General features: G+C 51.4%; 15 protein-coding genes and 3 long non-coding RNA genes across 89 annotated transcripts; 10 read left to right on the plus strand and 8 right to left on the minus strand.

Annotated features, from left to right (window-relative positions):
- The first annotated feature begins 5,777 nt into the window (after nucleotides 1-5,777).
- PVRIG (PVR related immunoglobulin domain containing) lies at nucleotides 5,778-9,494 on the plus strand. Of its 2 annotated transcripts, XM_054496301.1 has the most exons (7): nucleotides 5,778-5,877; nucleotides 7,054-7,225; nucleotides 8,015-8,276; nucleotides 8,362-8,712; nucleotides 8,795-8,921; nucleotides 9,008-9,068; nucleotides 9,171-9,494. In XM_054496301.1, the coding sequence occupies exons 3-7, from the start codon at nucleotides 8,159-8,161 to the stop codon at nucleotides 9,492-9,494; spliced, it is 981 nt and encodes a 326-aa protein (XP_054352276.1). In that variant the 5' UTR covers nucleotides 5,778-5,877; nucleotides 7,054-7,225; nucleotides 8,015-8,158. The 2 variants fall into 2 exon arrangements, with proteins under 2 accessions (XP_054352276.1, XP_054352275.1); XM_054496300.1 differs by lacking the exons at nucleotides 5,778-5,877; nucleotides 7,054-7,225 and having other exon boundaries at nucleotides 7,961-8,276.
- A 230-nt stretch (nucleotides 9,495-9,724) lies between these two features.
- On the plus strand, nucleotides 9,725-59,550 carry LOC129041094 (paired immunoglobulin-like type 2 receptor alpha). 10 transcript variants are annotated; one of them, XR_008503795.1, is made up of 8 exons: nucleotides 9,725-9,810; nucleotides 14,806-15,160; nucleotides 16,455-16,606; nucleotides 16,938-17,327; nucleotides 17,587-17,781; nucleotides 25,364-25,397; nucleotides 25,622-25,891; nucleotides 26,030-26,246. XR_008503795.1 is itself a non-coding variant. In XM_054496291.1 (8 exons), exons 1-8 carry the CDS (start codon nucleotides 30,749-30,751, stop codon nucleotides 59,359-59,361), a joined length of 1,161 nt encoding a protein of 386 aa, XP_054352266.1. In that variant the 5' UTR covers nucleotides 30,655-30,748; the 3' UTR covers nucleotides 59,362-59,536. The 10 variants fall into 10 exon arrangements, 9 of the variants coding, with proteins under 9 accessions (XP_054352268.1, XP_063524235.1, XP_054352266.1 ...); XM_054496291.1 differs by lacking the exons at nucleotides 9,725-9,810; nucleotides 14,806-15,160; nucleotides 16,455-16,606; ... (3 more) ...; nucleotides 25,622-25,891; nucleotides 26,030-26,246 and adding exons at nucleotides 30,655-30,892; nucleotides 31,871-32,009; nucleotides 32,333-32,719; ... (3 more) ...; nucleotides 59,035-59,066; nucleotides 59,239-59,536; XM_054496292.1 differs by lacking the exons at nucleotides 9,725-9,810; nucleotides 14,806-15,160; nucleotides 16,455-16,606; ... (3 more) ...; nucleotides 25,622-25,891; nucleotides 26,030-26,246 and adding exons at nucleotides 30,655-30,892; nucleotides 31,871-32,009; nucleotides 32,333-32,719; ... (3 more) ...; nucleotides 59,035-59,066; nucleotides 59,239-59,522.
- On the minus strand, nucleotides 18,893-26,062 carry LOC129041098 (uncharacterized). The gene is made up of 3 exons (XR_008503796.1): nucleotides 26,004-26,062; nucleotides 20,231-20,334; nucleotides 18,893-18,981 (listed from the first exon to the last, which is right to left on the minus strand). It is a non-coding gene; the product is annotated as an uncharacterized LOC129041098 (long non-coding RNA).
- Nucleotides 59,551-60,344: 794 nt separating the features above from the next.
- Nucleotides 60,345-88,311, minus strand: ZCWPW1 (zinc finger CW-type and PWWP domain containing 1). 40 transcript variants are annotated; one of them, XM_054496308.2, is made up of 19 exons: nucleotides 87,233-87,614; nucleotides 87,051-87,115; nucleotides 84,405-84,511; nucleotides 79,990-80,046; nucleotides 79,000-79,253; nucleotides 78,476-78,554; nucleotides 76,443-76,560; nucleotides 75,670-75,821; nucleotides 75,340-75,462; nucleotides 68,869-68,985; nucleotides 68,016-68,139; nucleotides 66,705-66,780; nucleotides 66,172-66,276; nucleotides 64,497-64,577; nucleotides 63,660-63,726; nucleotides 63,176-63,267; nucleotides 61,990-62,050; nucleotides 61,360-61,494; nucleotides 60,345-60,809 (listed from the first exon to the last, which is right to left on the minus strand). In XM_054496308.2, exons 4-19 carry the CDS (start codon nucleotides 80,015-80,017, stop codon nucleotides 60,487-60,489), a joined length of 1,935 nt encoding a protein of 644 aa, XP_054352283.1. In that variant the 5' UTR covers nucleotides 80,018-80,046; nucleotides 84,405-84,511; nucleotides 87,051-87,115; nucleotides 87,233-87,614; the 3' UTR covers nucleotides 60,345-60,486. The 40 variants fall into 40 exon arrangements, with proteins under 40 accessions (XP_054352283.1, XP_054352297.1, XP_054352292.1 ...); XM_054496322.2 differs by having other exon boundaries at nucleotides 68,016-68,136; nucleotides 75,340-75,459; nucleotides 87,233-87,612; XM_054496317.2 differs by having other exon boundaries at nucleotides 68,016-68,136; nucleotides 87,233-87,610.
- Nucleotides 88,312-88,596: 285 nt separating this feature from the next.
- On the plus strand, nucleotides 88,597-93,210 carry MEPCE (methylphosphate capping enzyme). Its single transcript, XM_054496302.2, has 4 exons — nucleotides 88,597-90,774; nucleotides 92,003-92,221; nucleotides 92,355-92,481; nucleotides 92,594-93,210. The coding sequence occupies exons 1-4, from the start codon at nucleotides 89,104-89,106 to the stop codon at nucleotides 92,644-92,646; spliced, it is 2,070 nt and encodes a 689-aa protein (XP_054352277.1). The 5' UTR covers nucleotides 88,597-89,103; the 3' UTR covers nucleotides 92,647-93,210.
- A 1,162-nt stretch (nucleotides 93,211-94,372) lies between these two features.
- PPP1R35 (protein phosphatase 1 regulatory subunit 35) lies at nucleotides 94,373-95,594 on the minus strand. 2 transcript variants are annotated; one of them, XM_054496349.2, is made up of 4 exons: nucleotides 95,233-95,594; nucleotides 94,939-95,155; nucleotides 94,722-94,858; nucleotides 94,373-94,624 (listed from the first exon to the last, which is right to left on the minus strand). In XM_054496349.2, exons 1-4 carry the CDS (start codon nucleotides 95,461-95,463, stop codon nucleotides 94,451-94,453), a joined length of 759 nt encoding a protein of 252 aa, XP_054352324.1. In that variant the 5' UTR covers nucleotides 95,464-95,594; the 3' UTR covers nucleotides 94,373-94,450. The 2 variants fall into 2 exon arrangements, with proteins under 2 accessions (XP_054352324.1, XP_054352325.1); XM_054496350.2 differs by lacking the exon at nucleotides 94,722-94,858 and having other exon boundaries at nucleotides 95,233-95,592.
- Nucleotides 95,299-99,111, plus strand: LOC129041104 (uncharacterized). Its single transcript, XR_008503797.2, has 3 exons — nucleotides 95,299-95,775; nucleotides 97,484-97,605; nucleotides 98,838-99,111. It is a non-coding gene; the product is annotated as an uncharacterized LOC129041104 (long non-coding RNA).
- Nucleotides 99,112-115,804: 16,693 nt separating this feature from the next.
- On the minus strand, nucleotides 115,805-123,904 carry SPACDR (sperm acrosome developmental regulator). The gene is made up of 3 exons (XM_054496353.1): nucleotides 123,103-123,904; nucleotides 122,503-122,826; nucleotides 115,805-116,170 (listed from the first exon to the last, which is right to left on the minus strand). The coding sequence occupies exons 1-3, from the start codon at nucleotides 123,163-123,165 to the stop codon at nucleotides 115,937-115,939; spliced, it is 621 nt and encodes a 206-aa protein (XP_054352328.1). The 5' UTR covers nucleotides 123,166-123,904; the 3' UTR covers nucleotides 115,805-115,936.
- Nucleotides 123,905-125,657: 1,753 nt separating this feature from the next.
- TSC22D4 (TSC22 domain family member 4) lies at nucleotides 125,658-138,319 on the minus strand. The gene is made up of 5 exons (XM_054496352.2): nucleotides 137,895-138,319; nucleotides 136,420-137,450; nucleotides 133,382-133,548; nucleotides 126,680-126,728; nucleotides 125,658-126,307 (listed from the first exon to the last, which is right to left on the minus strand). The coding sequence occupies exons 2-5, from the start codon at nucleotides 137,179-137,181 to the stop codon at nucleotides 126,098-126,100; spliced, it is 1,188 nt and encodes a 395-aa protein (XP_054352327.1). The 5' UTR covers nucleotides 137,182-137,450; nucleotides 137,895-138,319; the 3' UTR covers nucleotides 125,658-126,097.
- Nucleotides 138,320-142,533: 4,214 nt separating this feature from the next.
- Nucleotides 142,534-153,807, plus strand: NYAP1 (neuronal tyrosine phosphorylated phosphoinositide-3-kinase adaptor 1). 6 transcript variants are annotated; one of them, XM_054496356.2, is made up of 7 exons: nucleotides 142,534-142,800; nucleotides 144,195-144,346; nucleotides 145,791-146,152; nucleotides 147,142-148,656; nucleotides 149,508-149,723; nucleotides 149,980-150,089; nucleotides 152,640-153,807. In XM_054496356.2, the coding sequence occupies exons 2-7, from the start codon at nucleotides 144,279-144,281 to the stop codon at nucleotides 152,895-152,897; spliced, it is 2,529 nt and encodes an 842-aa protein (XP_054352331.1). In that variant the 5' UTR covers nucleotides 142,534-142,800; nucleotides 144,195-144,278; the 3' UTR covers nucleotides 152,898-153,807. The 6 variants fall into 6 exon arrangements, with proteins under 6 accessions (XP_054352331.1, XP_054352329.1, XP_054352332.1 ...); XM_054496354.2 differs by lacking the exon at nucleotides 142,534-142,800 and adding an exon at nucleotides 142,819-142,963; XM_054496357.2 differs by lacking the exon at nucleotides 142,534-142,800 and adding an exon at nucleotides 142,819-142,963 and having other exon boundaries at nucleotides 149,511-149,723.
- Nucleotides 153,808-170,062: 16,255 nt separating this feature from the next.
- On the plus strand, nucleotides 170,063-178,725 carry LOC134739918 (uncharacterized). Its single transcript, XR_010127033.1, has 4 exons — nucleotides 170,063-170,263; nucleotides 176,589-176,752; nucleotides 177,959-178,089; nucleotides 178,525-178,725. It is a non-coding gene; the product is annotated as an uncharacterized LOC134739918 (long non-coding RNA).
- A 17,887-nt stretch (nucleotides 178,726-196,612) lies between these two features.
- AGFG2 (ArfGAP with FG repeats 2) lies at nucleotides 196,613-228,111 on the plus strand. Of its 4 annotated transcripts, XR_008503799.2 has the most exons (14): nucleotides 196,642-196,977; nucleotides 206,245-206,338; nucleotides 207,804-207,919; nucleotides 210,788-210,941; nucleotides 211,534-211,699; nucleotides 213,026-213,151; nucleotides 214,014-214,046; nucleotides 219,702-219,822; nucleotides 220,041-220,123; nucleotides 220,302-220,385; nucleotides 221,271-221,399; nucleotides 221,655-221,740; nucleotides 222,364-227,201; nucleotides 227,474-228,111. XR_008503799.2 is itself a non-coding variant. In XM_063668171.1 (13 exons), exons 1-13 carry the CDS (start codon nucleotides 196,757-196,759, stop codon nucleotides 222,421-222,423), a joined length of 1,473 nt encoding a protein of 490 aa, XP_063524241.1. In that variant the 5' UTR covers nucleotides 196,642-196,756; the 3' UTR covers nucleotides 222,424-228,111. The 4 variants fall into 4 exon arrangements, 3 of the variants coding, with proteins under 3 accessions (XP_054352333.1, XP_054352334.1, XP_063524241.1); XM_063668171.1 differs by having other exon boundaries at nucleotides 222,364-228,111; XM_054496358.2 differs by lacking the exon at nucleotides 214,014-214,046 and having other exon boundaries at nucleotides 196,613-196,977; nucleotides 222,364-228,111.
- Nucleotides 228,112-229,656: 1,545 nt separating this feature from the next.
- Nucleotides 229,657-231,335, minus strand: SAP25 (Sin3A associated protein 25). Of its 2 annotated transcripts, none has more exons than XM_054496372.1 (6): nucleotides 231,019-231,335; nucleotides 230,719-230,801; nucleotides 230,528-230,634; nucleotides 230,282-230,435; nucleotides 230,076-230,173; nucleotides 229,657-230,000 (listed from the first exon to the last, which is right to left on the minus strand). In XM_054496372.1, exons 1-6 carry the CDS (start codon nucleotides 231,162-231,164, stop codon nucleotides 229,716-229,718), a joined length of 873 nt encoding a protein of 290 aa, XP_054352347.1. In that variant the 5' UTR covers nucleotides 231,165-231,335; the 3' UTR covers nucleotides 229,657-229,715. The 2 variants fall into 2 exon arrangements, with proteins under 2 accessions (XP_054352347.1, XP_054352346.1); XM_054496371.1 differs by having other exon boundaries at nucleotides 230,719-230,822.
- Nucleotides 231,336-231,444: 109 nt separating this feature from the next.
- Nucleotides 231,445-232,065, minus strand: LOC129041113 (collagen alpha-1(I) chain-like). Its single transcript, XM_054496373.2, has one exon. The coding sequence runs from the start codon at nucleotides 232,063-232,065 to the stop codon at nucleotides 231,484-231,486; it is 582 nt and encodes a 193-aa protein (XP_054352348.1). The 3' UTR covers nucleotides 231,445-231,483.
- Nucleotides 232,066-232,085: 20 nt separating this feature from the next.
- On the minus strand, nucleotides 232,086-243,504 carry LRCH4 (leucine rich repeats and calponin homology domain containing 4). Of its 4 annotated transcripts, XM_054496361.2 has the most exons (18): nucleotides 243,262-243,504; nucleotides 239,672-239,816; nucleotides 239,397-239,523; nucleotides 239,132-239,237; nucleotides 236,083-236,219; nucleotides 235,832-235,944; nucleotides 235,592-235,691; nucleotides 235,255-235,345; nucleotides 235,098-235,174; nucleotides 234,931-234,992; nucleotides 234,707-234,823; nucleotides 234,520-234,588; nucleotides 234,339-234,442; nucleotides 234,133-234,216; nucleotides 233,679-233,764; nucleotides 233,312-233,449; nucleotides 233,146-233,223; nucleotides 232,086-232,729 (listed from the first exon to the last, which is right to left on the minus strand). In XM_054496361.2, the coding sequence occupies exons 1-18, from the start codon at nucleotides 243,479-243,481 to the stop codon at nucleotides 232,532-232,534; spliced, it is 2,052 nt and encodes a 683-aa protein (XP_054352336.1). In that variant the 5' UTR covers nucleotides 243,482-243,504; the 3' UTR covers nucleotides 232,086-232,531. The 4 variants fall into 4 exon arrangements, with proteins under 4 accessions (XP_054352336.1, XP_054352338.1, XP_054352337.1 ...); XM_054496363.2 differs by lacking the exon at nucleotides 234,707-234,823 and having other exon boundaries at nucleotides 243,262-243,481; XM_054496362.2 differs by lacking the exon at nucleotides 234,520-234,588 and having other exon boundaries at nucleotides 243,262-243,481.
- Nucleotides 243,505-243,510: 6 nt separating this feature from the next.
- FBXO24 (F-box protein 24) lies at nucleotides 243,511-258,561 on the plus strand. 4 transcript variants are annotated; one of them, XM_054496367.1, is made up of 10 exons: nucleotides 243,511-244,044; nucleotides 247,373-247,471; nucleotides 247,570-247,753; nucleotides 249,093-249,328; nucleotides 250,213-250,447; nucleotides 251,783-251,941; nucleotides 252,503-252,624; nucleotides 253,022-253,153; nucleotides 257,460-257,630; nucleotides 257,962-258,561. In XM_054496367.1, exons 1-10 carry the CDS (start codon nucleotides 244,006-244,008, stop codon nucleotides 258,325-258,327), a joined length of 1,743 nt encoding a protein of 580 aa, XP_054352342.1. In that variant the 5' UTR covers nucleotides 243,511-244,005; the 3' UTR covers nucleotides 258,328-258,561. The 4 variants fall into 4 exon arrangements, with proteins under 4 accessions (XP_054352342.1, XP_063524243.1, XP_063524242.1 ...); XM_063668172.1 differs by lacking the exon at nucleotides 243,511-244,044 and adding an exon at nucleotides 245,033-245,738; XM_063668173.1 differs by lacking the exon at nucleotides 247,373-247,471 and having other exon boundaries at nucleotides 243,596-244,044.
- A 1,123-nt stretch (nucleotides 258,562-259,684) lies between these two features.
- Nucleotides 259,685-265,616, plus strand: PCOLCE (procollagen C-endopeptidase enhancer). Of its 2 annotated transcripts, XM_063668174.1 has the most exons (10): nucleotides 259,850-259,986; nucleotides 260,865-260,973; nucleotides 261,399-261,657; nucleotides 261,869-261,943; nucleotides 262,533-262,657; nucleotides 263,118-263,254; nucleotides 263,856-264,067; nucleotides 264,894-264,965; nucleotides 265,079-265,249; nucleotides 265,379-265,616. In XM_063668174.1, exons 1-10 carry the CDS (start codon nucleotides 259,892-259,894, stop codon nucleotides 265,543-265,545), a joined length of 1,422 nt encoding a protein of 473 aa, XP_063524244.1. In that variant the 5' UTR covers nucleotides 259,850-259,891; the 3' UTR covers nucleotides 265,546-265,616. The 2 variants fall into 2 exon arrangements, with proteins under 2 accessions (XP_054352344.1, XP_063524244.1); XM_054496369.1 differs by lacking the exon at nucleotides 261,869-261,943 and having other exon boundaries at nucleotides 259,685-259,986.
- A 3,896-nt stretch (nucleotides 265,617-269,512) lies between these two features.
- Nucleotides 269,513-272,857, plus strand: MOSPD3 (motile sperm domain containing 3). 6 transcript variants are annotated; one of them, XM_054496379.2, is made up of 6 exons: nucleotides 269,513-269,695; nucleotides 270,200-270,466; nucleotides 270,664-270,739; nucleotides 270,948-271,177; nucleotides 272,340-272,504; nucleotides 272,625-272,857. In XM_054496379.2, the coding sequence occupies exons 2-6, from the start codon at nucleotides 270,262-270,264 to the stop codon at nucleotides 272,654-272,656; spliced, it is 708 nt and encodes a 235-aa protein (XP_054352354.1). In that variant the 5' UTR covers nucleotides 269,513-269,695; nucleotides 270,200-270,261; the 3' UTR covers nucleotides 272,657-272,857. The 6 variants fall into 6 exon arrangements, with proteins under 6 accessions (XP_054352354.1, XP_054352349.1, XP_054352351.1 ...); XM_054496374.2 differs by having other exon boundaries at nucleotides 269,584-269,695; nucleotides 270,634-270,739; XM_054496376.2 differs by having other exon boundaries at nucleotides 269,637-269,802; nucleotides 270,634-270,739.
- The last annotated feature ends 248 nt before the right edge of the window (nucleotides 272,858-273,105 follow it).

The following is a 273,105-nucleotide window of genomic DNA, read 5'->3' on the forward strand; positions in this document are numbered from 1 at the left end:
GGAGGCTGAGACAGGAGAATCGCTTGAACCCGGGAGATGGAGGTTGCAGTGAACTGAGATTGCGCCACTGCACTCCAGCCTGGCGACCCAGCAAGACTCCATTTCAAAAAAAAAAAAAAAAAAGTTCAGTTTATTCTGATATTTAATTTTAATGACCTTCATAACTGCCAGGAGTACCTCTCAAAAATAGGCATATCCAAGTGGATTAGGTGCCTCTTTGCAGTTACCGCTTTTTAAATAGATCCAAACCCGCTGAAAATCTTCATCTAGAAGACTTGTGAATAGGTCAGAGGATGATTTCCCGGTGCAGACAACAGTGCTGTTGTGAGGATAGGCATTGTCTGGGAGCACAAAACCTGAAGTGTGTGAGCTGCAGTGTGTGGTGATGGGCTGGGGGTTTGCCTCTCTTCCCTCAGGATACTGATCGTATTCCAGGGGAATCATGACTTACAATGTTTTTATCTACACTTGATCTTGGCCAAAAGGCCAAGAAGCTATACTGTATTTTTGTCTTAAAAGGTTAGAATTTTTCTTTATTTCTGCTGCACAACATCTGTGGATATTTTTTGTGCACGCCCTCACCCTGACAGGCTCAGCTGTGAAGGGTTTGTGCCAGTGAGCCCCCTGTCGGCCGTCTAGGACAGCTCAGGGCTCTGGCTTCTCAGCAGCACCTCCCACTGGCCAGGCCCAGACCAGGCTGGATGAGCTGAGGCCAGCTTAGGTAGCAGGCACGGAGGCCTCTGCCCAGCCTGGTAAGTGATGCAGAGCAGTGCTTTTCAGGGGCTAGCACTGTAGATGTCCAGCCCTACTAGGTCTATGGGTTTTTCTCCTCCTGTGCAGAGATGAGAGATCGTAGAAATGAAGACACAAGACAAAGCGACAGAAGAAAAGACAGCTGGGCCCGGGGGACCACTACCACCTAGACGTGGAGACCAGTAGTGGCCCTGAATGCCTGACCGCGCTGCTATTTATTGTGTACAAGGCAAAAGGGGCAGGGTAAGGAGTGTGAGTCATCTCCATTGATTGATAAGGTCACATGAGTCATGTGTTCACCAGACAGGGGGCCTTTCCCTTTTAGGTAGCCGAGGCAGAGAGAGAGAGGACAGCTTACGTCATTATTTCTTCTATGCTCTTCTCAGAAAGATCAAAGACTTTAATACTTTCACTAATTCTGCTACTGCTATCTAGAAGGTGGAGCCAGGTGTACAGAGTGGAACATGAAAGTGAAACAGGAGTGTGACTGCTGAAGCACAGCATCACAGGGAGACAGGCCTCTGGATGGCTGTGGGCGGGCCTGACTGATGTCAGGCCTTCCACAAGAGGTGGTGGAGCAGGGTCTTCTCTAACTCCCCCTGGGAAAGGGAGACTCCCTTTCTGGGTCGGCTAAGTAACATGTGCCTTCCCAGGCACTGGCGCTGCTAGACCAAGGTCAGCTAAGTAACGGGTGCCTTCCCAGGCACTGGCATTACCACTAGACCAGGGAGCCCTCTAGTGGCCCTGTCCAGGCGTGACAGAGGGCTCACACACTTGTCTTCTGGTCACTTCTCACCGTGTCCCTTCAGCTCCTATCTCTGTATGGCCTGGTTTTTCCTAGGTTATAATTGTAGAACAAAGGTTATTATAATATTGGAATAAAGAGTAATGCTATAAACTAATGATTAGTAATATTAATATATAATTATATCTATAATCTGTTTCTAGTATAACTATTCTTATTCTATGTATTTTCTTTATTATACTGGAACAGCTTGTGCCCTCGGTCTCTTGCGGCGTTGTCTGTTAATATTGAATAATTGTTTTAAGATTATTTTCAATGAGGCTTTACCTTTTTTAACTTGCACTGTGGCCATGAGCTCTGCCGGAAGTGACTTGTTGGTGTTATCTCCTGAGTTATAAAGTGAAGGGATTCTTCTTTTTTCAGATTACTGAGAGTCTTCAGTTACTAGGTAAGTCGCCCCATCCTTAAAACTCCAGGTGACACTGACCGGGGTTTATGGTATGAAAGTAGAATGTGTGCTTGGATGATGGGGTATGGTAGTGAAGGGGTGAAAGGTTTCTTCTCACACATTGACATCGCGAGGTCTTCCTTGAGCTCTTTAGATCCTTCCCTTGGGATAGGATGAAATACTGAGATCCTAGAAAGGATTCACAAGACGAGTCACTCATCAGTGCAGATTCACCGATTCACCCCTAGATGTGTGTGGGATTTGGATGGCAGAGAAAAACAGGCACTGAAGATTTTTGGTCAGAACGGCAGAGAAATGAGAAGAGTTGAAAATTCACCAAAGGATAGGTAAACCTGGGGCGTTTAGAGAAGACCTGTAGTGTGCAAAGGAGCCCAGAATCCTGGGGAAACTTGGAGGGAAACATACTTAATTTGATTCACTAAGTTAGGCCCAGTGAAGGGATTGGGCGGCATAGGTAGAAGCCGGAAAATAAAGCATCTTGTATTGCTGGAGTAGCCTCTGTTTCTGAGGTCACATCCGAACTTAGCGAGGCAGCTTAACCTGGTGAGAGACATGGGTTCAACTCCTGGCTCTTGCACTGCCAGGGCAGAGGACTGCCATTTGCTGACACAATCTTGTAATTCAATTTAATTTTTTAACCAAGGTGTGGGAGAAGGCAGCTCCGCATAATGCTGAATATTATGGATTCTGAAGTGAAAATTTTTGTCAGGGTTTAAATTTTGGCTTCATTGTGTAAGTAGCCTTTCCACCCCGGGCAAGTTATTTCCCACATAAAGCGATTGCTAAGTATGGAGCTGATGCACGTGCATCACTGAGAATAGGTTTAGCACATAGTATCCACTGAAAACGCTATCTCGCATTAGCTGTATTACTGTGATAAAGGATAAACTATAATTAAAATTACAGAGGAACAAAAGCAGCCCTTTTCACAACATTTAAAACATGCATGTAAAAATAAATGCAGCAGTGACAAGTCTTACGCTACAAACTCAGAAGAGCAGAAACAACTTTATTTTTCCTGTATAATTTCAAGCTCTTTTTCTGCCCAGCTGCTGAGAAAATTTAACTCCTGAGTCTTCTTGGCTTCCTTCCTTTTCCCTAAGGTTGTGTCAAGTAACAAAGCATTTAGGGGAGGGAGGAGACCTCTAGTCCTCTGTCAAAAATATTTTGGATTTTTATAGTCATTTCCCTTTCTCTGTGGTGAGACTAGGCCCTCCAGGACCCTGTATTTTGGCCCCAGGAATTGAGGCCATCTGAATCAGCTGCCTGGGTTCCTGTCTGCAGTGGGCCCCATGGGCCTACAGAACAATGGGCTGCTCAGGGCTGAGCTGTTTGCTGCCCAGAGCCAAGGCTAGGATGAGGAGCTCAGACTCTTCCAGTGGAAGCAGTGCTAGGACTGAGACAGCTGCCACTGAAGAGGGGACATTGACATACAGTTAATCTGCCTGGGAAGGTGTAATAGAGATGAACTTGTGTCATCGCATCTTTCACACAAGCCACAAAGAAAGCAATCCTGATTCCTGGTGAGAAGAAACCAAACTCAAGGAATGTTTTATATCACAGGATGGTCACAGCCTGTACTGGGGCACGAGCCAGGGCTGAGTAGAGTGCTGCCCCTGCACTTACTGACTTGATCCTCTCATTTACTCTGTGGAGCAGTCCCTGTTGGGATTCTGCTGCTTTGGGAAATTGCTCTGTTAAGCTTGCAGAGCTATGAAATTGTGGCCCTATTTCAAACCCATGAGGGCCTGATTCTACAGACTGACCACTGGGCTGTTTTACTTCAGCAGGACTTGGGCTGGGGCTGCAGGGATTTCACCAAGGAATGTTGGGCAGGAGGTGGCCATTGTGAAACCTGTCCCATCTTGCCTGTACCTCCTGGCTGAAAGTGGGATGCAGGACTTAGATTGCCAAGCTTAGGAATTATTTGTGCCTCTGCTGTTCACAATTCTGGAGAATGTTAAGGAATACTCAAGAAGTTCTGAGAGTAAGGGCCCTCACATATATCAGAACATGAAAGCATTCCAGTTAGGACCTTGTGATATTGAAACTAGAATAAGCAACCCAATGGATAGACTGTGAAAGAGAATCCACATATAGACCTATGTGTAAGAATTTATGATCAAGGTAGCATTTTGAAACAGTAGGGAAGGAGCGCAGCAGCAAATGGTCTGGGGACTCCTGGCCCTCCACCTGAGACGTTACACAGCTCTTTTTTTGAGACGGAGTTTTGCTCTTGCTGCCCAGGCTGGAGTGCAATGGTGGGATCTCGGCTCACCACAACCTCCGCCCCTGGGTTTAAGTGATTCTCCTGCCTCAGCCTCCCGATTAGCTGGCATTACAGGCATGCGCCACCACACCCAGCTATTTTGTATTTTTAGTAGAGACGGGATTTCTCCATGTTGGTCAGGTTGGTCTTGAGCTCCTGACCTCAAGTGATCCACCTGCCTCGGCCTCCCAAAGTGCTGGGATTACAGGCATGAGCCACTGCACCCGGCTACACAGCCTTTTTTTTTTTTTTTTTTTTTTTCTTTTTTTGAGACAGAGTCTCGCTCTGTCGCCCAGGCTGGAGTGCAGTGGTGCTATCTCTGCTCACTGCAAGCTCCGCCTTCCGGGTTCACGCCATTCTCCTGCCTCAGCCTCCTGAGTAGCTGGGACTACAGGCGCCCGCCACCACGCCCAGCTAATTTTTTTCGTATTTTTAGTAGAGACAGGGTTTCATCGTGTTAGCCAGGACAGTCTCGATCTCCTGACCTCGTGATCCGCCTGCCTCAGCCTCCCAAAGTGTTGGGATTACAGGCATGAGCCACCATGCCCGGCCTACACAGCCTTTTTAACACCACCTCTAAAGTTCTTCATGGACTAGGAAGAAACTTTTTATAGAGTTATGCATAAAAACAAAGCCATAAAAATATTTTCATAATCTTAGCCTTTCTAAGCAATACACAAAAACCAGAAATGATAATGTTAAAGATCAAGCCTCATGAAAATTCAAACAGGGAGGGGAACGGAAGGAGCTGGCCAAAGGAGAACTTTGTGTTCTATGTTGTTTGAAACTTACACAATGAGAATTTAGGGGATAATGTGACTTAAAAAATTGAAAAAAAAAATTGAAAATGGTGGGTAGTCAACTTTGTACCATGGCTTTTAAATCCCTCAGTAAGTTCTGGGCTCCCCATATTGGGGTGAATAAAAGACACACTTCCTCCAGGGCTCAGTGTCCACCTGTGAAAATGCCCCCAGGACTGCAGAGAATCCAGCTGGGAGGCCACTTGGATGATTATCCAAGAAGGAAGGGCGCAGTACTCTGGGGCAGCTTCCTGGAGGTGGTGGGATTTGATCTCCTTCTTACAAAGTGGGATTTCAGCAGGTGGTGTAGGGAAGTTTAAATTTTTTCCCTGAAGGTTTGATAATCTGAGTCTATGAAGCAAACATAAAACATTAACAGGAAAAAAACCGACTTAAAAATGTTACTACGTGCACACATGTCCACAAGTCATACAAAATATATAAAAAAAGAAATGGCCAGATGGTTGACACTTTTATAACTGTCTTGAAATTACAGAAATAATGGGAGGCCTGGAGTGCAGCAAGACAGATTAGGGGAAGGAGAGAGGACAGATTTGGCTAGCAAAGGTCTTGTTCTGCAGGTGACACCTCACAGCTGGTGCTCTGCGGAGCCTGTGGTAAGCAAGTCCTTCAGACCCTTAAAGGGGTCCGCCTCTCAGTTTGTCTTTCCTAGATCCAGACACGGGGACTGCAGAGAAAGGCTGTGTGCATCCACTGTCTACTCCACTGTCTCCTCTGCAGAGGCGGATTTCCCTGACTGAAGACCATGTTGCAGGCCCACAGCTGCCTACAGGCCCTCTGGGCAACCGTCCCAAAATATGGCAAAGACACCTATTCTGAGGTTAAATATTTTGGTTTCTTTCAGTGGGAGGCAAGGGTCTTCCGGACTAGGGAGGTAGATGTGCAGCAGCCTCATGTGCTCTAGGTGCTTTGCAGCTACGCTGGCCAGGCCACCTGAGGTAGGTCCCCTCTGCACCAGTCTTACACCCTGCCTGGGGGACGGTAGTGGAGAAAGCAGTAAAAGCAGGTCTGAGGCAGGTGTGGAGATCAGTACAGGTAGCCTGGGCGAAGGGCAAAGGGTGAAGAGAGTGTTGGGAGCCATGGGTGACTGGCTGCAGGCATAGGCACCATGAAGGCCACTATGGGCTGCAGGGTGTGAATGAGGGGACAGAGTTTGCCCCGGAGACCAAATTGTTTTGTGTCAAACACCACAGGATTTTTATTTTGTATTTTTTTAATTTTTAATTTTTTTTTTTTTTTTTTTTGAGATAGGGTCTCACTCTTACCCAGGCTGGAGTGTAATGGCGTGATCTTGGCTCACTGCAGCCTCCACCTCCCAGGCTCAAGTGATCCTTCCGCCTCAGCCTCCTGAGTAACTGGGACTACAGGCGAAAGCCACCACACCCAGCTAATGTTTATTTTTTGTAAAGGCAGGGTCTCACTATGTTGCCCAGGCTGGTCTCAAACTCCTAGGCTCAAGTGATCCACCCACCTCAGCCTCCCAAAGTGCTGGGATTATAGTCATGAGCCACCACATCCAGCCAGCACCACAGGATTAAGCAGACATGATGAGTCTTTGACACAGGGGCAAACCAGGACCCAGAGAGGTGACTTGGGACAGGGCTGTCTCTTCAGTCCTTACCACACCGTGGATGAGATCAACCTTAAGACAGCACCCTGGGCTCTCACTGGACCCTGGATTCTGGCTCACAGCACACAAAGCAAACTGATCCCTGGAAAGGGTCACCTGTTGCTGCCTAGCAGCATTCTGGTAGGTTTGCATCCTCGAAGTGACATAAGCAGTGAAGCAATTCAGAGCAACATTTATTTATCAAGACAGGGTCTCACTCTGTCACCCAGACTGGAGTGCAGTGGTGTAATCACGGTTCACTGCAACTTCTGCCTCCTGGGCTTAAGCGATCCTTCAACCTCAGCCTCCCAAATAGTTGAAACTACAGGTGCCTGCCACCACTCCTGGCTAATTTTTCTTTCTTTCTTTCTTTTTTTTTTTTGGTAGAGATAGGGTCTCACCATGTTGCCCAGGCTGGTCTTGAACTCCTGGACTCATCCTAAAGTGCTGGCCTCTCATTCCCTGTCTGTGCACACCTCACAGCAAGGGCCAGCCCGTTTCCTCCCGGTCACCTCCAAATCTTGCTGCTTTTAACTCAACTCAGAAGTATGCACTTGAGGTAGGAGGGCAGGGGAAGTGGGGATGGCAGGACATGGATGGCCCTTGAGGCATCGGCTCTGGGTGTCATGGGCTGTGAGAGTCAAGAAGGGCAGTGGCCTGCCTGACTTGGGTTCGAAAGGGTCACTCTGGCCACTGCGGTGAGAACTGAAACTAGCCAGGCCAATTCTCCATTGTTCCTGCTCTTCCAGGCAGGAGAATATTAGGTCTGGAGTCAGAAGGTAGCAGGGGCTGGGGGTTGTGGGGGGATGTTGGGAAGAAGTGGTCCTTTGGTCAGGGTAGGAAGCCAACAGGATTTCCTGGTGCATTGGAGGTGAAAGGGAAGAGGCACTGGTGGTTGTGCTTTGGGCCCGAGCAGCCAGAAGCCAGTTGCCATCACCTATGACAAGGGAGACAGCACCTGGGGCAGAGCCCAGTATGGGGTGCGTTCAGGGTAGATCAGGAGGTATGAGTGGGCAGTGGGCGAGCCAGGCTGGGGGTTGTGGGGGAGGCCTGGGTTGCAGGTTTAAGCGTGGGACCCACATCAGATTGGTGGCGGGTCATGCACGCTGGGCTGGCTCTCAGGTCCTCCCTGCTGGCTTCCCACTCCCAGGGGCTTTCTCCTCCCAGATTCCTTAGCTGGGTGAGGGGTGGGACAGAGCCCTTTCCTAGGGAAGCCCGGCACCGCTTGCTGTCCAGGGAAGTGGAGTCCTTCTAGCCCCTGGCAGCTTCTCTGCCCCTCCCCTGGCCTCCCCAGGCCTAGCCAGGGCTGGGTTCTCACCCACCTGTGTCGCCCTGCCTTGTTACCCAGAAGCACAGCCTTGGGGACTGAGCGGGCCCTCACTGTCACTTTAAGAAGGGAATCAGCCACCTTGTGTTCACCACCTCTGGGGAAGGTGTGAGAGGAGAGAAGGAAGTGGCTGTTTGGCTGCTGACAACATGAAGACTTCCTGTGATGAGAACAGAGGCACAGGTGCTGGCCCTGCAGCCCCCAGAACCCGGACTGAAGGGGGCCGTGGGGCGCCGGACCCTGGCCCTGCCCTGGGTGCTGCTGACCCTGTGTGTCACTGCGGGTGAGTGCCAGCACCAGAGAGGGGCAGGGGCTGCAGGGAGGGTGATGTAGGACAACAGCCCACCTACCTTACTGCTGTTCCACAGGGACCCCAGAGGTGTGGGTGCCAGTTCGGATGGAGGCCACTGAGCTCTCGTCCTTCACTGTCCGTTGTGGGTTCCTGGGGTCTGGCTCCATCTCCCTGGTGACTGTGAGCTGGGGGGGGCCCCGATGGTGCTGGGGGGACCACGCTGGCTGTGTTGCACCGAGAACTTGCATCCGGCAATGGGCCCCTGCTCGCCAGGCCCGCTGGGAAACCCGGAGCAGCGTCTCTCTCGCCCTGGAAGTCTCTGGGGCCAATAGCCCCTGCACCAACACCACCTTCTGCTGCAAGTTTGCATCCTTCCCTGAGGGCTCCTGGGAGGCCTGTGGGAGCCTTCCGCCCAGCTCAGACCCAGGTGGGGCTGGGGCGAGGGATCCAGGAAGGCAGGGAGGGGCTCGGGAACTGGCCACCCATCTGATTCTTGCCTCTGTGCCCAGGGCTCTCTGCTCCACCGACTCCTGCCCCCATTCTGCGGGCAGACTTGGCCGGGATCTTGGGGGTCTCAGGAGTCCTTCTCTTTGGCTGTGGCTACCTCCTTCATCTGCTGCACCGACAGAAGCACCGGTGAGACCTGGGTCCTGTCCACGTCCCCCTGACACTGGGCTGGCCACATGCCCTGCAGAGCTCTGACCATCCTTGCTCTCTCCCAGCCCTGCCCCTAGGCTCCAGCCATCCCACACCAGCTCCCAGGCACTGAGAGCACGAGCATGGGTGAGGAGGGGGGCTGCTTTGGGGACGAGGTGGCAGGGATACGGGGGGCCAGGGCTGGGCCCAAGCTGTGCAGACTCACTTGATCCTCCTTTCCCCGCGCAGGCACCCAGCCAGGCCTCCCAGGCTGCTCTCCACGTCCCTTATGCCACTATCAACACCAGCTGCTGCCCAGCTACTTTGGACACAGCTCACCCCCACGGGGGGCCGTCCTGGTGGGCGTCACTCCCCACCCACGCCGCACACCGGCCCCAGGGCCCTGCCGCCTGGGCCTCCACACCCGTCCCTGCACGTGGCAGCTTTGTCTCTGTTGAGAATGGACTCTACGCTCAGGCTGGGGAGAGGCCTCCCCGCACTGGTCCCGGCCTCACTCTTTTCCCTGACCCCCGGGGGCCCAGGGCCATGGAAGGACGCTTAGGAGTTCGATGAGAGAGACCATGAGGCCACTGGGCTTTCCCCTTCCCAGGCCTCCTGGGTGCCACCCCTTTACGTTATTCTTGGGCCTCCAATAAGTGTCCCACAGGTGCCTGGCCAGGCCCACCTGCTGCGGATGTGGTCTGTGTGTGTGCATGTGTGGGTGTGTGTGGGCACAGGTGTGAGTGTGTGAGTGACAGTACCCCATTCCAGTCGTTTCCTGCTGTGACTATGTCAGCAACACAGTTCCTCTGACATGGGCCTTGGCTGTGCTTCTTTGGGGGTGAAGAGAATGGGGAGGAAGTCTCCACCCCTGGGAGGCAGAAGCCAGGTGAGAACCAGAGTGGGTTGGGGCCTCCTTGCTGGGCTGGGTTTGGCCCAGGGAGAGGGCAGTGTCCCAATCTTAGAGATCTGTCCTGGCCTCTTGGGGTGGCGGGGGGTTGGGGGAGCTTCCTGAGGGACACCTGTGGCTGCCTAGATAGGATTGGGGGATCCCAGCGGGATGGTCCCTGCTCCAATCCCACCATGTCCTAGGACAGCAGCAAGGGTTCCTGGGGCTTCAGCCTGAGAAAAGTCCCTGTGATTTGACCTGGCGTCCCTCTGCCGGGCTCCCTGCTGTGGCCTGGGCTAGGGTCCTGATGCCCTCCTTCCACAGCTGGCATCAGGAAGGGCTGGAAAGTAGGAGGACTCGCCTGAAATCTTCCCTCAGTCACTTCTCCCACCTCCTCTCGGGGCAGGCAGAGGCCTTCACAGACACGGGGGCCTCCCCACAAAATGTTCCATCCAGAGCCGGCCCTTCTGCTTGTGGGCCTCACAGCCTGGGCCTGATGGGGCCTTTGCCGCACGAGACTGTGTGAGTGAGAGGGTCTGGGCTTCGAGACTTCCCAGGAATGTGGCAGGCAGTGTTGTTCTGGAGCCAGGCTGAGACTGCTCCCCCAGCTGGGGTGAGTACTCCCGGGGAGGAAGGGCACCTGTCCCTCAGCCCCTCCCTGGGACTGCATGGGGGACATCCCAGGAAGTGCCAGCTGCCAATCAGGAACCACACCCTACATCCGGCTCAGGGACGGCCTGCCCAAAGGCTGCGTCCACCTGCACTACCCTCTGCAGCCCAGTGCACTGCCCCAGGCAGGCCCAGATGTGGCCTTGCCAGGATTCAGCCCCATCCAGCCCCCAGCTCTGCACTATGCTGGGAAGAGGGTGGTTGCAGGTCGTCGGGCCTGTCTTCCTCAGCTGGTGGTCGTCATGCTCCTCCCAGAAGCCCTCAGCACTGGCCTAGGCAGCTCAGCAATTCCTCCAGGGCTGGGGGCTCAAGGAAGAGGGGAAGGGGTGCTGCAGAGGTCCCCAAGGAGGGTCAGGAAGGCAGCGCCGGGAGGAAGATGACAGGGAGGGAAGGAGGACCTTGGACCCGGGACAGGGGTGTGAACAGTGAGGCTTGTAAGGTCTCAGGGGATGCCTGAAGGGGATCTCCAGAAAGTTCGGTTTCTCTAAGAAGCAGACAAAGGGGGAGCTCTGCGGGACCCCCCGCCAGGGCCACTTGCCCATCACACAGTGGAGGAAGAGTCCCCTGGCCTGATCCTGGCTTCCATAAGCTTAGGAGGCTGCAGCCCAGCCTGGTCCCTGCGGGACTCGGAGCCAAACACCTTGGGACCCAGAAAGTCTCCTCACATCCGGCCTGCTCCGTGCTGCCCAGCCTCAAGTGTCAGAGCCAGCGGCAGTGACAAAGGACGCCCTGAGAGTGCATGGTGCACTGTGCTGTGGGGCATGGTTAGGCCTCAGACCCAGAGACCAGGGTGCTGTTGGCTCAGTGTGCATGGAAATTGAGGCCTGAGGATGCTGATGTGCTCCAAAGGAAGAGCTGAATCAGCCCAGCAGCAGCACCTGCTTCCCCTCCAGTGGCCCCAGGCGTCCATGACAAGCCCCCAGCACCCATGGCCCAAAGTAAGGTTTTAGCTTTGAGTGGACCTGGGTTTGAATCCTGGGGGTCCCTCCCTGGCCGTGTGGCGCCCATGTGGCTCACGTTGCGCATCGGGTACATGAGAAGGGTGAGGAGGCCTGCGGGGATGTGAAGATTGTAAACCAGGAGGCTCCCAAGGCCTGAGCAACTCTTCCTGGATGGTCTTATCTTACAAGTCATGAGGTGGGTATTTTCAGGAAGTCCATTTGACAGATATGGAGCCTGAGGTGCAAAGCAGTGCCATAACCTGCCCAAGGGGCACAGGGCTGGGAGGAAGAGGAGTTCTTGGGGAAGGAGAGCAGGAGGCAGGCCTGGACAAGCGTGAACCCGGTGGGTGGAGGCGCAGCTGGCTGATGAGGGTGCTCCGTGAGCAGCCTCACATCTACACCAGGTGCTGTGGCTGACACTGCTTGGGGGCCAGGCCAGATCATGCCTGAAGGGCCTGAGTGTCAGGGCCTAAATCAAGGGCAAGATACACCACATTCATATATCACAAGGCTTACTGTTTTTTTGGTGGTGGGGTTTTTTTTTTTTTTTTTTTTGAGATGAGTCTTGTTCTGTCACCAGACTGGAGTGCAGTGGCGCGATCTCAGCTCACTGCAACCTCTGCCTTCCGGTTTCAAGCGATTCTCCTGCCTCAGCCTCCCGAGTAGCTGGGACTACAGGCGCCCACCACCATGCCCAGCTATTTTTTGTATTTCTAGTAGAGACAGGGTTTCACCATGTTGGCCAGGATGGTCTCTATCTCCTGACCTCGTGATCTGCCCGCCTCAGCCTCCCAAAGTGCTGGGATTACAGGCATGAGCTACTGTGCCTGGCCTGGTGGTGGTGTTTTGGGACAAGGTCTCACTCTGTCATCCGGGCTGTGCAGTGGTGGGATATCAGCTCACTGCACTCTCAACCTCCTGGGCTCAAACGGTCCTCCCACCTCAGGCTCTCAAGTAGCTGGGACCACAGGCACGTGCCACCCTACCTGGCTAATTTTTGTAATTTTTTTTTTTTTTTGGTAGAGATGAGGTTTCTTTATGTTGCCCAGGCTGGTCTCAAACTTTGGGCTCAAGTGATCTGCCTGTCTTGGCCTCCCAAAGTGCTGGGATGACAGGTATGAGCCACTGTGCCTGGCTAAGGCTCACTGTTAACAGGTCAATATCCCCAAATTGATTTTTTTTTTTTTTTGAGACGGACTCTTGCTCTGTCACCCAGGCTGGGGTGCATTGGCACAATCTTGGCTTACTGCAACCTCCACCTCCCGGGTTCTAGTGATTCTCCTGCGTCAGCCTCCCGAGTAGCTGGGACTACGGATGTGCACCATCGTGTCCACTAATTTTTGTATTTTTTTTTTTTTTTTAAGTAGAGATGGGGGTTTCACCATGTTGGCTGGGCTAGTCTCGAACTCCTGACCTCAGGTGATCCGCCCACCTTGGCCTCCCAAAGTGCTGAGATTACAGACTTGAGCCACTGTGCCCCGCCTGAATAAGAGCTTCTTAATCAAAATTTCAGCATGGCTCTAGGCAAAATTGACCAGCTGATTTAATAAGTTGATGTAAAAATTTTACAGTCGGGTACGCCTGGGAGGGGGTCTCTCCCTAGTCAGTGAGGCACCAGATGCCAGAGCATTGGCAATGTACAAGGGGCTCAGCCCTGTGGCTCATGTCTGTAATTCCAGCACACTGGGAGGATGCCTTGAGCCTGGAAGATTGAGGCCAGCCTGGGTAACATAGTGACACCACGTCTCTGCAAAAAAGAAGAAAATTAGAGGGGAACTGTGGTGCGTGCCTATAGTCCCACCTACAGGCAGAGCGAGACCATGTCCCCCACTAAAAAAAGGCCAAGAATGCAGGAACTGTAGATAATATGGGCCCTGTGATGGGTGGAGGCCAGATAGATCAATACAGAATTGAAGAAGACACAGAGCACTTGTATTTCCCTTCGGGCAGAGCACGCTGGCTAGGACTCCAGTACCGTGAAGGGAGGCAGTGAGCAGACATCTGTGCCTCATGCCTGGTCTCAGGGGGATAGCAGGAACAGGGTGGGTGCCAAGGAGGGGCAAGGGGCCGGGGCAGGGATAGATGTGGCCGGTGAGAGAAGGAGGATAGTTGTTGGGGGAAGGTGGGGACATACAAGCAGCCATTCTCAAAATGTGCAGGGTCCTGGCCCCCTCCCTGCCTCTGCTCCTGAACACTGCATCCCGTGCCTCTCCCATGGCCACCTGCTGGGCTAACGGGCTGGATTTAGGCGCTGCCCATGTTGGAATCATGCCCTCCTCCAGGGCTGGCGCCTCCCAAAATCCCCCTCTGAAAGAGAGCCAGAGCCCCAGGCTTAGCCCCAGGCCCTGTCACTGCTGTTTGGGGAGGGAGGATGAACCACCCGGGAGGCCTCATACCATTCCAGAGCAGAAATCCTGACACAAAAGGAATCTCCCATGGGGGTTCAGCTGGGTCCAGGGCCCGGAAAGTGACATAAACATGCACCTTGAATCTAAGGAGAACGCACGTGGCGGTACCGGGCCTGAGGCCCCTGGGGAGTATGTACCCTCCAGAGCTACCCAGAGGCTGTTGGCTAAAAGTTCTATGTGGCCCCCTCCTCGGGCAGCCTGGTAAGCAGGTGACCTTCTAGCTGGGTCCCACGGCCCACGGGCAAGGCAGGAATGGAACGAAGAGTCAGTCCTCAGTGGCTGGGTGTTGTATCCCACGCCTGTAATCCCAGCACTTTGGGAGGCTGAGGTGGGCAGATACTTGAGGCCAGGAGTTTGAGACCAGCCTGGCCAACATGGTGAAACCCCGTCTCTACTAAAAATACAAAAATTAGCTGGGCGTGGTGGCGCGCGCCTGTAATTCCCAGCTACTTGGAAGGCTGAGGCAGGAGAATTACTTGAACCCAGGAAGCAGAGGTTACCGTGAGCCAAGATCACACCATTGCACTCCAGCCTGGGCAACACAGCGAGAATCCATCTCAAAAAAACAAACAAAAAAAAAACAGTCCTCAGGCAGGGTGGGCCACCCTCTTGAGGCCTTGCCCAAACAGCCAGGGGGTCCCTTGTCCTCTCTTCAGCCCACCTTTGCAGGTGGGACCAGTTTAGTCCAAAGCCCCTGTGCCTCAGTTTCCCTGTGGGTTGAACAAGCAGAATGAGGTGTGTAGGGCCTGGCTCAGATGGAGGGGTTTCCTGAGCATGGGGAGCCTGTTTCCTCAGGCCTGTGAAAGGAGGGAGGGTGGGCCAGCCTGACTGGCCCTGGGAAGCACAGAGGAGCCTACTGGAACCAGGGAAGAGACTGAGAAGAGAAGGGAGGCCCGTCCCTATCTGCTTCTGTCTCAAGAAGATTGATATCACTTCCTCTGGTGAAATCCTGCCTTCATGTCCCCACAACCCCTCAGATGATGCCATCTTACCCTGGAGAGGGTGGGCAGAGCCTCCTACGGAGGGAGCCCTGTGGGTCACCAAAGCTCCAGTGACCACCCCCGGGCAAAGGCCAGCAGATCCCCTGTTAAAGATGGGCCCAGGACTTTGTGCGGGGTGCCCACTTGCTCTGAGCCTTCACTTCCTCGGGGAGGCTTCCTCAGGATCTCGAACCTGTGGAAGGAGGACCAGTCTGTGTACTTCTGCCAAGTCCAGCTGGACACACAGATCAGGGAGGCTGTCGTGGCAGTCCATCAAGGGGACCCACCTCACCATCACCCAGGGTGAGTCCAGCTGCCCTGGCACCAAGGAACCTTCTGGTTCAGCCAGAGACTCAGGTATGTGGAGGGAATGACCTGAGGGGCTGTATGAGGGAACAACCTCCTGGGTCTCCCCTATCCCTGAGTTCCTGCACTCAGAAGTTGAGGCCCAGAGATCCAGGTAGAAGGGGCTCCAGTCCTGGAACTGCCACTGCAAGTCATGTGGCTTGGGACAGGGCTTCTCCGAGCTCTGTCCCCTCCTGTGTAGGGCGGGGAGGTCAGAGGGGACCCTGCAGATCCAGTCTCATGTCTGGGGGTCAAGGGGTGGCCTCGAGAGGGACCAGTCTCTGTGTAGGGGACCGTGAGCCCCCTCACCCCTTGAGCAAGATTGTGGTCCCTGCACCAAGGGAGCGGGCCTGGGGTGGGAAGAGGCCAGCTGGGTCTTGGTGGTGCCTGGGGACTGCATGGGGGCCCCTGCCAGGCAGGGAGAGGGACAGAGGACAAGCTGGGGGCTCTGGTGCTTGGGCTGGGGGCTAAGCGCCTGTGACCTCCACTGGCTTCCTCCTTCTCCTCTCTGAGGACTGAATCTGGGGCGCAGCAGAGCACAGACTCAGGCCCGCCTTTCCTCTCCCTGAAAGAGCCTGCGCTGGCCTTGGGCAGAGAAAGGGATGAGAAGTGAGGCTGAGTGCAGTGGGGTCTGCAGGGATCCAGGTGGGAGGGGCCCAGCCCCTCAAGGTCAGACCCGGCCCCTCAGCAGGAAGACGGGCACTGGGGCCCTTGGGCAGGGCTGATTTGACACTTTTGTGTGACTTGACACTTGTGTGACTTGAGCCACCATGCCCAGCCTGAACACCCTTTCCTGGTAAAACACTCCACAAACCAGGAAGAGAAGGAATGTACTGCAACAAAATAAAGGCCAGTCATGCAAGGCCCACGGCTGAAAGTCTTTCAGTCATTTTAGGTGAAAGACTGAAATCTTTGTCTCCAAGATCAGGAACAAGAGAAGGATGCCCGATCTCACTACTTCTATTCAACATAGGATTTGAAGTCAGGCCGGGCACAGTGGCTCACGCCTGTAATCCTCGCAATTTTGGAGGCCGAGGCAGGCAGATTACTTGAGGCTATGAGTTTGAGACCACCCTGGCCAACATGGCAAACCCCATCTCTACTAAAAAAAAAAAAAAAAAGGATTTGAAGTCCTAGCCGGAGCAATTAAGCAAGGGATAAAAAGACATCTAAGTCCCTTTTGCAATAAGAAGCCAGATGGATAAAGGAAGTGCTGGTCACCCTGGAGGTACACTCATTTGGGGAAGGCCCCCGGCCCCCACAGCCCTCTGGGGAGCCTGACCCTGGCTCTCCCCACTCACCTCAGCCCTCAGGCAGCCCCTCCACAGGGCCCCTCTCCTGCCTGGATGGCTCTGCTGGTCTCCCCGTCCCCTGGAGAAGAACAAGGCCATGGGTCAGCCCCTGCTGCTGCCCCTGCTGCTCCTGCTGCTGCCGCTAGCATTTCTGCAGCCTGGTGAGTACCCAGGACCGCCCAGGTATGGTCTCTGCCCAAACCACAGGAGGGGTCAACCCAAGACAAAGGCAGAACATCTGGGGTAGGGGCCAGGCTCCCACCTCTAGCAAACAAGGGCAGGTCCCATAGGGGTGGGTGCCCCCATCTCCTCCCCCTCCACCCTCCTCCATGCCTGAAGAGTGAGAGACCCAGGCCAGAGGTCAGTCCAGCCACCTGTCACACGACTGCCTGTGGGTGAAGGTGCGGGAGGGTCTGGGGTCACCCTCTTTGAATCTTGCGGTGGCTTCAAGGTCTCTCCCCCACTCCTTCCCTCCCTCCCTCCCTCCTCTAGGTGGCTCTGCAGGATCTGGTCCAAGCCTTCCCTATGGGGTCACTCAACCAAAACACCTCTCAGCCCCCATGGGTGGCTACGTGGAAATCCCCTTCTCCTTCTATCACCCCTCAGAGTTAGCCACAGCTTCCAACATGAAAATATCCTGGAGACGGGGCCATTTCCACGGGCAGTTCTTCTACCGCACAAGGCCGCCTTCCATTCACAAGGATTACGCGAACCGGCTCTTTCTGAACTGGACAGAGGGTCAGAAGAGCGGCTTCCTCAGGATCTCGAACCTGCAGAAGGAGGACCAGTCTGTGTATTTCTGCCGAGTCGAGCTGGACACACCGGGATCAGGGAGGCAGCAGTGGCAGTCCATCGAGGGGACCAAACTCACCATCACCCAGGGTGAGTCCAGCTGCCCTGTCACCTGCCTTGCCCACTGCAGTGAGGGTTTTGGTGACCACTGATGTCTTCACATTTAAACCCAGTGGTCTGGATTGAGAGCTGTTAGCATTTCACCTTGCTACCCCTTCCCTGTGTGGGCTTCTGAGAGCAGCTTGCTCATCCTGAATGTCCCCTAATCTAGAAAGCAGCACACCATGCCTTTCACCCAGACGCCCCACACCCCCAGAAGAGGGTCTGCTCATTCCTCATCTCTTCCCAGCTGTCACAACCACCACCACCTGGAGGCCCAGCAGCACAACCACCACAGCCGGCCTCAGGGTCACAGAAGGCAAAGGGCACTCAGAATCATGGCACCTAAGTCTGGACACTGCCATCAGGGTGGCATTGGCTGTCGCTGTGCTCAAAACTGTCATTTTGGGACTGCTGTGCCTCCTCAGATGGAGGAGAAGGAAAGGTAAGTGCCCAGAACACACTGTCTTCTCAAGCTTCCCAGCTGGGGGTTTCTCAGAGCCCACCTGCAGCTAAGGGACTTCAGAAATATGCAGACCCTGCTGGCTCCCCTTAAGCCCACCAAGGCCGACTCTGTGGCCTGTGCTGGGGCGTCCGCATCTCAGGGGCCTCCTGCAGTGGGGTGGTGCAAGGTCACGTGTGAGAACCCCCAGCCTGGGCGCGGCGGCTCATGCCTGTAATCCCGGCACTTTGGGAGGCCAAGGCAAGTGGATCACAAGGCCAAGAGATCAAGACCATCCTGGCCAACATGGTGACACCCCATCTCTACTAAAAATACAAAAATTAGCTGGGCATGGTAGCACACGCTTGTAGTCCCAGCTACTCAGGAGGCTGAGGCAGGAGAATCGCTTGAACCTGGGAGGCAGAGGTTGCAGTGAGTCAAGATCGCGCCACTGCACTCCAGACTGGTGACAGAACAAGACTGTGTCTCAAAAAAAAAAAAAAAAAAAAAAAGAGAGAGCCCCCAGCCCTCTCCACACAGCTGGATCCCCCCAACTTCTCTCTCAGTCATCAATCATCCACACTCCCCTGAAGGTTCCTGGGGAGGGGAGGGTCTGCCCTGGGAAAAGGACAGAGAGAGGAGAAGGGACCAGAATTGGGCTGAGCTCAGCAGGCACTGGCTGACTGCCCACCTGCCACGGCCTGGCTTGAAACTGGAGAAGCAAAGTAGATAAAGCATAGGCTCTGCTCTCAGGGAACTGGGGGTGTGGAGTTGTCAGTTGCCTCAAGGACTAATTGCTTCATTGAGAAAGAACTATGGTATCGCTAAACAAGGGTGGGAGGAGAGAGAGGTAATCAGGAGGACTTCCCAGAGGAGGTGGCATCTGCAGATGTCTCACAAAAGAAAAGAATTAGCCTGGTAAGAGGTGAGGGTTGTGTAGAGGTCACTCACTTTCCTTGTGGGTGAAGGAAACCATTCCAGGAGCTGTAGGAAGCTTGGTGCTGGTGGAGGAGGCAGGAGAGGAGAGGAGATGACCTTGGAAATCACATCCAAGAGCCTCTGATCCCAGAGGCAGCGTGAGGCAGCAAAGGGTGACCTCAGTTCCCCATGAGAGACCTCAGTCTGTGGAGGAGTGGCCAGAGGTGGGCCAGGCTGGGTCAGTGCAGTGCAGGAGTGAGGTGGAGAGAGGGAAAGGGCCAGATCCTAGAAAAGATTAAGTAATAAAAACCAATGAGATTGTTAGATTGATGTAGGGGCAAGGGAGCAGGAAGAAGCACCCGTTTCCACCTGGGTGCATGGGGCTATGATGAAACCACCAACTACAGTAGACAATAGAGGAGGAGACTATATTTGGAGGGGAACGATGCCTCATTTAGTTTGGAATCTGTTTTTTTGTTTTGTTTTTGAGACAGAGTTTTGTTCTGTCGCCCAGGCTGGAGTGCAGTGGCACAATCTCGGCTCACTGCAAGCTCCCCCTCCTGGGTTCAAGCCATTCTCCCACCTCAGCCTCCTGAGTAGCTAGGACTACAGGCGCCCACCACCACACCTGGCTAATTTTTTGTATTTTTAGTAGAGACGGGGTTTCACTGTGTTAGCCAGGATGGTCTCGATCTCCTGACCTCGTGATCCGCCTGCCTCGGCCTTCCAGAGTCCTGGGATTACAGGCTTGAGCCACCGCACCCGGCCAGTTTGGAATCTGTTATACGGGAGATCCATGTGTGGCATCTCAGCAGAGTTGTCCATTGGAAACTTGGATGTACACATTTCCAGTTCAAAAGAGAGGACAAGGCTCCAGGCAGCAATGAGTTCTACCTCAATTTTATTCTCCAAACCTGACAGTAAGTTACCATCAAGAAAGTCTTCAGGCCAGGCATGGTGGCTAATGCCTATAATCCCAGCACCTTGGGAGGCCAAGGCGGGTGGATCACCTGAGGTCAGGCGTTCAAGACCAGCCTGGCCAAAATGGTGAAACCCCATCTCAATTAAAAACACAAAAAATTAGCCGGGCATGGTGGCCGACACCTGTAGTCCAAGCTACTCAGGAAGCTGAGGCAGGAGAATTGCTTGAACCCAGGAGGCGGAAGCTGCAGTGAGCCGAGATGGTGACACTGCACTCTAGCCTGGGTGACAGAGTGAGACTCCATCTATAAAAAGTAAAAAAGAAAGTCTTCAGTGAAAGGAGATTCGCCCTATCAGCTATGAAAGCACAGAGGGAAGGAGCATGGAGTCGGGGCTGCCTGCAGTCAGATCCTGGCCTCACACCCTCGCCAGGGAAACAGGCTCGCGGGTACAAAGGTTGTGTGCCTCAACTTCCTCATGGAAGCACGTGAGATTATTTTATAACCATAGAGTGGAGACAGTCAGTATGACCACCAAACCCAGGAGCCATATATTAAAATATTGATAAATTTAACTATATAAAAAAATTTTTGCCGGGTACGGTGGCTCACACCTGTGATTCCAGCAGAAAATCAGATCAGGAGATCACAGAAGGTCAAGGAACTAGTGAGACAGCAGGAATGGAGAGCAAGGGGGTCAGCAGGAAGCTTGGAGAATCTGCAAAATAGTAGATTACAAAGGATCAAAAGTCAGTGAGGTTCAACAAGAGGTAGGGTGAGATAATGACCAAAGACAGAGCGAACACTTCCAGGTTCATTCTGTGAGGTCAGCAACACCATGACCTGAAAGCCAGATAAAGACCCTGCAAGAAAAACAATACACAAAATACAGATGAAAAGCCTGGTAAATATTGATGGGAAAATCTTCAACAAAATTCTAGCAAACCAACTTTCACAGCATGTTAAAAGGACTGTATGCCATGACCAAGTTGGAGATAGTCCTGGAATGCACGTATCACCCAAAACAGGAAAATTAATGTAGTGCACCCCATTAACAGAATGAAGGACAAAACCCGCATGATCATCTCAACTGATACAGAAAAAACATTGGACAAGATTGAACACCCTTTCCTTTTTTTTTTTTTTGAGATGGAACCTTGCTCTGTTACCCAGCCTGGAGTGCAGTGGTGCCATCTTGGCTCACTGCAACTTCTGCCTCCCAGGTTCAAGCGATTCTTCCCCCTCATCCTTTCGAGGAGCTAGGATTACAGGTGTGCACCACTACGCCCAGCTAATTTTTGTATTTTTGGAAGAAACGTGGTTTTACTATATTGGCCAGGCTGGTCTCGAACTCCCGACCTCAAGTGATCCGCCCACCTTGGCCTCCCAAAGTGCTGGGCTTGCAGGCTGCGCCACGGTGCCCAGCCTGAACACCCTTTCCTGGTAACACACTCCAAAACCAGGAAGACAAGGAATGTACTGCAGCAAAATAAAGGCCAGTCATGCAAGGCCCATGGCTGAAAGTCAGTCATTTTAGGTGAAAGACTGAAATCTTTGCCTCCAAGATCAGGAACAAGAGAAGGATGCCCGATCTCACTACTTCTGTTCAACATAGGATTTGAAGTCAGGCCGGGCATGGTGGCTCACACCTGTAATCCCAGCACTTTTGGAAGTCGAGGCAGGTGGATGACATGAGGCTATGAGTTTTGAGACCACCCTGGCCAACATGGCAAAACCCCATCTCTACTTAAAAAAAAAAAAAAAAAAAAAAAAAAAAAAAAAGATTTGAAGTCCTAGCCAGAGCAATTAGGCAATTAGGCAAGGGATAAAAAAGCATCTAATTTGAAATGGAACTAGCAAAACCATCTCTGTTTGCAGGTGACAAAATCTCATATATAGAAAATCCTAAGTATTGCACAAAAATACTTGTTGAATGAATGAATTCAGCAAAGTTCCAGGAAACCAATTTAACATGCAAGCAAAAATGGATTGCATTTCTGTGCACTAAATATAAACAATCTGAAAAGAAAATTAAGAAAATAATTCCATTTACAATAATGTCAAAAAATAAAGTAAGATCTTTAGGAATAAACCTAACCAGGGAGGTGAAAGACTTGTACACTGAAACTACAAAACATTGCTGAACAAATGAAAGAAGACACAAATAAGTGGATGACATTCTTGTTCGTGGAGTGGAAGGATTAATATTGTCAAGGTGTCCATGCCACCAACAACAAACTCCAGATACAATGCAAATCCTATGAAAACCCCAATGGCATTTTTTTTGCTCAAAGAAAAAATTCATCCTGAAATTCAAATGGAATCTGAAAGCACTACCACAAAGCAAAATAATCTTTTGAAAGGTGAACAGAGTTAGAGGACACGCATTCCCTGATTTCCAAATATATTAAAAACTATGGTAATCAAAATGGTGTGGTACTGAAATAAAGACATAAATAGGCCAGGTGCAGTGGCTGATGCCTGTAATCCCAGCACTTTGGGAGGCTGAGCTGGGCGGATCACCTGAGATTGGGAGTTCAAGCCCGGCCTGACCAACATGGAGAAACCCCATCTCTACTAAAAATACAAAATTAGCTGGGCGTGGTGGTGCATGCCTGTAATCCCAGCTAATCGGGAGGCTGAGGCAGGAGAATCACTCGAACCCGGGAGGCAGAGGTTGCAGTCAGCCAAGATCATGCCATTGCATTCCAGCCTGGGCAACAAGAGTGAAACTCTGTCTCAAAAAAAAAAAAAAAAAAAAAAGACATAAATAGACCAGTGGAATAGAATACAGAGCCCACAAATAAACCCTCACATAGATAGTCAAATGATCCTCAACAAGGGTGCCAAGATGACCACTCAACGAAGAATAGTTTCTTCAACAAACTATTGTTGAGAAAGCTCTTGAGAAAGCTGGGTACTCACATGCAAAACATAAAGGTGCATCTCTGCCAAAAAAATTAATTCAAAATGGATTAAACACTTCAACGTAAGACCCAAAACTGTCCAGTGTCTAGAAGAAAATACAGGAGAAAACATAGGGTGATGAGACAAGATGGTGGGTCCTTGCACCATTATCCCCAGACCCGTGGCTTTTATTCCACAGGGGAAGGATGGTTTGTATTCCACAGTTGAAGTATGATCACATCAAGGCTGTTTGACTCCAGGGCAGGATTTATGATACGTACCTGCTGTTACACAAGGAACGATAGATCAACTGGAAATCTTAGAGGCCTTCCCAGAACTGGGGTTAATCAGAAGCCACCATGGCAGATTAGCTTCCAAGATGGAGTTGCCTTAGCCTCCACAATATTAAAAGTAGAACTACCATATGATCCAACAATCTCACCTCTGGGCATATATCCAACGAATTGAAAGCAGGGTCAGGAAGAGGTGTTTGCACACCGATGTTTGTAGTAGCATTACTCAAAATACCCCAAACGTAGAATCAACTGAAATGTCCATCAAACAAAATATGGTGTCTGTAGTCCAAGCTACTCGGGAAGCTGAGGTTGGGAGAATGACCTGAGCCCAGGAGGTTGAGGGTGTAGTGAACTATGATTGTGCCACTGCACTCCTTCCTGGGTGACAGTATAAGATCCTGTCTATTAAAAAAAAAAAGTTCTGAACAAAATTATTGAATCTTTTTTATTTAGTTATTTATTTTGAGACAAAGTCCTGCTTTGTCACCCAGGCTGGAGTGCAGCAGTGCAATCTCAGTTCACTGCAACCTCCACCTCCTGGGTTCAAGCGATTCTCTTGGCTCAGCCTCCCAAGTAGCTGGGATCACAGGTGTGTGCCACAACACCCAGCTACTTCTTGCATTTTTAGTAGAGACGAGGTTTCACCATGTTGGCCAGGCTGGTCTCGAACTCCTGACCTCAGGGGATCCACCCGCCTCGGCCTCCCAAAGTTCTAGAATTGTAGGCGTGAGCCACTATGCTTGGCCTCAACCTTTAAAGGGAAGGAAATTCTTACACATGCTCTAGTATAAATGAGCCTTGAGGACATTATGCTAAGTGAAATAAGCTAGTCACAAAAAGATAAATACTGTCTGATTCCACTTATATGGTATCTGGAGTAGCCAGATTCCTAGAAACAGGAAGCAGAAAGGTGGTTGTCAGGGGCACGGAGGAGATGGGAATGGAGAGTTAATATTTAAAGAACATAGAATTTCAGTTTTACTGGCCCAGTGTGGTGGCTCACACCTGTGAGGAACATGCCTTGGAAGGCTGAGGTAGGTGGATCACTTGAGGCCTCGAGTTCGAGCCCAGTCTGGCCAACATGGCGAAACCCTGTCTCTACTAAAAATACAAAAAATAAGCTGGGTGTGGTGGGGGCACCTGTAATCCCATCTGCTCAGGAACCTAAGGCAGGAGAATCACTGGAACCCAGGAGATGGAGGTTGCAGTGAGCTGAGATCACGTCACTGCATAGCAGCCTGGGTGACAGAGCAAGACTCTGTCTCAAAAAAAAGAAAGAGAACTTTTGAGTTTCAGTTTCACAAGATGAAAATGTTTTGGAGATCTGTTTCACAACCATGTGAATACACTTCACACTGCCAAACTGTACACTAAGCAATGGTTAGGATGGTAAATTCTAGGTAGTTTTTTTTTTTTTAGACAGAGTCTCGCTTTGTCACCCAGGCTGGAGTGCAATGGTGCGATCTTGGCTCACTACAACCTCCACCTCCCAGGGTCAAGCAATTCTTCTGCATCAGCCTCCTGAGTAGCTGGGAGTACAGGCACATGCCACCACGCCCAGCTAATTTTTGTAATTTTGGTAGAGACGGGTTTTCACCATGTTGTCCAGGCTGATCTCAAACTCCTGACCTCAGGTGATCTGCCCACCTTGGCCTCCCAATCCTGGGATTATCACCTCGTGAGCCACCGCACCCGCCTTAGGTGTTACGCTGGAAGGAGTGAAAGTTGCAACATGAAAATGATACTAGCAGTTAATATTTCAGAGTTCCCAGTCCTAACATTAAAAAACAAAAAACCTGTAGAAGTGGAAGGAGGCCCCTGGAGTTGAGGGGTGCTGTGAGGCCTGGGTTCAGAGGGTGTCTCTGTGGACGCAGAGACCTCCCGGGAGGAGGCTGGATGGTGGAGGGGATGTCTGTGGACCAGGAGCCCAGTGCTTGGGAAACACTGCAGGGATGCCACGAGGATGGGAGGGGCAGGGCACAGTGGGAGAGGCAGCAGAGGATTCAGGGTGGGACTAGCCAGAGGGGAGGGGAAGTCTAGTGGTGGCAACAGAATTTGAACAGCCACAAACATGAGTCCCAAGCACAAGGCTCCCAAGGCTGGAGGGCAGACACAGCTGCCACCCGGAAGGAAACCACAGGCGCGGTCTCCCTGAGGACCTGGAGGGAGAGGCGGGGGTGCCTATGTCAAGGGAAGGGAAGGGAAGGAAGAGATGGGTGGGCGAGGGCTCAGCGGTAGAGGGAGCCAGGTAGGGGCTGAGCAGAGAGCTCAAGAGCGAAGGAAGCCAATGGAGGGTATCAAGGTTGTGGGGGATGGGGGGGCGGTTTCAGGAGGTGACGTGGTGGACAACAGGGAGAACAGGTCGGAGGGGGGAGCCTCAGGGTGCCAGCTGAGTCCCAGGCCCTTCCTGACGGGTTTGAGCAGAGCTGCTCTGCTGCTCTGGTCCCTCTAAGGAGGGCCTCAGCCTAGGGCGCAGCAGAGAAGGTGGGATGGAGACTGCTATCACCTGGATGCCACCCTGACTCACTGTTGGTCCCCCTACAGGTCAGCAGCGGACTAAAGCCACAACCCCAGCCAGGTGAGTGCTCGGTCTCCCCAAGGGGATGGGGAGTACAGGTGCGGGCAGGTGACGGGTTTGGAAATCAGGGACTGTGCTGCTAAGAACCCCACAAGCCCAGCCTGCCACAAATTCTCCTGAGTTTTTGCCACCACCCACTTACATCTGATCTCTGAAGCAACTGCCTTGCTTGCCTCCCTGTAATAATCCTGGCCCTGCATCTAAAAACACTTCCCCTCCTGCAGATGGCAGGGCACCAAGCAGTGACTTCTGACCAACAGAGTGTGGAGAGAAGGGATGTGTATTAGCCCTGGAGAACGTGATGTGAGACCCGCTTGTGAGTCCTCCACACTGGTTCCCCACTGGCAAGATACATGGAGAGCACCCTGAGGACCTTTAAAAAGGCAAAACCGCAAGGCAGAAGGAGGCTCGGTCCCTGAATCACCGACTGGAGGAGAATTACCTACAAGAGCCTTCATCCAGGAGCATCCACACTGCAATGATACAGGAATGAGGTCTGAACTCCACTGAATTAAACCACTGGCATTTGGGGGCTGTTCATTATAGCAGTGCTAAGAGTTCCTTTATCCTCCCCAAGGATGGAAAAATACAATTTATTTTGCTTACCGTATACCCCTTTTCTCCTCGTCCAGATTTTCCAATCTGCATGGTGGCTGTCTTCTCCTATGGCAGAAGGTTTTGGGGAATAAATAGCGTGAAACGCTGCTGCCACTTCCCTGTGCATCTCCCACATGGCTGCCAAGTGCCCCTTCCTGCTCTGCAGTACCTTCGTCCAGTCATGATGCAGGGAGCATCCCCGCTAGAAACAGATGGCACTCACAGATTTAAAGCAGTTGGAAGCAAGTTTAAGAAGGGAAATCTTTTTTTTTTTTTTTTTTGAGACAGAGCCTCACTCTGTCATCACCCAGGCTGGAGTGCAGTGGCGCAATCTCTGCTCACTGCAATCTCTGCCTCCTGGGTTCAAGCCATTCTCGTGCCTCAGCCTCCCAAGTAGTTGGGATTACAGGCATGCACCCCCACACTCAGCTAATGTTTGTATTTTTTAGTGGTACTGGAGTTTCGCCAAGTTGTCCAGGCTGGTCTCAAACTCCTGGGCTCAAGCAATCCTCCAGCCTCAGTCTCCCAAATAGCTGCAATTACAGGTGTGAGCCACCGTGCCTGGCTGAAAGGGAATCATTAAGGAATGGGCAGGGGCAGGAACACTGTCAGAGACGGTGTGTTGGCCACAGCTAGTACAGCAAATTGGCTGCTTCCTATGATCACATGGGTTGAGGGCTCAGTTCCACAAGGCTGCCCCCGCATCAGATGCCAGTCGCAAGCTCACGTGGTGCCTGTGCTTCCGACACAGGGCTATAAAAATTGGGGTTCCCATGATCCCCTCCTTGGGTTCAATTAATTTTCTAAAATGGCACCTAGAACTCAGGGAAGCCCTTTACTCACATGTGTCCCCTTATAGAGGATATTATAGGGCCTGGCGCCATGGCTCATGCCTGTAATCTCTGTGCTTCGGGAGGTTGAGGGGGGAGGTTCACTTCAGCACAGGAGTTTGAGACCAACCTGGGCAACATAGCAAGACCTTGTCTCAAAATAAAGATATAGGATATTACAAAGGATAGTGATGAACAGCCAGATATAAGAGATACACAGAGGGAGGCCTGGGGGAAGGGGTGCAAAGCTTCCGTGTCTTCTCCAGGCACTGCACCCTCTAGGAAGCTCCATGAGTTCAGTTATCCAGAAGCTCTCTGCATCCCTTTTGGGTTTTTATGGGCTTCATTATAAAGGCGTGATTGGGCCAGGCACAGTGGCTCATGTCTGTAATCCCAGCACATTTTGAGGCTGAGGTGGGAGAATCAATTGAGCCCTCAGGTGGCAACTGAGGCTGCAGTGAGTTGTGATTGCACCACTGTACTCCAGCCTGGGTGACAGAGAGAGACCCTGTCTCAAAAAAAAAAAGACAAAACAAAACAAAAAACCTGGCCAATATGGTGAAACCCCCTCTCTACTGAAAATGATCGTCGCCTGATCCCCACTCCTTGAAGATGCCTCCACCCTCTCCATACACATTTGGTCAGCACTAACTGCCCTGGGTGACAGGCACACTGCACTGGGTGACAAGGATCCAAAGCTACACCAGCCAGTGCCCCAGCCCTCAAGCACCTCCCTGTGCAGAAGGAAGACACGCAGAAAAGGGAAGCGTGGTTGTCACAGAGGCCCAGAGGACTGCCGGCTGATGTCACTGAATGGGGAAGTGGTTGGCCGCACGGGCCCCAAGCTCAGACCTGATGCCACAGTGGACGTTCATGGGCCATGTGACCTCAGGCTAGGCTCAGAACCACCCTCACGGCCTCCGTTTCTTTCTCTATAAATTGAGGACCATACAGAGATGCTGCCTACCTCCTGGGATTGTCCAGAAAGTTAAAAGCTCTTTTAAAATGCACCTGCTGGGCCAGGTGCAGTGTCTCACGCCTGTAATCCCAGCACTTTGGGAGGCCGAGGCAGGCAGATCACAAGGTCAGGAGGTCAAGACCAGCCTGAACAACATAGCAAAGCCCCATCTGTACTAAAAATACAAAAAGTAGCCGGGCATGGTGGCAGGTGCCTGTAATCCCAGCTACTCAGGAGGCTGAGGCAGGAGAATCACTTGAACTCAGGAAGTGGAAGCTGCAGTGAGCCGAGATTGTACCATTGCACTCCAGCCTGGGTGACAGAGCGAGACTCCGTCTCAAAAAATAAAAATAAATAAAATGCACCTGCTGGCAGGGCGCGGTGGTTCACGCCTGTAATCTCAGCAACTTTGGGAGGCCTAGGGAGGTGGATCACCTGAGGTAAGGTGTGCAAGACCAGCCTGGCCAACATGGCGAAACCCCATCTCTGCTAAAACTACAAAAATTAGATGGGCATAGTGGTGGGCACCTGTAGTCCCAGCTACTCGGGAGGCTGAGGCAGGAGAATCGCTTGAACCTGGGAGGCAGAGGGAACCAGTGAGCCTAGATGGCGCCACTGCACTGCAGCCTGGGCGACAGAGTGAGACTCCGTCTCAAAATAATAATAATAATAATAATAAAACAAAATGCACCTGCCATTTCTTTCCATCAGGTATGGCCATGGAAATGAGGGTCATAAGGGAAGCAGTGTATCCTCACAGATCCCCAGAAACGAGAGAGACAGTCATGCAGGGCCACTTGGGAAAGCACCAGGGTCCCTCAGGGAGTAGAGGAAGCCAGGGGAAAACGGGGGTGAGACTCTTTGTTATGCTTTCCCTGGAAAAGGCAAGGAAGGGTATGCAGGTTTAGGATTGGCTAGTTAGAATAACGTTAGCAGGCTCTGGGGATTAGGGGCTGTCATTTGTTATTTGGTGCCTGGCCCAGGATGATGAAGGCAGAGAAATATTGCCTCCTGAAGGGTGAGAGGCAGCTAGAAGAGCTGGTTCAGTATTGGGGCCCTGGATTAGCTGGTTTGCATATGAAAGGCACACTCAGCCAGGAGCCGTGGCTCAAGCCTGTAATCTCAGCACTTTGGGAGTCTGAGGTGGGCAGATCACAAGGTCAGGAGATGGAGACCATCTTGGCCAATGTGGTGAAACCCTGTCTCTATTAAAAATACAAAAATTAGTTGGGCATGGTGGCGCGCACTTGTAATCCCAGCAACTTGGGAGGCTGAGGCAGGAGAATTGCTTGAACCCGGGGTGGAGGCTGCAGTGAGCCGAGACCGTGCCACTGCACTCCAGCCTGGCAACAGAGTGAGACTCCGTTTCGGGAAAAAAAAAGGGACACTCTCAGAGGGGTCATTTGCTAGCTCTAACAACTGGCTGGCTCTGGCAGGGGCAGCCCCTCTCTCTGGTCTTGGAGGTCCAAGATGCCAGAATATCAGCAATCCAGTGGGGCTTGGTGAGGTGGCTCACACCTGTCATCCCAGTACTAAGGGAGGCCGAGGCAGGAGGATTGCTTAAGCCTAGGAACTTGAGACCAGCCTAGACAACATAGTGAGACCCCATCTCTCAAAAAAAAAAAAAAAAAAATTTAGCCGTGTGTGGTGGTGTGTGCCTGTGGTCTTCACTACTCGGGAGGCTGAGGTCAGCAAATCGCTTCAGCCCAGGAGTGATGGTGATCGCATCCCTACACTCCAGTCTGTGGACACTCTAGTACCTTGAGGACAGTACAGCCTGATTACAGAAGCTTTACAGCAAGTCTTGAAGTCAGGTATTATAAATCTTCCACCTTCATTCTTCATTTGTAAAGGCCTTTTGGCTATTCTAGGTCCTTTGAATTACTGTAAGAATGTTACAGTTGGCTTGTGAACTCCACAAAGCCTATGGGATGTCGACTGGGATCAGAGGAAAGCAGGAACAGGGTGGGTGCCAAGGAGGGGTGAGGGGCTGGGGCAGGGATGGATGTGGCCAGTGAGGACAGGAGGATACTTGTTGGGGGAATGTGGGGACATCCAAGCAGTGGTTCTCATAATGCGGTGCAGGGTACTTACCCCCTCCCTGCCCCTGCTCCCCACACACGACTTCCCACGCCTCTCCCATGAGCACCTGCACTAAGGGGCTGCATTTAGGCTCTGTCCACGTTGGAATCATGCCCTCCTCCAGGCCTTCCTCCTCCTCCCAGAAGCCCTGTCTGTGAGAGAGCCACAGCCCCAGGCTCAGTCCCAGGTTCTGTCACTGCTGTTGGGGGAGGAGGATGAACAAATCCTGGAGACCTCACACCATCCCAGAGCAGAAATCCTGACACAGAAGGAATCTCCCATGGGGGTTCAGCTGGATCCAGGGCCTGAAAGTGACATAAACGTGCACCTTGCATCTAAGGAGACCGCACGTGGCAGCACTGGGCAGCATGTGCCCTCCAGAGCTACCCAGAGGCTGTTGGCTATAAGTTCTATGTGGCCCCCACATTGGACAGCCTGGTAAGCAGGTGACATTTCAGCCAGGTCCTCAGGCAGGGCAGGCCACCCTCTCGAGGCCGTGCCCAGACAGCCAGGTCGTCCCTTGTCCTCTCTTCAGCCCATCTTTCCAGCTGGGACCAGTTCAGCCCAAAGCCCCCGTCCCCCAGTTTCCCTGTGGGTTGAATGGAGATGTGTCACCTCAGAATGTTGCAAAGCAGAGAATGAGGTGTTTAGGGCCTGGCTCAGACGGAGGGGTTTCCTGAGCATGGGGAACTTGTTTCCTCAGGCCTGTGAAGGGAGGGAGGGCAGGCCGGCCTGGCTGGCCCTGGGAAGCACAGAGGAGCCTACTGGGACCAGGGAAGAGACTAAGAAGAGAAGGGAGGCCCGTCCCTGCCTGCTTCTGTCTCAAGAAGGCTGATGCCACTTCCTCTGATGAAATCCTGTCTTCCCCCACGGCCCCTCAACTGATGCCACCTCACCCTGGAAAGGGTGGGCAGAGCCTCCTACGGAGGGAGCCCTGTGGACCAACAAAGCTCCCTGCTCCAGTGACCACCCCCAGGCAAAGGCCGGCAGATCCCCCTGTTAGAGACGGGCCCAGGACTGTGTGCGGGGTAGGTGTTGCTCTGAGCCTTCACTTTCTTCTGTGTCCAAGGAAGGTTCTGGATCAGCCAAGGGTTCAGGTGTGTGGAGGGAATGACCTGAGGGGCTGTATGAAGGGACAGCCTCCTGTCCTGCACTCAGAAGTTGAGGCCCAGAGATTCCACCCTTCAGCCAGGCCCAGACATCTGGGTTGAGGGGGCTCCAATCCTGGACCCACCACTGCAAGTCACGTGGCCTGGGGCAGGGCTTCTCGGAGCCCTGTCCCCTCCTGTGTAGGGCGGGAGGTCAGAGGGGAGCCTGCAGATCCAGTCTCACGTCTGGGGGGTCAAGGGGTGGCCTCCAGAAGGACCAGTCTCTGTGCAGGGGACCATTAGCCCCCTCACCCCTTGAGCAAGGTCGTGGTCCCTGCACCAAGAAAGAGGGCCTGGGGCAGGAAGAGGCCAGCTGGGTCTTGGTGGTGCCTGGGGACTGCATGGGAACCCCTGCCAGGCAGGGAGAGGGACAGAGGACAAGCTGGGGGCTCTGCTGCTTGGGCTGGGGGCTGAGCACCTGTGACCTCCACCGGCTTCCTCCTCCTCCTCTCTGAGGACTGAATCTGGGGCGCAGAAGGGCAGAGATTCAGGCCTACCTTTCCTCTCCCTGAAAGAGCCTGCGCTGGCCCTGGGCAGAGAGAAGGATGAGAAGTGAGGCTGAGTGAGGTGGGGTCTGCAGGGATCCAGGTGGGAGGGGCTCAGCCAGCCAAGGTCAGGCCCAGCCCCTTAAGGTCAGGCCCAGCCCCTCGGCAGGAGGACGGGGACTGCGGCCTTTGGGCAGGGCTGACTTGGCACTGACCACAAGGGAGGCCCTTTTGCAATAAGGGAAAAGAAGCCAGATGGATAAAGGAAGTGCTGGTCCACCCCGGAGGTACACGGGTTTGGGGAAGGCTCCCGGCCCCCACAGCCCTCTTCGGAGCCTGAGCCCGGCTCTCCTCACTCACCTCAACCCCCAAGCGGCCCCTCCACAGGGCCCCTCTCCTGCCTGGACGGCTCTGCTGGTCTCCCCGTCCCCTGGAGAAGAACAAGGCCATGAGTTGGCCCCTGCTGCTGCCCCTACTGCCCCTGCTGCTGCCACCAGCATTTCTGCAGCCTGGTGAGTACCCAGGACCGCCCAGATGTGGGCTTTGCCCAAACCACAGGAGGGGCCAACCCAAGACAAAGGTGGGACATCTGGGGCAGGGGCCAGGCTCCCACTACCAGGAATCAAGGGCGGGTCCCACAGGGGCGGGTGCCCCCATCCTCTCCCCTTCCTTTCTCCCCCATGCCTGAAGAGTGGGAGACCCAGGCCAGAGGTCAGTCCAGCCACCTGTCACACGACTGCCTGTGGGTGAAGGTGCGGGAGGGTCTGAGGTCACCCTCTTAGTGTCCTGAGGTGGTTTCAAGGTCTCTCCTCCACTCACTCCCTCCCTCCTCTAGGTGGCTCTGCAGGATCTGGTCCAAGCTACCTTTATGGGGTCACTCAACCAAAACACCTCTCAGCCTCCATGGGTGGTTCTGTGGAAATCCCCTTCTCCTTCTATTACCCCTGGGAGTTAGCCACAGCTCCCGATGTGAGAATATCCTGGAGACGGGGCCACTTCCATGGGCAGTTCTTCTACCGCACAAGGCCGCCTTCCATTCACAAGGATTATGCAAACCGGCTCTTTCTGAACTGGACAGAGGGTCAGAAGAGTGGCTTCCTCAGGATCTCGAACCTGCGGAAGGAGGACCAGTCTGTGTATTTCTGCCGAGTTGAGCTGGACACACGATCAGGGAAGGAGCAGTGGCAGTCCATCGAAGGGACCAAACTCTCCATCACCCAGGGTGAGTCCAGCTGCCCTGGCACCCACTTTGCCCACCGCAGTGAGGCTTTTATGATCTCTGGTGACGTCGTCCCCAGCACCTCAGACCCCACTTCTTCTGATGACCCCTAAGTTCTCTCTTTGGCCCCTAACACTTCCTCAGGCCTTTGCCACCTCTCCCCTTTTCTCTCCCCCTTGTCTCCACATCTGATCTGCTTTCCCCGACCATCCCCCTCACTGTCCCCTCCAGATCCAGCCCCGCCCCCACTCCTCAGGCCTCAGCATCTGCCGGACCCTCTAATTATCCTTCATTTTTTCTCCAAAATGAGGCTCCAGCCTGGCCTCTCCCCATGACCTCCAGGCAGATTTGATCTCTCCAGGATGTGGCTCACCCATTCTTTGTCATGTGTCTCTGTGTGGAGTCCCCGTTAGTGCCTCAGGGTGGGCCCCATACCTTCCATCTCTCACAGTCACGAGCTCATTCAGGAACCCCCAGCAGGTGCCCAGTGGCTGGCCCTGGGAGCCCTGCAGTCCCTGGGTCAAGCCCTATCACCTGGGTTCCCATCTGCCAACTTCCTTCTCCCCCTCTGCTTCCCAGAAGTGTCCTTCAGCTCCTCCCTGACCTGCCTCGCCTCTTCCCTCACGTGTCATATCCCTCTCTTCCTGCATCCATCCTTTACCCTCCTTACTTCTCCCTGGCCCCTGCAGCCCCCACTCTCCCTGACAAGCCCCTGGGTTCTTCCAGACGTGCTCTCCCTGTCCTCCACTCTGGTCTTGCTACTCTGTCCTTCCCAACACTAAGGGACGCGTCTGCAGAAGCAAGAGCAGCAGCCCCCATTCACTGAGGCACCATGGCATGGCCCTGGCAAATCGCTTCGTGTGCATTGCCCTAGTGAACCCTCACCAAGACTCCACAATAGCAAGAGGAACTGCTATTCTCTTCAATTTACAGACCGGGAAACTGAGGCTAACAGAGCCTATATAGCTGCACTAGTGGTGCAGATGGGATTTGGAAGGGATGGTGAGGGACTGGCATGGTGGCTGATGCCTGTAATCAACAATTTGGGAGGCCGAGGTGGGTGGATCACCTGAGGTCAGGAGTTCGAGACTAGCCTGGCCAACATGGTGAAACCCCGTCTCTACTAAACATACAAAAATTAGCCAGGCGTGGTGGCGCATGCTTGTAATCCTAGCTACTCGGGAGGCTGAGGCAGGAGAATCACTTGAACCCGGGAGGCGGAGGTTGAGGTGAGCTGAGATTGAGCCACTGCACTCCAGCCTGGGTGACAAAGTGAGACTCTGTCTCAAACAAACAAACAAACACACACACACAATGAAAGGGATGGTGAGCTGCAGAGCTTTCTCACCTAACCTCTAGCTACAGGGCCTCGTCTATTGAGTTGACCATAGTGTTCGCTTTGACCTACTTTTGAACCTAGTGATGGGATGTGTTGCACTAATAGATCTTCTGTTTTATTCAGAAAGGGCGTCGGGGAAATTTGAACCTACGTTTATCTGTCTCCAGATCAGTGGGGTGAGGGGAGTTTCTCCCAGGCCCAGGCAGGAACGGGGTGCATTGTCTGTGGAAAATGTTTTAGGAAACTAATCTTTGGCCAGGTGGGTTTGTTTTTTCTAATCACTTGCACTGGCAATCCTAAACAACGCCAGGGATAAATTACTCTTCCCTGCAGGGACCTGCAGGGATGGACACTCTCGCTGCCTGCGCCCTGGTAAACCACTGCACCATCTTAACCACTGCGTTGGTTTTGGAGCAGATGGAGAGCGGCTCCATAATCCAAATGAAGCAAGACAGCCTTGAACTTTGATTTCCTACATATTTCCTTAAATGGCCTTTTTCGAGAGATTTGGGTTTTTCTCCGGCCTTCTCTTCCTCTTTCCTTAATTCCTGCTTGCTTTTCTCACCTCTCGGCATAGGTCAGATTTGTAGTTTTTTTCACTAATAAATTGTATTTTCAATTAATTCAATTAATTGAATATTCATGCTTATTATAAAAAACACAAAATTCAGGAAAGCAATAAAAAGAGAAAAAAGTTTTTTTTTTTTTTTTTTGAGACAAAGTCTCTCTCTGTCACCCAGGCTGGAGTGCAATGGCACGATCTTGGCTCACTCCAACCTCCACCTCCCAGGTTCAAGCGATTCTCCCGCTCAGCCTCTGAGTAGCTAGAATTACAGGCACCCACCATCATGCCAGGCTAATTTTTTATTTTTGTAGAGACAGGGTTTCACCATGTTAGCCAGGCTGCTGTCGAACTCCTGACCTCGGATGATCTGTCCGCCTTGGCCTCCCAAAGTGCTGGGATTACAGGCGTGAGCCACCTTGCCCTGCCTTTTTTTTTTTTTTTTTTTTTTGAGACAAGAGTCTCGCTCTGTCACCCAGGCTGGAGTGTGGTCATGGCTTACTGCAGTGTCGACCTCCCAGGCTCAAGTGATTCTCTTGCCTCAGCCTCCCAAATAGCTGGGACTACAGGCATGCACTACCACACTTGGCTAATATTTGTATTTTTTTTGTAGTCATGGGATTTTGCTATGTTGCCCAGGCTGGTCTCAAACTCCTGAGCTCAAGTGATCCACCTACCTTGGCCTCCCAAAGTGCTGGGATACAGGCATGCGCCACTGTGTCTGGCAAAAAAAATTTTTTAATCCAACTGAAGTACCATCATGCTAAGATACAACAAACTAAAGGGGTATTTGTAGCAGATATAACTAAGTTTGTTGTTGGCTTATTAATGTTTTTTACATAATTTTACTTTTGTAACCAAACCTAATTGTGTTCTTCTTTGTCACTTTTCTATTTCTTTTTTTTTTTTTTTTTGAGATGGAGTCTCACTGTGTCTCCCAGGCTGGAGTGCAGTGGCGTGATCTCAGCTCACTGCAAGCTCCGCCTCCCAGGTTCACGCCATTCTCCTGCCTCAGCCTCCCGAGTAGCTGAGACTACAGGTGCCCGCCACCACGCCCGACTAATTTTTTTGTATTTTTAGTAGAGACGGGGTTTCACCGTGTTAGCCAGGATGGTCTCGATCTTCTGACGTCGTGATCTGCCCGCCTCGGCCTCCCAAAGTGCTGGGATTACAGGCTTGAACCACCATGCCGGCCTTTTCTGTTTTATTTCTAAGCACAAAAATCCCAATTTCCACTATAGGTTGAAAATATTGGCCAGACACAGTGGCTCATGCCTGTAATCCCAGCAATTTGGGAGGCCGAGGTGGGTGGATCACCTGAGGTCAGGAGTTCGAAACTAGCTGGCCAACATGGTGAAACCCCGTCTCTACTAAAAATACAAAAATTAGCCTGGTGTGGTGGCACATGCCTGCAGTCCCGGCTACTCAGGAGGCCGAGACAGGAGAATTGCTTGAACCCGGGAGTTGGAGGAGGCTTCAGTGAGCCAAGATCGCACCACTGCACTCCAGCCTGAGCGACAGAGCAAGGCTTCTTAATTTAAAAAAAAAATTTGTATGTAGTGATAATTTATTTTGGTATACGGCATAAACAACTAAATTGATCTTTATATGAAGTAATATAATCAGTTGTCCCAACCCCATTTATTGCGTTTTTATCTGCTTCTCTATTGATACATTAGGCCTGGTTTTAAAATTATTTTTGTAGAAGAGCATCCATTTCTGGTCAGTCAATTCTGCTTCACTGATCTGTCTTTTCTTACATCAGCACACAGGTTTAGTGATTGTAACTTTATCACATTTCAATGCCTAAGACTATTTCCATCTCAAACATATTACTCCTTCCTCAAAAACTTTTTTAGGCTGGGTGCAGTGGCTTCATGCCTGTAATCCCAGCACTTTGGGAGGCTGAGGCACGAGGATGACTTGAGCCCAAGAGTTTGAGACTTAACATGGGCAACATGGTGAGACCCCATCTCTAAAAAAAAAAAAAAAAAATTAGCCAGTTGTGGTAGTGCACACCTATGGTCCCAGCTACTCAGGAGGCTGAGACAAGAGAATCGCTTGAGGCCAGGAGGTTGGGGCTGCAATGAGCTGTAATTTTGCAACTGCACTCCAGCCTGAGTGACAGAGCAAGACCCTGTCTTAAAAAACAAAGCAAAACAAAAAATATTTTTCTGTTGTTGCCTGCCTGTTCCTTCCCCAATGTTAGAATAAGTTTATCTAATTTAGGAAAAACGAAAACAAAAACAAAAAACAACACTCTTTTAAGTCAGTTGCATTAAACCTGTTACCCAATTGACAGAAACTGAAATCAGGCTAATACACAATCTTGCCATCAGGAATAAGGTCCTATTTTATATCCCTCAGTAAACCTTGGTAGTGTTCTGCCAAACATCATATAAATGTCTCATAAGATTGTTTAACTGTCTGTAGTGAGCTGAGATCATGCAACTGCACTCCAGCCTGGGTGACAGAGCCAGATCCTGTCTCAGGAAAAAAAAAAAAAAAGATTTTTTTACCCTGTGTATTTCCTTTTGTTAGTAATATGCAAGATTACTTTTTGAATCCTTAATAATTGTCATTGTAAAAGTAATGCATAGGCGGCCAGGCGCGGTGGCTCACACCTGTAAACCCAGCACTTTGGGAGGCCAAGGTGGGTGGATCACGAGGTCAGGAGATCGAGACCATCGTGGCTAACACGGTGAAACCCCATCTCTGCTGAAAGTACAAAAAAATTAGCTGGGTGTGGTGGCGAGCACCTGTAGTCCCAGCTACTCGGGAGGCTGAGGCAGGAGGATGGTGTCAACTCGGGAGGTGGAGCTTGCAGTGAGCAGAAATCGTGCCACTGCACTCCAGCCTGGGCAACAGAGCGAGACTCTGTCTCAAAAAAAAAAAAAAAAAAGTAATGCATAGGCCGGGTACAGTGGTTCCTGCCTGTAATCCCAGCACTTTTGGAGGCTGAGGTGGGCTGATCACCTGAGGCCTGGAGTTCGTGACCAGCTTGGCCAACATGGTGAAACCTTGTCTGTGCATGGTGGTGTGTACCTGTAATCCCAGCCACTCAGGAGGCTGAGGCGGGAGAATCCCTTGAACCCAGGAGGTGGCAGTTGCAGTGAGCCAGATCATGCCATTGCACTGCAGCCTGGGTGACAGAGCAAGACTGTGTCTCAAAAAAAAAAAAAAAAGGCCAGGTTTGGTGCCTCACCTCTGTAATCCCAGCACTTTGGGAGGCCGAGGAGGGTGGATCTTGAGGTCAGGAGTTCGAGACCAGCCTGGTCAATATGGTGAAACCCTGTCTCTACTAAAAATACAAAAAAATTAGCTGGGCGTGGTAGCACGCGCCTGTAGTCCCAGCTACTCAGGAGGCTGAGGCAGAAGAATCGCTTGAACCTGGGAGACGGAGTTTGCAGTGAACCGAGATTGCACCACTGCACTCCAGCCTGGGCAACAGAGGGAGACTCTGTCTCCAAAAAAAAAAAAATTAATGCATAAAATCTGGCCAAGATGGTGGGTTATATGCATGTTTACCACCACCCCCTCCCAGAGTCTACTAAAATGATAGCAAAGGGAATTTTTTAAGAAAGAAATCCTCAAGAACAAGAAATATATGAACTGGATGTACAAAAGCAAAATTTGAGAAGCTGGAAACAGACTAATGGAATTGGTTTAGGAGCCCAGATGAGCTAAACCCTAAGCCAGCGTTGGGAAACCCAGATGAATGGCAATTTGTACCACAAAACTCTGTAAAGGTTCAGTAATGCTGGCCCCGAGTACCCCTGAAAGTAGGAGTGAAGATGGGTCTGAAAACTAGAGGACATTGAAAATCTACTTCAGAAGCAGGGAAACCTCCATTCCCCATTCCCCTACCCTAGCCCAAAGACGAGAGGTTTGCTTTCCAGAATAGATGAACCAGAGGGCCTCTGGGGGAGCACCCCAGGGATAACTGGCAAGGCAACTGGGGTCTGGTCCTCATACCGAATCCCCCAGCACCGGGGACTATATCTTGGCCTCATCTGTGTTTGGCAAGCCTAAGGCAGAGTCCCTATATGATTAAATGAAACAAACTTCTCCCATGAAACGCAAAGAACAAAACAAACAGGAAAAACAGAAAGAGGAACCTGGAAGAAACCAAAACAGTTCAGGGAGAATAAAACTTTAAAATACTCAGCATTTCCTTCTACTCAGAAAGCTAAGAGACCTGTGCATGTGATAAGACAGGGTGCTTTACAAACGAACGTGCCAACCACAAAGAAAGCTCTGGGAAATTTAAGATACAATAGCAAAAATAAAAAATTCCATTAAAGGGCTGGGCGTGGTGGCTCATGCCTGTAATTCCAGCACTTAGGGAGTCCAAGACAGGAGGATTATTTGAGGCCAGGAGTTCAAGACCAGCCTGGGCAACACAGCAAGAATCTGGCAACATAGCAAGACTCTGTCTCTATAAAAAAATAAAATTTAAAAATTGGCTGGGTGTGGCCTGTCGTGATAGCTCACGCCTGTAATCCCAGCACTTTGTTAGGCCGAGGCCGGCGAATCACTTGCAGTCAGAAGTCGAGACCAGCCTGGCCAACACAGCGAAACCCTCCCTGTCTCTACTAAAAATACAAAAAAATTAGCCGGGTGTGCTGGTGTGTACCTGTAATCCCAGCTACTCGGGAGGCTGAGGCCTAAGAATCACTTGAACCCGGGAGGCGGAGGTGGCAGTGAGCTGAGATCACACTACTGCACTCCAGCCTGAGTGACAGAGTGAGACTCCATCTCCAAAAAAAAAAAAAAAACACGGTGGCTCACGCCTGCAATCCCAGCACTTTGGGAGGCAGAGGCGGGTGGATCAGGAGGTCAGGAGATTGAGACCATCCTGGCTAACAAGGTGAAGCCCCGTCCCTACTAAAAATACAAAAAATTAGCTGGGCGTGGTGGCGGGCGCCTGTAGTCCCAGGTACTCGGGAGACTGAGGCAGGAGAATGGCTACTCAGGAGGCGAGGCAGGAGAATGGGAGGCGGAGCTTGCAGTGAGCCGAGATAGCGCCACTGCACTCCAGCCTGGGCGACAGAGTGAGACTCCCGTCTCACAAACAAACAAAAAAAAACTAGCTGGGTATAGTGGCACATGTCTGTAGTTCCAGCTACTCAGGAGGATGAGGCAGGAGGATCACTTGGGGCTGGGAGGTCAAGGCTGCAGTAGCTGTGGTCCCACCACCGGTGGCACTCCAGCCTGGGTGACAGAGTGAGATCCTGACTCAAAAAAGAAAAAAAAAAAAAATTAAAAAAACCCACCACCACCACCAAAATCACCAAAAATGCACCCAAGGATGAAATTTACTTTTGAGTGTGGGAATAAATATGTAAATGTGAGAGGTGACAGCATGCTGGCAGCCCTCGCAGCCCTCGCTTGCTCTCGGCACCTCCTCGGCCTTGGTGCCCACTCTGGCCGCGCTTGAGGAGCCCTTCATCCCGCCGCTGTACAGTGGGAGCCCCTTCCTGGGATGGCCGAGGCCCGAGCCGGCTCCCTCAGCTTGCAGGGACGTGTGCAGGGAGAGGAGTGGGCGGGAACTGGGGCTGCACGCGGCGCTTGCGGGTCAGCTAGAGTTCCGGGTGGGCGTGGGCTTGGCGGCCCCGAACTCGGAGTGGCCAGCTGGCCCGCCGGCCCTGGGCAGTGAGGGACTTAGCACCTAGGCCAGCAGCTGCGGAGGGTGCGCCTGCTCCCCCAGTAGTGTCAGCCGACCAGCACTGTGCTCGATTTCTCGCCAGGCCTTAGCTGCCTCCCCGCAGGGCAGGGTTTGGGACCTGCAGCCCGCCATGCCTCAGCCCACCCCACACCCCACCCCACCCCACCCCACCCCACCCCACCCCGTAGGCTCCAGCGCAGCCCGAGCCTCCCCAAGGAGCGCCACCCCCTGCTCCACGGCGCCGGTCCCATCACCACCCAAGGGCTTAGGAGTGCGGGAGCAAGGTGCGGGACTGGCAGGCAGCTCCACCTGCAGCCTCGTTGGGGATCCAACGGGTGAAGCCAGCTGGGCTCCTGAGTCTAGTGGGGACTTGGAGAAACCTTTATGTCTAGCTAAGGGATTGTAAATACACCAATCAGCACTCTGTATCTAGCTCAAGGTTTGTGAATGCACCAATCAGCACCCTGTATCTAGCTCAGGGTTTGCATATGCACCAATTGGCACTCTGTATCTAGCTAATCTAGTGAGGACTTGGAGAACCTTTATGTCCAGCTAAGGGATTGTAAATACACCAATCAGCACTCTGTATCTAGCCCAAGGTTTGTGAATGCACCAATCAGCGCTCTGTGTCTAGCTAATCTAGTGGGGACTTGGAGAACTTTTGTGTCTAGCTCAGGGATTGTAAACGCACCAATCAGCACCCTGTCAAAACGGACCAATCAGCTCTCTGTAAAACAGACCAATCAGCTCTCTGTAAAATGGACCAATCAGCAGGATGTGGGTGGGGCCAGATAAGGGAATAAAAGCAGGCTGCCCAGCGACAAGTAGCAACCTGCTCAGGTTTCTTTCTACAGTGTGGAAGGTTTTTTTCTTTTGCTTTTTGCACTGAATCTTGCTGCTGCTCGTGCTTTGGGTCCACACTGACCTTTATGAGTTATAACACCGCGAAGGTCTGCAGCTTCACTCCTGAAGCCCATGAGACCGCGAACCCACCAAAAGGAAGGAAACTCTGAACATATCCAAACATCAGAAGGAACAAACTTCTGGACACGCCGTCTTTAAGAACTGTAATACTCAAACCGTGAGCGTCCACGGTTTCATTCTTGAAGTCAGTGAAACCAAGAACCCAATTCCGTGCACAAATGGATTAGTTCTGTTTGTGTCAGGTGATGGTGAAAAAAGAGGAGAACTGAAGTGGAGGGAGTGGGACAGAGATTGATAAGGGTGGCCTTGTAGTCACATTGAACAGGGAAGACTGCTGTGAGATGAAGCAGAGCCTGGTGTAGGGTAACTGGGGAGACCTTTGAGTGAGGCACAGTTGGGGAAACCAGTCAGGGACGGGGAGATACCGTGGGACCAGCAGCAGGCCTCTGAAGAGCAAGGGGAGGGAGCCCAGAGAAGACTGGAATGTGTAGAGAGGAACTGTGGTCTCTGGAGTCAGAAGTTACAGGGCACCAGAGCCCACAGATGGGGTCCTCCAAGGCCAGCTCCAAAGGCACAATGCAGGGATAGAAGAACTGGGGAGCAGACCTGGAGAAGCCCCAGGAAGACCCAGGCTAGACACTGATTGGTAGAACATAATGGGGAGGTTGGGAGAAGAATGTTCCACTCACATGGGACAAGTGTGGCTGAAGACAAAGGGAAGAGGCAGAGGGTGGAAGGAGGTGGGGAAGATACTGTGTGGCTTTGAAAGCCAAGGAAACAACTCACTTTTGCTCTGAGTGCCATGGGAGCGAAGGAGCGTTTCCTGCAGGAGTGCTGAAATCTGACTCACGCTTTTTTTTTTTTTTTAATTACTTTTTTTGTGATGGAGTCTTGCTCTGTCGCCCAGGCTGGAGTGCAGTAGCATGGTCTTTGGTCACTGAACCTCTGTCTCCCGTGTTCAAGGGATTCTCCTGCATCAGCCTCCCGAGTAGCTGGGATTACAAGTGCCTGCCACCACACCCGGCTAATTTTTATATTTTTAGTAGAGACAGGGTTTCACCATGTTGGCCAGGCTGGTCTCGAACTGTTGACTTAAGGTGATCCGCCTGCCTTGGCCTCCCAAAATGCTGGGATTACAGGTGTAAGCCTCCATGTCCGGCCCCAACTCACAGCTTAAAAGCATCCGTCTCGCTGTGGTATGGAGGAAAAAATTACAGGGGAGCGAAGTCAGAAGCAGGGAGACCGGGGAGAGATGACGCAGCTTGGCTTAGCGAGATGGCAGTGCACGAGGTGAGAGTTGGCTGATAACTGGTTATATTTTGAAGACAGGGCAGACAGGATTTGCGGATGGATTGGATGTGGGGTATGAGAGGGAGGGAAGGAAGGATGACTCTAAGGTCCTTGGCCTGAGCATCTTGAAGGACAGAATTGCCATTTACTGAGTGGGGGAAACAGGGAAGAACGGGTTTGGGAGGAAATCAAGAACTCTGTTTTGGACACTTTACGTTTGAGTCGTTACTTAGACATACAAATGGAGGTGTGAACAGGTAGTAAGATCTCTGAGTCGAGTGCAGGGGGAAAATTGGTTGGATATATCAACTTGGAACCCAGCCTGGGCAACATAATGGAACCCCGTCTCCACCAAAAAAAAAAAAAAAAAAAAAATTTTTTTTTTTTTTGAGACGGAGTCTCACTCTGTCACCCAGGCTGGAGTGCAGTGGCATGATCTTGGCTCACTGCAACCCCTGCCTCCAAGTTCAAGTGATTCTTCTGCCTCAGCCTCCTGAGTAGCTAGGACTGCAAGGGAGCGCTACCACACCCGGCTAATTTTTTTTTCATTTTTAGTAGAGATGGGGTTTCACCATATTGCTCAGGCTATCCATAAAAAAATTTTTACTTTATTTTATTTTTATTTTTATAAATATTTCTTTTCTTTTTATTATTATTATTATTATTATTATTATTATACTTTAGGCTCTATGGTACATGTGCACAACGTGCAGGTAAGTTACATATGTATACATGTGCCATGCTGGTGCGCTGCACCCACCAACTCGTCATCTAGCATTAGGTATATCTCCCAATGCTATCCCTCTCCCCTCCCCCCACCCCACAGCAGTCCCCGAAGTGTGATGTTCCCCTTCCTGTGACCATGTGTTCTCATTGTTCAGTTCCCACCTATGAGTGAGAATATGCGGTGTTTGGTTTTTTGTTAAAATTTTTAAATTATCTGGGCATGGTGATGTGCGCCTGTAGTCCCAGCTACTCAGGAGGGTGAGGTGGGAAGATCGCTTGGGCCCAGGAGTTGGAGGCTGCAGTGAGCCATGGTTGTACTTTTGCACTCCAGCCTGGGCGACAGAGGAAGACCAATCAGGATACCACTGATATTTAATGTCACACAGTGAATGAGATCATCTGGGAAGTGAGTGTGGCTAGAGAGGAAGTTTTAGGACTGGGCCCTGACATTAGGTTTGGGCAGATGAAGAGAAATCAACAGAGACGTCTCAGAAGGAGCTAAGTAAGAGTGAGGCAGGAGAACCAAGGGAAGTGGTGTCCCAGAAGCCAAGTGAATAACTCACTTCACAAAAGGGGGAGTGAGGAGTATCAAATGCTGAAAAGCTGAGTCAGATAAAGAAAATGGGGGTGTAAGATCTAAATTCTCCATGTCAATAGTAGGAAGTGAGTAGATACCACCTAAAACAAGCAAATCAAGCAACAGCAATATTCTCATGCTGTTTAGAAATAGGTTAACACCAAAATAAATATTTTCAGCACCAAAGTTGCTGAAAATAGTTGCCTCTGGGGAGTTGGAAGGGAGTGAGGAGGCAGGTGCAGGAGGCTGCTGTTTTTTTCTAAGTTGTGTGAAATTTGTTGGGTCTGAATTATGTGCCGATTGTATCTTGTACTTGATTGTATCTTGTACTTGATGCGATTGTATCTTGTACTTGATTGTACTTGGAAAAAGTGTTAATTTAAAAACTAATAAAAGTACTGGTAATACTTACACATAATTTAAAAAATACAGAAGGAAGTCAAATAAAATGTAACATTCACCTAATCTCCCCAGTCCCTACCACTTTGTGTGGAAGTGTTCTCTTACAGATACAGACATATAACATAAATACAATTAAACCACATACTATGCTGCTCTAGAAATTGCTATTTTTACTTAAAGTAACTTGAATCTCTTTCATTCCAGAATATATACATCTATGTCTTTTTATTTTTTATTTTTATTTATTTTGAGATGGAGTTTTGCTCTTGTTGCCCAGGCTGGAGTGCAATAGCATGATCTTGGCTCACTGCAACCTCTGCCTCCCGGGTTCAAGCGATTCTCCTGCCTCAGCCTCCCAAGCAGCTGGGATTATAGCCGTGTGCCACCACACCTGGCTAATTTTGTATTTTTAGTAGAGACAGGGTTTCACCATGTTGGTCAGGCTGGTCTCAGACTCCTGACCTTAAGTGACCCACCTACCTCAGCCTCCCACAGTGCTGGGATTACAGGCGTCAGCCACCACACCCGGCCTATGCCTTTTTAATTTTTTTTTTTTTTTTGAGACAGAGTTTCGCTCTTGTCACCAAGGCTGAATGAGGTGGCACGATCTCAGCTCACTGCAATCTCTGCCTCCTGGGTTAAAGTGATTCTCCTGCCTCAGCCTCCCCAGTAGCTGGGATTACAGGCACGTGTTACCATGCCCACCTAATTTTTGTATTTTTAGTAGAGACGGGGTTTCACCGAGCTGGCCAGGCTGGTCTGATTCCTGACCTCAGATGATCCACCTGCCTTGGCCTCCCAAAGTGCTGGGATTACAGGCACAAGCCACTGCGCCTGGCCATTTAAAAAAACTTTTTAGCTGCTCCTTGCAGAGCAGGGCTAACTCCTAGTCATTGTGCTCTGAATCAGCAATGCCTTTTTAAATGGCCGCGTGCATCCCGTGGTAGTGATGTATCATAATTTATTTAATCTCTGTCCCAGAAATTAGCCGGGTGTGGTGGCATGCACCTGCAATCCCAACTACTTGGGAGGCTGAGACACGAGAATCCCTTGAAGCCGGGAGTTGGAGGTTGCAGTGAGCCGAGATTGTACCACTGCACTTTGTTGTTGTTGACAGAGTGACACTATGTCAAAAAAAAAAAAAAAACCGGAAAAATTTTGGTTTTGAGACAGGGTCTCTCTCTCTTGCCCAGACTGGAGTGCAGTGGCACAATCATAGATCACTGCAGCCTCAACCTCCTGGGCTCAAGCGATCCTCCCTCCTCAGGATCCTGAGTAGCTGGGACTATAAGTATGCGCCACCACACCCAGCTAATTTTTGTATTTATCATAGGGACCCGGGGGAGCGGGGGTCTCACTGTGCTGCCCAGGCTGGTCTCAAAACTGCTGGGCTCAAGTGATCTGCCCACCTTGGCCTCCCAAAGTGCTGAGATTATAGGCATGAGCCATAGTGCCCAGCTTTAAAAAAAAAAAAACAAAAAACTTTTGAATGGATATTAGTATTAGGATTATGGAATCATTTTATGAAACGGATTCAAATTGCATAGTTTTCCATCTTTATGATCTGGAAACTTCTATGTGAGAATTCTATGTTCCTTAAATTTTTACAAGAACTTCTTTATAAAACTTCCTGAGCATGGAGACCTTATGAAAGGTAGTTCTTTCATAGCATTCTCATTTCTTCTTTGTCTAATGATCAGTTAACTCATTTATGCCACAGGCTGCAAATTTTTTGTGTGAAAGATCAGAACTTGGCGATGACCTTGAGCAGTAGGATATAAATAACTCCCACAAACTTAGCGTTGCGATAATGGAACACTAGGCATAAATGAGTTAAGGTATACTACTACTTTGTTTGAGACAGAATCTTGCTCTGTCACCCCGGCTGGGGTACAGTAGCGTGATCTTGGCTCACTGCAACCTCCGCCTCCCAGGTTCAAGTGATTATCCTGCCTCAGCCTCCCAAGTAGCTGGGATTACAGGCACACGCCACCACACCCAGCTAATTTTTGTATTTTTAGTAGAGATCGGCTTTCACCATGTTGGCCAGGCTGGTCTCAAACTCCTGACCTCAGGTGATCTGCCCACCTCAGCTTCTCAAAGTGCTGGGATTACAGGCATGAGCCACTGTGCCTGGCCCCAAGGTATACTAGTTCTTAAATCAATTTTTAAAAATATCACCCAGGCCTGGCTCAGAGGTTCATGCTTGTAGTCTCAGCTAATCAGGAGGTTGAGGTGGGAGGATCACTTGAGCCCAGGAGGTGGAGGCTGCAGTGAGGTATGATTGCGCACTCCAGCTTGGGCAACAGAGCAAGACCCTGTGTCCAAAAAACCCAAAAGACACCCATTTCACAGATATTTTAACATTTAACAACCTATAATTGAGCATATACCCACTCATGATTGCAGCTGGCTTTTGTTGTCATTAGGTTTGCTAGTCTTGTCTATCTTCTTGTTGCTCCTTTAAATAACCAGTTTCTGCATTTATTTTGCCTGTGGCTATCTGTTCCCTAATAAATTTATTCCTACGTAACTTTTCATTACTTTCTTCCTCTGAGTTTCCTTACAGCTGGCTCCTCTCTGTTTGGGGTTTTTTTCTTTGGAAATTGAATATTTTATTTGTTTTAAAAATTTCTTCCCATTTTAAGTAATAAAAGCATTTCATACTATGAATTTAGCTTAGAGTGTTGCTTTAGTCATACTCCAGGGTTCTTTTTTAAAATATGTATTACTCTAGTTTTTATTTTCTAAACAGTATGTTGTTATACATGTTTTCCTTTAAGTAATTAAAACATTTTTAAATTCCCAATCAAGACATTGCATTTACACTTTTATTACTTTCTCTTAAGCGTGGATGAAGATTTTAGTTCATACTAACTTGAAGACATTAAGGAGCCTGATTTTTTTGTCCTGTGGCTGAGTACTATGTCAATTTTTTAAGGGTGCATGAAACATCTATAAAGAAGGTGTAACTTGTTTGTAGGACGTGAAGGTCAATATATATTAATGTGACCTTAAAAACATATTTTCAATATACAGTAGGTTTTTTACAGATGTGTGTTCTCACTTATTAAGACAATCCTGGCTTGGCACAGTGGCTCACACCTATAATCCCAACACTTTAGGAAGCTGAGGCGGGCAGATCACCTGAAGTCAGGAGTTGGAGACTAGCCTGGCCAACATGGTGAAACCCCGTTTCTACTAAAAAAAGAAAAAAAATACAAAAATTAGCTGGGCGTGGTGGCATGTGCCTGTGATCCTAGCTACTCGGGAGGCTGAGGTAGGAGAATCACTTGAACCTGGGAGGCGGAGGTTGCAGTGAACCGAGGCTGCACCACTGCAGTCCATCCAGCCTGGGTGACAGAGCGAGCCTCCGTCTCCAAAAAAAAAAAAAAAAAAAAAAAAGACAATCCTGTAAAAACACACTGTATGATTCAGCTAATATGAAGTACTTAGAGTAGTCAAACTCATGGAGACAGAAAGTAGAGGGGTAGAAGGGTGGGGACACAGGAATGAGGAGTTGTGTAACACGTAAAATGTTTCCATTGAGGTGGATCGTTAAGCCAATGACAGAATTTAAACCACAGACTTACTTTGATAGTACTCTTAATGGTATAACTTCTCCCATTTTATGTCTCTCTTTATGTTTTTTCTTATGTTTCCTTTTTGTTTTCAAGAGAGAGCTATCTTTTAGATCTCCAGTATCCTTTTCCTCTTCAGTAGAGATTTCTATATCTTGAAATAAATAAAAAAGCACTCCGTTAAGACGTGGGGCTGTGAAATGAGTGAAACAGAAGCTTAATTTAATCTAATTAAAACCTTGTAGTTTTACCTCTATTTTCCTTGGAAGCTTCTGAAGCTTCCTTAATGATGTCTTTCTGAATAATTTCCTTTACTTTTGATCGGGGAGCTAGGGATTCTGCATCTTCAGAGCTGCTTCTCTTCCTCTTCCCTGTTCTGACTTCAGGATCTGGACCTACCTCAGTTGCTTTTGCTGCTTGTTCTTTTGTTTCAAATTCCACACACGCAAATCCCTTTGGATCTCCAGTAGACTTATAATGTGGTATACTTATATAAACAACATTGCCACATTTCCCAAAGACTCTTTCAATTCAGCTGTGATTAACATTTTTGGGAAGTAACTCCTATTATAAATTAAAAGTAATATTAGAGTTTTTCACAATCAGAATGTCAAATTTTTAACTTAAAAAAAAAAGTTTCCATTGAGGAAGATGCAAGAGTTCTGGAATTGGATGGTGTGATGGTTGCACAGCACTGTGAATATGCTTGATACCACTGAACGGTACATGTAGAAATGGTTAAAATGACATATTTTATGTTACCTGTATTTGCAACAATAGACTGTTTTTGATCCTGTGATTTAGTTATCCCTATTTGTGAGTGAGGAGATGGGGTTCTGCGGTCACCCTGCTGATAACTGGTATAGAATCGGATTTAAACTGAGTTGCCTGTTAAGTTGAATTTGAGGAGGAAGAAATAAAATTAAAGGAAGGAAGAAATGGAAGGAAGGAAGGAAAGAAGGAAGGCGGGAGGGAGGAAGGAAGGGAAAGGAAAGGAAAGGAAAGGAAAAAAAAGAAAGGAAAAATAATATAAAATGAACTGAGTCGTCTGCATTGAAAGCTGTTAACATTTCACCCTGTTCCCCGCTCCCTGTGTGGGCTTCAAAGAGGAGCTCCCTCACCACTAATGTCCCCCAACCTAGAAAGCAGCACACCACGCCTTTAACCCAGACACCCTGTGCCCCCAGGGGGGGTTCTGCTTATTCCTCATCTCTCCCCAGCTGTCACGACCACCACCCAGAGGCCCAGCAGCTTGACTACCACCTGGAGGCTCAGTAGCACAACCACCACAGCCGGCCTCAGGGTCACACAGGGCAAACGACGCTCAGACTCTTGGCACATAAGTCTGGAGACTGCTGTGGGGGTGGCAGTGGCTGTCGCTGTGCTCGGAATCATGATTTTGGGACTGATCTGCCTCCTCAGGTGGAGGAGAAGGAAAGGTAAGTGCCCAGGACCCGCCCTCTCCCCAAGCCTCCCGTCTGGCGGTTTCTCAAAGCCCACCTGCAGCTATGGGGCTCCTGAAATATGCAGACCCTGCTGGCTCCCCTCAAGCCCACCGAGGCTGACTTCGTGGCCTGTGCTGAGGTGACTGCATTTGTGAGGCTCCTGCAGTGGGGCGGGGCAGGGTCACATGTGAGAGCCCACAGCCCTTTTCACACAGCCGATCCCCCCCTAGTTCTTCTCTCTCAGTCATCACTCATCTACCTCCCCTGAAGGTTCCTGGGGAGGAGAGGGGAGGGTCCGCCCTGGGAAAAGGAGAGAGAGAGCAGAAGGGACCAGAAGTAAGCTGAGCTCAGCAGGCACTGGCCGACTGCCCACCTGCCACGACCTGGCTTGAAACTGGAGAAGCAAAGTAGAATAAAGCATAAACCATAGACTCTGCTCTCAGGGAACTAGGGGTGTGGGGTTTTCAGTTGCCTCAAGGACTAATTGCTTCATTGAGAAAGAACTATGGTAGCACTTAATAAGGATGGGAAGAAGGAGAGGTCATCAGAGAGGACTTCCCAGAGGAGGTGATATATGCAAAAGTCTCAAAGAAGAAAAAGAATTAGCGCGGCAAGTGGTGAGGGTGGTGTAGAGGTCATTCACTTTCCTTGTGGGTGGAGGAAACCATTCCGGGAGCTGCAGGAAGCTCAGTGCTGGTGGAGGAGGCAGGAGAGGAGAGGAGAGGACCTTGGAAATCACACCCAGAGCCTCTGATCCCAGAGGCAGCATGAAGCAGTAAAGGGTGACCTCAGCTCCCGTGAGAGACCTCAGTCTGTGGAGGAGTGGCCAGAGGTGGGCCAGGCTGGGTCAGTGCAGTGCAGGGGTGAGGTGGAAAAAGGGAAAGGGCCAGATCATGGAAAAGATTAAGTAATAAAACCAAAGAGGTGAGGTGCGGTGCAGTGGCTCACGCCTGTAATCCCAGCACTTTGGGAGGCTGAGGCAAGAGGCTTTCTTGAGCCCAGGAGTTTGATACCAACCTGGGCAACACAGGGAGACCCTGTCTCTACAAAATAATAATAATAATAATAATAATTATTATTATTATTAGCTAGGCATGGTAGCCTGTGCCTGTGGTACCAGCTACTGGGAGGCTGAGATGTGAGGACTGCTTGAGCCCAGGAGTTTAAGGTTACAATGAGCTGTGATTTCACCACTGCACTCCAGCCTGGGAGACGGAGCAAACTTATCTCCAACTAAATATAAAAATAATTTGAAAAATTTTTTTTATAAATGACACTTGGTTGGCCGGGCAGGGTGGCTCATTCCTGTAATCTCAACACTTTGGGAGGCCAAGGCAGGAGAGCCAAGGAGTTCAAGACCAGCCTGGGCAACTTTGCAAAACCCCGTATCTACAGAAAATACAAAAATTAGCTGGGTGTGGTGGCGTGCGCCTGTGGTCCCAGCTACTCCAGAGGCTGAAGTGAGAAGACTGCTTGAGCCTGGGAAGTTGAGGCTGCAGTGAGCCGTGATTGTGCCACCGCACTCCAGCCTGGCTGACAGAGCAAAACCTTATCTCAATAAATAAATAAGTTGATTGTTAGATTGATGTAGGGGCGAGGGAGCAGGAATAAGCCCCTGTTTCCACTTGAGTGGATGAGGCTGTAATGAAATCACCAAGTACAATGGGGAAGAGAGGAGATCACGCTTGGAGGGGAACGATGCCTCGTTTAATTTGGGATCTGTTACACTGAAGATCCATGTGTGGCATCTCAGCAGAGTTGTCCATTGGAAACTCAGAGTACACATTTACAGTTCAAAAGAGAGGACAAGGCCTGAGGCATTAATGAGTTCCACCCCAACATCCTCCAAACCTGATCTGAAGTTACCATCAAGAATGTTTGCAATGGGCTAGGCGTGATGGCTCCCGCTCACGCCTGTAATCCCAGCACTTTGGGAGGCCAAGCTGGGTGGATCAGTTGAGCCCAGGAGTGTGAGACCAACCTGGCCAATGTGGTGAAACCCTGTCTCTACTAAAAATACAAAACTTAGCCAAGTGTGGTGGTATGCACCTGTAGTTCCAACTACTGGAGAGGCTGAGGTGGGAGAATTGCTTGAGCTCGGGAGGCAGAGGTTGCAATGAACTGAGATCGTACCACTGCACTCCAGCCTGGGTGACAGAGTGCAAGGAGATTTGCCCTATCAGCTATGAAAGCACAGATGGGAGGAGCATGGGGTTGGGGCTGCCTGCAGTCAGATCCTGGCCTCACACCCTCGCCAGGGAAACAGGCTTGCTGGTACAAAGGCTGTGCACCTCACCTTCCTCATGGGCAAAGGGAGTGAAGATACTACCTACGTGGGGTTGTCCTGATGATTAAATGTACTGTGTTTAGAATAGATCTAGCAGAGGGTGTGCCACAGGAGCATCAGCAGTTAGAACGACTAAACAGTGGGCATTAAACCAGGGAACACTGGCTCTCATGGGAGCACCATCGTATGAATACATTTAAAAGAAAAAAAGGTACAATATTGGCATATTAATACACAGATAAAGCAATGGAAGAAAAGAGGAAAACCTAGGTATAACAGAATGAAAAGAGACCCAAATATATGTGGGTTAAAAGGTTTAACCAATATAGTTGGTTAAAAGGTTTCTAATCAATGGGGAAAGATGAGTAATTCAATGAATGGTGCTGGAACTATTCAGTAGCCATCTGAGAAAAAATAACATTATCTCCTTACCTCATAATTTGTACCAAAATAAATTCCACAGGGATCAAAGATTTAAATGAGAAAAAAAATAACCCTAGTACCAGAAGAAAATGTGAGATTATTTCATAACCAAGGAGTAGAGACAGTCTTCCTCAGTATGACCAAGCCCAAAAGCCATGGATTAAAATATTAAAATCTGGCCAGGCGCAGTGGCTCATGCCTGTAATCCTACCACTTTGGGAGGCCAAGGCGGGCGAATCACTTGAGGTCAGGAGTTCAAGACCAGCCTGATCAACATGGTGAAACCCCGTCTCTACTAGAAATACAAAAATTAGCTGTGCATGGTGATGTGCCCCTGTAATCCCAGCTACTTGGGAGGCTGAGGCATGAGAATCGCTTGAACCTAGGAAGTGGACGCTGCAGTGAGCTGAGATCACACCACTGCACTCCAGCCTGGGTGACAGAGCGAGACTCTGTCTCAAACAACAACAAAAAATTAAAATCAACCACTTATGATTATTTTTTTTTAATTCTGCAGAACAAAAACCACAGCACTTTTCTCCTGAGAATGAGTAAGAGGGTCAGGGAATTGAAGAGAAAGTTTGACATAGTCACTGAGGAAATGGGAAGTGGAGTTTGAGGATTCAGCTCAGATAAGAAACTGTAAATCTATGATAGCAGTGTTGTGCATGGCTGCATTTTTCCCCAGCAGTAGTCAACCATTCAGATTTTGAGACCTTAGTGATTTCTGTTAGTCAGGAATCATTGTCAGTTGCTACCACCAGGGACCAGAAGTAAAAGTAGCTTAAACAAGACAGAGTTGGGTTATTTTTTTCCTCTTGTGAACAGATCTGGAAGCAGACAGCACATCACTGTTCTTAGACACTCAGGTTCCTACCTTTCTGATTCACCAGCCCTGATGCTGGCTTCTGTCCCAAAGGTTGCCTCATAGCCCAAGATGGCTGCAAGGATTCCAGCCACTATTTCTGGGTTCCTGGCAAAAAATGGGAGGAAGCAAGAAAGGAAAAAAAAAAAATACTATGCCTCAACTGTCTGTTCCCTTTTAAAGAGTCTTCCTGAAAGACCTAACAACAACTTCTTCACGTGTGAGAGCCCCCGGCCCACTCCACACAGCCGATCCCCACCCTCCGACCCAGTTTATATCTTATTGGCTAGAATTTGGTCACATATCCCACAGCTATCTGTAGGGGGAACCCTCCCACTCCAAATACAATCAATTTTCTGTAACTAAGAATAATTGAATAGATATTGGGTAATCAAATAGCATTTCTGCCATAAGACACCCCCAGGATTAGAGATTTGCCAGCTAAGTGTGGCAGAAAGACAGGAGATCACACGGGTCAAGGAGCTAGTGAGAAGGCAGGAATGAAGAGCGGAGGGGTCAGCAGGAAGTCTGAATAATCTGTAGAAAAGTAGATTATCACGGCATAAGAGTTCAATGAAGTCTAAGAACAGGTACAGTGGAATAATGACAAAAGACAGCTGGAATGCTTCCAAGCTTATTCTGTGAGGTCAGCATTACCATGATACCAAAGCCAGACAAAGACACTACAAGAAACAAAACAAAACAAAACAAAAAAACTACAGACCAATAACCCTGATGAATATTGATGTAAAAATCTTCAACAAAATACTAGCAAACCAAATTCAACAGCACGGCAAAAGAATTATACACCATGGGCCAGACACAAGAATCACTTGAACCTGGGAGGCGGAGGTTGCAGTGAGCCGAGATTGTGCTACTGCACTCCAGCCTGGGTGACAGAGTGAGACTCTATCTCAAAAAACAAAAAAAAGAAGAAGGAGCTGAATTGGAAAAAAAAAAAAAGATTAATATACCAATGGAATAGAATACAGAGTCTAGAAATAAACCCTTGAGCATATGGTCAAAAGACTTGACAAGGGTGCCAAGAGCACTTAATGGGCAAAGGACAATCTCTTCAACAAATGGCATTGGGAAAACTGAATATCCATACCAAAGAATGAAGTTGGATCCTTATCTTATACCATATACAAAATTTAACTCCAAATGGATTAAAGACCTAAATGTAAGACCCCAAACCATAGGGAAAAAGCCTCATGACATTGGGTTTGGCAATAATTTCTTGCCTGTGATACCAAAAGCACAAGCCACAAAAGAAAAAATAGACATATAGGATGACATTAAACTTAAACATGTTTTTTCATTAAAGGACACAATCAAAAGAATCAAAAGGCAACCTACAGAATGGGGAAAATATTTGTAAATTATATATCTGATAAGCAGTGAATATCTGAAATATATAAAAACTCCTACAATTCAACAACAAAAAAACAACCCAATTTAAAAGTGGGCAGTGGATTTTAACAGACATTTCTCCAGAGATGATATATGCTATGGTCTGAATGTGTCTCCTCAAATCATGTATTGGAAACTTAGTCCCCAGTGTGACAACTGGGAGGTAGTGTGTTTTAGGAGGTGCTTAGGTCATGACGGCTCTGCCAGACAAACGGATTAATGCCATTATAAAAAGGGATTTCAGGAGTGGGTTCACTGTCTTCTGATCTTCTGCTATGTGAGGACACAGTAATCCTCCCCTCTGGAAGACACAGCAAAAAGCAAGATGCTGGCAACTTGATCTTGGACTTCCCAGCCTCCAGAACTGTGAGAAATAATTTTTGTTTTGCTTTGTTTTACTTTTCAGCAACCTCTTGTCCAACAGAAGAAACAAATTTGTTTTTTATAAATTATACAGGCTCAGATATTCTTATATACATTAGCAGCACAAAATAGACTAAGACAGTATACAAATCGCCAACAAGCAGATGAAAATGGCCAACTAATCATCAGAGAGAGCTATCTCCTTATACCCAGAAGGATAGCTACTATTTTTTTTTTTTTTTTTTTTTTTTGAGACGGAGTCTGGCTCTGTCGCCCAGGCTGGAGTGCAGTGGCGCGATCTTGGCTCACCGCAAGCTCCGCCTACCAGGTTCACGCTATTCTCCTGTCTCAGCCTCCCGTAGCTGGGATTACAGGTGCCCGCCACCATGCCCGGCTAATTTTTTGTATAGAGATGGGGTTTCACTGTGTTAGCCAGGGTGGTCTCGATCTCGTCACCTCATGATCCGCCCGCCTTGGCCTCCCAAAGTGCTGGGATTACAGGCGTGAGCCACCACGCCCGGCCAGGATAGCTACTATTAAAAATAAATAAGTGTGTAAATGACAAGTGTTGGGAAGAATGTGAAGAAATTGGGGCCCTTGTGCACTGTTGATGGGGGGTATAAAATAGTGCAAATGATACAGAAAAAAAGCACGGCCTTTCCTCAAAAATTTAAAAATAAAGGCCAGGAGTGGTGGCTTACACCTCAAATTCCAGTGCTTTGGGAGGCTGAGACGGCGGATCACCTGAGGCCAGGAGTTTGAGACCAGCCTGGCCAACATGGTGAAACACCATCTCTACTAAAAATACAAAATTAGCTGGGTGTGGTGGCGGGCGCCTGTAATCCCAGCTACTCAGGAGGCTGACACAGGAGAATCGCTTGAACCTGGGAGGCAGAGGTTGCAGTGAGCTGAGATTGTGCCACTGCACTCCAGCCTGGGTGACAGAGTGAGACTTCGTCTCAAAATAAATAAATAAATAAATAAATAAATAAATAAATAAATAAAGCTACCATATGATCCAGCAATCCCACTTTTGGATACATACCCAAAAGAACTGAAAAGAAAGGTCTTGAAGAGATATTTATACACCCATGTTGATAGCAACACTATTTTCAACGGCCAAGAGGTGGAAGCAACCCAGATGTCCGTCGACGAATGAATGGATGAACAAAATGTGGTTTATACATATAATGGAATATTATTCAGTCTTTAAAAGAAATTCTGGGCCAGGCGCAGTGGCTCACACCTGTAATCCCAGCACTTTGGGAGGCCGAGGTGGGTGGATCACCTGAGGTCAGGAGTTCGAGACCAGCATGACCAACATGGTGAAACCCTGTCTCTACTAAAAACACAAAATTAGCCAGGCCTGGTGGCGGGCGTCTGTAATCTCAGCTACTTGGGAGCCTGAGGCAGGAGAATCGCTTGAACCCGAGAGGCAGAGGTTACAGTGAGCCTAGATCACACCACTGCACTCCAGCCTGGGTGACAAGAACGAAACTCTGTCTCAAAAAAAAAAAAAGGAAAAAGAGAAAGAAAGCAATTCTGACATATACTACAGTATAAACGAAACTGGAAGACATCATGCTAGGTGAAATAAGGCAGTCACAAAATGACAAATATTGTATGATTCCACTTTTTGTGGTGCCTAGAGATATTAAATTAATAGGAACAGAAAGTAGAATGGTGGCTGTCAGAAGCTGCAGGGAGGAGGGAGTGGGGGTTCTTTAAAATCGTTTCAGTTTTGCAAGATGAAAAGGTCCTGGAGATGTTTCACAACAGTGTGAATATACTTAACACTAATGAACTGTACACATGGTTAAAAGTGAATTCTAGTGGTTGTTTTTTTTTTTTTTTTTTTTTTTTTTTTTTTTTTTTTTTTACCATAAGTAAAATAAAACATAACCTAAAGAGAGGGAAAAAACAGAGGGACAGAAGAGTGCTGGAAAGAAAGTTGCAGCATGGAAATGATACTAGCAATTAATATTTCAGAGTTCCCAGTCTCAACATAAAAAAAAAAAAAAAAAAGTCCTGTAGAAGTGGAAGGGGAGGTCCCCGGAGTTGAGGGGTACCTCGAGGCCTGGGTTCAGAGGGTGTCTCTGTGGACGCAGAGCCCTCCCGGGAGGAGGCTGGATGGTGGAGGGGATGTCTGTGGACCAGGAGCCCAGTGCCTGGGAAACACTGCAAGGATGCCACGGGGATGGGAGGGGCAGGGCACAGTGGGAGAGGCAGCAGAGGATTCAGGGTGGGACCAGCCAGAGGGGAGGGGAAGTCTAGTGGTGGCAACAGAATTTGAACAGCCACAAACATGAGTCCCAAGCACGAGGCTCCCAAGGCTGGAGGGCAGACACAGCCGCCACCCAGAAGGAAAGCACAGGCGCAGTCTCCCTGAGGACCTGGAGGGAGTGGGGGCGGGGTGCCAATGTCAAGGAAAGGGGAGGGGAGAAGTGACTGGGTGAGGGCTCAGTGGTAGAGGGAGCCAGGTTGGGGTTGAGCAGAGAGCTCTAGAGAGAAAGAAACCAAGGGCGGGGGTCAGGGTGAGGGGGTCTCAGGAGGTGACGTGGAAGACAACAGGGAGGACAGGTGGGGACCTCAGGGTGCCGGCTGAGTCCCAGGCCCTTCCTGATGGGTTTGGGTGGGGCAGCTCTGCTGCTCTGGTCCCTCTAAGGAGGGCCTCAGCCTAGGGCGCAGCAGAGAAGGTGGGATGGAGACTGCCATCACCCAGGTGCCACCCTGACTCACTGTTGGTCCCCCTACAGGTCAGCAGCAGACTAAAGCCACAACCCCAGCCAGGTGAGTGCTGGGCCTCCCCAGGGTGGGTTGGGGGGTGCATGTGCAGGCAGTGGGCTGGTTTGGGAAACAGGGAATGTGCTGCTAAGAACCCCACAAACCCAGCCTGCCACGGCCATTGTTGCATCCCCAACTTACCCATCCTTGTTCTCCTTTGTCCTCTAGGGGCCAGGCTCTTGACCTTGGGCTTTCTGTCCCCTAAATACTAGACTAGTGGACTCCAGGTTCCAGCACAAACATTCAAGAATCTCTTTTCTGGAGTGCCCATCTGTGCCCTCTGCCTGCCTTTCCTGGTGTTACTAAGCTTTTCCTGCTCTTCACCTGCTTCCTCTCAGCCTGGATCTTCCAGCTTTTCCATATTGCCTGCTCTCTGTTCAACCTGTCCTGTTCCCCTGCTGCATGTGCAGGGAACTCCAGGCTTCCTCTACCTCCAGCTCCTCTCCCCGCCTGTGTTTGCTCAGGAGGGACTCACTAGCCTCTGCCTCGCTCCCCTCTCCAGGCTAGGGCCTCACTTTTCCTTTTTCTGGGCTCTTCCTCTCCACCCTCCCACCTCTCTTTCCTTTCCTCCGGCCCCTCCTTTCCGTGGCTGTAGGTCTCCTGCTGGAAGAAAGGCTCACCCCTGCCCTTTCTCCTGCGCTGGCTTTTGCCAGCTGCCCTTCTCCTGTCCCCTACCCTTCTCCATCCATTCACCCAGCCTGAGCCCCTGATCAGAAGACCTGAAATTCACGCAATTGGTTTGCTTCTCCCAGTTTTAGCCAAGGCAACGCCAGCAGAGAGAAAGCAAGGATTGACCTTTCCTATTTTTATTCTCCGTGTTCCTCTCTCATATGAGCAGCTTCTCTAGAAGAACCCAACTCATCGAGCACCGAGGGACCTCTGCTGGGCCACACACAGATTGCCCCTAATTCCTCTTCCAAGCAGCCTCCTCTGAGTCTAAAACCATCACACCCATCCTGAGCAGGGTGGACAGGTTGCAGAGCACTCCCCAAAGAGAACCAGCCCCTAACACGTGTCATAACTCTTTTTTCAATTTTTTTTTTTTTTTGAGAGAGGGTATCGCTCTGTCACCCAGGCTGGAGTGCAGTGGCGCAATCATAGCTCATAGCCTTGAACTCCTGGGCTCAAGCGATCCTCCCACCTCAGCCTCCTGAGTAGCTGTGACCACAGGCGCACACCACTACATCTGGCTAGTTTTTGTATTTATTGTAGAGATGGGGTCTTGCTATGTTGCCCAGGCTGGTCTTGTACTCCTGGGCTCAAGCAATGGCCACCTGCCTCAGTCTCCCAAAGTGCTGGGATTATAGGTGCCACCACCCAGCCCATGTCTTAAAATGCCCAGCCTCTAACATATTTCCTGTCCTCTTATTCCCATACAGGGAATCCTTCCAAAACACAGAGGAGCCATATGAGAATATCAGGAATGAAGGTGAGTTCTTACCACCATCCTTCCCCAGTTTCTATCCCTGGCCCTTCCTGTTTCCCCAAATACCCCCTACTTGGGTCCGTGCCCCTCTCAGTATTTTCTTCTTTCCATTCCTTGCCCCTTGCCCTCGCGTGACCCTGGCCCTGACCTAGCAGATAACCTCACTCCTAGAGCCCCCTGCCCATCTCTCTCCCCTAGCTGTCACACCACCTGACCTTGGCACACCTTGCTTTTTATTCCTAGGACAAAATACAGATCCCAAGCTAAATCCCAAGGTAAGCAATCAGACCAGGGCCTGAAGGAATTAAAGAGAAGCCTGGAGAAGGTGGGGTGGAAGGGAGAGGGGGAGTGTGGTGTGGGCAGGAGAGTCAAACTGTAGGCTTGCCGCTAAGATGGGGACAGCTCCGTCTCCACTGTCTAATCCTTTCTCTCTGGGTTCTCGCCCAGGACGACGGCATCGTCTATGCCTCCCTTGCCCTCTCCAGCTCCACCTCACCCAGAGCACCTCCCAGCCAGCGTCCCCTCAAGAGCCCCCAGAACGAGACCCTGTACTCTGTCTTAAAGGCCTAACCAATGGACAGCCCTCTCAAGACTGAATGGTGAGGCCAGGTACAGTGGCGCACACCTGTAATCCCAGCTACTCTGAAGCCTGAGGCAGAATCAAGTGAGCCCAGGAGTTCAGGGCCAGCTTTGATAATGGAGCGAGATGCCATCTCTAGTTAAAAATATATATTAACAATAAAGTAACAAATTTAAAAAGATTGTCTTCAAAACTATTTTTTAAAATCTGCATCCATTCAAGTACAGAGAGAAACAAGTAAAAATAAGACTGCACAATGACCTTCTTAGAGTACACTATGCTTCCAATAGAAAGGGCCACAGCTTCCAACAATAACCAAGGCCACACAGATGATTCAGGGGCCAGCCAGAGAACTGATAGAAAGAGAGCCATCTACTCCAACTCCCTCTTTACCTTCCCAGCCCTGGCCCATAAAACTAAAAGTACCCCCAAAACTTACCTGAATGTAAGGAGAAAACTGACATCACCTTCAACTCCTGTCTCTTCCACTGAAAATGAACTCTAACAGAGAACTCACACCCAAGACCCTTCCTTTAGTACTTTTTTTAGTGACTTCCTTGGGCCAGGGAACATAAGCCCCCAAACCTTGGTAGCGAGCCCAAACCCAAAGCCTGTCCTCAAATCCGATCACAGTCTTCCCTGTGGTGACAATGAGAGCATCACCTCATTTGACATCATTCACAACCCTTAAGGTAGAGGATGCACTCGCTGGAAGATGAAGAGCAGAACCAGGATGGTGAGCATGCTTTTCCCCAGGCCACGGAGGTAGCTAGTGAGGAGCCGAGCCCAGATTTGAACCCAGATCTGCCCTTCTCGATGTCTTCTCAGGACTCAGGTCTCACTGTCTTCCCCAGATGCCTGCATTGTGCAGGCTCCCGCCAGAAGCAGTGAAGCGCCACAGTGACACGGAGGAGGGAGAGCAGCGAGGAGGGAGAGCAGCCAACAGGGGGCAGTTAGAGACCAGCCAAGCCAGTCAACGGTAACCTGCTTTATTAACACAGAAACTGCACCACACACACTTGAACCTCATAGCCAATAAACAGCCCCAGCACTTAGCAACTTCTCCCTCCTGCGCCCCAGAGAAGGGAGAAAAGGAGGGAGCACAAGGGCACCAGCTACTTCCCAAACAGCGCCACGGGGAAGTCCTCGCCATCACTGTTGCTGTGCTGCAGCTCCCCACTCTGCCCCAGCTCTCTCCCAACATCTTCCACGAGTTGCTCCAGGTCCAGGTCACTGGAGGCTTCATCCTCAAGGGGGACACTTCCAGCCTCCTGGGTCAGGGGTTCCTGGGGTCTGGGCTCTTCTTTCGCAGATGAGGGGCAGGCCCCCTTACATGCTGATAGGCCCAGGTTCTTTGGCACTGTTCTAACTTCTTTTCCCTCTGAAAAGCTGGCTGCCAAGGCCTTGCTCTGGGGAGCTTTAAATTTTTTCTTAGGGCCTAAATGAGAAGGTGACAAAGCCAAGAGTCCTATTAGGTCAGCCTGTCCTTACCTTTTATAAGTCAAACTCCTAAATCTGTATGTCCAAGAAATCTCTGGAAAAGATGACCTTTCTCAATACAAAGAATATGGACTTTGGGATCAGAAAGAGAGTCAAGCCGTTTGCCCTATGCTAGTCAGCAGCCTTGAGCACTTTTTAAATCCTTTGAGCCTCAGTTTTCTAATATCTAAAATGGGAATATCCAGTGAGAGAGCTATTGAAAAAAATTTAAAGGAGCAGCATGGAAGTATCTCTTTAGCCAGCCCTTGGCAATGCTGATTAAGTGTTACTTCTCTTCTACCATTCTCCTGCCCCAGGCCAAATCAAATCAGGAATCATTCTGTTTCTATAGTGTGTGCTGGGTGCAGTCTGAGACGCTCTTTCATTCTAATTTTCATTCATTCTGTAAAGTAATGAAAAGCTGCAAAATGGTTAAGAAATGATTCAGGGAGAGGAGATGCCAACAGGCACCTCATTCCCCTTAGTTTTTCCCAGGCCTTGAGCCTTACCTGGCTGGTCAGAATCTGAATTCCCTTGACCTTCTTTCCTTCCCATTCTCGGTGCAGGAGGAGCTGTGGATTTCCTGCCCAGAGATCTCTTCATTATCTTCCTCTGCAGTGTCCTGCCTCGGCCATCTGCTGTGCCTGCATCACCCCCAAGCCCCAGCCGTGAGGGAAATGTGTTTATTTCTCTCTAAATGACAGCTCAGCAAGGGCAGATGGACACTGCACATTGAGTCTCTGCCCTGTCCCACATCTTCTGCTCAGTCTCAGTCTAGTGAGTTCTCCTGGTGGCCTCTGGCTCTTTTTTAACATCTTTTCCCCCCAATTCTTTCTTTTTTTCTTTTATCCCCTGGATCTTCTTCTCTTTACAGTTCTCCTCAGAGTCTAACTTCTCCAGGAAGCCATCCTTCTTGGCTAAGAAATTAAAACCTTCCATCTTTCACCTCAGATTTTATAATTCAGTACAGAGAAGCAAAGGGGTTCCAGTTCCCCACTGACACTATGGGTGAGTGTTGCCTGTTTTCTCAGGTGCTGGCACTGAGATGGGCAGTGAGGTCCAGCTACCTGCAGACTCCCTCTCTACCACTTCCCTGCCTTAACTGTGGGTTGTGCCCCATTTCCAGCTGGCCTGCTTACCTCTTGGCTTGGTTTTTTGGGTCTGTATTTTGACTCGCTTACGAATGGGCAAAATTGGGTCCTGAGGATGGGAGAGAAAGTTTAAAAAAATGATAAATTAAGGCCCCTAACTGTTTTTAATAGAGAAGGATGCTACAGAATGACAGGTGGGCTTTGGGGAATCAAAGTAGCTTCTGTGAGCCTGATATTGTTTAAATTTATGGCAACACAGAGAAAAATGTGTGGTCACTTTCCCAGTCTGTTGGTATTCATCAGTGCAAGGCTTTAGGCATAAAAGAAGGAAATAAAGCTAGGCCACGAGTATGATAAAAATTGCTAAATTAAAAATTAGAAGAAAAAGTAAAAATATATATTTCCTATACCTGGAAAAGAGATGCTAAGAAAACAAGTGAATGAAAATCCTCCATGTCCACGTAGGGGAGAAAGGAGTGGAAAGAAACAACTGGTATTCTCTGAATTGCTCCCCGAAGAGTCAAATAAATACAGTGGGAACTGAAATCATACTCAAGAAAGAAGTTCCTAGAGATGTGGGAAATTAGAGAATAAAGAGGAAAGAAGAGACCTAGAAACCCCCAAATATCCGACAATCGGGGCTCCCTCAAGGCAGGGGCAGGATAACTCCTTAGTAAATGTAAGTCCATTCTAACAAGATCCTTACAGGAAGCTCCTAAAAGGAAACCCCAAGATCCTCGTCTAAACCATTTTATGTATTTTTTTTTTTTTTTGAGAGGGAGTCTCGCTCTGTCGCCTAGGCTGGAGTGCAGTGGCACGATCTCGGCTCACTGCAAGTTCTGCCTCCCGGGTTCAAGCGATTCTCCTGCCTCAGCCTCCCGAGTAGCTGGGACTATAGGCACCCACCACCATGCCCGGCTAATTTTTTGTATTTTTAGTAGAGATGGGGGTTTCACTGTGTTAGCCAGGATGGTCTTGATCTCCTGACCTCGTGATCCGCTTCCCTCGGCCTCCCAAAGTGCTGGGATTACAGGCGTGAGCCACCGCGCCCAGCCATCTAAACAATTTTTAAAGCTAATGTTGGCCAGGTGTGGTGGCTCATGCCCGTAATCCCAGCACTTTGGAAGGCTGAGGTGGGAGGATTGCCTAAGTCCAGGAGTTTGAGACTAGCCTGGGCAACCTGATGAAACTCCACCTCTATAAAAATAAAAACTGAAATTAAAGCTAATCTTACTGTTTTCTCTCCTTCCTCCTTTTCCAACTCCTCCTCCTTCTCCTTTTTCTCCAAGCAGGATCCTGGGCTGTTCAAACCAGAGAGCTGTAAGTCTAGAACAGGAAAAGGAAGGAAAGGCTAAATCATTCATACCATAAAATAGTGAGTTAATAAAGCTGATCACAGAGAATCTGTCTTCTAACTGTGCCTTTCGTGTACAAGTGGTATTTTCTCTGTAAAATGTGATCCCAGATTTCCACCCTTTTCAAAGTCCATCACTATTCAGTACACCCTCCCTCCTCATCCTGTTTCTCCCATTCTTCTCTCCACTCATCTGCCCATCCATCCTAGATACTGGGTCAATGACATTCACAAAAGCCTCCTATTAAAGAATCCAGAATTAGCCTGATGATAGAGAATATAAAATAAAGAAAAACATGGGTTGCTGCCCTCATGAAAGAATCCCTCCCATCCTTCTCCAGTCCTCAACCTCCATTTATCCTACCTTTTCTTTCCCCATTACTGTTAGATCCGTTGAATCGGCTCCAGAAACCAAACAAGTTAACCCGTTCCTAAGGGAACCAAGAAACAAAAGCATCATCCACTACCCTCTCAGGGGCAGCTTTTGCCTTCTGTCTTCTGGAATTTAGTTATGATGGAATTCTAATTCATTTTCCATACCAAAATTATTATCATTATTATTATTTTTGAGACAGGGTCTTGCTCTGTCACCCAGGCTGGAGTGCAGTGGTACAGTCTTTACTCACTGCAACCTCCCCATCCCTGGCTCAAACGATCCTCCTGCCTTAGCCTCCCAAGTATGTGGGACTGCAGGCATGCACCACTATGCCTGGCTAATTTTGTATTTTTTGTAGAGATGGGGTTTTGCTGTGTTGCTAGGCTGGTCTTGAACTCCTGGACTCAATGGATACACCCGCCTTGGCCTCCCAAAGTGCTAGGATTATAGGCGTGAACCCCCTGCCCAGCCCTCATTTTCCATACTATTTTCACTTGAAATTACACATTAGGCTTATCTGACTTTTTATGGAGATTAACTAATTATAATCTCTATTTCCAGTTTGTTTCTAATTCAACAAATAAGGGAAATTTGGAGGGGAAATTTTCACTGTTTTTTACTCTCCATCCCACCCCCACCAACAGAATTTGAGCATAAAATCTGACTACACAGAAAAGAGAGGTTAGGGCACTTATATCTGAAACCTGATGTGAAATATAGAGGTAGGATGGCCCCTAGCACAAACCATCTTTGTCTGGACTGAGAAAGAATCCCCCTTGTCCAAGAGTAGGGAAAGGAATGGGTGTGGTCTGAACACCCTCCCACCTGAATGCTGATCTGTTCTGCCTCTTGAGCCATCATCAGGGCCACCCCCAGTTTCTGGCTGCAGTCATTTCTGCACTTTTTCTGAAATGGAAGATTAGAGCCAATGATAAATATTGACTTAAAGATTAGAGTCATGGCCAGGTGCAGTGGCTCACACCTGTAATCCAGCACTTTGGGACACCGAGTCAGGTAGATCACGAGGTCAGGAGTTCAACACCAGCCTGGCCAAGATGGTGAAACCCCATCTCTACTAAAAATACAAAAATTAGTTGGACATGGTGGCGGGCGCCTGTAACCCCAGCTCCTCGGGACAGTGAGGCAGAGAACTGCTTGAACCCGGGAGGCACAGGTTGCAGTGATCCGAGATCACGCCACTGAACTCCAGCCTGGGGGACAGAGCGAGACTCCGTCTCAAAAAGAAAAAAAAAAAGATTAGAGTCACTAATAAATATTAGAGAAGTGACCCCAGCATACTGCTACCCATCTGACATTCTCTTCGACTACAACATTTATTTCCAGTTCCTAGTGTTGATACGATACTCCTATTCTTAATATTTAGGGATCGGACATAACACCCCCCTTCCGTCTAATAGACGTCTCACCAATTCCTAACTATATATATGTATATGTTTGGAGACAGAGTCTCACTGTCACCCAGGCTGGAGTGCAGTGGTGCAATCTCAGTTCACTGCATACTCCACCTCCCTGGTTCAAGCAATTCTTGTGCCTCAGCCTCCTGCTGGGACTACAGGCACATACCACCATGCCCAAAAAATTTTTTGTATTTTAGTAGAGACGGGGTTTCACCATGTTGCCGGGTGGTCTCAAACTCCTGAGCTCAGGCAATCTGCCCACCTCGGCCTCCCAAAGTGCTGGGATTACAGGTGTGAGCCAGCACACCTGGCCCTAGCAATATTTTCAACCAACATTTTGGTGTCCTCTCCAAAGTGAATCCCATGGAAATTTGAAAAGAGGCTTATAGGAGCCCAGGTGATTTCACTTTGAAGCTTCTGACAAGTTTCTTTAGATCCAGCTGTTTGATTTAATACTCATTGCTTGATTTTCTAAGGCCCCTGAGCCACTGAGCCTCTGCTCAATTGCAAGGCTGGTCAAACCCAAAGTGACTACAGGGAGGAAATATGATGGTGCTAATCCAATAGTTCTCAACCGGGTAGACTGTGCCCCCCAGAAGGCACCTGGCAATGGCTGGAGATAATTTTTTGGTTGTCACAACCACGGGCAGGGTGGAAGTGGGGGCTGCTGCTGGTTAGATGCCGCTGGAGCCTAGGAATGTTGCTAAACATCTCACGATGCACAGGACAGCCCTCCACAACCAAAAATTATCTCGCCCGAAATGCCAATAGTGCTGAGACTGAGAAATCCTGAGTTAATCTGTGCCCTCATTTCTGCCACACCTGCTTTGGCTAAACTGTAGAAAAAACCTCATCTTCAGAATGGCCCCCAATCTGTAGGCAGGGAAGGGGACTGAAAAAAATAATTGCCCTGCTGCAGTCCTGGGAGCAAGAAGAGTCCTTCATGAATTACCTCACCCTTGGCACACCTGGTCAGACACAGAACTTTCTCCCGACATGGCTTACCCTGGGAGAAAATGAGGTTTAATAAAAGGAAGATTTTGTTTTCTCTGTATTACAACAGAACCCCAAGATGTGCTCACCATGACTGATAGCTCCAGGGACAGCTCCTGGAAGTTCTTTAGCATGTTGACTGGGATCCATGCACGAGAAACTGTTTCTCCAAAGAACGTCACGTGGTACTTAGACTGAAATAAAAGATGATCCTGTTATGGACTCCTGTCCTGCTCCCTGCTTTTCTCCTCTAGCCAGAACAGATGGGGAGAATGGGAATTCACCCAGAAGGAGGTGCTGGGCCTCACATGCCCCCTCAAAGCCTGACTCATCTACCCTACCCTCGTTCCAATTGTTCTTCCATTCTAACCTCAGGAATCCTAGCCGAAGCGTATTTATCAAAACCACTAATGCCCTGACAGTGGATAAATATTTAATTAGATACAAGTTTGTTTCTATTATATGTGTGAGCACTTATCTCTGTGTTTGTCATCCTAGTTAAGTGTCTGTTTTCACTTGTGTCTGCTGGCTATGTCCATATCTCTTATCTGTACATCTGTGAGGATGGATTTGTTCATTACTTTGGCCTGAGCTCCTTCTTACCCTGAACCAGGAAACTCACCGGCAGGGAATCAAGATGGGAAGTAAAAAGAAAATATTCCCCTAAGTCAGGATCAGATTCTATCATGCCTGGCCACCTGGAGAAGATAGTTGGGTGTAGGGGACAGAAGAGAAGGGGTTAGATGAACAGAACACAACCTCATCAATGTACATGCACAGAAAAGAGCAGTATGATTTTTTTTCTGAGACAAGGTCTCACTCTGTCAACCAGGCTGGAGTGCAGTGTTACAACCATGGCTCACTGCAGCTTCGATCTCCCAGGTGCAAGTGATCCTCCCACCTCAGCCTCCTGAGTAGCTGGGACTATAGGCACATGCCACCACAGCCAGCTGTTTATTGTATTTTTTTGCAGAGATGGGGTCTCACTATATAGCCAGGACTGTTCTCAAACTCCTGAGTTCAAGCAATCCTCCCACCTCAACCTCCCAAAGTGCTGAGATTACAAGCGTGAGTCACTGCGCTCAGCCAGCAGTACGCTTTGCAAAAAAAAGGATCCAAAAAATAGATTCCCCTCCCATCAGCCCCCTCTAGTGGTCACTACTGAATGACTCAGATGAGAAAGTGACTTCCATCGATGCACACAGGAGCTCAGAATATACCTAGTGAAGGTATCTTACCCTTCTGAGCCATCCACAATCCTAAGAACAAAATCTTCGACTAGGGACATCTCCAAAGAAGAAACTATCCCACTTTTCCTTGTTCCCTTTACTTTGTCTCTCTCAATCTCAATATTTTTGTTTTTGAGATGGGGACTCACTCTGTCGCCCAGACTGGAGTGCAGTGGTGCAATCTTGGCTCACTGCAACCTCTGCCTCCTGGGTTCAAGCGATTCTGCTGCCTTAGCGTCCTGAGTAGCTGGGACTACAGGCATGCGCCACCACGTCTGGCTAATTTTTCTATTTTTAGTAGGGATGGGATTTCACCATGTTGGCCAGGCTGGTCTCAAACTTGTGGTCTCAGGTGATCTGCCCGCCTTGGCCTCCCAAAGTGCTGGGATTACAGGCGTGAGCCACTGCGCCTGGCCAATCTCAATATTTTTAAATGCCTCAGATCCATCCTCTTCTTTCTACCAGTTGGGGTAGCACTATCAGACCCTTTTTTCCAGGGAGCTATCACCTCCATGCTAAAACCTCCAGAAAATACACTCTTTCAAAGCCTCCAGGCTTGGTACTTTATCTTTTCTCTCACCCCATGCTCTTTCTAAGGCCAGAACCATTTCAATTACAGATGTTTTCCATTTGTTTCCACCCCTGCTTGAATCTACCTCTCCCAAGTTTGTGAAGGATGCTCTGACTGTGTCATAATGCCCTACCAGGGGTAACCGTATTGCTTGGCCCAGATGATGGATCCTGGGATGTAGGAGGCATAGGCCACATCACTCTCAAGCCCTGTCCAGGTCTCCTCAGGAATATCACAGCGATTATACTGCACATCTGCTGAAAGAGAGAAGGAATGAAGGGACAGGAAAAGACTCATAAAGAGAAAGAGCTGGATGAGGGCTGGGGAGAGGACAAGAAGGAAATTGGTATATGCAGCAGGTGGGACCAAAGGGGCACCTGGGCGATCAGCACAGAGGAAGAATAAAGACCCATGGAGGAAATGCAGCTGGAACCAGCGGAAGTAGGAATGCTGCCTCCTCATACTCTAGAAAGAGATTCTACACTCCTGCTTGCACGCCCGCGTGTCTGACTGTGCTCCTGTCTATGGAGCACCATGAGAATAATTTCTCTGAGACTCTGTTTTCTCATCTATAAAATAATTGGTCTGGACAAGATCATCATCATCTCTTCCAACTAGTTTCAAACATCCTAGAATTCTAAGCGCACCAGATCTCTCTCGTCTGTTTTCCCCCATATATCCTATATCCCTCCCTATCCACCAACCCAATACCAATATTTTAATCAGGATTAACAGGGGCAGACCAATGCTCATGTATTTAGATTCCAGGCCCCTCCCCAACAAGATCACTTTGCAGGGCATCTTCCTCCAGCCTTTTCTGCCAGATTCATCTCCATATGAGAGGCAGATCATTCCTCTCTCCCAAGCACTACAAGGATCCACTGAGTGCTAAGTATATTTATGTAGTATTTAATCTAAAGGATAAGTGCAGAGAAAAAAGGGAGGAACAATAAAACGTGAATGAAAACATTTCCAGTCTTTTCTACCTGTGTTCTGATCACAGGACCAATTATCTGGGAGAACTGAGGGGTCAATGTTCCCACACAGCCGCCTCCATTTCCCACAGTTTGGCAAGGAACACTGGACCCAGACCAGACATTGACCTGTGAGAGGAAAAAAATGAAATAAGAGACTTAAAAATATGCTCTTCCTTCTTTAATCCAACTAAAATCAGGATAACCCTCCCAACTCCCAGAATGACATAGCCAGAGAGACATTAGAGATCAACCAGCCCGATCCCTGACTTATAAGTGGGAAACCAAGGCTCAAAGAGGTAACTGGTTTGCTGAGGATTAGCTAACTTGGTGATAGAGCTGAACTTAGAACTCAAGTCTCATGCCTTGATCTTTTTCCTGTACTACCATGTCTCCCTGCCCCAAGGCTGAAAGGAATGTTTCTTGTATTGACAGTTCTTAAATTAAAAGGCTGCCTGGCATCTTTCCAGATAGTGCCTTGTTCTCTGCTGGCATGACACTACTGAAAAGTTCTTTTGAAGGGCTAACCTGCATCTCTTTTGTGCACAACATCCAGAGTTCTTATCCAAATCTCAACTGATTTACCTGTCACCAAATCACCAAGTTGCAAACTTTAGGACCAACAGCGTCTGAGTTCACTCTTCTCCAAAAGACACAGGTCTAAGCCTATCACTTCTCCATCAACTAAGGCCAAGCCTTCCTTTTATCCATTACCTTCCAGACCCCCACCTCTCCTAAGCTGACCCATGTCCCTCAGCCTCTCCTCTCTCCCACCAAAACTCTTCCATTGTGGTCTTGGAAACTCCACTGACTCGAGCAACAAAAGTCCACATATCCTCAACCTCAAATCTGAACTTCTATCTCCTTTTTGAAGCCTGGAGACCCGCTAATGACACTGCCCCACCTAAACCACCCCCACCTGCAACCCTGTAAGTGGAGTCAGTTCCTCTCACACTCCCCATGTCTCCCGGGACAGAAAGTCAGGCTGGCATTATCATTACCCCATTGCTACTACTCCCCAACTCTTATAAAAACCCTTCCTCCCTTGAGGTCTATGCCATGGGACTATCCTCACCTCTCATCTCCCTTGTAGAGATGCTGGTATCTGATTCAATCTTCTCTCCACCTCCTGCCTTCATTCCAATACCTCTACATCCACAGGAACTCCTCATACAGCACCCCATTATTTCAGTCCCTTGACTTTTTTCTTCATGTCACCTCTGGAACCCACTCCCACTCCTGCATGCCCCACCCAGTCATCTGCAGGAACTGCACACCCTCTGAGCCACTTATCCAAACATCCTCTCTACAAAAATACCCCGTCTTCTACCTCACTTGCTCAAAGACTCCTATAGCAAACTTTCATTTTATCTACCTCTCCAACCCACTGCCCACTACCATCCTCTCCAACTGGAAGCAACTTCCATTCTTCACTCTGTTCTGCTCTGGTTTGATTACTTGACATTTACTTGGATTCTCTTGTAGACACCTTCAGCTCCCTTTACCACTGTCCTTCTTCCCACCCAGATGGCAAAACACCAACCGGAATGAACCCTCTCCACCTTTTCTGAGCCTACACTCAAGCAATTGAGTTGACAGAGAAAAATCACATAACAGACACATAGGTATCGCTATATATGCACTATTTAAGATTATCAACCAACATATTTCTCTAGTAAGTTCACTCTCTCCCACTGCCAAATTTTACCTTAAATACCTGATCATAAGGGATGGCTCCTAATCCCATCCCTCCAGAATCATCCTTCAGAAAAGAAGGTGACTTGCATTTGGGTCCTTTCAAAATATCACATATAAGAGATCACTTTTGCAATTACTTTTTTTTTTTTTTTTTGAAACACAGTCTCACTCTGTTGCCCAGGCTGAAGTGCAGTGGCACAATCTTGGGTCTCTGCAGCCTCCACTTCCCAGGTTCAAGTGATCCTCCCACTTCAGCCTCCCAAGTAGCTGAGACTACAGGCATGCACCACCACACCCAGAAAATTTTTCGTATTTATTGGAAGAGGCAGGGTTTCGCCACGTTGCCCAGGCTGGTCTTGAACTCCTGGGCTCAAGTGATTCACCCTCCTCAGCCTGCCCAAGTGCTGGGATTACAGGGGTGAGCCACCATGCCCAGCCTCAATTACCTTATCTTGAAGAACAAAGTACTGGTTGGGACTAATATGTTAGTCTGAAATGACAGTTGCCAATAGTAGTTTTAGATGTTTACAGAGGTGAGCTAGCAAGATTAGAAAAAAAGAGTAGGAGGAGAGGCCAGGAGTCATATAAATTAATACAGATAAATAATAATACAAATTGTTAGCTGTGAAAGCAATGAGTACTCATAAGAAAATGAGTAGGAAAAAATCACTATAATGATATGGAACTGGAAATTTATGGCTTGGAATAATATTTTTGACAAGAACACTGTACTTTTTTAAAAGTTTCAAGTAACCTAAAGGAGAAGATAATGTGCTCTGGAAAACTGTGTTTGATGCCCGGATGTGGCTCTATGGTAATGAAGACTGATGTCACAGACACATGTTAAGAGGATTTCACTTGACCACTCATTCTTGAAACACTAGTTTCCTGGGTTCTGTGATGTCTCATTCTCCTGTCCCCCTCCCCCTGATTTGACTGGCAGCTTCTCCCTCAGTCTCCTTTGCTGGGTTCTCTTCGTTCTTCAATCTCTGAATGTCAGGGGTCCCAAAGCCCAATCATGGGCCTTTTCTCCCCATGATACACTTTCTCCTGAGGCAAGCTCACCCATTCCCATGGCTTTGAAATCCATTTTCACACGTGACAGAACACAGTTGTCTACTTACAGCCTCTGTTCTGAGCTCGAGATTCCTAAGCCACCTTGCTCTTTGACATCTCTATTTGGATGTCTCACAAGGATCTCAAACCTAAATGTACCCAAACCTCAATGCTTGATCTTATCCTACAAATTTTTTCTTCCTCCGCTCTTTCCCATCTCCCTTCACATAACTGTTCAAGCCAGAAACCAATCATCCTTGACATACCTTCTCCTGCTTCAACCTTCCAATATCTAATTCATTACCAACTTCTAACAATTTTACCTCCAAAACATACCTTAAAACCATCCACTTTTCTCTTTCTCTACTTTCATCATCCTAATCCATTTTATTTTTTATCTTTTTTTTTTGAGACGGAGTCTCGCTCTGTCGCCCAGGCTGGAGTGCAGTGGCACGATCTCCGCTCACTGAAAGCTCCACCTCCCGGGTTCATGCCATTCTCCTGCCTCAGCCTCCCGAATAGCTGGGACTACAGGCACCCGCTACCACACCCAGCTAATTTTTTGTATTTTTAGTAGAGATGGGGTTTCACCATGTTAGCCAGGATGGTCTCGATCTCCTGACCTCGTGATCCACCCGCCCCGGCCTCCTAAAGTGCTGGAATTACATTACAGGCGTGAGCCACCGCACCCGGCCTTATTTTTTAAATATATATATTTTTGAGACAGGGTCTTGCTCTGTTACCCAGGCTGGAGTGATGTGGTATGAACATAGCTCACTGCAACCTCAAACTCCTGGGCTCAAGTGATCTTCCTGCCTCTGCCTCCCAAAGTGCTGGGATTACAGGTGTAAACCACTGTGCTCGGCCATCATCTTAATCGAAGCCTAATACCTAATCCTAATACCAACTTCTTAACTGGTCTATTCTTGTCTTCTCCCCATACTCCATCTCCAATTAATCACCAAAGGATCCTTTTAAAACACTAATTTGAAGATGTCACTTCCCTGGTTAAAACTCACCAGTGGATTCCCCCTGCACTTAGGATAAAATGTTCACTCTGTACATGGTCTTTGACCTAGCCACTGCCTCCCTCTTTCCAGTCATCCAGAGCCATGTTCCCAACTTGCCTCCCCTTGCTCTCTGAGCTCCGCAATCACACTGGCTTTCTTTTAGTATCTGGAACATACCACACTTTACCCTACCTAAAACTCTTTCTTCACTTGGATAACTTCTACTCTGCCTTCAGGTTTCAGCTGAAATACTGTTTCCTTAGAAATGCACTCCCTGACCAGCCCAATCTTACTTCCTCTCATGACACACTGCTCTTTTCCTTCTCTGTACTTAATGCAAATTGTATTCATTAAATACTCCTTCCTACTTCAGGAGCACTCACCTCTCCTTGGCAACTGTAAGAAACGGGAAGAATGGTTTATTTATAGCAGGAGGCTGATAAATCCACTACAATCACAATTCAACTCACAATCACCTAGAGGGTGAACCCTTATCTGCCAGCCTAAGATCTAGTCCATGCAGTAATTCTTTTTTTTCCATTTCTTTTTTAATATAAATTCACTTTTTTCTTTTTTATAGAGACGGGGGTCTCACTATGTTACCCAGGCTAGTCTTGAATCCTGGACTCAAGCAAGCTTCCTGCCTCAGCCTCCCAAAGTGCTAAGATTACAGGCGTGAGCCACTGTGCCAGGCCCCTTGCAGTAATTCTGAGTACAGGAGACAGAGCAACACAAATCTAATGACACCAATTTATTTGAGCTAACCAGAGATCAGGTCAGTGGGGTCTGCAGTATCCCAAAAGTTCTCAATAAGCACATCTGAGTTTATATAGTCACATAAAACCAAAAGAAAAAACCTTTTAGTTTCCTTTTTGACTCTACCTAGAAACTCCCTTCGGGTAGTCTGAACTCCAGACCACCTGGTTGTTCAAATTAGACTTATACCTCAGTGCCTTATATTACTATGTCATTATAACAAGAGGAATGGTTTATTGACCTGAACTACCTTGTTTGGTGCCTGCATAGTCTTGGAGTTTTCTTCCAAGTATGTGCAAATCATATTATGCTTCCACAACCAAAACCACATATATGTACACATACAGATTAGACACTACGTTAACTTTTTATTCCACTGTTCCTTAAACTTGGAACTTGTTCTGTCTTTTTGTATTATGTTTTGTTTTGGGGTTTTTGTTTTTGTTTGGTACAAGCCTGTTTAGATTGTTGTCTATTTATTTAGTTTTTTAGAGACACAGTCTTGCTCTGTCACCAAGGCTGGAGGGCAGTGGCACAATCATCGCTCACTGCAGCCTCCAATTCTTGGGATCAAGAGATCCGCCCACCTCAGCCTCTTGAACAGCTAGGACTACAGGCACTACCACCACATCCAGCTAATTTTTTTTTTCTTGTAGAGATGAGGGTCTCACTGTGTTGCCCAAGCTGGTCTCAAACTCCTGGTCTCAAGTGATCCTCCTGCCTTGGTATTTTTGAATTTTTGAACACACTAGTATATTGTATGATCTATTTTATTTCTTGTCATAAAATTTACCATTATCAGGCCGGGCACGGTGGCTTACACCTGTAATCCCAACACTTTGGGAGGCCGAGGCGGGCAGATCACAAGGTCAAGAGATCGAGACTATCCTGGCCAACATGGTGAAACCCCGTCTCTACTAAAAATACAAAAATTAGCTGGGCGTGGTGGCGCATGCCTGTAGTCCGAGCTACTCGGGAGGTTGAGGCAGGAGAATCGCTTGAACCCGGGAGACGAAGGTTGCAGTGAGTGGACATCGCGCCACCACACTCCAGCCTGGCAACAGAGCAAGACTCCACCTCAAAACAAAACAAAACAAAAAACCCCTCCCTCAACTCTGTACCCATTCCTTTTTTTTTTTTTTGAGACAGAGTCTCACTTTGTTGCCCAGGCTGGAGGGCAGTGGCACAATCTTGGCTCACTGCAACCTCCGTCTCCCGGGTTCAAGCGATTCTCCTGCCTCAGCCTCCAAGTAGCTGAGACTACAGGCGCACGCCACCATGCCCGGCTAATTTCTGTATTTTTAGTAGAGATGGGGTTTCACACCATATTGGTCAGGCTGGTCTTGAACTCCTGACCTTGTGATCCACCCACCTCGGCATCCCACAGAGCTGGGATTACAAGCATGAGCCACCATGCCCAGCCTCCATTCCTTTTTATCTACCATTTTCTCCCTCTTACTTTCCATATCTAAACTAATTGAAAAAGTGTCTACTCTTCAACCAGCTATAAGCTGCCATTCCCGCTTACCAACCCTTTCAGTAGCTATAACCAAACCCCTAACGGCCTCCTAATTGTGATGTCCTTGACCCTATGTTTATCCTCTTTGACTTCTTTATGATGGCATTTGACATGGCTGAGCATCCCTCTTTCTTTAAATTCTCCCCTCCCCTGGGATCTATAATACCACTCCTGATTTTTCTATTACTTTTCTTACCACATCTTCATTTTCTTCCTGGGAAACATCTAAAATGCTTTGTACATAGTAGGCACCCAACAACTATGGATTATGTGAATAAATGACTGAATGAATGAAATCATTCTCTCAGCAGCATATTCTGCAACAAGCAGCTGTGAGAGATTAACTATATTCTTTGCAGAGTTTCCTCTAACATCCTAACCCTGCCTCTCTGCTCTATCTCAAATTTTCAGGCCAAGTAGGTTTGCCAAACCAGCTGAACTCACCAAACCCACTTATCTCTCCTTTTTGCTGGTCCCTGATCTGAGAATGATCCTGAACTGTTTTCTTTAGTTGGTCTTCCTGTCTGTGCTCATGTCCACCTTGAGTTTTCTCCACCTTCTCATCTTCTGGGAAGAAAAAAGAAAACGTGGGGTGGGGAAATGAAGAAGACAATCTTTGTAGATAGTAAAGGTCAGTGAAAGAAGGAAGAAGAATCACAGCCTAATAGTCTCAAGTCTTGGGCTGAAAATTCTCAGCCTGCCCATGGTCCCATTCCCTAATTTCCCGGAGCAAGTACTTGAGCCAGGCTTCAAAGTATATCTGACTGTACTTACGAGCTTCATTCTTTCTTTTGCTTAAGGTGAGTCTATTGGATTTCTTCTTAGAGGGTGCAGGATCTGGCTGGCCTAGCTTAGATGTCCTTATCTCAGGGGCAGCTTCACCTTCCCAAGACATTGAAATCTCTTGAGTATGTGGTACCTCCTCTCTGAAAATGAGGTTTTATTTTAATGAAAGGTAAAAATAGAGAAATTGCAGAACTCTTCTTTTGAAAAAACCCAAGTAAAAGGAAGACAGATGAATCCTAAGCTCTCTAAGACCTCCTGAGGCCATTTCATCCATCTACTTGCCTATTTTTCCCAACTCAAACAGGTATCTTTCCTGAGCTGAGAGAAATCTATAGAAATATGATAAATGGGCTGGGCCTGGTGGCTCACGCCTGTAATCCCAGCACTCTGGGAGTCCAAGGTGGGTGGATCACAAGGTCAGGAGTTCGAGACCAACCTGGCTGATATGGTGAAACCCCGTCTCTACTAAAAAGTATAAAAATTAGCCGGGTGTGGTGGTGGGCGGCTGTAATCCCAGCTACTCGGGAGGCTGAGGCAGGAGAATCGCTTGAACCCAGGAGGCAAAGGTTGCAGTGAGCTAAGATCGCGCAACTGTACTCCAGCCTGGGCGACAGAGAGAGACTCCGTCTCAAAAAAAAAAAAAAAAAAAAAAAAAAAAGAAATATGATAAATGACCGGATAGACAGACAGATAGATAGACTGACTGACCATGAATGTGTAGTCCATTCTGTGTTCAACTTCCCTCACCAAAATAAACTTACCCATTAGCATTATCAGTATCAGTAGCAGAAGCAGTAATTCCTGGCTCCTTGTCTGATTGGGTAGATACTATGCGCTGGGCACAAGAAGTCTCTGCAAAATCAAGGCCAGATCCCATCCCTCCCAAAACAAAATACTATAAGCAGAGAAGCAAAAAAACGAAAAAGCCACTCTATTATTCCCTAACATTTTCTCTAAAGTGTCTTCTCCCTGTAGACTGAAAGAGCCTACCTGTCGTATCACAGAACTTTAAATATTTAAATTTTCAGGAAAAACTACAAATATGTATCTTTCCGCAAGCCTTTCCAGATTGATCTGCCTCATTCCAGGATGGCCAGGTAATGATAATTTTGTGTACATAAAAAAATTATAGGCCAGGCACGGTGGCTCATGCCTGTAATCCTAACACTTTGGGAGGCCGAGGTGGGTGGAATGCCAAAGCTCAGGAGTTCAAGACCAGCCTGGGCAACATGGTGAAACCCTGTCTCTACTAAAATACAAAAAATTTGCTGGGCACGGTGGCGTGCACCTGTAGTCCCAGCTTCTCGGGAGGCTGAGGCAGGAGAATTTCTTGAACCTGGGAGGCGGAAGTCGCAGTGAGCCAAGATTACACCACTGCACTCCAGCCTGGGCAACAGAGTGAGACTCTGTCTAAAAAAAAAAAAAAAAAAAATTATACGTACTGTATTTTATATCATTTGTTGCTCAAACGTCAAGGAATAGAAGTATACCTAAGAATGGCTGAAATGTCAGACTGTTCTCTTCAGCCTCATGAACTTATGGAGAAGCCTTCATAGAGGTTTTTTGTTTTTTGGTTTTTGGGTTTTTTTGAGACACAGTCTTGCTCTGTCACCCAGGCTGGTGTGAAGTGGCGCAATCTCGGCTCACTGCAACTTCTGCCTCCCAGGTTCAAGCGATTCTCGTGCCTCAGACTCCTGAATAGCTGGGACTAGAGGTGCACACCACCACGCCTGGCTAATTTTTATATTTTTAGTAGAGATAGGGTTTCACCACGTTGGGCAGGCTGGTCTCGAACTCCTGACCTCAAGTGATCCACCGGCCTTGGCCTCCCAAAGTGCTGGGATTACAGGCATGAGCCACTGCACCTGGCCTCCCTCACTGCATTCTTTATTCCAAAAACTACATCTCCAACCACATGCAAAATTGGTATTAGAAACTGAAATTTGCAAGGGTATGTACCCTAAGTTTTTCAAATCTAGGGAAAACAATTTTATCTTATTTGAAGTTGTTTGTAAATACATAGAAACAAATTTTAACTGCATTTTAAAAATTTAGGGCCAGGCACTGTAGCTCACGTCTATAATCCCAACACTTTGGGAGGCTGAAATGGGAGAATCGCTTGCAGCCATGAGTTCAAGACCAGCCTGGGCAACATAGCAAGACCTCATCTCTACAGAAAGTAAAAATTAAAACAACAGGCTGGGTGCAGTGGCTTACACATGTAATCCCAGCACTGAGAGGCTGAGGTAGGCGGATCACTTGAGGTCAGGAGTTCAAGACCAGCCTGGCCAGCCTGGTGAAACCTTGCCTCTACTAAAAATACAAAAATTAGCCAGGCATGGTGGTGGGTGCCTGTAATCCCAGCTACTCGGGAGGCTGAGGCAGAGGAATCACTTGAACCTGGGAGGCAGAGGCTGCAGTGAGCTGAGATCACATCGCTGCCCTCCAGCCTGGGTGACAGAACAAGATTCCATCTCAAAAAAATAATAAAAAATAAGTAAATAAATAACAACAAAAATCCCATAATGGCTTGAAAATTTAGGTAAGACTATATATAAATTCTGAAGTCAATGTAATCTACTTTTTCTAAAAATATGTACCCTTTATCTAAGGTGGCTTAGCTATAGTCCTGTTGACAGATGATGAAGTATTTTTAAAATATGTTGAAGTCTCATCTAATATTACCTTACTTAGAAGATGGGAGAGAAAGAGAGAAGCTGTCAGACTTAACTCTCCGTCTCAGGTAACAGTCACTGCCTAACTGAAACCCTTTTTCTCTTACTACATGCCATACCCAAGCACTCCTGAAGGGACTTCTGCAGAACAATCTGGACAATCTCCTCAAATTCTGCATTGGTAAGACTTGATTTTTCCTGCAGAGACAAGGGTAGGGGAGGAAAACCACTTATCTTTCCATAGTTTTCCCCTCTGAACAGTCAGGGAAGCCTCCTTCAGATGAGGCAGTAAGTTTATAAGACGGAAGGCATGCAGTCAGCGTACCTAAGGAGGCCATGAACTCTATCCCAGATCTCCTGGGAATAAAGGAGTCAAAGGAAAGAGAAAAGTGTATAATGTCTCTGTCCACTTCTACCCCCACCTCTAACCCACCTCATCCCATTATTTCCTGCTCAATTCTTTCATCAAAACATTTTTGACCTCTTTGAGAAAAAAAAAAAAAAAAAAAGGAAGCCCCCAAAAAGGAATACAAACCTGAAACTCTAGAGTGAATTTCCCCAATGTGAAAAGACTCTGCCTAGCCTGAGCCAGGGGTAAGGTATGAGGAAATGTCCTACCAGAGCCCACCAGTATGACTGGTACCTTTTCTTTCTTCTCTGCTTGCTTGTTGATTTGTGCCTTTCTTTTTTTCTCCTGTTCCCTGCTTGGAACATTCTTCATGGTTGCTTTTTCCTCTTTCTTCTTTAAACTGGCCTTTGGCAGGCTTATCCTGGCCTCTGTCTCTGGGAAACTGATCCCCAGGGTCTCCTCCTTGGGGGAGTTAGGGCTACAAGGTAACAGGCTGTAAGATTTTTGTGCAGGTGGGGCAAAGATTCTCTTTGGTCCCTTTCCACATTCTGAAAGAAATGTGATCAAGTGGAATTTATGAAACATACAGTCTAACAGAGATTGCCAAACATTACCCTTTGACTAGCCACAACAGAATGATATGGAGAGAGCTTTTAACAAATTCAGATTCCTTGGTCTCTCAGCCTACTCCACTCCCCAGCCCTGAGATGCTGATGAGGTAGTTTGAAGTGAGAGGCCTAGCAATCTGTAATTTTACAAGGCTAGTTGATTCTGATATACTGGCAGGTTTGGGAACCATTAAGTCAAAGGTGATAAATATAAGCATGCAGGAAGCTGAATTATCCAAACATGAAACTGTATAATCTGCTCATTTTTACTTTAGATAAAATGTTATGGAAAATTAGAGCAAATTTTAAAAAACTAGTCAAAATCTATAAATTATTCACAGCTCTTATGCCACCTCCTCAATAAAAATTATAATGATCCTCCCAGGTATATCTTTCTTCTGAGCTTCCTTAATATTCTGCACATAACTGGTGGCATTTACCACATTCAACTTTATAATAGGTATTTAAATGCCTTTTCTCTCCCTGAGTGTATGTTTCTCGAGCAGGACTGTTTTTAAGTCACATTTATTTCACTCAAAGCATCTAGCAGAGCAGTAATTTGACCTGAGTGGGCACAGAATATAGGGACCCTGAACCATCCTTTGGTAGAAAGGACGTCCAAAAGGAGAAAAATGAGAGAAATGTACAAAGTGAACCTCCCTCACTCTTGACTCACCTTCTTTATTCTGCAACGTTGTCATCATTCAGCTTAGAAACTACACTTTGTGTGCCTCTGTTAGAAAAAAGAAATTAACTGCTATGACTGATTAAACAAGATTTTAAACTTTCTGTCTTCTTGGGTTCAGAAACTCTTTGTATCAGACCTCTGAACTATGTTTCTGCATTCTTGACCTCCTCTATGGTGCCAATTACACGCCAGGGAATAATGGGTTACTGTTTTAAAGATTGGCAACAATCAGGGCTGCGTGTGGTGGCTCACACCTGTAATCCTGGCACTTTGGGAGGTCATGGCAGGCAGATCACTTCAGCCCAGGAGTTCAAGACCAGCCTGGGCAACACGGCAAAACCCCGTTTCTACAAAAAATAAAAAAAATTAGCCAGCGTGGTGGCACGTGCCTGTAGTCCCAGCTACTCTGGAGGCTGAGGTGGGAGGATCACTTGAGCCCAGGAGGCGGAGACTGCAGTGAGCCAAAATTGTGCCCCTGCACCCCAGCCTGGGTGACAGAGTGAGACCCTGACTCAAAAATTTAAATAACAAATAAATATTAGCAGCAATCCTTAGTGTTTTATGTGCCTAGAACCATGTCCAACCTAAGGCAGGCAGCAGAAATGGTAGTAGTACCAGAAGCATAGGTAGTAGTAGAGCAGTGATGGTAGGGTATGAACAATCCTGGCAGATAAAGAGTTTTCTTCAGAGGGATAGCCTCATTTCATAAGCCTCTCCTAAACACTTAGAACACACACATAATTTGGTAATTCTCTGACCTCAGAGGTCTCTGTGCATAGAGAAGCCCCACTTTTAACATCATTATAATGTTTATTTTCCCTTTCTTAGATCCTCAGTCAATTTTCAAATGTACTAGATTCTACCAATCTCTAGTCATAGCTCAGAAGTATTTGATAACCAGCAGAGGTTCCCAGAGAATTTAGTATCTTTTTCCTTATTCTACCTTAGCACCTAATAATGAGAAATTAAATTAGTGCCTTCTTTGATATTCATAGTTCATCTTCAGCAATCTACTCACAGATGTTCTACACGACATCAATGAGTTGTTTTTTTTTTTTTTTTTTTTTGAGATGGAATTTTGCTTTTGTTGCCCAGGCTGGAGTGCAATGGTGCGATCTCGGCGCACCGCAACCTCCGCCTCCCGGGTTCAAGCGATTCTCCTGCCTCAGCCTCCCGAGTAGCTGGGATTACAGGCATGCGTCACCACCGCCGGCTAATTTTTTATTTTTAGTAGAGACGGAGTTTCTCCATATTGGTCAGGCTGGTCTCGAACTCCCCACCTCAGGTGATCTGCCCGCCTCAGCCTCCCAAAGTGCTGGGATTACAGGCGTGAGCCACTGCACCCGGACTGACATCAATGTGTTTCTTGATTACTACTGACACTGTGACTAATGGTAATGGCTAACACTTATTGAGCACTGACTATATTCTTTACCTTTTATGTAGCATTCCATTTAATTCTCACAACAGATCTATGAGATTGGTAACATTTTACACTTGGGGGAAATTCAGGTTTACAGGGATTTAAAGATATTAAGTCATTGATAAGTAGTCAAATCAGGATTAGAACCTGTCTCATTTCAAAGTTTGTGCTAATAACTGCTACACGACATCCTAACAGTCTAATTCAGTGCTTCACCACCATTTTGCTGTCACAGCACACACAGAAAACATACATTAATAGCGTATACTGGAACACATAGAAAATGACATTTCCAGGTACTCTGGGGGTAAAAGGACCAGGCTGCTCACAGCCATAGGCAACTGAAGAGTCACACCAAAGGCTGAAGAAGAAATTAGTATCTACACAGCTACAAGCTATTCGTGACCCACCAGTGTGCCAAGACTCATCTGCGGACATTCCAATATTTTTATTTTCCAATTTATACTTTCCCACTACTGATATTATTTCCACACAGCTTTATTTTTATTTTTCTTTTCAACCTTTATTTTACATTCAAGGGGTACATGTGCAGGTTTGTTACATGGGTAAATTGCATGTCATAGGATTTAGTGTACAGATAATTTTGTTTCACAGGTAGTGAGTATAGTACCCAATAGGTAGTTTTTCAGTCCTCACCCTCCTCCCACTCTCCACCCTCAAGTAGGCCCCAGTGTCTACTGTTCCCTTCTTTGTGTCCATGTGTATGTAATGTTGAGCTCCCACTTCGTAAGTGAGAATATACAGTACTTGGTTTTCTGTTCCTGCGTTAATTCACTTAGGACAACGGCCTCCAGCTCCATCCATGTTGCTGCAAAGGACATGATCTTGTTCTTTTATATGGCTGCATAGTATTCTGTGTCCACCCAGCTTTCTGAAGAAAACTGTCTTTTATTTTATTAACCTTAATTTCTTACAGCCCTTCACCCAGTTTTCTTTAGGCTTAGGGGATATATGCCATTCTTACTTTTATAACCATTATAAAAAGCATTATAGCTCTGGGAAGACCTTTAGGGATAATAAAGCCCCAACTCCCCTTTCTACAGATGAAAAAAATATGCTAACAGAGGTTAAGTGGTTCGCCTAAAGACTCAGTGTTAATATATCGTTGAGCTTAGATGAACCCAGAACTTTTGCCTCTCAATTCTACTAATAACATATCTATTCTACTCAGTGATCTTGTTTCTGGCTGTTGGTTTTGAGCAGTTTGAAAGCCCTGCAACTGAAACTCATTGTTCTAAATCTGCGATCCCCCACTATAAAGAGATCCAAAAGCAGCATAAAATGGATCATTTGGTTCATATATACTTCCCTTTAAAGGATCAGAAAATTTTAAGACCTTAAATGGCCAAACTTGTTCAAGGTGTAGGGTTCCTCTCTCTAGACCATAAGATAAACTTAAAGGGTACTGAGGTTTTGACAGTGTGGCCACAGCGTGGCTAAATGTGAATACCCTTTAGCATTTTTCTCTTCCTTTTCTCACTTCTATAAATGTGAATAATTCAGATGTGCTGTTCTAAAGCAACTACGTTTCCTTTATATTAAGAGGCACATTTTCTTGCTGTTTCCATTTTAACTCATCATCACCAATCCCAAAACATATTTGCTCCAGAAAAAAAGGCAAGTTGGAATTTTGGGGAGAAACACTCGAGCAAATTAATCTCCTTTATTATAATCCTAAATAGAAGGTAATGACCGGATAAAATTGGCCAGGCATGGTGGCTCACGCCTGTAATCCCAGCACTTTGGGAGGCTGAAGGGAGTGGACCACCTGAGGTCAGGAGTTCGAGACCAGCCTGGTCAACATGGCGAAACCCCATCTCTACTAAAAATACAAAAAATTAGTCGGATGTGGTGGCGGGTGCCTGTAATCCCAGCTACTCCTGAGGCTGAGGCAGGAGAATCGCTTGCACCCAGGAGGCGGAGGTTGCAGTGAGCCAAGATCGCACCATTGCACTCCAGCCTGGGCAACAAGAGCAAAACTCCGTCTCAAAAAAAAAAAAAAAAAAAAGACTGGGTAAAATTAGGCTGTAAAAAGAATATTAATTTGGCCACAAATGACAAGTATATCTTTTCCTAGACTTTAAAATTCCAAAAAAGATCATAGGAAGTCGCTGTCTAAATTACAAGGGCTATGCTAAGTGAGAAAAGCAGAGTGAAAATTAGTGTGTTTCAGATGACAATATTTAGTTTTTAAAAATATATGTCTGGTATAATAGGCTTGTGAATCATAAATTTTCTCTGGAAGAGAAAAAAATGGATCAAAATGCCTCTGGGGAGTAGAACTGGGCAGATGAGAGTGAAAGGAAGCTTTTGGTGAACTCCCTCATGTATCTTTGGCATTTTAAAACATATAAATGTTACCACTTCAAAAAATATTTTAAATTATTATTATTATTTTTTTTTGAGACACAGTCTTTCTCTGTCGCCAGGCTGGAGTGCAGTGGCGCGATCTTGGCTCACTGAAACCTCTGCCTCCCGAGTTCAAGCGATTCTCCCGGGTTCTACTCAGCCTCCCGAGTAGCTGGGATTACAGGAGCACACCACCACCCCCAGCTAATTTTCGTATTTTTAGTACAGACGGGGTTTCACCATGTTGGCCAGGATAGTCTCAATCTCCTGACCTCGTGATCCGCCTGCCTCAGCCTCCCAAAGTGCTGGGATTACAGGCATGAGGCACCATGCCCGGCCTAAATTCTTTAAGTAAAATTAAAAGAGAGTATTTTGACCAACCTAAAAATGCAAACATTTCCAGTATTTAGGTTCAAATCCTTATCTAAACCTGTAAAGATCTTCCTAGGCCAAAGTATGTTTCTGGAGCCCCAACCAACTAGATAGAATTGTGGTTCACTGTTGTTGAGTTAATAAGATGTAATAAATCTATAAACAGTGATGTATAGTATCACATAATATGTATAATCTGTGCATGTGATGAACACTGCTTTCAAACAAAAGCTCTAACCTGATCAATAAAGAAGGGAAGGCCAGGAAGTCACTTTCTGATAACTCAGGTTGCCCCTCCTCTGTTTCAGGTGAATTAACTTCTTCCACAATAACAAATACTGAAAGCTGGTTGAGAGAGAGATAGAAAAAAATATAGACAGTTAATAAATATATAAAATACCACTAACTTTCTTCTGTACAGCTACTAAATGACTAGGGGCTGTAGACCCAGAAATAAAATTTGAGGTTTTAATTTCTCTTTTCTTACCTTAGATGAAGAGGGGCAGGGTGTGGGGTTGGGGGGAAGGCTTTAATAAGAGGGGCAAAGGCTTTAAATAAGAATGTAAAAGAACCAAGTACAGTTCCAGAAACCATATTCCCATCACTCAACATATGAAATGAGGGTAAATAAGGAGGGAAAAAGAACTTAGAAATAATAAAGGGAACCAAGGGAAAGTGAATGAGGATCTCAAAAAAGTTTTATTTCACTTAGAACATTAAAAATCATCACATAAATTTTGAGATGAAATCACCTAACCCAGCAGTTCTAGGTGTAGTCCCAAAATCCTAGGGGGCCCTCTCCCTTTTCCAACTACCTATCTGTATTAAGCTGGATTTTCTCATGTACTTTTACAAAAACAAGATATCCCGACAGACTGAATGCAGAAACAGATGAGAACCCAGTTGTTTTCTATTAAGCCAGACATGAAAGAGATTTGCAAAAATGTAAAACACCACCATTCTTCATGCTAAATTTTCTTTTGTTTAGGAGAATGTTATTTTTCATAAAAACCTGTTTAGGTTAACATATTTATTATTGTTATTTCTAATCAAACTTTAAATGTTTCTGAATTTTAATTTCTAAAATGTTAGTATCAACAGATACAAACCAAATAAAAGCTCTTTGGAGTCCTCCATAAATTTTAAGGGTATAAAAGGGTTCTCAGACCAAAAAGTTTGAGAACTGACCTAATGAAATAACTTGTCAGTATTGCCAATATTTTTTTAAATAAACAGTAATTCTCTCCCCACACACCATTCAGAATGTGTTCCCAAATTTCCTCTTTCTAACCATCCAATCATTCCCTTCCTTATATTGTTCCTCAAATCCTTGGTCTAAGAGAAGTAAACCCTTTAGCATTGTCCTCTAACCCAGACTCCCTGAGCCTCAAAAAAGCGGTATTTAAACAGTATATTTCAGCTGGGCGCAGTGGCTCACGCCTGTAATTCCAGCACTTTGGGAGGCCAAGGCAGGTGGATCACCTAAGGTCATGAGTTCAAGACCAGCCTGACCAACATGGTGAAGCCCCATCTCTACTAAAATACAAAAATTAGCCGGGCGTGGTGGCAGGCGCCTGTAATCTCAGCTACTTGGGAGGCTGAAGCAGGAGAATCACTTGAACCCAGGAGGTGGAGGTTGCAGTGAGCCAAGATCGTGCTATTGCACTCCGGCCTGGGCAAAATGAGCGAGACTCCTTCTCAAAAAAAAAAAAAAAAAAGTATATTTCAAATCTTTCTTAAGCCAGAGTCTGATCTTCCTTTTTGCATTAATAACAGTATGTGGACTCCTGCTTATTTTCATGCCTCAATTAATAGCAGTTTCCTCCCTCCCTCTCTCCCTCCTTTAATCCTTCCTCCCTCTTACCTCCCTCTCTTCCTTCTTACCTCCTTCTGTCTCCCTTTGTCCCTCCATCCCTCCCTCCCCCTCCTTCCTTCCTCTCCTTGCTCCTTCCCTCCTCTCTCCCTCTTCCCTCCCTTCCTCCTCCTTTCCTCCCTCCTCCTCCCTCCTTCCCTCTCTTCCTCCTCCTCTCCTTTCTACCCCCCTCCCCCGCTTCCCCTCCTTCTTCCTTCCTCTCCCTCCCTCCCCTTTCTCCCTTCCTCCCTCCCCCCTTTCCTCCCTCCCCCCCTCTCTTCTCCTTCCCTCCCTCCTTCCTTCCTCCCCCTTCCCTCCCTTGCTTGCTTCCTTCGTGTTTGTGCACAAGCTCAGCAAGCCCGATTTAAAACTTTTAACAAGAAAGAAGAGGCGGGTGGATCACCTTAAGTCAGGAGTTTGGGACCAGCCTGGCCAATTCGGTGAAACCCCGTCTCTACTAAAAATACAAAAAAATCAGCCGGGCACGGTGGCGCGCGCCTGTAATCCCAGCATTTTGGGAGGCTAAGGTGGGAGGATCACCTAAGGTCAGGAGTTTGAGACCAGCATGGCCAACATGGAGAAACCCCGTCTCTACTAAAAATACAAAATTAGCCGGGCATAGTGGCGGGCGCCTGTAGTCCCAGCTCCTCGGGAGGCTGAGGCAGGAGAATCGCTTGAACCTGGGAGGTGGGGGTTGCAGTGAGCCGAGACTGTGCCACTGCACTCCAGCCTGGGCGACAGAGCGAGACTGTCTTTAAAAAAAAAAAAAAAAAAAAAGCCCCAATCCCAAATCCACCTTGCAATCCAAAGGGAAGAAGTTTTGGGGAGAAGTTCTTCCCATTTGGGGGGCGCTCCCATTTTTCGTCTCTTCCCTTACCCCTTATTCTCTCTCAGGGATAGCGGTTCAAGTCGGTGTCCCTGAGCCACAGGTTCCCCTCTCTCTTCCCCGTCCCCTCCCTTCCTTCCTCCCACCATGAGGGAATCTCCCCTCCACCCCCACTCCCGCCGAGGCCCCGTGATCCTTATTCTCACTCATATCGTTGGTGCCCGCCAGGAGACCGGTTTATTTTTTGTCTGTTTCTTGGGGGCGACAGATTCTGAGGAAAAAGGGCCAAGAGCTGGTTGTCGCCCTGAGAAAGTTTCTCCTCAGGCAACGGGTGCCAGGACTGGCGGCGCCTAGCACCTTCACCTACAACCAGAAACTAGCCGGCTACCTTCAGGAGCAAGGAGGACCTAAAGGCGAGGGGCGGAACCAGCTGCCGCAGCGACTCCGCAAGCCCCTCACACCTCAACCCAGGTTTCCCGCCACCAAGAAAAGGCACGAGGACGCCCTGAGCACTAGCTCCACCCCCCGGAGGAGCGCTCGCGGGGCCGAAGCGCATGCGCAACTGGAAACAGCGTCTGCGTTTCCGCAGCTGAGGTAAATCCGCCATCTTCTACCCGAACGTCCCGGGAAAACTACAAATCCCAGAATCCTCCTTGGTGTCACATATTTTTAGGCGGCGGCCGCGGCGCCTGATTGTTCCTGAAGCACGTCTTACTAACTTTTCTCTGTTTCAGACTGCCTTTTCCTCCCTCTTTCCGTTCTCTAATTTCTCCTCTTCCTGCTGGTCTCCTTCACGCCCTCACCTTAGGATTTTATTTGAGACTCTCCTGGCCCCCACTGTCAACCCTGCCGCCCTGTCCTCGGCCCAGCACTCCGCTGGCAGGGAGACCGGGCGGCGCATCTCCCCGGGAAAACGGCGTAGACTCGCTTCTTTCTCATTGGCAGAAGCTGGGGGGCCCAGCGCGGACCGAACCCCCGTCCCCGCCCACACTCGTTGGTATATAAGTCGGCGCGGCGCCACGGCGGGCGTTCAGGGAGGCCCGCGAACTGACGGGCCAGTGAGCAGGCGTCGGGAGTGGGCGGATGCGTTGGGGTTCGGGCCATGGGTGTGGAGGCGGAGAGGAAGGCGTGGTGCGGCGTCTCCAGGTGATTGCCATTGGGGGAAGGTAGAGGAGCCAGAGAACGACTCAGCCGTTTCGGGGGAAGAGGAAGTTGGACAACATCGGCTGTTTTAGTGCTTTTTCTTTTTCCCTAATTCAGCAGAGAATATTTTCAAGGGGGGTGAGTTATAATGACCTATCGCGTTTTACTGAGCCCAGTTCCACTCCTGCCCTTCCTTGGCTTTGTAGGGTCTCCCCTTCGCTCCCTCGCAAGCGCTTCTAAGAAGGTGGGCAGAGGGGGGAGGTGTGCTACCAACAGCTCATGAATAATTCATGACACCGCCCTTCGTCGGGAGGCCCCGCCCCTCCGGATCGCGCTGACGCACGTTGCGTTCACCAAATTTAAGGAAGCGACGTCACAGGCCCCACCCCTAAGACGGGGGGCGGGGTGCCACCTCCAGCACGTGCTGCCTCTACCCGCGCAAGCCCAAAAGGGTGTGCGCAGGCGCTGCCCACTAGGGGGAGGAAGGAGGCGGGGTGGGGAGGTTGTTAGATTTAGAGCCGGGCGGAGACCGCTGGGACTCATTCCTCAGGAACAAGGGTCGGGTGTCAAGGAGACCTTTTCACACCAGCTCCTGTCCCCCGCCTACGGTGGGTGGGATCGCGCGGCAGAGACAAAGGAGATCAGTAGGGCCGGACATAGCTGCGCAGGGAAGTAGGGTGTCAGTTTGGGGTGGTGGGCTTTTGCGGGGGCTGTGGGGGGGGGTTATATTTAAACTCCCAGAGCCGTTAAGTTGGTTCGTACTCTGATGCGCGCGCAACCAGGGTGGTGGCGGAGTGCGCATGCGTGGTTCCGGGGCGAAGGGGACGCGCGCTCGCCGTGCGCGCTCGCGGCCGGGTGGTAGTGGCGGAGGAGAAAGGGGTCGGCGCACGCGCGGTTGAGTCCTCTAGTAGTTCGGGTCTCGCGGGCATCTTGTTTTGGTCTCGCGGGCGAGTGGGGCGCACTTCGCGGGGAGGCGCTTGGGCGCGAGACTAGGCGAGAAGAGCAGAGCTGCGCGCGCGCTCGGGAAAGGGGGGGAAGGGAGCAGGGTCCAGGCAGGGAGGGTTAAGCCCCCTGATCCCCCTCATTACCCCGACTGGCACGGAATAAGGGGAGGAAATGATCGAGATGGCGGCGGAGAAGGAGCCGTTTCTGGTGCCGGCCCCGCCGCCGCCGCTCAAAGATGAGTCGGGCGGAGGGGGCGGCCCCACGGTGCCACCGCACCAAGAGGCCGCCTCTGGGGAGCTCCGCGGCGGGACGGAGCGTGGTCCGGGTCCTTGCGCGCCATCTGCGGGGTCCCCGGCCGCTGGGGTCGGTCGGGAGAGCCCCGGGGCCGCGGCCACCTCCCCCGGTGGTCCCCAGGCGCAGCAGCACCGAGGGGGCGGCCCCCAGGCGCAGTCGCACGGGGAGGCCCGCCTGTCGGATCCCCCGGGGCGAGCCGCTCCCCCGGACGTGGGGGAGGAGCGCCGGGGAGGGGGCGGGACAGAGCTGGGTCCTCCTCCTCCTCCTCGACCCCGCAATGGCTATCAGCCCCACCGGCCACCTGGGGGGGGCGGGGGCAAGAGGAGAAATAGCTGTAATGTAGGGGGAGGTGGGGGAGGCTTCAAACATCCGGCCTTCAAGAGGCGCAGGCGGGTGAATTCGGACTGTGACTCTGTGTTACCCTCCAACTTCCTGCTGGGGGGCAATATCTTTGATCCCCTGAACCTGAATAGCCTCCTGGATGAGGAAGTGAGCCGCGCCCTCAACGCGGAGACCCCTAAGTCATCCCCCCTTCCGGCCAAAGGGCGCGATCCGGTGGAGATTCTCATCCCCAAAGATATTACTGACCCGCTCAGTCTCAATACTTGCACTGATGAGGGCCATGTAGTTCTTGCTTCGCCACTCAAGACTGGTCGGAAGCGGCATAGACACCGGGGACAGCACCACCAGCAGCAGCAGGCGGCCGGAGGGAGTGAGAGCCACCCCGTACCGGCCACAGCCCCTCTCACCCCCTCACTCCACGGGGAGGGCGCCTCACAGCAGCCGCGGCACAGGGGCCAGAACCGGGATGCCCCCCAACCCTATGAACTCAACACAGCCATCAACTGCAGGGATGAAGTGGTGTCTCCCCTTCCATCTGCTCTGCAGGGTCCCTCAGGCTCCCTATCAGCCCCTCCAGCTGCCTCAGTTATCTCTGCACCCCCATCTTCCTCCTCCCGACATCGCAAACGTCGCAGGACTTCCAGCAAGTCGGAGGCAGGGGCTAGGGGTGGAGGCCAGGGTTCCAAGGAAAAGGGCCGAGGGAGCTGGGGAGGCCGCCACCACCACCACCATCCACTGCCTGCAGCAGGCTTCAAAAAGCAACAGCGCAAGTTCCAGTATGGGAATTATTGCAAATACTATGGGTACCGCAATCCTTCCTGTGAGGATGGGCGCCTTCGGGTGTTGAAGCCTGAGTGGTTTCGGGGCCGGGACGTCCTAGATCTGGGCTGCAATGTGGGCCATCTGACGCTGAGCATTGCCTGCAAGTGGGGCCCGTCCCGCATGGTGGGCCTGGATATCGATTCCCGGCTCATCCATTCTGCCCGCCAAAACATCCGACACTACCTTTCCGAGGAGCTGCGTCTCCCACCCCAGACTTTGGAAGGGGACCCGGGGGCAGAGGGTGAGGAAGGGACCACCACCGTTCGAAAGAGGAGCTGCTTCCCAGCCTCGCTGACTGCCAGCCGGGGTCCCATCGCTGCCCCCCAAGTGCCCTTGGATGGAGCGGACACATCAGTCTTCCCCAACAATGTTGTCTTCGTCACGGTAAGAGGGTCCAGAGGCTCTTGGAATAGGGGCCAGGTGTGAAGATGAGATTAAATGGGAATGTAGCAGGGAAGGTTATGACCCAGATCCTCAAAAGAGGGGTCTGGGTTGGCAAGTGAGAGCCTCTGCTGGGCCTCTCTCCCCTCTTATAACCTGGAAAGGTGGGGTCTCTACCTTGGGGCATTGACCCTGGAGTCCTTTGTCATGACTGCAAGGATCTCCAAGATAGAGGAGGACTCTTTTTTGCTGTGCTTCCGGCTTGGCCTATAATCCACACTGGTCCACCTTCCCTTCCTTTGAAGGCTGCTGCTCACTAGGGAATTTGATCCAGGTGGAACTTGGTCCTCAGATTTACTGAAGGAGCCTGAGAATGGGAATCAGGCATGGAATGTCTTCTAGGGAGGAGATTAGGGTAGCGGCAGACTTCTATTGGCATTTCTGCCCTTTCATAGCCACGTTGCTCCCATCAGCGGCTTTTGTTTTCCTAGACAGTTTGTTGAAGAGTGTCAGGAACCCAAGTGGCTTGGCTGTAGATCCTCTCCACATTGACCCTAGATAGTGGGAGAGGGAAGAACCAGAAACTCCTCTGCAGAGAGGAGAGAGTCCCATGCCCTGCAGAGTCCCCTGACTGCACACAGCTCCCCAGAGAACACTCCAGTTAGGCTGCCTGCTGGGATCGTTGCCATTGTGTTGGGTTAAGCCTGAAGAATGGTCTTTTTAGAGGATTGTGATGAGCTTATCTTCTAGAAAAGGCTTCCTAAAGGATGTGGCTCTTCATTTCTCTCAGAGAAAGGAAAGAATAGGCCTGAAACTTTGCCAGCCCCAACTGCAGGGAAGGAACCACAGGTCTGCCTTTGAAACCTGGGTTAGTTACCCTTGCAACACCTGCAGTCACTCCACGTAATGTCTGTGGGTGAGAATAAGCACAGGATACGGTCCTGGGATCCTAGCTTTGGAAGACTTCATGGATAATTTGCGCCATTTAAAATTACTCAGGCTCCCTTGACCTTTTTTGGCTTACCACCAGTAGGAAGAAGCAGAGGCAGGAAGGTGTAGAGGAGAAAACAAAACTCAAAGAGGGCAGGCACTTTTTGGGAGTTAGTCTGAGAAGAACGTGGCCACGGGCTAAAGTGAGGCCGCAGGACTGTATCGGCCTCAGAGCAGGTTGCCTGGGAGCAGGGGTTCTTTGATTCCCTCCGTTGACCTCACTGCCGATTCTTGCCCTCAGGGTAATTATGTGCTGGATAGAGATGACCTGGTGGAGGCCCAAACACCTGAGTATGATGTGGTGCTCTGCCTCAGCCTCACCAAGTGGGTGCATCTGAACTGGGGAGACGAGGGCCTGAAGCGCATGTTTCGCCGGATCTACCGGCACCTACGCCCTGGGGGCATCCTGGTCCTAGAGCCCCAACCCTGGTCATCATATGGCAAGAGAAAGACTCTTACGGTGAGTTGGGTGTTGGGGGGAATAGTCATTCCTTTGGTTGAGGCAAGAAAAGGCCCCGAGGTGGGCCAAGGGCATCGCCCTTGGCCAGGGGAGGCGGCAGCATGCTGAAGTGGTCCCTTGCCTCTCTCCTTAGGAAACAATCTACAAGAACTACTACCGAATCCAACTGAAGCCAGAGCAGTTCACTTCCTACCTGACATCCCCAGACGTGGGCTTCTCCAGCTATGAGCTTGTGGCCACACCCCACAACACCTCTAAAGGTAAGGCTGGTTTATTTTGTCAGGGAGGCTGGTCCTGGCTGAAAGAGTGCAGACCCCCATGGGGATTCTTGAGGTGCTGCCAACCCCTTCTGATCATTCTCTCTCCCCTCAGGCTTCCAGCGTCCTGTGTACCTGTTCCACAAGGCTCGATCCCCCAGCCACTAAGTGGCCCCCTGAACAGAAAGTGTGATGAGGCTGTCCTCTCTGCTCATAAGGACCTGGGGGAAGAGGAAAGTGTCCCAAGGTCTTTCCTTTCTGACTCCAAAAATAGTTTCCTTTCTTGGATCTGCAAAGAAAGCTTTTCTTCCGTCGCTGCCTCAGCCTCCTCCCTACGCCTCTGGCACCTGCACAGCAAGGCTGGCTGTGCTGGAGTCACCATCATCTTCCTCTCCCCCAGCCTCCCAGGCTGGATGGCATGGACTGTTTGCTGACCTCTGTTCTCTTAGGGCATGGGAGGTGGGAGGATATCAAATTCTCTAGCCCTTTCCTCCTATTCTCCCAAGGAGAGAGATTCCCATTTCTCCTCGGCTGTTGTCCCTAGCTCTTGTCCGTAGCTGCATTTCAGTGGACCATGGATAGATGGACTGAGGGTTAGAGGGGGAAGCCTGGCAGGGAGGCACGCAGGTACTGTGAAAATCCTTCCCTCTGCCCTCCCCCAGTGGGAGAGGGGGTTGGGTTTTGAATGTGAGAACAGCACAATAAACTTGATGTCTAGGGCAGTGGCCCCCACACCTGTGTCGGTATTTTCTAGCTGGTGGGGGATGGGTGGTGCCTCCCACCAGAACCTGTGCTGTTTCTCTTCCGTCTCAAGGAAGACAAGTTTTTCAGTGGTTAAGCTGATTGTTGAACACTAGTCAAGTCCACACGCAAGTATACAGAAGCCTAGTCAGGAAAAGGTGTGTGTAATGCAAATTTTGGTGTGGAACTTGGAGTCTGCCTTCCCTCCCCGGAAAAATCCCGTAGAGGCTTTGGTTAGAAGGCTAACTTTTTGGTTTTTGTTTTTCTGAGATGGAGATTCATTCTGTCATCAGGCTGGAGTGCAGTGGTGTGATCTTGGCTTACCACAACATCCGCCTCCCAGGTTCAAGCGATTCTCCTGCCTCACCCTCCCAAGTAGCTGGGATTACAGGCACGCGCCACCGTGCCCAGCTAATTTTTTGTATTTTTAGTAGACATGGGGGTTTCACCATGTTGGCCAGGCTGGTTTCGAACTCCTGACCTCAGGTGATCCACCCGCCTCGGCCTTCCAAAGTGCTGGGATTACAGGCGCGAGCCACCGCACCTGGCCAGAAGGCTAACTTGGAAAGAGTTGACGGTGGAGGTAGGCAAAAGTGCTTTGGATCAAATGCTCAGGGACGGGCCAGCACCTTTTTTGTGCTGTGGAATCAGACTTACAGGCAATTAACATGAAGCTCTTCGGGGGCTTGTTAGGTGTTACTGGAACTTCGAACATACTGAGTATTCAGGTCAGGTGTAAACAGGATGGACAAGGCTCTTAAAGGTAAAAAGCAGGGAGATAATTTCAGTAACTCACTGTAGACAGCTGGCTTGCAAGCTCCTTGAGACAGGTAATCATGGAAGGTTTTCGTGAAATGTGATAAGCTGGGCTCTGCATTTTGAGAGATCAGAATAAGTGATGCAGAGAACAATCACTGCCTGATCAAAAACAGGCAGTAGCTGTGGCTGAAGTCAGGGAGAGGCAGGTAAGGTTGTGAACGGAGGGGTATCTAAGTAAACCTCTAACGTGGACAGTGTTTTCCACTTGCCATGACTCTACCAAGTTCCAAAAAAGCCCCCAAACTCGACTTCCAGGCAGCTTCCAACCTGAGGCTAAGTGGATAACCCCCTAGAGAGCTTTTAACCCCAGTTTAGGCCTCCAAGAAGAGTCCCATTTATTAGCAAAATTACTTTATTCTAACAAATAGTTTAACACAAAAATACGAACTAGCCCTCCAGGGATCTTTGGGGTCTACGCTTCCCATCGCCTCAGGGTCCGGTGCATGAGGAAGGTGTCCTCTGAAGGGCGGGGCCGGAGTTGAAGTCGGAGAGGGGGCAGACCGTCCAGGGTCAGGTGTGGAGATTCATAAAATAGTGTTTCTGGGTCACACAAGATGGTCATGTCTGGCCCCGGCCCAGGTGGCTCCTGTTGGGAGGTGGGGCCCAAAGCAAGGTTACACTTTGGGAGGAAGGATCCGGGTAAGGGGATACATGGAGGAAGCCCCATGCCCAGACCCCATCACCTTTGGGTGCGGGGCTCGAGCCTGTGGCGGCAGGAGAGCCAATTTCTCCCTGAGCGCGGCGTTCAGAACCTGTTCCTCCGGCACCTGCAGGCTCACCAGGTCCCGGAAGAGCCGCTTGGAGCGCGGCACGTTCAGCCCTGAGAGCGCAGCGGGGGCGGAGGTGAGCGGCGCCCCTCGCCCCGACTCCCGCACGCGGCCGCCCGCCCGCCCCCCTCACCCTCGGACACGCTCTCCTCCAGGCCGCAGCGGATCTGGAACGACTTTCTCAGCTGTTCCTCCACGGCCTTCGCAGCATCAAAGTGGCTCTCGGCTGCGGCCCGCAGCTCCAGGCCCAAGGCCAGGCTACTCTGCAGCACGGGCATCTCCAGCTCCTGCGGCACCGCAGGCTGCGGCTCGGACCGCACCGGGGAGGGCGGCGTCAGGCGGAAGCGGACCTGGGAGCAAAGGGGCAGGGCAGTGACCAGGTGGGCGCAAGGCCGTCGCGGGCCGGGGGCCAGCCTCCCCCGCTCACCTGCCGCCGCTGCCGAGCCGCGCCCCGCCGCTCCGCCCGCCCCTTCCGCCGCCCGGGACTGCCGTGCCGCGGCTGAGGGCTGTCGGGCCGCGGGCTCAGGCTCAAGTCCAGGCCGGGCTCGGGCACTGGGGCTCGGAGTTCCGGGACTTGGGGCTCCGGGGGTGGCCCCGGGACCGCCGCGGCTTCTTCCCCGTCCGCCGACTCCAGCTCTGACTCCCCACAACCCATCATCTTTGGAAGTGCCTTGAGGGTGCGGGGATGCGGGGGTCGCAGGCGGTCCAAGGGTCAGAGGACACAGCCTGGCCACCTCCTCCTTTCCCCCGCCCCTCCTAGACGCCGCTCCCGGAAACCGTTAACCCTTTCCTTCGGGGGCGGAGTCAGCAGCCCCACCCACCCTGTTGACGCTCCCAGGCGTCATTTCCCTCGCCCAGTCCCCAGGTTCCCGGCGAGCTTCCGCACTCACAGCCTTCGCACCGCCCCCAAGCCGAAGTATTGGAAGCACTCGCAGACTTGGCACCGCCCCCAAGCCGAAGTGTTTTTGAGGTGGGGTCGGTTGAAGCCCTACGGGTCCTCATCAGGGCCACTCCTCCTCTTGAAAACTGTGCTATGGCTGAGTTGCCCAGAAGAATCTTAGTCCTGCTAGTGCTGCGATGCCCAGTGCCCAGTGTGTCAGTCCTCATTCTGGGGCGCCAAATGGGGCAATATTTTTTTTTTTTGAGACTGAGCCTCTCTCTGTAGCCCAGGCTGGAGTGCAGGGGCGCGATTTCGACTCACTGCAACCTCCGCCTCCTAGGTTCAAGAGACTCTCCTGCCTCATCCTCCTGAGTAGCTGGGATTACAGGCGCGCGCCACCACGCCCGGCTAATTTTTGTATTTTTAGTAGAGACGGGGTTTCACCATGTTGGTCAGGCTGGTCTCGAACTCCTGACCTCGTGATCCGCCCACCTCGGCCTCCCAAAGTGCTGGGATTACAGGCATGAGCCACCGCACCTGGCCATAAATGGGGCAGCTTTAAGGTAACGGTCCAGTGTGCCCTGACCTCCCCACTCAGACCTCCACAGCATTTCCAGTGTTCCGTTGCCTCCAAACTCGGACCGGAGTTTCCCTGTATGAGTGCGGGCGAGGGTCGCCGACCCCATCCCGGACTCCCTTCTGGGACACAGCAACTTTTGCAGCTTTTTGTGACTACTTTTACCTTCGAGAGTTCCCTGAAATATTAATTTGTATAAAAAGTAGATATCTGGAACGGGTGCGGTAGCGCATACCTGCAATTCCAACTCTTTGGGAGGCCCGCCTCCAAGGCGGGAAGATGGCTTGAAACCCTGAGCTGGAGACAAGCATGGGCAACATACCGAGACTCCACACCACCATTCCCAATCTCTACCAAAAAAATTTAATTTTAGCCAGGCGTGGCGGTGGTGCTCGCCTGTAGTCCCAGCTACTGGGAAGGCTGAGGCGGGAGGATCACTTGAGTCCAGGAGTTCCAGGCTACAATGAGCTCTGATCATACCACTGCGCTCTAGCCTGGGCGACAGAGCAAGACCCTGTCTCAGAAACAAACAAAAAACTCTGTATTGTGGGTTCAATGTTTTGTTTTGTTTTTTGAGACGGAGTCTCGCTCTGTTGCCCAGGCTGGAGGCTGTGGCACAATCTCAGCTCACTGCAACCTCTGCCTCCAGTGTTCAAGCAATTCTCCCACCTTAGCCTCCCAAGTAGGTGGGATTACAGGCGCCTACCACCACGCCCGGCTAATTTTTTTGGTATTTTTAGTAGAGACAGGGTTTCACCATGTTGGCCTCGAACTCCTGACCTCAAGTGGTTCACCTGCCTTGGCCTCCCAAAGTGCTATGATTAAAGGCAGTAGCCACTGCACCCAGCCTTGAGTTCAGTTTTTTAAATTTTTAATGTTAGTGGATTTATCCTGGGCCCTGAGCTTTTCCACGTAGCAGAAGACCCCTGAACTGAAGAAAAGGAAATGAGAGCTCCCACCTGCTCCTTAGGTTACTTGGGGCAGGTCCCCTCAATTCTGCAAGCCTCCTTTCATTTTTGTGTAGAATGTAAGTGGAAGTGGGTTCAGGAATCCTTTCTTACTCTTTTTTTTTTTTTTTTTTTTTTTTAATTCTCCAAACTGCTTCAAAAAGGTTCAGGAATCTTGAGGCTTTCCTGGAATTGATTGATGCTCAGTTAACAGGCATGTTTGTACCACTTTTCATTTATGAGAGTTTCCACATTGTTCATTTTATCTTTCCAGGAAGTGCCGTGGAACATCAGATAGAATGGATAGCATAGCCCAAATTTTACAAAAAGGATTTTAAAGGAAGATCTCAATGGTTAAACACTACAGGCTTTCCTGCTAAAGTTAAGAACAAGAAAGTATGTCTATTATCTCATTGTACAATTGTGAAAAGCAATAGCGAGGTACAAATATAAATGTTTAAACTGGGAGTATAAATTAAAAATTTTTCATGGTGACATAGGAGGGAGAGAATAGAATGAAAGACAAAGAGTCTAGATTCTTCCAAATATACTTTGTATTGTATATTTGACTTTGGAAATGTATGCATTTTATATAATTATATTAAAAGGTTTTAAAAAATCAGGCTAGGCACGGTGGCTTACACCTGTAATCCCAGCACTTTGGGAAGCCAGGGTGGGTGGATCACTTGAGGTCAGGAGTTCAAGACCAGCCTGGCCAACATGGTGAAACCCCGTCTCTACTAAAAATACAAAAATTAGCCAGGCGTGGTGGTGCACACCTGTAATCCCAGCTACTTAGGAAGTTGAGGCACAAGAATCGCTTGAACCCAGGAGGCGTATGTTGCAGTGAGCTGAGATCGTGCAACTGGACTCCAGCCTCTGTAACAGAGCGAGACTCTGCCTCAAAAAATAATAGTAAAATAAAATACAAATACAAAAAAATTAGCCGGGTGTGGTGACAGGTGCCTGTAGTCCCAACTACTTGGGAGACTGAGGCAGGACAATCACTTGAACTCAGGAGGTGGAGGTTGCAGTGAGCCAAGATTGTGCCACTGCACTCCAGCCTGGGTGACAGAGCTAGACTCTCTGTCTCAAAAAAAAAAAAAAAACAAAAAAAAACACTAATAAATCATGCTGTATTTTACCTTAAATTGAAAAGTATCAAGACTGAGCACAGTTGCTCAAGCCTGTAATCCCAGCACTTTAGGAAGCTGAGGCGGGCAAGTTGCCTGAGCTCAGGAGTTCGAGACCAGCCTGGGCAACATGGCAAAACCTCGTCTCTACTAAAAAGTACAAAAAATTAGCCAGGCATGGTAGCACGTGCCTGTAGTCCCATAGTCCCAGCTACTCAGGAGGCTGAGGCATGAGAATCACTTGAAACCAGGAGGCGGCGGTTGCAGTGAGCCAGGATCTCGCCACTGCACTCCAGCCTGGATGACAGAGTGAGACCCTGTCACCAGAAAAAAAAAAAGTTGGGGTTCGGAACAGTGTTTGAGGGTACATGGGTGAAACAACATTAGCCAAATGTTGATGACTGCTGAAGCAGGATTTTATTACTATATTTTCTCTACTGTTGCATATTCTTGAACATTTCTGTGATTAAACGTTTTTTGTTTATTTAAAAAAAGAGGCTGACGCAGCTTCGGCATGCAGGAAGTGTTGGAGCTGAAACTCGAAACTGTCCCCCAGGCCTTGGCCATGCTGATAAATATCTAGGCCCTACAGGAGTTCGTGTCCATGAACCCAGTAAACGCAATTCCTCAGCCTTAAAATCTAGTCACTGTCTCATTTCAGGCCCCAGCACAGATGAAAACAAGCCATTCTGTTTGCCCAGTTTACATTGCGGGTCTCCAAGAAGTGGAATGTTCACCAATGATTTTAAGAAAACAGGGCCTGGCGCGGTGGCTCACGCCTGTAATCCCAGCTATTTGGGAGGCCGAGGCGGGCGGATCACCTGAGGTCGGGAGTTCGAGATCAGCTTGACCAACATGGAGAAACCCTGTCTCTGCTAAAAATACAAAATTAGCCGGGCGTGGTGGTGCATGCTTGTAATCCCAGCTGCTCAGGAGGCTGAGGCAGAATTGCTTGAAGCTGGGAGGCGGAGGTTGTGGTGAGCCAGAGATCGTGCCATTACATTCCAGCCTGGGCAACAAGAGCAAAACTCCATCTCAAAAAATAATAATAATAATAATAATTTTTAAAAAAGAAAACAGTACGAATGTGAAGATTGGAAGGTGGAGGTGAGAGGTCTTGGGCCTGCCCACATTCTTCCTAAGCTATTTTGGCTGGCCCAGGCTGGGAGGCCAGGAATTGCTTTTCCTCTTCAAAAGAAAAGGGGACAAAAAATTAGCCAGGTGTGGTGGCACGCATCTGTAGTCCCAGCTACTCGGGAGGCTGAGGCAGAAGAATTGCTTGAACCGGGGAGGCAGAGGTTGCAGTAAGCCGAGATTGTGCTGCAGCACTCCAGCCTGGGTGACAGAGTGAGACTCGGTCTCAAAAAAAAAAAAAAAAGTGGGGAGGAGGACAGGGCATGATGGTTCATGCCTGTAATTCCAGCACTTTGGGAGGCCAAGGCAGGCAGATCACTTGAGGCCAGGAGTTCGAGACCAACCTGGGCAACACAGTGAAACCCTTTCTCTACTAAAAGTACAAAAAATTACCTGGGCATGGCAGCAACTGCCTGTAATTCCAGCTACTCGGGAGGCTGAGGCACGAGAATCACTTGAACCTGAGAGGCAGAGGTTGCAGTGACCCAAGATGGCGCCACTCCACTCCAGCCTGGGCAACAGCGTGAGACTCTGTCTCCAAAAAAAAAAAAAAAAATGGCTGGGACACTGTGACTCATGCCTGTAATTCCAGCACTTTGGGAGGCAGAGGCAGGAGGATCCCTTTGAGGCCAGGAGTTCAAGACCAGCCTGGGCAACATAGTGAGACCCAGTCTCTATAAAAAAATTAAAAATTAGCCAGGCGTGGTGGTGCATGCCTGTAGTCCCAAGTACTGGGGAGGTTGAGGTGGGAGGATCCCTTGAGCCTAGGACTTCGAGGCTGCAGTGAGCTATGATCACGCCACTGCACTCCAGCCTCGGCGACAGAGCAACACCCATCTCTTAAATATTATGTATTATAAGACTTTTGGGGCCAGGCGCGGTGGCTCACGCCTGTAATCCCAGCACTTTGGGAGGCCGAGGCAGGCGGATCACGAGGTCAGGAGATCGAGACCATCCTGGCTAACACGGTGAAACTCCGTCTCTACTAAAAATACAAAAAATTAGCCGGGCGTGGTGGCATGCGCCTGTAGTCCCAGCTACTCGGGAGGCTGAGGCAGGAGAATGGCGTGAACCTGGGAGGTGGAGCTTACAGTGAGCCTAGATCGCACCACTGCACTCCAGCCTGGGCAACGGAGTGAGACTCCGTCTCAAAAAAAAAAAAAAAAGACTTTTGATTGGGTTGGACCTCACCAGTTAGTGATGCTCCTTTAGTTATCTGAGGCTGCTGAGTGGCGTAATCCTAGACCTGGATGCTAGTTTGAAGAAAGCTAGTCTCAGTGCTGGGAGGGGTCATTCAAGGTCATCCATGAGCTTCTGCTGAGCCAGGTGCTATAGGTGGGCTAGGTGGGACAGGAGACAGGTCAGCATCCAGGGTCCTTCAAGGGACCATGTCCTTGAGAAGGGGTAGGATGCCTCCAATGCAGTGGTCCACTGCACGGTGTGGCTGAGACTGCTACAGAGGACACATGGGAAGACCTGCCAGGGTTGGGGGCGGGGGAGGAGCAAGGGCGTCATCCTGGAAGTCACCCCCAAATAGGGCCAAGAAAGATCAGAGAGACAGCAAAGCTCTAATACCACCCTCTGCAAAACCCACCTACGGCAACCCCTCACCTCCTGTCTCCTGTTCTCAAACTGGCCTATGCCTAAGGGCCAACCCAGAGAAACTTCCACACTGGTCCCTGTCACACGAGACACGCTGGAAGATGGGAATGGCCAACCCTCCAGACACACACACATCCAGGCTCCTATCCCCAGAGTGCGTGTTCTCATCCTACTGCATCTCGGCGGCTGGCAGGGTGAACCCCCCCAGCAGGTCAGGTAGCTCTGAGGTGTCTCAGCCTGAACTCATGATTCCAAACCACCTTCACGCCTTCGTCCCAACCCAGAAGGAAGAGATCCAGGGAGGAGGGCACACATCAGGCTGCAGGCCAACACACTGACCCTGAGCCTGGCCTCCCTAGCATCAGGCTGAGGAACAGGAGGGTTGGGATGAGCCCCATTAGGTGTGTGTGAAGTCTCTGGGACATGGGATGATGCCAGCCACTGGGATGCAGAAAAGTTGGAGGCAGGGGACAGAGTCTCATTCAGGAGAATTTGTCCATAATCCAAGCCAGGTGTTGTGGCTCACACCTATAATCCCAGCACTTTGGGAGGCCCAGGCAGGTGGATCACTTGAGGTCAGGAGTTCAAGACCAGCCTGGCCAACATGCTAAAACCCCGTCTCTACTAAAAATACAAAAATTACCCGTATGTGGTAGCCCAGGCCTGTAATCCCAGCTACTTGGGAAGCTGAGGTGGGAGGATCGCTTGAACCCAGGAGGTGGAGGTTGCAGTGAGCCCAGATCGTGCCACTGCACACCAGCCTGGGCGACAAAGCGAGACTCCATTTCAAAAAAAAAAAAAAAAAAGATTTTAGCTGTGCGTGCTGGCACATGCTTGCAAATCCCAGCTACTCGGGAGGCTGAGGCATGAGAATCGCTTGAACCTGGGAGGCAGAGGTTACAGTGAGCCGCCAGCAACTGTATCTCAAATAAATAAATAAATAAATAAATAATTAAATAAATAAGAATTTGTCCGGAATCTGGGTGAGGCAGGGGAAAATGAAAGAAACCAGAAAAGCAAAGATAAACAGATTTGCAGGGTCGGGTGGAGGATGGAGAATTCAATGGAGCTGAGCACAGCAAGGAGGAGAATGTTGGGCTGAGGGCCTGAGCTTGCTGGGGAGATGTCCTTGATGTCCACACTGGGCATAGAAGGCTGATTGATGCCAGTGGTTGGGGCCCCAAAGAGCCCAGGGACAGCTGGAGGTAGAAAGAAAGGGTGTGGAAGCACGGAAGATGGGGCCATAAACCAGGAAAAGGGAGCCACAGATAGGGGAAATGTATGCAGAAATCGCCAGCCTCACTCTGGGAGGCAGGTCCCGAAAGATCCCCTTAGCAGGGGACCAATGCCCAGGGATCTTGGGGAGATGGATGGGGATGGGGGAAGCAGCAGATGGTCTGTTACTCAATGAGGTTGGACACACAGGAGATGTTGGGGGGTCTTGGGGTGGAGAGTGATTCCATGGAAGCCTCTAGATTGGACAGGGAGATGCTGGTGTGAGGTTTTTCCACAGTCCAAGAGAGGTTGGTAGAAGAAAAGCAGGTTCTGCTATCAGGCCAGGTGCAGTGGCTCACACCTGTAATCTCAGCCCTTTGGGAGGCCCAGGTGGGAGGATCACACGAGGACAGGCATTCGAGAGCAGCCTGAGCAAGATGGTGAAACCCTGTCTGTACAATAAAAACACAAAAAAATTAGCCAGGTGTGGTGGTGTGCACCTGTAGTCCCAGTTACTCAGGAGGCTGAGACCGGAGGATCACTTGAGCCCAGGAGTTCAAGACCAGCCTGGGCTGGTCAAGACCCCATTTCTAAAAAAATTTAAAGTTAGCTAGGCATGGTGGTGTATGCCTGTAGTTCCAGCTACTTCTTTGGCTGAGGCAGGAGGATCCCTTGAGCCCAGGAATTTGAGGCTGCACTGAGCTATGATTGTACCACTTCACTCCAGTCTGGGTGACAGAGTGAGACCCTGTCTCTAAAAATAAATAAATAAGCCAGGCACAATGGCTCATGCTTGTAATCTCAGTACTTTGGAAGGCCAAGGCGGGAGGATCACTTGAGCCCAGGAGTTGGAGACCAGGCTGGGCAACATAGAAAGACCCCACCCATCTCTACCAAAAATTTAAAAAATTATCTGGGCGTGATGGTGCACACTTACAGTCCCAGCTATTCAGGAGGCTGAGGTGGGAGGATCACTTGAGCCCAGGTCAAGGCTACAGTGAGTTATGATCACACCACGGCACTCCAGCCTGGGCAAAAAGCGAGACTCTGTTTCTAAACAAATAAATAAATAAAAAGCTATTTTTTTCACATATGAATGGACTCCTGGGAATCCAAGCTTGGAAATGGGGAGGCCGAAGCCCTTGCCTCTCTGCCTCCTCCCAGCCCTGGCCCGTCTCTCCTCTGTCTCCCTGGGTTTCAGTCCCAGCTCCAGTGCCTACTGACCATGTGACTTGGGGATCATTCCCTTTCCTCTAAGAGCCCCCCCTTCCTCATCTGAACACTGAGGAAATGACTGGCCTCATGTGGTTGCCAGAGCTCAGTTGGGGCCCTCAGAAGGTTGAGTCATTGTTTTTCGGAGCTGATGAGATCATGGCACGTGTGCCATTGACCTCTGTCCTTCCTCCCTCCCCACCTTTGACTCTCAGCCTGTCCTCTCCTCCTCTGGACGACCTCTGGGACATCCTGCCCTTTTCCCGTGTTCATTGTTTCTGCAGCAGATGAGCAGGATGTCGGGGATGCTGGGACATGAAAAGCCCGTGGTCTCTCTGCCGGTAGGCTCCGAGGCAGGGGGTTCAGACCCTCTCGCCTCGGGCTCCTGCTGGCTGGCCCCACACGTGCCCCCTCCAGCCCCAGCCCTGCTCAGTGGAGAAAGCAGATAAGTCAGGAAATGTGGCCCCAGTTCTAGGAAGCTCAGAGTCCCAGGAGGCAGAAGACATGCCTCTCACCCGCTCACTGATACCTGCTATTTGCTGGGGCCTGGGAGTGGCATGGACAGCTCTGAGTGGGACCAGCTTTCACCCTCCCAGGGTGCAGCATGAGCTCTAACATCCAGGCCAGGCCAGGCTCCAGGAAAGAGGATGCAAAACTCCATGCAGCCTGTGCAGATTAAACACCAGCTCCAGCTCTGTGAAGGGTGGGTCAGCTCAGCCTGGAGGATGGGAAGGCTTCCTGGAGGAAGCCCTTGAAGGAAGTAGGTGGAACAGAAACTTGCTGTTCTCCTCTCTGGGAGTCTGAGACTGCCCTTTCTTTTTTTTTTTTTTTTTTTTTTGAGACAGAGTCTCACTGTGTCTCCCAGGCTAGAGTGCTGGAGTGTAGTGGCATAATCTCATCTCCCAGGCTAGAGTGCTGGAGTGTAGTGGCACAATCTCAGCTCACTGCAACCTCTGCTTCCCAGTTCAAGGGATTCTTCTGCCCCAGCCTCCCAAGTAGCTGGGACTATAGGTGTACGCCACCACACCTGGCTAATTTGTGTATTTTTATTAGAGACAGGTTTCACCAAATTGGCTAGGCTGGTCTCGAACTCCTGACCTCAGGTGATCCGCCTGCCTCAGCCTCCCAAAATCCCGGGATTACAGGTGTGAGCCACCGTGCCCAGCCTGCCTGCCCCTTTCTGTCTCTGTCTCAGGCCAGTTCAGGTCTGAGCAGGGAAGTTTTGCTCAGCTTCACTGACCAGGTGAGTGTTGCTCATGCTGCTCTCCAGACCCTTTGCCTTCCTCTAGATTTTTTTTTTTTTTTTTTTTTTTTCTTGGAGACAGGGTCTCGCTCTGTCACCCAGGCTGGAGTGCAGTGGCACAATCATGGCTCACTGCAGCCTTGACCTCCGGGGATTAAGTGATCCTCCCACCTCAGCCTCCTGAGTAGCTTGGGACTACAGGCACATGCCACCACACCCAGGTAATTTTTTTTTTTTTTTTTATGAGACAGGGTCTTGCCATGTTACCCGGGCTGGTCTCAAACTCCTGGGCTCAAGCAGTCCTCTGACCTGGCCTTCCAAAATGCTGGTATTGCAGGCTGGGCCTGCCTTCCTCTAGAGGGCGATGGGTACCATAGCCCCACACCTGTAATCCCAGCACTTAGAGAGCCCAAGGAAGAAGGATCACTTGAGGCCAGGAGTTTGAAACCAGCCTGGGCAACATAGAGAGACTGTCTCTACAAAAATAAATAAATTAAATTAAGTTTTAAAAAAGAGACTTAACCTCACAGATGGGGCCCCAGCCCGGGTCATGACTCACCTCTGCTTCCCAGCAACCTCCTTCCTGATCCCCAAATCAGAATTCAGGAGGTCTAGGATGTAGTATGTGGCAATCTGTACAATTTCAGCAGTCACAGGAAACAAACACAGCTGAACCTCCCTGAGGGTCTCCCCCGAAACCTTCACCTTGGCAGTATCCCCATCTCTGGGGGGCTGGAATCAGAGGGTCTGGGGACCCATGAGGCAAGGATTTGGTCATGAAGGACTATCTTCCCCTGAGAGAGCCTCTACAGACCCAGAGAGTTGCCAAGGGAAACAAGGGCAGAGGCAGGAGGAGAGAGGTCAGGTGGTGTGAGACAGGTGGAGTGTCAGAAGCCCTGGGATGGGAGCAGGGTCCATCTGTGTGGGGAACTAGATGGGGAACCCATGGTTAGGGGAGGTCTTATGTGAAGGAGCTGGTGTGGAGGGACTATGTCCAGCAAGGCCCATTCAGTGGCCTCAGACCTCATAAGGTCCAGGGGGTGGCCACACAGTTGGTCATCCATCATGATCCGCAAGTGTCGGGTTGCCATGGCAGCCAGGAAGCATGCATGCTCAAGAAGCTGAGGCCCGGATGGCCGGGCATGGTGGCTCACGCCTATAATCCCAGCACTTTGGGAGGCTGAGGCGGGCGGATCACAAGGTCAAGAGATCGAGACCATCCTGGCTAACACGGTGAAACCCCATCTCTACTAAAAAATACCAAAATACCAAAAAATTAGCTAGGTGTGGTGACAGGCACCTGTGGTCCCAGCTACCCAGGAGGCTGAGGCAGGAGAATGGCGTGAACCTGGGAGGCAGAGCTTCCAGTGAGCCAAGATCGCACCACTGCACCCCAGCCTGGGTGACAGAGCGAGACTACGTCTCAAAAAAAAAAAAAAAAAAAAGAAAAGAAGAAAAAAAAAAAGAAGCTGAGGCTGGGGCCGGGTGCGGTGGCTCACACCTGTAATCCCAGCACTTTGGGAGGCTGAGGCGGGCGGATCACGAGGTCAGGAGATCGAGACCATCCTGGCTAACACAGTGAAACCCCGTCTCTACTAAAAGTACAAAAAAATTAGCTGGGCGTGGTGGTGGGCGCCTGTAGTCCCAGCTACTTGGGAGGCTGAGGCAGGAGAATTGCTTGAACCCAGGAGGCAGAGGTTGCAGTGATCCGAGATTGTGCCACTGCACTCCGTACTCCAGCCTGGCAACAGAGTAAGACTCCATCTCAAAAAAAAAAAAAAAAAAAAAAAGCTGAGGCCTTTGACACTGAGCTTCAGGAGACTGAAGACTGGCTGAGGCCGGTGCGGTGGCTCATGCCTGTTATCCCAGTGCTTTGGGAGGCTGACCTGGGAGGATCACTTGAGGCCAGCAGTTCAAGACCAGCCTGGGCAACACAGTGAGACCCCGTATCAAAAAAAGAAGAAAAGAGCCAGGCGTGGTTGGGATTACAGGATTACACATCTGTAATCCCAACACTTTGGAAGGCCGAGGTGGGCACATCACCTGAGGTCAGGAGTTCAAGATCAGCCTGGCCAACATGGAGAAACCCCGTCTCTACTAAAAATACAAAATTAGCCCATTGTGGTGACGCATGCCTGTAATCCCAGCTACTAGAGAGGCTGAGGCAGGAGAATCACTTGAACCTGGGAGGTGGAGGTTGTGGTGAGCCGAGAACGCACCATTGCACTCCAGCCTGGGCAACAAGAGTGAAATTCTGTCTCAAGGAAAAAAAAAAAGAAGAAGAAAAGAAGCTTAAGGCCAGGCGCGGTGGCTCACGCCTTTAATCCCAACACTTTGGGAGGCTGAGGCAGGCAGATCACTTGAGCTCAGGAGTTCGAGACCAGCCCCATCTCTTCCAAAAATACAGAAAATTAGCCAGGCTTGATGGCACATGCCTGTAGTCCCAGCTACCTGGGAGGCTGAGATGGGAGGATCGCTTGAGCCCAGGAAGCAGAAGTTGCAGGGAGCCGTGATTGCACCACTGCGCTCCAGCCTGGGTGACATGCAAGATGCTGTCTCAAAAATAAAATAAATTATGGCCAGGCGTGGTGGCTCACGCCTGTAATCCCAGCACTCTAGGAGGCAGAGGCTGGTGGATCACCTGAGGTCAGGAGTTCGAGACCAGCCTAACCAATATGGTGAAATCCCATCTCTACTAAAAATACAAAAATTAGCCAGGTGTAGTGGCGTGCGCCTGTAGTCCCAGCTACTCAGGAGGGTGAGACAGGAGAATCGCTTGAACCTGGGAGGCGGAGGTTGCAGTGAGTCAAGATTTCACCACTGCACTCCAGCCTGGGCGACAGAGTGAGACTCTGTCTCAAAAAAATAAATGAAAATAAATAAAATAAATAAGGCCGGGCCCAGTGGCTCATGCCTGTAATCCCAGCACTTTGGGAGGCTAAGGTGGGTGGATCACCTGAGATCAGGAGTTTGAGACCAGCCTTGGCAACACGGTGAAACCCCGTCTCCACTAAAAACACAAAAATTAGCGGGCTGTGGTGGCAGATGCCTGTAATCCCAGGTACTCGGGAGGCTGAGGCAGGAGAATCGCTTGAACCTGGGAGGCAGAGGTTGCAATGAGCCGAGATCACGCCACTGCACTCCAGCCTGGGCAATAAGAGCGAAACTCCTTCTCAAAAAACTAAAAACAAAACAAAACAAACAAATAAATAAATATTAAAATTAAATAAAATATAGCCTAGGCTCAGAGCAGAGCCCTGAGAATCAGGGCCCAGTCCCTTCCCCACAAGTTACTACCACAGACACACCTTGCCAGTCCTTCAACCTGAGAAAAACCTCAAAATGCCCCACACTTTTTCTACGGGCCCCCAGGCTGAGGAAAGGCCAGGGCACAAGGGGAGTGTTTTGTAGAGATGAGGTCTGGCTATGTAGCCCAGGCTGGCCTCAAACTCCTGGGCTCAAGCGATCCTGCCACCTTGGACTCCCAAAGTGCTAGGATTACAGGATTACTCCCAAAGTGCTAGGATTTCAGGTTATCCTGAAAACAAAGGGATGACAAGGGGTGGAGGCTGGGTTAGTTCTGGGCTAGAGGGATAGAGTGGCTGCAGGTGGAACCTGGGGGGCCGGGCAGGATGCGAACTTGGTGGGGAAGGAAGGTTTCCACACCACTGTGTTCTGGCCAAGAATTGGATGAGGCAGGATTTGTTTTGCTGAATTTTGTTTTGTTTTGAGACAAGGTCTTGCTCTGTTAACCAGGCTGGAGTGCAGTGATGCAATCACTGCTCACTGCAGCCTCTAACTCCTGGACTCAAGCAATACTCCCACCTCAGCCTCCCAAGTAGCTGGGACTTATAGGTGCATGGCACTATGCCAGTTAATTTAATTATTATTTATTTTTTCTTTTCTTTTATTCTTCTTTTTTTTTTTTTTGAGACGGAGTCTCTTTCTGTTGCCCAGGCTGGAGTGCAGTGGCGCAATCTCGGCTCACTGTAACCTTTGCCTCCCGGGTTCAAGCGATTCTCCTGCCTCAGCCTCCCTAGTAGCTGCGATTACAGGCGCCCACCACCATGCCTGGCTAATTTTTGTATTTTTAGTAGAGACAGGGTTTCACCATGTTGGCCAGGCTGGTCACGAACTCCTGATCTCAGGTGATCCACCCTCCTCGGCCTCCCAAAGTGCTGGGATTACAGGCGTGAGCTACCGCACCCAGCCTAAAATTAATTTTTTTTAGAGATAGGGTCTCATGGTTGGGCGCAGTGGCTCACGCCTGTAACCCCAGCACTTTGGGAGGCCAAAGCAGGTGGATTATTTAAGGTCAGGAGTTCCAGACCAGCCTGGCCAACATGGTGAAACCCTGTCTCTCTACTAAAAATACAAAAAAATGAGCTGGGCGTGGTGGCACACGCCTGTAATCTCGGCTACTCAGGAGGCTGAGGCACGAGAATCGCTTGAACCTGGGAGGTGGAGATTGCAGTGAGCCGAGATCGCGCCACCGCCTTCCATCCTGGGCGACAGAGCAAGGCTCCGTCTCCAAAAAAAAAAAAAAAAAAAAAAAAAAGCGAGAGATGGGGTCTCACTATATTGCCCAGGCTGGTCTTGAACTCCTGGGCTCAAGCAGTTCTCCCTACCTTGGCCTCCCGAAATGTCAGGATTACAGACATGAGCCATCATGCGCAGTGCAGAAGTTGTTTTCACTAGAAACTGACCGTCCCGTGGAAGCAGTGTCACCAGTGCCCATTTTATGCTCTGGAGACCCTTTAGTGTTTAAGAATCCATCCGCTAATGTCGGCTCCCCCATCGGCTAATGTCGTAGGGGTGCTGGGACGAGCGGCAGAGCCCGCTGTCAGGGTCTCCGGGGGCTCACATAGGGAGGTCTCTCTGTTCCCGGCTATGGCCTGGAGCCCCTCTAGCAGTTCCTCCACCACCCCCATTAGGCCGTAGGGGCTTCCCCAGCCAGAGGCCAAGGGCGACGCGACCTTAACGCCGGTCCGCGCACGGCGGCGCCACCTGGAGGTCAGGACCAAGACGAGACAGGCTGTTCGAGTCCCCCAGCTTCGTCGCGGCCGCCACGCCCGACAACCCGGCCCTCGCTGGCGTCCCTAGCTGGCCCCCTACAGGTCTTACCTGCGCTTGGTTCCCCCAGACCCAGGCTTCTCCCCACCTGCACCCACCAGACTGGGAAGGTGACCTGACTAGACCGAGGGCTGAGGCGGGAGAGACTCCGCCCCCTAGGCCCCGCCCCCTTATGTCAGCGGACGAGGCTGACGTCACTGGATTGGGCAGGTGTCCAGGTGTCCTCTCTCCAGCTGCATCTCCCCTCCTCCACGCAAGGGGAGTCCTCAGTCCCCCAGGCCAGAGTCTCCACTACCCCAAGGTGTCTTCTGTGATCTCCCCGCAGTGCGGCCTCCGGGGCACCCCCCCCACCCCAATAAAACTCATCTCCGGTTAAAATATCGATTCCAGCGGGCGTGGTGGCTCATGCCTGTAATCCCAGCACTTTGGGAGGCCGAAGCGGTCAGATCACCCGAGGTCAAGAGTTCGAGACCAGCCTGGCCAACATGGTGAAACCCCTTCTCTACCAAAAATATAAAATTAGCCGGGCGTGGTGGTGCATGCCTGTAATCCCAGCTACTCTGGAGGCTGAGGCAGGAGAATCGCTTGAACCTGGGAGGCGGAAGTTGCAGTGAGCCGAGATTGTGCCACTGCACTCCAGCTTGGGCAACAGAGTGAGACTCCATCTCAAAAAAAAAAAAAAAAAAAAGGATTCCCAGGCCCCCTACCTCTGTTTCTGACTTTGAGGCCAAAAATCTGGTTTTTGTTTTGTTTTGTCTTGTCTGGTTTGAGACAGGCTCTCGCTCTGTTGCCCAGGCTGAAGTGCAGCGGCACCATCATGGTTCACTGCAGCCTCAAACTCCCGGGCTCAAGCAATCCTCCACCTCAGCCTCCCGAGCAGCTGGGACCACAGGCACATACCACCACCACCAACAGCTACTTTTCTTTTTTGTTTGTTTTGTAGAGATGGGGTCTAGCTATGTAGCCCAGGCTGGCCTCAAACTCCTGGGCTCAAGGGATCCTGCCACCTTGGACGCCCAAAGTGCTAGGATTACAGGCATGAGCCACCACACCCAGTCGGAATCTGTGGGTTGTTTTTTTTTTTTTTTTTTTTTTTTTTCAGACGGAGTCTCGCTCTGCTGCCCAGGCTGGAGTGCAGTGGCTCGATCTTGGCTCACTGCAACCTCTGCCTCCCAGGTTCAAGCGATTCTCCTGCCTCAGCCTCCCGGGTAGCTGAGACTACAGGCACCTGCCATCATGCCCAGCTAATTTTTGTATTTTTGTAGAGACAGAGTTTCACCATGTTGACCAGGCTGGTCTTGAACTCCTGACCTCAGGTGATCCACCCGCCTTGGCCTCCCAAAGTGCTGAGATTACAGGCGTGAGCCACTGTGCATGGCCTGGAATCTGTGTTTTTTTTTCTTATTTTATTTTTTGTTTTTGTTTTATTTTTGTTTTGTTTTGTTTTGTTTGTTTTGTTTTGTTTTGTTTTATTTTTTTGAGACGGAGTCTCGCCCTGTCACCAGGCTGGAGTGCAGTGGTGCGATCTCCACTCACTACAACCTCTGCCTCCCGGGTTCAAGTGATTCTCCTGCCTCAGCCTCCCAAGTAGCTGGGACTACAGGTGAGTGCCACCACACCTGGCTAATTTTTCGTATTTTTAGTAGAGATGGGGTTTCACTGCGTTAGCCAGAATGGTCTCCATCTCCTGACCTCGTGATCTGCCTGCCTCAGCTTTCCAAAGTGCTGGGATTACAGGTATGAGCCACCATGCCCGGCCTGGAATCTGTGTTTTTAACAAACTCTCAGGAGATTGTGATATGTCCTAAGCTTCAGAATCCCAACAATCTACATTCCCATGCAATGTAGCAGTGATTCCCAAACTTCAGCAGGCGTGTTCAAACAGATTGCTGGCCCCCATCCCAGGGTTTTTGATTCAGTAGGTCTGCAGTGCAGGGCCTGGAGTTTGAATTTCTACTACTCTTTGGGAATGCAATGCTCTGGTCCAGGACCACACTCTAGTAACTATTTCATTTATTTTCCTTTTTTTTTTTTCTTGAGACAGAGCCTTGCTTTTGAGACAGAGATTCAGACAGGTTAATTCACTTGCTGAAGTTGACACAGCCAGGAAAGGCAGAATTTGAATGTGGTCTTTGTGAGCCCAAAGGCTGGGCTGGTTCTGTCTGCGGCAACTGCTAGTTAGCACCTACCTCCCAGGAACTTACCTTGTTTCTGCAGGTTAACTCAATACTCCCTGAAGCCTGAGGAAGTTTGTTATTTTTATTTTTATTTTTTGAAGACAGAGTCTGATTCTGTCGCCCAGGCTGCAGTTCAGTGGCGTGATCTCGGCTCACTGCAACCTCCGCCTCCCGGGTTCAAGCAATTCTCCTGTCTCAACCTCCCGAGTAGCTGGGATTACAGGTATGCGCCACCATGCCCAGCTAATGTTTTTTTTCTTTTTTTGAGATGGAGCCTCACTCTGTCGCCCAGACCAGAGTGCAGTGGCACAATCTCGGCTCACTGCAAGCTCCGCCTCCCGGATTGATGCCATTCTCCTGCCTCAGCCTTCCAAGTAGCTAGGACTACAGGTGCCCACCACCACACCCAGCTAATTTTTTTATATTTTTAGTAGAGACGGGGTTTCACCGTGTTAGCCAGTATGGTCTCGATCTCCTGACCTCATGATCCGCCAGCCTCGGCCTCCCAAAGTGCTGGGATTACACGCGTGAGCCACCACGCCAAGCCAATTTTTGTATTTTTAATAGAGGGTTTCGTCATGTTGGCCAGGCTGGTCTCGAACTCCTGATGTCAGGTGATCCACCCACCTCAGCCTCCCAAAGTGCTGGGATTACAGGTGTAAGCCGCCGTGCCCAGCCATCAAGTCATCATTTTATTTAAGGAGCTTGAGGCTCAGTGAAGGAAAGTGACTCTCAAAAGTCACCAAGTGCCTGCAATCCCAGCCCTTTGGGAGGCAGAAGCCGGAGGATTGACCAGGAGGTGGAGGCTACAGTGAGCTATGATTGTGCCACTGTCCTCCTGTCTGGCCAACTGAGCGAGACTCTGTCCCAAAAATAAATAAAAAATAAAAATAAGAGTCGCACAGCAAAGTAGTAGCAATATTGAGACTAGGACCAACGTCTCTTGACTCCGTGTCAGGTGCTTCTCCTACTACTTCCCGCACATGGTATTCTTTATCACTTCCAAAATGACATTCCTAGCCGGATGCAGTGGTTCCCACCTGTAATCCCAGCACTTTGGGAGGCCGAGGCAGGAGGATTGCTTGAGGCCAGGAGTTTGAGACCAGACTGGGCAACATAGCTAGAACCCATCTCCACAAAAAATTAAAAAAGAATTAGCTGGGCATGGTGGCATACACCTGTAGTTTCAGCTATTCGGGAGGCTGTGGTGGGATGATCGCTTGAGTCCAGTAGTTGGAGGCTGCAGTGAGCCATGATTGCGCCACTGCCCTCCAGCCTGGGCAACAGAGCCAGACCCTGTCTCTAAAAAACAAAAACCACTGGCCGGGTGCAGTGGCTCACGCCTGTAATACTAGCACTTTGGGGAGCTGAGATAGGTGCATCATCTGAGGTCAGGAGTGCAAGACCAGCCTGGACAACACGGTGAGACCCTGCCTCTACTAAAAATACAAAAGTTAGCCAAGTGTGGCCAGGCGCGGTGGCTCATGCCTGTAATCCCAGCACTTTGGGAGACTGAGGCAGGCGGATCACGAGGTCAGGAGATCAAGACAATCCTGGCTAACATGGTGAAACCCCGTTCTCTACTAAAAATACAAAAAAAATTTAGCTGGGCGTGGTGGCATATACCTGTAATCCCAGCTACTCAGGAGGCTGAGGCAGGAGAATGGTGTGAACCCGGGAGGCGGAGCTTGCCGTCAGCGGAGATCATGCCACTGCACTACAGCCTGGGTGACAGAGCAAGACTCTGTCTCAAAAAAAACAAAAAACAAAAAACAAAAACGGTTACATGGGTGTGGTGGCAAGCACCTGTAATCCCAGCTACTCCAGAGGCTGAGGCAGGAGAACCACTTGGACCCCACGGGCGGAGGTTGCAATGAGCCGAGATCACACCACTGCAGTCCAGCCTTGGCAATAGAGTGAGACTCCATCTCAAAAAAACACACAAAAAAACTGTCATCAAGAGGCAGCTTCCTTCTGCCCACCCCTTTCCTTCCTCTCCCACAAGTCTGCCTGTGCCTGCTCAGCCAAGCCCAGACAGGGCTCCAGATCTGGGGAAAGAGAGAGCGATGGGATGTGCCTTGGTTGCTGAATGAACCCACCTTCCTTAATTTCCCTTCCACTCCCAAGAGCTGAAGAAGCCAAAGACAAACAAGAGCAATATTCCTTTCCACAAGCCCACAGCGTCAAGCTTCGATGAGCTCCTGGGCCTGTAGCTACTTGCAAGGCTATTTTACCAGTGACCCTCAGAGGCCCAGCTTCATCCTACTCTCCCCTCCCCTCCTCTCACTGAAACCTCAGGTCCCCAGTGATGAGGAGCTCTTCTCTAAAGACTCGGAGCGGCTGATCCTGGATGTTAGACAGCTAGGTACTACTCCAAACCTCAGGACCCATTAAATCTCAGGACTTCCTGGGACTCAGATCCCGCACCAACACCATTCACCCCCAGAAGAGTTCCTGGCAGATAATAGAGACGTGATGAATAATTGGTGATTGAAAGCTCCAGACATGAGCTGCTCTTTATTAGTCTGTTTTGAGGCCCCGCCTGAAAACCTGAAAGTAGGCTTTGACTTTAGGCTTCACTCAGGACTGATTCCCAGTGAAGTCATTTAACTCGTGTTGAACACCTGCTATGTAACATGTGCAGAATGAAAGCTACATGACCTTTCTTCTTTTTTTTTTTTTCTGAGATGGAGTCTCACTCTGTTGCCCAGGCTGGAGTGCAGTGGTGCAATCTCACCTCATTGCAACCTCTGCCTCCCAGGTTCAAATTATTCTCCTGTCTCAGCCTCCCAAGTAGCTGGGATTATAGGCACATGCAACCACACCAAGCTATTTTTTTGTATTTTTAGTAGAAACGGGGTTTCACCATGTGAAAAAGATGTTTTAAGAGATAAGGTCTTGTTATGTTGCCCAGGCTGGTCTCAAACTCCTGAGCTCAAGCGATCCTCCTGCCTCAGTCTCCCAAAGTGCTGGGATTATAGGCATGAGTCACCGCGCCCGGCCTTGCTGTTGCTTTTGTGAAACAACCCTGCTTTTTCCTGGAGAGCCACCTCTGCACCTTCATGTGGCTTGGCTACTCTGAGAGGGGACCTGAAACTGCCAGGTCTCCCTTCTTGTTGTCTCCCTTGCCCTCTAACCTCCCTCCAAATTGCCACAGTCTCCCTCTAGGTCATTATTCCCACGGTGCCAGGCCAAATCCTCAGCCAGCTCCTAGGCTGCAGCCTTCACCCAGCCCTGCCGTGAGCATGGTCCCTGTAGAGCCCCCTGGAGGTGTAGTTTCAGCTCTTGGTGAGGCGCGGGCAGCAGGCAGCGGGCAGCGGGGCTGGAGTTCCTTCACAGCGGGTGGATGCATCTCCCACAGCCCCCATGTGCGTCTGCAGACGCACAACTCTCCACAGCCAAGCCCATGGCAAAGCCCTTCAGCGCCAGAGAGGCAGGGTGGTGGGCTACCCCTGGGAGCTGGCAGTTTCCAGCAAGGCCTCCTTCGCTGAGCCTTGGACAAGCCCCGTAATCCACCCTAAATACCTTTCTTGTAGGATTGCTAAGGACAGCAGCTGTCGGGACTGGGTCCTTGGTGAATGGCAGCTGTTACCATCCTTATAAGGAAGGGTGGAGTTACAAACAGGCATTTCGGCCCCAAGAAGGGGGTGGGACCCAGAGCAGAAACGTGCTGACCATGCTTCCTCCCAAATAGACCTACAGGTGACCCCCACTGGGATTTAGGCTCTCACCTTAGGAGTCTCTCCCTGACCCACCCAAACTCCTCTCATCCCCTCCCGCCATCCACAAACACACTCCATACTGACTCAGAACTATCTGATATTTATTTCCCAATATTTTGATACTTTTTTTACAAATGGAATACATGGAATGAAGGGGCTGATATGGGACCCTAGGTAAGAGTGAGGTCGGGACTCTCTAAGGGTCTGGGGTTCCCCCTAGAGGAGACTTTGGGCATCCAGTTTCAGGGACTGAGCCGGGTTGGGTCGGGGGGCAGCATGGCATCGGACGTGGTGCCGTCTGTGCCTCTCCTGCCTGCGGTACAGCTGGCGCAGGTGTTTCCGAACGGCCCACAGCACCAGGTACACCTCCCACAGCATCTCAGCCTCCGGCGTCTTCAAAGGTGACTGCGTCCTCACTTGGGAGCTGACTGAGGCAGAACTCACTGATGACTAAGAGAAAGAGAAGATGTGCACGTGTAAATAGCTGGGTCTAGGGAGAAACTGCCGCTAGAACAACTCATAGATGAACAGCAAAGGGCTCCCTAATTCCACCTCTCCCATCAGGCCAGCTCATACATCACCTCCTCCAGGAAGTCTTCTCAGGTTGCATTAAATGTTTGTCATCTCTATCCTTTTTTTTTTTTTTTTTAACGAGACGAGGTCTTGCTATGTCGCCCAGGCTGGTCTCGAACTCCGGGCTCAAGCGATCTTCCTGCCTTGGCTTCCCAAAGTGTTGGGGATTACAGGCGTGAGGCATCACACCTGGCCCATCATTTCTATTCTTCTTCTTTTTTTTTTTTTTTTTGAGATGGAGTCTTGCTCTATCACCCAGGCTGGAGTACAGTGGCATGATCTCAGCTCACTGCATCCTCCACCTCCTGGGTTTAAGCGATTCTCCTGCCTCAGGCTCCTGAGTAGCTGGGATTACAGGTGCCTGCTATCACTCCCAGCTAATTTTTGTAGTTTTAGTAGAGAAAGGGTTTCACCATGTTGGCCAGGCTGGTCTCGAACTCCTGACCTCAAGTGATCAGCTGGCCTCGGCCTCCCAAAGTGCTGCGATTACAGGCATGAGCCACCATGCCTGGCCTTTTTTTTTTTGAGACAAGGTCTCACTCTGTCACCCAGGCTGGAGTGCAGTGGCATAATCTCAGCTCACTGCAACCACCACCTCCCAAGTTCAAGTGATGCTCCCACCTCAGCCTGCTGAGTAGCTGGGACTACAGTTGTGCACCACCATGCCTGGCTAACTTTTATATATATGTATAAAAGTTATATATATATATATATATTTTTTTTTTTTGGTAGAAATGGGGTTTTGCCCAGGCTGGTCTTGAACTCCTGAGCTCAAGTGATCCACCTGCCTCAGCCTCCCAAAATACTGAGATTACAGGCGTGAGTCGCCACGCTTGGCCTAAACTGTTTTTTTGTTTTGTTTTGTTTTGTTTTGAGATCATTGTAGACTGACTGACCTGCAATTGGAAGAAATCATAGAGATCCTGTGCACCCTTTACTGAGTTCCCCTCATAGGAAAATCTTGCAAATCTATACTATTATACCATAGTCAGAATATTGACATTGATCCAATCTACTGATCTCATGTAGATTTCCCCAGTTGTACTTGTACTCACTGGTGCGTGTGTGTGTGTGTGTGTGTGTGTGTGTATAATTTTACCAAGTTTTATCCAGTGTGCAGGTTCATGTATCCAACTACCACAGTTAAGGTACAGAACATTTCCATCGGGCAGGAGAAACAAAAAACAAAAACATAAAAACAAAACAAAACAGAAAGCTACAGAACATTTCCATCAGACAGGAGAAAGCAAAAAATGAAAACAAAACAAAAAAAGATACAGAACATTTGCATCATCACAAGTGTCCCTCATGTTGCCCTTTCATAACTACACTCTTCTCCCCCATCTCTGTGACCCCTGGAAACCACTGAGCCACTAATATGTTCGCCATTTCTAGACTTTTGTTATTTCAAGAGTGGTAGATAATATAAACGGAATCATTCAGTATATAACCTTTTAGGATTGGTTGTTTCCACTCAGTATAATTTCCTTGAGGCCGGGCCCAGTGGCTCATGCCTATAATCCCAGCACTTTGGGAGGCCAAGGTAGGTGGATCACCTGAAGTCAGGAGTTTGAGATCAGCCTGGCTAACATGGTGAAACCCCATCTCTACTAAAAATACAAAAAATTAGCTGGGCGTGGTGGTGGGCACCTGTAGTCCCATCTAATCAGGAGGCTGAGGCAGGAGAATAGCTTGAAGCTGGGAGGCGGAGGTTGCAGTGAGCCGAGGTCGCACCACTGCATTCCAGCCTGGGCAACAAGAGTGAAACTCCGTCTCAAAACAAAACAAAAAATTTCCCTTGAGATTCACACCCATGTTACTGCGTGTATCAATAGTTTGTCCTTTTTACCATTTTTTTTTTTTTTTTTTTTGAGACGAAGTCTCCCTCTGTCACCCAGGCTGGAGTGCAGTGGTGCAATCTCAGCTCACTGCAAGCTCCGCCTCCTGGGTTCATGCCATTCTCCTGCCTCAGCCTCCCCAGTAGCTGGGACTACAGGCGCCTGCCACCACGCCTGGCTAATTTTTTTGTATTTTTTCTTTTTAGTAGAGACGGGCTTTCATCCTGTTAGTCAGGATGGTCTTGATCTCCTGACCTCGAGATCCGCCTGCCTTGGCCTCCCAAAGTGCTGGGATTACAGGTGTGAGCCACCGTGCCCAGCCTATTTTTTTTTTTTTTTTTAGGCAGAGTTTCGCTTTTGTTGCCCAGGCTGGAGTGCAGTGGCATGATCTCCGCTCACTGCAACCTCCGCCTCCCAGGTTCAAGCGATTCTCCTGCCTCAGCCTCCCTAGTAGCCCACCACCATGCCCAGCTAATTTTTTTGTATTTTTAGTAGATACGGGGTTTCACCACGTTGGCCAGGCTGGTCTTGAACTCCTGATCTCAGGTGATATGCCTGCCTCGGCCTCCCAAAGTGCTGGGATTACAGGCATGAGCCACCACGCCCGGCCCTGTCCTTTCCATCTTTTTAGAATTTTATTTATTTGTGTGTTTGTTTTGTTTGTTTGCAGATATGGGGTCTCACTATGTTGTCTAGGCTGGCCTCGAAACTCTGGGCTCAAGCGATGCTTCCGCCTGGTGTTTCAAAGTGCTAGGATCACAGGTGTGTTGCTGCCCCTGGCCAGTTTGTCCCTTCTTATTGCTGAGTAGTATTCTGGGGTTTGAAGGTATCACAGTTTAACCATTCACCCACTGAAGGACATGGGTTGATTTTGGCTATTACAGATCAAGCTGCTATGAAATCCACATTTAGATTTTTTTTTTTTTAGATGGAGTCTCGCTCTGTCACCCAGGCTGGAGTACAGTGGCGCTATCTCGGCTCACTGCAAGCTCCGCCTCCCAGGTTCACGCCGTTCTCCTGCCTCAGCCTCCCGAGTAGCCTGGGACTACAGGTGCCCGCCACCATGCCCGACTAATTTTTTGTACTTTTAGTACAGACGGGGTTTCACTGTGTTAGCCAGGATGGTCTTGATCTCCTTACCTTGTGATCCACCTGCGTCGGCCTCCCAAAGTGTTAGGATTACAGGCGTGAGCCACTGCGCCTGGCCTCACATTTAGATTTTTGTGTGAACGTAAAATTTTATTTATCTGGGATAAATGCCCAAGAGTACAACTGTTGGGTCATATGATAACTGCATGGTTAGTTTTATAAGAAATAACCACTCTTGGCCAGGCGCTGTGGCTCACGCCTGTAATCCCAGTACTTTGGGAGTCTGAGGCGGGAGGATCACCTGAAGTCAAGAGTTCGAGACTAGCCTGGTCCAATATGGTGAAACTCTGTCTCTACTAAAAATACAAAAGTTAGTCAGACATGGTGGTGAGTGCCTGTAATCCCAGCTACTCGGGAGGCTGAGGCAGGATAATTGCTTGAACCTGGCAGGCAGAGGTTGCAGTGAATGAGATCATGCCACTGCACTCCAGCCTGTGCGACAGAGTGAGACTCCATCATAAAAAAAAAAGAGAGAGAGAGAAATGACCATCCTGTTTTCCAGAGTTGCTGTGCTATCTTTTTTCTCTTTTTTTTTTTTTTTTTTTTTGAGAGTGTCTCACTGTCACCCAGGTTGGAGTGCAGTGGCACAAATATAGCTCACTGTGACCCTGACTTCCCAGTGGTCCTCTCACCTTAGCCTCCCAAGTAGCTGGGACTACAGGCATGCATCATGCCTGGCTAGTTTTTTTACTTTTGTAGAGATGGGGTCTCCCTGTGTTGCCCAGGCTGGGCTGAACAAGCTTACAATCCTACCCACATATATGAGTGCAGGTGAGCTTTCAAAATCAACATTTGATCATGTTACTCCTCTGCTCAAATGTCTTCAAGAGCTCCCATTGCTCTAAGGGTCCAATCCAAAGCTCACAACTTGGCAACCCTGCCTTCTACCAGCTGACTTTAGGCTTCAGGATCGTTCCACTCCAACCCACACACCTTGGGCCAGCTCTGCACACATCTGCTATTCTTTTTTGTTTGTTTGAGACAGACTCTCACTGTATTGCCCAGGCTGGAGTGCAGTGGCACAATCTCAGGTCATTGCAACCACTGCTTCCCAGGATCAAGCGATTCTCCTGCCTCAGCCTCCCAAGTATCTGGGATTACAGGGGTGCACCACCACACCCCGCTGATTTTTGTTTTTATTTTTAGTAGAGATAGGGTTTCACCATGTCGGCCAGGCTGGTCCTGACTTCAGGTGATCCACCTGCCTCAGTGGCATGATCTCGGCTCACTGCAACCTCTGCTTCCCAGACTCCAGCAGTCCTCCCACTTCAGCCTCCCGAATAGCTGGGACTACAGCTGTGAGCCACCGATTCCTGGCTTATTTTTGTATTTTTTGTAGAGATAGGGTTTCACCATGTTGCCCAGGCTGGTCTCAAACTCCTGAGCTCAAATGATCCTCCTGCCTTGGCCTCCCAAAGTGTTGGGATTACAGGCATGATCCACTGTGCCTGGCCACACATTTGCCATTCTTACTCCCTGGACACGCCTCCCACTCCCTCCACCTTCCCTAACAACCCTTTCAAGCCAAGCTAACACCTTCAGGCCTCAGCTTTACCCTCACTTCTGTTAAGAAGGCCTTGCCTGGCCAGGCGTGGTGGCTCATACCTATAATCCCAGCACTTTGGGAGGCCGAGGCGGGCAGATCACTAGGTCAGCAGATCAAGACCATCCTGGTTAACACGGTGAAACCCCGCCTCTACTAAAAATACAAAAAAACATTTAGCTGGGCATGGTGGCAGGTGCCTGTAGTCCCAGCTACTCAGGAGGCTGAGGCAGGAAAATGGAGTGAACCCAGGAGGCAGAGCTTGCAGTGAGCCGAGATCCTGCCACTGCACTCCAACCTGGGCGACAGACTCCGTCTCAAAAAAAAAAAAAAAAGAAGGCCTCGCCTGACTCCTTAGTTCTGGATAACATGCCTCTCTCCTGGGGTCCTACAGCCCTCTTGACAACGTCACACTTAACAGTGTGTGGATACTGAACTAGCAATGCCTATTATCTCATCTGCAGCCCCGCAAGTCTGCAAGTCTTGTTCAGTGTTGTATCTTCAGTACCTGGCATTTGGTGGACACATAGGAAATATTTTTTATTTTTATTTATTTATTTTTTGAGATGGAGTCTTGCTCTGTTGCCCAGGCTGGAGTGCAGTGGCGTGATCTCGGTTCACTGCAAGCTCTGCCTCCCAGGTTCACGCCATTCTCCTGCCTCAGCCTCCTGAGTAGCTGGGACTACAGGTGCCCGCCACCTTGCCTGGCTAATTTTTTTGTATTTTTAGTAGAGACAGGGTTTCACCATGTTAGCCAGGATGGTCTCGATCTCCTGACCTCGTGATCCACCTGCCTCGGCCTCCCAAAGTGCTGGGATTAAAGGCGTAAACCACCGCGCCCGGCCGGAAATACATGTATATATTTTTAAGAGACAGAGTCTCGCTCTATTGCCCAGGCTGGAGTGCAGTGGTACAATCATAGCTCATTGCAGCCTTGAACTCCTGGGCTCATGTGATCCTCCTGCCTCAGCCTCCCAAGTAGCTGGAACTACAGGCACCACTAAACCTGGCTAATTTTTAACTTTTTTATAGAAATGGGGTCTCGCTTTGTTGCCCAGGCTGGCCTTGAACTCCTGGCCTCAAGTGATCCTCCTGCCTCAGCCTCCCAAAGTGCTGGGACTACAGGCATAAGCCACCATGCCTGGCTAATAAAGAAAACATTTGCCGGGCATGGTGGCTCATGCCTGTAATCCCAGCACTTTGGGAGGCTGAGGCAGGTGGGTCACTTGAGGCCAGGAGTTCGAGACCAGCTTGGCCTCGTGGTGAAACCCTGTCTCTACTAAAAATGCAAAAATTAGCCAGGTATGGGAGTGCATGCCTGTAGTCCCAGCTACTCGGGAGGCTGAGCCAGGAGAATCGCTTAAACCCAGGAAGTGGAGGTTGCAGTGAGCCGAGATCACGCCACTGCACTCCAGCCTGGGCGACAGAGGGAGACTCTGTCTCAGGAAAAAAAAAAAAAAAGAAAAAAAGAAAAAGATATTTTAAGAGACAGGGTCTTGCTGTGTTGCCCAGGCTGGTCTCGAATTCCTGAGCTCAAGTGATCCTCCCATCTCAGCCTCCCAAAGTGCTGGGATTACAGGCGTGAGTCACTGCACCAGGCCAGGAAACAATTGTTGAACAAGTAATCGGAGGGAGGGGTGAGTCAGTGGGGGCTGGGGAAAGAGGGAGGGGGTGCTGACCTTCCAGCTGCACATCTGCCAGCCGCTCTGCAGGGCAGAGACCATGAGTGTGGAGACAGACTTGACGGCCGTCCTCGGCAGCTGCAGCAGGGATCGGCCCTGTTGGCCCAGCTCCACCTCGGTCTCCTCTGTAGTCTTGGCCAACAAGCAGGGATCTGCCAGCTCAGGGGACTCACCCAACTTGGGCTTAGCCTCTTTTGGGGGCTCGACCAACCTCAAAGTCTCAGCCACCTGGAGAGTCTTCTCCATCTTCTTCAATGAGTGTTTCTTGGAGTCAGGGTGTCCTGAGATGGTTGGTTTAATTTTCTGCCTCCAGAAGAAAACCTGAGAACCAAGACACAGGGAGGAGAGACAAGAGAGAGGCGCAGGGCAGAGACAACACCATCCACAGAAAAGAAGGCACAAAAGGGATGGAGTAGTGAGTTTCCTGGCCTCTCTTCCTTCTCCTCCAGCCCCTCCTCAGCTGTCCTTTCCCTCCTCCCCACTCCATCTTGTTTGGCCACAGGCCAGGAAGGGGGGGAACCCACACAGTAAGGGGCTGCTGTGACCCATGCCCTCATCCCAGTGCATCATGAGGACAGAGTGGTCTCGGAAACTCACCCAGGAAATAATCCTTTGCCAAGCCCGTCTAACCCATCGGAAGAACTTCATGACCACAACCATCTCTCTTGATGGGAAAAACACAGACGAAAGGGCAGAGCTAGCATTTGGTACGGTGCGGGGTGGCGGGTGGGGGACGGGGTGGGCTGTGGGCCAGTGACCTCTTGAGGGGTCTCCCGTGAGCTTCAAGCACAGCAGTAAAGAAAGAAGTAGGAAATCCTGGGGGAAGCCCCTCCTGGCAACAAATCCCAGACCTTTTCTCCCCTCCCTGGGACAGGGAGAGGAGTCGAAGTAGATGAGAACCTACAGTGAGGGAGAGTTCTAGACCATTGTGAGGCTGCCTGGCCCCGACCCCAACCCCCGAGGCCCTGCCCGGACCCACAGAGTCCATCTCTTCCACCCTGGCCCTTCTTCGCTCAGATCTAGGGAAAATAAACTAACATGTAACAAACTAATAGGCACTGTCCCTGCATCACGTCATGCAGTCCCTTCACAGCAGCCCTTCAAGGTAGGTATTATTGTTAGTGCCACTTCACCAAAGAGGAATCTGAAATTCAGGAAAGCTGAAGAGGGCCGGGCATGTTGACTCATGCCTATAATCTCAGTGTTTTGGGTGGCTGAGGCAGGAGGATCACTTGAGGCCAGGAGTTGAAGACCAGCCTGGGCAACATAGTGAGACCGCCCCCCAACTCACTATGTTTAAATTTTCAAAAAAAAATTTTAAATCAGTTAGGAGGGGTGGTGTGTGCCTGCAGTCCTAGCTACTCAGGAGGCTGAGGCAGGAGGACTGCTTGAGCCCAGGAGGTGGAGGCTGCAGCGAGCCATGATTGTGCCACTGCACTCCAGCCTGGGCAACAGAATGAGACCCTGTCTCAAAAAAAAAAAAAAAAAAAAAAAAGGAAGGAAGGAAGGGAGAGAAGGAGGGAGGAAGGAAGAGAGAGAGACAGAGAAAGAGAGGAGAGAAAGAAAGAAGAAAGAAAGAAAAGAATGAAAGAAAGAAAAGAAGGAAAGAAAAAAACAAAAAAGAAAGACAAAAAAGAAGGAAGGAGGGAAGGAGGGAAGGAGGGAAGGAAGGAAGGAAGGAAGGAAGGAAAAAACTTAAGGGGCCAGGTGTGGTAGCTCACACCTGTAATCCCAAAACTTTGGGACACCAAGGTGGGATGATTACTTGAAGCCAGCAGTTTGAGATCAGCCTGGCCAATATAGCGAGATGGTCTCTACCAAAAAATTTAGGCCAGGCGTGGTGGCTCATGCCTGTAATCTCAGCACTTTGGGAGGCTGAGACAGGCAGATTACTTGAGTTCAGGAGTTTGAGACCACCTTGACCAACGTGGTGAAACCCCTTCTCTACTAAAAATACGAAAAAAAAAAAATTAGCTGGGTGTGGTGGCGCACACATGTAGTTCCAGCTACTTGGGAGGCTGAGGCATGGAAATCACTTGAAGCTGGGAGGTGGAGGTTGCAGTGAGCTGAGATCTCACCACTGCACTCCAGCCTGGGTGACAAGAGCGAAACTCTGTCTCTAGCTGGGCATAGTGCCACATGCCTGTAGTCCCAGCTACTTAAAAGGCTGAAGTGGGAGGATCACTTGAGCCCAGGAGTTGAAGACTGCAGTGATCTATGATCACACCACTGCACTCCAGCCTGTGCAACATAGCAAGGCCCCATCTCTACAAAAATAAAGAAAATTAGCTGAACGTGGTGGCACACACCTATAGTTCAGGGAGGCCAAGGCGGGAGGATCCCTTGAGCCAGGGACGTGGAGGCTGCAGGGAGTTGTGATTGTGCCGCTGCACTCTGGGCATCAGAGCAACACCCTGTCTCAAAAAAAGAAAGGAGAAACAAAAAAAAGAGAAAAACCAAAGAAGTTGCCCAAGGTTATGAACCTAGGGAAACCTAAGGAGGCAGACAGTCAAGCACTCCAAGGCAGGTCAGCCTCCTTGGAGGCTGCTGGGGCCAGGGGCTCCCGGGGCTAGGGGCCTCCTGGGGCTACAGCTGCAGCTCTTGCCTCTTCCCCGCTAGATGGGGTCCTTCTCCATCGCTGCTGACTCTTCCGCCTGGGACCGGAGCCCAGGCTGCCAGGGAGGGGCCAGCTCACCCACAGGGCCCGTCCTCAGCCGGCCGGGGGTGGGAGCCACGGCGGCTGGCCAGGCCTGGCAAGGGCACCGTGTGCCCGGGGAGCCTGGCCCACACCCAGCCCCGAGACAAGGGGCCCATTCAGGGCCCCCTACCCCGCCCCCAAGCAGCCACCCAGATCCAGCCCGCAGAGGGGACACACTGGGAAGCCGGGGGTGGATCTTGGGCAACCACCAAAGACCTCATTGTTTCCCGGTCCCCCGGCCCAGCACGTGGGCAGACGCCCCCCCACCCCCCATCCTCGCCTGCCCCTTCCCAGGACCCGAACCGCTGGCTCCCTTCTCCAGCCTCTGTCTCAATTCCTCCGTCTTCCACGCTTTAAACCTCCCCAGTCTGCAAAACATCTCAGGGGAGCCCCAAATGGCAGGCGCGACCCCTGAGTCTGAACACAGGCAACGAACGAGATGTCAACCTCCAAATTCAAGTTTCTTCAGAGTTTTTAATTATTATTATTATTTTAATAACAACCTGAATCCCAGAACTTCCAGATACTGTCCACACTCCCTCCCCTGGGCAGAGGAGAGGAGGCACCTCAAGGGAACAAGGTGGGGGTGGGGTGTCTGCCAAGGAGCCTCCAACTCCCCCAAGCTGTCTACTGCTGGGGGTCCCACGAGGGAGGGTGGGGGTTGGTTCCCTCCCAGAGGGGGGCTCCCTCTGACGCCCCATCCTGAAGCCCTCCCTCCTCCATCAAGGCTGGGGATGATGAGGAGATGGGGCAGGGGCCGGGGGACCACGCCGTTACTGAGCCTTGAACTCCCACCCCAGGGACACGGGGACATTAAAGCTGCATAGGAAGAGGGGCCAGGCGGCTGACGCAAGGCCGGGCAGCCCCAAAGGCACATTGTAAGGGAAGGGAGGCTCAGACGGAGGGCCCATTGGGCGCGGGGGGCCCAAGCCGTGGGACCCCCGAGGAGGGCAGCTGAGCCAGCTGCTCCGGGCTGGCCAGGGCGCGCAGCAGCCCGTTCTCTTGCTCCAGCACAGCATTCCGCTCCGCCAGTTCCCGGATCTGCTCTTTCAGCACCTCCACCTCCTCCCGGACCGCAAACATGAGGTGGGACTTCACCAAGTCCTGGGGGCCCCGGGACAAGCACAGCGTCAACGGGGTGGGTGCCTCATCGCCTGCCCAGTGCCTTGAGGGCCGGGGTGGGAGAGAGTCCCCAGTGTCCAGAGGATGAGGGACAAAGCAGGGAAGGGACAGGGGAAAAGGACGAGGGACAGAGGCAGAGTCAGGGCTCAAAGACAGAGATGGGGACCAGCAGCCAGACTACAGGCCGGGCAAAGTCAAGGGTGGAGGTGGTGGCAGAGGATGCCCAGCAGCCCAGCAGGGAGAGGGATGGAGGAGCTAGAGTTGGTGTTCACTGGTAAGGAAGAGGACAGGGCTGGGGTGGAGGGATGGCTTAAGGGGGCCGGGACCTCCTGGGACCAAGATGGCTTCTCTTACCATGGCTTGCTCGATTTTGTTGTCAATGCCAACCAAGCTTCCGGAGCCACTGCAGAGACACAGGAAGGTGAGGGGAGGAGAGGAGGAGCCTTCCCAGGTGCTGGTTTCTTGGACCACAGCCTCCCGCCCACACCCCCCTGTACCTGTGACAGTAGAGAATGAGGGAGAGGAGGGTTTTGTCCATCCCCCTTCGGGTTGAGGGCCACTGCCCAGGGCCTCCCAGGCCCCGGTGGGGCGGGGGCCCTGATGTCCCTCGTATGGGGGACGCACCCCGGGGAGAGCAAGGGGAAGAGGCACAGCCCCTTTTTCGGGGCGGCCCCGGAGCCGTCCCCACCACTCGGGTCTCATAAGACGACACCAGGGACTTGACAGAGACCCCTGGCTGGGCCATGCCCAAGGGGAAAGGGTCCTTAGATGCCCCCCCAATGGAGAGGGATGCAGTGAAGGGAATGCCTGGGGGGCTCAGAGCCCCCCGGGCAGAGCGGGGTCTGGCTGGTGCCAGGCGGGCAGAGAGGAGACAGTGCCTCGGGGGTGCTGGCCTGAAAGATATACACCACCCCCCCCAAGGGCAAGGCCTGGCTGCTATTGGCTCCTTGGGGACACGGGGACCCCCCCCTCCCTTCAGCTCCTTGGTGGGCGGGAATTCCCAGACACGGTCAGTGCCAGTGTCCCCTTCTCACCCTGGCACCAATCCCAGAGTGGAGGGGAGGGGGCCGGCCAAGGAAGTCAGCTGGTGGCTGGGCCAGGGGAGGGGCGTGGGGCAGAAGCCTGGGTCTGAGAGGGGAGTGAAGGGTGTGAAGGGAGAGGAAGGGCCTGGCCCTCGGAGGCCCCTCGCCACCTCCGACCCCATCCTGTCCCCTCCGTCCCTCAAGGCCTTGGGAAGGAGGGTGGAGGTGGCTGGGATAGGGGGCGTTCTGATGTGCTCGTGGTCTTCCATAGATCATGAGCACTCTCCCACAAAAAATCCCCACAAGGCTCACATCATGGGTGACCCCTGGGACCTGGCCAGAGGGTCCCTGACTTTCCAGAGAAGACCAAAAATGGGAAAGGTTACCATGGCAACAGAAACTGAGCCCAAAGCCCTAGAAGACAAATACAGCATAAAGGCCAGGCACGGTGGCTCACACCTGTAATCCCAGCACTTTGGGAGGCCGAGGTGGGTGTATCACTTGAGGTCAGGAGTTCGAGACCAGCCTGGCCAACATGGTGAAACCCCATCTCTACTGAAAATACAAAAATTAGCCAGGCATGGTGGAGGGTGCCAGCAATCCCAGCTACTCAGGAGGCTGAGGCAGGAGAATCACTTGAACCCGGGAGGTGGAGGTTGCAGTGAGCCGAGATCGTGCTACTGCACTCCAGCCTGGACGACAGAGTGCGATCTTGTCTCAGAAAAGAGCCAGGCGTGGTGGCTCACGCCTGTAGTCCCAGCACTTTGGGAGGCTGAGGCAAGTGGGTCACCTGAAGTCAGAAGTTCGAGACCAGCCTGGCCAACATGGTGAAACTCTGGCTCTACTAAAAGTACAAAAAATTAGCTGGGCGTGGTGGGGGGTGCCTGTAATCCTAGCTACTCCGGAGGTTGAGGCAGGAGAATCACTTGAACCTGGGAGGCGGAGGTTGCAGTGAGCTGAGATCGCACCACTGCACACTCCAGCCTGGACAACAAGAGCAAAACTCTGTCTCAAAAAAAAAAACAAAAAAACCCAAAAAAAAACCACCTATGGGCCTGGGACCTGGGTCTGGGGTCTCAGAGGAAGCGAGGGTTTGAGGAGAGGAAGGGAAGTGAGCTTGGAGAAGGGACATTGGGAAGAGGAGCAACAGGGCTTGGAAGAGAGCTGGGAGTCCCGGGTGACAGGGTCTGGCTGCAGTCTGGGAAGTGGCCACCAGAGGGCGACTCAGGCCAGGCTCAACAGCCCCCAGGGCCGGGCTCCAGGCTGGCTCCAGGAGGTTGGGCTCCTGGTCCCAGAACCTGGCTCTCCCTCAAGCCCCACTCTCACTGCCCAGGACCTGTGCAGGCCCTTGTGCCGACCTCATCCTCCAAGGCTCCCTCTCCCACCCCTCAGGCCCCAGGCTCTTGCCCTGAGGCTCCTGACCCACTCTTGCACCCCTGCACTCTGGCGCTGTGGCGGGATCCCCAGTCCTGCCCTCCAGCCCCCAGCTGGGCCCCCCTCGGAGCAGGGGCCTCAAGGCGCTGCAGCCCACATCCCTGGGCTCCCTTGTAAGCCCTCCCTCCTGGCTCTCAGCTCAGACTTGCTTCCCTGCAGGGGTATCAGCACTCAATTCAAGGTGACCCCTGGATAAGGTCCTGCAGCCAGCAAGGGAGCACAAGGGAGCTGGGAATTTTCCATTTCTCATCCCAGCTCTGGGTGCAGAAGGCGCTGACAGGTGGAGCAACTAAGGAGGTGACCAGGCCTGAGCGAGCAGGATGGAGTGGGTGGGGGAAGGGCATCTGGGATTCCTGGGGTGGTGGGAGAGGAGAAGTTGAAGGGTGGGGGTGGGTCTGCCAGCAGGAGGGTCAAAGTAATTTTCGAGCTATTTCAATCAGCAACACCTGGGTGGAGATGGTGCCACCACAGAAAACCCAATACCACCACCACCCCATTAAACAGACTCACAGAGACCAAAGGGGTTGGATACACAGGGATAGGAACATGGGCCCTGCTGGGCAGAGACTCAGGGGTAAAGATGTCAAGCAAGGTGTTCGTTCTTGCCAGAGATAAAGGAATAATACAGCAATAAACATTTGTTAGCCGATAGGTGACTGTCTTCTGTTTGTCTAGCACCTAGGAGTTTTTGCTCTTGTTGCCCAGGCTGGAGTGCAATGGTGCGATTTTGGCTCACTGGAACCTCCACCTCCAGGTTCAAGTGATTCTCCTGCCTCAGCCTCCAGAGTAGCTGAGATTACAGGCATGCGCCACCATGCCCAGCTAATTTTTGTATTTTTAGTAGAGATGGGGTTTCACCATGTTGGCCAGGCTGGTCTCGAACTCCTGACCTCGTGATCCACCCACCTCAGCCACCCGAAGTCCTGGGATTATAGGTGTGAGCCACCGTGCCCGACCTCCATTGGAACATTCTAACACACACTTCAAGGGACCAGGGCTCTGGCAATGCAGGCCCTTCCCTTTAGGACCCCAGAGCGAGGGGTTGTGGGCATTGTGCTGGAATTCTTTGACAGGGTCCAGGGGAGGAAAGTAGGGGCTGCTGAGATGGGATCGACCTCCACCACAAGCCAAAAAGCAAGTTTGTATGGATTAGAAAATGCCCCCTTCTTCGAGATCCTTAATGCCATCTTCCAGAAAACTGTCGTGACTTCAAGCATTGACTGTGATTTCAAATATGAGTGGCACCCCCTGGAGTTGTGCAGTGTGTGACATGCACAGTGGCAGACTTAGCCCTGCAGGACTCTTGGTCCTGGGGCGGGGACAGCCCTAGAAACTGGTCTTCCTCTTTGAGGGTCAAATAAAACGGCCTCAACATGAAGATGAGATAAAAAGCAGGACACCTGGGAGAAATGGGGAGCCTGGGATCTTGGGGACAGGGGCCAGCCCTGCACACTCTCCAGTGGGTTCAGGGGATCCCCCAGGGCCTAGGCCTGGGGCCAAGAAAGTGTCATCCAGCTGCCCTGTCTCTACGCTCTCCCGGATCTGTGGTGTCTTTGGGGCGGGGCTGGGGAGGTCAGGGAGGGGGAAGGGGGGCTGGCTCCCCGCCCTGCTTGGGAGAGCTGTCCCTGACTGTCCTAGAGAGAAAGGACATCGTAGACCATTGCCGGCACCTCTTTGCTTGGGACACAGGCATCCCAGTAGGACAGTGGAGAAAGTGTGGCTTTGGAGTTGGACCCAGGCTCCAACTGCAGTCCAGCCACTTAAACTAGCTGGGTGGCCCTTGGGCAAGTTTCTAAAACCCTCCTGGCCGGGCGAGGTGGCTCACGCTTGTAATCCCAGCACTTTGGGAGGTCGAGGTTGGTGGATCACCTGAGGTCAGGAGTTTGAGATCAGCCTGGCCAACATGGTGAAACCCTGTTTCTACTAAAAATACAAAAATTAGCCGGGCGTGGTGGCATGCACTTGTAGTCCCAGCTACTCAGGAGGCTGAGCCAGGAGAATCACTTAAACCCGGGAGGCGGAGGCTGCAGTGAGCCAAGATCGTGCCACTGCATTCCAGCTTGGGAAACAGAGCAAGACTTCAGCCAAAAAAGAAAAAAAAAAAAAAAAAACCTCCTTCTCTGAGTCTCAGATACTTCATCTGGCAAGTGGGAGAACGGAACTGCTTTTTAGGATTAGAAGGGATAAGGCAGTAAAGGACCCAAGGGAGGCACTGGATAAATAAATGTACCTTTTCTTTCCCAAGTCCCTGGGATCCATTCCGTATAATGCCTGGATACCCCAGGCCGGTCACTGCCCCCACCCCCATTCCTTCCATCCACTTCTTCACACCTTAACTACCTCCTGCCTGCCAGGAGGGGACAAGGATTTCCAGCCCTGGGGCACGTGAGCATTCTAGATTCACCTGCACCCTCTGTTCACCCATCCCCAGATTCAGGGACTGGTCAGGCGTCCCCAACTCCCTCCCTGTGATCCAGGCACTGAACATCTCAGCCCACCTTCCCTCTTAAGAGGGAGGTCCCAGGCCACTGGCATCCTGTCCTGCCAGCTCTGTGCACACCAGACAGGAGAGGTGGGGTCTACAGGTCTGATTCCTAGGGGGCAGGGGGTGGCCCAACCCAAACCCGCTGGTCTGGCAGGGTGGGACTTGAGGGGCTGGGCTGGGACAGATCCCCAAGAGCCTTGGAGCACAGCAGGGTGAAGTGGTGGCTGGGAACCGGACCGGTCAGATTGGGGTGTGCAGGGAGGGGGTGGGACGGAGGGAGGCAGGGAGGGAGGGAACAGGGGAAAGACGGAGGCCTCAGGAGGTTGAATCCTCTAAGACAGAGACAGCAGGAGGCGGGGCTGTGAACTCAACAGGGGTGGGGGAGGGACAGGGAGTCCTCTTGCCAGGGAACCTCCCAAGTGGGAGAGGGAGAGGGCGGGAAACGCTGAGAATAGCAGTGATGGGGGCAGGTGACTCTCCAGCCCTGGCCGACCTCACACCTCGCACATTCCTGAGAGTGGGAATGGGGCGTGCAGAAGCCACCCAGTCCTGCCCAGCCCCGCCCAGCCCCGCCCAGCACTGGCACCCTTGCCCTGTGTCCCACCAGCTCCTGGCCACCCCCTTTGCCAGGTCCCTATCCTCCCCGAGGCCGCAGGACCCTGTCAGTGGTGGGCTTGAGTCCCTGATCCCAGCGAGCGGTCCCTGATCTGGGGAGGACAGGAAGGAGCGACTCCCATCTGGAATAGGTCCCTCAGGCACCCACTCACCCACTCTTGAAGCCCCACCTCCAATTTCCTTCCAAGCAGGAAGTCCCTCCCCTTGAAAACCTCCCACGGGAAGTCCCACTCCTCCCTCCAAAAGAAAAGCGGTGACTCCCCAGCCCTTCTGCTCGGTTCCTATCAGTCCCCGGCCAGAAGCAGGCAGCCTGGCTATCTCTGACTCACGATTCTGGGCCTCCCTTTTCAGCTTGCTGGCTTTCTTAGGAACGGTGACACCTGGCCCTGAAAACCCACCCAACAGAGCACTGTCCCCTAAAGGGAGAACCCCAGAAAGTCGCTCTCTGCAGTGCCACCCCTGCCCCTTTGCCGTTCCTAGCTCTGACTCTGTTCCTAGCTGGCCCATCTTAGGGACTCGCTTTCTCGGTTCTAGAAATCCTAGGATCCTAAAGTAGACCCTGTGGGCTATCAGGATGTCACACTCCACAGGTGCTGTTAGGGAGTCCCAGTCCTTTGTTAGGAGAGGAAGAGGGAGATGGAACTGGGAGGAAACTGATTTCCATTCTTTTTCAGTTCTTTTTTGTTGTTGTTGTTGTTGAGGTGGAGTCTCGCTCTGTCACCCAGGCTGGAGTACAGTGGTGCGATCTTGGCTCGCTGCACCCTCTGCCTCCCGGGTTCAAGCGATTCTCCTGCCTCAGCCTCCTGAGTAGCTGGGATTACAGGCACGTATCACCACGCCCGGCTAATTTTTGTATTTTTAGTACAGACAGGGTTTCACCGTGTTGGCAAGGCTGGCCTTGAACTCCTGACCTCAGGTGATCTGCCCGCTTCAGCCTCCTAAAGTGCTGGGATTACAGGCATGAGCCACCGTGCCCAGCCTACTTCTTTTATATATATATATATATATATATATATATATGCTTTTTTTTCTTTCTTTTTCTTTTTAGAGATGAGGTCTCACTACATTGCCAGGGCTTGGTCTTGAACTCCTGGCCTCAAAGCACTATGAGTACAGGCGGGAGCCACTGCACCCCAGCCTGATTTGCTATTCTGTCTAGAGCACGCATTTGCCAGTAGGTTCCTGGGGTTGGCCAGATGATCTCTAAATCTGCAAGAGCTCTGGAATCTGACAACAATGACTCCCTTCAGACTCTAAAAAAGTCTGTGACCTGACAGTTCTGAGCCAGGGAGTCCCACCCAGCCTTCTCCACAGAGAGGGAGTGGGTCCGAAATCAACTGTGTGCAGTGGCTATGCCCACGCCAGGTTTCTGTGTCTAAGAGGTCCTCTCCAAGTTCAACCTGGGGGAAGGATGCCTACCAGGCACTTTCTTACAGCTACCCCAGGTGCTGGGCAGGGAACCTGAACCCCAAGCCCCACCACCCCACGAAGCCCACCTACCTATCATCGTCGCTGTCTAGGTGACCACTGATGGCCAACATGGAGTGGGCCAGGCTGAATTTCTGAGCTGCTACTGCTCCGAAGGGGTCTGGAGATTTGTGAACCAGGCTGGCATCGTGGGCGAAGTAGACGGCCGGGGAGCTGGGGCGAGAGTCGAGTGGGGGCACCTGGAGGCGGAGAGGTAGGAACCATCAAATGAAAAGAGAAAAGAAAGGAACCAGCCGCCTTAAAACTTGCCTATTAGCCTTCCTCCCTCTCCACCTCCCCACTCTCTTTCGAGGACCCAGGAGTCCTGTCCCCGCAGTCCTTCCCTCTTCCAGCTCTGGAGAAGGTATCAGGCAGGTACTAGAAGCAAGAAATGGGTCAACCTGAGGAATGGGAGGAGTGGTGTATGGGACATTAGAGAGAGTCTCCCAAGTGGGAGGAGGGGGTGACTGACGGAGGAACCTAGAATAGACTCCAATGCCCCTGCTCCCACTGGGCCGGGACCCCTAATCAGAGGCTACGCAGTGTCTGCCTTCTTTTATGTTTTATTTTTATTTTTTTGACAGTCTCACTCTGTCACCAGGCTGGAGTGCAGGGGCACAATCATGGCTCACTGCAGCCTTGAATTCCTGGGCTTAAGCGATCCTCCAGCCTCAGCCACCCGAGTAGCTGGGACTACAGGCATGCACCACCATAACTGGCTAATTTTTTATTTTTTGTTAACACAGGGTCTCAGTATGTTGTCCTGGCTGGTCTCAAACTCCTGGGCTCAAGCGATCCTCCTGCCTCAGCCTCCCAAAGTGTTGGGAGAATGAGCCACCGCTCCCAGCCTGTGCCTTTACCGGAGTCTCGCTCCATCGCCCATGCTGGAGTGCAGTGACGTGATCTTGGCTCACTGCAACCTCTGCCTTCCAGGTTAAACTGATTCTCCTGCCTCAGCCTCCTGAGTAGCCGGGACTACTGGCAGCTGCCATCACACCTGGCTAATTTTTTTATTTTTAGTAGAGATGACGGGGTTTCACCATGTTGGCCAGGCTGGTCTTGAACTCCTGACCTCAAGTGATCTGCCTGCCTCGGCCTCCCAAAATGCTAGGATTACAGGTGTAAGCCACTGCACCCAGGCTGCCTTCTTAAAATGACTCCAATGTCACCTCTTAGAGAGGCATTTCCCCATCATTCACTGGTCCACTGAACTGTTTCATTTTTTTATAGCACCTAACATTATCTGAAATTAAAGTATTTATTGTGTCTCCCTCCTGCTAGAAGTTCAGTTTGCTCAGTAGCTATTTGTAGAATGAATGGATCCTCAGAAACTGCTCCTCCATCCCCTCACCCACCCCCCACTCTGGGTTCCCCTCTCAAACTTCTCGGACTCAGGTGGAATTCTGCTCCTGCGCTCTGCCCTGGGGTTGAGGGGGTGCTGGTTGTGGAGCTGGGGGGAGGCGGAGCCTGGGCGTGGACCTGCATAGCCCAACAGGCGCTGGGGGCGGCAGCAAAAAGGGCGGGGGCGACAGGAACATGACAAGACGCCTCTGTGAGGCCCTGGGAGGCCCCGGCTTCTCAGAAAAGCCAAGAACAGAGAGTCCAGGGTGGTTAAGGGACAGAGCAGAGGAAGGGGGCCCAGGTGGTGTCCCCTGGCCCTTCTCCACCACTCCCCTCTGTTAAGAGGGAGAAGAGGCATGAGAGGACGTGGAAGGGAGACAGACTTTTGGGCAAGGAAATAACAAAACAGATGCGTGCAAACAGAAGACCGTCAGGAGGTGGGGGAAGGCTGCGGAGTAGGGGGCACTGGAGAGAGGCAGGGTCTGTGGCCCCAAGAGAAGCTCAGGCCAGGCTTAAGGACAGAGAGCAGGGAAGCTGGAGGCCAGGGGGCTTTGCTTTGGAAGAGTCTGGGGACAGGACAGGAAGAGAAACAGCATCTTCTCCCCTGGGGTAGGTGCTGAATGCAAGAGTTCAAGAAGAGTTGGGAGAGGGGGGGTAGGAGGGGGCGTCATGAGAGACGTGAGCTTGAGGCCAGGAGGGGGTTGGGGGGAGCCAGTCCTGACCGGTCCTGACAGGACCCAGACATCCAGTCCCAGGTTATTTTTATACTGTGGTTTGTGCCCAAGGCCAGGAAGGGGAAAGAGTTCGCATCCTCACACTCCCTGCCTTTCCCCAGACCTCCGAGGTGTTATATTCTCCCACAGGACAGAAGTATCCAACCCTCTGTCTCTGGCTGCTCACCCCCACCATGGGGACCCAGGCATCCTGCCCCCACAGCCCGGACTTGTTCCTCTTTTGGAGACAGGAAGGAGAAAGAGTATGGGACTGAACTCCCTTCTGGGGCTCTTCTCTCCCAGTCCACCGTGGTCACCCTCGAGTTATCAATCACAGAGAGGCTCAGATGGACGGAGGTGAGCCAGACAACTGCAGGGTGAAATGGATCAACCAGCAAGCCCCCTCCCGATCCCTGAGAGGTGTTCCCCCCACCCAATTTCTCAGTGACACTTGGCTTACAGCAAAGCTGGAGGCAGGACTGAGATGGGTGGCTGGGGAAAAAGAAAGACCCCCACATTCAGGATGGGGCTGCAGTGCAGAGACTGGTAGCGCACAAGGCCTACCTTTTACCTTTCCTCCCCAAATCCTGGCAGCTTCTGCCCCAGGGACCCAGCTACCCAGCTACCCAGCTACCCAGCTGGGGCCTCCACTCTCATCCCCTAGAGGCAGAGGGGCTGAGACCAAGACCGAAGAAGGCCTGGTGAGGGAGCCACATATGCTACAGGCTACATGAAGACCAAGACAGAGAATCAGAGGCCAGGCAGAAAGAGAGAGGGTGCAGAAAAACAGGAAGGAGGCTGAGACAGAAAACGAAGGAGGAAGGGGCTTCAGAGTGACCTGGCAGGCACAGAGAAGAGGGCTGTCTGATCTTATAAACAAGTGATGGAGAAGGAGGAGAAGGAGGAGGAGGGGGAGGAGGAGGCGTAGGGGGAGGAGGAGGGGGGAGGAGGAGGAGGGAGGCCCAAGATAGAGGTTAGGCCAGGGCTGATGGGTGAGCCCTAGAACCCAGGTCTTACCTGCCCCATCTCCTCTGGAGCACCCAAATCCATCCGCAGCCGCATGTCTACAGCTTTCCTCTGCGACAGTGGAGGGGTCCTGGCCCCTGAGCCCCCAGCCTCCGCTTCCACCCTCAGAGAGGGCAGGGGCGTGGCAGCCCGGGATGTGCCCGCACTCTCACCGGTCCCAGGCTCTGGGGGGCGCTGCTGGGGTGGGGAGGCCGACAGTGGGGGTGTCTCTGCCTTGGCTTTGCCAGGCACCACCAGCTGGCCCAGTCCCCCAGTGAAGGAGCGGGCCTGAGGTCCAGGAGAGGTGGGGGGTGGACGGAGCCAGGAGGTGGGGCCCTGAGACAGGCCTGACTGTGGGGTGGGGGCGCCCAGGCCAAGGCTGGCCAGCTCCAACCTGGAATCCAAAGATCTGCCCCCGGCGCCCCCTGAGGCCCCTCGAATTCCCTCCAGGAGTCGGCCGAAGCTGTGGGGCTCCAGGTCTCGCTCATAAACATCCACACACGTCCAGCGACCGCGGCGATAAGGCTCTCCCAGGCCATGGGGCAGCTTCACCACCCGGAAACGGGAGGAAGGGGCCCCAGGTGGTGGGGAGCCATTCCGGGGGGTGCCCTTGCCCCCTGGATCGGGGCTGGGCTCCCCATTGGGCAGGCGGGGCGGGGGCCCGGTTGGGGGCTGTGGGGTAGGGGGATCCGAAGCCCCTGGGCTCCCGGGGCCCTCATAGTCCGTGGTGACGCTGGTGATTTGGAAACTACTCTTCTTCTTGCCCCCGCTCATGGTCCCTGGGGCTCAGGGCTGGGCCAAGGTTGGGGGTGGGTTGGGGCTCCCTGAAGGGGCTCAGGCACCCCTGGAACAAGGGGGCCACATGGCGGGGGCATCCGGGCCCCTGGGGACGTCTGGGTCCGACATGGCAGGAGGTCCTGGCGGGAACCGGGGGTGCCTGCTGGGTGAGGGGAGAAGAGGAGAGGGGAGGTGGCGGGAGGGGGGAGCAGGGGCAGGTTTTTCCTGCTGCTGTTGCTGCTGAACTCCAGAGCTGAGTTTGCAAACTGGAAAAAGAGGGAGAGAGAGAGAGTGTGTGTGTGTCTCTGTGTGTGTGTGAAACCAGTGGGCAGGCCACCTCCGGGGCTTCCTCTCCGAGGAGCAGAGTGGGGGAAGGGGAAACCGTCAGAGACCCAGAGACAGGCAAGAGATGACAGAGACCAGGGCAGAGGGGACTGGATCCAAGAAGGCGCTCAGAGTAGAAAGAGGCAGATGAGTCCCAGAGTTGGGCATTTCTCACCGGGGATTCTGACTCAGGGGGCCCGTATTGTCCCAACAGCTCGGACTCCATGGCCTGGGAGAACCAGGGTGAAGCAGCTCCCCAGCCTGGCCCGGCCACTCAGAGAGACCTCTCATGGCCCTCGAGCCCCCACCATCACCCCAGCTCCCACATCTCTGGGGCATACCCTGTCCGGCTACCCCCCAGCGCCCCACCCAGCCCTGAACCCTACCTCTGGGGCCTCGGCCACTGATCTGAGCCTGAGGGTCCCGGCGCCTAAGAGGTCGGGCTGTCGGTTCCCTGGGGCCTCCTGGCCACGGGCAGTGGCGGGGCACGCAGGCGGCGATCAGAAGCTGCCCCGACCTCTCCGGGGGCCGCAGCTTATCCTGCGAGGCATCTCCGAGGAAAGTTTGCTCTCCGGAAAAGAAGGAACCCGCGCCTCCTCCGAGGAGCCTAGGAGCGGCCTCTGAAGCCCCAAGGGTCTGGAGACTGATGTGGGAGGGGGCGGCCGAGCCCCCCGCTGCTCCCGGTGGCAGCCAGCGAATGGGTGTCCCGAGTCTCCTCCCGCGTGGCCCCGCTGGGTCCGTGTCTCCGCTCCTCGGCTCCCCTGGGTCTCTGCCTCTCCGTCTTTCTCTTTCTGGGCTGTTGACAACCCCCACACCAGGAAGTCCTGCCTCCTCGGGCCTGCTGACTGCTCCTCTCCTCCTCCTCCTCCTCCTTCCCCTCTTCCTCCCCTTCCTCCTCCCTCCCTCCCTCCTGGGGCTTCCCGCCAGCTGGCCCGGGGCCAGGCCTGCCACAGCCGCTGCTGTTGCAGTTGCTGCAGCCACTGCTCAGGCTGCTGCTCCTGGGGGCCCCAAACAGACTCCCTTAACCCCACACCTGCCGGGCCCCAGCCCCATTCTTGCAAGGAGGGGCTGCAGAGGGCGGGGCTCGGGGAGAAAGGGGAGGAGCTTGCAGGGAGGCGAGGGATTCCCTTACTTGTAGTCAGTTGCTGCCATTGGCCTAGAGACACACAGAAGAGACGGAAGGCACAGGCCGGGAGGTGTGCTGGATGCCCAACCAGAAGTTCCCAGTCCCTGCTGTGGGGCGGCTGTGGCTGTTACTGTCATTCTCCTTTGGTTTTCACAGCAACTGCACTATTCTCCCCATTCCTTATTTTTAAAAGTGGATTATTGCCGGACCCCGGTGGTGGCTCATGCCTGTAATCCCCGCACTTTGGGAGGTCGAGGAAGGAGGATCGCTTGAGACCAGTTTGGACAGTATAATAGCAAGACCCCATCTCTACAAAAAATTAAAAAAATAGCTGGGCATGGTGATGTGCACCTATAATTCCAGCTACTCAAAGGTGGGAGGATCGCTTGAGCCCAGGAGTTTGTGACCAGCCTGGGCAATATAGCGAGATCCCCATCTCTACAAAAAATTTTAAAAATTAGCACTTTGGGAAGCCGAGGCAGGTGGATCACAAGGTCAAGAGATTGAGACCATCCTGGCCAACATGGTGAAACCCTGTCTCTACTTAAAATACAAAAATTAGCCAGGTGTGCTGGTGGGCTCCTGTAGTCCCAGCTACTCAGGAGGCTGAGGCAGGAGAATCACTTGAACCTGGGAGGCGGAGGTTGCAGTGAGTCAAAATCACGCCACTGCACTCCAGCCTAGCCACAGAGTGAGACTCCATCTTAAAAAAAAAAAAACTGAGTGTGGTGATGTATACCTGTAGTCCCAGCTACTCAGGAGGCTGTGAGGCAGGAGGATCTCTTGAGCCCAGGAGGTTGAGGATGCAGTGAGCCAAGATTGTGCCACTACACTCCAGCCTGGGCAACAGAGTGAGACCATGTCTCAAAAAAAAAAAAAAAGTGGATTATTATGAAAATTTTCAACCATGCCACGCAGACATGGGGAGACCATGCACACTCCACACAGATGGTGGTCCCAGCCCAAAATCAATTTTTAAAAAATCATCAATGTTATAATGAAATGACATTCAATGAAATGACGTTGTGTGGGGGCCAGCTGTATTTTGCTGGACCATTTGAAATCAAATCCTGGATGTTATACTATTCCCCTTTCCCCCAACCTGCCGCCCCCCTTTTTTTTTAGAGACAGGGTCTCCCTCTCTCTCTCTCTCTCTCCCCCTCTCTCTGTTGCCCAGGATGGAGTGCAGTGGTGTGATCGTAGCTCACCACAGCCTGGAACTCCTGGGATCAAGCCATGCTCCTGCCTCAGCCTCCCAAGTAGCTAGGACTTTAGATGCACACCACCACACCCAGCTAATTTTTAAATTTTTGTAGAGATGGGGGCTCTCACTATGTTGCCCAGTATGGTCTCAAACTCCTGGCTTCAACTGATCCTCCTGCCTCAGCCTCCCAAGTAGCTGGGACCACAGACACACACTACTACACCTGGCTAAATTTCTTTAAAAAAAATTTTTTTTTGGTAGAGATGGGGGTCTTGCAATGTTGCCCAGGGTGGTCTTGGTCTTGAACTCCCGGCCTCAAGTGATCCTCCTGCTTCTGCCTCCCTAGTAGCTGGGACCACAGGTGTATACCACCATACCTGGCTAATTTTTTAGTTTTCGTAGAGACAGGGTATTACTATGTTGCCCAGGCTGGTCTCGAATTCCTGGCCTCAAATGATTCTCCCACCTGGGCCTCCCAAAGAGCTGACATTACAGGCGTGAGCCATGGTGCCTGGCCTCAGGGAAATTTCTAACCCCTCTTTAGGGGTAGGTAAAAATAAAACAATGCAATACCTACCCTCTTTATGTATTTATTCTTTATCTCTTTGTTAGAAGCATCCACACTTCTGTTTCTCTCCCTTAAGCCATAGTAACAATGGCTGCCATAGCCCAGGTCTGTGGGCCTCCCAAGTAGTGAGGCCTGGGAAGCAGCCTCCCACCTGCTCCCTACCCCTCCAGACTGCATCCCTCTGTCCCTTACAGAACCTTTTCTCCTCTAGCAACATTCAGAACACAGCCTTGGTCCCTCCTTCCCCAGGCCCTCCTTCCTTCTTGCTGACTTGCTACAAACTATTCAAAAATTATCTTTGGGCAGTCCCTTTCTCTGCCTCAGGCACTGGTATCTGAGTCTAGAGGCCCTGACACATTGTTGATCTCTGTAGAAATGTTTGTTGAGTAAATACATACAAATTTTTATATTTTAATTTAACTTAATTTGAGATGAAGTCTTGCTCTGTCACCCAACCTGGAGTGCAGTGGCGTGATTTCAGCTCACTGCAACCTCTGCCTCCCAGGTTGTGATTCTCCTGCCTCAGCCTCCTGAGTAGCTAGGATTGTAGGCACCCGCCATGACGCCTGGCTAATTTTTGTATTTTTAGTAGAGATGGGGGTCTCATCATGTTGGCCAGGCTGGTCTCGAACTCCTGACCTCAAGTGATCTGCATGCCTCAGACTCCCAAAGTGCTGGGATTACAGTTGTGAGCCACTGCTCCCGGCCTATACGTATAAACTAATCATACTAAAGGTATAAATGTGAAATGGGTTTTAAGTGTTTTAATATTTCCCTCCTCTGGGAGCATTCTTAATAGCCTTTAATATGTGGGACCCTTTACAATTTACAAGGCACTTTGGTATTATTTTACTACCCCTACCCTTCCAACAAAGAATGGAGTAAAGCCAGCTTGTCCAACTGCACGGGCAGCTTGTGGCCCAAGACAAATTCGTAAATTTTCTTAAAACATTAGGAGTTTTTTTTTTTTTTTTTTTTTTTTTTTTTTTTTTTTTTCTGAGACAAAGTCTCTCTCTCTCACCCAGGCTGGAGTGCCGTGGCCCGATCTGGGCTCACGTCAACCTCCGCCTTCCAGGTCAAGCGATTCTCCTGCCTTGGCCTCCCGAGTAGCCGGGATTACAGGCGCAGGCCACCATGCCCAGCTTATTTTTTCTATCTTTAGTAGACACGGGGTTTTGCCACGTTGGCCAGGCTGGTCTCAAACTTCTGATGTCAGGTGGATCCACCAGCCTCGGCCTCACAAAGTGCTGGGATTACAGGCGTGAGCCACCGCTCCCGGCCAGTGTTAAGAGTATTTTATGTGTGGCCCAAGACAAATTCTTCTTTCAATGTGGCCCAGGGAAGTCAAAAGAGTGGACATCCCCGGACTAAAGCGTCTCTCAGAGAGGTTGCACGATCTGCCTAAAGCCACACAGCAAGTCTGCAAAGACGCTGCCACGGAAAGTAGCATTCGCAGGCTCCAGGGATCAGGCCGTGCCTATCTTTGCCGTGCCCATTTTCCAGCCCGTGGAAGGTACAACTGAGGTCTTCTCGAGCTGATTTACCCCCGATACAGAGCTGTGCGCCCAAGGGATTTCAGAGGGAGTTATTTCTAGGGGAGATGATGAGAAAAGTGATGGGCGGGGAGGTCGAGGTCACGTCCCGCAGCGGCCCCCCGACAGTGCCAGAGTGGTGGCCGCGGTGGCCACACTCAGGTCGACCCTGGTCGTTGCGAGCGGCGCCGGGGGAGTCAAAGGTCACGAGAGGAGGACTCGGGCCACGGGGGCGGATAGCTTTGAGCCCAGACGGTGGAACGAGATCCGGGCACCCCCGGGAGGCTGCAGGGGGAGGCGGCCGATTCCCCCGCGAGCCAACTCGGGTGCTCTCCTGGCACCTGGGGGCGGCGGGGAAAGGGGGCGCGGCCGCCGGAGCACGCCCCCTGCTGGGCTGAGCCGCCGCCCGTCCAGTTCCCCACCCTCGGAGCCCCTCCGCCCGGAAAGCGGCACCCCCTGGCGGCCTCAGCGCCTCACTGCACCCCGGGCCCCGCAGCCGCAGCCTCTGCCCCGGACCGACGCTGGGTGCGGGCCCGGGGCGCGCCGGGCGCACGGGTTGCACTGGGTGCACGGGGCGGGGGCGGGGGCGTGGGCCCCAGGCTGCCGCTGGGGGGCGCGGCTGCACGCCGCTCCGCCGGGGCCGGGGAGACCGAACTCAAAACCGCCCGGCCGGGCAGGGGGCGAGGGGCGGCGAGGAGCGGACGCCCCAAGACCGCGACGGGCTGGCGCCAGGCCCCCAGCGCCCCACGACCTTCCTCCGAATCTGTCCCCGCAGGCTCCGCGGCTCCCCCGCCCCGCGCCCCAGCCCCGCGGCCCAGCGCCCCACGGCCGCTCCCGTTCCGTCCTTGGAGGGTGTGGAAGGGTGGGTTTGGGGCCGGGGGCGGGTCTGGGGGCGGACCCGGAGGCGGGGCTGTCTCTGCGGCAGGGCCCAGCTTCGCTTCCCCCGGTCTGTCTCTGTCTCTCCTCCTCCCTCCTCCTGCTCCGGGCGGAGCCCGGCATGGGGGGGCCGGCGCCCGGCAGGCCAGGTACGGTGATGGAGAAACTGGGGAGGCTTGGTGCAGGAAGGTTGGGGTGGGGGGAAAAGGGACAGGGAGGATTGGCGGAGCGAAAGGCGGAGAAGCCCAGGGTAGCGGGACAAGGGGAAGGGGAGGGGTGCCAGGAACCTGGGGCCCTTGGATGGAGAAGGGGGATGAAGCAGGCCAGGTTTGGAACAGGGGAAGGGGGAGGACGGCTGTAAGGAGGGGCGCCTGGGAGGAGAAGTGAGGCTGAAGGCGAAAAGAAGAGTGTGGGTTTGGGGGAAGGAAAACCGGAGCAGGTATGGAGGCCGCAGCCCAGAAGGTAGCAATGGGGCCAGACTGGAGCCCCCCGGGTGGGATTGAGGGGCGGGGACTGGAAGAGGAAAACCAGGGGCCTCCCAAATCCCGGAGGAAGAAGAAGGTGATTGGGGCCATCAGCGAGGGAGGGAGGCAGAGACCAAACCATTGCTAAAGGGCCAGGGAGCCGGAATCGGGGTGGACCAAGGCCCAGGCCCGGGGAAGGACTGGAAGGGGGGGAAGGCAGGCAGTGGAGATAGATGGATGGGTGGTATTTTAGATACCCAACCCAGGGTGTCTCCCATCCTTCCTTCAGCGTCCCCACCCTGCCCTCATGAGATCCCCCTACAGCCCAAGATAGGGGGGAGAGTCTGACCATCTCCCCTTTTCCCAGTGGGGTGCAATGTACGCAAGTAGGCCCTGGGCATAACTCTGCCTGTAGGTGTGTCCGGTTCCGTGTAGCAGATTTGTGTGTGTCTGGAGGTCTGTGTGTGTGTCTGTGGGTGTGTCTGTGGGTGTTTATGTCTGTGTGCCTGTCTATCCCTAGGTTTCTGTTTACCTATGCCAATCTCTGTGTCTGGTCCTCTGTAGATGTGGGTCGGTGGCTCCGTGGTTTGTGTGTCTGAATGTGTACTTGTGTAGCTGAGGGGTTGCAGTCCGTTTGTGGGGCCTGTATGGGTGGTGGATCGGGATGTCTTTACACAATAAGGGAATCTGTGTTGACCTGGTCTCTCCAGAGTGTGTATTTGGGGCTCTGAACACCTTTGTCGGGGTCTGTGTCTGTCTGTCTGTGGGTTCTCAAAGCTGTGTTGGGTTTTCTGTCTGTGTTTTCCTCTCTGAGGACCCGAGTCATGTCTCTTCTCCTTTTTCTCTCTTTCATTCATCCCTGGCCCCCACCCATCCCACCTTTCTTTTTTTTCCCTTCTCACCCCCGCCCCCCCAGTGGATCCGGGACCCAGGGAGGGCCGCCCCCCGGGCCTGGTGGCGCTGAGCAGGGCCCCCCAGCCCCCACCTCCTGCCCCACGAGATGAACCTCCTCTACCGAAAAACCAAGCTGGAGTGGAGGCAGCACAAGGAAGAGGAGGCCAAGAGGAGGTAAGGCTGCGCCCCCAGACTGCTCCCTTCCCTTCCGCACCTCTGCCTGCCCCCTCACTGGGCCACAGCCCTTCTCGGCGGCCTGGCAGCTTTGTCATGAGTGAGCTCTCTGATCTCAGAGTCAGTACGGGAATGGCCAGGATTGCACACAGACTGTCCTGGCCCAACTCCTGCCCTTCTGTGGGGGGGGGTTTACAGTCTAGGAGCACCCCTTTGGTTGTTCCCCATCCCCAGAGGCCCGAGTCACTCCTTCCTGACTCACCTCTGGCCTGTAGCCCTTCTCCTTTCTGCAAATTTGGGGCTGGCTGCGGGCTCTTCTGTCACCTGACCTTGGAAGGGGCAGGCCCCGCCTCCCTCCCAGGGTCTAGGGAAGGGGTCATTTCAGGGGCATCAGAGAACATCCACTTAGCCTCCTCCCAGTTTTCCCTGCTGGGGGAGGTGAGTGGTCAAGTGACGGGGTTGTGTGTGTGGTGGGCAGACATGCAGGCTGGGCCTTGCCAAAGAGCCAGGGCAGGGGACCACCCCCAGACCCCTGCAATCCCTGTCTGCCTCCCCACTTGCCCTTCCAGGGACCTGGGGCCTGGCCTCTCCCATCCTTCTCTCCTCCTCTTCACTCCCATTGACTTCACAGCCACTTGGAGCCTGACTCACAGCCACCTCCCTTTTCCTTCCTCGCAACTGTGGAGTTTAATTCTTGTTGTTAATTAGATTAATCAGAGTGATCGCTACAGCGATCTCTTCCTAATGAAGGGTTAGTAGACAGGGCCTTAATGAGTGCCCACCCCACACAGCTCTCCTCTCTTCCCTGCCAGCCGCCCCCCCAACCCTCCACCACCCTCCACTCAGACAGAAGCTCAGGGGCAGTGGAATGGAATAGGGGTGAGCCGGGGAGGCTGACAGAGAGAACAGCATCAGGGAAGAGGTAGGAAGAAGGATGGGCCAGGAGAGGGAGGCTGCTCTGGTCCTGGAGGGGCACATCCTGCATCTGGGAGAGGAGGTGTGCCGTAGGGGCGGAGGTCACAGCGGCTGGGCAGGAGGAGTAACCAGAGGCCAAGTGTGGGACACTGTGAGAGTGAGAGGGGCCAGGGAGCTGTGGGGGGCAGGTGTGTCCGTCTGTGTTACCTGGGTTTGTATCTCTACCTCTGCACAAGGCTGTCCACACAGGTGCCCAGGCTGGGATCCGCCAGCCCCAGGGATGCCCCCCTGCAGGCATACTCACCCCTCTTCTCATCCCTGCCCCCAACTGCCTTGTATTTTTAAAGCCCAAGATTCTGCCTGAAGCCCCTTCATTGGTGCCCTGGACCTTCTGGCAACCCTGTCCCCACCCAGGCTCCCGTCCTCCTCCCTGGGAAGCCACAGGGTTGCTGACACCTCTTGGGGTGGAGAAGGGGGAGGCCCAGGTCCGAGGCCCTTCCTCCACTCCATTGTGGCCTTCTCTCCCCAGCTCCAGTAAGGAGGTGGCCCCCGCTGGCTCGGCTGGGCCCGCGGCCGGCCAGGGGCCTGGGGTCCGCGTGCGGGACATCGCCTCGCTGCGGCGCTCCCTCAGGATGGGTTTCATGACGATGCCCGCCTCCCAGGAGCACACCCCGCACCCCTGCCGCAGCGCCATGGCCCCACGCTCCCTCTCCTGCCACTCGGTGGGCAGCATGGACAGTGTCGGGGGTGGCCCTGGCGGGGGCGGTGGGGGCCTCACAGAGGACAGCAGCACCCGAAGACCCCCTGCCAAGCCCCGGAGACACCCTAGCACCAAGCTCAGCATGGTAGGGCCCGGGTCGGGGGCAGAGACGCCCCCCAGCAAGAAAGCAGGTGAGATACCCCCTCTCTCTCTCCCTGGGGTGGAGCTGGGAGCTGGGAGGATCTATTCCAGGCCCGGGGAGGCTTGCTGGGAGGGTTCATTCAGGGAAGAACCAAGGAAGTGGAAGATTCTATTCTCAAAAGGAATTGGGGGGGTCCTTTTGGATGGGCCTGAGATGAACTATTCAAGGGCAGGGGACGCTCCCTGAAAAGTTCTTGAGAAAGGGGTGGTGGCCTCAGAGGGACAATGAAGGTAGGAGCTGCGGATTCTGGAGAATACATTAGAAAGACTGAGGGCTGTGGGACAGGCACCGTGGCTCATGCCCGTAATCTCAGCCCTTTTTTTTTTTTTTTTTTTTTTTTTTTGAGATAGAGTCTTGCTCTGTTGTTGCCCAGGCAGGAGTGCGGTGGTGCGATCTCAGCTCACTGCATCCTCCGCCTCCCAGGTTCAAGCAGTTCTCCTGCCTCAGCCTCCCAGGTAGCTGGGATTACAGGCGTCCATCACCACGCCCGGCTAATTTTTTGTATTTTTAGTAGAGACAGGGTTTCGTCTTGTTGTCCAGGCTGACAAGGCCAGGCTTGCTGGCCTCAGGTGATCCACCCACCTCGGCCTCCCAAAGTGCTGGGATTACAGGTGTGAGCCACTGTGCCTGGCCAATTAATTGACGTTTTAAAAAGACCAAGGGCTGACTAGTAGAAAAGGAACCTACAGCTGGGCATGGTGGCTCATGCCTGGAATCCTAGTGCTTTAGGAGGCCGAGGCAGGAGGATCCCTTGAGCCCAGGAATTTGGGACCAGTCTGGGCAACGTGGCAAGACCCATCTCTATTAAAAAATAAAAAAGAAATGAAGAAACCTCCTGGGGCTGTAAGTTGAGGAATGTGGGGAAAAGGAAGAGGCAGATATGTCCTTGCAGAAGGGTCAAGGGATCAGAATGGGCTCCTCCCACTTGCTCCCCTCATTGAAAGCCTGGTTTATTTTTCTCTTTCTTGTCCTGTCCAGGCTCACAGAAGCCGACCCCAGAGGGCCGAGAGTCCAGCCGGAAGGTTCCTCCGCAGAAGCCCAGGCGAAGCCCTAACACCCAGCTCTCTGTCTCCTTCGATGAGTCCTGCCCCCCAGGCCCCTCTCCTCGAGGGGGGAACCTGCCTCTTCAGCGCCTCACTAGGGGGTCCCGAGTAGCTGGGGACCCTGATGTGGGTGCCCAGGAAGAGCCTGTGTACATTGAGATGGTGGGGGACGTCTTTAGGGGAGGAGGACGAAGTGGAGGAGGCCTGGCTGGGCCCCCTCTTGGGGGTGGGGGCCCGACCCCTCCAGCGGGCGCCGACTCGGACTCTGAAGAGAGTGAGGCCATCTATGAGGAGATGAAGTACCCGCTGCCAGAAGAGGCTGGGGAAGGCCGGGCCAATGGCCCTCCACCATTGACGGCAACATCCCCGCCACAACAGCCTCACGTCCTTCTGCCCCATGCCCACCGCCGCCCAGCTTCAGCCCTCCCAAGCCGGAGGGACGGGACGCCCACCAAGACCACTCCTTGTGAAATCCCCCCTCCCTTCCCCAACCTCCTTCAGCACCGGCCTCCACTCCTGGCTTTCCCCCAAGCCAAGTCTGCTTCCCGAACCCCTGGCGATGGGGTCTCAAGGCTACCTGTCCTCTGCCACTCCAAGGAGCCAGCCGGCTCCACCCCAGCTCCCCAAGTGCCTGCACGGGAGCGGGAGACGCCTCCCCCACCGCCTCCACCTCCTGCTGCCAACCTGCTGCTGCTGGGACCATCGGGCCGGGCCCGGAGCCACTCGACACCGTTGCCACCCCAGGGCTCTGGCCAGCCCCGGGGGGAGCGGGAGCTCCCCAACTCCCACAGCATGATCTGCCCTAAGGCGGCGGGGGCGCCGGCAGCCCCCCCTGCCCCGGCCGCCTTGCTCCCCGGCCCCCCCAAGGACAAGGCCGTGTCTTACACCATGGTGTACTCGGCGGTCAAGGTGACCACACACTCTGTCCTGCCAGCTGGTCCACCCCTGGGTGCTGGGGAGCCAAAGACGGAGAAGGAGATCTCAGTCCTCCATGGGATGCTGTGTACCAGCTCGAGGCCCCCTGTGCCAGGGAAGTCCAGCCCCCACGGTGGGGCCATGGGCGCAGCAGCTGGGGTCCTCCACCACCGTGGCTGCCTGGCCTCCCCCCACAGCCTTCCGGACCCAACTGTAGGCCCCCTGACCCCGCTGTGGACCTACCCAGCCACAGCAGCTGGGCTCAAGAGACCCCCTGCCTATGAGAGCCTCAAGGCTGGGGGCGTGCTGAATAAGGGCTGTGGTGTGGGGGCCCCATCCCCCATGGTCAAGATCCAGCTGCAGGAGCAAGGGACCGATGGGGGTGCTTTTGCCAGCATCTCCTGTGCCCACGTCATCGCCAGCGCAGGGACGCCAGAGGAGGAAGAGGAGGAGATGGGCGCCGCGACATTTGGGGCAGGCTGGGCCCTGCAGAGGAAGGTCCTCTATGGAGGGAGAAAAGCAAAGGAGTTGGACAGTGAGTGAGGGGTGGTGAGTGGGGGCTGGCATCAGGGGGTGGGGGGCAGCTGGGGATGCCTGCGATGGTTTGGGGGAGGTGTTGGAGGGGTTATTTGGAAGTCACAGCCTTGAGTCTGGGATGTTTTCTAGGAGACCAGAGGGGTGGGGGTGGGCAATAGACAGAAAGGCTGGGGTCCCCCAGTGTGCGCTGGAGGGGCAGGAAGGTCTGGGAGGAGAAGGGGGTCAAATCTGGCCCTGTCCTGCTCTGCTCCCTGCCCCTCCCTTCCTGGGGCTGCAGGGGTGTGTGCTTGTGAGTGTGCGCACCAGGAACTAAACACAGCTGCCTCCCAGCTGTTACCATGGCAACCCATCCAGACAGGAGGGAGAGGAGAGGGAGGCCCCTACCGTTGCCTGGCAACGCAATGCTCTGCCAGGCCTCCTCTCAGAGATGAGCTTAGTTCACAGGCAGCCCTTCCCCCCAGCGCTCCCCCTTCTGGACTCAGGAATTGGGATTCTCCCCCTACAGGTCTTGATCCCAGGGGGATGGTCATTCTGGCTCTGTCTGGAGATGGAGGGGCTTGGAAGCTAAAGCTGCGGTTGGGGAGGCCCCTCTGACCAGGGAAAAAGGGTTTGGATGCAGCACATAGACATGATTCTCAGCCCCAGGAGATGGTACCAATGGGTGGAAAGGAAGGGGTGTGTGTGTGTGTATGTATGTATGTTGGGGGAGTGTGAAGGAGCCCCATCCCAGCTGTTACTTGCAAAAGGGGCAGTTGTGTCTCCTGGTCCACCCATACTGCAGCAAGTGTGGCTGGAGGGACAGAATGACGCCTCCAACGTGCAGGCACACAGCTCTCCTTGTCATCCCAGCAGAGGTCGAGGACGGTGCCCGGGCCTGGAATGGCAGTGCCGAGGGTCCAGGCAAGGTGGAGCATGAGGACAGGGGCCCTGTGACATCGGGGATCCCAGTGAGGAGCCAGGGGGCAGAGGGCCTGCTGGCCAGGATCCACCACGGAGACCGAGGAGGGAGCCGCACCGCGCTGCCCATTCCCTGTCAGACCTTCCCCGCCTGCCACCGCAATGGAGGTGACGCGGCCTGCACACACCTGTGCACAGCGGGGCTGGCTGGGGGATCTCCCGGGGTCTAGCCACACCTGTCCTGACTTCCTCTCACCTGTTCACGTCCATGCCCAGGGCTCTAAATCTTCATACCACATCTCCACCCCTTTTTCCCTTCTGATGAGGCAGGGGCAGCCTGGACCATTCAAGGGCAGGGGACTGGGAACCAGAGGAGGGGTACCTGAGGCCCCTGCACTCCTCACTCCTCCTTCTTCCACCTCAGACTTCACGGGAGGCTACCGCCTGGGGCGCTCGGCCTCCACCTCCGGAGTCCGGCAGGTCGCGCTCCACACACCCCGGCCCTGCAGCCAGCCCAGGGATGCCCTGAGCCAGGTGAGGCTTGGTTTTTCTTTTATTTGTGAAGGAGCAGGTGGAGAAGGCTTGAATGTGCAAAGAAAAGCAATAAAGGGGCCAGGGCTGGGCACAGTGGCTCATGCCTGTAATCCCAGCACTTTGGGAGGCCAAGGTGGGAGGGTCACTTGAGGCCAGAAGTTCATTAGCTTGAGCAACATAGTGAGACCCTGTCTCTATTTTTTCTTTTTTTTTAAAGAAGGCCAGTTGCAGTGGCTCACACCTGTAATCCCAATGCTTTCAGAAGCCAAGGCAGGTAGATTGTTTGAGCCCAGGAGGTAGAGACCAGCCTGGGCCACATAGCGAGACCTCATCTCTATAAAAAATACAAAATGTAGTCAGGTGTGCCGGCGCAAGCCTGAATTCCCAGCTACTCTGGAGGTTGAGGTAGGAAGATGGCTTTACCCTGGGAGGTGGAGGTTGCATTGAGCCATGATCACGCTACTGCATTCCAGTCTGAGCCACAGAGTGAGACCCTGTCTTAGAAGAAAAAAAAGAAAGAAAGAAAGAAAGGGGCCAGGCAGGGTGCGGTGGCTTACGCCTGTAATCATAGCACTTTGGGAGGCCGAGGCGGGCAGATCACTTGAGGTCAGGAGTTCAAGACCAGCCTGGCCAACATGGTGAAACCCTGTCTCTACTAAAAATACAAAAATTAGGGCCAGGTGCGGTAGCTCATGCCTGTAATCCCAGCAGTTTGGGAGGCTGAGGCGAGTGGATCACAAGGTCAGGAGTTCAAGACCAGCCTGACCAACATAGTGAAATCCCATCGCTACTAAAAATACAAAAATTAGCCGGGCGTGGTGGCGCGAGCCTGTAGTCCCAGCTACTCGGGAGGCAGAGGCATAAGAATCGCTTGAACCTGGGAGACGGAGGTTGCAGTGAGCCAAGATCACACCACTGCACTCCAGTGGCCTGGGCAACAGAGAGAGACTCTGTCTCAAAAAAACAAAAAACAAACAAAAAAACCCCCACAAAAATTAGCTGGACGTTGGGGCAGGCACCCGTAATCCCAGCTACTCGGGAGGCTGAGGCAGGAGAATTGCTTGAACCCGGGAGACGGAGGCTGCAGCGAGCTGAGATCATGCCACTGCACTCCAGCCTGGGCGACAGAGTTAGACTCTGTCTCAAAAAAAAAAAAAGGGCCAGGCAGGCTGGGGCCTGAGCCAGCACAGACAACGGGAACCCAGGAATGAGAGTGAGGGGGTTGGGAGAGGATCTGGGAAGGGTTTGAGGGTTTGCTTAAGATGGGCAGCAAGGTAGGGCCCAGCTTGGAGATCAGTCAGGGCCACCACTAGCCAACAGCGCACCTTTGCGCGATTTAGGAAAAAGACCTCCCCACTGGGCACCATGTCTTGTGCCTGTAATCCCAGAACTGTGGGAAGCAGAGACGGGAGGATCGCTTGAACCCAGGAGGCTGAGGTTGCAATGAGCTACGATCCCACCACAGCACTCTATCCTGGGTGTAAGGGCAAGACCGTGTCTGAAAAGAAATAAAAATAAAGAGGTCAAGCATGGTAGCTCATGCCTATAATCCTAGTACTTTGGGAGGCCGAGGCAAAAGAAGTGGTTGAGCCTAGGAATTCTGTACCAGCCTGGGCGACATAGGGAGACCCTGTCTTTACAAAAAATTTAAAAATTATCCAGACATGGTGGTGCATGCCTGTGGTTCCAGCAACTCTGACGGCTGAGGCAGGAGAATCACTTGAGCCTAGGAGGTGGAGGTTGCAGTGAGCCATGGTCGTTCCACTGCACTCCAGCCTGGGTGGCAGAGGGAGAACCTGTCAAAAGAAAGAAAAAGAGAGAGAGTGAGAGAAAGAAGGAAGAAAGAGAGAAAGAGAGAAAAAAAGAAAGAAAGAAGAGAAAGAAAAGGAGGAAGGGAGGAAGGGAGGAAGGGAGGAAGGGAGGAAAGGAGGAAGGGAGGGACCCTGTCTACCCTTGCCCCAGCTGGACATGGTAGTTGATACCTGTGATCCCAGTGCTTCCGGAGGCCAAGATGAGAGGATCCCTTGAGGCCAGGAGTTCAAGACCAGGCTTGGCAACAAAGCAAGATCCCATCAATACAAAAATAAAATTTAATTTAATTTTTTAACAATTAGCTGGTGTAGTGGTACATGCCTGTAGTCCCAGCTACTTGGGAGGGAGGCTGACACTGGAGGATTGCTTGAGCCCAGGAGGTCGAGGCTGCAGTGAGCTATGATTGCACCACTGCACTCTGGCCTGGGCGACAGAGCCAGACCCTGTCTCAAAAAGACAAAAGAAAGAAAGAAAAAAAAGGGGGGATCCCTTCTAGGGGGACCAACTTAAAAAAATGCATCTGTTTAGGAAGACTAGGGCGTGGCTGGGCCAAAGCTGCGCGAGTTGGATTTTGGCCCCCATGGGCCCCACAGCCAGAGGGAGCCAGCAGAGGCCGTGGGGGGCAAGCAAGGACTTGCTTCTGGGGGAAGACGTGGGTCTCGGCAGTGCGGACTCGTCCGGTCATGCTGAGGTCCCCGACCCTACCGCGTTTTCCTTTCTCCCCCGCCCGCGGCACAGCCCCACCCCGCGCTGCCGCTGCCTCTGCCCCTGCCGCCCCAGCCGGCCCGCGAGCGCGACGGGAAGCTGCTGGAGGTGATCGAGCGCAAGCGCTGCGTGTGCAAGGAGATCAAGGCGCGCCACCGCCCGGACCGAGGCCTCTGCAAGCAGGAGAGCATGCCCATCCTCCCCAGCTGGCGGCGGGGGCCCGAGCCCCGCAAGTCCGGCACCCCGCCCTGCCGCCGGCAGCACACGGTCCTCTGGGACACCGCCATCTGAGGCGGGCGGGGGGGGGGGGTACCGGGGCGCCTGGACTGGGGAGGGGGCGGGCACGCCTGGCTCTCCCGGGAGCCTCGCCTTGAGAGACATTGAAGGACTACGTGGGAGAGTGCCAGGGAGAACCCCTGCCCTCCACCCTACCCCCCCAGGATGGGGAGAGTCTGCCAGGCCCATTGGGCTTAGGATGCCAACAGCGCTGCTGAGAAACTTGGAGGAGGAGGAGGAGGGTTTGCTTGAGGTTGGGGCGAGAGTCGCTCTGGCTGTTCTTCCCGCTGGGCGCTGTACACCCCTCTTCCTGAAGCAAGCCAGAGGTCAGCATGGGGAAGGGAGGAAGGAAGGGATGGGAGGAAGAAGGGGGTGGGTGAGCTGAAAGAGAGGGACTAGAGTGCCAGATGGAGGAGCTCTTTTCTAGAGAGCCGGGAGTTGGGGAGGGGGTATTTATTTTGTTATTTATTTCAGTCTGGAGGGCGATTCTGGGCCCATCTGACCCACTCCTGAGCGGGGAGTGGAGAATCAGGGCCAGGTTTGCACTCTCCCCAATGCCAATGCCTAAAGGCCCTGCCATCCATGCCACCCCACAGCCAAGGAGGGGTCTGCATGGGGAGTGGACCGAGAGAAGAAGGGGCCCAGGGAAGCAGAGGGCCCAAGACCATTTACAGTATTTGCAATTTGCCAGAATTTGGTAGTCAGTGTGGCCTGCTCTAAATCAGGCATCTTATTTAGTTCTGGGGTGAGGGTCTAGTGCCAGGGATGGGCGGGATGATGGGGGAGGAGGAGGGAAATTTTAGCGGGTGCGGGGGGTGGGCAGGGTATTTATTTAAATTAAAAAACAAAACGGAAGAGATGTCAGGAACTTTTTTTTAATTCCTTTCTTTCCAGAATAATATATTAAAAGACTCATGATCCTAAAGCTGGCTTCTTCTATTTCACAGCGTGCTCTGCTATTCTTACACTTGCTCCTTTTCCCATCTTGCCCCTGGTTGGTGGGAGTTGAAGGTTGTGCGGGGAGGGGTGAGTAGCTGTGGCCAAGTCACAGGGCGAGGTGGAGTTCCAGGTAAGTCTTTGGGAATGCACCGGGCCATGACTCCATTAGCATTTTTTTTTGTGCACAGAATGTGTTCTTGGCATTGCACTGATGCAGAAGGAATATTTGGGCATGAAGCTTGCCTTCAAGTACCTTGTGATCTACTCAGATGACATCTACTGAGATGACAATAAACTGTTGAAGGAGTAAGGGGGGGGGGACAGGGCCAAGCGTGGTGGCTCACACCTGTAATTCCAGCACTTTGGGAGGTCAAGGTGGGCGGATCACCTGAGGTTAGGAGTTCAAGACCAGCCTGACCAACATGGTAAAACCTCATCTCTACTAAAAAAAAAATACAAAAATTAGCCAGGTGTGGTGGCGCTATATCCCAGCTACTCGGGAGGCTGAGGCAGGAGAATCACTTGAACTCAGGAAGTGGAGATTGCAGCGAGCTGAGATCATGCTACTGCACTCCAGCTTGGGCGACGGAGCGAGACGCTGTCTCAACAACAACAACAATGAAAAAAAAAAAAGAGGGGTTACAGGGCTGGAATCATCTAAGAAGGCTTCCTGCAAAGTTATCCTAAAAGGACAGGTAAGCTAGTCTGGGCAACATAGAGAAACCCCGTCTTTACAAAAAATACAACAATTAGCCAGGTGTGGAGGCATGCGCCTTTAGTCCCAGATACTCAGGAGGCTGAGGTGGGAGGATGGCTGGAACCTCGGAGGCGGAGGCTGCAGTGAGCAGAGATCATGCCACTGCACTCCAGCTTGGGCAACAGAGCGAGATCCTGTCTCAAAAAAAAAAAAAAAAAAAAAAAAAAAAGGACAGGTGAAGTTTGGGGAGGGGAAGAGGCAAACTCCCAAGGTCACAGTCATGGTTTTGATTGTCTATGGAACAGTAGGAGATGGGGGCAGGGGGAGGTAGGAAGTATGTTTAAATGACGGTGATGGCATTAAGAGGTCCAGCCATGGGACAGATCACCTGAGGTTGGGAGTTCGAGACCAGCCTGACCAGCATGGAGAAATCCCGTCTCTACTAAAAAATACAAAAAAATTAGCTGAGCACGGTGGCGCATGCCTGTAATCCCAGCTACTTGGGAGGCTGAGGCAGGAGAATCGCCAGAACCCGGGAGGCAGAGGTTGCAGCAGTGAGCCAAGATCACGCCATTGCACTCCAGCCTGGGCAACAAGAGCGAAACTCCATCTCAAAAAAAAAAGGAGGTCCAGCCGTGGTGAAGCTGGTTCGGAAAGACCGGCCGCAAGGCAAGACTCAGGTCCTCACTAGGGAAGCCAGGGGAATCCTGCTGGGAGGTGATCTGTCGCCAGGGAGGAGGATAAGGAGGATGCCTGGGAGGATGGAGGGCTAGGGACAGTTGCAAGAGGCCACTGAAAGGAAACCTCCTGAGGATGGGAGTGAAGGAGCAGAATTGGTCATACAAGAAGTCCAAGTTTGGAGGTCTGGTGATCGGGGAACTGACAGTGTGAGACAGGTGGGCTTGAGAGTGACTTTGGAGGAAGAACATTGAATTTGAAGCAATGATGAATATTTAGGTTGAATGGTTTGTTACTGAATAGAACAGAGTTTCGGAAAATGTGGTGAATAGCCAGGCGTGGTGGCTCACACCTGTAATCCCAGCACTTTGGGAGGCCCGAGGCAGGAGAATCACTTGAGGCCAGGAGTTCTAGACCAGCCTGGGCAACATAGAACCCCCCGTCTCTACAAACAATAATAAAAAAATAGTTGGGCTTGGTGGCACACGTTTGTAATCCCAGTTACTCAGGAGGTTGAGGTGGGAGGATCACTTGAGCTCAGGTGGTCAAGGCTGCAGTGAGCCATGATTGCTTCACTGCACTCTAGCCTGGGCAACAGAGTGAGACCCCGTCTCAAAAAAAAAAAAAATGTGGTAGATGCCACAAGAGATGTTTTTACACTTTATGAAGAAGAGCATTTTTTTAAAACTTAAATTGTATTTATTTTCATTTATATTAAAAAAGTTATAACCAATACGTAAGGCTACTTGTTATTTCATGAATGTGATTACACAAGATAAGTCTACAGTTATTTTTAATGAGCTGGTTTAAAGAAAAAATGTTAAGCCAATAAATAATAGTACAGGCAATGTACAGAATATGAAAAATTATGACAGTGGTATGTGAGTATTTGAAATTTAGGAAACAAAAGTAAAATGATGATAGCTCAGGAGACAGGACAAGACTATGGACATTAGGAGTAATTGACATAGAAATGGCACTCAAGCCCAACACAGCTGACCTCTGCAAGGAGGGCAGGGCTAGAGAAAAGAGCTAGGGATGAAATACAGGCCAGGCACAGTGGCTCATGCCTGTAGTCCCAGCACTTAGGGAAGCCAAGGTTAGAAGATCACTTGAGGCCAGGAGTTCGAGGCAAGCCTGGGCAACAAAGCTAGACTTCATCTCTACAAAAAAAATTAATAAAAATTAGCTGGGTGTAGTGGTGAGCACCTGTAGCTGGAGCTACTCAGGAGGCTGAGATGGGTGGATCGCTTCAGCCCATGAATTGGAAGCTGCAGTGAGCTATGATCCCTTCACTGCATTCCAGCCTGGGCAACAGAGTGAGACCCCAACTTGAAAAAAACAAAACAAAACAAAAACAAAACCCAAGATACAAACAGGCAGTAGCTCTTTTTAACTAGCCAGAAAATTAGACTGGGTGAGGTGGCTCATGCCTGTAATCCCAGCACTTTGGGAGGCCGAGGCGGGCGGATCACTTGATAACAGGATTTCGAGACCAGCCTGGCCAGCATGGTGAAACCCTGTCTCTACTAAAAATACAAAATTAGCCGGGTGTGGTGGCAGGCACCTGTAATCCCAGCTACTCAGAAGGCTAAGGCAGGAGAATTGCTTGAACCCGGGAGGCAGAGGCTGCAGTGAGCCGAGACTGCACCACTGCACTCCAGCCTGGGTGACAGAGCAAAACTCTGTCTCAAAAAAAAAAAAAATAAAAAATAAATAAATAAATAAAGGTAATTAATGGAAGGCACTGGGTGCAGTGGCTCATGCTTGTAATCCTAGCACTTTGGGAAGCCGAGGTGGGTGGATTGCCTGAACTCGGGAGTTCGAGACCAGCCTGGACAACATGGCAAAATCCTATCTCTACTGAAAATGAAAAAAATTAGCCGGGCATGGTAGCGTGTGCCTGTAGGTCCCAGCTATTGAGGAGGCTGAAGCAGGAGAATCACTTGCATCTGGGAGACGGAGGTTGCAGTGAGCCAAGACCGTGTCGCTGCATTCCAGCCTGGGCAACAGAGCAAAACTCTGTCTCCAAAAAAATTAAAAAAAAAAAGGAAAGGAAAATTAATGGAAGGAAATATCCCATTCATAAGAGCAATAAAAACCTTAAAATAAATAGGAGTAACATTAACAAGAAATTATAGAAACTATATTGGATCAGTTGATAACACTAAAGTATTTTGAGTCACTTAAAAAGGGAAGACCTTGGCTGGCCGCGGTGGCTCACGCCAGTAATCCCAGCACTTTGGGAGGCTGAGGCGCATGGATCACCTGAGGTCAGGAGTTCGAGAGCAGCCTGGCCAACATGGTGAAACTCCGTCTCCACTAAAAATACAAAAATTAGCCAGGCATGGTGGCGAGTATCTGTAGTCCAAGCTACTCGGGAGTCTGAGGCAGGAGAATCACTTGAACCCAGGAGGCGGAGGTTGCAGTGCGAAGATCGTGCTACTGCACTCCAGCCTGGGGGCCAGAGTGAGACTCCGTCTCAAAAAAAAAAAGTAAAAATAAATACAAAAATACAAAAGGAAAACCTTCAGGACAAACAGCTATCGTTGTGGAGCGGGGGAGAAGGAAGGCTTGTGGGGTCAAGCACAGTGGCTCACACCTGTAATCCCAGCACTTTGGGAGGCCCAGGCAGGAGGATGACTTGAGCCCAGGAGTTCCAGATCAGCCTGGGCAACATAGCAAGACCTTGTCTCTACAAAAAGTTAGAAGAAAAAAAAAAAAAAGTCTAGGCATAGTGGCATGTGCCTGTAGGCCCAGCTACTCAGGAGGCTGAGGTGCAAGGATCACTTAAGCCCAAGGAGGTCAACACTGCGGAGAGCTATGATTGCACTACTGCCCTCCAGCTTGGGCAACAGAGCAAGACCCTGTCTTAAAAAAAAAAAAAAAAAAAGGGCCGGGCGTGGTGGCTCACACCTGTAATCCCAGCACTTTGGGAGGCTGAGGCGGGCAGATCACAAGGTCAGGAGATCAAGACCATCCTGGCTAACACAGTGAAACCCCGTCTCTACTAAACAAAATACAAAAAATTAGCCGGACGTGGTGGCGGGCGCCTGTAGTCCCAGCTACTCGGGAGGCTGAGGCAGGAGAATCTCTTGAACCCGGGAGGCTGAGGCAGGAGAATCTCTTGAACGCGGGAGGCAGAGCTTGCAGTGAGCTGAGATCACGCCAGTGCACTCCAGCCTGGGCGACAGAGTGAGACTCTGTCTCAAAAAAAAAATAAAAATAAAAATTACTTAATTAATTAAAAAAGACTTGAATAATCAAATAGTAATAACTTGTTCTTAGATAAGAAGATTGGATGATATAGAAGATGTCAGTTTTCCCTAAATCCATAAATTCAATGCAGTCTCTAAATCCCAAAAGGATTATTTGTGAAACTTGATAAAATAATTTGAAAGTTTATGCAGAATGATAATGAGAAAAACCAGAACATTCTGAAACAGAAGAGTAATAGGGGGACCTGCCCTATCAGATATTAAAACAGGAAATAAAAATCACAGCATACTTGTCCTGGCACAGGACTGGCATAATCCATATAATCCATCGGAATGAAGTGTCCAGAAAAAGCCCCAAATGCACATGGGAATTTAGCACTTATAGAGATAATATTGCACATTCGTTGGGAAAAGATTCCTTATTCAATAATTGTTCCTTTCTAAATTTTATTTTTATTTATTACTATTATTTGAGACAGAGTTTCACTCTGTTGCTCACGCTGGAGTGCAATGGCATGACCATAGCTCACTGCAGCCTCGAACTCCTGGCCTCAAGTGATCCTCCCATCTCAGCCTCCTGAGTGGGACCATAGGCATGCACCACCACACCAGGATAATTAAAAAAAATGGAGTCTCACTTTGTTGTCCAGGCTGGAGTACAGTGGCGTGATCTCAGATCACTGCAACCTCCGCCTCCTGGGTTCCAGCAATTCTCCTGCCTCAGCCTCCCGAGTAGCTGGGACTACAGGCACGTGCCACCATGCCCAGCTAATTTTTTGTATTTTTAGTAGAGATGGGGTTTCACCATGTTAGGCAGGATGGTCTCGATCTCGTGAACTCGTGATCCACCCGGCTTGGCCTCCCAAAGTGCTGGGATTACAGACGTGTGCCACCATGCCCAGCCTAAAAAAATATTTTGTATAGAAAGAGTCTCACTGTCTTGCCCAGTCTGATCTTGAACTCCTGGCCTCAAGCGATCCTCCTGCCTAGACCTTCCAAAATGTTAGGATTACAGGTGTGAGCCACTGCGTCTAGCCATATTTTTTATGTTTTTTTAGAGACAAGGTTTTGCTCTGTCATCCAGGCTGGAGTGCAGTGGTGCGATCATAGCTCATTGCAGCCTCACCCTCCTGGCTTCTAGCGATCCTCCTGACTTGGCCTAATAGTTGTTTCTTAAAGAATTAACTACTCAGAAGGGGGAGGGTGGGAAGCTGCATCTCTATTTCATTTATTATGCCAAAGGACTTCAATGTAAAAACAAACATTAAAAGGAAAATGTGGGCTGGGCACGGTGGCTCACACCTGTAATCCCAGCACCTTGGGAGGCAGAGGTAGGTGGATCACTTGAGATTAGGAGTTCGAGACCAGCCTGGCCAACTTGGTGAAACCCTGTCTCTACTAAAATACAAAAAAAAAAAAAATTAGCCAGGTATGGTTGCAGGCACCTGTAATCCAAGCTACTTGGGAGACTGAAGCAGGAGAATTGCTTGAACCCAGGAAGCGGAGATTGCAGTGAACCAAGATGGTGCTACTGCACTCCAGCCTGGGCAACAGAGTGAGACTCTGTCTCAAAAAGGCCAAGGCAGGAGGATTGCTTGAGCACCGGAGTTCTAGACCAGCCTGGTCAACATAGCAAGACCCCATCTCTTTAAAACAAAAAAATACTTCTATATGGCAAGTCAAACTACAAACATATTTCTAACACATATGAAAAAGATTAATACAATAGGATTGCTTGAGCCCAGGAGTTCCAGACCAGCCTGGACAACATAGGGAGACCCCATCTCTTTAAAACAAAACAAAAATACTTCTATATAGCAAGTCAAACTACAAAATATATTTCTAACGCATATGAAAAAGATTAATATAGTATATAGGTTCATGAGTCAGTAAGAAGAGGAGAAAGGAACCCAGACAGGTATGAACAAGAACATAAACAAATAACTCACCAGATACAGAAGTTAAGAGTAAACATGTTCAGCCTTAGCAATAATGAAATAATGCAAAATAAAACAATAATAAAATACTTTTCACCTTTCAGACAAAACTGAAGAAAATTTATAACATCAGTATGGCAAATATATGCAGAAAACAGTCATTCATTATGTAAATATAAATTAATGTAGCCCTTTTGAAGATCAGTTTCATATTTATTTAAAAATAAAATGTGTATAATTTTGACTCAGAAATTCCACTTCCAGGAATTTTTTTCCTAGAGAGACTGTCTCTAAAACAAACCAATGAAACCCCTCATTTATTATATTTATGAGACAATTGGGAATATTACCACTGACTGGATATATTTGATGATATTAAGGAATTATTATTAATTTTTAGACATGATAATGCATTGTGGTTATATATTTTTAAGAGTCCTTAAAGAAATAATACTGAAATATTAAAGAAGAAATTATACAAGGTCTGGGATTTGATTCAAAATAAAATGGGAAGGAGAAGGTACATGAGGAAAAGATGAAACAAGAATGGCCACGAGTCCAGCCACAGTGGCTCACGCCTGTAATCCCAGTCCTTTGGGAGGCTGAGGCGGGCAGATCACCTGAGGTCAGGAATTGGAGACCAGCCTGGCCAATGTGGGGAAACCCCATCTCTACTAAAAATTCAAAAATTAGCCAGGCGTGGTGGTGGGTGCCTGTAATCCCAGCTACTCGGGAGGCTGAGGCAGGAGAATTGCTTGAACCCAGGAGGCAGAGGCTGCAGTGAGCCGAGATCACGTCACTGCACTCCAGCCTGGGCAACAGAGTGAAACTCCGTCTTAAAAAAAAGAAAAAGAATGTCCATGAGTACCAACTCATGGTAATTGTTTCATGATGGGTACATGGGTGTTCATTATATTGTTTTGTTTGTGCGTGAGTCTGCTTGAAATTTTCCACAATAAAAAGTGGGTTTTTTTAAGTCAATATGATGAGTCAAACATTTTTCTCCTTTGAAAAAAATAAGGATTGGGAGCAGATGATCTAGGAAGCCCCTCCCAAAACACACAACATCTCTCTAACTAAAAATAACCAGCCTGGACGGTATAGCAAGACCTTATTCTCAGAAAATTAAAAAATTAGCCAGGTATGGTGGTATACCCTTCTAGTCCCAGCTATTCAGGAGGCTGAGATGAGAGGATCACTTGAACCTAGGAGACGGAGGCCGCAGTGAACTATCATTGCACCACTGCACTCCAGCCTGGGGGACAGAGGGAGACCCTGTCTCTTAAAAAAAAAAAAAAAAAAAAAGGCAGAATGAGGTGGTTCACACCTGTAGTCCCAGCACTTTGGGAGGCCAAGGCGGGTGGATTGCTGGAAGCCAGGAGTTCGAGACCAGCCTGGCCAACATGGTGAAACCCTGTCTCTATTAAAAATATAAAAATTAGCCAGGTGTGGTGGTGGGCGCCTGTAATCCCAGTTACTCGGGAGGCTGAGACAGGAGAATCACTTGAACCTGGGAAGCGGAGGTTGCGGTGAGCTGAGATTGCACCAGTGCAGTCCAGCCTAGGCTGACAATGAGACTCTGTCTCAAAAAAAAAAAAAAAAAAAAAAATCTCTGCACGTACCTGGTTGTTTCCTCAAAGTGCCACCTGCGGTTTCCAGGTACCGTGTGTTGGAGTGTCTCAGTGCTAGCTGTTCAGATCCAGGTGTCCCTCATGCATGTCCCTGTAGAGTAGTGGTCCACTCTGCGGGGGTCCAGCTTCCCTTGCTCCTCTCTCTCTACCACCTCCAAGTTGCGTCCAGGATGGGGTGAGGAGCATGTTGGCTGGGACTCATCCAGGCCACACACTGGCCTCTGCCACCACCCTGGGGGCAGTCTTTGCCACCATGAAAAATGGCTGGGAGCCAGGAGCCACAGGGTGGAAGCACCAGAGATGGTGTCACCACCATTTAAAAAAATTTCCACTGACCTGCTGGGCGCGGTGGCTCACGCCTGTAATCTCAGCACTTTAGGAGGCCAAGGGGGGCAGATCATGAGGTCGGGAGTTTGAGACCAGCTTGGCCAACATGGCGAAACCCCATCTCTACTAAATACAAAAAATTAGCTGGGCATGCTGGCATGCGCCTGTAATCCCAGCTACTTGGAAGGCTGAGGCAGGAGAATTGCTTGAACCTGGGAGGTGGAGGTTGCAGTGAACTGAGATTACGCCACTGCACTCCAGCCTAGGCAACAGGGCGAAACTCCATCTCAGAAAAAAAAAAAATTTCCACTGACCAAGTGGTGACCTTATGCTGATGTTTTTTGGTGTTCCTGCCTTAAAGTCCAGGAATGGGTGTGACAGCAACATGTACACATTCCAGAAATTTCAGAGTAATGAGGGGGAAACCTGAAAAGATTAGAACTAGAGGGGAAATTTTAAAGATGCACACTATTTATTTCACTGCCCATGTAGATCTGAAGTTATTTTGCTCGCTAGTAACATCAAATGTAGCCTTGTATTTGGGTCATAAAGCTGTCATGGTTGGTCTACTTACAGATATGAAAATCTAAAAAAATGGAGAACACTTTCTCCCCATTTAGATTGGTGGCTAGGTGAAGCAAAAAGGCTTACAGCGTCTGGGTGCCGTGGCTCATGCCTATAGTGCCAGCACTTTAGGGTGTTGAGGCAGGTGGATCACTTGAGGCCAGGAGTTCGAGACTGGCTTGGGCAACATAGACAGACCCCCATCTCTGCAAAAAATAAAAAATAATAACTAGCTAGGCGTGGTGGCACATGCCTGTAGTCCCAGCTACTCAGCAGGCTGAGGTGGGAGGATCGCTTGAGCCCAGGATTTCAAGGCTGCAGTAAGCTATGATCACACCACTGCACTCCACCTTGGGCAACAGAGCGAGACACCCTGTCTCTAAAAACAGAAACAAAAATCTATCTGCAATTGAACTCATTACTTCCCCAACCAGCCCTCATGTCTTAGACTGTCCATCTCAGCCAGTGGCATCACATTCAGTCTCCCAAGGCAGAAATCTTTTTTTTTTTTTTTTTTTTTGAGATGGAGTCTTGCTGTCACCCAGGCTGGAATACAGTGGTGCAATCTTCGCTCACTGCAACCTCCGCCTCCCAGGTTCAAGTGATTCTCCTGCCTCAGCCTCCCGAGTAGCTGGGATTACATGCGTGCGCCACCATGCCTGGCTAATTTTTGTATTTTCAGTAGAGACAGGGTTTCGTCATGTTGTATAGGCTGGTCTGGAACTTCTGACCTCAGATAATCCTTCCGCCTTGGCCTCCCAAAGTGCTGGGATTACAGGTGTATGCCACTGTGCCTGGCCTTAAGGCAGAAATCTCTATGTGGAAGTACATGGTTTATTTCTGTCTCACACACACCCATTATTAATTAAGATGTCAGTTTACCTCTTTCAAAACAGACCCAGGCTGAGCATGGTTGCTCACACCTGTAATCCCAGCACTTAGGGAGGCCAAGAGGGGCAGATCACTTGAGTTTAGGAGTTTGAGACCAGCCTGGTCAACATGGCGAAACCTCATCTCTACTAAAAACACAAAAATTAGCCGGGCGTGGTGGTGGGCACCTTTAGTCCCAGCTACTTGGGGAGGCTGAGGCAGGAGAATCACTTGAACCTAGGAGGCGGAGATTGCAGTGAGCCGAGAGCACGCTACTGCACTCCAGCTCAGGTGACAGAGCGAGACTCCGTCTCAAAGAAAAAAAAAAAAACAAAAAAAAAACCCCAGACCCAAAGAACAGTGGTTTAACCTAAATGGGGGATTACATCTTGCTCATATAAGGGTCCAGACATTAGCAATTCATAACAGATATGGAGGCTGCAGTTCATCAGGAGCCAGGCTCTTTCTAGCTGGTTGCTCTGCCATTCCTAGGGTCCTGCTTTTGTTCCACAAAGTCTGAGGGGCTTTACCATCAGGCCCACTTTGTACTCAGCAGGATGGTGCTTGCCTGGGATACAATAGACATGACAATTAACCCTCAAAATACCTAAGAGCTAGTGGTTTTATTAGGTTGAACCATATGAAATTGCCATTTTGGGGTCAAATATAATAGAATATTGGCAATTTTATGTCATTCAACCCAGTGATATCTCTAAAGATAAAAGCTCTGACACACAGAGAGGTCAAGTAACCTGCCCAAAGTCACACAGCAAGTGAATGGCAGAGAGGGGCTTCAAATTCAGAGCCTCCCTGGAAGCTGGGCCCAAGGAATATTCTTCAGTAGGTAAGGCTTGGTTCCTGTCCCCCATGCACTTATAACCTAGTTGCAGGGCAGCATATGAACACTGGAACTGTAATCATAGTTCAAAAGAGAAACAACAGTTTGATACAGCTACATAAGAAACTCATGAGGCCTGGCGTGGTGGCTCACGCCTGTAATCCCAACACTTTGGGAGGCCAAGGCAGGCGAATCACTTGAGCCCAGGAGTTAGAGACCAGCCTGGGCAACATGGCAAAACCCCGTCTCTACTACAAATACAAAAATTAGGCCAGGCGCGGTGGCTCACGCCTATAATCCCAGCACTTTGGGAGGCTGAGGTGGGCGGATCACGAGATCAGGAGATCGAGACCATCCTGGTTAGCACATGAAACCCTGTCTCTACCACACATACAAAAAAAAAAAAAAAATTAGCCGGGCATGGTGGCAGGCACTTGTAGTCCCAGCTACTCAGGAGGATGAGGCAGGAAAATGGTGTGAACCCCGGAAGCGGAGCTTGCAGTGAGCCGAGATCGCGCCACTGCACTCCAACCTGGGCAACAGAACAGGACTCCATCTCAAAAAAAAACAAAACAAAACAAAACAAAAATTAGCCAGGTGTGGTGGCACATACCTATATATATATATATATAAAAAAAATGAGGTCACTGCCAATCCAATTAGCTGGTAGAACAAGACTTTTTTTTTTTTGGAGATAGGGTCTCACTCTGTCACCCAGGCTGGAGTGCAGTGGCATGATCAAGGCTCACTGAAACTTTTGCCTCCTGGGCTCAAGCAATCCTTCACCTCAGTCTTCTGAGAAGCTGGGACTACAGGCACACACCACCATGCCTGGCTAATATTTTTTGTACTTTGTAGAGTCGAGGTTTCACCATGTTGCCCAGGCTGGTCTTGAACTCCTGAGCTAAAGTGATCCACCCGCCTCCACCTTCCAAAGTGCTGGGATTATAGGTTTGAGCACTCGTGTCCAGCCAGTGTTACAACTTTTATTGAAGCTTCAGTGCACAGCCGCAGCAAAGGTACCACTCCTTGCAGAGCAGGGATAACCCATAAGCACTGCATCCAGAATAGCAGCTGAGAGGCAGGGCTAAACTCATTTATGCCCATTTTTAATTATATGCAAATTAAGGGGTGGCTTATGCAGAAATGTCTAGGATGAGGGTGGTAACTTCCAGGTCGGTAGGTGGTTGCCCTGGAAAGGGGAGATAACTTCTGGGTGTTGTCATGGCAATGGTAAACTGACATGGCACTCTGGAAGGGATGTCTTTATGGAAAGCTGCTTCTGTCCCAACCCATTTTTAGCTAGTCTTCAATTTGGTCTGGTGTCCATGCCCTGCCTCTGGAGTTGAGTCTCGCCTCCTACCTCAACAATCATTTTTTCTTTTCTTTTCCTTTCCTTTCCTTTTCTTTCTTTTCTTTCTTTTCTTTTTTTTTTTTTTTTTGTAAGACAGGGTCTCACTCTGTTGCCCAAGCTGGAGTGCGGTGGTGTGATCGTGGCTCACTGCAACCTCAGCTTGCTGGGTTCAGGAGATCCTCCCACCTCAGCCTCCCAAGTAGCTGGGACTACATCGCGCACCACCACACCTCGCTAATTTTTGTACTTTTGATAGAGACAGAGTTTTGCCATGTTGTCCAGACTGGGATAATTCTTTAATTCTGTGCTATTTAACAAAAGTGTGAGGTGCTATCTATGTAGACTTGGGTCTTTGTCACGCTTGGTGGTGTGTGCATGAGTGAGCGTACATACTTCTATAGCCCATGGATTTCTTTCTTTTTTCTTTTTTTGCGATGGAGTCTCGCTGTGTCGCCCAAGCTGGAGTGTAGTGACCTGATCTCAGTTCACTGCAACCTCCACCTCCCAGGTTCAAGCAATTATCCTGCCTCAGCCTCCGGAGTAGCTGGGATTACAGGAGCCTGCCACCACTACGCCTAATTTTTGTATTTTTAGTAGAGACGGGGGTTTCTCCATGTTAGCGAGGCTGGTCTCGAACTCCTGACCTCAGGTGATCCACCCGCCTCGGGCTCCCAAAGTGCTGGGATTACAGGCGTGAGCCACCACGCCCAGCCACCTGTGGATTTCTTTATGTCTCTCCACCTTCTCACTTTGAGTTTATATGAGGCTGGGTATGTATTTCTGTGTTTTCCTGGGTCTTGGCATTTGTTTCTATCTCTTCCCCTCTCTTTCCTTCCGTCCTTTGTTTCTCCATCACACTCTCTCCTGACATCTATGTCTTCTTGTATCTTTGCTCTATAATTGCCCCATATAAATCCTAAGGATATATTTTATTGTTCATTGCACATATTAAATAGTTTGATGTGCCCTGCCTCTTAATTTAAAATGCAAAGAACAAGCTGGGCGTGGTGGCTCACACCTGTAATCCCAGCACTTTGGGAGGGTGAATCACCTGAGGTGAAGGTAGGTGAATCACCTGAGGCTGGGAATTCGAGACTAGCCTGACCAACATGGAGAAACCCCATCTCTACTAAAAATACAAAATTAGCTGGGTGTGGTGGCGCATGCCTGTAATCCCAGCTACTCGGGAGGCTGAGGCAGGAGAATTGCTTGAAGCCAGGAGGCAGAGGTTGTGGTGAGCTGAGCTCGCGCCCCTGCACTCCAGCCTGGGCAACAAGAGGGAAACTCTGTTTCAAAATATAATAATGATAATAATAATAATAATAATAATAAATAAAATAAAATACAAAGAACAACATGTTCCATCGCTCCACCTAAATCTCCTATTTTATCGCTCCTTCTCCCTGACCTTTTTTTAGTTTGTTTTTATTTTTGTCAAGTTATACACATACACAATTTTAAGAGTCAAATTGTACTAAAAGGTTAACAATGGTGAAAAGCAATCCCCGCTCTTTCTACTCTTGACCTGCTTCTTGGATTCAACCAACTTCTTCAGTTGTTTCTTCCAGTATATGCCTCCTGGTTTCTTTTCTGCTTTTTTTTTTTTTTTTTTGAGACAGAGTCTTGCTCTGTCACCTAGGCTGGAGTGCAGTGGCATGATCTCAGCTCACTGCAACTTCCGCCTCCTGGGTTCAAGCGATTCTCGTGCCTTAGCCTCCTGAGTAGCTGGGACTACAGGCGCGTGCCACCATGCACGGCTAATTTTTGTATTTTCTGTAGAGATGGGGTTTCACCATGTTGGCCAGACTACCCCCGAACTCCTGACCGCAGGTGAGCCTCCTGCCTCGGCCTCCCAAAGTGCTGAGATTACAGGCATGAGCCCAGCTCCAGTTTCTAAATAACTTGCTTGTACAGCTATTCCTTGATTTTTCTATTTTAGATATGATCTACGATTTCTTAAAACAAGAAATGAGGATTTAACTTTTACATCCCTACACAAAACTCTTTCCCTTCCCCTATCCTCTCAATACAATTATATCATAAAATTTAGAATTCAGTATTTATAATATATATATTTTTTGAGACAGGGCCTCAGTCTTACTCTGTCTCCTAGGCTGGAGTGCAGTGGTACAGTCATAGCTCACTGCAGCCTGCAATTCCTGGACTCAAGCCATCCTCCTGCCTCGGCCTCCAAAGTAGCTGGGATTAGAGGCATGTGCCAGTGTGGGCAACTAATTTTTAAAATTTTTTTTAGAGACAGGGGTCTCGTATGTTGCCCAAACTGGTCTTGAACTCCTGGTCTCAAGTGATTCTCATGCCTCAGCCTCCCAAAGTGCTGGGATTACAGGCATGAGCCACCACTCCAAGCCCCTAAGTGTCCGTTCTTTGCATTCCCTTGGCACTCCGTGTACACCTGCCACTGTTACATCAGTTGTTGTTTGCTGCATAACAAACTTTCTCAGAGTGTAGTGGCTTAAAACAATTTTCATGTATTCTCTCGCAGTTCTGTGGATCAGGAATTCAGGGCATGACGGGATTGGCTTGGCTCTGCTCCACAACGTGTGGGGCCTCAGCTGGAAGACTGGAAGACTGGAGGGCTGACGTTACCTGCAGGCTTCATGGAGGCTGGAGGCTTGGTTTCCCAGATGGCTCACTCACACGGCAGGCAAGTTGGTGCTGGCTATTGGCAGCCGGCCTCAGTTCCTCCTGAGCGGCTCTATAGGTTGCGTGGATGTCCTCATGATGCGGCAGCTGGCTTGCCCCCGGAGTGGGGGCTCTGTGAGAGAGCAAGGCAGAAGCACAATGTCTTTTATGACCTAGCCCCAGAAATCACACACTGTCATTTCCATCACATTCAGTTTATTAAAAGCAAGTCCCAGCCGGGTGTGGTGGCTCATGCCTGTAATCCCAGCACTTTGGGAGGCCGAGGCAGGCGGATCACTTGAGGTTAGCAGTTTTAGACCAGCCTGACCAACATAGAAAAGCCCCATCTCTACTAAAAATACAAAATTAGACAGGCAGCAGGGCGTGGTGGCTCACACCTGTAATCCCAACACTTTGGGAGGCCAAGGGAGGTAGATCACAAGGTCAGGAGTTCAAGACTAGCCTGGCCAAGATAGTGAAACCCTGTCTGTATTAAAAATACAAAAATTAGCCGGGTATGGTGGTGGGTGCCTGTAATCCCAGCTACTCTGGAGGCTGAGGCAGGAGAATCGCTAGAACCCGGGAGGCAGAGGTTGCAGTGAGCCGAGATCACTCTACTGCCCTCTGGCCTGGGCAACAGAGTGAGACTCCATCTCAAAAAAAAAAAAAAAAAAAAAAAATTAGCCAGGCGTAGTGGCACATGCCTGTAATCCCAGCTACTCTAGAGGCTAAGGCAGGAGAATCACTTGAACCCGGGAGGTGGAGGTTGCAGTGAGCCAAGATCACGCCACTGCACTCCAGCCTGGGCAACAAAGAGAGACTCTGTCTCCAAAAAAAAAAAAAAAAAAAAAAAAAAAAATTATTTTCACTTTTTCTGGCCAGGAACCTTGCTAGATGCTATAGGTCCAGAAATTAAAAACTGCCCTGCTCTTGAGAAAATAGCAGTTTAGGCCACGTGTGGTGGCTCATGCCTGAAATTCTAGTGCTTTGGGAGGCCGAGGTGGGAAGATTGCTTGAGGCCAGGAGTTCGAGATCAGCCTGGGTAACAGAGTGAGATTCTATGTCTACCAAAAATAAAAAAAAAAATTAACCAGGCATGGTGGTGCAAACTTGTAGTCTCAGCTGTTTGGGAGGCTGAAATGGAGGATCACTTGAACCCAGGAGTTGGAGGCTGCAGTGAACTACAGTCATACCACTGCACTCCAGCCTGGGTGACAGAATAAGACCCTGTCTCTAAAAACAAAACAAAACAAAACAAAACAAAAAAAACAAAAAAAAAAGAAAGAAAGAAAGAGAAGAAAGAAAAGAAATGAGTGTAGAAAGGGATCCTTTAAGATGAAATCGATGCCTCCTCATGGAGTTCTGAGCCCTCAGAAGTGGAAGTCAACTGGAGTGTGCAATTTTCTATCTTTCAGCTAACCCAACAGTTTCTACCTCACCCTCCTGCCTTCCTAGGATTCTGTGCACACACCCACCAGAGTGTTATCACATTGCAAGACAGAACCCGATTGTCTCCTTTATCTCCTCTACCAGACTTTGTGCTCCATCAGTTGAAGAGTAGGATGAAAAAAAAAAAAGGTTATATGAAGATGATGGAATTATAATCAGGCCTTGAAGAATGGAGACAATTCCAGCCATTGTTGCAGATGTGGAGGCTGAAGGACATTCCAATTTGAAGAAACAGAGTAAGTAAAGGCGGGGTGGGGCCAGATCAAAGAAGACATGCAGGCCAGGCACAGTGGCTCCTGTCTGTAATCCCAGCACTTTGGGAGGCCGAGGCAGGCGGATCACTTGAGGTTAGCAGTTTGAGACCAGCCTGGCCAACATGGAGAAACCATGTCTCTACTAAAAATACAAAAATTAGCCGGGCGCGGTGGCTCACGCTTGTAGTCCCAGCACTTTGGGAGGCCGAGGCGTGTGGATCACGAGGTCAGGAGATCGAGACTCTCCTGGCCAAAATGGTGAAACCCCGTCTCTACCAAAAATACAAAAATTAGCTGGGTGCAGTGGCAGGCGCCTGTAATCCCAGCTACTAAGGAGGCTGTGGCAGGAGAATCCCTTGAACCGGGGAGTCGCAAGTTGCAGTGAGCCGAGATCGCGCCACTGCGCTCCAGCCTGAGACAGAGCGAGACTTTGTCTCAAAAAATAAATAAATAGATAAATAAATAAGTAAATAAATAAATAAATAAATGGGTTGTTGATTTGAGATCTTTCTTCTTTTTCACTGTAGGCATTTACAACTATAAATATCCTTCAAAATATTGCTTTAGCTAAATCCTTTAAGTTTTTGGTATATCATTCAGTTTCATTTATCTCCAAGTAGTTTCTAATTTCTCTTGTGATTTCTTTTTTTTTTTTTTTTTGGAGATGGAGTCTCACTCTGTCACCCACCCAGGCTGGAGTTCAGTGGCGCGATCCCTGCTCGCTGCAACGTCTGCCTCCTGAGTTAGAGCTATTCTCCTGTCTCACCCTCCCAGGTAGCTGGGATTACAGGCATGCACCACCACGCCCAGCCAATTTTGTATATTTAGTAGAGACGGGGTTTCACTATGTTAGCCAGGCTGATTTCGAACTCCCGACCTCAGGTGATGTGCCCACCTCGGTCTCCCAAAGTGCTGGGATTACAGGTGTGAGCCACCGTGTCTGGCCGTGATTTCTTCTTTGACCTATGAGTTACTTAGGACTGCGTTTAATTTCCACATAGTTTTAAATTTCTCAAATTTCTATTATTGATTTATTTTATATTTTATCTTATTTATTTTGAGACAGAGTCTCGCTCTGTCATCCAGGCTGGAGTGCCATGGCACAATCTCAGTTCACTGAGGTTCACTGCAAACTCTACCTTCAAGGTTCAAGCGATTCTTGTGCCTCAGCCTCCCAAGTAGTTGAGATTACAGGCGTATGCCACCTTGCCTGGCTAATGTTTTGTATTTCTAGTAGAGACGAGGTTTCCTCATGTTGGCCAGGCTAGCCTTGAACTCCTGGCCTCAAGTGATCCTCCCGCCTCGGTCTCCCAAAATTTTGTGATTACAGGTGTGAGCCACTGCGCCTGGGCTCTATTATTGATTTCTAATTTTGTTTTATTATGGTTAGAGAACGTACTGTGTATGATTTCAATATTTTTAAATATATTGAGACTTATTTTATGGCCTAACATATAGTTTATTCTGGAGAGTGTCCTTGCGGACTTCAGAAGAATATAGATTATGCAGTTGGCGGGTTGAATATTTTATAGATATCTGTTAGGTCTGGTCAGTTTATACTGTTGTTCAAGTCTTCTATTTCCTTGTTGATCTTCTGCCTAATGGCGTCTCCATTATTGAAACGGGGTATGGAAGTCTCCTATTATTATTACTGACTTGGGCTCTGACATTCAGAGTCTAAAAATGATTAGCCAGCCTAATGAAATCCCCACTGCTTAGGAAGGTAACAGTGAGAGAGAGAAAAGGATGCCATACAGGAGGCTATGTGGGTCATGAAAGATGGAAGAGACAGTGGCCAGTTCCCAGCCAAACTAAAATTCTTAGATTTTCAGTTCCAGCCCACCTATATCCTTATGGTATGTCCAAGCCCTTTTTTTCCCCTAAAATTTGCAGTTAGCTCTTGTTTCTTGCAAATGAAATACCAAACTACTCTAACAAGCGCAGAATTCTATTCCAGGAGCGGGGTTGCAAGCAACAGAATCTCCAAAGAGGCATGGAATCTTCATAGTAACACAGTGGAGAGGGAGTCAGAGATGATCTCCATGTCCCTGAATGGGAGGTTAGAAGTCCATGGATTGATAAAACAGTTCATAAAGTCTTAGTATTCAGATACTATGTCCTTTGAAAGTAAAGTTTTGGGCTGGGCGCATTGGCTCACGCCTGTAATCCCAGCACTTTGGGAGGCTGAGGTGGGCAGATCACAAGGTCAAAAGATCAAGACTATCCTGACCAACACGGTGAAACCCCATCTCTACTAAAAATATAGAAATTAGCCGTGCGTGGTGGTGCGTGCCTGTAGTCCCAGCTACTCCGGAGGCTGAGGCAGGAGAATTGCTGGAACCCGGGAGGTAGAGGTTGCAGTGAGCCGACATCGTGCCACTGTACTCCAGCCTGGAGACAGTAAGACTCCATCTGAAAAAAAAAAAAAAAAGGTAAAGCTTTGGTGGATTTTATTGCTGCTTCTCTAGAGCGCATTAGAACCACCTGGAAAACTTTAAAAAGCATGGATGTCCAGGTTGTATCCCAGAGGTTCTGATTTAATTGTTCTGGGGCAGGGCCAGGGCAGCAAGATTTTTCATATCTCCCTGGTTGACCCTAACCTACATCAAAGTTGAGAAGCACTGCTGCAGAGACATTCTAAAGAAATAAGGAGGATAAAGATGGAGTTACATGGACATTTTTCAAAACATTATGTGATTTACCTTAAGAAGGGACACATTTTTTTATGACAGTGAGCTAAAGAGTTGAAAAATAAGAAAAAAGGACAGGCGTGATGGCTCAGGCCTGTAATCCCAGCACTTAGGGAGGCTGAGTGGTGAGGATTGCTTGAGGCCAGGAGCTTGAGATCAGGCTGGGCAACATAGTGAGACTCTAGAACTACAGTTTGTTTTTTTTTTTTTTCCGATTAGCTGGGCGTAGTGGCACTCACCTGTGGTCCCAGCTACTCAAGAGGCTAAGGTGGGAGGGTCACTTGAGCCTGGGAGATCAAGGCTGCAGTGAGCCATGATCATGCCACTGCACTCCAGCCTGGGCGACAGAGTGAGACCTTGTCAAAAAAAAAAAAAAAAAAGGAGAAAGAAAGAGAGAGAGAGAAGAAGGAAGGAAGGAAGGAAAGAAGGAAGGAAATGAAAAAAAAAAAGGAGGAACTAGGATGACTGGGTAGAATCAGAAAACAACATTCAGCCGGGCACAGTGGCTCATGCCTGTAATCCCAGCACTTTGGGAGGCCTAGGCAGGTACACCACCTGAGGTCAGGGGTTTGGGACCAGAATGGCCAACATGGTGAAACCCCGTCTCTACTAAAAATACAAAAATTAGCTGGGCATGGTGGCGTGCACCTGTAATCCCAGCTACTTGGGAGGCTGAGGCAGGAGAATCGCTTGAACCAGGGAGGTGGAGGTTGCACTAAGCCGAGATGGCACCACTGCACTCCAGCCTGGGCAACAGAGCAAGACTCCATCTCAAAAAAAAAAAAGGAAAGAAAACAACATTCAAGGCCATTCTGTATACCAGCAAAAAGAAACACATCTTTGTTGTTGTTTTGACTTTTTTTTGACAGAGTCTAACTCGTTCACCCAGGCTGGAGTTCAGTGGCACCATCACAGCTCACTGCAGCCTCTACCTCCTGGGCTCAAGGGATCCTTCCACCTCAGCCCCCAAAGTAGCGGGGAATACAGGCACACGTCACCATGCCTGGCTAATTTTTTTATTTCTTTGTAGAGTCGAGATCTTGTTATGTTGCCTAGGCTGGTCTTGAACTGCTGGCCTCTGGCGATCCTCCCACCTTGGCATCTAAAAGTGCTGGGTACTTTGGGACATGAGCCACTGTACCTTACCAAAAAACACATTTACTACTGTCAGCCAGGGATTGGAAAAGACTAAAAATTAGATCTCTAAAGTGAATATTGACTACATTCAACTTATGTTGAGTGTTGGGTTTCCCAGTGTTTATTTATTTATTTATTTATTTATTGAGACAGAGTCTCACCTTATCACCCAGGCTGGAGTGCAGTGGCACGATCTCAGCTCACTGCAACCTCCACCTCCCAGGTGCAAGCGATTCTCCTGCCTCAGACTCCTGAGTAGCTGGGATTACAGACTTGTGCCACCACGCCTGGCTAATTTTTGTATTTTCAGTAGAGACATGGTTTCACCATGTTGGCCAGGCTGGTCTCGAACTCCTGACCTCAAGTGATCTGCCCACCTCAGCCTCTCAAACTGCTGGGATTACTGGCGTGAGACACTGCGTCCAGCCCAGTGTTCATTTATTTTTACGCATCATAATCAACAGGTATGATATAGAGTATTTATATATTTAAAAATATATTATAAAATTTACCTGCCAAATATTTTATAATAAAAAAAGATACTGTAGGCCGGGCACGGTGGCTCATGCCTGTAATCCCAACACTTTGGGAGGCTGAGGTGGGTGGATCACGAGGTCAGGAGATCGAGACCATCCTGGCTAACATGGTGAAACCCTGTCTCTACTAAAAATACAAAAAATTAGCTGGGCGTGGTGGCGGGCGCCTGTAGTCCCAGCTACTTGGGAGGCTGAGGCAAGAAAATGGCATTAACCCAGGAGGCGGAGTTTGCAGCGAGCCGAGATTGCGCCACTGCACCACAGCCTGGGCGACAGCACAAGACTCTGTCTCAAAAAAAAAAAAAAAGATAATGTAAATTGACAAATCACAGCATTTGCTAAGTTCACAACTGTGCTGGCTTTCTGTAGTTAACATTAAGATTTTGATTATCAAAGACTGAAATCCTGGAGGTTGGAAGAGCAATATCTTGAGGGCATGGGGCTTCCTAGTCCCCTGGGTCCCTCCAAGTAATTTCTCTGGTATTCATGATTGCTAAGCAAATGTGATGAGTCACTTCCTAATGAGGAACATCTGATCACAGGAATTTGGAAATATCATGAAACCATGGATGGTGTGCAAAATCCAAGTAGGGAAAAGAGGAATTAGAGGCTAATTTTCTAGGGAGCTGTTACAGGAGTAACTATGTGGACTCGAATCCTGTGGGGTTGTAATCAAGGAGGACAGACCAAATCAAGGATAGAACATTCATTTCCTTCCTCCCTCTTCCCTCCCTTCATTTCTCTTTGTCTCTCTCCCTCTCTCCACCCCATTCCCTCATTTCCCTTCTCCTGTACATGGCCTGGTTGATCATACTTTTTTTTTTTTTTGAGACGGAATCTCGCCTTGTCACCCAGGCTAGAATGCAGTGGAATAATCTCAGCTCACTGCAACCTCTACCTCCCGGGTTCAAGCGATTCTCCTGCCTCAGCCTACCAAGTAGCTGAGATTACAGGCGCATGCCACCATGCCCGGCTAATTTTTATATTTTTAGTAGAGACAGGGTTTTGCCATGTTGACCAGGCTGGTCTTGAACTCCTGACCTCAGGTGATCTGCCCGCCTTGGCCTCCCAAAGTGCTGTGATTATAGACGTAAGCCACCATGCCCTGCCAATACTGGTTGTTGAAATACTGAAAAGCTTTCCTAGCAGTTGGTAAATTGCTGCCAACAGCCTCCTGACTTCCCCACCCCATCCACTTGCCTCCAGGCCCCCAGACCTCCCTCTCCTTATTTTTATTTTTTATTTTTTGAGACGGAGTTTTGCTCTGTCATCCAAGTTGGAGTGCAGTGGCGCGATCTTGGCTCACTGCAACCTCTGCTTCCTGGGTGCAAGAAATTCTCCTGCCTCAGCCTTCTGAGTAGCTGGGATTACAGGTGCACACCACCACGCCTGGCTAGCTTTTTTAGTAGAGATGGGGTTTCACCATGTTGGCTAGGCTGGTCTTGAACTCCTGACCTCAAGTGATCAGCCCACCTCAGCCTCCCAAAGTGCTGTGATTACAAGCATGAGCCACCATGCCGGCCAGACCTCCCTCTCTTTCAGCAACTAAAGAGTTAATCCCCAGCATAGCTGTTGATCTCCAGGAACAGGACTTAGTGCTAAAGTCAGTGTCTGTTCTAAATGGCTGCCGGCCATGTGGTAACCAGCTGTGAAATATTTTGAATATCACCCCTGGCTGTGGCCACAAAAAGGCAAAAGCCAAGTAGGTGTGGTACATTTGCTGCAAGAAATGGCCTAACACACTGAGTTGAGGTTTTGGCTTCTGTTTGAAGTAGTGGCAGGAACAGAGCAGATGGGCGGGCCTGTGTTCAGCTTGGTTTGTAAAGCAAGATAATTCCTTAGCTTAATGAACAAAGATCTAAGTCAAGCCAGCACACTACATAGTCACAGTCCCTCTAGCCTTAACCAACCCTGAGTAAGTTTCTCTCTTTTTTTTTTCTGTAGAGATGGGATCTCACTCTGTTGCCCAGGCTGGTCTCCTCCTGCCTTGGCCTCCCAAAGTGTTGGAATTACAAGCGTGAGCCACCGTGCCTGGCCCTGAATAAGTTTCTTGACCCAGAGTTCCTGAAGAGGAGGATGGGAACCTTGGAGGCTGTTTCTCCAGGCTGGTTAGTACCAAAGATTGACAGGACTTGAAAAATAATGGAGGATTACCTTGGGCTTAATTACGTGGGTACTTGATATGTTGTCTTCAGTTTAGAGAAAGGGTCTCACTCTGTTGCCAACAGTGGAGTACAGAGGCACAACCACAGCTCACCACAGCCTCAAACCCACAGGCACAGATGGGCACAGTGGCTCATGCCTGTAATCCCAGCAGTTTGGGATGCCAACGTGGGTGGACCACCTGAGGTCAAGAGTTCGAGACCAGCCTGACCAACACGGTGAAACCCCGTCCCTACTAAAAAAAAAAAATACAAAAATTAGGGCATGGTGGCGGGCACCTGTATTCCCAGCTACTCGGGAGGCTGAGGCAGGAGAATTGCTTGAACCCAGGAGGCAGAGGTTGCAGTGAGCCGAGATCACACCATTGCACTCCAGCCTGGGCAACAGAGAGACTCTGTCTCAAAACAAATCAAAACAAACAAACCCAAACAAACAAATAAAAAACTGCAGGCACATGCCACTGAACCTGGCTAATTTTTTTTAATTTTTTTAAAAGAGATGGGGTCTCACTATGTGGCCCAGGCTGGTCTCCAACTCCTGGCACCAAGCAATTCTCCCTCCTTAGCCTCCCAAAGTGCTGGGATTATAGGCATGAACCAATGCACCTGGCCTGTGTTTCTGTTTACCTATCCCAGCTATTTATCTTCACCTGGAAGTGGTAGCAGTATCCCTTCACAGGGACCTAGTCCACTTTACCTAGGGACCAGCCATCTAGGTTTGCCTGAAACTGTTATTCGGGCACTGAAAGTTCTGCATCCTAGGAAGCCCCCAGGTCCCTGGCAAACTGGGATGGTCGATCACACTAACTGACTCCTCTGTAGGATGGCATCCTGATCGTCATTGACGATATCATGCTGATTTGCCTTGGACTTGAGGAAGTATCAAAGATCCTCCATGTCTTGTTGAGACATGGATGTAATGGGGTTGTGAGATGTAAGTGGCAGAAAAGCAAGGACCTGCCACATCAGTAGAGTTCTTAGAAAATCATTAGTAATGAATAGTAAATTGTAATGAATATTCATTAGTAATGAATAATAATTAGCAATGAATATTCCTTAGTAATATAAGATCTTCTTCAAAATGTGGGGGATGGGGGGGCAGAGAATGAAGGACAAATTACTGCATTTTATTTATTTTATTTTTTGAGACAGGGTCTTGCTCTGTCACCCAAGCTGGAGTACAGTGGCATGATCATGGCTCACTGCTGCCTCGACCTCCAGGGCTCAAGTGATCCTCCCACCTCAGCCTCCCACCTCAGCCTCTGGAGTACCTGGGACCACAGGTACACACCACCACACCCAGCTAATTTTTATTTCTTTTTAAAAATTATTATTATTATTTTTGTTTGTTTGTTTGAGACAAAGTTTCGCTCTGTCATCCTGGCTGGAGTGCAGTGGCGCGATCTCGGCTCACTGCAAGCTCCACCTCCTGGGTTCACGCCATTCTCCTGCCTTAGCCTCCCGAGTAGCTGGGACTACAGGCGCCTGCCACCACGCCCAGCTAATTTTTTTGTATTTTTAGTAGAGGCAGGGTTTCACCGTGTTAGTCAGGATGGTCTCAATCTCCTGACCTCGTGATCCATCTGCCTCAGCCTCCCAAACTGCTGGGATTACAGGTGTGAGCCACCGCGCCCGGCCTTAAAAATTATTTATTAATTAAAAAATTTTTTTCTTTGCAATCATTTGTCACAGTCATATTATTTTTAAATTATTTGTAGAGATGTGGGTCTCCCTGTGTTGCCCATGCTGGTCTCGGACTCTGGAGCTCAAGTGATCCTGCCTTGGCCTCCCAAAGGGCTGGAATTACAGGAATGAGCCACTGCATCAGGCCAACTTGCTACATTTTATACTTTCAACTAATAAGGAATTCTGGAAGCAGCATCTACCTCTATTTTAGCAGGGCTTTTTTCACTGCAAGAAACAAAAAAGTTCACTCAACAAAGCTCAGGTAAGAGAAAGAGATAGATAAGGGAGACCAGATCTCTTAGAACTAAGTCATAGTGGAATCAGAATTCATGTAGGTTGAAACCCAAGGAAGTTCTGAGTCCAGGAAAACTCTAGGTGCTTCACAATAGGAATTGGCGAATGGGCCGGGCGCGGTGGCTTACAACTGTAATCCCAATGCTTTGGGAGGCTGAGACGGGCAGATCACAAGGCCAAGAGATGGAGACCATCCTGGCTAACGGTGAAACCCCATTTCTACTAAAAATACAAAAAAATTAGCTGGGTGTGGTGGCACGTGCATATAGTCCCAACTACTAGGGAGGCTGAGGCAGGAGAATCGCTTGAACCTGGGAGGCAGAGGTTGCAGTGAGACGAGATCGTGCCACTGCTCTCCAGCCTGGGCAACAGAGCGAGACTCCATCTCAAAAAAAAAAAAAAAGGAATTGGTGAATGTTCCCTCTCCCTCCAAGTGTCAATGTGATTTAGCCACTACCTACCACTTGTTAGTGTTTGTCTCCTTCTACCTGATTCCACATTTCTCACCTAAAAGGCTCAAGAAAGAAAATCTGATTAATTTATCTTTTCATATTTATTTTTTTTTTAAGATGGAGTTTCGCTCTTGTTGCCCAGGCTAGAGTGCAATGGCGCGATCTCAGCTCACTGCAACCTCTGCCTCCCGGGTTCAAGCAATTCTCCTGCCTCATCCTCCTGAGTAGCTGAGATTACAGTCATGCGCCACCACCACCCGGCTAGTTTTGTATTTTTAGCACAGACGGGGTTTCTCCATGTCGGTCAGGCTGGTCTTGAACTCCCAACCTCAGGTGATCTGCCCGCCTTGGCCTCTCAAAGTGCTGGGAATACAGGCATGAGCCACCGCGCCCAGCCTATCTTTTCATTTTTTAAAACTTATGTTTTAGGTTGGGGTTTGTTTTGTTTTGTTTGGAAACAGGGTCTCACTCTGTTGCCCAGGCTGCAGTAGTGCAGTGGCATGATCATGGCTCACTGCAGCCTTCAACTCCTGGGCTCAAACAATCCTCCCACCTCAGCCTCCCTAGTAGCTGGCTACCACACTGGCTAATTATTTTACTTTTTATTTTTTGTAGTGATGGAGTCTTGTGTTGCCCAGCCTGGCGTCTAACTCCTGGCCTCAAGTGATCTTCCTGCCTTGGCCTCCCAAAGTGCTGGAAGTATAGGCATGAGCTACGACGCCCAGCCAAATTTGTGTCTTATTTTTAATAAAGTTGGACGTGGTCGTAATTTAAAGAGTTAAATACTTCCAAAGGCATGTTAGAAAAAGAGAAGATCCTTTTCAACTCTCCTCCATTTTCAGCTCCTCAGAAGTAAGCATTTTTTCAGTTCTTATAGCTGATCCTTTTGTTATTTGGTTTATATTTATATGTCTAAATAATACAGTTATGTCTTTAGCTCGTTTTTTTTCCCCAGTATTACCTATTATCTATTAACTTACTGTGTGGACAATGAGGGTTAGCTCTCTTTCACTTCCCAGTCACACACACACACACACACACCAGGCACACACACACACACCAGTCACACACACACACCAGTCACACACACACACACACACACACACTTCCCATCCCACCATCCTCTGAACACAGACAGTCCCCCAATTTAGGATGGTTTGACTTAATGATTTTCTTAACTCTACAATGAGTTAATCAGGACACAGTCCCATCATAAGTCAGGGAGCTAGGGTGGTTTGACTTAAGGATTTTCTTGATTTTATAATGAATTAATCAGGACACAGTTCCATCATAAGTCAGGGAGCCTCTGTATTTGTCATTTTAGTTAGAAAGAGATTTAGGATTTTATGTATGTGTGTATATATATATACACACACATATACATATATGTGTGTAAGTATGTGTGTGTGTGTATATATATATATCGAGAGAGAGAGAGAGAGACGGAGTTTCGCTCTTGTCACCCGGGCTGGAGTACAATGGTACAATCTCGGCTCACTGCAACCTCCGCCTCCTGGTTTCAAGCGATTCTCCTGCCTCAGCCTCCCAAGTAGCTGGGATTACAGGCGCCCACCGCCACACCCAGCTAATTTTTTTTTTTTTGTATTTTTAGTAGAGACGGGGTTTCACTATGTTGGTCAGCCTGGTCTCGAACTCCTGACCTCAGGCGAGCCACCTGCCTCGGCCCCCCAAAGTGCTGGGATTACAGGTGTGAGCCACCGTGCCTGTCCTAGGGTTATATTTTTATAAGTGTATATATGCTATTCATAATTGAGCCATTTGTTTCCCTTGGAGTTAATAATTGCCTTATCTTTTGGTTTGCTGATGTTTCTAGGTATTAATCCTAATTGAATCCCTGCTGTAAAATAAGTCTTCTTATTATGTTCAAACATACAGAGTAGATTGTCACAGGGCAGTGAAGGCATATTGCTGCACCTGCCAGGTGAAGGTAAATTATTAGGTCTTCAGTCAGTTTCGTCTTCTTGAAGGAATCCCTCCAAGAACCTTCTGATTTGTTTTTTTTTTTTTTTTTTTTACCTTTTTAAAAATCTTATTGCCTGCTCTCTGTGAAACCTACCTTCTGATATTCTCTACTTTTGACTAGCTGCTTTCTAGGGCAGCAACTCAGCTGTCATTTTGGGGTTTCCTCTCACTATTACCCTAGGGACTCCCTTCGTCTTTGTTGAATTGGATACCCTCACTCATGGATCCCAAGTCTTCTTTCTTGCTTTATCCCTTTACGTAGGTGGTGTACTCTACTGATAGCTTCCTGAGAATGTTCAGGAAATGTTCAAGACTGTGTAGCAGAGAATGTGACTAATTCCACCAGTATCCTTCCATTCTTCCATAGTAATAGAGTTTTTATCTAGGCATAAAACCATCCAAAGGCCAGGCACTATGGCTCACACCTGTAGTCCCAGGACTTTGGGAGGCCAAGGCAGTAGGATCACTTGAGCCCAGGAGTTCAAGACCAGCCTGGGTAACATAGGGAGACTCTGTCTCTACAAAAAATGAGAAAATTAGCTGGGTATGGTGGCATGCGCCTATAGTCTCAGCTACTCCAGCAGCTGAGCTGGGAGGATCACTTGAGCCCAGGAGGTCCAGGCTGTAGTGAACCATGATTGTGCCACTGCACTCCAGCCTGAGCAACAGAATGAGACACTGTCTCAAAAAAAAAAAAAAAAAAAAAAGATAATTCAAAATAAAGTCTATATTTCTGCACTTTCCACCCTACCTTGTAGCTTGGTGTGGCCGTGTGACCAAATTCTGACCAATGGGATGCAAGGAGAAGTGAAAGTTCTTCGGAAGAACTTTCTGAAGAAATAGCTGGCACATGCCCCTGGTGCCTTCTTCATCATCTCTTCTATCACCCAGTGTCTGGTGCTCACATGCTGCCATCCTATCCATGAAGATGAGGGCCACACCCTGGATGTTGCAGAGTTGGGGCTGGAATGAACTTGGGTTGCTGAGAGTTTCATGGAACAGAGCCACTGTACTGACCTAGATTTTTTTTTTTTTTTTTTGAAACGGAATCTCACTCTGTCACCCAGGCTGGAGTGCAGTGGCCTGATCTCGGCTCACTGCAACCTCCACCTCCTGGGTTCAAGCGATTCTCCTGCCTCAGCCTCCCGAGTAGCTGGGACTACAGGCGCGAGCCACCACGCCCTGCTAATTTTTTGTATTTTTAGTAGAGATGGGGTTTCACTGTGTTAGCCAGGATGGTCTCGATCACCTGACCTCGTGATCTGCCCTCCTCAGCGTCCCAAAGTGCTGGGATTACAGGCATCAGCCACCATGCTTGGCCACTGACCTAGACTTTTATGTCAGAGAGAAAGAAAATTGTAACTATTGTCTTAGGTTTTCTGTCACTTGCATCTGAACCTTGAATTACTGAAAATGTCTTTATTCTAGAATAATTCATAGTTGTAGATTGGCCGTGGATGGAATTACTTGTTGAAAATGATTTCCTTCAAATTTTTTTTCTGTTTTGTAGAGTCAGAACCTCAAAATGTCACCCAGGCTGGTCTTGAACTCCTAGCCTCAAGTGGTCCTCCTACCTCAATCTCCCAAAGTGCTGGGATTACAGGCCTGGGCCACCATGCCTGGCCTTTCCTATAAAATTGTGAGTGCAATGCACCTTGTCCTTCTACCTTCCAGGGTTGCTATTAAAAATCCTAATATAGGTCATTTGTTTGTACTCTTAGGAACTTGTAAGATATTTTTTTTATCTCCACTATTCTAAATTTTACAAGGATATGCTTTGGTGAGGTTCTTGGGTTTTTTGTTTGTTTTTTGAGATAGAATCTCGCTCTGTCGCCAGGCTGGAGTGCAGCGGCGCGATCTCGGCTCACTGCAACCTCTGCTTCCCAGGTTCAAGCCATTCTCCCGCTTCAGCCTCCGGAGTAGCTGGGACTACAGGCGCCCGCCACCATGCCGGGCTAATTTTTGTATTTTTAGTAGAGACGGGGTTTCACCATGTTGGCCAGGCTGGTCTCGAATTCCTGACCTCGTGATCCATCCGCCTCGGCCTCCCAAAGTGCCGGGATTATAGGCGTGAGCCACCGCGCCCAGCCGGTTCTTGGTTTTTATCAGTTATATCATGGCACTTGATAGATCTTGTTTTTTAGTTTGTTTTTTGTTTGTTTGTTTGAGATGGTTTCGCTCTTGTCACACAGGCTGGAGTGCAGTGGCGCAATCTCAGCTCACTGCAACCTCTCCTTCCTGGGTTCAAGCAATTCTCCTGCCTCAGCCTCCTGAGTAGCTGGGATCACAGGTGCGCGCCACCATGGCAAGCTAATTTTTATACTTTTTTTTTTTTTTTTTTTTTTTGAGACAGAGTCTCGCTCTTTTGCCCAGGCTGGACTGCAGTGGCGCCATCTCGGCTCACTGCAAGCTCCGCCTCCCGGGTTCACGCCATTCTCCTGCCTCAGCCTCTCGAGTAGCTGAGACTACAGGCGCCCGCCACTGCACCGGGCTAATTTTTTGTATTTTTAGTAGAGACAGAGTTTCGCCATGTTAGCCAGGATGGTCTCGATCTCCTGACGTCGTGATCCGCCCGCCTCGGCCTCCCAAAGTGCTGGGATTACAGGCGTGAGCCACCGCGCCCGGCCTAATTTTTATACTTTTAGTAAAGACGGGGTTTCACCATGTTGGCCAGGCTGGTCTGGAACTCCTGACCTCAGGTGATCCACCTGCCTCAGCCTGCCAAAGTGCTGGGATTACATGTGTGAACCAGCACACCTGACTAAGGTCTTGTTAATCTAGAAACTCATGCCCTTTAATTCTGGAAAATTTTGCTAAATTTTTCAGTAATATTTTTCCCCTCCATTTTTTCTCTTCTCTCCTTCTGTAACCTCTATTATTTATATATTAGATCTACTGAACTGTTCTTTTATTTACCTTTAATCATTTTTTTACCTCATATTTTAAACTGCTTTTTGCAAGATTTCTCCAATTTTATCTTCCAACCATTCAACTGAGGTTTTCATGTTTATATTTTTAATTTCCAGGATTTCTTTCTTGTTCTCTGAATATTCCTTTTTTTCTGTTTTTTTTGTTTTGTTTTGTTTTGTTTTGTGTTTTTGACGGAGTCTTGCTCTGTCACCCAGGCTGGAGTGCAATGCCAAGATCTGGGCTCACAGCAACCTCCGTCTCCTGAGTTCAAGCAATCCTCCTGCCTCAGCCTCCCAAGTAGCTGGGATTACAGGCTCCCACTACCATGCTCGGCTAATTTTTGTATTTTTAGTAGAGATGGGATTTCGCCATGTTGACCAGGCTGGTTTCGAACTCCTGACCTCAGGAGATCCACCTGCCTCGGCCTCCCAAAGTGCTGGGATTACAGGCGTGAGCCACTGCACCCGGCCTGAATATTCCTTTTGAAAGAACGTCCTGTCTATATTTCATGAAAATGGTATCTTATCTCTCTAAGGATATTAATTATGGTGGGTTTTGGGTAAAATTTTCTTCTCTTTACATAGTATCTGTTTCTTTCCAGTTGCTTCTCTTTGTTTTTGTTTTTCTTTTTAAGACAGGCTCTTGCTCCTGGGCTATGTGATCCTCCCACCTCAGCCTCCCGAGTAGCTGGTACTACAGGCGTGTGCCACCACACTTGGCTAATTTATTTATTTATTTTTTAATTTTTGTAGAGATAGGGGGTCTCACTTGTTGTCCAGGCTCGTCTTGAATTACTGGGATCAAGCAGTCCTCCTGCCTCAGCCTCCAAAGCTGAGATTACAGGTGTGAGCTACCATGCCCCGTTCTGTATATGCCACAATTTCTTTATCCACTCATCTGTCAATGGACATTTAGATTATTTCTACCTTTAGGCTATCATGGATGGTGCTGCTATGAACTTTCGTGTACAAGTTTTGGTTTGAATAGTTGTTTTAAATTCCTTAGGGTATATAACTAGGAGTGAAACAGCTGAGTCATATAGTAATTCCATATTTAACTTTTTTTTTTTTGAGACAGAGTCTCACTGTGTCACCTAGGCTGGAGTGCAGTGGCGTAATCTCGGCTCACTGCAACCTCTGCCTCCCTGGTTCAAGCAATTCCCCTGCCTCAGCTTCCCAAGTAGCTGGGATTACAGGCGTACACCACCACACCCGGCTAATTTTTTTTTTTTTTTTTTTTTGTATTTCTAGTAGAGATGGGGTTTCACCATGTTGGCCAGACTGGTCTCAATCTCCTGACCTCAGGCAATCTGCCCGCCTTGGCCTCCCAATGTGCTGGGATTACAGGCGTGAGCCACTGTGCCTGGCCTCTATGTTTAACTATTTGAAGAACTGGTAAACTGCTTTCTATGGCAGCTGCACCATTTTTCATTTCCACCAGCAATGTACAAGGGTTCCAATTTCTCTACATCCTCACCAACAATTGCCAGTTTTCCCTTTTTTGATTACAGCCATCCTAATGGATGTGAAGTGGTATCTCATCCATGGCTTTGATTGCATTTCCTAATGACTAATGATGTTGAGCATCTTTTTGTGTGCTTATTGGCCATTTGTGTTTCTTTGGAGAAATATCTGTTCAAGTCCTTTGTCCCTAACTCCCGCTTTGTTCAAGGGTCAACTGTAATTGCAAAATCCAGTGTCATGAAGCTCTTGCCCTATGGTTTATTCTAAATCTTTCTTAGTTTTAGGTCTGACATTTAGGTCTTTTATCCATTTTGAGTTAATTTTTGTATATGGTGTTAGGTAAGAGTTCCACTTCATTCTTTCGCATGTAGATATGCAGTTATCCCAATACCATTTATTGAAAAGACAGTTTTTTGTTTTGTTTTGTTTTGTTTTGTTTTTTTGAGACGGAGTCTCGCTCTGTCACCCAGGCTGGAGTACAGTGGCACAATCTAGGCTCACTGCAACCTCCGCCTCCCAGGTTCAAGTGATTCTCCTGCCTCAGCCTCCCGAGTAGCTGGGAAGACAAGCACGTGCCACCACACCTGGCTAATGTTTGTATTTTTTTTTTTTTTTTTTTTTTTTTTTTTAGTAGAGGCAGGGTTTCAGCATGTTGGTCAGGCTGGTCTTGAACTCCTGACCTCAAATGATCCACCCACCTCGGTCCCCCAAAGTGCTGGGATTACAGGCATGAGCCACCATGCCCGGGCCTATATGTCTGTCTTTATGCCAGTACCATGCTGTTTTGATCACATGGCTTTGTAATAAGTTTTGAAATCAAGAAGTGTGAGTCCTCCAATTTTGTTAGTCCCTTTTTTTTTTTTTGAGACGGAGTTTCGCTCCTGTTGCCCAGGCTGGAGTGCAATGGCACGATCTTGGCTCACTGCAACCTCCGCCTCCCGGGTTCAAGCGATTCTCCTGCCTCAGCCTCCCAAGTAGCTGGGATTACAGGCATGCACCACCATGCCCGCCTAATTTTGTGTATTTTTAGTAGAGATGGGGTTTCACCATGGCCAAGCTGGTCTTGAACTCCTGACCTCAGGTGATCTGCCCACCTCGGCCTCCTAAGAGTGCTGGGATTACAGGCGTGAGCCACCGTGCCCAGCCTGTTAGTCTTTTCAAATAGTGTTTTGGCTATTTGGAGTCCCCTGAGATTTCATAGAAATTTTAGCATGGGCTTTTCTATTTCTGCAGAACACATCATTGGGATTTTGAAAGAGATTGCACTGAATCTGTAGATCACTTTGTTGGTTTTTGTTTGTTTGTCTGAGACAGAGTCTCGCTCTGTCACCCAGGCTGGAGTACAGTGGTGCGATCTCGGCTCACTGCAACCTCCTCCTCCCAGGTTCAAGCGATTCTCCTGCCTCAGCTTTCTGAGTAGCTGGGATTACAGGTGCATGCCACCATGTCTGGATAATTTTTGTATTTTTAGTACAGACAGGGTTTCTCCATGTTGGCCAGGGTGGTCTCGAACTCCTGACCTCAGGTGATCCGCCCACCTACACCTCCCAAAGTGCTGGGATTACAGGAATGAGCCACTGAGCCCGGCTCTGAATCTGTAGATCACTTTGGTTAGTATTCACATCTTAACAATATTAACTCTTCCAATTCATGAACTGGGATGTGTTTCCATAAATTTTTGTCTTCTTTAATTTCTTTCAGCAATGTTGTATAGTTTTCATTGTATAAGACTTTCACCTCCTTGGTTAAATTAATTCCTAAGTATTTTATTATGTGTGATGCTATTGTAGATGTAATTGTTTTTATGTTTTGTGGGTTTTTTTGTTTGTTTGTTTTTTGAGATGGAGTCTCACTCTGTCACCCAGGCTGGAGTGCAGTGGCACGAGCTCTGCCCACTGCAGCCTCCACCTCCCAGGTTCAAGCAATTCTCCTGCTTCAGCCTCCCAAGTAGCTGGGACTACAGGCATAGGCCACCACGCCCGACTAATTTTTGTTTTTTTTTTTAGTAGAGTCGAGGTTTCACCATGTTGGCCAGGCTGGTCTCGAACTCCTGACCTCAAGTGATCTGCCCGCCTCGGCCTCCCAAAGTGCTGGGATTACAGAGGCGAGCCACCACACCTGGCCAATGTAATTGTTTTTGTAATTTCCTTTTGACATTGATCATATTTAATGTATAGAAGTGCAACCAATGTTTGTGTGAGTCTAATGCCTTTTTTTTTTTTTAATTTAGAGACGGGTCTCACTATGTTGCCCAGGCTGTAATACAGTGACTATTCACAGGTGTGACCCCACTGCTGATCAGCACAGGAGTTTTGACTTGCTCCATTTCCAGCCTGGGCAGGTTCAACCCTCCTTAGGCAACCTGGTGGTCCCTCGCTCCTGGAAGGTCAGCACATTGTTGTTGAACTTAGGGCAGACACCCAATCAGCAGAGCGCACTACAACCCAGGACTTCTGGGCTCAAGCAATCCTTCTGCCTCAGCCTCCTGAATAGCTGTGACTACAGGTGCACACCATCATATCTGGCTCTAATGTGTTTTAAAACTGACATTCAGGCAGGGCACAGTGGCTCACGCCTATAATCCCAGCACTTTGGGAGGCTGAGGTGGGTGGATCACGAGGTCAGGAGTTTGAGACCAGGCTGACCAACATGGTGAAACCCCGTCTGTACTAAAAATACAAAATTAGCCGGGTTTGGTGGCGGGTGCCTGTAATCCTAGCTACTTGGGAGGCTGAGGCAGGAGAATCACTTGAACCCCAAAGGTAGATGTTGCAGAGAGCAGAGATCGTGCCATTGAACTCCAGCCTGGGCAACAAGACCAAAACTCCATCTCAAAAAAAATTTAAAAAAATAAAATAAAATAAAATAAAATAAAACTGATTTTCAGTCAATATCCTTATTTTTAACCTCTACCTTTACCCCAGATGTATTATACCTGTTGCCACCAATTCCTGAGGGGGCCACCTGAAGTTGTCTCACAGCTCACTGGTGTTCTGTTCATCTGTGGGTTTTGGGTTTTTATCAGTCTTTTTTCATTTTTCCAATATTTTAAAAAATAGAGACAGGGTCTCGCTATATTGCCTAGGCCTCCTGCCTCAGCCTCCCGAGTAGCTGGGATTATAGGTGCACACCACTGTGCGTAGCTCTATAAATCATTTTTATACTTTCTACTGTTATGTCTTCAAGTTCATAATATTCTCTTCTGTAGTATCTAGTCTGCTGTTAGTCCCATCCACTGTACTTTTCATCTCAGACATTCCAGATTTCATTTCCGGAGGATAGACTTGGGCATTTTTATTTTTTTTATTTAATTTTTTTTTTTTTTGAGGCAAAGTCTTCTCTGTCACCCAGGGTGGAGTGTAGTGAAATGATCTTGGCTCACTGCAACCTCCACCTCACTGATTCAAGTGATTCTCGTGCCTCAGCCTCCTGAGTAGCTGGAATTACAGGTGTGTGCCACCACGCCCGGCTAATTTTTATATTTTTAGTAGAGACGGGGTTTCACCATGGTAGTTGGCCAGGCTGGTCTTGAACTCCTGACCTCGTGATCCACCTGCCTTGGCCTCCCAAAATGCTGGGATTACAGGCATGAGCCACCGCACCTGTGTGAAAGAGGAAGTTTCTAAATTAGTCCAGGTTACAAAGCAAGATGCCCTTATGGCTTGGCCAATCCAGTGGTGCCAGAGGGGTCTAGCCCACTGAACCTTTGCCACACCCAGTAGACAGTCTCCCTGGAGGCCTCTGGGGTGTTGAAACAAGACCACATTTCAGCAGATAATTATTCTTCTTCCAGGGAACATCTCCTAACTTGTTCCTGAAATTTAGGGTAAATATCTGGGATACAAAGTTACCACAGGATGAGCACATGGCTCATGCCTGTAGTCTCAGCAATTTGGGAGGCCGAGGCGGGTGGCTTACTTGAGGTCGGGAGTTTGAGACCAGCCTGGCCAACATGGTGAAACCCCGTCTCTACTAAAAATAGAAAAATTAGCTGGGCGTGGTGACAGGTGCCTATAATCTCAGCTACTTGGGAGGCTGAGGAGGGAGAATCGCTTGAACCCATGAGGCGGAGGTTGCAGTGAGCTGAAATCGTGCCACTGCATTCCAGCCTGAGTGACAGAGTAAGACTCCATCTCAGTACACACACACACACACACACACACACGCACACACACACAAAACAAACAAACAAACAAACAAAACTAAGTTACCATGGGCTGGCCACAGTGGCTCACGCCTATAATCAATCCCAGCACTTTGAGAGGCCAAGGTGAGCAGATCGCTTGAGCACAGGAGTTCAAGACCAGTCTGGGAGACATGGTGAAACTCTCTCTTTACAAAAAATAAAAAAGCTAGCCAGGCATGGTGGTGTACGCCTGTAGTCCCACCTCCTGGGGAGGCTGAGGTAAGAGGATCGCTTGAACCGAGGAATTAGAGGCTGCAATGAGTTACAATGGTGCCACTGCATTGCAGCCTGGCCAACAGAGCAAGACCCTGTGTCAAAAAAAAAAAAAAAAAGAAAGAAAGAAAAGAAAAACAAGACAGTTGGCCAGCCATGGGCCCCGTTATCCTATTTCCCATGCACCAGAAACAGCTGGCCTTGTAGAACAATGAACTGGTGTACCAAAAACAAATCTAGTCAGTATCCACGAGACCACACTTGTGAGGCTGCAATGCTCCCTCGCTGATAGTGATATGTGATCCTCACAGTGACTGAATTGCAGCGCCAAGTCTTCCTCAGTCAATAGAGAGGTCCAGAAACCAAGGGTTGCAGTTAAGGGGGACAGTGGGGAGTAGCTGTCACTATTATTTTTCTTTCTAAAAATTTTTTGCTGGCCGGGCGCGGCGGCTCGTGCCTGTAATCCCAGCACTTTGGGAGGTGGAAGCAGCTGGATCACTTGAGGTCAGGAGTTTGAGACCAGTCTCGCCAACATAGTGAAACCCGTGTCTACCAAAAATACAAAAATTAGCCAGGCATAGTGGTGGGCGCCTATAATCCCAGCTACTCAGGAGGCTGATGCAGGAGAATTGCATGAACCCGGGAGGTTTCAGTGAACTGAGATCGCACCACTGCACTCCAGCCTGGGCAACAAGAGCAAAACTCCGTCTCAAAGAAAAAAAAAAAAGAAGATATTTGCTTTCCACGCCCCAAGTCACTCATGTTCTGTGGCTTAACTGCCCAAGGGCAAGGTTCTTGCCAGGGAACCCAATAAGAGTTCTACCTGGTTATTTAGGACTCCTCCTGCCACCAGGGCAAAAGGTCTCCCCATGCTGGCTGTGCTCCCTCTGATTATGAAGGGAAAATGGGAGTGTTGCTCCCCAGTATGACCTGGGTGGAGTAGAGATGGGAGGAGGGTGAGCTCCTCAACAGCCCTCACACCACCACACCCAATGGCAAAAATCAGCAGAAAACCATCACTATCTACATGAATGTTCTAATTTTTTTCACTCACTATTGGTGGTAGTTAAATTTACCAATTTGCTCAAAGTTTCAAGATGATAAGAAATAACCCTTGGCTCAGCTGGGCACGGTGGCTCACGCCTGTAATTCCAGCACTTTGGGAGGCTGAGGTGGGTAGATCACCTGAGGCCAGGAGTTCATGACCAGCCTGGCCAACATGGTGAAACCCCCGTCTCTACTAAAAATACAAAAAATTAGCCGGGTGTGGTGGTGGGCACCTGTAATCCCAGCTACTAGGGAAGCTGAGGCAAGAGAATTTCTTGAACCCGGGAGGCGGAGGCTGCAGTGAGTCAAGATTGCACCATTGTACTCCAACCTAGGCAACAAGAGAGAAACTCCATCTCAAAAAAAAAAAAAAAAAAAAAGTGCCGAGCACAGTGGCTCACACCTGTATCCCAGAACTTTGGGAGGCCGAGGTGGGCCGATCATGAGGTCAGGAGATGGAGACCAACCTAGCTAACATGGTGAAAGCTTGTGTCAACTAAAAGTACAAAAAATTAGCCAGGCGTGGTGGCAGGCGCCTGTGGTCCCAGCTACGCAGGAGGCTGAGGCAGGAGAATCGCTTGAACCCAGGAGGCGGAGGTTGCAGTGCGCCGAGATTGTGCCACTGCACTCCAACCTGGGCAACAGAGCAAGACTCCATCTCAAAAAGAAAATAAAAGAAAAGAAGAAAAGAAAAGAAAAAAGAAAAGAAATAACCCTTGGCTAATGAGAAGCTAGAGGAGGCATGGGCAGCACTTGGAAATTGTGAACTCTGCGATTCAGAAGGAATGTTTAGTAGGCCGAGATGCCCCATCTGCATATCTGGATGTGACGGTATTGCCTTCATTTTTTTTTTTGAAGACGGGGGTGAGGGGGATAGAGTCCCGCTCTGTCACCCAGGCTGGAGCTATGCAATTTTGGCTCACTGCAACCTCCGCCTTCCAGGTTCAAGCAATTCTTGTGCCTCAGCCTCCTGAGTAGCTGGGATTACAGGCATGCGCCATCACACCAAGCTGATTTTTATAGTTTTGTATTTATTTTATTTTATTTTTTTGAGATGGAGTTTTGCTCTTGTTGCCCAAGCTGGAGTGCAATGGTGCAATCTCAGCTCACTGCAACCTCCGACTTCTGGGTTCAGGCGATTCTGCCTCAGCCTCCTGAGTAGCTGGGATCACAGGTGTGCGCCACCATGCTCAGCTAATTTTGTGTATTTTTAGTAGAAACGGGGTTTCACCATGTTAGGCAGGCTGGTCTCAAATTCCTGACCTCAGGTGATCCACCTGCCTCGGCCTCCCAAAGTGCTGGGATTACAGGCATGAGGCACTGTGCCCGGTCTGGTATTGCCTTTTTTTAGGGATGTTGAAATGCATGTGGCTGTGATAACTGGAGAAAAGGAACAAAGTACACATTGGGTGCCCAGGGTTTACTTCTGGGCCTGCTTCTAGTCTCTCTCTACATGCTGTGCCTAAGCAACCAGTCCCATGGGTCTAAGTGATGACTCCTAAACCTACATTTCCAGCTCTGGCCTGGCCTGGAAATCCAGTCTATACAACCACCTGCCTGCTTATCAACCCACTGGATGCCTCACAAGGATTTCAAATCAACAGGTCCAAAACCAAGCTACCGATTTCTGCCTATCCGCACCCCCTAACCCAGCAGTCCCCAACTGTTTTGGCACCACAGACCAGGAAGATAATTTTTCTACTAACTGGCGGGTGGGGGTTGGGGGGATGATTTTGGGATGATTTGAGCACATTAAGTTTATTGTGCACTTTTTTTTTTTTTTAAACGGAGTCTCCCTCTGTCACCAGGCTGGAGTGCAGTGGCACGATCTTGGCTCACTGCAACCTCCACCTCCTGGGTTCAAGCGATTCTCTTGCCTCAGCCTCCCAAGTAGCTGGGATTACAGGCACATGCCACCATGGCCAGCTAAGTTTTGTATTTTTAGTAGAGACGAGGTTTCACCATGTTGGCCAGGATGGTCTCGATTTCCTGACCTCGTGATCTGCCCACCTCAGCTCCCAAAGTGCTGGGATTACAGGTGTGAGCCAGCGCACCCAGCCCGTGCACTTTATTTCTATTATTATTACATTGTAATGTATAACAAAATCATTATACAACTCACCATCATGTGGAATTAGTGGGAGCCCTAAGCTTGTTTTCCCACAACTAGATGGTCCCATCTGGGGGTGATGGGAAACAGTGACAGGTCATCAAGCATTAGATTATCATAAGGAGTGCATGACCTAGATCCCTTGCATACACAGTTTACAATAGGGTTCTTGCTCCTATGAGAATCTAATACTGTTGTGGATCTGACAGGAGGCAGAGCTCAGGCAGTAATGGGAGCAATGGGTAGTGGCTGTAAATATAGATGCCGCTTTGCTCATTTGCCCACCACTTACTTCCTGCTGCGTGGCCTGGTTCCTAACAGGCCGCAGACAGGTACTGGTCCATAGCCCAGGGGTTAGGGACCCCTGCCCTAACCTACTCCTCCTTTAGTCTCCCCTTTTCCTTTCCTTTTCTTTTTTTTTTTTTTTTGAGACAGTCTCGCTCTGTCACCCAGGCTGGAGTGCAATGGCGAGATCTCGGCTCACTGCAACCTCCACCTCCCAGGTTCAAGCAATTCTCCTGACTCAGCCTCCCAAGTAGCTGGGATTACAGGTGCCTGCCACCATGCCTGGCTAATTTTTGTATTTTTAGTAGATGCAGGGTTTCACTATGTTGGCCAGGCTTTTCTCGAACTCCTGACCTCGTGATCCACCTGCCTCAGCCTCCCAGAATGCTGGGATTACAGGCATAAGCCACCGCGTCCGGCCCATTTTAATTTAATTTAAACTTAAATAGCCACATATGATTAGTGGCTGCCGTATTGAAGAGAGTAGCTCTAGATTTTTGCTTTGGGCAACTACGTGGCTCATGGTGCCATTAATTGAAAAATGGGGCCAGGTGCAGTGGCTCACACCTATAATCCCAGCACTTTGAGAGGCCAAAGAGGGCAGATCACCTGAACTTAGGTGTTCGAGACCAGCCTGGCCAACATGCTAAAAATACAAAAAATTAGCTGGGCATGGTGGCATGCACCTGTAGTCCCAGCTACTTGGGAGGCTGAGGTGGGAGGATCACTCGAGCCCCAGGTAGCGGAGGTTGCAGTGAGCCAAGATTGTGCCACTGCACTCCAGCCTGGGTGACAGAGTAAGACCCTGTCTCAAAAAGAAAAAAAAAAAAAAAAGAGAGAGAGAGAGAAAGCAGGCTGCCAGCCACCAGCCTGGACAACATAGTGAGACCCCTTCTCTACAAAAATAAAAAATTAGCCAGGCATGGTGGTGTGTGCCTGTAGTCTCAGCTACTCTGGAGACTGAGGTGGGAGGATCACTTGAGCTGGGGAGGTTGAGGCTGCAGTGAGCTATGATTGTGCCACTGCCCTCCAACCTGGGCAGCAGAGCAAGACCTTGTCTCAACAACAACAACAACAACAACAACAACAACAAAAAGGCAAAGAGGCCAGGTGCGGTGACTCACGTCTATAATCCTAGCACTTTGGGAGGCCAAGGTGGGTGGATCATTTGAGGTCAGGACTTCAAGACCAGCCTGGCCAATATGGTGAAACCCCATCTCTACTAAAAATACAAAAATTAGCCAGACCTGGTGGCACGCACCTGTAATCCCAACTATTTGGGAGGCTGAGGCAGGAGAATCGCTTGAACCTGGGAGGTGGAGGCTGAGGTGGGCAGATCACTTGAGCCCAGGAGGTCCAGACCAGCCTGGGCAATATAGTGAGACCCAGTCTCTACAAAAAATTTTTAAAAATTCGCCAGGCATGGTGGCACACAGCTGTAGTCCCAGCTACTTGGAAGGCTGAGGTGGGAGGATCACTTGAGTCCAGAAGGTTGAGGCTGCAGTGAGCCATGATTGTGTCATTGCACTCTAGCCTGGGTGATAAAGCGAGACCCTGTTTCAAAAAAAAGTCATTGTTTTAAAAATGGTGACCAACCCAATCTGAAGTACCCAACAAGTGGCCAGGCATTGTGGCTCACGCCTGTAATCCCAGCACTTTGGGAGGCCAAGGCGGGAGGCTCACTTGAGGCCAGGAGTTTGAGACCAGCCTGGCCAACATGGTGAAACCCTGTCTCTACTAAAAATAAAAATATTGGCCGGGCGCGGTGGCTAACGCCTGTAATCCCAGCACTTTGGGAGGCCGAGACCAGCGGATCACGAGGTCAGAAAATCCAGACCATCCTTGCTAACACGGTGAAACCCCGTCTCTACTAAAAATACAGAAAAATTAGCCGGGCGTGGTGGCGGGCGCCTGTAGTCCCAGCTACTTGGGAGGCTGAGGTGGGAGAATGGCGTGAACACGGAAGGCGGAGCTTGCAGTGAGCCGAGATCGTGCCACTGCACTCCAGCCTGGGTGACAGAGCCAGACTCCATCTCAAATAATAATAATAATAATAATAATAAAATACAAAAATTATCTGGGGGTGGTGGTGGCCGCCTGTAATCCCAGCTACTCAGGAGACTGAGGCAGAGGTTGCAGTGAGCCGACATCGTGCCACTGCACTCCAGCCTGGGCAACAGAGTGAGACTCCATCTCAAAAAATTAAAATTAAATTAAAAAATTTAAAAAGTACCCAAAAAGTCTTTTCCAAGGTGCGATTTTAATTCTCTGCATAGGATTTGTCACTAACTGGTGATTCTTTAATTTGTGTATTGTTTGCTTCCCCCTACTAGAAAGTAAGCTCTATAAGAATATTTTGTTTGATTGCTTCGCTGTTGTATTCTATTCCCAGTGTCTAGAATGTGCCTGAAACCTAACAGACACTGTTTGTTAGATGAATAATCGAATACTAGTCCACCTACTAGGAGGGTTAAAGGCGGGGTTTCTAAAGTTGGAAGACCCAGAGTGGAATCCTGGGCCACGTACTCGTGTGATCTGCCGCAAGTTGTTGAACCTAAGGGTGTAAAATGGGGATTCCACCTCTGGGATAGGCGGAGCGAATGAAATGACATTTATAAAGCACTCCCTTCGCTCTGTGGCTCAGGAATTACAGCACTGGTCTAGTAAAGCACTCTTGCTCCCTCTCCCTCTCCCTTAAGCGCTCTCTTCTTTCCCCCTCCTGCTCAGCCCCTTACATGGCTACTTCTCTTCCGCTTTGCATGACACTCTACACAGTCTAGAATTAGCCTTTGAAATTTGCCGGGAATTAACGTCATCAGTCGGGAGGACGACAGCTACGCACGCGCGGGGCACCTCCTCTGTCTCGCGCGCTAACTTTGCAGCCCCTCCAGCCAATCAAAATTAGCGTCGAAGCCCGAGTGCCGAGGACTCACCAATCGGAACTAGGAGGCGGGCCACGGTGGAGGCAGTGGCGAGAGGGGGCGGGGACAAGGAGAGGGCACGCACAGTTCTCGCTGCTGGGGTCTCTGCCGGCCAATAGGAGAGGCCTGAGGCCTGAAGGCGGTGGGGCGTGGCATTGGCGGCTCCAGCAACCGGAGGCCGTCCCAGGGCGGGCCAATCGGAGTAAGGAGGTGGGAGAAACCTAGCCAATCAGTGTGCAGGACGGGCAAGGAGGGTGGGGGGCGGCGAAGTCTCCTGCGGACGCCGCCCGCTCCCGAGCTTCTGTCAGGGGAGCCGGGCGTGCGGAGGCGGCTGAGGAGGCGGGAAGGCGGCAGTGGTTGAAGGGGTGATTGCTGACTAGCGGGGAGGGAGTGGGCAGCGATGGTGATGGCGGCGAAGAAGGGCCCGGGCCCGGGCGGCGGGGTCAGCGGGGGCAAGGCGGAGGCGGAGGCGGCCTCGGAGGTGTGGTGCCGTCGGGTGCGGGAGCTGGGTGGCTGCAGCCAGGCCGGGAACCGCCACTGCTTCGAGTGCGCCCAGCGCGGGGTCACCTACGTGGATATCACCGTGGGCAGCTTCGTGTGCACCACCTGCTCCGGCCTCCTGTGAGTGACCGGGAGGGAGTGGCCGAGGTCGGCGTGGGGGGACCCCGGGGACCCGGGGGCGGGGTGAGGAGGCCGGGGCTCCGGGGCGCGAGGGAAAGGGGCCAAGGTGAGGGGCGGCGGGGAGGTCAGGGAACGCGCCGGCTGTGGGGACGGGGTCTTCTGCTGCAGCGGTGTGGTGGGGAGGGGAAAGGGCAGGGGAGAGGAAGCAAGGCCGGAGTCGCTCTGCGGAGAGAAGGGTGCGGGTGCAGAAGGACGCCCGGAGAGGGACCGAGAAACTCCCCGAGGGGGTCGAGGCAAACTGCAAGTGGGGAGGGGAGAAAGTGCGGAGGATGGAAGGGAATTCGGAGTGGGATGCGGTGTCGGGACTTAAAGGGCCAGAAAATGACATGCACCTTTAGAGGGAACTTCATGCAGGTGGAAAGCAAAAAGGAAAAAGGTGGGGAAAGCCGGCCTGGAGATGGACGAGCACCTTTTTTCCTTCGGGCTTGTGTCCCTGCTGGAGTGTGAGATGCAGAAGCCAGCTGAAACTTGGTTGAAATTCCTATGATTAGAGTACAGGATTTAAAAAAAAAGCGAATTAACCCCGATTGACAGCCTAGAGATAGTGGCTGGAAGGGAGCCATGGTCCAGAGTTCAGGTGTAGATACTAATCTTAGCAGGGCTTTGAAATGTTACCCAGAGGGTAAAACTCTTACGAAATCTAAAAGATGAGTGCCAATGGGTTACCCTGGTAGAGAGCTTAGCTTTTTCAAACGTTTGCGCATCTAGGTGAGCCATCCTGAAGGTTAATCGTTTACACCTTTAAGCTCCCTGTTGCCATGACTGGATCCTGGCGGTAGCATCCAGGAAATTCTAGATTTTGGAGGGGCTTTGGTGCATCATCTGAGTGCTACTCTTGGCATTGGTACTGTTCGGTCATGCCAGAGTGAATTTACAGCCACAGTTCTAGCCTAGATTTCTGGTTATATAGTAAACCCCCCTCCACTCCCCTCTGCACTCCTCCTACCCCCAAATTAAGATATTATTTGGTTAGATGCATGATTAACATCTGATATCAGGCCTGGATCTCTGTTTTTTAATAAGTTTGTCAAGGGATTTATTTTGACAATTTTTTAGTCTTATTTTAAGACACTGTTGTTTTTGTTTTGTTTTTTAAAAAATGCTTTCCAGCCGGGCGCTGTGGCTGACGCCTGTAATCCTAGCACTTTGGGAGGCCGAGGCAGGCAGATCATGAGGTCAAGAGATCGAGACCATCCTGGCCAACATGGTGAAACCCCATCTGTACTAAAAATACAAAAATTAGCTGGGCGTGGTGGTGCGCACCTGTACTCCCAGCTACTTGGGAGGCTGAGGCAGGAGAATCACTTGAACCCGAGAGGTGGAGGTTGCAGTGAGCCAAGATCATGCCACTGCACTTCAGCCTGGTGACAGAGCAAGACACCGTCTCAAAAAAAAAAAGCTTTCCCTGTCTTGATACCTTTAGGAGCCAGGGAGCGAGCACTATTGTTCTTGCAAGACAGATGGGACAACAGAAGCAAAGAGAGGTTTCGTAACTTATCCAGTGCCATATGGGCATTGCTGTTTCCAACATTTGTTGTTTGATATTAGTGATGATCATGGCAGACCAGCAGTGAGGATTTAGTTTTCCCAAGATACAGTTTGGAATTATTTATTTTAACCTCCTTTGCTAAACTTCTCCCTGAGTTCTGATCAACCTCACTTGTGGGTTGTAAGGATGAACTCGACTTTGGTCTAAGTGAAAGCCATCGTGGCTCTTGGGATAATGATTGAGAACCCAAACAGTAATGTGTCATAAACTGAGATGGACTGAAATGAAGCAAGAGGATAGGGATTTGAGAGTGGGTGAAGAACTCTGGGGAGAGATTGAGCAACGTTTAGGAGTATGTATAGGGGTTGGGCTCGGTGGCTCACTATGTACAGGAGGCCAAGGTGAGCAGATCACTTGAGGTCAGGAGTTTCAAGACCAGCCTGGCCAACATGGCAAAATCTCATCTCTACTAAAAATACAAAAATTAGCCAGGCATGATGGCAGGTGCCTGTAATCCCAGCTACTCAGGAGGCTGAGGCAAGAGAATCGCTTAAACCCAAGAGGTGGAGGTTGCAGTGAGCCGAGATCGCACCACTGCACTCTCCAGCCTGGGTGACAGGGCGAGACTCTGTCTCAAAAAAAAAAAAAAAAAAAAAAAAAAAGGGAGTATGTATAGGTAAAGTAGAAAGAGAAAGAGCTGATTCCTGAAGATCCTGCTATGAGAAGCAGAAGGATGAAACTGATGGATAAAATTGAGTAACTGGGAAGTGCTGACATTGTTATCATTATTTTGTAGATCTTTGTTAAAGTGTCCCACAGATAACATTTCCCTTATAATACCCCTCAATCAGGACACAAAGCTAAGGTATCTGGGACACATTAAAAACTTGGTTTCTTTTTTCTTTTTTTTTTTGAGATGGAGTCTCACTCTGTTGCTTAGGCTGGAGTGCAATGGCGCGAACTCGGCTCACTGCAACCCCTGCCTCCTGGGTTTAAGCAATTCTCTTGCCTCAGCCTTCTGAGTAGCTGGGACTACAGGCATGCGCCACCACATCTGGCTAATGTTTGTATTTTTAGTAGAGATGGGGTTTCGCCATGTTGGCCAGGCTGGTCTCGAACTCCTGATCTCAAGTGATCCACCTGCCTCAGCCTCCCAAAGTGCTGGGATTACAGGCGTGAGCCACGGCACCCAGCCTGCTTAGCTTTTTGGTAAAGCATTATGAGACTAAATCAGGGAGTGATTCTCATGGCGGCGAATTTAGAGAGCATATTTTGGTATTTGGGAAATGAGAAGCTAGACCAACCCTTTGTTAGTAGGAAATGAGAGTGAAATGAAAGATCAAGAGGTTAGGCCAGTAAATGAAGCTGAATTGAAGGCATGTTGAGAGTTTAAGGAGAGAAATTTCAGGAGAAACTCGGCAAGAAAGCTGGGGTTTCCCTATATAATTATATATACGCATGACAAGGGCAAGGCATATAACCCTTGTAAAGGGGTCTTAACACAGTATTACCTGTGTCCCTTTGATGTGCTGTGGGAAGGAGTGGGAGCTGGTAGGTGGGCTGTAAGGCAGAATGTGAGGCAGGGGATGCTTATTTCTGGAGGCATGGCTCCATGGTGTCACAGAGACCAATTAGCATCTTAAATCCACATGATTGATTACCTGTAGATTAGGGTTTGGTGTTGGTGGGAAGTGAAAATTGTGGTCGGCTGACAGCCAGCACGTTCATTCATTCGGTCAGTCAACACTAACTTATTCAGTGCCTATCAAGCGCCAGACACTGTTTTAGGTACTGGAGATACAGTAGTGATAAGTTCCCATTTTCATGGAGCTGACATCCTAGCGGAAGCCATGGACTATAAAGAAATCGTTCTGTATTGCTAAAAGCTATGAAGTAAAATGAAGCTCTGTGGGTTAGAGTGATACCAAACTGAGGTATGATGCAAAGAGAAGAAATATTATTATTAATTTTTTTTTTGAGACGGAGTCTCGCTCTGTCGCCTAGGCTGGAGTGCAGTGGTCCGAACTTGGCTCACTGCAACCTCCACCTCCTGGTTTCAAGCGATTCTCCTGCCTCAGCCTCCCCAGGTAGCTGGGATTACAGGTGCACACCACCACGCCCAGCTAATTTTTGTATTTTTAGTAGAGACAGGGTTTTACCATGTTGGCCAGGCTGGTCTCAAACTCCTGACCTCAGGTGATCCACCTGCCTTGGCCTCCCAAAGTGCTGGGATTACAGGCATGAGCCACTGTGCCTGGCCTCGAGAAGAAATATTCTTTGTTAAAATGAAGAGGCTATTGAGGGAAGAAATTGAAATACCACACTTAGCACCTTAGCCAGAGAAAGGAGACAGCAGGATGACATTATTTTAAAGGCCAGTTTTCTGTTCAGTGGGTTACAAATATGTCTCCTTCATAAGGGGATAGAGTCGTCTGGGGGCAGTGAGCAAAATTACTAGAATTCCCAGCTGGTTGGATTGGCCGATGTAGTAAAGTTGATGGTTCCAGCCAAAGTTGAATTTCCTAAGATCTGAAGAAAAACACACATTTTAATATTGGTGGGTGGGTATGACTCTGCCTGCATCCCTGCATGTATGAACTCATTCTTGTTCTCTCTTTTTTAATGAGAAATATTTTCTCAGCTGTAGCAAAAACCTACAGCGTTGGTGTGAGGGCTTGAGAGAAAGGCTGCTAGTTTCTGCTGTTCCTAAATTTACATACATACTGCCACAATTGTAGGTCCCACACCTGACCTAGTTTTATTCATTTGGTTTTCTTCCAGTACCTAATTTCCTTAACCTAGATGTGGATCTGTTTAATTTCCCCAACATACACATATGCTTGTTTGTTTAGTTACATTTCTAATTCTTGGAGGATGAATCTGTCATTTGAATCTTAAGACGGGGTAAAAATTGCTGCTAAAAAGCATCTATTTGCAAAGCAGTGCTTTAAATGTTCTTTCTTGTTCTGGTTTGCCTGAATGCTTCTGTGGATGAACCACTGTTCCTCAGAAAGAAAATGGATGTTGAGGCCTGAGATCTCATTGACATAAGGATGGACTAACTTTGACACCCAATTTTTTCAGCAAAGTATGACATGTTTCCTTGATGTGGCTGTTTGGGTCCATCCTCAATTCATTGTTCTTCAGGCGTTCGTAATAGACACTTTTCTATTTCTGCCCAACTTTACTATGATCACAGGAGTCAGAATTAAGGTGGGCAGAGCTCTGGACTGGGTGTCAAGAATGCACTTGACAGCTCTTTATTTGTGACAAGTTCCTGCCCTCCTTGTGCCTTACTTTCCCTGTCAGGCTTGCTGGGGTTCTTAGTTGAAGCATTTTAATCTCCATGGGAGGAAAGGTACAGTATGTTCTTCAGTAATTCAGTACTTTTCCATCTGTCTGGGTTGGAGAGGTACACATGTACCTTGCCCCTGTTTTAGTCCCATCCCTCCATCCCCTTCTCTGTCACCTTTCATGTTGACCTCTGCTGGGCAGAGGTGGACAGAGTCTCACTAAATTACAGATGTAGGTGCTGTTTCATAAGGGGTGCATGAACCACTTGAAAAACCCCTAAGGAAGTAATAAATTACTAAAGGGATGAGAAAAAGCTCGACGTGGGGTGGTGAGTGGGGTGGTGGTTGTGGAGGGGGGTGGTGGTGAGACAGGTGAGGGCAGAGGGAGACATGTAAAAAAGATTGAGGTTGAGCCTAAAGGGAAGGGCAGCTGGATGCTATCAGGAGTCTACCTGGCTCTAATCAACAGGACAGCTGTTTATCATTGCTGCTGAGGAGGAACAAAGGAAATGGGTTGAAGCAGAATTTAGATCAGGAAGAGGTTTCCTAAAATTAGTGAAACTGACCCTGGAGCAGGGTAATAGGAGAGCCTTCCTCTTAGGGACTATTAAAAGTTCCTAACAGGGACTCTTCATGGCGATGTTTGCATCCAAGATAAGAGCTAAACTGGTTTAGTTGTACCCTGTTCAGAAGCAGAGGAGTGAAATCCCAGAGCAAAGAAACACGATCTGGGGTGTATGAATCTGAACACAATTGTTCAAAGGCAAGGATTTCCCAAGTCCAAATTTGGCACAAATGAAAAAGAACTTGGGTGCTGGGTGGAACTGGTTTTTTTCCATTGTCGACCTGGCAGAACTTTCTTATCTGAGCAGCTGAGCAGGTTTGATGCTTTTATGAAGCAAGATAGAAGCAAAAATATGGGCCAGCATGAGGGTGATGATCACAGAAAAACAAAAGGCGTGGTATTTGTGGAAATAGTACTATGCCTAATGGAATCAGAGGGGAGACGGGAGGGAGGGAAAGAGAGAGGACTGGGCAGATGTTAGCAGCTACACATACAAGTGGCTTCAGCTGCCAAATAATTCAGAATACTTCAAATGCCCTTTAGGTGCCCTGTGAAAAAGAAACCGAAGTGGATAAAGACAACCTGACTGGCTGGAGGCTTGAGTCCTAGTAATAATGTACTTTCAATTGGAAAAACTTACTCTATTCTGAGAAAATAAATTGATCTGTGTTCCTCCCCAGCACTTCCTGGTTAGAAATACCAGAATGAATTTGCTGTGATTACCTCTTTTGCGAGGAACCTGAGAGTTATGTTGGGGAGCTGGGTGCAAGTAGGAGAGCTGGGCCTGTTTAATTCCAGGCCAGTGACTCACATCTGGTCCGCTGCATGACCCTGGTATGTATGCAGTGAAATGCAGCACACCTCGGCCACATGATTTTAGCTACCAGGAGGAAGGGGGCTCTTGTTTCTAAATTGCTTCTTTTGGCCAGCAGTGGCCTCTCTGTGATTCAGAAAGAAAAACTCTGACTCATAGGCCATGTAACTAGGCCCCCTTCCTAGGCTGCAGTGTTGCCTTGTAGAGAATTCTCCCTGCCCCCAGACTGTGGCTCTGGTTGTACAAAATCCAGTCTACAGACATCAAGGTCAGAGCAATGCTTTTTGTACTGTGCTATGGAAACATCCTGTTCCATCAGATTCATTTGGCCCAAAGCACCTAAATCATTTCTTATTTTCTCTGCCTTCCCATCATCCTATCACGTCTGCCGCCCCCCGCTCCCTGCCACCCCCACCAAAAATAAACTCCAGGCTCAACCATAAGTTCTGTTCTAAGCATCCCATTTTGATTGATGCCTGGGTTGAGTCCCGCCTCCTCCTCCTAACAAGGAAGCACACCTCCCTGTTTACAGTTCTCTAACAGTTCCTGGTTATCCATTCAGGAAATGTCAATGACCTTTTTGTGATAGGCTTAGAATCTGTTTTTCTAGTGTAAACATAATATGTTTTACCTTCCCCATGACCGTTTCTCTTCCTTCCGCAACTGCTGCATCCTGGAGTCACGTTCTCCCTGATCCATCAGTGCCTGACTGAATAGCACCCTACAGCAGTGAGAAGTACCTTTGTCCAGGCTTCGTGGGTTCTTCTTGTGAGCTCCTGGTGATAAGATAACTCCGTCTTATAATTTTTGTATCCCCCACAGTGCCTCCCATAATGCCTTGTGTTTTGGCAAAGTAAATTTTGTTTGTAGGAGGTGAAGGAGAAGACCTTTGAGATCACAGAGACAGTGAGGTCTGGCTAGACTTCAGAAAGCTCTGACATTCTGAAGGGAAAGGGCCTAGTGGTTAAGGTGAGAAAGAGTATAAAAGCAGGCTGGCTAGAATTAAAAGCAAAACCAAACCAAGCCATTAGCAACAGAAGCCTTAGGAGAGAGAACGGACTATCTCTGAAATGTGATCGGAAGACAGTCTTCAGGGCAGATCAAGCTTAAGAGCTATTGTTTGATATGTAGTAACAAAGCCTTGCTTTTGTTTATCCCTGAGCTTATCTTTCCTTGGGGGCATCAGTCCTCTTTGATATTGCTTGTCTTTTATAAGAGCATTTTTGAGACCCTTTATACCTAAAGGTCTAGCAGCAGAATTGCTGCAAACAGCGTCAACTAGAGCCTCCAGTGTCCTGTCCTTTGTTAAAAATCCCATAATGAGTAATTTATCATCTGCAGGGTGGCCGCCCTTTACTGTTCACTCTGTACTGAGTCCGCCCACTCCCTGCCACCACCCCCCCTACCACCGCTGCTTTTGCTTACACCTCGCTGCTGTTTTCCCAGACTTGGCAGGAGCACTTGGATTCTGTGTGTGCACCTGTTAGTGTGAATGTATGTTTTCCCCACCTTCTTTGTGAATTTTCAGGATTTTCATCTGTTAAATATTTTTGTCTCTTTTTCCCCCTTTGCACTTCCTGAGGATGTCAGTCAGGACCCTATTCTGGATTTTTATTTGAGCAACTCGATTTGGCCATTTTTTGTTTCCATGAGAGTAAAAGTCTGAAGAGGCCTCATCTGCTGAGACTGCTTCCCTTCTGTCCCAGGGTCTAGCTTGTTTTGGTTTGGGCAGTTTTGTTTTAATCCGATGAGGGTGGTAGACCTAGACCAGAATAAAACTTAAGGTGCAACGACAGGAGAACCTATGAAGCCCTGCCTGGCTTAGCCCCAAGTTTCCTGTATTAGAACACTCCTGAGACCAGTTGAGTGGTGACAAGGAAGGCTTCTCTTCTCTTGTAATCTCCACAGGGTTCCTGGAGGCAGAACTGGATTCCCAGGGAGTTAACAGAACATACAGAGGAGGCACAAAAGCATTGCCACAGGATACATATTCCTTGCCCACGCCAGCCTCATAGCTTATGGTTGAACTTGACTTCTTCCTGCTTTACTGAGCGATATAGAAATAAGAAAATCAAATATTTCTTTTCCTAGAGATGGCTTCCTGAAAGAGAGGGACCCTCTCCATCCCACCACCACTCCACCCTTCTTTGTAGACACAAGGAGGGTCAGCTGGGCTAGAGACTGTTTTTTGTCACCAAATCCTGTTTTTGTTAGTGTTATCAAGAATAGTACTGGGCCTTCATTTTTGCCTTCCCTCATGCTTGAAGGATTTGTGTTTTTGTGGGCCCTGGGACCTTGGGGATGGGCTGCAGGTCTAAAACAATGATAAAGTAGGAAATGGGAAGTGGTCACACGTCTGAGTTCCCAGAAGTACCCCCTCGGCCTACAGGCTGAACACTGAAACTATTGGGATCTGAGCCAGGCTAGAGGAGGCTTCTGGATGGGCAGGCTCTACCTTTCCTCTCCAGAACTACTGGGATCACAGGATGTTCCTGACTCTCTCTTCCCTGTCTCTTTGGAGACTTCTTTTTTTGGGGGTTGGAGGGGGGTGGTGGGAGTGGGGACAGAGTCTTGCTGTCGCCCAGGCTGGAGTGCAGTGGGGTGATTTCGGCTCACTGTGGCCTCTGCCTCCCAGGTTCAAGCGATTCTCGTGCCTCAGCCTCCTAAGTAGCTGGGATTACAGGCGTGCACTACCACGCCTGGCTAATTTTTGCATTTTTAGTAGAGATGGGTTTTCACCATATTGGCCAGGCTGGTGTCGAACTCCTGGCCTCAAGTGAGCTGCCTGCCTCGGCCTTCTAAAGTGCTGGGATTACAGGTGTGAGTCACTGTGCCTGGCCTCTCTTTGGAGACTTCTAATGTCTCCAAAATATTCCAAATATTTCCCTTCTTTCCTGGAAGTAGGAAGTAGCTTCAGATGGGGGGGTTCTATCTGAGCTTAGTTTATATGCTATTCTTTCACCCTTTCTCCCTCCTCCTCCTCCCATGAACAGCCTGCTGTGCTAACTGCATTATACTTCTCTTTCTTCCTGTTTCTCTCCCGTAGGAGAGGGCTGAACCCCCCTCATCGTGTCAAGTCAATCTCCATGACAACTTTCACTGAGCCTGAAGTAGTATTCCTGCAATCCCGTGGAAATGAGGTGAGCTGCCACTGATGGAGTGGTGAGAAGGTCGCCCTATCTGCAGGTGGGACTTTGCCTCAAGATTGTAGGGAAACCTTACGGTTTTATTTTTGGTTGAGTTTCTCTTAATTTTTTCATATGTATGATTTCTTTCCTTAGGTATATTTACAGAATCTTTATTCTGTTATACAAATCGTGGTTTGTCTAGGCCCCCTTTTCAGGAGTCAGGGGAAGTAGCAATATCTTTGTAGGATGTGGCACCCGAGCAATGGAGGGGTGGAATGACCAGAGCTCCAGAGCATGAGCATTCAGAGTTGACTGGGCCAGCCCCTCTGAGGAAGCTTTCCTGGAGCCAGCTCTGCTGCCTTAAGCCTTGACAACCTGGATTTAAGTGCATATCTTTTACTTGAAAGTGACTTAAACCCCTTCCCTAGCTAAATCTGCTGATCAGAAGTTGGTATCCTTGGCGTTAGCAGTACCCCTAGCTTATGGGTGATTGGTTTACTTAGAGGGTGTCCTCAAGGGCCTCTGGAGGTGTCCTGGAAGCCAGAGCTCTGAAAATTGTCCTGGACCCTACCCTTATCGAAATTTAATTCTCCATAATTCTCATGGCCCTCTATTTTCCTTTTTCAATACATGTCACAAAATGTGATTATAACTTTAGTTTTATTTATCTAAGATATGACTGCCCCATTGGATTATAAACTCTGCGAGGGCAGGAATCATGTCTGGTTTGTAGATAGACCCAGATCCTAGCACTGTGTCCATGCTCAATATTTATTTATTTATTTATTTATTTATTGGAGACAAGGTCTTGCTCTGTCACCCAGGCTGGAGTGTAATGGCGCAATCTTGGCTCACTGCAACCTCAACCTCCTGGGCTCAAACGATCCTCCCACCTCAGCCTCCCAAGTAGCTGGAACTATAGGCACGTGCCACCACGCTCCACTAATTTTTGCATTTTTTTTAGAGAGTAGGTTTCGCTGTGTTGCCCAGACTGCTCTTGAACTCCTGTACTCAAGTGATCCACCCACCTCGGCCTTTCAAAGTGCTCAGATTACAGGTGTGAGCCACCACACCCAGCCAATATATATTTACTGATGAATAAATAGGAAGTGGTGGCTGGATGCAGTGGCTCATGCCTGTAATCCCAGAACTTTGGGTAGCTGAGATGGGCAGATTACCAGGTCAAGAGATCGAGACCATCCTGGCCAACATGGTGAAACCTCACCTCTACTAAAAATACAAAAATTAGCTGGGCGTGGTGGCGCACGCCTATAGTCTCAGCTACTTGGGAGACTGAGGCAGGAGAATCGCTTGAACCCCGGAGGTGGAGGTTGCAGTGAGCTGAGATTGTGCCACTGCACTCCAGCCCAGCAACAGAGCGAGACTCCGTCTCAAAAAAAAAAAAAAAAAAAGGAAGTGGTATCTTTTGTATTTCCTGCTTTCTGCTCCCACTCCTCTGACACCTTCATTCTTTTAGGTTTGCCGGAAGATTTGGCTGGGTCTGTTTGATGCTCGGACATCTTTAGTACCAGATTCCAGGGATCCTCAGAAAGTGAAGGAGTTTCTCCAGGAAAAATATGAGAAGAAGAGATGGTAAGGAGTAGGAAAGAGGTTGCTACGGAAACGTGTTCAAGACATTCTTCATCTGACAGTCCAGTTTCTAGAGTTGAATTTGGCCTTCTCACAAAGACTAGACTTGGGTTGATTCTGTTCCACTCACATTCAGTTACGGCTAAAATAAATCTACATGAAAGGACAACTTGTTCTCAGTCACTAACCCTGCAGATTTTTATGTCCTCTCTTTTGGAGAGATAGTAGACTGATTGGAGTCGGGAGGCAGGCCTGTGGGTGTTCATTTTTATAGCTCAGCTGATCTTGTGTATGGGGAGAGATGGCTGGAAGCACACATCCTATAGTTTTATTCCTTTAACCCATCATTTCATGATTTTTTTTTTTTTGAGACAAGTTCTCACTCTGTTGCCCAGGCTAGAGTGCAGTGCCACAGTCACAGCTTACTGCAGTCTCAGCTTCTTGGAGCTCAGGTGATCCTCCTACCTCATCCTCCCCAGTAACTGGGACTACAGGTGTGTGCCACCATGCCTGGCTAATTTACATATATATACATATATATATATATATATATATATATATATATATATTTATTTATTTATTTATTTTTATTTATTTATTTTTTTGAGACGGATTCTCGCTCTGTCGCCCAGGCTGGAGTGCAGTGGCACGATCTCGGCTCACTCCAAGTTCCACCTCCCGGGTTCATGCCATTCTCCTGCCTCAGCCTCCTGAGAAGCTGGGACTACAGGCGCCCGCCACCACACCTGGCTAATTTTTTGTATTTTTAGTAGAGACAGGGTTTCACCATGTTAGCCAGGATGGTCTCGATCTCCTGACCTCGTGATCCACCCGCCTTGGCTTCCCAAAGTGCTGGGATTACAGGCATGAGCCACCGCGCCCGGCCTTAATTTTTATATTTTTTGTAGAAATGGGGTTTCACCATGTCGCCCAGGCTGGTCTGAAACTCCTGGGCTCAAGTGATCTGCCTGCCTTGGCCTCCCAAAGTGCTGGGATCACAGGCGTGGGCCACCACGCCTGGCCTTGTTTCATGATTTATATGTACAGTCAGCCCTCTGTATCTGTAGATTCTGGAACCATGGATCCAATCAACCTCACATCAAAAATATTTGGGAAAACAGGCCAGGAAAGGTGGCTCACGCCTGTAATCCCAGCACTTTGGGAGGCTGAGGTGGGCAGACCACTTGAGGTCAGGAGTTCGAGACCAACCTGGCCAACATGGTGAAACCCCGTCCCTACTAAAAATACAAAAAAATTAGCTGGGTGTGGTGGTGGACACCTGTAATCCCAGCTACTCTGGAGGCTGAGGCAGGAAAATCGCTTGAACCCAGGAGGCGGAGGTTGCAGTGAGCTGAGATCATGCCACTGCACTCCAGCCTGGGCAAAGAGAGAGACTGTCTCAAAAAAAAAAAAAAAAAAAGTAGGGAACACAAAAAATAACAATACAACAATAAAAAACAATACAAATAAGGCCAGGCGCGGTGGCTCATGCCTGTAATCCCAGCACTTTGGGAGACCGAGGCGGGTGGATCACAGGGTCAGGAGTTCAAGACTAGCCTGGCCAACATGGTGAAACCCCGTTTCTACTAAAAATACAAAAAATTAGCCGGGCATGGTCATGGGCGCCTGTAATCCCAGCTACTCAGGAAGCTGAGGCAGAGAACTGCTTGAACCCGGGAGGCGGTGGTTGCAGTGAGCCGAGATCATGCCACTGTACTCCAGTCTGGGTGACAGAGTGAGACTCCGTCTCAAAAAAAAAAAATAATAATAATAATACAAATAAAAAGCAATACAATATAGCAACTATTCCATGGCATTTACATTGTATTAGGTATTATAAGTAACCTAGAGATAATTTAAAGTATCTTAGAGGATGTACATATTTGATATGCAAATACTTCACCATATTATATAAGAGAGTTGAGCGTCCCGTCCTCTGATTATGGAATTGTCAGGGGGATCCTGGAACCAGTTCCCTGAGGATACCATGGGACAACTATATTTTGTCTTCCTGATGAAGGAAACAGCATCTCCATTCTCCCTTACCTTTCCTCTCCCCTGGTATCACTTCTTGTGGGATTTCTGGGGTGTGTACATGTTGGGAGGTAACTGTGAGGTAGAGAAGAGAATGCAGAGAACAAAGAGATTGATGTGGATAAGACCACACTGCGGAGTCCCTCCTACGGATGTCCTCGGGATTAAGATGACACTTACAGAGTAGAGGCCACATACACTGTAGTGGAAGGGAATTGTTCCAGCAGGAGCTGGCAGGGTAGAAGTGTGGATTGTGAGCACCTAGAGGATGAGGCGGCAGGCAGCTTTTCTATGGAGCTGAGAAGAAGGAGTCTGAAGAAACACCCAGAAAATAAAAGAGGGGGACCTTTGCCAGGTGCCGTGGCTCACGCCTGTAATCCCAGAACTTTGGAGGCTAAGGCAGGAGGATCACCTGAGGCCAAGAGGTTGAGACCAGCCTAGGCAACATAGCGAGACCTCGTCACTACAAATAATTAAAAAATTAGCCAGGCATGGTAGCATGTACTTGTTTGTGGTCCCAGCTACTTGGGAGGCTGAGGCAGGAGAATCACTTGAGCCTGGGTGGTTAAGGCTGTGTTGAGCCAACATTGCCCCACTGCACTCCAGCCTGGGTGACAGAGCGAGACCCTGTCTCAAAAAAACCAAAAGATGTTCAAGGGGATGCTCAAGATAGGAAGAACTTTGCTAAGTTGCCCAGTTCCCTTCAAAAAAGGGAATTAGTAGAGAAAAATGATCATAGATTTTGACTCCTATAACCTGTGTCTTCCCAAACACCTAAGCTGAGCGTTGTCCAAAGTTTCATCCCTCTCTTTACAGCCTAACTATTCTTTCTCAAAGGTATGTCCCCCCAGACCAAGTCAAGGGGCCCACTTATACCAAAGGCAGTGCCTCCACCCCTGTGCAGGGCTCCATCCCAGAAGGGAAGCCCCTTCGGACACTTCTGGGTGATCCTGCACCGTCTCTCTCAGTTGCTGCCTCCACCTCGAGCCAGGTAACTCTCAGATCTGCTCGTCATGTTTCTGTTGAGATTTGGGAGACAGGAGTGTCAGTTTCCTGAATCAGATTCCCCAGACTTAGCAGACAACAGTGCAGGAGCTGTGAGTTGGGTCTCAGCTCTGCTGTTAACCTGTATCTTGTATTTGTCACTTCTGAACCTCATATCTTTTGGAAGTCAGAACCTAACAGGAAGTGGTATTTAGGAAAGTCAGAATATCAGCTCCAAACCTGAGCATTCCATCAAAGAAACACAGAAGGGGCTGGAATATGGTGTCCAATACCTGGGAAAGTTAAGGAGTAACAGCCCCGGGGGCAGTGTTGGGCAATATTCCTGTATATCTCAGGGTTACCTTGGCTCATGTGCTGTAAAATGTGTGGTTCTTGGAGCAGGTATACTGAGAAGATGAGGATGATATGAGCTATGAGAAGGGCTAAGGCAGCTCCTGCCCAGGAAACTTCTAGGTTGAGGGCAGTTACTCACTGTCTTCTCTCTCTACCTGCCTATCTGAGGGCAACCTGGGGAGCCAGAGGAGGGCCTGGGGCATGTCTGGGATTCTAAGGGCTGTATGCATTCCTTCTCCTCCAAGCCCGTCAGTCAGTCTCACGCTCGGACATCCCAGGCCCGGAGCACTCAGCCACCTCCCCACTCCTCTGTCAAAAAAGCCAGTACTGACCTGCTGGCTGACATCGGTGGAGACCCCTTTGCCGCACCCCAGATGGCACCAGCTTTTGCTGCATTCCCTGCCTTTGGGGGTAAGTGGGTTTTGGGATGGGACCCTCCCTACAGCATATATACTTACAACATGAGAGATCCAGTCCCTGGAGATGACCATGGCTCTAGATCTTCTCATGCAAACAAATGTGAAGGTCACTCTGAAGCAGTGAGGCTGGGAGGATTGGGGTCAAATAAGTACAGCCAGGATTATGTTTGGGAGTTTGATCCTAAAACATTACAGTCGAGAGCTCCTAGCACTTCCTTTTAGAACACTGGAAATAGCCTTTTTAAAAATTATTTTCTGTCTCTGTTAAAATGGGAGGAGGGGGATTATCACGTGTTCCATTTCACCAAAGATTATTCTTCCCCCAAATCAGCAATAGCCAGTAGAGGGTTCAGCAGCATAGAATCTGTTTTCCCTCTTTAAAAATTTTTAAGCCGGACACAGTGGCTCACACCTTTAATCCTAGCATTTGAGAGGCTGACGCGGGCAGATCATCTGAGGTCAGGAGTTCAAGACCAGCCTGGCCAACGTGGTGAAACCCCGTCTCTACTAAAAAGAAAAAAAAATTAGCCAAGTGTGGTGGCATGCGCGTGTAGTCCCAGCTACTCGGGAGGCTGAGGCAGGAGAATTGCTTGAACCTAGGAGGTGGAGGTTGCAGTGAACCACAGTCGCGCCACCGCACTCTAGCCTAGGTGACAGAGTGAGACTCCGTCTCAAAAAAAAAAAAAAAAAAAAAATTTCAAGCTCCTTCCTCCATGAAAAAAAAATTTCATGCTCCAAACTAGGCCCTGACAAAAATGTTAATGCCTCATGGAGTAAGGACAGAAGAGGGCAGGGAGTGAACCTGGAGGCCCTGGGTGCCCCTGTCCCCCTGTGTGGGTCTGGCTCTTGGCCCCAGGCCCCACCCATTTCCCTTTGAAGAGAACCCTGTGGAAAGGCAGATGTCCCATAAGAGTGGCCTTGGCCTTTAGAATTAGTAGCTATATTACATGGATAGGCATATACATTTTCTTTTCTTTTTCTGTTGTGTTTTGTTTTTTTTGAGTCAGAGTCTTATTCTGTCACCCAGGCTAGAGTAGAGTGGCACAATCTCGGCTCACTGCAACCTCCACCTCCCAGGTTTAAGCAATTCTCATGCCTCAGCCTCCGAGGTAGCTGGGATTACAGGCATGCACCACCACGCCCAGCTAATTTTTATATTTTTAGTAGAGACAGGTTTCACCATGTTGGCCAGGCTGGTCTTGAACTTCTGACCTCAAGTAATCTGCCCGCCTCGGCCTCCCAAAGTGCTGGGATTACAGGCGTGAGCTACCACACCCGACAATTTTCTATATAACCTTTATGTTTCTTCTACCTACAGGCCAGGCACCTTCCCACGGAGGCTTTGCCAACTTTGATGCCTTTAGCAGTGGCCCCAGCTCTTCTGTGTTTGGAAGCCTCCCTCCAGCTGGTCAAGCCACGTTCCAGGCCCAGCCAACTCCTGCAGGTAAACTCTGCCCCACTGGCTTCCTTTCTCTTCCAACTGTGTCCATTTGTTCATGTCCATAAATCACCCTTCATTCATATCCTCACTATCCTAAAGAACTGCGCAAAGCAGCAAAGCACAAAGAGAAGCAGGTCCAGGAGAGGATGAGCATGTCTGACACATTCTTGTCAGGGAGAGGGGGCTCTACTGTTCTGCTTTTTCATGAAAGGAAAATGACTAAGATTGCAGCAGGAGCTGTGTGGGTTATACACTAGGAAACTTTTCACTAGGAAGTATGGAAGACCTGAGTCCTAGAAAAATTGAAAATGGATGTGACTTTTTCTCTAAGGTGCTCTTGTCTGCATAGTATACTGTCCCAAAGGGTCAAGGGTCAAGGTAGTCTCCAGAAGTCCTCATCCATCCCTCTAAGACCAAAGGCCTATAAACTCTATGTTGCTGCCAGCCACAATGGCTCACGCCTGTAATCCTAACACTTTGGGAGGCCAAGGTGGGAGGATCGCTTGAGCCCAGGAGTTTGAGGCTGTAGTGAGTGATTATTGTGCCATTGCACTCCAGTCTGGGTGACAGAGTGAGACCCTGTCTCAAAACAAACGAACGAACAAACAAAACCAAATAAACTGTGTTATTTAGCCATTGCAAGAGACTTTTCAGGCCTTCTTAAAGCATTCTGCTCCTTCCCAAGCTCTACACATTGAGTCTTCATAGCCTTTGGGTGCCTTCTGCCTTTGGACATCCTGGACACATGGGAGGGCAGCTGCAGTGCTCGCTGTCAGGCTCAGATGTCTGGGGAAAAGCCAGTGATGTACACTCTTTCTTTCTCTCTTCCTCTACCCACCCTTCTCTTCTCCACCCTCACTGCCAGCCAGTCGGATGCTAACTGAAAGTTACAGCTTTGGTAAGTTATTCTTCCCACCCCAGAGCCTACCCAAGTTCCTCTGATCATAGAGTTTTGAGGGCTGGAAGGAACCCTTAAAATTTGGCCATTTGACAGATAAGGCAGTTAAGCAATTTCCCTAGTCATGCAGGCCACAGAGTGACCAAGCTGAGACCAGAGCCCAGACTTCTTGACTCATGCTCTGCCTACAGCCTTCTCACTGTGCCACTGTGAGCTGATTAGCTGCTTTTGTTTTTATTTTATCGTTTTGGAGGGTGACAAGAAGAAACATTTCATATTGATAAAAGTTGGCCGGACATGGTGGCTTACACCTGTGATCCTAGCACTTTGGGAGGCCCCAGGTGGGCAGATCACCTGAGGTCAGGAGTTTGACATCAGCCTGGCCAACATGGTGAAACACTGTCTCTACTCAAAATACAAAAATTAGCTGGGCATGGTGGCAGGCGCCTGTAATCCCAGCTACTCGGGGGACTGAGGCAGGAGAATCACTTGAACCTGGGAGACAGAGGCTGCAGTGAGCCGAGATCCTGCCACTGCACTCCAGCCCGAGTGACAGAGTAAGACTCTGTCTCAAAAAAAAAAAAAAAAAAAAGTTCACAAAGAGGTTCTCAAAATCATGTACTTAAAATAACTGACCGCATACCCATGAGATTCACAAAGCAAAAACTATTAGACACAATCAGAATTTAAAAAGCCAAAGGAGTAGGAGACTATAATATGCTTTCCCACATGACTAACAGACAAGTAAGAAAGAAACTATAGGAAAAAAAACCTCCATAAATTCTAACAAAGAGAAATCACATAGGTCACATTCTGGTTTTTGTTGTTTTGTTTTGTTTTTTTGTTTGTGTGTTTTTTTGAGACAGAGTCTTACTGTGTTGCCCAGGCTGGAGTGCAATGGCGCAATCTCATTCAAGCGATTCTCCTGCCTCAGCCTCTTGAGTAGCAGGATTACAGGTGCATGCCACCACGCCTGGCTAATTTTTGTATTTTTAGTAGAGACGGGTTTTCACCATGTTGGCTAGGCCGGTCTCAATCTCCTGACCTCAAGTGATCCGCCTGCCTTGGCCTCCCAAAGTTCTGGGATTATAGGCATGGGCCACCATGCCTGGCCATAGGTCACATTCTGTATGATAAAAGATGACATAAACAAAGCTTAAAGGCATGAAACAGATGGAGAGAAGATACAACATGGAAAACAGATGGAAGTTAGTATCCATAGAGTATTTCTAAAATTCCTGTGAATATGAGAATATAATAATGGACAAGACATATAAGCAGGTAACACCCAGAAAAAAAAATACGAAAATAGGCCAGGCGCGGTGGCTCATGCCTATAATCCCAGTAGTTTGGGAAGCTGAGGCAGGTGGATCACCTGAGGTCAGGAGTTCAAGACCAGCCTTGCCAATATGGTGAAACCCTGTCTCTGCTAAAAATACAAATATTAGCCAGGCGTGGTGGCAGGCGCCTGTAATAGCAGCTACTTGGGAGGCTGAGGCAGGAGAATCACTTGAACCCGGGAGGCGGAGGTTGCAGTGAGCAGAGATCGTGCTATTGCACTCCAGCCTGGGCGACAAGAGCGAGACTTTGTCTCGAAAAAGAAGAAAAAACAAAAGAAAATATCCTCAACCTAACTAATCAGAGAAATGCAAACTAGGATAAGATAGTTTTGCACATCATATTGGCAAAATTTTTAGATTGATAATGGCCAGTATTATGTGGGGAAAAGGACATTCTTGTGCGCTGTTGGCAGGAATTGTACATTGGTGCAGGAATATTCAATTTAGTAAGAAAGGTGTGCTCCTAGGAATGGGAGCACTCGAGGAAACAGCCTATATAAAGTTGTTATAGTTGCGTCCCTTCTGAAATGCCTTCCCAGTACAATTGATTGCTCTAAAGACAGAGTTTTTTTGTTTTTGTTTTTGTTTTTTTTTAGATGGAGTCTCACTCTGTCACCCAGGCTGGAGTGTAGTGGCACGATCTCGGCTCACTGCAAACTCCGCCTCCCGGGTTCACACCATTCTCCTGCCTCAGCCTCCTGAGTAGCTGGGACTACAGGTGCCCACCACCACACCTGGCTAATTTTTTGTATTTTTAGTAGAGATGGGGTTTCACCGTAAAGACAGTTTTTGGGGCAGACTCAGAGAGAAGGAAGGGCTCAGCTCCACCGATGTCCCAAGCATTAAACCTTTTGTCCACTATCTGGTTGTCTCAAAAAGCAGTCAATCACTGGGCTCAGTGGCTCATACCTGTAATCCCGGCACTTTGGGAGGCTGAGTGGGGTGCATCATTTGAGGTCAGAAGTTTGAAACCAGCCTGGCCTACATGGTGAAACCCCTCTCTACCAAAATACAAAAATTAGCCAGGCATGGTGGTGCGTGACTGTAGTCCCAACTACTGGGGAGGCTGAGGCAGGAAGATTGCTTGAACCCAGGAGGCTGAGGTAGTAGTGAGCTGAAATTGTGCCACTGCACTCCAGCCTGGGCGACCAAGCAAGACTCTGTCTCAAACAAAACAAAACAAAAACAGTCAATCTACAGCCAAACCCAGAGCCAAGGAACATTTCCGAGGATCCTGCCATTGTTGGGTGCCTCCGTGCATTATGTCCATGAGGAAGGAAAGAGCTTCCCTTTGCAGGATACTGGCTCAACTTGGCCCAGATCTAATGCTGATAATTGGCAGAACCACTTCCCACTACACCATGATCATGCAGGTGTTCCCGTGAGTGTGACTTAGCTATTGGGTGTGAACTGAGAGAGGAGATTTTGAGAGGTGGGTGTCTCTTCTGACAAACCTGCTTTTATTTTTATATTTCTGAGGGGGAGTATGGAGAGAGGGGAGGTTTTCAAAACTGCTTCTCTCCCTCAAACTGTGATAAGGCAGGGCAGAAATCTAGCTGCGTGGTGTAAGAAGCGCGTGAAGGCCGGGTGTGGTGGCTCATGCCTGTAATCCCATCACTTGGGGAGGCTGAGGTGGGCAGATCACCTGAGCTCAGGAGTTCGAGACCAGCCTGGGCAACATGGCAAAACTTCATCTCTACCAAAAATACAAATAATTAGCTGGACATGGTGGTGCATGCCTGTAGTCCCAGCTACTCAGGAGGCCAAGGTGGGAGAATCAGCTGAGCCCTGAAGGTTGAGGCTGCAGTCAGCTGATATCATGCCACTGCACTCCAGCCTGGGCAACTGGAATGAGGCCCTGTCTCAAAAAAAAAAAAAAAAAAAAAAGTGCATGAAATGAAAAGCAGACAGGAGTGCAGGTGTTTCTTGGGCCACCGCCTCCTTTGTGAGAATGCACCCTCTCTGCAAAGGGCCAACCCCGCCTGGGCTAGGGATGGTTCTGCCCCCTGGTGTCCACAGGGAGGCACAGCATGGCCTGCAGCCTCTCTCCCAGCCTGGTCCTCACTGGATGAAGCTCCTGGAACATGAAGGACCACAGCAGTACAAAGAGTCAGCCATCCGAGGAGAGGGAGCCATGCTTGCGTGGAAATTCCACATACTGTACTTGGAGGCAGGCAGGCAGGGAAAGACCTCGGCTGGGAGAGTCAGTAGAGGATCTAACACCATGCTGCTGGCTTTTTTTTTTTTTTTTGAAACAGTCTCTCCCTGTCGCCCAGGCTGGAGTGCAGTGGCTCAATCTTGGCTCACTGCAATCTTCCTCTTCCAGGTTCAAGTGATTCTGGTGCCTCAGCCTCCCGTGTAGCTGGGATTACAGGTATGCACCACCACGCCCAGCTTATTTTTGTGCTTTTAGTAGAGACAGGGTTTTGCCATGTTGGCCAGGCTTGTCTCGAACTCCTGACCTCAAGCGATCTGCTTGCCTCAGCCTCCCAAAGTTCTGGGATTACAGGTGTGAGCCACTGGGCCCAGCCCCACCCAGGTGGCTTTCTAGCCTGTCTTACATCCTGTGGATTAGAAAGGATTGATGACCAAGTAAGCACAGTGGCATTGTAGCCTTGCCCAGGAGGAAGCTGGCAGCCAGCACTCGTTCATCTAGAAAGCCCAGGCATTTAGAAAGGAGGTGGCAAAGGAGAGCACTGTCTTACAAGTGCCGACACTCAATGAGAGGGAGCGGGGCTTCAGGACCTGGCAGCAGGTAGGCACTGGGCACTTCGTCTTCCCTGCTAGATTCTCAGCTTCTCCCATTTAGGGCCTGGGTCACTGTTATTTATGCATAGTGCCTGGCATGTGGAAGATCTCCCTTTTTTTTTTTTTTTGAGATGGAGTCTCACTCTGTCGCCCAGGCTGGAGTGCAGTGGTGCGATCTCGGCTCACTGCAAGCTCCACCTCCTGGGTTCACGCCATTCTCCTGCCTCAGCCTCCTGAGTAGTTGGAACTACAGGCGCCCGCCACCACGCCTGGCTAATTTTTTTTTTTTTCTGTATTTTTAGTAGAGACGGGGTTTCACTGTGTCAGCCAGGATGGTCTCGATCTCCTGACCTCGTGATCCACCCTCCTCGGCCTCCCAAAATGCTAGGATTACAGGCATGAGCCACCGCGCCCGGCCAGATCTCCCATTTTTTTTTTTTTTTTTTTTTTTTGAGATGGAGTTTCGCTTTTATTGCCCAGGCTGGAGTGCAATGGTGTGATCCTAGCTCACTGCAACCTCCGCTTCCCGGGTTCAAGTGATTCTCCTGCTTCAGCCTCCGAAGTAGCTGGGATTACAGGCACCTGCCACCGTGCCTGGCTCATTTTTGTATTTTTAGTAGAGACAGGGTTTCGCCATGTTGCCAAGGGTGGTCTCGAACTCCTGACCTCAAGTAATCTGCTCGCCTCGGCCTCTGAAAGTATTGGGATTACAGGCATGAACCACCACGTCCTGTCAATAAAGCCTTTTTCCATCGGGACCCTCCTTTTACATTCACAGCAGCCCAGTAGTGTGGTCGATAGGGTCCCAAGATAGAGACGAGACTTTGATGTGCAGACAGGAGGCTTTCTTAAAATGACAGGGACTCAGCCTCTTCCCCTGAGACAAGATTGCTTAGAATTTCCAGGACTCTTGGCCCTCAGCTGTTTTGTAAGATTTCCATGTGGGCCTTGCCCTCTGTGCTTTTTCTTTTTGGCTCTGAAGAAGAGGCAGGGCAGGAGAACCTGGCAGCGGGGCTGGCCCCATGAGCAGTGCGTCCAGGCTCAGGGCATTGGGGCGGCCTTCTGAGAAGCAGCGGCTAAATGGGGAAGGGACAGTGCTGACGGCTGGAGGCTGCACAGGCCAGGAGTCTCCTGAGTGTGATGGGACTTGCTGTCCTCCATGGCGCCTCTGCCTGCCCCTCCCTGCCATGTTCTGATAAATGGAAATGCAGGCTTGAGGAAAGGACAGGCTTTTCCATCTCTTGAGGGAAAAGTGGGACATGAAAGCCAAACTGGAGCAGAAGGACAGCCTGACCTGGGGACGAGCTGCTTTCCTCTCCGCAGCACAGCTTTGAGCGCAGGGGACACAGAGAAGGGCTGGGATGTCACCTTGCCCAGAACTCTTGGTGGGAGACAAGACCTCCTGAACTGGGTGGTCCCTGAGAAAATGGGCTGCCTCAGAGAACCCAGCGGGCACCTGTCATGCCATGACTCCAATCCATCACCACCACCACCTCCATCTCCTCTCCTGCCCCTCCTGCCCTGTCTCACCTCAGCTCTCCCTGTTGTATTTTCCACAACTGCCCAGGGAGCAGCCAGGGGACTCCATTTGGTGCCGCTCCCCTGGTACCCGCCAGTCAGCCAAACAGCCTCGCAGACGTGAGCAGCTTCCTGGGACCTGGGGTGCCTGCTGCAGGTGTTCCTAGCAGGTAGGTACAGACAGTGGGCAGGCTGCTGTAGGGCAGGAGAGCCGCCTGAAGCCTGGCCTTGCTCCTCCCAGCCCCATCGGCATCTCCTGGCGGTTCTCCCCTCCCCTTCTCTCTCTCACTCACCCTGGAGAGCAGGGTGGGTTGGCATCTACTGGCCCCTTGCTCAGGTTTGATTGGCCCTGGCAGCTGTGCATGACTTCTCTCTCCCCGTGTTGCAGCCTCTTCGGGATGGCTGGCCAGGTCCCCCCGCTCCAGTCTGTCACGACGGGCGGCAGCAGCAGCACAGGGCTGGCCTTTGGAGGTGAGTCCTGCCTGTGGAGACCCAGGGGAGGGGACCTGAGGCCAGGAGGAGTCTAGGGACTCTGGACAGGGTGGGAAGGGGAGAGATTGAGAGGAATGCTCAGGCATCACAGGATGAAGCACGTGAGAAAAAAAGTAACCATCTCTGTCTCCTGCCGCTCCCCATTCCACCTGGGCAGCCTTCACCAACCCTTTCGCAGCTCCCTCCGCCCAGCCCCCGCTGCCTTCCACCAACCCGTTCCAGCCCAACGGCTTGGCGCCAGGTAAGCCTCCAGCACGGTCCCTTGTCCTGACCATCTGAGACTCCCAAGGCGCACATTACCCTGCAGCCTCTCCCTTAACCCTTGGTCTCACACTGTCGGGAGAAGCAGACAGCCTGGTTCTTCCCCTGCCCACACGGTGCCAGGCCACCTAGCACCCAGGTCACAGAGCCAGATTTTAGAATTAGAAGCACACAGGCGGCTACTTACCAGAGACCGCACTGAAGACTGTTTTAGAGTTGACTGACAGTGGCAACGATTCTCCTGTCTCCGGCCCTCAGCAGTGTCCCTTTGGGCACCCAGCCCCAGTCCCTTCTGTCCCCCGAAGCTTAAGCCACCTGAAACACTCACGCTGTTCTCTGCTTCCATCAACTCCAGGCCTGTTGTCTCCTCTCACCCTGGCCCTCCCCAGCCTCTGCTGCTCTCCCCTCAGACTCATGCTGGCTGAAGCCTTGAGGCCGGGGGGAGAGGAATAAGAGCAAACACAGAAGAGCTGTGTGGTGGGCCCAGTGCTGAGGGCTTCATGGCCCTGATTTGATCTTCACAGTAGCCCTAGGAGACAGACTGTCCCATTTTAGAGATGAGAACTGAAGCACAGACAGCGTTAGAAGTTTGTACCGTTTTTGCAGTTTAGTGGGAGGCTAGCCCAGTCCTGCAATGCGCCTGTGCCTGGAACCACCATGCCCTCCCTGCCACGTACCCCCGGGCAGGGAGAGGGCAGGGTTGTTTGGTGGTGTGAGAAGCAGAAGAGTTCCATGGCTGGGTCCCTCGCTCCTCATGTCAGGAAAAACTATATCCCATTTTCCCATCTTGGAGGGACTTAGGAAAAACAGTTCTCCAGCCCACCTTCCAGAAGTTCACCTGAGCCTCCCGCCTTTCACTCCATAGGGCCCGGCTTTGGGATGGGCAGTGCTGGGCCTGGCTTCCCCCAGGCAGTGCCACCCACCGGGGCCTTTGCCAGCTCCTTCCCAGCACCGCTGTTCCCGCCGCAGACCCCGCTGGCTCAGCAGCAGAATGGTAAGAGCTGTAGATGGACAACCCCTTTCACCCCATCCCGTCTCTGCATAGAGATCAGTTAGTTGTTCCTCCGACCTCATCAGAGCCCATGCAGTGCCCTTTCTGACCAGCAGGGGGGACTAGGGAAGCACCAGACCCGCCCGGGTACTTCCACTGCTCTGTTCCCTTACTCCCCCAGTTTAGGAGGGCCCCCCTTGCTGTCCGCCTGCAGGAAGGTTGGCTGGTGTCAGCCGAGTGACTGCTCTCGCCCCTTAGGCTCTTCTTTCGGGGACTTAGGATCAGCCAAGTTGGGGCAGAGGCCACTGAGCCAGCCAGCTGGGATCTCCACCAACCCCTTCATGGTGAGTGTCCCAGCAGGGGTGCTGTGGTAGGGCTCGTGGGCTTTCCCTCTGGGACAATCCTTCCAGAAGAGGCTGATGTGAGGTGGCCCCTGTGCCCTTTCCTCGTGAAGGTTTGCGTTGTCCAAGCCAGGGTTGAGCTTGGGCCTCAGCTCTTCTGGGCCCTGGCATCTCCCATGCTGTTCCAGCCTGCCCTTGGCTCCCTTCTCCCTCACTTTCCTTTTTTTTTTTTTTGAGACAGTCTCACTCTCTCCCAGGCCCAGTCTCAGCTCACTGCAACCTCTGCCTCCTGAGTTCAAGCAATTCTCCTGCCTCAGCCTCCCAAGTAGCAGGGACTACAGGTGTGCACCACTGCACATGGCTAATTTTTGTATTTTTAGTAGAGATAGGGTTTTCCCGTGTTGGCCAGGCTGGTCTTGAACTCCTGACTTCAGGTGATCAGCCCACCTTGGCCTGCCAAAGGGCTGGGATTACAGGCATGAGCCACCGTGCCCGGCCTTTACTCCCTCACTTTCCCACTGCCCTCAGCATAGTGATTTTTCAGGAGAAAGGACTCCTGGCTGCCTTTCTTCTAAGCTTCCAGTTCCTCTCCCCTAACTGGAAAATGTATTGTTCTTTCTTTCCAGACTGGACCCTCATCAAGCCCATTCGCCTCCAAGCCTCCAACCACTAACCCCTTCTTGTAGCACTGTGTTTTTGGGGGGCCTCTTCCCTGCCTTCTGGGGCCCCTCTGCTCCCTAGAGCTCTGGTGACCACTTGCCTGTGGGCATTTCTATGGGCCTTGGGGATGGTGGAGGTGCTAATGCTTTGCTTGGGGCCTACAGGTGAAAGGTGGCTGCCCTCAGATTCCACAAAGCCTCTGCTCCCCTCCCTCGTCCCACCCCCACCCAGGCAGGAAGCCCAGGAGGAGTGCGGGCAGGGCCTGACCTGGAGGAGTGATGGTTGAGGGGGAGGGATTTTTTTCAAATGATCAGTTCCCTGTGGAACAGCTCTTCCCTGGGCCTAGCTCGCCAGCGCTGTGCTCCTCGTGGACGGGAGCACAGTGGGGAAGGTAGGGGAAAGATGAGGCACAGTGTTGACGGGGCAGTGACCAGACAGTCCTGAGACCCAGAAGGCCCAGGTGGCCCAAGTGCTCTTGGTGGCCCAGCTTGGCCAGCACACACTTCCCTCCTGTGGCAACCCCTGCTGAAGGGGTCCCCCATTGTTTTGCTTCCCCAGCGCCCAGGATGAGCGGTTTACCATCAAGCTCACCCGGGTCCGGCTCCTGTCAAGCACTTTAGTTAGCCGTTGGTGTCATGTTTGGATACCAGTGTTTTATATTTATACATAGAGAGGATTTTCTAATATAGCCTATTATATATAAATAGATCTATCTATATGCACATACATACATATATACACACACCCAGCCGATCTCCCGCTCCCAGACTGCTCTTGTATGTGGGGAATGGGATGAATCCCCATCTGTGCCTCGACCATCAAAGCCGGAGCTCCAGGGCTGGAGGGGGGCAGCCATGTGTCCTGACCCCCACCATCCCCAGAGCCTGGGTTTTCCAGGGAAAGGCTTTGTGCAATTGCCTGGTCTTTTTTTTTTTTTTTTTTCTCCATGTGCCTCCCTGTCCCCAAATCTCTGCACCAAAGCTCATTGCAGGCAATGTTGGAAAAGAACTGCATTTGAACGAAAGAGAAAACGGCACTTGTGGTTTTGCTTCAGGCCACTTTGAGGGGTTGCAGCTCAGTCAACATGACTGATCCTTGATCTGGCTCTGTTGGGCTGGACTGCCTGGGCCAGTGATAATGCTGCCATTGGCCAGAGACAGGGCAGAGCCCGTCCCTGTCTGAACAAGAGTCCCGCATTAGCAACGAGAAGAAGCGTGGCGGGAGAGGGGCCGCCACTGCCAGGGACTGCAGTTTGTTGGATGCGAGGGGAATGCCCACTGGGGCCAGGGTGGGCAAAGGAGAGGTTGGTGCCAATGTGGTGCTGGAAGTAGGCCCCTCCTGGGTCTGGAACATTCTCTGCCCCAGGCTCTTTCCACCTGGGGATGTTGTGGCAACAGCCGTGGTGTCTGGGCTATTTGTGTGGTGACAAGACAGACCTGGTCAGGGGGCGGGTGGCAAACACCTCACCTGGCTGGGAAAAGGCCACTTTGCTATTTGGCCCAAGGCCAGGTGAGGCCCCCCTTTCCACCTTTGCTCTGGCCCCGTGGCCATTCATTCTTGGGGTTTGTCTGGGTCTTCCACAGAGAGCAGCAAAGAGATATGGGAATTGGGTGATCAGTGTATTTACTTTGCAGATTTTTCTGGAAATAACCTCTAGCTGCTGCTATTTGCAAGGCTGGGATTGGCCTCCCTGTCTTTTCCAAGAATCAGGATCCATCCTGTCTGTTCCTGTTCTTCTCCCAGCCTCTGCCCTCCTTCTGTCTCCTGGGTGGTCTCCTGCTTCGCTCCCTGGCCTTTGCATGTTCCATCTCTTCTCTTTCTCCCCTCTTCACCACCCTAGATTATCTCTGTGTCCCTCTACCTAATTCTCTTACCAGTTCTTTCCTTTCCGCTTAGAGCCGGAGGGAGGGAAGCTGGAATCTGTTATGGTGTATTAGGGGGAGGAGCCTTTCTGTTATTTCCCCCCAGCTTCCATCACCCTTCCCTTAACGCCAGGAGCGCCGAGGTTTGGAACTGAGGCTAAACTGAAGGGCTTTCCCCTGCTTCTGTCACCCTGTGCTGTCTCCCGGCATCTCCTCTCTATCTGGGTCCAGGCCCGGGTCCTCCCTGCAGACTCCCTCCCCTCCAGCCCACAAGGACTCCAGCCTGCTGGCTGGTGAGGGCTGGATGAGCAGTAAGAAGTTAACGCCAGGTCAGCCTCGGGCCCCAGGGTTCCCTGGGCACAGGCTGACACTAGGAGCTGCCCTCCTTGGCCGGAGACAGCCCCAGCAGCTCAGGCTCCAGCCCTCCAATGAGCCACCTCTCCTGGAGAGTAGCAAAGAATGGAGAAAGACCTGGCTTGAGAGGAAATGGAGAAAACATTGCCTGGTAGCTGCAGATATAAACCCACTGCACACACCACAGGGCTAGAGTGACTCACCTGGGCTCACACCAACTTCTGGCCAATGCGGGGACCATGCTCTGCAGACAGCAGTCGTCTAGCATGGCCCTGGCATTCAGCCAGTCGGTCACCTGTGGGCTATCCCCATGTGTGAGGAAGCAGGAGTCAGCCCCCAAGTGTCTCCACATTGGAGCTTGCGGGTCAGACCTGCAGGCCAGGAGATGGGAGCGGGGCTGAGGGTAGGGGCTGAATGTGTGGCTCTGTCTCTCTGTTGCCTTCCACAGAGGAGCAAGGCCTCGGGCTGAGGAAGGAGGGGCATGCTGGAACAGCCTAATCTCCCCGTGGATTCCTCCAAACCCATAACATTCTTCCATAGGGGCTGAGAATGCAGTGCCCCATCCCTGACAGGGATGAAAAGTGGACCCCTCAGGTCGGGAGAGGCAGAGCTGAGGTTCTGCCACTTCCTGTCCCTGGGGAGCCACTCAAGTTACCAGGGCTACCGGCTGAAATAAATCTTTTCGGGGTAGGGCCAAGGGCAGTGTGTTGCCAAGGCAACTGATGTAGGCCAGTTGCGTGACTCCAGGCTTGTTCTGGTACTCAGTGGGTCCAATCACCTGGCATTGATCAGCACCCACCCCACCCCTGAGGCTTGCCCAGCCCCCAGGCCCTCAGATCCCTGCTCTTCCTGCCTTTCCTGCCCATGCATCACCCAGCACCCAAGGTTCAGTGACAGGGTGGTTTGGAGCTGGTCACTGTCATAGCAGCTGTGATTTCACAAGGAAGGGAGCTGCAGGGGGACCTGGTTGATGGGGAGTGGGAAGGGGAAGGTATAAAGAGATCTTCCTCGGGTATCTTCAAGCCTCAGGGAGTAAAAAAGTCTCCTGGGCCCGGAGTACAGCAGGGACAGGGGTCCTTTGGTGGCCTCTTTGAGGCAGCAGCAGGACTGGGAGGGGGAGGGGTGTGCACATGTCCTTTGTGTCCCTGCCCCTTTGCACATGGTGCCTGTATCAAGGCCCTTGGCCACGTGGGGCTATGGCCTTGAACACAGTCCAGTTTTGTTGGCCACTTATGGAGCCATCGCCTCTCTGTGGTCAACACCCAACACTGGGCAGTTGCTGAGCCCTGCCCCACGGCCCCCCCCCCCGCCCCACACCACACCACCTGTGCTTTGAGCCTCTCCTGCACCCCAGTGGGGCTTCGGCTTACCAGAGGTCACCTGGAGCAGGCCCTGGGTCCCACCTGCCTGCTGGCTGGGTGCTGGTTGGTTCCCTGCATCTCCCTCTCAATGTGACCTTGGAATAGGTGTGTGAGAACCCCAGCTCCATGCACACGGCACTTGCCTCCCATATTCCCACTCACGTGGGACCCCTTCCCCAGGAAGCAGGAAGTGTGGCGGGAAGCACTGCCCACCCTGCTCAGGCTGCCCTGGCCCTTGGACTAGGTCTGGGTCCTTGCTTCTGTTCTCTTGTTCTGTCTTTGTCATATCTTGTTCCTTCCCTGAGGGAGCTCCTCCCTGAATGCCATCTTTATGGGGGCTGCATGTTGGCCTCTCCTCCCTGACCCTCGGCTTTCCCCTTTAGGCACCTTACTTGCCTTGGGTGATATCTCAGGGTCCTCTAAGGTCCCACCAGGTGTCACCTGCTGGTTTGTCTGGTGCACCTTCACCCCCATCCCCCTGCGGGGTCAGTGGTCCTTGGATCAGAACTGAGTGCAAAAATGTCCAATCCCCAGCCCAATCGCAATTTTTTCAAGAAGCAAAGGGTACCCCCACCAGGAAGTCCACACGTCCATGGTCAGAGCCTTCAGGTGGTCCCGGGGTGGTATTTTGGGCAGTGGTGGCAAGGAGGGGCCCAGAGCAATGGGGCAGCCCGAGGGGGTCTTCTTGAGAGATGGCCTCTTCCTCCGAGGTCTCCTTCAGTGGCCACTTGCCTGGGTTCCCGCAGGTATGGTCTGTGCACAGGGACTACTCCCTGAGCTTACTTATCCCAAGTCACCTATCACCCCAAACTCTCAAGAAACTGAATCTCCAGCTCAGAAATAATCCAGTGCAGTGCTCAGTGGCGGTGGCTCTTTTGGTTACTTGGAAGGGCACAAAACCACTCCTGGTTGGGAGGGGGTACACACAAGAAGGACACCTACAGGCCGAGGGGGGAGTGGCAGGAGCCAGCAGGGTGCATGGAGGCCCCGTTCCAACGCCCTCTAATCGCCAGCACCACCACCGCTGCCACAAGTCTGATCACTAGCCTCACACCGAGGCTTTCTCGGTTGCCCGGACGACGTGTCCGGACCGCAGTCAGCTGATCGGTAGAGACGCCCCCACGCTCTCTGCCCCATAAAGGCTCAGTCTTGGGGTCGAGGCCGCCTCTCTTGGACTTCCCTACTCAAACTCCAGTTTCCGGGCGACATGAGGATTAGTCTCGTGGGGTGAGGATTCCGGAGCGGTAGGCGGAGGGAGGGAGGGAGGCAGGTAGTGGGGAGCCCAGGCCAGGGGCAACAGTCACCGGGACACTCGCTGTGCCCAGTCCTTGCTCCAAACTTCCAGTCGGGAGCCCGGGAGAGACGCTGGGCATCAAGACGGGTGGCAGCCTGCCCGGCCGCTGCTCCCGGCCCGCCGAGTTCGCCACCTCACCCCCACCCCTGCTGGCCTCTCCCCGTGCTCAAGACATGAGTCCCAGCCGTCTCTGCCTCTCCTGCAGCCACTTTATTGCCTTCGGCCCTGAATGAAGCCCACAGGCGGCGGCCCCGGGGAGAGCCGGCAATGGCCGTCGTGCCCCTCAGCCAGCCGCTGCCCTGGGCCTGCCCTGCCGACGTGCGGCTCTGCGGCCACCTGCGCGCAGACCCGCCGCGTCCCGAGTGTTCCCAGAGCGAGAAGTTTCGCGCGTGCCGAGCGCGGCCCCAGCGCAGCCTGAGCCTGGCGGGCGCGTGCACCACCAGCAAGTGCGCAGACGCGCGCCAGCACCACCTGATCGCCCTCTACACCCGCGACAGCAGCCTGCGCGTGGCGGCGGCAGGCGAGGCGGAGCAGCAGGCGTGATACAACGCCCTGCTCGAGGAGCGCGGTGCCGCCGGCGAAGCCCGAGCCCCGGGCTTCCGGGGGCCCCGGGGGCTTCTGGCTGTGGTTTATCCGTGGCTCGCCCCTCCCCCAGGTCGCCGAAAGTTCAAACATTAAAGGGTTTACAGGTTTAGAGTTCTCCCGGCACAGGCCGGGCGCGGTGGTTCACTCCTGTAATCCCATTACTTTGGGAGGCCAACGGGGGCGTATCGCGTGAGGTCAGGAGTTCGAGACCAGCCTGGCCAACATGGTGAAACCCCATCTCTACTAAAAATACAAAAATTAGCCGGGCGTGGTGGCACATGCCTGTAATCCCAGCTACTCGGGAGACTGAGGCAGGAGAATCGCTTGAACCGGGGAAGCGGAGGTTGCAGTGAGCCAAGATCAACCACTGCACTCCTAGGTAATAGAGCTAGACTCCGTCTCAAAAAAAAAAAAAAAGTTCTCCAGGCACAATGAGGCCCAGGTGCTCAGGAACCCTCCTATGAGCACCTTCAGACTCCCTGTCCCCCATCCCTGAGACCCCACCTTCTGCGGCCCAGTCAAGCGGCCTGAGCCGTCAGGGGTGTCTGGGAGAGGGGATCAAGCAAGCAGCCCTTAAGACCTTGGCGAGGCTGGGGGCAGCAGCTTCCTACCCCAATGGGCGGGGTGGGGGCTACATAACCAAGGGAGCGGGGAGTGACTACGAGCCCATTCCTACGAGTCCGGGTTCAGGAGCCTGGACACAGGCCCAGGAGTGCCCATCATGATGTGGGGGCTGGCTGGGGACGGGTAGGGACTCAGCGCTGCTCCTGCACCCCTCAGAGCTGGCTGGGGAGTGAAGTGTGCACCAAGTTATCGGCCCCAGAGAGCCTCAGAACAGGCACCGCCAGGCCCCTGTTCGAGCTGCCTCAGCTACGTCTGGACCTGGTCCTTTCTCTGGGGGCACTTGGAGACGTCCCCAGGGCCCGCACGCTCCGCCCGCATAGCTATGCGGGCATTGAGTTCTAGAGCTCCCGGGAGGTGCTGGTGAGGAGATCTGAGACCCAGGCAGCTCTCTCCTGCTGACTGATGGGGGGTGGTTGAGGGAGGGACTGGAGGGAATGGCATTGTAACGCCCTGACCCTGCCTCCTAACTCCCCACCGTGTGAGGGGCTTTAAGGCCCAGATGCCACCTCGGACAAGTGACCTGCAGGGCAACAAGCTGGGGTCCTGCCCCCTCTGTCCCTTCCAGCTGTGGCACCTAAGTCTTGAGTAAAAGGTTCTCCAAGAAGTTGGGCTATTTTGTGGGAGAAAATTCTAGAACCCCTCCCCGCCCAAACCACCGAGACTACACACTTCTGGGCTTTCTCAGCCGAAGCCCTGATCCTCTGTCCTCTGTTTCTCTAGAGTTCGTGCAAGAATCTCTAGAGTCTCAGGTCGGCTGTGGCAGGGCCACCTTTCCGCCAAAGGTGACATTCACATGGACCGGCACCCTCCCCCACACCTGCAGTGCGTTCTTTGTGTCTCCTCTGAGCCAGACAACTATCCCACCCAGCCCAGAACTGAACTCCTGAAGCCCCAGCACAAGAGGTGTGGGAGCACCAGGGATATTACCGCTAGTGCCCCCTAAAAGTGAGGTGCCCCTACTTACTCCCCTGCCTGCTTAGTATACATTCAGCCCTGCACTGCCATACAGACCACCCACCCACTCATTAAAGGGGCTCTGCCCGGTCAGCCCAGAAATGCCTTAGGTCATGGATACCCTCGTCCTCCACCTAACACAGCAGGGGGTGATCTGCAGTGGGACAGAAAGAGACCCCATTCCTGCCTCTGTGACTTACTCTGCTCCCAGCCACACGGAGCCTGTTTGGCAAACCAACACTGTTTTATTGTCAACACAACCAGCCTACTCTGCCCCGAGAAGGCTATGGACAATGGGTGTCTGGGGTCTGTGGGAGAGAGAGGTCAGCACCCTGAGAACTACTGGGGCTACCACAGGGACTGGGTGGGTCAGAGGTAGGGTCTGGGGGGCCAGCCGCGGAGGAGCTGGGCCTAGGCTCCCCCTGGCTCATCTGCAGCAGGCCAGTGAGAGCAATCAGCTCCGGCCCGCTGAGCCAGGCAGTGGAGGGGCCCCGGGAGGGTGACGGGCGGGGGAGCACCCTGGCAGACATGATGGGGGGCGGCGGCAGCAGTTTCAGGGAGCCCATCATCTGAGGAGAGAGAATGGAATGTGTTTCCTGCCAGGCAAGCCTGGGGTAAGGACAGGGAGGGGAAAGAGCTCTCACCTGCTGGGGGGCCTTGGACAGGTACAGGGGAACACGCTGCCCCCGGGGCAGCAGAGGGTCCGAGAGGAAGATGTCTTCACAGCACATCACCGGGAACCCTAGGAGGAAACACCACTAGGGTGGCGGGCTGCGGGCTCCCACCCCTGGGCACTGGTTCCTGGAGGAGTTGGGGCAGCCTTGCGCCCCCAGGGGACCAAGGGAGGTACCTGCATCTGGGGGCGCCTGCTGTCCATTCCAGTGCCCTGTGGCAGGGGCCACGGGCCTGAGACCCCTGCCCGAGGCTGCCTCGTACAGCGGCCAGAAGGAGGGGTGACACAGTGTCCGGCCTGAGAACGAGGCTCCTGAGCTACAGTTGGCCCCCTAGGGTGAGGAGGACAGAGCACTGGAGCCTCAGGCCACCACATAGCTCCCTGAGCGCCCCAGCCAGCCCCACAGGTTTGCCCCCAACTCACCCACACCGGCCGAGGTCCTGCTTTGACTTCATACTTGGGATCCCAGGGTGCCAGTGGAGTTATCCTCGAGGGGACCACCTCCCAGGCCACCTGGGGGGAACGGGGATCTGGGGGGACGCTTGGGGATTATAACAGGCTCACAGTCAGTGAGAGGCTCTTAGGGGTAGTAGAGGCAGCAGGGCCCGTCCTACCTGGGGCTCCGGGCGGCTGCTCAGTGGCCGGGCCTGGCGGGTGGTGGGGCAGCAGCAGCTGCTCTCTCCGGGTCCAGGAAGGGCTACGGGATGGGGGCTGTGGGCTGGAGGGGCAGGGACTGAGGCTGCAGCCACACCGCCCCCACGCACCCTCCCCTGGAGCCCAAGGGTGCCTGGTGCAAGGGAGGCCGAGGGACCCAATCTCCAGCAGGGACAATGGAGAAGCCTCCGTAGAGCGCGTGGTGAAGGCATGGAGGCCCCCAATCGCTGTCCCCCCATGGCTCCGTCCGAGCCCCTCACCTGTCCCATGGGGGTGTCCCCAGCTCTCTGGGGGCGTCCGCTCCGGAGCTCCAGGGCTCGCCCTGGTCCTTGCCCGCCGGAAGGCCTGGTCCCTCGGGCGCCTCCTCCCGGCCCGCGCCCCACCGCGGCGGCGACCAGGGCAACATTCCGCGTTCCCGAGCGCAGGACCGTACCGCCGTGTCCCCACCGCCCGGCCCGGCCCGGCCCGCTCAGCCTCCCTCCGCGGCGCGGCGCGAACCTGCCCTCCTGGCGAACCCACCCCAGAGGCCTCGCGGCGACGCCGGCGCCGCGGCGCCCTGTGCGTCTCCCGGCCACGTGGCGCGTGCCCCCGCCGGGCTCCCGCGGGCGCCCCCTGGCGACTGGGCGGTGAATTCCGGAAACAGAGGCCCCCCAACAACCCCGCGACGCACGTGCTCTCAGACACAGTTACACCTGAGGGCCACCCAGAGGGCTTCTGGCTTCTGTTTATTGCGGCTGACACGACACCTGCGACACCCGCGGTCCTTCCACCCAGACCCTCGGCCCCGGAGGCAGCCAGGCCCGCAGGCCAAGGGGGCCCAGGCCCAGGCCACCCTCACCAAGTGCTTGTCTCAGAGCGTGGAGCCCAGGCGTGTCTTCTGCTCCCGGGGTCCCGGGCGGGGTGGGCCCTGTGCCCCCACCTTCACCCCTAAGGCCGGTCCAGCAGGGCATGGACGACAGCAGCGATGTAGGGGAGGCCCCTTCCCGGGGCCCCCTCCTCTTCCAGGATGTGGTGGGGCTGGCACAGTGACTCCTGGGGGAAGGGGCCGGGTTAGCTTCCCCACGGTGCCCCCCGCGGCTTCCGGCCTGTGGCAGGGGTTCGGGGGCAGACCCGAGCATCACCGTGCGCTCGGGGCTGGGCGACAAATGAGACGCAAGAAAGCTGTCAGCGATAACAGAAGGGAGATGACACGGGGGGTTGGCGGAGGCTCCAGGAGCATAAGAGGCCGGCATCTCAGGAGGGAGATGCTGGTGGGCACAGAGCCATGGCCACAGCCACCAACACGCGGAGCAGACGCGCGCACACATACACACACAGGCAGGGTGGCCACGGTCTGTACAGTTTATACACAGAGATAGGGACCCAGCCTGGGCCCCGCACCCCTACAAATATAGATCCTTTCTACAAAATAGAGATCATTTAGCCCCCCCATAGCAGCTGTTGGGGGGGAAGGGGAGGACACAGGAGGAAGGGGGAGACTCCAGCTCCTGCCACCCCTCATGGGGCACAGAGAGCAGGGGCAGGGCCGGCGGGGACATGAAGGCACCATCAGCACTGAGAGGTGGGGACTCGTGGGGCTACTGGAGGGAGGCCAGAGGCTGGGGGCCCAGGGTCTGGGGGCACCAGAGTGGGGCCTCTGAGGTCAGTGTCTGTGAAGGGGGTGCACTAGTGTCTTTGGTCAGGGCTGAAGGCACCGCAGGTGGGGTCGGGTGGAGCAGGGGCCTTATAAATAGAGGGAGAGGGAAAGGGGTGAGGGACGGCCAATTTTGGGGCCTAGGAACCCAGGAGCCGAGTGTAGGTGACATAGAGCAGCAGCATGAGGACCACGTAGAAGACGACGAAGCCGCCCAGACCAGAGGGGGGCCAGAGGGGCGGTAGGGCCTTGCCCCCCACCCGCTTCACGGCCTCCAGCGCGGTCCGCAGCCCCCGGGCAGTGCCCTGGAGGAGATCCGAGGGCGAGCACAGGTCAGCCTGGGGGAGAGGAGAGCAGGTGGACAAGGACAAGGGACAGACGTCAGCAGCAGCAGCAGGACAGTCCCTCCCACCCCTGCCCTCACGTGCTGGGGCCAGAACCACGCCCACATGCTGACGTGCCAGGCAGGGGGAGTGCAGTGCAGGAGAAGTGCAGGGCAGGGCATGTGCAGGACAGGTGACATGCAGGGCAGGGGGCGTGCAGAACAGGTGACACGCAGGACAAGATGGGGCCTGCAGGGCAGGGCATGTGCAGGACAGGTGACATGCAGGGCAGGGGGCATGCCGGGCAGGGCAGGGGCAGCCTGTGCCTTCATCTGAGAGCAGACACCCGCTGCGAATGGAAGCCCACCATCCATGCCACATGCTCGGCTGAGCCCGACATGCCACCACTCTTTAGAAAGCAGCCCCCATACCTCAGGCACCCCCATTTTTCGACAGGCTTCTAGAAAACTCTCCACATTCTTCCGAGCCTTGAGGGCACTGAGTTTTGGCTGGGGTGGGTGAAAGAAGAAAACGTGGTAAGGGAGAGGCCGCAGCTGCCCCGGCCCATCCCCCACCTCTTCCCCGGCCCCAACTGACCACAGCAGGGGAGGGCACATGGATGAAGGGCACGGAGCGCGGCCGTAGCTGGTTGGCCAGCTGGCACAGGATGACCCCACTGGCCAGAGCCTCGGCCAGGTCCTCAGGCAGGGGCCGCTGCAGCCGGGACTCCAGGACCTGGCCGTAGAGATCACATAGAGCAGGGGTCAGGGAAGGAGAGGCGTCTGGGAGGCAGGGAGAGTGGGGGGCTCAGGGCTAGCAGGGAACTTGTACCTGTCCCTTCCTGTCCTCAGGGGAGGTGCCAGAGTGGGCACAGGGGATGTGGAGGGAGGCTGGTCCCAAGGACAGCAACACAAGGAGGTGCCCAGCCCAGGCCCTTGCCCACGCAGCTCCCGCCTCTGCTCACCTGGCGCAGCTGAGTCATTAAGTCCTTCTCATCTGGAACCTGGGGGGACCGCCGAGGTCTCAGGACAGAGTCTGGTGAGGAAGGGCCTAGGAGAATAAGGGGGGCATAGGGCTGCCTCCACTGCTCACCACTGACTCTGTAGCTGGGTCCCAGTGGCCTGGCACCCACACCTCCTGCCTCTCTGCTTGTGGGATTTTCTTTTTTTATTTCATGGAGATGGGGTCTTGCTATGTTGCCCAGGCTGGTCTTGAATTCCTGGGCTCAAGCGATCCTCCCACCTGGGCCTCCTAAAGTGCTGCGATTACAGGTGTGAGCCACCACACCCGGCTTGCTTGTGGGATTTTCAACACAAAGGTACAACAGACCCAGAGGGCTCCCTCCCAGGGCAGAAGGGTGATGTAGCAGTTGGTGCTGGCAAGCACTGGGTCAGCACTGGGGAGGGTGGGACACCCACCTGAGCCACTCTGAGAGGAGGAACGGAAGAGGAAGCTGTTTGGTCTCTGAATGGAGCCAAGCGGCCGTGGAGCAGGTGCTATCGCTGGGGCCGGAACCAGGGACACAGCGACAGGGGCAGGTGAGACAGGCATCCCCTCTGTCCCTCTCTCCCAACCAGCCCTCACCAACACAGGCCCCATCCTCCTCCCAAAATTCCTGTCCCACCTGGTCCAGCTATGGGAAGGGGCTCCTGGGAGGCGGGGGCAGGGGCGGGGGCTCCCTGCCCCGCTGCAGCCCCTGCTTGGGAGGCACTGGACTTAGGCGGGCCGCTGAGGAGAGACAGAAGGGAATTAGAAGGATGGTTATAGGAAGAGGAGTGGGGACGGGATGCTGGCAGGAGACCTACTTGTGCATGGCTTGAGTGGACACAGCGGCGGCCCCTCCCACAACAGCCCTGAGCCCTGGCTTCAAGAGGCTGGAACAAGGAGAGGTGGGGTCAGCTAGTCCCGAGGCAGAACGGCTCAGCGGGGCTCGGTGGCCCCATTTCCAGGGCTCAGTGTCCAGCAACAGCCCCGGGCGGCCCTGGGTCCCACCTATCCTTCCTCGGGGCCCCCCACGCCCCGCTCTGCTGCTGCTGCCGCCGTTCCCGCTCCTGCCACAGTTGCAAGGTGTCCGGGCGCCGCCGCTCCTCCCCTGCCGGCTCCTCCCGCCTGAGGGACCAAGACAGGGCAAGAAGGGCAGACCCCGGGGTCAGGGAAGGAGGTGGTTGGGGGGTGGGAGGATCGGGCAGTGGCATCAGTTTGGGGGCTTGAGGTACCTGCTGCTTGGTGCCCTCTCCCTGTCCCCTGCCCCAGGGCTTAATTCGGGTGGTCGCTGCTCCTAAGGAGAGAACAGCAGAGCAGCTGAGGGCAGGCCTGTGCCCACGCCTGCCCTGTCCCCTCCTCCAGCTCCCCTCCCTTGGGAGAGGCACAGCTAGGCTCTCACCTCCACAGTGCCTCGCTCTTCATCCTCCCCGGGGACGTGGCTGTCGATGAAGTCAATCTGCTCAGGGTCTCCGTCCGCTGGGGAGGCCAGCATGTCAGCAAGTGAGCGGGGACCAGGCCCTGGTCCAGCCCAACTCCCGGCCAGCCCTGCTACTCACCTGAGCCGTCCTCCTTGCGTTCTCTGGGCCCCCGGGGCTCCCGGGCCAGCTCTGAGATCCGGAATGAGAGCTCCGAAAATTCATCTGTTGACTGTAAAGGCAGAGGCAGAAATAGGAGATGGCCTCTCTGCACGTGGGGGCTCGGGACCTGGGGGGTCCTGCGTGGGACTAAGCTCAGGGTCTCTGCTGAGCCAGCCCTTCCCTGGGATGCTGGGCAGAGGGAAGGAAGAGGACAGCTCCAGCCTCTGCCTGGCACCCTGCAATTTGGAGGTCCCCAGCTCAGAGGTGCTCTCCCAGGGCTGACACCCTCAATCTCCCATGGACAGGACGCCCTTACCTCATTTCCAGACCACCTCTTGCTGCCACTATCAACACTGTGGAAGCCTGAGTCCAGCCCGCCATCGTACCGATGTCCCGGAAATAGATCCTCTGCAGGGCTGGGGCCAGCCAAGCGGATCTGGTCAGCCTGATGCTGGACAACAGCCCCCCATCCTCCTGCCAGAAAGCAGGGGGTACCTGGGGCCGGGAAGGGGCATTCAGTATCCCAGGGCTTCCTTCCTCCCCACCTAGGACTTACCAGGGACTGAAACTCGGGGGCCGAGAAGGGGCCAGGTCCCCCAGGGCCGACCCACGCTGCCCGGCCTCTGTGGACAAGTACTTGAAGATGTGAAGTTTCCCCTTCAGGCAGACCTGTGTGCGGGGCAGCACACGCCAGGGAGTTGGCAGGGAGGGCAGCTCCCTGGATCCTGCTCAGCTACCCAAGGGGACCAACCCCACTCCTGCCTAGCCATACCCCTGTCCCCGTGGCCCCCCAGGCACCTGCCTCACCTGGGCAGGTGGACTCTGCAGAGGGTTGCTGTCCAGCAGAATGACCTGCAGGTGCCTCAGGCGGCAGAAGGAGACTGGGATTCGGGAGACGCGGTTACAGGAGAAATCCAGGCGGACCAGAGGGAGGTCCCCCAGCTCTGGAGCAGGTGGGCAAGGGAAAAGTCAGGAGCATGCTCAGGGCTGTGGCCTCACGCTCACTCCCTCACCCTCGGCTCCAGCTGGCCAGTCACCCTGGGCCCAGCACAGCCTCTCCCCTGGGTGGCTCAAGTCATTCCCCGGGAACAACCTCCCTGTTCCTCTCTCCACGCGATTCTGGTCCACGGTCTAAGTGAGCCTCCCTGAGAGGGCCCATCCGGACGTCGGCTCAGCCTCCCTGGGAAGGCCCATCCGGACGTCAGGTCCCACCCAGCCCTGTCTGTCCCTCCTCACTCCTCGCCTGCCCACTCCACACTCGAACCCACCCTCCATTTTCAAATGATCAGCACAAGACACAAACCCTGTTCAAACACCTCCTGTGACATGCACCCAGGGCTGCCGATGTTGAGCGGGTTGTGGCCGCCCGGGAGTCCCCTCTCCCCAGCACGGGCCCAGCACTGCACCCTGCATGAAGTGCTGCCTGCCCACAGGGAAAGGTGCCTTTTGCTCATCTTAAAAAGGCACAGTCTGGGCCCGGCGCGATGGCTCACGCCTGTAATCCCAGCAATTTGGGAGGCCGAGGCTGGTGGATCACAAGATCAAGAGATCGAGACCACCCTGGCTAACATGGTGAAACCCTGTCTTTACTAAAAATACAAAAAATTAGCCGGGTGTGGTGGCAGACGCCTGTGGTCCCAGCTACTTGGGAGGCTGAGGCAGGAGAATGGCATGAACCTGGGAGGCGGAGCTTGCAGTGAGCCGAGATCGCGCCACTGCACTCCAGCCTGGGCGACAGAGCGAGACTCCATCTCAAAAAAAGCAACAACAATAAAAAAAGGCAAAGTCTGGATTCAAGGTGGCCATAAGCACAGAATAAAAACCACAGCTCCCTAACCCAGCATGAGGAAGGCTTCCATGACCTGGCTCCATGCACGTTTGCCACCTCACTGCCTACCCCTCCGGGCCCTCAGCTTCTGAGCCTTCCCAGGTGCTGTTTGCTCAGCTGGGAGAACTCCGTTTTCCCCGTCCACGCATCTTTCAAGGTTCAGCTCAAGCGTCACCACCTCGGTGGATCTTTCCAGACATCCCAGATTGGGTGGAACTCATTGCTCTTGCCTCTGTCCCGGGGCATCTTGCTTGGATTTCTTTTCATGGCCCAGAGAGAGCCCTTCCTACTCCTTTTGACTGGGAAGGAAGAGGGCAGGTGCGGAAAGGGTCAGGGAGTGGGCAGACAGGGAAAGTGGATGACCACCTCACTCCCTCCTTGTTCTTCAAAACCAAGTTCACCCTCAAGCATGGCACAGGCCTTCCTGCCACGCCTGGCTCCTCTTCATAAGCCCATGCTTTGCACATGCTGGGTCCTCTGCCTGGATGCAGAAGGGTGAGGAATTCTCCTTCAATGTTCGGCTCCCACTACGCCTGCACCTCCGGTAAAGTCTTCCCCAGGCCCCCCACGCAGAGTCCAGTGCCACCTCCCTCTAGCCCCCACCCAGGGAACCCCCCGATGGAACTTCCCTATGACTGTCTCTCCTCAAGAAGCCATTAAATCCCTAAGAGATGGCCCCAGATCTTAGTCACATCACCCGCATCTACCTGATCCCAACACAGGAATCATACACACACACACACACACACACACACACATGAAAACCACACACACACAAACAACACACAGACACACAGACACAAACACACACAACACACACATAAACACACACAACACATACACACACAACACACACAACACAGACCTAAACACACACAACACAGACCTAAACACACACAACACATACACACAACACAGACATACACACAACACAAAGACACACACACACAGACACAAACACACATACACGTGCACACACAGACACAAACACACACGACATAAATAACACAGACATAAACACAACACACACACAAACACAGACACAAACACAGACACACATACACATGCACATAAACACACAGATACGTACACAGACACAACACATACACAAACACACACACACATACAGACACACATACATGCACACAGACACACACACACAAGACATAACACACACAGACACAAACATACGCTGCTGCCTGCTGAACAAAAGGCATGCCTGCTTTGGGGCAGAGGCTATCAGTGCATCACAACAAGCACACTAAATGAGCCACTTGGGCCCTGGCACCGGCCCTGGCATCTCCGGGAAGAGTGGCAGAGCATCCTGACTCAGGTGTTTGAGAGCCCCTGCTGGGGTGAGCAGGGCTGCTGGATGACCTTGAAGGCCCCTTCCGACCTTGCCAGTCTACCTGGAGCTGATGCACCCACCAGCTCCCCTTCTGTGCCTATGTCCACGTTTCTAACAGAGCTGCTCATCTGCACCCTGCCAGCATCAGAGGGTTGCTAGGTAAAGATCAAATCAGATCGTTTACAGTTTGTTTTATATACTGCAAAAGCCTGGGCAATGAAGGTGTAATTCTCCTCTGAAGATTCCTGGCCTGTAACTTCTTCAAAGCACATACACTGTTATGGACCGAAATGTGTCCCCCAAAAAGTCCTCTGCTGAAATCCTGACCCCCAAAGTGATGGGATTAGGAAGCGAGGCCTTAGGGAAGGAACTGAGATCATGACGGTGGAGCCCTCATCAGTGAGATTTGTGCTCCTTTATCAAAGAGGCCCCAGAGGGCTGTCTCTGCTCTCCGCCATCGGAGAGTACCACGAGGAGCCGGCAGTCTGCAGCCAGGAAAAGCACCCTGCCAGAAGCTGACCATGGAAGCACTCAGATCCTGAACTTCAGCTTTCAGAACTGTGAAAAATGAATGCCTGCCATGTATAAGCTACCCAGTCTGCAGTGTTTTCGTTACCGCAGCCTGAGCCAACTGGGACGCACACACAAACACCTTCTCTCCAGTTCTTCATTCTTCTCACCTTCGGGCAGCGTACTGAGCTGGTTCCTCCGGACATTGAGGTCCCGCAGGGAAGAGAGGCCACACAGTTCCGCGGGCAGGGAGTGGAGCTCGTTGCTGCTCACGTCCTGATATCAGGAAGGCAGTGGGAAGGGGCCATGAGACCAGGCCCAGCAGAACCCACCCTCCCGTCTCTGTCTTTGCTCCAGGCCCTCCCCAACCTCCCCCTAGAAGGTCCCTGCTGCCTGGCTCAAGGGTCCCTTTCCTGGCTCCGTCCCCATCCTCACAAGCTGTCGCAGGCTTCCCAGGGTGCCGATGTCAGGGGGCAGGGCTCCCAGCTTGTTGTTGCTGACGATGAGGACCCTCAGGGGCAGCTGGCAGATGTAGGGTGGCAGCAACGACAGCTGGTTTCGGCTGTGGAAGGGAGAAAAGGCAGCGGGCTGGCTCCCCAGGCATGGCATCCCAGCACTGCCATCCTCTCGGGGTCACCGGGTGGGTCACTCAGTAGTACTTGAGACTGAGAAGGACACGCTCCCACGTGGCCCTGGCTGGGCCTCCCTACCTGAGGTTGAGGTAGGTGAGGGCTGTGAGATTCCCCAAGGCTGGGTTCAGGCATCTCAGGCAATTGTGGTAGAGGCTCAGGCCCTCCAGGGACACCAGCTGGCACGCCGCCTCGGGCACCTCAGGAAACCGGTTCCGGGACAGGTCTAGGGAAGAGGAGGTGTCAGGGGAGAGTTGCGGAAAGGCCCAGCCCCTGACAGGACCTTCAGTCCCCCCAGAGCCGGCTGCCCGCTCCCTCACCTCCAGACTTAAAGATTAAAGGCCATCAATGTGGCCTCTCAGGAGAGATACCAAAGCCTTCCGCCAACGGGAGCACATTCCAGGCGCGACCAGAATGGCACAGGGAAGGCAAAGGCCTTAGCGTCACTGGGCTGGAGAAGCCTCAGACTTGGGGGTTGGGGAATGTCAATGGAGGGCTATCCTGGAGAGCAGCTGGAGTCTCCAACTCCTGTGGTTCCTGTTCAGAGATGCCAGGTGAGGTGGAGGACAGAAGGTGAGAGGAGGGGTCGGTGCTCATGAGAAAACAGTAAGGCAAGGGGCTGGGGGGCTCCCGGAAGGAAGGTGGGAAACCCCTGGGGCAAACCACAGGGAGAGCCCATCCCTCCTCAGGGCCCTTCTTCCCTACTCCAGTGTGTTTTCCACACGGGAAAAACCACAGGTCACTCTCTTTTGGTTCTAGAGATAAAGTCCCCGACGCCGGACGAGTTTTTCGCTAGCCCCAGGGACCAGCAAGCCAGGTCCAAAGAACCATAAAGTTACCGATTCCCAAGGGCTGGGAGGGAAGGGCAAGAAGACCTGGTTGGAGATGGGAGCTGGAGTTCCCAGGTCCCTCCCATCTGGGCTTCTCTGGCCCAGGGCAGGCATCCTTCCTACCCTCTGCTAGCCCTAGCAGCCCCACTCTGCTTCCTCTCTTACTGACACAGACTTCAAGAGATCAGCAACTGTGTGAGCATCTCAGGCATGGCAAGGGTGGAGAGTGTGGGAGGGGGCTGGGGTCTACAATCGCTCTCTTATCTGGAGCACCGCCTTGCTATGCGGAGTCTGGCAGCCTCGGGATTCCCTGTAGCACGGAGCCACTGATGGCTTAGACCTGGAGAAGCCTGCCTTTCCGTTTCCTCAGCCCTGCCTGTCCTGGGAGGGGCCCAGGGCCCGCGAGGGGGAGTCCCAGGCCACAGACCTGGTGAGCTTCTCCAAGAGCCCTTCTCAGGGAAGGGCAGGCCAGCAAAAGCAAGCAGAGGAGAGGAGAAGCCGGGTATATCCCCCAAGGAAATGAGTCTTGTGACAGGAAATGAAGCAGAAACAATCTGTCAGGTTCTGGCTCTGGTAGGCCCCGTGTTTACCAGGGTGGATGACAGCCTGATGCTCCGGGACCCCTCTCTCTTCCTCTCTGCCCAGCCCTGGTGCACACACAGAAGCCCTGGCCTGGGAGATGACCATTCTGGAGAGGGTGGGGGGATGGCATCTGCCCCTCCCAGCCTCGCCTCCACCTGCCCGCTTTCTCTGCATTGGCAAATGTGTTTGTGTGTGTGCATGTGGACGAAGCGGGTGGAGACCGAGTTCTCAGAGTTCTGATGGGGTAGGCAGTGGCGGGGACAAAAGCTAGGAGCAGAAGGGAGCTCAGGCAGGAGGTAGGGCACAGGGGGCACAGGATGTGGTCTGGGAGAGAATGAGCTGCACTTCTCCTTTGCAAGATGGCCCCTCCCCGCCACCTCAGGATTCTTCCTACTATCACCCCAGGGAGCCTAGTCCAAGGGAGATCAGGGACCCAAGACTTAGGGGACACGCAGAGAAGACACTCAGAAAGAGATGGGAGATGGGAGGGGAAGGCTCAAGGCAGTCCGGGCAGCAAGACTGATGCTTTTCGTCTGCTTGGAGGGCGAGGAGAGATGGAGGGCAGGGTATGGGCAACTGTATGTTTTTGTCACTTCCCCTTTCTGTCCCTGCTTAGGGAGAGGGGACAGAGGAGAGAATTCTGGACAAGAGGGACCCCACTTGGCCTAGAACCTGGGCCCTGGAAGGACTGAGGATTCCTGCGTAGAGAGTGGGGCAGACGAGGGTTCTCGGGAAGCTGGGATTTCTGCCCCCCCAAGCTCACAGGAGCGCGGCTGCACCCTGAGCCGGAATGCTGGGGGAGGAGGGGGCAGGGGGCGGGAGATGGGAGGGGCCGGGGAGCTCCGGGTAGTTTTCCCCAAGAGTCCACACAGGGACAGCCTAAGGAAGTAAAGAATAACATTTGGTCTTTGTCAAAAAAACAACCAAGGGGGAGGGGAAAGGAACAGACAGTGAGTGTCACACAGCTGCTGAGGTCAATCTGGAGTGTGGGGTTAGGTGGGGGTGGGAGGGAACCGGGCTGTAAGGGGCAGGAATGGCTCCTGGAGCTCACTCATTCCCCATCTCACGTGTTGCAGAGCAGGCGAGATCAGTGGGGAGGTTTTGACTGGTTCTCCCCAGAAGAGAGGAGAGGGTGTGTGCCAGTGCCGGCCTGAGTGTTCCCAGGTGAGCAGGCACCTGCTTAGGGAGAAGTAAGCACTTTCCTCCAGCTCCGGTCCCCCACCGTGCAGATGAGAGAAGGAAGAGGCCTGGGCTGGGGTGAGGCTTCGGGAATGCAGTCCTCCTCCCTGATCCTGATCCCCACCCCCAGCTGCCGGGCCAAGGTCATAGGCTGCCTCCTGAGTAGCTGAGGCCTGACTCACCTGTCACAGTTAAGTCCCCCACCCCCTACCATCCACAGACACCAGGGTGGAGGGTGCATGGTTGGACAGATCCTGCGGGTGGAGGCGTGGAAGGACAGTCTCTAGCTGGCCAGCACTCCCAGCTAGGAGATAAGATTTCCTTCCCTCCAGCAACGGCCTCAAGTCCCTCCCCTGGGGGAAAGCAGAAACTGAAATGGGAATTCTAAGATCCCTATGAGGTCACAGGCTCCACAGTGACCTCACAGGCTTAGGAAGGAGGAGGAGGAATCTCAGATAAGCGGGTTGGGGATAATAGGCGGAAGAGCTCAGGGAGAAAAGAGTGAGGGGAGGTAGAGATTTGCTTCTTTCCCATAGGCTGGAGGGCTGCGTGGACAGTGGAGAGGGCCAGGACCTTAGGGGGCGGGGTTGCGGCACAGAAAGCAGAAACCTCGGGCTTAGGGGCCAGTCACTGGGAAGGGGGTGCCTGGGGCTGTTCGGATCTCGGTGGGACGGGGGTTAAGAGGTGTAGCTAAAGAAGGAGAGAAAGCAGTTATTAGAGGAGCTCGTGGGGACTGCTTCATAGACCGATTGGAGCTGAGGTTAAGAGATCATGTAAATAAGCCAACCAGGTGAGGGGCGGGACCATCCTACAGGTGCGCAGCTATGCAAATAAAGAGAAAGGAGGAATCTCTCCCAACACTCGGAGGCGCCGGGCGTTCTGTGCAAACGAGAAGCACGTTCATTGTCTAGGGGGTTCTCAAAGATGGGAGGGGGTGGCTGCAGGTTTACGGCAATCAGGAGGGGCAGCAACCCTGGCCGCCAGGTGAAGGGGCGGGCCCGACTCCCGGGCTGGGCGGGGCCCGGGGTGGGGCTATGCAAATGAGGGTCCTGGTCGGGCCCGGGGCCTGGCTGCACTCACCAGCCTGAGTGATGTCTGACAGGTCGTAGCTACGGGCCGCGCCCCGGGGGAAGTGCTTCAAGCGCCGGTTAGACAGGTTCAGGGTCCCGGTGGCCACGGCCTCCTCTAGGGCCCGTTCTGCACTGCGTCTCCCCGGCAGACCTGGAGATCCGGGCACGGAGGTCGTGGCTGCCGCTTCCTCACCCCCAGCGGCGAGTGGAGCCGCTACGGCCGCCGCCATCCGCTCCCGGCGGCTCCCGCTGCCTGACTGACGGGACCGGCCGTCCCTCCTTCCCCAACCCCCTCCTTGGAGCCGCCGTAGTTGCCTCAAGGGGGAGGGAGCGGTGGCCGGGACCTGACGGACCAATCGTGGCCCCGAGACGCGTCAGAAGCGGCCAATCAGAACCCGTCAGTGGGGTGGAGCTCCGGCGCCGGAGTCTGACGAGAGAAGGGAGGGGAACAAGGATAGAGCGCTCGCCAACGGCCGGCGCTCCAGGCCGTCCCGCCCAGCGCAGCCGCACCCAATCACAATGCTCAGATCGGAAGGTGGAGCCAATCAGGTCCAACCAAGAGGAGGGGACACCGGCACTCAACTAGCAGGAAAACGGGCCGAGGGACCGCAAGCAGGGGGTGCCTAGTCCTCGTCCCCCAAAGACCAATCGTAAGCCAGATACAGGCGAGTGACTGTCAAGAAGGCCAATTAGAGCCTCCGAAGGGAATCTGGACCGGCCTCTTCTCTGAGGGACGGCTCTATCTACCAATAGCATGGGCGAGAAGGCGGTCCCTTTGCTAAGGAGGAGGCGGGTGAGCTAGAACTTTAAGACTGAGGTTAAGAATGAACGCGGAGCTCCTGGCCGGCCGGGAACACAGTGCGCCGCTGCAGTGGCGAGTGCGAGCTGGACGTGTTACGGGGCTAGCCGGCGTCCAGGGTTTGAGGGGAGTCGGGCGACTGCTTGAGGCCAGTGCACTGGCGGTTGTCGCAGCTGAAGGGACAGCGGGGGGACCTCCGACGGTGAAGCCTCTGGCAGGGGTCTCGGGACCCCCGGGCTGGGGGCGGGCGGGGGGCTTCTCAGAGCCTGGAGATGCCCAGCTCGAGGAGGGAGGGTGTAGGTGCAGCGTTGCACGGTCTGCCGTCTCACCCTAGGAGCTCCCCTGGACAGGAATGGAGAGGGGACCAGACAAGGGGGTTTTAGAGGCTTAGAAAGGATCTCACCTCCTAGAACACGCCCTTGGTGCTACGAATGCAGAAACTGAGGCAGAGGGAAGTTGATGCGTTATCAAGAGCGAACAGCAAGTTCCTGATGGCTGGCTTGCTCTAGAAACCAGGTCTCTGGATCCTCCACGCACAGCCCTTTCCCGCTCCCTCAGTTTTCACAATGGATGTTTTCACTCCCTTCCTGTCTTCCTCCTTCCCTCCCTCTCCCTTCCCTTCCTCTTTATTTATTTATTTATTTATTTATTTTTATTTTTTGAGATAGAGTCTCGCTCAGTCGCCCAGGCTGGAGTGCAGTGGCGCGATCTCGGCTCACAGCAACCTCCACTGTCCGGGTTCAAGCAATTCTCCTGCCTCAGCCTCCCGAGTAGCTGGGACTACAGGCACCTGCCACCACACCCGGCTAATTTTAATTTTTTGTATTTTAGTAGAGACGGGGTTTCACCGTGTTGCCCAGGCTGGTCGCAAACTCAGGATCTCAGGCAATCTGTCCGCCTTGGCCTCCCAAAGTGCTGGCATTACAGGCGTGAGCCACGGCGCCCGGCCTTTTTTTTTTTTTTTTTTTTTTTTTTTTTTTTTAAGAAGGTCTGATTCTGTCGCCCAGGCTGGAGTGCAGTGGTGCAGTCATGGCTCACTGCAGCCTTGAATGCCTGGCCCAAGTGATCCTCCTGCCTCAGCCTCCCAAGTAGCTGGGACCACGGGCGGCACCACTGCACATGGCTAATTTATTTTCAATTTTTGTAGAGATGGGGTTTTGCTATGCTGCCCAGGCTGGTCTCAAACTCTTGACCTCAAGCGATCCTGCCTCTGCCTCCCAAAGTACTGGGATCACAGGCGTGAGCCACCGCACCCGGCCCACAGTGGACTTTTTCTTTCTTTTGAGACAGAGTCGCTCTGTTGCAGTGGCTTGATCATGGCTCACTGCAGCCTCCACCTCCCACCTCAGCCTCCCGAGTAACTGTGACTACAAGCACGCACCACCATGCCAGCTAATTGGTTTTTGTAGAGACAGGGTCCTACTATGTTGCCCAGGCTGATCTCAAACTCCTGGGCTCAAGCAATGCTCCCACTTCGGCCTCCCAAAGTGCTGGGATTATAAGCGTGCGCCACCAAGCCTGGCCCACAGTGGACTTTTTCTGTTCACAACCTCTCGTTTGCCTCCTGGGGTGAAATGGAGTGAATAAAGGGGACCCAAATGCAAGAGGAATGGAAAATACCTTTCTGTCTACTTGGAGATCTTCCTTTCTAGTGGCATGAGTCCCTAATGCAGTCCCCTCACTATGTGGTAGGTTGCCCAGAAACAAGTCACTGAAGTTGCTTTCTCCTAAGTTCACATCTTAGAGGTTGATATTCCTGAGTAGTTGTTGAAGTATTAAAATTCCATCTCAGGCATCCCAGCCTAGCTATGGCTAGGCACCACACATAAGGGAATTTGGGTGGTCAGTCTGGTGCAGTCAATGAACAGATCTGTGACACTGTGTGGTGAGGGCTGGTGGTCTGGCAGGATGGGACTCCTCTGAGCCCCTGCAAGAGCCAGCCACTCTTTGGATTTCTTGGTGTAGATCTGCCCTGATCGGTACAGACACAACCCTGACCCCTGCTGTTTCTCCTGATAAATGTCACCCCACATAAGACAAAGCTAATATCAGAGACCCCGGGAGAAATCCTAAGCTTTCAGAGGAAATCCATCCCTTTCTCCTACCTTAATAGGTTGTCCTTTATACATGCAATGATGTTACTGTCCCTCAGGAAAGCAAAAGCAGTCTTCTTTTTTGTTTGTTTTTTTTGAAACTGGGTATCATTCTCGCCCGGGCTGGAGTGCAGTGGCACGATCATAGCTCACTGCTGCCTCAAACTGGGCTCAAGCAATCCTCCTGCCTCAGCCTCCTGTGTAGCTGGGACTACAGGGGTGCATCACCACACCTGGGTAATTTTTAAGTTTTTTTTTTTTTAATATAGACACAGGGTCTCTCTATGTTGACCAGGCTGGTCTTGAACCCGTGGCCTCAAGCCATCCTCGCACCATGGCCACCCAAAAGTGCTGGGATTTCAGGCGTTAGCCACCGGCACCAGGCTGCAGTCTCCTTTTGGATGTGTTTTTTCACAAGTCTAAAGAGTTTGCTGAATCATTTGTGAGCTAAATGATTATTAGCACAGTCACCTCTCCATCTGATCTGTGAAACTGAGTTTATAGTTTTTTGAGTCTATACTCTTGAGCTACAATCCCTAGAGGCCTTGGCCTGCTGAAATGTGAGGAATTCACTAGTGTTTCTCTACAGAGTTAGTGCTAAAAGGGCCTTAAGTAGGAAAACCTCCTCCTGCTCCCTGAAATAAAGATGTCACCTACCAGTAATTCACACTTTATTTCTCCAGTAAAATGCATATCCCCTGAGCCATGTGATGGCTAGAACTGAGCTAGAACCCAGGAGCTGTCTAAGAGATGGGTTCTGGGCAAGATTAAAGGGAACAGGTCACAGTGGCCAAACAGTGAGGTCACAGAGAGGTTTGTTAGCCCCAGACTCCATGGGGGAGGGGCCTAAGAGGCAGAGGGGCCCCAGAGGTCCCCCAAGCCTAGGCGGGGGAGATGGTGTGGGAAAGCCAGCAGGAACAGGGGGCCAAGGGCCTAGGAGACAGGAGGGCAGGAGCAAGGAGGGGGCAATCAGGATGGTCAGGAGAAGCCAGAGACGGAAGCTGCAAAAATTCACCAGGCTGTGTGGACGGGAGGAGGGGCTCCGGGTGAGGGGGATTGGCTGCAGGAGATCGGGGGGAGTTATTTGGAGAAGTTAGGGATGGGTCTGGAGAGAGAGGGGAGGACATAACTGCACCCAGCTGGAGTCAGATGAGCCCCAAGATAGGCGGAGAGAAGGGAAAAAAGGATGTGGGACCCTCATGGGACCCTATGCACCCCTTCTTGGGTAGGTGAAGAGAAGCTGCCCTTCTTGTGGCTCGGAGCTTGGGGTTGAAGAGAAGAGGGGGAAAGGGAATCCGATTTCCATCCAGTTGTTCCCCCCAGAGCTGGTGAGTCCTTGGGGAGGGGGGTTAAGAATAATAGGATTGGGGGCCAGACCACCCAGGGGCCACCAATGACTCCCCGCTTCTTCCCTCCTCCCTCCCAGGTGGAGCATATCATCTCATTCCTCCCAGTCAGAGACCTTGTTGCCCTTGGCCAGACCTGCCGCTACTTCCACGAAGTGTGCGATGGGGAAGGCGTGTGGAGACGCATCTGTCGCAGACTCAGTCCACGCCTCCGAGATCAGGGTTCTGGAGTCCGGCCCTGGAAGAGAGCTGCCATTCTGAACTGTACACCTTCCCCAGAACCTCCCGTTCTCCTTGCCTCTGTCCCACCTTAGCCTTCCTGCTCTCTAAAGTCCCCTGATGACCCCCACACTCCTAACAGTGCTTCCAGGGCCCGTTTCTCCAGAAGAAATGGGTCTAGTTCAAACAGTCTCCCTTGAGTACTTCCTCCAAGTCTTCGGAATCCACCCACAGCCCCCATTAGCAGCCTCCCTGCCAAGTCTCCCTCTGTACACAGACACTTGCCGCTTTTTCCCTAGGGGCATCCCTCACTCCCCAAACCTGGAGTTTTCCCTCCTCTAACCCAAGGCTTCTGAACTCACTGTTGATATTTTGGGCAAAATAATTCCTTGTTGTGGGGAGCTGTCCTCTGCATGGTGGGATGTTTAAGCAGCAACCCTGGCCTCCACCCACCAGATGGCCAGCAGCATCCCCCTTAATTGTGACAACCGATGTCCTTGAAGGACAAAATCACCCCTAGCCTGAGAACCACGCCATAAACCCTCTTCCCCTCCAGGGATCCCCCAGAGTGTACTTCTTACACTCACTGGGAGATTAAAAGAGAAGGGGGATCCAGAAAACAGATCCAAAGCTAGGGGTGAGGGAGGATGACCGGCCTTCATTGATCATTCCTTTTCACTCCTGTTTCTGTCTCTTCTCTTTTCTTTCTTTTTTTCCTTTCTTTTCTTTCTTTTTTTTTTTTGAGGTTTTTTTTTTTTTTTTTTTTTTTTTTTGAGACAGGGTCTTGCTCTGTCACCCAGGCTGGAGCACAGTGGTGCAATCTTGGCTCAATGCAACCTCCACCTCCCGGGTTCAAGTATTCTCATGCCTCAGCCTCCTGAGTAGCTGGGATTACAGGCTCCCGCCACCATACCTGGATAATTTTTGTATTTTTAGTAGAGATGGGGTTTTGCCACGTTGCCCAGGCTGGTCTCAAACTCCTGGGCTCCCAAAGTGCTAGGATTACAGGCGTGCAAAAATTCACTGGATTGTGAGGATGGGAGGAGGGGCTCAGGGTGAGGGGGAAGGATGCCGTACCCGGCCTCTGTGTCTTTATTCTTAGAGTTTTCTTCGACATCACTGATGCAAGGTTGCACCAAAGAACTGCTCACTAAGAAGCAAATGTTTGACTCTGGGCTGAGGTGGGGTGGAGACTAAAGTTCACATGTCAAGTATAATCTAAGCTTCTTTTCCACATCTCCTTCAAAAGGGGCCTGTTTGTTCCCCTGTCCTGGGGATGGGGAGGAACTACAAACCAGCGTATCTGAGAAATCTACCCAAGCTCCAACTCATCTCCCTTGTGTCATCCCATCCCTTGAATCTTCCATCTCCTTCCTTCCTCCAGACACGAAGGGCCTGTATTTCCAGGCATTTGGAGGCCGCCGTCGATGTCTCAGCAAGAGCGTGGCCCCCTTGCTAGCCCACGGCTACCGCCGCTTCTTGCCCACCAAGGATCATGTCTTCATTCTTGACTACGTGGGGACCCTCTTCTTCCTCAAAAATGCCCTGGTCTCCACCCTTGGCCAGATGCAGTGGAAGCGGGCCTGTCGCTATGTTGTGTTGTGTCGTGGAGCCAAGGATGTGAGTAGCAGAACCCTGGCAGCTGAGAGCCCACCTGTATTAGTCCATTTTCACACTGCTATAAAGAAGTACCAGAGGCCGGGTGCAGTGGCTTACAACTGTAATCCTAGCACTTTGGGAGGCTGAGGCAGGCGGATCACCTGAGACCAGGAGTTTGAGACCAGCCTGGCCAACATGGCGAAACCCGTCTCTACTAAAAATACAAAAATTAGCTGGGTGTGGTGGTGGGTGCCTATAATCCCAGCTACTTGGGAGGCTGAGGCAGGAGAATCGCTTGAACTTGGGAGGCAGAGGCTGCAGTGAGCCGAGATTGCACTCTTGCGCTCCAGCCTGGGCAACAAGAGCAAGACTCCGTCTCGAAAAAAAAAAAAGACATACCTGAGACCGGGTAATTTATAAGGCAAAGAGGTTTAATTGACTCACAGTTCCACATGGCTGGGAAGGCCTCAGGAAACTTACAATCATGGCAGAAGGGAAAGAGGCACGTCTTACATGGCAGCAGGCGAGAGCGTGCAAGCAAGAGCAGGGAAAACTGCCTTATAAATCCATCAGACCTCGTGAGAACCCACTATCATGAAAACAGCATGGGGGAAACTGCCCCTGTGAGCCAATCACCTCCCACTGGGGATTACAATTCGAGATGAGATTTGGGTGGGGGCACAGAGCCTAACCATATCACCACCTCTCTTTTGAGGACCCAGGCCCCTATCAGTCTTGAGGTGTCTTTCCTATGACTTCTGCCCTCCCATATAGGAACTTGAAATCAAGGGCTCATTTCCCAACTCTGGACCCAAGCATTTCACTTCCCACCCCGGGATCCAGCTGCCCCAGCCCCATCCCATTTTGAAACCCTAGATCCCAGACGCCCTCATCTTTTCCCCCAGTTTGCCTCGGACCCAAGGTGTGACACAGTTTACCGTAAATACCTCTACGTCTTGGCCACTCGGGAGCAGCAGGAAGTGGTGGGTACCACCAGCAGCCGGGCCTGTGACTGTGTTGAGGTCTATCTGCAGTCTAGTGGGCAGCGAGTCTTCAAGATGACATTCCACCATTCCATGGCCTTCAAGCAGATCGTGCTGGTTGGTCAGGAGACCCAGCGGGCTCTACTGCTCCTCACAGGTGTGGCCCAAAGCGGTGGCTTTTGCAAACTGTTTCCTGCAGATTCCTCAGACCCTGCTGCAGAGGAGGGGGAGGGAGGCCCCTCAGACTGGGTTCCATATGCCACCTTATCCTAGTCTCCATCTTAACAGCTCTGCCCTTCTCTGTCTCCTAGTCTAGGATTCTGCTTAATATTTTATATGAATAAAAGGCCCTGTCCAGGTATGGTGGCTTACACCTGTAACCCCAGCAGTTTGGGAGGCCAAGGTGAGCAGATCACCTGAGATCTGGAGTTCGAGACCAGCCTGGCCAACATGGCAAGACCCCATCTCTACTAAAAAATACAAAAATTAGGTCGGGTGTAGCGGCTCACACCTGTAATCCCAGTTTTTGGGAGGCCGAGGCGGGTAGATCACGAGGTCAAGAGATCGAGACCAACATGGTGAAACCCTGCCTGACTCTACTAAAAAAAAATACAAAAATTAGCCAAGCCTGGTGGCGCGTGCCTGTAGTCTCAGCTACTCAGGAGGCTGAGGCAGGAGAATCCCTTGAACCCAGGAGGTGGAGGTTGCAGTAAGCTGAGATCACGCCACTGCACTCCAGCCTGGTGACAGAGTGAGACTCTGTCTCAAAAAAAAAAATTAGCCGGGTGTGGTGGCGTGGACCTGTAGTCTCAGCTACTTGGGAGCCTGAGGCAGGAGAATCTCTTGAACCCAGGAGGTGGAGGTTTCAGTGAGCCGAGATTATGCCACTGCACTCCAGCCTGGGCAACAGAGCGAGACTCCATCTCCAAAAAAAAAAAAAAAAAAAATCAGATCTCCCCAGCTTCCATGCCAAGCACCTCCCTATACTCCAAACTGCTCCCAATGTCCTTTATACTTAACCACATCACCCTTTAGGCTTTTTCTTAAAATATTTTTTTCTTTTTTGGAGCAGGGTAGAGATGGGGTCTTGCTATGTTGCCCAGGCTGGTCTCAAACTCCCTGCCTCAAGTGATCCTCCTGCCTTGGCCTCCCAAAGTGCTGAGATTACAGGTGTGAGCCACCACACTTGACCACCTCTAAACTTCTGAATGCCAGGCAGGGCCCTCAATCCCCAGACCTCTCACTCAAATCGGATTCTAACAAATCTGCTAGATTTTTCTCTCTGCTCATCTCTCATGCTGAAGTACTTCCCTGATTTATGGTGGGAACTGGAGTCTGGGGGACTTGGGGTCACTCTTCCCTTATTTCTTTCTCAGCCCCACTCTAGGGCAGTAAGTGTGTCACCCATATGGCTTAGGGAGTCTCTTGGGATGTTTATGTGGATATTGGAGAATCCCCTCCCCAACTAATTGTCTGCTTCCCCTACTCCCAGAGGAAGGAAAGATCTACTCTTTGGTAGTGAATGAGACCCAGCTTGACCAGCCACGCTCCTACACGGTTCAGCTGGCGCTGAGGAAGGTGTCCCACTACCTGCCTCACCTGCGCGTGGCCTGCATGACTTCCAACCAGAGCAGCACCCTCTATGTCACGGGTATGGACCACCTCCCCCCAGCTCAAGCCCACAGCCTTGGTTAGACCCTCCAAACACTGACACCCTTCACCCTTACTCCAGCTGCATGGTGAACCCCTGAGGGCATCCTAGTGAAAAGATGTGTTTATGGCCGGCATGGTGACTCATGCCTGTAATCCCATCACTTTGGGAAGCCGAGGCAGGTGAATCACCTGAGGTCAGGAGTTCAAGACCAGCCTGGCCAACATGGAGAAACCCCATCTCTACTAAAATACAAAAATTAGCTGGGTGTGATGGCAGGCGCCTGTAATCCCAGCTACACCAGAGGCTGAGACAGGAGAATCACTTGAACCAGGAGGTAGAGGTTGCAGTGACCTGAGATTGTGCCACTTCACTCCAGCCTGGGCGACCAAGGGGAGACTCAGTCTCAAAAGATGTGTTTTCAGTTCCCAGGCATCATAGTTGATGCATTCCTAGTGGGTATGAGACTCCTTGGATCTTGTAGCTTTCATCCCAGGTGGGGCCTTATCCCTAGGAAACGGGTGCCCAAAGCTGCTGAGCTGAGGGCTCCTGACCCCCCAGACCAGGGGGGAGTGTATTTTGAGGTGCATACCCCAGGGGTGTATCGCGATCTCTTTGGGACCCTTCAAGCCTTTGACCCCCTGGACCAGCAGATGCCGCTTGCTCTCTCAATGCCTGCCAAGGTAGGCTCCTGGAGGGACGGGGCAAACCAGAGGGGTGGGGCTGTAGGGATTGAAAGTTCTGAAGTATTATAGGAATCAGATGATTGATCCAGAGGGGCAGGGGATCCCCAGGGAGAGGTATGCCAAGAGATCAGCTGGGGGCTGTGTGCGGAGAGAGGCTGAGGAGGGAGGATCGCTTGAGCCCAGGAGCTCTAGACCAGCCTGGGCAACATAGTGAGACCCCATCTCTAAAATATATATATATATATATATATATATATATATATATATATATATATATATATATATATAGAAGGAGATCAGCTGGGGATGGCAGGTTAGTGGCTGGAAGACTCTGGAACTCAGAGTTCCTCTGGAGGGAATGGAATGCCTATCCCCTTTCTATCTTGCACACTAGATCCTACTCTGTGCTCTTGGCTACAACCACCTTGGCCTGGTGGATGAATTTGGCCGAATCTTCATGCAAGGAAATAACAGATACGGGCAGCTAGGAACAGGGGACAAAATGGACCGAGGGGAACCCACACAGGTGAGACTGTTTCCCAGCAACTCTCATCCCAACCCCTTTCCTCCAATTCCCTAACCCCCAGATCTGTCCTCTTCTCCAGATTCCATAGAATCCAGTTTCTGCTCCTTTGGGAAGTTAAGCCAATCAGTATGTAATGCCAGTGGCACTGCCCCATGTCTTACCCAGGGTTGGCACTATGAGGTCCATTCTATGCAGTGCACACTGTAAATGTAATAGGAATTTAGTGAAGGGGTAGAGTGGGTGACCTGGGCAGGCTAGAGTAACTTCTAGAAGAGGGAAGAGGTGAGCAGGGGCCAGGTGCAGAGGCTCATGCCTGTAATCCCAACACTTTGGGAGGCCAAAGTGGGCGGATCACTTGAGGTCAGAAGTTCTAGACCAGCCTGGGCAACATGGTGAAACCCCGTCTCTACCAAAAATATAAGAAATTAGCTGGCTGTGGTGGCACATGCCTGCAATCCCAGCTACTCAGGAGGTTGAGGCAGGAGATTCTCTTGAACCTGGGAGGCTGAGGTTGCAGTGAGCTGAGATCGTGCCACCCTACTCCAGCCTGGGCAACAGAGTGAGACTCCATCTCAAAAAAGAAAAAAAAAAAAAAAAAAAAAAAAGATGTGAGCAGGGCATCGTGGGTTACATAAGACTTAGGTAGGGATAGAGAAGGCATTCTGTGTGATGAGGAGGGGGATAGGCACAAAACTTGCACATACCTGGGACAGTGACAAGACGGGTCTCACTAAAGCACAGAAGGCATCTTGGGAATCACTGAGGTATGAGGTGGTACAGGTGAGCACAAGCCTAGAGAGGTGTAGATTTGGGGAAGAGTCACTGCACGTTCTGGAATAGGAGAAGGCAACCCCCAAGAGGTGACTGAGAACATGTCAGGAGCCTTGTGCAGAGGAGGCCAAGGCGGGGAGCCCGCCAGGAGGCTGTTGAGTGATGACAGCACTTGAGACAAGAGCCTGGTGCTGCAGCGAGAATGGGAAGGAATGGATACAGGAGCTATTTGGGAAGAAAATGAATAGGGCCTCAAAACTGATTAGATGTAGAAGAGAGGGATATAAGACAGAGGTGGCTCTGGAAGAAAGATGATATCTCACACCTGTAATCCCAGCACTTTGGGAGACAAAGGTGGGCGGATCACTTGAGCCCAGGAGCATGAGATCAGCCTGGACAACATGGTGAAACCCTGTCTCTAGAAAAAATAAAAAATTAGCCAGGTGTGGTGGTGGGCGCTTGTAGTTTCAGCTACTCGGGAGTCTGAGGCACGAGAACTGCTGAGGCAGAGGTTGCAGTGAGCCGAGATCGTGCCACAGCATTCCAGCCTGGGCAACGGAGAGAGACTCTGTCTCAAAACAAAACAAAACAAAAACCACACTCAATTGGAAACATCTAGCTGGCAATTAGATTCTACCTGGGAACGTGGTTGAACGGACAGAAGTAGAGACTGAAAAGCAGCTCTGAGAAGTAGGCCCCGTGGTAGGCAGGGGATGAAGACGAGGTGCCTCTAAGACAGGCTGTGCACCCCTCTAATACTGTCCCAGAAGGCACGTGAGAAGGAAGTTCCAAATGGGGGTGGTGGCAGGGTTAATTGATGGTGTGACAATGTAAGATACATTTACTACTGACATGGAAAAGATAGTCATGCCATATTTTTAGGTGAAAAAGACTTTTATGAAATGGTTTACATAGTACCATTTATTTTTATTTTTATTTTCAAGATAGAGTCTTGCTCTGTCTCCCAGGCTGGAGTGCAACAGCGCGATCTCGGCTCACTGCAACCTCTGCCTCCCAGGTTCAAGTGATTCTCCTGCCTCAGCCTGCTAAGTAGATGGGATTACAGTGCCCACCACCATGCCTGGCTAATTTTTGTATTTTTAGTAGAGACGGAGTTTTACCATGTTGGCCAGGCTGGTCTCAAACTCCTGACCTCAGGTGATCTGCACACCTTGGCCTCCCAAAGTGCTGGGATTACAGGTGTGAGCCACCGCACCCAGCCTCTTTTTACTTTTTTTATTACTTTTTTGAGACATGGTCTCCGCTGCTTCCCAAGCTGGAGTGCAGTGACACAATCGTAGCTCGCTGCAGCTTCCAACTCCAGGGCTCAAGAGATCCTCCCGCCTCAACCTCCCAAGCAGCTAGGACTACAGGAATGCGCCACTACGCCCAGATAATTTTTTTTTTTTTTTTTTAGAGACAGGGTCTTGCTATGTTGCCCAAGCTTATACTGAACTCATGGCTTTAAGCAATCCTCCCACCTCAGACTCCTAAAGTGCTGGGATTACAGGTGTGAGCCACCACACCTGGCCCCATCCCATTTTTTGTTTAAAAATACACAACTTGCCCATCATGGTGGCTGGCATCTGTAATCCCAACTACTCAGGAGGCTGAGACAGGAGGATTGCTTGAGGCCAGTAGTTGGAGGCTGCAGTGAGCTGTGATCACCACTGCACTCCAGCCTGGGTGACACTGAGACCCTATCTCTAAAAAATAAAAAATATACAACTTATGTGTATTTGTTTGTTTAGCCAACAGTGAAGAATATCTAGCAAGATGTTAATAGTAGATGGTGGGATTTCCAATTATTTTAAAATTAATTTTTTGCTTGCCAATGTTTCATAATTTTTCTAGAATGACCATAAATTACTTATCAGTGTCTTCGGAATTAAAGCGCTAACAGGCTCAGGAGAATGAGGGGGCAGAAGAGGCCCTGGGATTTAGCCACTGAGAGGCCAAGTGCCTCTAGAAAGAGCATGTCAGTAATGTAGTAGAGAGAAAAGCAAGATCCCAGGGAGGTGCTGGAAAGACTGGCTGTGGGAAGGAACAGTAATGTGGTCAACCTCAGATTGGTCATGTAACCAACTCTGCTGCTTAAGAGACAGAGGCAGGAAGCGGCAGGAAGCAAGTAGAAGCTTTTTTTTTTTCAAAAACAGAGTGGCCATTTTGGAAAAGAATTATGTGATAAGTTGAAAATGCCAGGCTGAGCATGGTGGCTCACACCTGTAATCCTAGCACTTTGGGAGGCCAAGGCAGGTGGATTGCCTGAGCCCAGGAGTTCGAGACCAGCCTGGGCAACATGGTGAAACCCCGTCTCTACTAAAATACAAAAGAAATTAGCCGGGCATGGTGGTGTGCACCTATAGTCCCAGCTACTCAGGAGGCTGAGGCAGGAGAATTCCTTGAACCGGAGAGGCGGAGGTTGCAATGAGCTGAAATCGCGCCACTGCACTTCAGCTTGGGCAACAGAGCGAGACTCCATCTCTACAAAAAAAAAAAAAAAAATGCTAGAGGCGAGGTGGGAGGCCAGGAGTTCGAGATCACCATGAGCAACATAGTGAGACACTGTCTCTATAGAAAATTTAAAAATTTAAAATTTAAAAATTATAGGCACATGCCGGGTGTGGTGACACACACCTGTAGTCCCAACTACTCAGGAGGCTGAGGCAGAAGGATGGCTTGAGCCCAGGAGTTCAAGGCTGCAGTGAGCTATGATTGCACCACTGCATTTCAGCCTGGGCAACAGAATGAGACCCCATCTCTAAAAAAAGAAAAGAGAAAATAAAAATGCTAGAGTGGAGGCCGGGCACAGTGGTTAATGCCTGTAATCTCAGCACTTTGGGAGGCCGAGGCAGGCAGATCACCTGAGGTCAGGAGTTCGAGACCAGCCTGGTCAATATGGCAAAACCCCTTCTCTACTAAAAATACAAAAATTAGATGGGCGTGGTGGCAAGGATCTGTAGTCCTAGCTACTTGGGAGGCTGAGGTAGGAGAATTGCTTGAACCCAGGAAGGCAGAGGTTGCAGTGAGCCGAGATCGCACTGCTGCATTCCAAACCTCCAACTCTGTCTCAAAAAAGAAAAAAGAAAGAAAGAAAGAAAAGATAATACTAGAGCAGGAAGGGAGGGATAGTGGAAGGAAAGTCCTTCCTCAGGGTGGTGTTGGGGTCTAACCTGGAATTGCACAAGGAGCAAGTCTCCCCGAGGCTGGCAGGCAGGATGAGAGGCTGGACTGGCATAGACGGGTGGGCTGAGAATGAGGGGTACACCACAGCAGGCCCTGGGCTCAGGCAAGGAGCTGATTTTCTGGGGGCATAGATGAGGTACCAACAGAAGTGCAAGACCCTATGTGACCAGTTAGAGTATGGGGGCTGCAGGGGTCAGCACGGCAGACCTGGGGCGTGGGACAGTGCTGGCTCCCATTTCTTCCTCCCCAGTTCACATTCTGCCCCAAGCCTTCCAGTCAACCTTTTCCCACCCCAGCCCCCCAGTCCCTTGGTGCTCCCCGCTCAGGGCCCCTGGCCGTGTGTCCCCAGGTTCGTTACCTGCAGCGGCCCATCACTCTGTGGTGCGGCCTCAACCACTCCCTGGTGCTGAGCCAGAGCTCAGAGTTCAGCAAGGAGCTGCTGGGCTGCGGCTGTGGGGCTGGGGGCCGCCTCCCAGGCTGGCCCAAGGGAAGTGCCTCTTTCGTCAAGCTCCAAGTCAAGGTCAGAGCGGGGTCAGGGGGGTGGGCACCCAGGGAGGATGAGAGCCATGAACCAGGAAGCCCACAGGCTGTAGCTGGGGCTCCTGCAGGGACCCAGGGGGTCCCATTTCCCTAGCACCACCCCACCTCCCTCCTCTGCCGCACACCACGCTTTCTGCTCTCTCCCTTAGCAGACTGTGCTGGCCTTGCCCAACCTCACACACCCTTGGGACTTAGCGGGCTCAGGGCTGGTGTGAGAGGGAAGAATGCAATAGGCAGATTGGCCCGGGCTCCCTGGGAAACCCTGCAAGGAAAGCACCACTCAGCCATGCCCCTTTCTCTCCTCCTCCAAGGTCCCTCTGTGTGCCTGCGCCCTCTGTGCCACCAGGGAGTGCCTGTACATCCTGTCCAGCCACGACATCGAGCAGCACGCCCCCTATCGCGACCTGCCGGCCAGCAGGGTGGTGGGGACTCCCGAGCCCAGCCTGGGGGCCAGAGCGCCCCAGGACCCCGGGGGGACAGCCCAGGCCTGCGAGGAGTACCTCAGCCAGATCCACAGTTGCCACACGTTGCAGGACCGCATGGAGAAGATGAAGGAGATCGTAGGGTGGATGCCCCTGATGGCCGCACAGAAGGACTTCTTCTGGGAGGCCCTGGACATGCTGCAGAGCGCTGAGGGAGGCGGGGGTGGTGTAGGGCCCCCAGCCCCTGAGACCTAATCCCCCTCATGCTAGCCTAGTCCCTGGAGGGAGTCCGGCCCCAGGCCAGGGACTAAGGAGCAATGACCATTGTGCGCATGCGTGTGGGAAGGGGTTGCTAGGGGGTGGGGACCGCTAACCAGGGTAAGGCAGGGAATTATTTTGTAAAATGTTCAGGGGGCTGCCCAGGAGGGGCCCCCAACCTGACTATCATGGACAAGAGATTTGATGGATAGAATAAAAGGCTGCAGCGAGGCCTGGTGTGGAAGCCTTGGGGGCTGGGAGGGACAGGGGCAGGGATGGGGGTCTGCTGCCCGGCTTGGTGGGTGCAGGAGGGCAGGAACCCAGGCAGGGGCAGGCAGCACAAGCAGCTCCAGGTCTCAGGTGCAGCAGAGCTGATGCTGCCTAAACCCTTCACATTGTTGTCCACTCCCTGCTCCCAAGAGCACACCTGGTCGTTTGGACTGGGTAGTCCTGGCCCTACCTTCTGGAACAACTCTATGCACAGATGCTCTTGGCTACCCCACTGGGATCCCCTGCCCACTAGACTTGTCCCCATCCTGAGGCAGCCTGTTCCTCCTGACCCCCGAAAGCTTCCCACCCATCTCCCTTTGGCCTGAAGCCAGCCCCCTCCTCTCTTCCTTCTGTTTACCTCCCAGGTTTGGGCTCTATTTTCTACTCCTTCCACCTCTTCCTGAGTAACAAGGACACTCCCTTCATCCACACCCCATGCCTCCTGCCTTGCTTCCTGTACCTTCAAGTAGTTGGAAGAGGTCATGGGTGAGAATTCCTTCTCCTCAGCCTAGTCTGGCCCAAGTCTGGAGAGAAGGCAATGGAGATTTGAGGTGGAGACCAGGTGTGGTGGCTACGCCTATGATCCCAGCACTTTGGGAGTCCGAAGCGGGTGGATCACCTGAGGCTAGGAATTTGAGACCAGCCTGGACAGCATGCTGAAACCCTATCTCTACTAAAAATACAAAAATTAGCCAGGCGTGGAGGCATGCGCCTGCAGTCCCAGCTACTTGGGAGGCTGAAGCACAAGAATTGCTTGAACCCGGGAGGCGGAGGTTGCAGTGAGCTGAGATCGCGCCACTGCTCTCCAGCCTGGGTCACAGAATGAGACTCTGTCTCAAAAAAAAAAAAAAAAAAAAAAATGAAGTGGAAAATGAGCTGGCAGGGGTGGTCAGGCAGTGGGTAAGCAATGAGGGTTCCTGAGCTGAGGAAGCAGGGGCTAGGGGAGGATGGGGGCTAGGGAGTCCTCAGAAGTTCCCGGAGATACTCCCTCACTGGACAGAGTGGGGTTCCCGACGACGTTACTTGAAGCCTGGGAGACGGCCTCTGCCCCTCACTGCTCCTCCCCCTCCTTAGGTCAACATTTATGTGTCCTAGACCTAGAGAGGTCCCAGGACACGCCACTGTCCCGCCTTCCCCACTGCCCGCCCCACTGGCCAGTCCCCACGCCCACACACCCAAGGCTGCCCCATCTGGCACTGATTATCCTGCTGCTGCCGCCACCGCTGCTGCTGCTCTGCAAAATTCAGCTGCTGCCTCTGTCTTGAGGACCCCAGCGCCTTTCCCCCAGGCCATGCTGCCTGCAGCCACAGCCTCCCTCCTGGGCCCCCTCCTCACTGCCTGGGCCCTGCTGCCTTTTGCCCAGGGCCAGACCCCCAACTATACCAGGTAGGTCTCTTGGCATCTTCCAGACAGCTCCAGTGAACTTAGGACCCCCAATTCCTTGGGGGTTATGCCTGGAGATATTTTGGGTTCCCTTGCTGACACACCCCTCCCCAGATTCCCCACCGCCTCACCCTTCTCTGGCCCCCAAATCCTCCCCATCTGCTGCAAGACCTTGGTCTCCTGCAGGCCATCACTGCTCCCGTTCCCCCACCTTCGTCCTCTGGTCTCTTAAGTCTCCCTACCCACCCAGATCCTTGGCCCCCCATAGAACCCAAGAGAGAGCCAAGCTCCTGAACTTGCCTGGTAGCTGGATTCCAGGAAGGAATTCGAGAGGGATTGTAGGGGGAGGAGGGGGCAGCGAGTGGAGACTTGGGAGTCAGAATCTGAAGTAGTTTGGAACAGGGGCAGGGCTAAGGTATGGAGCTCGCGGAGCCTGGCCTCCAGGTTCAATCAGAGGGCCATCGCCACTGCAGCTCCCTCCATCTCTCCACCCCCTTCCCCCCACCGCCTCGTGGCTGTGTCCACATCTGGAAGTAGTTAGGCGGCTCCTGTCCCTGGACTGCCAGGCAGAGTGAGGCGGGAGTCTGGAAGGGGGGCCGAGGAGGATTCCGGGAATTCCTGTTGGGGTGGGGGTGGGGACTCTGGAGGTTGGAGGGATGGTCGAGTTGCCAGGCCCACTTTTCCCTTACCTTTGTGGGAGTCTGGGACACCCCAGCCCTGTCCTGGCTGGTGGAAGCTGCCCCAGGTCTCTCAAGGCCTTTCCATTTCATCCCCCAGCTTCCCTCCTTGGAGTTTCATCCTCATCACCTCATCCCCATCTTGCCAGTGCTCCCCCGTCCCACCCGTCCGTGCTCTTTCCTGATCCCTTTTCTGTTCTCCAGACCCGTGTTCCTGTGCGGAGGGGATGTGAAGGGGGAATCAGGTTACGTGGCAAGTGAGGGGTTCCCCAACCTCTACCCCCCTAATAAGGAGTGCATCTGGACCATAACGGTGAGAAGCCCCTCTGGGCACTACCCCTTGTCAAAGTCTCAGAGGCAAAAAGGCCTGACTGCGAGGGGACCCCCTCCCCGCCCCCCGCCCTCCGCACCACCTTCTCAACCTGGGGCAGCTCCAAGTGTCTTCCCTCTGTCACTGAAGGCATCATTCCCACCGTAACACGCATCCTCTTAACCCTTCCCTCAAATCTTCATTCTCCAGTCCCTGGCCCTCCCTCCTCTTCCAAAGCCTCAGCTCTTGTTCCCTGCACAGGCCACCAGCAGAGCTGCAGAGACCAGGCCCTCTGCCCTGCACTCGCATGGAGGCCCCTTCCCGTTCAGTCCGTTTCTGCAAGAAACGCTTGGGGCAGAGGAGCTGCCCTCTGGCTGGGTTGTGTGGGGCCTGACTCTGTGGGTCCCCGCCTCTGTCCCCGCTATCAGGTCCCCGAGGGCCAGACTGTGTCCCTGTCATTCCGAGTCTTCGACCTGGAGCTGCACCCCGCCTGCCGCTACGATGCTCTGGAGGTCTTCGCTGGGTCTGGGACTTCCGGCCAGCGGCTCGGACGCTTTTGCGGGACCTTCCGGCCTGCGCCCCTAGTCGCCCCCGGCAACCAGGTGACCCTGAGGATGACGGCGGATGAGGGCACAGGAGGACGAGGCTTCCTGCTTTGGTACAGCGGGCGGGCCACCTCGGGCACTGGTGAGAACTCCCTCACCTCCGCCTTCCCCCCCTCCAGGCCCCGCCCCGGGCGCAGCCCCGCCCCCAGCCCTAACCTCCGCCCCGCCCACCCCGCGCCCCAGCGCCTAGGGCCCCTTACCTCCCTGACCCATTTTCCTCACTAACCGCCCCTTCAGTCCCTCCTCCCCGTCTTCTCTCCCCTCCTCCCGCACCCACCCATCCCCTCTTCCAGGGCCCCCCCCAGGCGCGAGGCGGAAATGGGTCACCGACCCGCGGGTGGAATGGGCGGCATGGGGTTACTGGGACGGTGAGTAACTGCCGGCCCCCGTCCGCAATCGGGCTCCCTCCGACGGGCGCGAGGGGGCACCCCAGGGCTGGGGGGACTAGGTTCCTCCGACCCGGGGGGGCCCCCTACACCCAGCCCTGGGCTCCCGATTGCGGTCCCATCACCCCCTCCTGGCGGCAGAAGTCTCTCTTGCAATGTTTCAGGCGGGGACCTCCCTAAAGGGGGCCTCGGGGGCTGTGCCCCAAGTCGAGGACACCCTCTCCAGCCTGAAAGGGGACTCTGCTGCAGGGCCGGGGAGATGGGATCTCCTAGGGGAAGAGGCGCGGTGCGGCCGCGGGTCGGGGAGGGGCCAGAAGGGGGCGTCCAGCCAGTTCCTCCTCCCGCTTCCACCGCCCGCCAGTGCGCCCTGCGGCCCCAGACTTCCCCGAGCCGCGCTCCTCCCGGCCGCTCTCTGCTAACCTGCCCCCGTCTTACCTCCCCTTCTTCTCGTCCCCTCATCCTGAGCCCCAGACATCCGAGCTGCCTGCCGGGGCTCCCAGCCTAGAGCTCTCCGCGAGCTGACCGAGGGTCTCCACCGCCCCCCACCCCCGCTCCTCTCTCCCCTCCCCAGAGCACCAATTTTGCGGGGGGCGGCTGGAGAAGGCCCAGGGAACCCTGACCACGCCCAACTGGCCCGAGTCCGATTACCCCCCGGGCATCAGCTGTTCCTGGCACATCATCGCGCCCCCGGACCAGGTACCGACCCTCCTCCCCGGGCTGCCCTAGGGGACCCAGGAGGCGCCCTCCAGCTTGCAGCCAGCAGAGATTTATTGAAGATCTGCTGTGTCCCGAACACTGCGCTTGCGCTGGTGGGCACCCAAAACAGCCCCAACCCCTGCATGCACGCAAACAAAAATGTAAAAATTACAACTGAGACAAGTCTCAGGAGAGCGAGGTACAGGGTCCTGGTATAACACGCGGGCCTGTCACTTGTGAGTGCGCCAGGACTTGACCTTGCCAACGACGACGACCAACGCCCCTGCAGGGTCCCATGGGTGTGTGTGGTCCTCCGTGCTGTGGTGTGAACGCCTTCAGGAAAGGGGCCCAGGGGACGCGGGAGGTGGGAGTGGGAGCTGCTGCAGGCACCCAGTAGAAAATGAGGTGCAGGCGCCCAGGGGTGTCCCGCCGCGCAGCCCCCGCCTCCGCCCGCCGCCAGGTCATCGCGCTGACCTTCGAGAAGTTTGACCTGGAGCCGGACACCTACTGCCGCTACGACTCCGTCAGCGTGTTCAACGGAGCCGTGAGCGACGACTCCCGGAGGCTGGGGAAGTTCTGCGGCGACGCAGTCCCGGGGTGAGGGGCGGGACCTGGGCAAGTCCGGGTGAGAGTCGGGGGACCGCGCGCACGCGGCTGTTTGGAGGGGCAGGGTTCAGCTTAAGGGACGGGATCTGAACCCCAGGGCTCCACACTGGCGAGGGGAGCAGGTTCGAGGCCAGGCAAAGAGGAGATTTGGCCCCGGGTCTGGGGTCCGCAGATAGAGAGGCGACTGGGGCTCTGCGAAGTCGGGACAAAGTTAAAAGGCCACCCGGCCAGGGGTAGTGGCTCATGCCTGTAATCACAGCACTTTGGGAGGCTGAAGCGGGAGGATCACCTGAGCTTAGGAATTCCAGACCAGCCTGGGCAACATGGCGCAACCTTGTCTGTACTAAAAATACAAAATAATTAGCTGGGCATGGTGGCGTGCCTGTAAGTCCCAGCAACTTGCGGGGCTGGGGCAGGATTACTTGAACCCAGAAGGTCAAGGCTGCAGTGAGCCGAGATGGAGCCACTGCACTCAAGCCTGGGAGACAAAGTGAGACCCTGTCTCAAACAAACAAAAAAGGTCACGGGGCTGAGAAGAGTGTGGTGCACACCCGCCCTGACACTTCCCCCAATGCTCGGTGGCCACCCGCAGTTCCATCTCCTCCGAAGGGAATGAACTCCTTGTCCAGTTCGTCTCAGATCTCAGTGTCACCGCTGACGGCTTCTCAGCCTCCTACAAGACCCTGCCGCGGGGCACTGCCAAAGGGCAAGGGCCCAGCCCCAAACCGGGAACTGAGCCCAAAGTCAAGCTGCCCCCCAAGTCCCAACCTCCAGAGAAAACAGAGGAAACTCCTTCAGCCCCTGGTGAGTCTGGGACAGGGGAGGAAGGGGAAACAGATTGAAGGGAGCCATTTCAAAAAGTTCTGACCTGGGCTGTGGCTCACACCTGTAATCCCAGCATTTTGGGAGGCCCAGGCAGCAGGATCGCTTAAGCCTAGGAGTTTACCATAGCAAGACCCTGTCTTTTCAAAAATAAAAAATTAGGCTGGGCTGGTGGCTCACGCCTGTAATCCCAGCACTTTGGGAGGCCAAGGCAGGCAGATCACCTGAGGTCAGGAGTTCAAGACCACCCCGGCTAACATGGCAATACCCCATCTCTACTAAAAATACAAAAATTAGCCAGGTGTGGTGGTACACACCTGTAATCCCAGCTACTCGGGAGGCTGAGGCAGGAGAGTCGCTTGAACCTGGGAGGTGGAGATTGTAGTGAGCTGAGATTGTGCCACTGCACTCCAGCTTGGGTTACAGAGTGAGATTCTGTCTCAAAACAAAAAAACAAACAAAAAAAACTTAGCCAGGCGTGTGGTCATAGCTACTCCGGAGGCTGAGGTGGGAGGATCGCTTGAGCTGGGAAGGTCGAGGCTTCAGTGAGCCATGACTGTGCCGCTGCACTCCAGCCTGGGCAATAGAGCAAAACTCCATCTTAAACAAAAGAGTTCCTCCTTGGCTACATTCACTCATTGATTCATCTGGTACTCACTGGTGCCTCCTTCCTCCCGACCACCCTTACTGGGTGCTGGGACCGGAAGCCCGACAAAGCTCTGAATAGTTCAAGTCAATGAGGCCGTTATGGGGACAGTGCTCCCTCCTACCTGCTGAGCAGGTCACCCTCCACCCTCCTCCCTCCTAGATGCACCCACCTGCCCAAAGCAGTGCCGCCGGACAGGCACCTTGCAGAGCAACTTCTGTGCCAGCAGCCTGGGTAAGAATACCCCCAACCCCATTCCAGCTCCTCGAACCACCTCCCGCTTCTGTTTCCAGTTCTGCCATCTGGAACCTCCCATCTCCTCATCTCTCACTCCCATTCCCCCACAGTGGTGACTGCGACAGTGAAGTCCATGGTTCGGGAGCCAGGGGAGGGCCTCGCCGTCACTGTCAGTCTTATTGGTGCTTATAAAACTGGAGGACTGGATCTGCCTTCTCCACCCACTGGTGCCTCCCTGAAGTTTTACGTGCCTTGCAAGCAGTGCCCCCCCATGAAGAAAGGTAACAGAGATGTGGGGAAATGGGGATGGGGCGAGCTAAGCCACAGGGAAACGTTCAAGGTGTGGAATCTTAAGACCTGCTGACAGGTCTCAAGAATAAGAGATCTCAACCCCTCCCTCCTTCTTCCAGGAGTCAGTTATCTGCTGATGGGCCAGGTAGAAGAGAACAGAGGCCCCGTCCTTCCTCCAGAGAGCTTTGTGGTTCTCCACCGGCCCAACCAGGACCAGATCCTCACCAACCTAAGCAAGAGGAAGTGCCCCTCCCAACCTGTGCGGGCTGCTGCCTCCCAGGACTGAGACGCAGGCCAGCCCCGGTCCCTAGCCCTCAGGCCTTCTTTCTTATCCAAATAAATGTTTCTTAACGAGGAGTGGGTCAGATCTCCATGCTTATGGTATTGGGGTCCATCTTGAGGATTTCTTTTCATTCATTAATTAATTCAACACATATTTACTATACAGAATAATCTTTTAAGAATGTGGCCAGGTGTGGCGGCTCACAGCTGTAATCCCAGCACAATGGGAGGCTGAGTCAGGAGGACTGTTGAGGCCAAGAGTTTAAGACCAGCCTGGGCAACATGGCAAAACCCCCTCTCCATAAAAAAAATACAAAAATTAGCCAGGCGTGGTGGTGCACACCTGTAGTCCCAGCTACTCAAGTTGAGATGGGAGGATCGCTTGATCCCGGGGAGGTACGACTGCAGTGAGCTGTGACTATGCCACTGTACTCCAGCTGGGGGAACACAGTGAGACCCTGTCTCAAAAAAAAAAGAATGTAAGTCACAGGCCAGGTGCAGTGGCTGATGCCTGTAATCCCAGCACTTTGAGAGGCTGAGGTGGGAGGATCACTTGAGGCCAGAAGTTTGAGATCAGTCTGGGCAACATGGCCAGATTCTGTCTTTACAAAAAATAATTAGCTGGGCGTGGTGGTACTCATCTGTGGTCCCAGCTACTCAGGAGGCTGATGTGGGAGGCTTGCTCGAGCCCAGGACTCTGAGGCTGCAGTGAGCTATGATCACACCACTGTACTCCAGCCTGAACAAAAGAGTAAGACTCTCTCTAAAAAAGTAAAAAGAAAAGATGTCACGTCTTGGCCGGGCGCGGTGGCTCATGCCTGTAATCCCAGCACTTTGAGAGGCCAAGGCAGGCAGATCACTTGAGGTCAGGAGTTTGAGACCAGCCTGGCCAACATGGTGAAACCCCGTCTCTACTAAAAATACAAAAAAATTAGCTGGGCGTGGTGGCGGGCGCCTGTTACTCGGGAGGCTGAGGCAAAAGAATTGCTTGAACTCAAGAGGTGGAGATTGCAGTGAGCTGAGATCGTGCCATTGCACTCCAGCCTGGCAACAGAGTGAGACTCCGTCTGATAAAAAAGAAAAGAAAATATGTCACATCTTTTTTTTTTTTTTGAGACAGAGTTTCACTCCTGTTGCCCAGGCTGGAGTGCAATGGCGCAATCTCGGCTCACTGCAAACTCCGCCTCCTGGGTTCAAATGATTCTCCTGCCTCAGCCTCCCGAGTAGCTGGGATTACAGGCGCGTACCACCACACCCAGCTAATTTTGTATTTTTAGTAGAGACGGAGTTTCTCCATGTTGGTCATGCTGGTCTCGAACTCCCAATCTCAGGTGATCCACACCCCCTTGGCCTCCCAAAGTGCTGGGATTGCAGGCGTGAGCCACCATGCCCAGCCGATTACGTCACATCTTGTCCTTCCTTTACTTAAAACTTTCCCCTAGTTTCCTAAGTCTTACCAAGGGTTCAAGGCCCTATATTATCTGCATTCTCTCTCCTGCCTCATAGCTTCATGTCTATTATCTCCCATGTATCATCTGTTCCAGTCACATTGGCAACTTCACAGTTTGTTGCCCATTTCTTTTTTTTTTTGAGATGGAGTCTCGCTCTGTCTCCCAGGCTGGAGCACAGTGGCATGATCTGGCTGGACTGCAGTGCAGTGGCGCTATCTCGGCTCACTGCAACCTCCGCCTCCTAGATTCAAGCGATTCTCCTGCCTCAGCCTCCTGAGTAGCTGGGACTACAGGCATGTGCCACCACGCCTGGCTAATTTTGTATTTTTAGTAGAGACAGGGTTTCACTATGTTGATCAGGCTGGTCTCGAATTCCTGACCTTGTGATCCGCCCGCCTCGGCCTCCCAAAGTGCTGGAATTACAGGGGTGAGCCACCACACCCGGCCTTGTTGCCCATTTCTAGTACACTTCTGTTTTAGCCTTTGCTGTTTCCTCTATCCAGAATTCTCTTCCATAGACATATCTCATGGTTCACTTCCTAAATCCAGTCAGATCTCTGCTCAAAGTTCATCCTAGTCACTCATTCATTTGTTCATTCCAAATGGCAGGCACTGTCATAAGTCCTAAAGATACAACAGAAAACTAAACAAAGTCCCTGCTCTTGTGAAAAGGAAAAAACATTCTACTGGAGGAGAGAGAAACAATAAAATAGGAGGTCATGTATCACTATAAGTGCTATTAAAAAAACAAATACAGGGCAGGGCGTGGTGGCTCACGCCTGTAATCCCAGCACTTCGGGAGGCCGAGGCGGGCGGATCACGAGGTCAGGAGATCGAGACCATCCTGGCTAACACGGTGAAACCCCGTCTCTACTAAAAATACAAAAAATTAGCCGCGCTTGGTGGCAGGCGCCTGTAGTCCCAGCTACTCGGGAGGCAGGAGAATGGTGTGAACCCGGGAGGCAGAGCTTGCAGTGAGCCGATATTGCGCCACTGCAGTCTGGCCTGGGTGAAAGAGCAAGACTCCGTCTCAAAAAAACAAAAAAAAAAAACAAAAAAAAAAACCCAAAAAAACAAAAACAAAAACAAATACAATTAGCCGGGTGTGAAGTTGCGCGCCTGTAGTCCCAGCTACTCAGAAGGCTGAGGCGGGAGGATTGGTTGAGCCCAACCAAGCAGGTGGAGACTGCAGTGAGCTATGATTGTACCACTGCCCTCCAGCCTGGGTGACAGAGCAAGACTGTCTCAAAAAAAAAAAAAAAAAAAAAAAAAGAAAAGAGAAAGAAAATGTAAAAGAGAACACGGGGATTCTACATAAGATGTTCAGAGGAGACTTTCAGATAAGATCAATTTTGTCTTTGCTCCATTGCTAACTGGGTGCCCTGAGAGACCCAGATTCTTCACAAGATGTTCAGAGGAGACTTTCAGATAAGATCAATTTTGTCTTTGCTCCATTGCTAACTGGGTGCCCTGAGAGACCCAGATTCTTCACCTTATCCAGGCTGTAAAAGGAGTTGAAAATTCGATGCAATTAAAGTGGCAGAGTTTAGCAAATCCTTTTTTAAAATATATAATTCCTCGAACAACATGGGTTTGAAATCAGCAAATCTTAATTCCCTGTGCAAATGTGAGTGATTTCCCACATCCCTTACAGGAAGGTGAGAAACAGGAGGCGAGACTTAGGCTAGAGTCCCAGATGGGAGGAACCTCCAACCCATAGAAAACAGACTTTGAGCCTGGGGAAGTGACAGTGGCTCTCATGCACTTTGGGAGGCTTAAGTGGGAGGATCGCTTGGGCCCAGGAGTTCGAGACCAGCCTGCACAACATAGCGAGATCGTCTCTACAAAAAATTACAAAAAGCCAGGCGTGGTGGTGCACGCCTGTAATCCCAGCTACTCAGGAGGCTGAGGCAGGAGAATCGCTTGAACCCAGGAGTTGGAGGCTGCAGTGAGCAATGATAGCGCCACTGCACTCCAGCCTGGGCGACAGAGTGAGACTCTGTCTCTAAAAAAGCAAAAAAGAGGCCAGGCATGGTGGCTCACGCCTGTAATCACAGCACTTGGGGAGGCTGAGGCGAGTGGATCGCCTGAGGTCAGGAGTTCGAGACCAGCCTGACCAACATGGTGAAACCCCGTCTCTACTAAAAATACAAAGAACTACCCGGGCGTGGTGGCGCACGCCTATAATCCCAGCTACTCGGGAGGCTGAGACAGGAGAATCGCTTGAACCCTGGAGGCGGTGGTTGCAGTGAGCCGAGATCCTGCCATTGCACTCCAGCCTGGGCGACAGAGCGAGACTTCGTCTCAAAAAAAAAAGCAAAAAAGGAAACAGGCTTGGTTCCTGCAGAGGCTTCTAGAGCCTGGAATTGAAGAGAAGGAAAAGGGCTTCCCGGTGGGAGACTGACTTGGACGGTCTCAAGAATAGGGAGGAAAGAACAAAGCCCAGTTCGAAACCCCGCCCCGGTTCTCTGAGTTACTTCAGGGCTCGAGTTGGAGCCAGCACAACTGTTACGTCACCGGAATCCAGCCAATCGCAGACGACAGAAGGAGGGCGTTCTGGTTGGTCTTTCAGCACACCAATCGGCGTATAGTTGCGGCAGAAACAAAGACGTCCTAGCCAATGACAGACGCCGTACGGCGGAAGTATAGAAAAGGACTCTCGGGAACATGTCACCATGAATCTGACCACAAGCTGACTGGCAGGTGCTTTGGCCACAAGGCGGGCATCCTAGCGCGAGCAACCGTTTCGAGGCAGAAGCCCGACGGCGCCCGTGTCCGAGCTTAGGGAGGGGCCGGAGACGCAAACACAGGTCTCCCAGGAAGCACGAGGCATCACAAGTCGCTCCGCAGCGGGCCGCTGCAGCGGGCGGAGTCTGGTTGGAGAGAGGAGGCGGGCGTCCGGGAACGCCCGGAAGGGGCGAGGCCAGCGGCGGGGCGGGGCTTATGGAGATCGCGAGCTGGGCCTGAGGAGAAGGCCGGGTTGGGAGCTGCGAGGGGCCGGGTTTAGCGGGGTGGGCGTGGCCGTCGAGGTGGGGCTCGGCTGGTCCGAAGGAACTTGGGGCAGAGCTGGAAGAGGGAAGGTCTTGGGGGCCCTGGGCCTGGGTCTGCGGGAGCCCCATCTAGCGGGGTTCCAAGGCGGCGGCGGCGTCAGTCCAGGCCCTGCCCCGGGAGCTCATCTTGTCCCCTTTCGCCCCTTACGCCCCCCAGCTCTGACTCCAGGCCCTGTCCCCTGAGCTCTGCCCTCGGATGTCCGACCGCCCAGAGCCTGCATGCGCCGTGGGGCGCCCCAGGACCAGGAGCTGGTGGGTCCGGGGCCCCCTGGGCGGGGGTCCCGGGGCGCCCCTCCTCCCTTGGGACCCGTTGTCCCGGTCCTGGTCTTTCCCCCGGATCTAGTATTCAGGGCGGACCAGCGGAGCGGACCCCGACAGCTGCTGACCCTCTATAACCCCACAGGAACTGCGCTTCGCTTCCGAGGTAAAGGGATCGGCGCCTCAGGGGGGCTGGTGGCCGGACACTGTGGGGCTGTGTTGGCTGGAGGAGTTAGATGGGTAGGGTTGGACGTCCAGCTTTGGTGGAGTGGGAAAGTCATGTCCAGCCTCCGGGGCAGAAGGCAGAGGGGACTCAAATGACCCACATGGTAGGGCTTGTCTGTGTGTGTCTCTATCCCCCAGTCCTGTGCACAGCACCTGCCAAATACACGGTGTTTGACGCAGAGGGATATGTGAAGCCCCAGTCTTGCATTGACATGTGAGTGAGCTGGGAGGGTGGGGAGGCTTGTGGAAGCCAGGGGTCGCTGCCACCTGTTGTCTGAGGTCTGAGACCTTGCCCTCCTTTAACCTGTTTGCCCTACCCTCTGCCTGTGCCCCTAAGGGAGAGACTTCTGGGGGGAGGCCCAGATTTCCTTGGATTACTGCCTCATTCACCCCAATGGGCTTCTCTCCTACCTTGGGACCAGTGTGATTCGCCATGTGGCACCCATTCCCAGCCACTATGATGTCCAGGACCGCTTCCGCATTGAGCTGTCTGAGGAAGGAGCTGAGGGCCGAGTGGTGGGACGCAAGGACATTACCTCCGTTCTGAGAGCCCCAGCGTACCCCCTTGAGCTTCAGGGACAGCCAGATCCAGCGCCTCACCCAGGGCCTCCTGCTGGGACACCACCACCCACGACCAGACACTTCCAGGAGCGTGAGTTGGGAGACTGGGATCTTGAGTTCTGTAGGGAGGGAGGAACTAGCATTTCCCTAGAGATGAGATAAATTGGATTTGAAGAAGTCTCCTGGTTCAGTCTTTTGTCTTTTGGTGGAAACATTCCTCCGAGTTGAGATTTTATATCAGGTGAGGGGGAAAAAGACTGACAGCTTCCCTAGTTTCTGACTTCTACTTAGAGGAAAAAGTTCTTCCTTGACTGTAACCGCAGTACTTCCTATCATGTGGTAGCTCAGTTCAGTTCAATAAGAAACCTGTATTGAGCAATTAACTCTGTACCAAGTTGTGTGCTGGGTATGAGATCAAGAGAGGTCCCTGCCTGCCGGATAGGTCCACAGAAGAGAGAAAATGAATGCTGAGGGACTGGAGGAGAGAGTTCTTGTGGTGATGGGGACAGAGGCTGTAGGAAGGAGAGGACACTTGCAGTGTACCCCTGGAGGGCAGTAAAAAGTAGATACAGGGTGCGGTGGCTCATGCCTATAATCCCAGTGCTTTGGGAGGCTGAGGTGGGCTGATAACCTGAGGCCAGGAGTTCAAGACCAGCCTGACCAACATGATGGAACCCCGTCTCTACTAAAAACACACAAAAATTAGCTGGGAGCGGTGGCTCGCACCTGTAATCCCAGCTAGTCGGGAGGCTAAGGCAGGAGAATCACTTGAACCTAGGGGGCAGAGGCTGCAGTGAGTCAGGATTGTGTGGCTGCACTCCAGCCTGGGTGCAACAGAGCGAGACTCCGTCTCAAAAAAAAAAAAAAAAAAAAGTAGATACAGGGTGTGGTGGCTCACACCTATAATCCCAGTGCTTTGGGAGGCTGAAGTGGTGGGAGGATTGCTTGAGGCCAGGAGTTCAAGATCAGCTTGGACAACATAGCAAAACCCTCTACAAACAACTTAAAAATTAGCCGGGCATGGTAGCATGAACCCATAGTCCCAGCTACTTAGGAGGCTAAGGCAGGAGGATCACCTGAGGCCAAGAGTTCCAGACCAGCCTGGGCAATGTAGTGAGACTCTATCTCTACAAAAAATAAAAGATAATTAAAAAAAAAAAAGTAGATACATCTTCCTTGTTCAGGCTTTTCCCTGGAGGACCTGGGCTGGGCAGGAGTGGGGGCTGCAGCATCTGATGAGTCTTGTTTCTCAGACCCCCGCCAGCAACTGGCCACCAGCTCCTTCCTCCTCTTCTTGCTGACGGGGATTGTCTCTGTGGCCTTCCTGCTGCTCCCACTCCAGGACGAACTCGGCAGCCAGCTGCCTCAAGTCCTGCACGTCTCCCTGGGACAAAAGTTGGTGGCCGCCTACGTCTTGGGTGAGGACAGTAGTGGCCAGGGACCCAGGCCCCAGGAAAAAGGGAGAAGGGACGGGAGGAGAGCTAACAGAGCCCCAGGGCTGCCCATGCAACCCTGTTCTTTCTTTGTCCCCCCTCCAGGCCTCCTCACCATGGTGTTCCTCCGGACCTGAGCTCCCTGCTCAACCCCCAGCCCACCCCACCCTCCCTGGGCAGGGTCTTGAGGCAGCCACTGTGATGCTCATAACTTACCTTGCCTGCTACCCTCTTCTCTTTCCTGTCTACTCCCCACTCCTCCCTGATAAAAAACACCCAGGGATTTGTACTCGTTTTCCAAGTCGAATAAAATACATTTTTAAAATGAAAATCAGAAACGTAGGGTACTTGCCCCTGTCGTCCCACTTCTTTTTTGGTACTCAGATATCCTCTAGTTCTCCCACCCCTGTTCCCAGGGGACCCAGGCCCTTGGGACAGTGATGAGGCCCAGAGAGGATTTAGAAGAGTTGGATCACTCCTGGTGCTTGCGTTGAAAAACTATGTGACCATGAGCAAATCATTTAATTTCTCTGAGCTGTAGATTCTACCTACAAAATGAGAGCATTGGGTAAGTTGATTCTCAAGA

This window comes from Pongo pygmaeus, chromosome 6 (assembly GCF_028885625.2).
Source record: "Pongo pygmaeus isolate AG05252 chromosome 6, NHGRI_mPonPyg2-v2.0_pri, whole genome shotgun sequence".
NCBI lineage: Eukaryota > Metazoa > Chordata > Mammalia > Primates > Hominidae > Pongo > Pongo pygmaeus.

Excerpts from the sequence above, each read along its gene's own strand:
- MOSPD3 (XM_054496374.2), top strand. The coding sequence starts at position 270,262 with ATGCGCCGTGGGGCGCCCCAGGACCAGGAGCTGGTGGGTCCGGGGCCC. Across the intron at positions 270,467-270,633 it reads AACTGCGCTTCGCTTCCGAG|GGCTTGTCTGTGTGTGTCTC; the intron begins GTAAAGGGATCG and ends CCCACATGGTAG. Across the intron at positions 270,740-270,947 it reads CCCCAGTCTTGCATTGACAT|TGTGATTCGCCATGTGGCAC; the intron begins GTGAGTGAGCTG and ends CCTTGGGACCAG.
- AGFG2 (XM_063668171.1), top strand. The coding sequence starts at position 196,757 with ATGGTGATGGCGGCGAAGAAGGGCCCGGGCCCGGGCGGCGGGGTCAGC. Across the intron at positions 207,920-210,787 it reads AAATATGAGAAGAAGAGATG|GTATGTCCCCCCAGACCAAG; the intron begins GTAAGGAGTAGG and ends TCTTTCTCAAAG. Across the intron at positions 220,124-220,301 it reads CACAGGGCTGGCCTTTGGAG|CCTTCACCAACCCTTTCGCA; the intron begins GTGAGTCCTGCC and ends CCACCTGGGCAG.
- FBXO24 (XM_054496368.2), top strand. The coding sequence starts at position 246,854 with ATGGCTAGAACTGAGCTAGAACCCAGGAGCTGTCTAAGAGATGGGTTC. Across the intron at positions 251,942-252,502 it reads CAGCACCCTCTATGTCACGG|ACCAGGGGGGAGTGTATTTT; the intron begins GTATGGACCACC and ends CTGACCCCCCAG. Across the intron at positions 252,625-253,021 it reads CTCTCTCAATGCCTGCCAAG|ATCCTACTCTGTGCTCTTGG; the intron begins GTAGGCTCCTGG and ends CTTGCACACTAG.
- SAP25 (XM_054496371.1), bottom strand. The coding sequence starts at position 231,164 with ATGTTGCCCTGGTCGCCGCCGCGGTGGGGCGCGGGCCGGGAGGAGGCG. Across the intron at positions 230,635-230,718 it reads GCAGCCGCCCGGAGCCCCAG|ATCCCCGTTCCCCCCAGGTG; the intron begins GTAGGACGGGCC and ends GCGTCCCCCCAG. Across the intron at positions 230,436-230,527 it reads CAGGACCTCGGCCGGTGTGG|GGGGCCAACTGTAGCTCAGG; the intron begins GTGAGTTGGGGG and ends TCCTCACCCTAG.
- ZCWPW1 (XM_054496309.2), bottom strand. The coding sequence starts at position 80,017 with ATGATGACAACGTTGCAGAATAAAGAAG. Across the intron at positions 75,463-75,669 it reads CAAAAGAAAGAATGAAGCTC|AAGATGAGAAGGTGGAGAAA; the intron begins GTAAGTACAGTC and ends TTTTCTTCCCAG. Across the intron at positions 60,810-61,359 it reads TTCAGATTCTGACCAGCCAG|GCCCTAAGAAAAAATTTAAA; the intron begins GTAAGGCTCAAG and ends CTTCTCATTTAG.
- TSC22D4 (XM_054496352.2), bottom strand. The coding sequence starts at position 137,181 with ATGAGCGGGGGCAAGAAGAAGAGTAGTTTCCAAATCACCAGCGTCACC. Across the intron at positions 133,549-136,419 it reads CTCCAGAGGAGATGGGGCAG|GTGCCCCCACTCGACTCTCG; the intron begins GTAAGACCTGGG and ends CTCCGCCTCCAG. Across the intron at positions 126,308-126,679 it reads ACAAAATCGAGCAAGCCATG|GACTTGGTGAAGTCCCACCT; the intron begins GTAAGAGAAGCC and ends CGGGGCCCCCAG.
- PPP1R35 (XM_054496349.2), bottom strand. The coding sequence starts at position 95,463 with ATGATGGGTTGTGGGGAGTCAGAGCTGGAGTCGGCGGACGGGGAAGAA. Across the intron at positions 94,859-94,938 it reads GGAGGAGAGCGTGTCCGAGG|GGCTGAACGTGCCGCGCTCC; the intron begins GTGAGGGGGGCG and ends CTGCGCTCTCAG. Across the intron at positions 94,625-94,721 it reads CTCGAGCCCCGCACCCAAAG|GAGCCACCTGGGCCGGGGCC; the intron begins GTGATGGGGTCT and ends ACCTCCCAACAG.
- LOC129041113 (XM_054496373.2), bottom strand. The coding sequence starts at position 232,065 with ATGTGTGCGCGCGTCTGCTCCGCGTGTTGGTGGCTGTGGCCATGGCTC.
- LRCH4 (XM_054496361.2), bottom strand. The coding sequence starts at position 243,481 with ATGGCGGCGGCCGTAGCGGCTCCACTCGCCGCTGGGGGTGAGGAAGCG. Across the intron at positions 239,524-239,671 it reads CTCACCTACCTCAACCTCAG|CCGAAACCAGCTGTCGTTGC; the intron begins GTAGGGAGGCCC and ends TCCCTTCCACAG. Across the intron at positions 233,450-233,678 it reads TAATGACTCAGCTGCGCCAG|GTCCTGGAGTCCCGGCTGCA; the intron begins GTGAGCAGAGGC and ends CTCTACGGCCAG.
- SPACDR (XM_054496353.1), bottom strand. The coding sequence starts at position 123,165 with ATGGTTGTGGTCATGAAGTTCTTCCGATGGGTTAGACGGGCTTGGCAA. Across the intron at positions 122,827-123,102 it reads GGCAAAGGATTATTTCCTGG|GTTTTCTTCTGGAGGCAGAA; the intron begins GTGAGTTTCCGA and ends CTTGGTTCTCAG. Across the intron at positions 116,171-122,502 it reads GGCAGATGTGCAGCTGGAAG|TCATCAGTGAGTTCTGCCTC; the intron begins GTCAGCACCCCC and ends TCTTTCTCTTAG.
- NYAP1 (XM_054496356.2), top strand. The coding sequence starts at position 144,279 with ATGAACCTCCTCTACCGAAAAACCAAGCTGGAGTGGAGGCAGCACAAG. Across the intron at positions 144,347-145,790 it reads GAAGAGGAGGCCAAGAGGAG|CTCCAGTAAGGAGGTGGCCC; the intron begins GTAAGGCTGCGC and ends TTCTCTCCCCAG. Across the intron at positions 148,657-149,507 it reads AAAAGCAAAGGAGTTGGACA|CAGAGGTCGAGGACGGTGCC; the intron begins GTGAGTGAGGGG and ends TTGTCATCCCAG.
- PCOLCE (XM_054496369.1), top strand. The coding sequence starts at position 259,685 with ATGTGTCCTAGACCTAGAGAGGTCCCAGGACACGCCACTGTCCCGCCT. Across the intron at positions 260,974-261,398 it reads AGTGCATCTGGACCATAACG|GTCCCCGAGGGCCAGACTGT; the intron begins GTGAGAAGCCCC and ends CCCCGCTATCAG. Across the intron at positions 265,250-265,378 it reads GTGCCCCCCCATGAAGAAAG|GAGTCAGTTATCTGCTGATG; the intron begins GTAACAGAGATG and ends TCCTTCTTCCAG.
- MEPCE (XM_054496302.2), top strand. The coding sequence starts at position 89,104 with ATGATCGAGATGGCGGCGGAGAAGGAGCCGTTTCTGGTGCCGGCCCCG. Across the intron at positions 90,775-92,002 it reads ACAATGTTGTCTTCGTCACG|GGTAATTATGTGCTGGATAG; the intron begins GTAAGAGGGTCC and ends TCTTGCCCTCAG. Across the intron at positions 92,482-92,593 it reads ACCCCACAACACCTCTAAAG|GCTTCCAGCGTCCTGTGTAC; the intron begins GTAAGGCTGGTT and ends CTCTCCCCTCAG.
- LOC129041094 (XM_054496291.1), top strand. The coding sequence starts at position 30,749 with ATGCCACCTCACCCTGGAAAGGGTGGGCAGAGCCTCCTACGGAGGGAG. Across the intron at positions 32,010-32,332 it reads ACCAGCATTTCTGCAGCCTG|GTGGCTCTGCAGGATCTGGT; the intron begins GTGAGTACCCAG and ends TCCCTCCTCTAG. Across the intron at positions 32,720-48,972 it reads CAAACTCTCCATCACCCAGG|GGGGGGTTCTGCTTATTCCT; the intron begins GTGAGTCCAGCT and ends CTGTGCCCCCAG.
- PVRIG (XM_054496301.1), top strand. The coding sequence starts at position 8,159 with ATGAGAACAGAGGCACAGGTGCTGGCCCTGCAGCCCCCAGAACCCGGA. Across the intron at positions 8,713-8,794 it reads TCCGCCCAGCTCAGACCCAG|GGCTCTCTGCTCCACCGACT; the intron begins GTGGGGCTGGGG and ends CTCTGTGCCCAG. Across the intron at positions 9,069-9,170 it reads CACTGAGAGCACGAGCATGG|GCACCCAGCCAGGCCTCCCA; the intron begins GTGAGGAGGGGG and ends TTCCCCGCGCAG.